This window comes from Hyperolius riggenbachi, chromosome 12 (genome assembly GCF_040937935.1).
Source record: "Hyperolius riggenbachi isolate aHypRig1 chromosome 12, aHypRig1.pri, whole genome shotgun sequence".
Lineage (NCBI taxonomy): Eukaryota > Metazoa > Chordata > Amphibia > Anura > Hyperoliidae > Hyperolius > Hyperolius riggenbachi.
The window spans coordinates 35,983,972-36,272,329 of NC_090657.1; the positions used below are offsets into that span (position 1 = coordinate 35,983,972).

The following is a 288,358-nucleotide window of genomic DNA, read 5'->3' on the forward strand; positions in this document are numbered from 1 at the left end:
TATAATGACTCAGCTATAATGATTCCTGAGCAAAGCCAGCAGGGGGCAGGCTTGGACTTGAAGACAGCAAAGAACACAGTCTCAGCTATAATTATTCTGTAGCAAAGCCAGACCGACTGCTTAGTCGGGATTCTTATCTTAGACTTTACTGTCATGTTCCCACTGATTTATAAGGTAAAATACATGAGGTTGCTTCATCTCTGGTTCTCTTTAAATGAACTTAAAAAAACAACTGGTTAAACAGAGGAGGCAGCGGTGGTCTTACCCCTTCCAAACAGACACAGGCAAGGACTGCGATTCAGACAGTCAACAATTTATTCGGAACTCCAAAAAACAATGCAACGCGTTTCACGGGCCATACATCCCGCTTCCTCAGGCAAAATACAGTAGGAGTCACAGCATCTGTATTATATCAGCGAGCTCGGCGCCTCTGTATCTTGTACACTACATTGAGTCCACCCTGGGTGGAGGGTTGTTACCCTATTTTCCTGTCTACAGAGAGCGACTTTTTATTCCTGAGTGGGGTCAGGATTGTTCTCCCCACCTGCCTATACAGTGGTTGCCTATTGGTAACCCTGGTTTGTAAGTATAATTTTAACTTCTCATTTATTTTGTTGTCCCCAAGACGAATTACACTATTGGGGCTCTTGGTGTCCCTCTGCTTTATGTACTGGTGCTGTATGTGGTACCCAGTATATAGCAGTATACAATGGTTTGGTTGGATTGGTCAACTCTTCCTAATTGGATTGGTCAGCTCTCCCTGTCTCCCTGTTTATCAGAGCGGTATGGAAGAATAGATGGCGCTGTGCCCATAAAACACGCCTCTTTCACCCTTCTGGCCCACCTTTATATCCTATTTACCTCCTCTGCCTCTCAGATCTCACACATGTGCGCCTGTGCCGCTTCACTACAGTCCTCAGCAGCGAGATCTGAGAGGCAGTAACAGGATCGGGCGTATCACCCGACATCAATGACACCCGGCGTATAAGACGACCCCTGACCTTTCAGATGATTTTCAAGAGTTAAGAAGTAGTCTTATACTCCAGAATATACAGTATAAAAATGCATGGAAAACGCATTCCACAAACAAACCACAACACATTAAAATGCGTGCAAAACGCTTGAAAAACGTAACGCACACGCACCAAAAATGCAGTAAAAACCTACACAACATTAACCCCCCTGGCGGTATGAAAAATTCCGCCAGGGGGCAGCGCAGCAGTTTATTTTATTTATTTATTTTTTAAAATCATGTAGCGAGCCCAGGGCTTGCTTGCTACATGATAGCCGCTGCTCAGCGGCATCCCCCCGCCCGCTTCGATCGCCTTCGGCGATCTCCGATCAGGAAATCTTGTTCAAAGAACGGGATTTCCTGGAGGGCTTCACCTGTCGCCATGGCGACGGGGCGGGATGACGTCACCGACGTCAGCGACGTCGGGACGTCATTGGGAGTCCCGAACCACCCCTCGGTGCTGCCTGGCACTGATTGGCCAGGCAGCGCACGGGGTCTGGGGGGGGGGCTGCGCGCCGCAACAGATAGCGGCGATCGGGCGGGGGGCGGCGGCGATCAGAGTGCTGGCGCAGCATCCAGCAAAAAAAAAATTATGAAAATCGGCCCAGCAGGGCCTGAGCGGCACCCTCCGGCGGCTTACCCCATGTCCAGCACGGGGTTACCGCTAAGGAGGTTAATATAAAACATGACCTAAAATGCAGCCTTTCACGTTATGTTATGTGTGCATCCAGCCTCAAACAAAATAAATATGGCAGCCTCCATATACGTCTTGCTTCGGGTTCCTTTTTAAAATACAGCTGAAGTGAAAGGGATATGGAGGCTTGTATTACTTAAAGAGAACCTGAACTGAAAATAAAAAGTCAAAATAACCATACACAGGTCATACTTGCCTCCTGTGTAGTCTACTCCTCAATCTCTTCCTCCTCTCCTGCGTCCCATTTGTCCACTGTGATCAATGGAATTCTCTGTCCTCCATTTTAAAAATGGCCATTACCCCACAACAGCTTTCTGGTCAGCACACTGTTAAACTGTAATATCACCCCCTTCAGCCATAGGGAAACATGGACATAACCTTGCACATTCAGTTGTAACTGACAGCAGCTGATATATAACTGACAGCAACTGGTATATTTCAGTTATGACAAAATATTGTCAGAACTGGAAGGGATCACTGTAGGCCCGGTCGTACGGATCCGGCCATCAGGATCAGGAAAAACTGTCAGTTTTCTATTTGTTACTATGTAGCTGCTAAACCTTCCGTTCCGTTCCGCTGGGCACAACGGTTAAATAGGGCCTGCAGCATTTTTTTGTCCTTTCAGAGGAACGGACCACGGAACCGTACAGCAGGTTCCGTTGGCAAATGCAGATGTAAACCGGGCCTTAGAAGAAAATGTTGAGCTTCTGAGAGGAACTGACGGTGAGGTTAGTATGTAATATCCATTTGCAGCTGAGTCATGTGTTTATTTTAAATAATTTTACTCACTTCAGGCTCCCTTTAAAAGTAAATAAATATGGCAGTTACCTGGCTATGCTGCTGATCCTCTGCCTCTAATACTTTTAGCCATAGTCCATGAACAAGCATGCAGCAGATCAGGTGTTTCCAACATTATTGTCAGATCTGACAAGATCAACTGAATACTTGTTTCTGTTGTTATTCAGACACTTCTGCAGCCAAATAGATCAGCAGGACAGCCAGGCAACTGGTATTTTTTAAGGCTAGGTTCACAGTGGGACATTGCGGAGCTGCATTATAACATTTTATAACGCAGCTTGCGGTGTTCACAGTGCGCTGTTAGTATTGCATGGTACGTGTAGTGTTATGGTAATGCACTGCTGCAGTGCATTACTGCTGAACGCACACGTTACCAGGTACAGGAAAACCTACTTTTCATTGACTGTATGCTTTACTGTATCTACTGTATGCGACAGTAACTCAGCGTTAATCTGTGTTACCACTTTTTTGTTGCATTGTAATGTTGCTTTGCAACTTTACATCGCAATGTCCTACTGTGAACCTAGCCTTAAAGGCAATACATATGGCAGCCTCCCTATGTCTCTTTTTACAGTTGTTGTTTAAAGTGGACCTGAACTCTTACACAGGACAGAAGGAAAACTGAGAGAAATGCACCCTGTATATATTTAGAGAGTTTAGCCTGTCTAGTTACCCCTCATTTGTGTCTAATCACAAGTTGTAATTTTATCTCTCCCCTGTGTCACCTGATTGCCATGACAGAGATGGCAGATAAGCTCATTTGAAAGCACAGGATGTTAAAGAGAAACCATAACCAAGAATGGCAGGCGTGTGTGTGTGCGCGCGGAGGGCGTGTGCACGCATGGCTGTAATGCTGCAGCGGCGGCAGTGACAGGCCTAGAGCCTGTTTTTAAACGGGCTCAGGTCGCCTAGTTTATACATAATTATTGTAAAAATGAAGCACTTTTATTTAATTACATTATTTTCACTGGAGTTCCTCTTTAAAGTCGCGTTGTAAATGTTGCATTAGGGTAACACACTGCTGCAGTGCGTTACCTCTAAACACAGTTGTTAACAGATACAGGGAAGCGTCAAATCATAACCCAACATACCACTGAGAACCTAGCCTAATTAAAGGGGAACTGAAGAGAGAGGTATATGGAGGCTGCCATGTTTATTTCCTTTTAAGCAATACCAGTTGCCTGGCAGCCCTGCTGATCCATTGCCTCTAAAACTATTAGCCATAGCCCCTGAACAAGCATGCAGCAGATCAGGTGTTTTAGACTTTAAAGTCAGAGCTGACAAGACTAACTGCATGCTTGTTTCTGCTGTTATTCAGATACTACTGCAGAGAAATAGACCAGCAGGGCTGCCAGGCAACTGGCATTGATTAAAAGGAAATAAATATGGCAGCCTCCGTATACCTCTTACTTCAGTTCCCCTTTAAGGTTATTTTGCTGTTTATCTTTTTTGAGCAGAAAGGAAGTTCTGAGTTCCGGTCCTCTTTAAGTCTAGGTTCACATTAGAAAAATGGAGCATTTTGCGGAGCAGAGACAGGTGGATAAATGGTCATGTCAATGGATTCTGTTCTCTATAGCAGTGGTGCCCAACCTTCTTTTTTTTTTTTTTTTTGTCCAAGGGCCAAAATCTTCATATCAAGATAAATTTCACGAGCCGAGACACACTCTAGCAAAATGTTAAAGATTTGTATTTAAATTTAGTATGTAACAGTTAATATGGTGTTGGAAAAGGAAAGAACACCGCAAACCAAGAATTGTTCTACTCACAATTGGATGCCCATTTTCTTAATGCGAAGTTTGCAGCTGTCTTTCAATTTCTGAATATTTGGCTCCAAATTTTACTTGGGTGTATGTGCAGAGGCACCGATTCTTGCAGCAATGGCAATAGAGTCCAACAGGGTTATGTTGTATGTGCAAAGGCTTTTTGGGTCTCTGTGACAGACAGAGGCGCTTGGCTACGCTATAGACCCAGCATTGTGTACTCCAAACCTATTGCCTGATGAAGCGGGATAGTGACCCGTGAAACGCGTGGCAAACTTGGAGCTTCCTAATAAATGTTACTGTAATTTATAGTAACGTCTCATTGTCCGGTTCTTGTTCATTCGAGGGAGGTTAGGCCACCTACTTCCCCCTTTTAAACATTTTATCCTTGTTCTGCGCCTCTGTTATACCTGTTTTGCTATTGATCTGATCCACCCTGGGTGGAGGGGTGTTTCCCCATCTTCTTCCTGTCTACAGAGAGCGACTTTTATCACCTGAGTGGGATCAGGTTCTAATTCTCCCCACCTGCCTTTCCAGTGGTTGCCTTTGAGGCGACCCGTGTTTGTGAGTATAATACTGTACTCTCTGCATTATATCTACCACTGTTTTAAATACTACACTATATTGGGCTCTCTGTTTCATTTTTGTCTTTTTCAAGCCTACTATTCAGCAGAAGCCGGGGTCTCCATTAGTTGCCGTGGCCTGGCCGTGGGTGAAGGTCAGCGTGGAGCGTTTTTTTGTTTTGTTTTAGTTTTTTTTTTTTTTTTTACAGCTTGACCAGCTGGTAGGGTGTGATGTCACACTGTCCCCTGAGATGAGGCCGGAGCAGCGGCAAAGCATCTGGGACAGGAGAGTCGGAGCATGTGAGGAGAGCCAAAGCAAGAATCCGTGCTGAGGAGGATCGGGGATTACGTCATAGGTTTACACAGCGTACTCGGGTTCTCCGCCTTGGGTTCTCCGCAGCAGCACTGTGATAGAGACACTCGCCCATTGGTTGCTGCAGGAACCTCCCTCCAATAGGAATATAGCTGATTCCTGCAGCAACCAATGGACGAGTGCCTCTATCACAGCGCTACTGTGGAGAATGCGGGCGAGTACACTCAGTGGCGGCTTCAGGATTTTTTTGTGGGGGTGCTATGCAGATGCTGGACCAATTTCCGGGGTAGATGATGACCTGCGGCGCGGCAAAAAATGGGTGTGGTCATAACCTGTGGCGTGCGAGGCGCGCCGTGGCAAAAATGGGCGTGGCCATGACCGGATGAGGGCAGAGCTAACTGTAATTTAAAGTGAACCCAGGGTGAGAGTGATATGAAGGCTGCCATATTTATTTCCTTTTAAACAATACTAGTTGCCTGGCAGCCTATTTGGCTGCAGTAGTAAACTGAATTACACCAGAAACAAGCATGCAGCTAATCTTGTCAGTTCTGACAATATTGTCAGAAACCCCTGACCTGCTGCATGCTTGTTCAGGGTCTATGGCTGAAAGAATTAGAGGCAGAGGGCCAGCACGGCAGGCAGGCAACTGGTATTGCTTAAAAGGAGATAAATATGGCAGCCTCAATATTATTCTCACCTCGGGTTCCCTTTAAAAGTGGGCCCAAGTTTTGGTGACCCTTTCCTCAGAAAATTCACATAATTGTGCAGGTTTTCTCAAGAAAATACACGTAATGTAAGCAGATTTGCCCAGAAAATACGTTCAATCATGTCAGCAAATTTGACCAGAAAACATGTTCAATCATGTCGGCAGATTTGCCCAGAAAATACGTGGAATCATGTGGCAGATTTGACCAGAAAATACATGCAATCATGTCGGCAGTTTTGCCCAGAGAATACATGCAATCATGTTGGCAGATTTGACCTGAAAATACATGCAATCATGTTGGCAGATTTGACCAGAAAATACATGCAATCATGTCGGCAGATTTGCCCAGAAAATGCATGCAATGATGTCGGCAGATTTGCCCAGAAAATACGTGGAATCATGTGGCAGATTTGCCCAGATAATACATGCAATGATGTCGGCAGATTTGCCCAGAAAATACGTGGAATCATGTGGCAGATTTGACCAGAAAATACGTGCAATCATGTGAAAGATTTGACCAGAAAATACGTGCAATCATGTGGAATATTTGCCCAGAAAATACGTTCAATCATGTGGCAGATTTGACCATAAAATAGCTCAATCATGTCAGCAGATTTTACCAGAAAATACGTGCAATCATGTCGGCAGATTTGCCCAGAAAATACATGCAATCACGTAGCAGATTTGAACAGAAAATACCTGCTATCATGTCGGCAGATTTGACCTGAAAATACATGCAATCATGTTGGCAGATTTTCCCAGAAAATGCGTGCAATCACGTAGCAGATTTGACCAGAAAATACATGCAATCATGTAGCAGATTTGACCAGAAAATACGTGCAATCATGTCGGCAGATTTGCCCAGAAAATACACGCAATCATGTGGCAAATTTGATCAGAAAATACCTGCTATCATGTCGGCAGATTTGACCTGAAAATACATGCAATCATGTTGGCAGATTTTCCCAGAAAATGCGTGCAATCACGTAGCAGATTTGACCAGAAAATACATGCAATCATGTAGCAGATTTGACCAGAAAATACCTGCAATCATGTCGGCAGATTTGACCAGAAAATACCTGCAATCATGTCGGCAGATTTGACCAGAACATACCTGCAATCATGTCGGCAGATTTGACCAGAAAATACATGCTATCATGTCGGCAGATTTGACCAGAAAATACATGCAATCATGTGGCAGATTTGACCAGAAAATACATGCAATCATGTCGGCAGATTTGACCAGAAAATACATGCAATCATGTCGGCAGATTTGACCAGAAAATACATGCAATTAGAGATGAGCGTAATGACCTAATTACGATTTCGCAAAATTTCGCGTAATTAGTGTAATTACGATTATGGCCGTAAGTACATAATCGTAATGAAGAAGAATTTCGCAAAATTTCGCGTAAGCGGAATTTTCGCATTACAGTCGTATCATGCCGTAATTTCGCATTAAACGCTACCGTAATTTCGCGTTAAACCGTAACGCTCCGTATGATATAAAAAAGCCGCCGACTTTAAGGGTTAATAGCAAAGCCCCCTTAAATGCTAAGAGCCTCAAATTTGGAGAATATATTAAGGAGATTAGGAGGAATAAGAGGAAAAAAATTTTTTCAAAAAGACCTTATAGTTTTTGAGAAAATCGATGTTAAAGTTTCAAAGGAAAAATGTAAACATTTAAAAACCCGCCGACTTTAACGGTTAATAGCAAAGCCTGCTTAAAGTTTAGGAACACCAAATTCCCAGGGTATATTAAGGGGATCAGTGGGAATAAGAGGAAAAAAATTTTTTTCAAAAAGACCTTATAGTTTTTGCGAAAATCGATTTTTAAGTTTCAAGGGCGAAAATGTCTTTTAAATGCGGAAAATGTCAGGTTTTTTTTGCACAGGTAACAATAGTGTATTATTTTCATAGATTCCCCCAAGTGGGAAGAGTTTTACTTACTTCGTTCTGAGTGTGGGAAATATAAAAAAAAAACGACCTCTTTAACCCCTTGTCACCCATGCAGGCTGGGATAGCCAGAATGCGGAGCACCGGCCGCGTGGGGCTCCGCACCCTGACTATACCAGCCCGCATGGTCCATGGATTGGGGGGTCTCGGAAGGGGAGGGGCAGCCAAGCTTTCCCCTCCCCCTCAGAGCCCTTGTCCAATCCAAGGACAAGGGGCTCTTCTCCACCTCCGATGGGCGGTGGAGGTGGAGGCCGCGATTTCCTGGAGGGGAGGTTCATGGTGGAATCTGGGAGTCCCCTTTAAAAAGGGGTCCCCCAGATGCCCACCCCCCCTCCCAGGAGAAATGAGTATAGAGGTACTTGTACCCCTTACCCATTTCCTTTAAGAGTTAAAGTAAATAAACACACAGACACTTAGAAAAAGTATTTTAATTGAACAAAAAACATAACCACGAAAAAAGTCCTTTAATATTCTTAATTAACCATTAATACTTACCTGTCCCTTTAAATAAATGATCCCTCGCAATATCCTCGGAAATGTTCTATCAGTTACAATGTAACAAAGTTATTACAATGTAACAACTTTGTTACATTGTAACTACGCCGCACCCGACGTCACTCACCGCCGCCGCCGCGTCTGTGCTGCAGGACCCGACAGAGCTCTGAGCTATATAGCTCAGAGCTCTCTAAGCATCTTTGTATTTGGGCTCCAAGGAGCCCCATTGGTCCTTAGCAGACCAATGGGGTTCCTTCTGATTTAAAGGAACCCCATTGGTCTGCTAAGGACCAATGGGGCTCCTTGGAGCCCAAATACAAAGATGCTTAGGAGCTCTGAGCTATAGCTCAGAGCTCTGTCGGGTCCTGCAGCACAGACGCGGCGGCGGCGGCGGCGGCGGTGAGTGACGTCGGGTGCGGCGTAGTTACAATGTAACAAAGTTGTTACATTGTAATAACTTTGTTACATTGTAACTGATAGAACATTTCCGAGGATATTGCGAGGGATCATTTATTTAAAGGGACAGGTAAGTATTAATGGTTAATTAAGAATATTAAAGGACTTTTTTCGTGGTTATGTTTTTTGTTCAATTGAAATACTTTTTCTAAGTGTTTGTGTGTTTATTTACTTTTAACTCTTAAAGGAAATGGGTAAGGGGTACAAGTACCTCTATACTCATTTCTCCTGGGAGGGGGGGTGGGCATCTGGGGGGACCCCTTTTTAAAGGGGACTCCCAGATTCCACCATGAACCTCCACCCCAGGAAATCGCGGCCTCCACCTCCACCGCCCATCGGAGGTGGAGAAGAGCCCCATGTCCTTGGATTGGACAAGGGCTCGGAGGGGGAGGGGAAAGCTTGGCTGCCCCTCCCCTTCCGAGACCCCCCCAATCCATGGACCATGCGGGCTGGTATAGTCAGGGTGCGGAGCCCCACGCGGCCGGTGCTCCGCATTCTGGCTATACCAGCCTGCATGGGGGACAAGGGGTTAAAGAGGTCTGGGAGGGGGGACCCCACGTCGTTTTTTTTTTTATATTTCCCACACTCAGAACGAAGTAAGTAAAACTCTTCCCACTTGGGGGAATCTATGAAAATAATACACTATTGTTACCTGTGCAAAAAAAACTGACATTTTATGCATTTAAAAGACATTTTCGCCCTTGAAACTTAAAAATCGATTTTCTCAAAAACTATAAGGTCTTTTTGAAGAAAAAAAAATTTTCCCTCTTATTCCCACTGATCCCCTTAATATACCCTGGGAATTTGGTGTTCCTAAACTTTAAGCAGGCTTTGCTATTAACCGTTAAAGTCGGCGGGTTTTTAAATGTTTACATTTTTCCTTTGAAACTTTAACATCGATTTTCTCAAAAACTATAAGGTCTTTTTGAAAAAAAAATTTTCCTCTTATTCCTCCTGATCTCCTTAATATATTCTCCAAATTTGAGGCTCTTAGCATTTAAGGGGGCTTTGCTATTAACCCTTAAAGTCGGCGGCTTTTTTATATTATACGGAGCGTTACGGTTTAACGCGAAATTACGGTAGCGTTTAATGCGAAATTACGGCATGAACGAAACGCGAAATTACGCGTTGAAAATTACGCTTACGGTATTTTCAATTACGATTTTAATGGCAATTACGCTACCGTAATTTCGCATCGTAATCGCAAATTTCGCATGCGTAATTTTAGTAATGCGAAATTACGAAAATTTCGGCTCAACTCTACATGCAATCATGTCGGCAGATTTGACCAGAACATACATGCAATCATGTGGAAGATTTGACCAGAAAATACATGCAATTATGTCGGCAGATTTGACCAGAAAATACATGCAATTATGTCGGCAGATTTGACCAGAAAATACATGCAATCATGTGGAAGATTTGACCAGAAAATACATGCAATCATGTGGAAGATTTGACCAGAAAATACGTGCAATCATGTGGCAGACCTGGCCAGAACAAACGCATGCTAATATAAATTAAAAATAAAAATAATTTACTCATCTACAGCACAGAACCTCCTGTCCCGGCCTCCATCCGGCGCGCAGCTCCCACGATCCTCTGCAGCCAGCAACTGAAACTCCCGCGCTGAGAGCAGGGCTATGGGAAAATGGCGCCCGAAGCTCTGCAGTGTAGACTTCAGATGCTATTTTACCGTAGCCCTGCTCTGCCGCTGCTGGCTGCTGCTGCGGTAAACGGTCACGGTGTCTATTAGATGCCGAAAGTCAGTTCACGCTGGGGGGTGCTTGGAGAATTTTAGGGGGTGCTTCAGCACCCAAAGCACCGCCCTGGCACCGCCACTGAGTACACTGTACACAATCTCCGATCCTTCTCCTCAGGACACTTCCATGGGCCACAAAAGCCGGCTCCACGGACGACAATTGGCCTGCGGGCCGTAGGTTAGGCACAGCTGATCTATAGGATCGGTTCAAACATATCAATTAGCAATATATCCGTAATCTCCATTGTAGTAGCAAAATGTAAAGCCCTGTATTGTATGATTCCTCCGAACCGTACATAAGATACATGCTTATGGACACAATGCAAGCCTATAGAGAGGGAATACATCCATTCTCACTAGTGCTTTCAGTGGAATTTAGACACGAGTTTCCTGTCTCCGCTTTGCTCAATTCAATTTACTATACCTAGTGGTAGAGATATCAACTGTATCCAGTAATTAAAGGGGCACTATGGCGAAAATTTTTTAAAATGTAAAATATTTGCAAACATAGACAAATAAGAAGTACATTTTTTTTTCCCTGAGTAAAATGAGCCATAAATTACTTTTCTGCTACGTTGCTGAGCCTGTCACTTACAGTAGGTAGTAGAAATCTGACAGAAGCGACAGGTTTTGTACTACTCCATCTCCTCATGGGGGATTCACAGGGATTTATTTATTTTCAAAAGCACTCAGTGAATGGCAGTTGCTCTGTCCAACTGCCAAAAACTGTGGCGAGCAGGGAAGCTGCCCAGCATCATTGTTTTATTCTTTATAAAGATATTCCCTAAAAAGGATTTAAAGCCTTGCTGAGAATCCCCTATAAATAGATGGACTAGTCCATAACCTGTCACTTCTGTCAGATTTCTACTACCTACTGTAAGTGACAGCAACATAGGAGAAAAGTAATTTATGGCTCATTTTACTCTGGTAAAAACATACTACTTATTTGTCTATGTTTGGACATATTTTAAATTTTATTTTTCGCCATAATGCCCCTTTAAAAAGGATTGATGTCCATGGTAGGTAGACCCAGGTCCAGATTTCTGGAAAGGCCATAAAGGCCCAGGCCTTAGGTGGCTGCAGCCCATGGGGGCACCTACTCCATTCCTCCCAACTTTTTGAGATGAGAAAGCCACGCCTCTGCCACACCCCTGATCACGCCCCGTCACACCCCTAGTCATGAATACCATAAAGATTTCATAAGAAAAAATTGTTGTTTTATAACTCAAACCACACTGGTCCTTTCTATTCTGGTTCATTTTTCTTTATATTAACATTTGAAAATTAGAAATATATCAATTTAAAAGACGGGAATAAAGTTTAGAGTCAATCAAACACATTTTTTTCAGTATAGAAATACAAATATTTACATAGAAAGAGGGACAAAGTCTTGAAAGAGGGACAAATGAGGAGGAAAGAGGGACAGGGCTACCAAAGAGGGACTGTCCCTCCAAAAAAAGGGACTGTTGGGAGCTATGCTGGTCATGAAATACGGGTTGCTACATATGATAGGAAAGGCTGCAAATTGTGAGCAACACATCAAAAAGGAAGCTGATGTCCAAGAAAGCTGTGCATAAAATAGATGGGCTGCTTGTATATGGATGTTACACATGGAAGAGGGGGCTGCACATGGAATGGGAGGGGCTGCTGTACATGGATGATCCACATGGAAGAGGGGGCTGCACATGGAATTGGAGGGGCTGCTTGTATATGGATGTTACACATGGAAGAGGGGGCTGCACATGGAATGGGAGGGGCTGCTGTATATGGATGATACACATGGGCGAGGGTACTGCACATGGAGTGGGAGGGGCTGCTGTACATGGATGATACACATGGAAGAGGGGGCTGTACATGGAATGGGAGGGGCTGCAGTACATGGATGTTACACATGGAAGAGGGGGCTGTACATGGAGTGGGAGGGGCTGCTGTACATGGATGATACACATGGAAGAGGGGGCTGCACATGGAATGGGAGGGGCTGTAGTACATGGATGATACACATGGAAGAGGGGGCTGCACATGGAATGGGAGGGGCACTGCTGCGCAAGAAAGGGGATCCCCCAATATTCTTGGCCTAGGGGCACAAAAAGTATAAATCCGGCCTTGGGTAGACCTAAAATCAGGTCTCTTTGTTGTTAAGGGAAAATGCAGAATGCATGCTACAAAATACAGTACATCAGCAGATACAAAAAACCTAAATTAACTGACACAGCGGATCCTGACGGACACTTTTAGGCATAGGTAGTACAGGCCCTTGCCTGGAGTGCCATCAGTCCTGGGTGCGCCATGTTGCGGGATTAAGCCCTGCCTCCGGAATGAAGCCCTGCTCCCTAACTAAGCCACTCCCCTCCCCCCCGTTGGTGTTCTATTACTTTCTTCTGCTGCATCTGCTTACCGTAAGTTGCAGGGAGCTGCCACTGTGTCCCTCTGTACCTCGTGCATACTTTGTCCCCCCCCCCACACACACACACACACACTTGTGCCTCCTCCTGTCCCTTTTGTGCCTACTTCTGTCTCATTGTATCTCCATTAGTCCCTTGTGCCATGTCTGACCCCCTGTCTGTCCTTCTGTCTCCCTTTGTGTCTCCTTTTGTCTTCATGTGCCTCCTTCAGTCCCAGTGTGCCACCTCTGCCTCCTTCTGTCCTCTCTGTGGCTCCTTCTGTCCTTTCTGTGCCTCCTTCTGTCCTTTCTGTGCCTCCTTCTGTCCTTTCTGTGCCTCCTTCTGTCCTCTCTGTGCCTCCTTCTGTCCTCTGTGCCTCCTTCTGTCCTCTGTGCCTCCTTCTGTCCTCCTGTGCCTCTTTCTGTCCTCCTGTGCCACCTTCTGTCCTCTCTGTCCCGCCTTCTGTCTCCCTTTGTGCCTCATTCTGTCTCCATGTGACTCTTCAGTCCCCATGTGCCACCTATGTTCCCTGCGCCGTCCTCTGTCCCCCTGTACCTCCTTCTGTGCCCCTTTGTGCCTCCTTACATCCCCCTCTGCCTTCTTCTGTCCCTCCTTCTGTTCCCCTTTGTCCCTCCTTCTGTTCCCTTCTGTCCCTCCTTCTGTCCCCCTGTGTGCCTCCTTCTGCCCCACTTTGTGCCTTCTTCTGTCCACCTTTGTGCCTCCTCTCTACTGTGTGCCTCCTTCAGTCCCCCTGTGCCTCCTTTTGTCCCCCCTTTGTGGCTCAATCGGTCCCCCAGAGGTGAGGCTAGAGGCACCCCTGGATCCTGAAACCATACAATGGGCCCGCTGTGACTGTACATTGCCAGTGCAGCATAGTGTGGGCCTAGCCTAAAGAATACTGTCATTAGTAATGTGTAACAGATTGCCCTCTGTCTACGCGCCCTTTACAGCAATGTGAGTTGGAAGTTGGAATCTACCTTAAATTCTTACTACATATTTTGTTTACTTTAGGTAGGGTTGTGATAATATGGTAAACCCAAACAATTTCCAGGAAATTAGTTACGGTTTATACATTTTTATTGCATACTGTAAAGCAAAGCATAAAATGTGACTGATCTGGTTTGACATTTACAGAAAGACTGAGTTTAGTTAGTATGACAAGTCTGCCCCCTGGTGGAGCATGGCAGAAAATCTTCCTCATTAGGGAACTGATTAGTAAAATATTTGCCAATTTCCTTAAAACACAGTAAAACCTAATTTGGCAATAAAAGAGACTTCAATAGCGGGGGTCTTAACGCACCCCTTGGGAGCCATTACTTTGTTTAAAAAAAAAATCCATAACTATCTCAAATGTCTGACAAATTATGAAATGCCTACTGACGTTTAGACACTGCCAGTGGAGTTGCTAAGGAGCTTTGGGCCCCAGCGCAGTTTTATATTTTATTTTATATTGAAATATTTACAAAGTAGATTGAATGTTTTATTGCCTCTGTTTTCTGAGTCTATTAAGTGTCCCAGGGTTAAAGGACAACTGTAGTGAAAGGTATATGAAGGCTGCCATATTTACTTCTTTATAAAGAGACTCTGGAGCAAATAAAATTTGCTATTTTTACCTTGTATTTCGCTTCAGAAGTCTCAGCATAGGTAAACCGCTGCATCCCCGCTGCAAAATGAGGGCTTTAGGCCCCCCAAATCCCCGGGGGGCAATCTGGCCAGCGCTTCCTGTAAGAGGCAGAGCTTTCTGTGGTAGCTCTGCCTCTACTGATGTCAATCGCCGCGGTTTGCAGCCTCTCCCTGCCCCTCTCAGTCTTCCTTCACAGAGAGGGGCGGGGAGAGGCGGAGATCCGTGCTGTGATTGACGTCAGGAGAAGCAGAGCTACAGCTCAAAGCTCTGCCTCTCAGGGCAGCACAATCCATGACCAAGATATTCGTGGATGTTTGCCCAGGGATTTGGGGGGTCTAAAGCCCTCGTTTTGCGGCGGTTCACCTCTGCTGAGACTTCTAAAGTGAAGTACAAGGTAAAAATGCCAAATTTTATTCGCTTCAGAGTCTCTTTAAGAAATATCAGTTGTCTGCTGATCCTCTGCATCTAATACTTTTAGCCCTCAACCCTGGACAAGCATGCAGCAGATCAGGTGTTTCTGACATTGTCAGATCTGACAAGGTTAGCCGCATGCTTGTTTCTGTTCTAAGTCAGACATGACTTCAGCCAAATAGAGCAGCAGAGCTGCCAGGCAACTGGTATTATTTAATATTTCTTTGAGCAGTAACTAAAATAAAAATTTGAACTTACCTGGGGCTTTCTCCAGCCCACCGTAGGTCGGGAGGTCCCTCGGCGTCCATCTGGCTCTTCTCCCAGGCCCTGGTCAGAAATGGCTCCTCGTCCTCGGCGGCTCCCGGCAACATCGGGCCCAAGTGTTTGGCTTCTTCTTCCTGAAAGGCGAAGTCAGTCATCATCACGGCGGCCGCATGCACAGTACTGTCACACCGGCCGGCGTGATGACGCGAGGCGGCCGGCGTGGTGACTACTGACTTCACCTTTCAGAAAGAGGGAGCCCGACACTTGGGCCTGGTGTCGCTGGGACCCGCCGGGGAGCCATTTCTGACCAGGGCCTGGGAGAAGAGCCAGAAGGACGCCGAGGGACCTCCCGAGCTACGGTGGGCTGGAGAAACCCCAAGGTAAGTTCAGATTTTTATTTTAGTTACTGCTCGGAGTCCCTTTAAAAGGAAATAAATATGGCAGCCTCCATATACCTCTCACTACAGTTGTCCTTTAAGATATATGAACTATTGACCTTTTTCTATCTCTCCCCGCCCTCAGAAGTTGTATTCTGCCAGGGAAACTTTTAGGTCTGTAATTTGCTGATCAGTGATGTTTACTGTATTCCCAACAAGATACTGACCGGACAGAAGCTGTCACTTGCACGTCTGAAAATTAACCCTTTCAGTATGTATTTTATCTGTCACATGTCTCCTAGCCTTGGGCACGCCAGGGGTCTAGAGTGTTAGAACTGTGGGTGGGCCTTAACCTCCCTGGTGGTCTGATTCTAGAGCCTAAAAGCAGTCCAATTTTTTTTTTCATGTGCTTTTAGACCCTAAAAGCAGGAAAAAGACATACTGCAGAGATATCTGCAGCAGCCCTGCACAGACTCTCCTCCCCGGGATTACCGCTACAACTTTTTTCTTTTACTCCAAACCTGACTTGGGATTTCTGCTAAGGAGGTTAAGGGTTTAAGGTTGGGCACAAGGGTGAGGTTAAGGTTATGCACCACCGGGGGAGGAGGGTTGGGAAGGTTAGGCAATGCCAAAGGGGGTGTTGGGGTTAGGTATTGGTAGAGGGAGGGTTCTGTGTGAAAGCATGGCCAGATTCCAGGCAAGGCCACAAAAGCCATGGCCTAGGCTGCCGCATTATGATTATTTCCTGGTGAGACGCTGCCGCATTACGATTATTTGCATGGAAGGGCACCATGGGGGGGTTGGGGGGGGGGGGGCGCCGCAGAGTTTCTCGTCTGGAGTGACAAAATGGCTAGAGGCGCTCCTGCTCCGCCGTGTGTATGCGGAGGGACCTGGCGACGAGCTGTCGCTGGCATGTCGCGCACACGCTCCCGTGTGCTAGCGACATGCCAAACCGTTGCCCGTGAGTATGGGCCATTACACACAGGCATTGGGCACAGTGCAAATTGACAGATTTTCAAACAGTGTAACGTACTGTCATTGTGCAAAAAGATACATAAAACACAGAATAAAGATAAACATGCAGATATAGGGACCTATGAAGCAGTCCTGCAGGGTGGCCGGGGGCCCTGCTGGGAGGATAAACTGCGTAAGGGGCACTAGTTTAGAAGGAGCACCAGGGGAAGAAAAGAGTTCCTGTGCCTGGAGGTTTTGGTGGGAATTGCTCTGTAACGGCGGCCTGAGCGCATGTGGATGAAGAAGCGACTATTGGGGTGGAGGGGGTCTTGCACAATCCTGTTTGCCCTGGTTCTTAGCCTGGACGCGTGGAGGAGGTCCAGGGGTGGCAGGGGTGTCCCAATGATTCTTTCTGCAGCATTGATCATTCTTTGTAGTTTGTACTTGACGCTTGCGGTAGCACCTGCAAACCATACGATGATGGAGGAGCAGAGGATAGACTCGATTGTAGCCGTGTACAGGGCCGGTTTAAGCAACAATGGGGCCCCAGGGCAGAATAAACCTGGAGGCCCCCCAACAGATACCCCGAAACAAAAATCGGCATTAGGGGACCTTTTTTGCAGCTGGTATAGTCAGGGTGTGAAGCCCCAATCGGTCGGAGCTCCACATTCTGGCTACCCCAGCCTGCATGGGGGACAAGGGGTTAAAAAGTTTCAGAAAAGGGGACCTGACGTAATTAAAAAAAAAAAATTCCCACATTTTAAACATAAAAAAAATTGGGAAAATAGGAAAAAATGCCAGGGATCTTCATACAGCCATATTGCGGCTGTATAGCGATCCCTGGCCAAAGCGCTGCGGCTACGTATTGATCCCCTGGAAACCCCGTCAGGAAATTTATTGCCCTTTCTTTTGATGCATGTAAAATTACACTACCATTAGGTTTGCTACTAAAAGTGACATTTACCGCATTTAAAATCGATTTTCTCAAAAACTATAAGGTCTTTTTGAAAAATTGTTTTTTCCTCTTATTCCCAATGATCACCTTAACATATCCTGCAAATTTAGGGTTTCTAAGGTAGATTTGCTATAAACCGTTAAAGTCGGCGGGTTTTTAAATGTGTATTTTTTTTCCTTTGAAACTTTAAAATCGATTTTCTCAAAAACTATAAGGTCGATTTGAAAAATGTTTTTTCCTCTTGTAGCCACTGGGGGCCCCTACAAGCTCTGGGGCCCTGGGGCAATTGCCCCCTTTGCCTCTATGGTAGCGCCGGCCCTGGCCGTGTAGAAACGTATCAGCTCCTGGGGCATACCGAACTTCTTCAGTTGTCTCAGGAAGAACAACCTTTCTTTTGGCATATAGTGGTGTTTACTCCCCATCTCAAGTCGTTGGTGATAGTTGTGTCCAAGAACCGAACGCTAGATACTCTGGCAACTTCAGTGCCTTCGATGCGGGCTGGATTGAGAGGGGGAGGGCGCTTCCTGAAGTTCACAATCATCTCAACCGTCTTTGCGGCATTTAGGACAAGCTTGTTGCTCTTTCACCAGTTGCAGATTCGCTCAATCTTGCTCCAGTAGGCGTGTTCATCAAGGTAATGTCTGTTTCCCCATGGCTCACATGGGCAATATTACGGTTTAACAGTGTGATGACCCGGAAACTGTTAAAGGGTCATTGCTAGGCTTGCTCTCCAGGACTCCTGAATGCAAATTTACCAGAATTTACCCGAATTAATCGGGTAAATTTCAGCGTTCGAAGCCGAATGCGCCGAAGCCGACCAAATGTACGCATTTGAATTCGGCCGGATGACGCGTTGGGTTCGGCTTCGGGATTCGGGAGTGATGCGGGCCAATCAGGATTCCTCCAGCCGAGTCCCTGGCAACGTTAGCAACCAATCAGAGGAGGGGAGCCTGGCCCTCCCCTCCTCTATATAAGGCGGCGGCCATTTTGCGGAGCTACGCACTTGTGTGACTGAGCTGGTACTGAGAGCATCTCCAGTGCTGTGCTGCGTGTCTGTCGTTCATTCTAACAGGCTGATCGCCCGGCGGATCGCTCAAAATCTCTTATCACCCGAAAAAGTCTTATCACCCGAACGACAGTCTGTACACACGCCCGATTTAGCGTGCGGACGACTGAACGACGGGACGTTCAAACGACCCGTCCACAAAAGTCCGACGTGTGTATGGGCCTTAAGGGAGATGGCCCTACCAGTGGCTTACAATCTAAATGGTGGGGGTGGAGACAATAGGTGCATCTGTTGAGAGGGTGTCTAACAGAACATATTATGGTGCTGGAGTAGGGGGGTATGCGAGCATGAAAGGGTGAGTCTTGAGAGCTTGTGTGAAGGTATTAAAGGTGGGGGCGAGTCTGGTGGCTGGAGGGAGCTAGTTCCAGAGAGCAGCTTATTGCGGGTGGACCTGGCATTCTAGAGGCCACAGGAAGCACGGAGTGAATGCCTAGGGGTAGGATGGATAGGAATAAGGTTATGCCGAGGGGGTGTGTGGGTAGAGTGTGGGGGGGGGGAGGGAAGGGAGGTGCATGGGGGTTGAGGGCCAAAAGGGAGTCTAAGGACAGAAGGGGGAGAGGGTGCGGGGAAACAGAAGGGGGACAAGGTGTAGAAGGAAGTGGAGGTAGAGCATGTGGTGATGGGGGAGAGCGAGATGGGGAGGGAGATAGCTTGGAAATGGTGGAGGGGTCAGGGAGTAAATAGGAGGGAAAATTTTGTACTGATGGGATAAGGTAGAAAGGGGTGTGGAGAGTGGAAGCATAGACAGGGGGACAGCAGTTAGACCAAGATGAAATAAATGTCACCAATGATGTGGCTGAAGGGGTTCAGCAAAGTTGCATCAATAATCAATCTGGTAAGGAGCAGTCCACAGGAGATCAGCAGTGAAGTTGGCAGAACATCAATGATGGCAAAAAAAAAATCCAGCTGTGTGTGATTGGTAGATGGGGTGTCTGGTTGGTAATGACGTAACTTGTCTGGAGGTCGGCGATGGATCAGTTGGTGGGGAGGTCTCAGGTCAGCAGTGGAGCAGCCAGCGAAGATCAGCAGTGGTGTGGTTGGTGAGGCACGGTGAAACCATCAGTAGTTTGGTAAGCGGGTGTGCAGTGCTTAAATTTAGCTGGCTGTATGTTTAGCTGGTGTATGTTCAATATGGTATTGAAGGTACTTCTATGCAGGGTGTAGAAAATCAACAGCCCAGAGTTTTGTGCTAGTTCACTTCTGTTCCCTAGTTCTGGCTCAATTCTGGTATAATTCTGTTTGTCTAAAGTACCCTTAAAATAAATACCCTTTAAATTTATACTAACATTTTCAGGTCTGTCTCGATTTACCAAGCAGTCTGATACCAAACATTAGGGGTGGGACCCCTGTGGTATCATCAGGGCACTTTCGAACTGCCTAACTGGCAGCCCTTTCCTCAGAATGTTCTGAAACGTTCTCAGAACCAGCGCCAGACAGGGCCCATCATGCTCTGTTAGTTTGGAGGGTCTGCCAGCCTGGCAATACAGAAAATATGACACACATAGCAGTTTATGGAATATGAGATATACATCTGGGATTTACAGCAGGTCATTCCTAAGTGAAGGCACTTTTGAAGCCCGGGGCAGCAAGCTACGTGTCAGCTCCCCTGCTGGGATTGTAGCTAGAGTGTCTGACTTTTCCCAACTAAATTGGATCTGTCATGCTGCTTATCAGCTCCATCTGATGGATGGGCCATCAGCACAGCTTGATGTCGGGGACAGCTGCAGCAGACTCCTGCCTTTTGGGGGGGAAGGAGGGAAAGAACTGTCTTTATTAAAAAAGAAAAACCAGGAATGTCGGTTCATGATTACTGCAATGGCTGCACAAATTTAGCCAGAGAGCGATCAGAAATTGGACTACGCAGACCCTTCCAATTCGCCCGCGTTTCTCAAGGCTGTTCCGTGACACCCGCCCCCTCCTGGGTAGAGCCCCATTTCCCTCTAAAAACAGCATCCTTTTCCGCGTACTTGTGTTATGATTGCCTGTGTTTTTTGGCTCGGGATATTGCTGAAGTTACTTTTCTGGAACTTTCTCTTCTTATACCCTCTCTGTCTTCTCCTCTAACACTAAGCTAAGTGCACCCTACGTACATAAATTAAGTAGCCATGTTCCCCAGATAACAGAATTAATCTGATCTGAGGTCTGAGTGATGGAGAAGCACAGGGGCAGGCATGGCGCCCATGGCACGAGCCGTGCCTGTACCTCTCTAGATACGCCTCTGCAAACAATGGCTTCGATTCATCATAGTCTTTGCGATAGCTTTTTCCAGTTTGTTAAATTACCAAATTCGAAGTTTATCCATTTCTAGTTGTATTCATCAAAGTTTTTCCGCATTCGGTGTAAATTCGATAAAATATGGATAACAATGCGGTAACCATTCGGTAACGTGTCAATATTTCCATTTTACAGCGGTAATTTAACACAAGTCCATAAGATTCCCTTGGAATTGTGGGTAAAAAGGCAGTCCTTTGAACACCACATAGCAACATTCTGAATAGGGCTTAACACCTGGACCAGGACTCTGGAAGTGGCTTGGGACAATCCCACAATTTCACCAGCTGCGGCTTGATAGGAGCCTTTTCTGAAAAAATATAGTGCAGCTAGCAAATTAGTTAACCCTGGCACTGCCTGTGCTCTCTTAGAAGGTGATATAAGAGAAATGCAGATGCCCTGGTATAGCAAATAAATCCATTCTCTTGCAAATTGATATGGTTCTAGACCTTATTCTTGCCCTTCTGCGCCTTTGAATCACTCTCAGCTGATACAGAACCACTTCAAATGGCTCCATCTTCTCTGTCAGCAATGATCTGACAGGAATAACGACAGAGCAGTGAAGGAGATAACTAATCCTAAATGTAACGCTAAACCACGCCCACTTTCATGTTCATGAATTGCACTTTCTTCCGTTTTTATCGCATCATTACCAAATGATTACCGAATGCTCGCTAACAGCTGTAGATAACTTTGATGAATCCTAAAATCAACTTAGCGAGTTCGGTATTTTACCGAGCTGTCGGTAATTGATTCGATAAGTCTTGATGAATCGAGGCCAATATGTTCTTATCATTTACACTTGCTACATAACTATAACTGACCACTGGGTGGCAATAGTGTCAAAAGTCCTGCTGTGGAGTAACAGCAATATGTGGGATTTCCTATGGAGGGCTGCAGATTACAGGGAACATGAACCACAGCTCCCAGCTCTTTTGGAGGGGCAAGTCCCTCTCTCTTCATTTGTCCCTCTCTCAGGACTGATGTACATATCTATGTCAATATATGACATCATCCTGATTCAACACTTCTTGTAAAAAAAAAATATATATATATATATATATATATATATATATATATATATATATATATATATATATATATATATATATATATATAATCATCCACTGAAAAATGTGTTTAACTCTAAACTTTATTTCCATCCTCTAACCACTTCACCACTGAGGGGTTTTACCTCTTGAACACCAGAGCAATTTCCACCTTTCAGTGCTCCTTCCATTTATTCGTCTATAACTTTATTATTACTTATCGCAATGAAATGAACTATATCTTATTTTTTTCGCCACCAATTAGGCTTGAATACACTTTACTTTAGATTGAATTAGTGATTTAGACACTACTGCAGCCAAATAGACCAGCAGGGCTGCCAGGCAACGTGTATTGTTTAAAAGCAAATAAATATGGCAGCTTCCCTATCGCTCTCACTTCGGTTGTCCTTTAACCACTTGAGGACCCACCCTTTACCCCCCCTTAAGGACCAGCGCTGGTTTGATTGATCTGTGCTGGGTGGGCTCTGCAGCCCCCAGCACAGATCAGGGTGCAGGCAGGGAGATCAGATTGCCCCCCTTTTTTCCCCTCTATGGGGATGATGTGCTGGGGGGGTCTGATCTCTGCTGCCTGCGAGTGGCTGGCGGGGGGGGCACCTCAAAGCCCCCCTCCGCGGCGAAATGCTCCCCCTCCCTCTCCTACCTGGCCCCCTTTGGTAAGCCGGGCTGCACAGGACGCTATCCGTCCTGTGCAGCCAGTGACAGGCTGTCTCCTGTCACATGGCGGCGATCCCCGGCCGCTGATTGGCCGGGGATCGCCGATCTGCCTTACGGCGCTGCTGTAAAAATGGGAGGAAGCGGAAAAAGTCTGGCACTATAGTTTAATAACTGAGAATAGAGCAGTGCAAAAACATGTCCATCAAAGCATAACAACACATTGCTGATAGCTGACAAATGGTGAAACAAGGGCAAAGTTGCATTGCTTGTGCTCAAAAACTGTACCTGGATGGTGGGGGGTAGCAGGTGTGGGCGCCAAAAGGGTGCACGGCCTTACGACCGTTTCGCAGGGCAAAAACGCCTGGCTTCTTCTGAGGTAAGTGCACAAATGACTGGAACAGGAGCGGCGTTAAATGCGCTTCATGCGCGCACTTCCGTTCCGCTGTAAGTATCCACCCACTTCACTATGATAGGTCTGGGCAAGCACTGCATAGGGAAGACCGGAGGTGGGCGTGGTAGACCACAAAGGCAGCAGGCGCGCGTCACTCATGACGCGCAGCTCAGCCGTCTAGGGCTACGCCTCTCCTCTCCGTGCAGCTAAAAGTTAAATGCTGTATAAACGAAAACGTCATGTTGCCATGGCGAGCGGGACTCCCCCCCGAGACCCATTGTGAACAAGAGGAGAAGGGAGGGGAGTAGCGCTAATCGCAGAACAGCAGCCCAATGAATCGGGCTAGTAACTCAGACGGCTGAAAGCCGCGATGTAACAGCCTGAAAGACATGGAGGAACCCTCTCATGTCAGGGCTATATTAGTCCGTAGGCTAGGGGCTGTACTAGCAGGCAGCTCAGGATCAAAGGTGAACTAGGGTGGAAAGTATGAAGTGTATCAAGACGCGTGAAAGAAAAGGAAAAGTGTGAAAGTGAAGGAGAGAATGAGTGAAAAAGTGAGGAAGCGGAAAAGAAGAAGGAGTGACAAGATACACTTATGGAAAGAGAGTGTGCCAAGAAAATAGTAGAGGGCTCCCAGAGGTCACCTAAGGGAGAGATAAAAGGCAGTTCATCAATTGGCAAACATGCCTCATGGCAAACAAAAAGGCAACTAGTAATGAGTTTAATCATACATTATCAAAGTCAATTTAAAATTGTGGGATATTGGGATTAGTTAGGATATTAAAAAAGGGGCTATCGAACAAGAGGGGAGGACTAAATCCTCACTCTTAGAGGGGCCCAAAAATGACATAATAATGAAAAACATAGAACTAGTGAAAACTTACTTTGCCAAGATGAAACTTATGGGGCAACAAAGAGTAGCAAGAGTAGGAGTAGTGAGTTCAAGGTTCGAGGAAACAAGCAAGGTCTATGTAGTCATTAAGGCCTAGAGCGCCCATCGCATTGGTGCGCAGAATCCAAAACGATTCTTGTCTGAGCAGGAGTTTCTTCCTGTCACCACCTCTGCGAGGGGTGGTACAGGTATCAATAATTGCAAAGGAGAGCAAATCGGGGTTACTCTGATGTGCAGTTGCCATATGGTCCACTATCCTTGGGCACCCTTTGCCTTTGGGCAACAGGCGTGCATGCTCTAAAATGCGTTCCTTGGCCATTCTTGTGGTTTTGCCAATGTAGAAACGTTGGCAGGGGCACCAAAGGGCATAAACTACAAAACTTGTTCTGCAGGTAGCAAAAAAAGAAATGTTATGTAAAATTGGGCCTAATTGGAAAGATCTGCCGGTTTTCATAAGGTGGCAGGCTTTACAAAAGCCGCATCGATAATTGCCTGTAGAAGAGAACCCGCTCAGCCAAGTACGCTGTGAATTTGTCCGAAAATCGCTGTGCACCAAGGCGTCACCTATAGTGGGTGCCCTTTTGAAAGCCACTAGAGGTTTGGGTGGCAAGTTCTCCTTTAATACTGGGTCCTCAAGCAAGAGTGACCAATTTTTGCTAAAGGCCCATTTGATTTGTTTGGCCATGGGGGAATAGTCAAAGGAGAAAACTCCTGATGCATTAGTAGATTTCAGGGATGTTTTTCTTTTTCTTTTTACCAAATCAGACCTCTCCCTCATGGTGGCTTTGCTAATGGCAAGATCTAGGTTTTTCTCCTTGTACCCTCGAGCCAAAAGCCGCTGTTTAAGTTCTCCTGCCTGTTCCACAAAGTCTTGTAGCTCTGTGTTATTTCTGCGCAATCGCAGAAATTGACCATAGGGGAGGGACTCGGTGACATGTTTGGGATGATAGCTGCTTGAGTGCAAGATAGTGTTAGAGGCTGTGGGCTTGCGGTAGCCTTTAGTTAGGACTCCCTCATGTGTGATGGTCAGCTCAAGGTCAAGAAAGTGAATACTTTCACTTGACCATTCCATGGTGAACTGCATGTTCACGTCATTATGGTTGAGGTACTCCAAAAAAGACTTCAGGAGTAAAACGTCTCCCGACCAGAAAGCCAAGACGTCGTCCACATATCTGGACCACACTCTCAGGCCCGATCGAAAGGGGTTGTTGGCAGAATGGACGTAGACTTCCTCCCATGCACCCAAAAAGAGGTTGGCGTAAGTACAACCTAACTAATCCCAATATCCCACAATTTTAAATTGACTTTGATAATGTATGATTAAACTCATTACTAGTTGCCTTTTTGTTTGCCATGAGGCATGTTTGCCAATTGATGAACTGCCTTTTATCTCTCCCTTAGGTGACCTCTGGGAGCCCTCTACTATTTTCTTGGCACACTCTCTTTCCATAAGTGTATCTTGTCACTCCTTCTTCTTTTCCGCTTCCTCACTTTTTCACTCATTCTCTCCTTCACTTTCACACTTTTCCTTTTCTTTCACGCGTCTTGATACACTTCATACTTTCCACCCTAGTTCACCTTTGATCCTGAGCTGCCTGCTAGTACAGCCCCTAGCCTACGGACTAATATAGCCCTGACATGAGAGGGTTCCTCCATGTCTTTCAGGCTGTTACATCGCGGCTTTCAGCCGTCTGAGTTACTAGCCCGATTCATTGGGCTGCTGTTCTGCGATTAGCGCTACTCCCCTCCCTTCTCCTCTTGTTCACAATGGGTCTCGGGGGGGAGTCCCGCTCGCCATGGCAACATGACGTTTTCGTTTATACAGCATTTAACTTTTAGCTGCACGGAGAGGAGAGGCGTAGCCCTAGACGGCTGAGCTGCGCGTCATGAGTGACGCGCGCCTGCTGCCTTTGTGGTCTACCACGCCCACCTCCGGTCTTCCCTATGCAGTGCTTGCCCAGACCTATCATAGTGAAGTGGGTGGATACTTACAGCGGAACGGAAGTGCGCGCATGAAGCGCATTTAACGCCGCTCCTGTTCCAGTCATTTGTGCACTTACCTCAGAAGAAGCCAGGCGTTTTTGCCCTGCGAAACGGTCGTAAGGCCGTGCACCCTTTTGGCGCCCACACCTGCTACCCCCCACCATCCAGGTACAGTTTTTGAGCACAAGCAATGCAACTTTGCCCTTGTTTCACCATTTGTCAGCTATCAGCAATGTGTTGTTATGCTTTGATGGACATGTTTTTGCACTGCTCTATTCTCAGTTATTAAACTATAGTGCCAGACTTTTTCCGCTTCCTCCCATTTTTACTCCATAGACTTTGTCTTTTGAGTCTTGAGCACATAGTTTCTTGGATGCTTGTTCACCTGACTGTCATATACAGCATCTACCGAGTGCCTGCCAGCTTCTTCATCCATTTCTCAACCAGCTTTATGCACTTTTGGTATTGAGCACCGGATATGTCTCTTTCTGGAGAGGATAGTCCTCACGAAGATATTGACATTGCTGATCAGTCAACCAATGTACACGGTGACCACGTCACCGCGGGGAGGTCAGATCTAACCAGTTTTTTTTCCAGTACTGGTGGATCCAGCAGTTCGAATTGTATTGTGGGCGCCAAGGTGCTGGAACTTAACCTGGGGAGATTGTGCGAAAGAGAAGTGGGCGTCTTCTGGACGGTCACCACCTTGGAGAGGTATAGGGGAGAGCAACTAGTGGCTAGAGGATTCAGGAGATACCAGGAGCCATCTGAATATAAGCAAGATCCTGAATTTCTAGAGACCTGGAAACAGGAGTTTTTGGCACATTCAGCTCGCCTACAAGACATAGTTCTGAACAGGAGCAAAATCGAATTGGATTTGTTGACAACTGCCATAGCCGAGAATAAAGCAGAATATCGAAAGCTCGTCACAGAAGAACACTTTAAGAAGGCCATTGACAAAATCGATAAAAAATTGGCAACAGTGCAGGATAATATTAAGGCCCGAAAATTACATAAATTCCTCCGTGACAGGGAGGATTACAAGTTTGGACGTATTTTTTCATGGACTCAAGTGCCAGGCTCACAGCCCAAAGGAAAACCTAATATTCCAAGGAAACCTAGAGGTTACTGGACTACAGACTCTGAGTCAAGTGGGGAGGACACTCCCAAGACACATCCCAAACGACGCCCTAAAAAACATCCCCCAAACCCCACAGACGCCCCTTTAGGCGGCGCATCAGGCGGGGGAGAGGAAGAAGCAAAAGACAACAAAAAAGTCACTTGGGAGGACAAGCCGAGAGGAAAGGGAAAGAAAAGGAAGGCGACATACTAGCCGAAATGCCTTCCAACACAAAAACCAACTTGGTGAATTTAACCACAGTGGAATTACCGATAGGGGTAGAGGGACTTTTGAACAAGGGTCTGAACTTTTCTTTGACTCAACAGTTTGATTATGCTCGATTCAAAGTGGATCTTTACAAAGGGGTCAGAAAGCTGAATATCCAGCACCATTTTGGACATATGAGGAATGAAGAAACTCTTTCCCTGAGAAATCTCCAGCCAATGGAAAAATCTATCGTAGGCCCGCTGGGCTTCAGCCCAATGGGATTCCTGAACGACAAAGAACTTGGAGAGATCTCTGCCCTTAACGAACTCCTGGCAGATTCAGCTTTGGTTGAAGTACCATCGCATGACATCAGGAAGTTCAAGCCATGTAGATCTACTACACCTTTTCCAACAACAGCAGGCTCGTGTATTGACCTTTTCGAGAAACAAATCGACAATGAGATCAAAGCCCTTGTCTACCCCACAGAACCACCTAACCTAACTTCCACTGAGAGCAAGGCCCTCCATTGGCTTAAAAATCGCCCTGACCTCACAATTCGTAAGGCAGATAAAGGAGGGTCTGTTGTGGTACTTTCCACAGAAAGCTATAAAGCAGAAGCTTTACGACAGTTATCCGATACAACTACATACAGACCCCTAAGAGGAGACCCCACTGTGAGCTATCAAACTGCTTTGAGGTCGCTCCTTCGCAGGGGGGTAGATAATGGATGTCTTACTCCTGCTTTGGCTACTAACCTGTTACCTTCTTTTCCAGTGAAACCAGTGTGGTATTGTTTGCCCAAGATCCACAAGTCCGTGACCGATCCCCCGGGCCGACCCATTGTGTCGGGCATGGGATCGGTCACGGAGAGACTGTCCAGGTTTCTGGACCACACTCTCCGGCCACTCCTCACACACGTACCGTCACATCTCAGTGACACCATTGACGTTTTGGAGGGCCTTGGGTCCTCATCGTGGTGCCCAGGAGATCTGTTGGTGACCATAGATGTCACCAGTCTCTACAGTAGAATTCCACACCCTGACGGCCTAAGTGCCGTCAGGATGTATCTCGATAGAGAGAAAAAAGACAGCACCTTCAATGATTTTGTGTGTGAGTGCCTCGAGTTTGTCCTTACACACAATGCCTTCCTGTTTGGTGACGTTTGGTACCAGCAGATCTCGGGCACCGCAATGGGGACCCCAGTAGCTTGTACTTACGCCAACCTCTTTTTGGGTGCATGGGAGGAAGTCTACGTCCATTCTGCCAACAACCCCTTTCGATCGGGCCTGAGAGTGTGGTCCAGATATGTGGACGACGTCTTGGCTTTCTGGTCGGGAGACGTTTTACTCCTGAAGTCTTTTTTGGAGTACCTCAACCATAATGACGTGAACATGCAGTTCACCATGGAATGGTCAAGTGAAAGTATTCACTTTCTTGACCTTGAGCTGACCATCACACATGAGGGAGTCCTAACTAAAGGCTACCGCAAGCCCACAGCCTCTAACACTATCTTGCACTCAAGCAGCTATCATCCCAAACATGTCACCGAGTCCCTCCCCTATGGTCAATTTCTGCGATTGCGCAGAAATAACACAGAGCTACAAGACTTTGTGGAACAGGCAGGAGAACTTAAACAGCGGCTTTTGGCTCGAGGGTACAAGGAGAAAAACCTAGATCTTGCCATTAGCAAAGCCACCATGAGGGAGAGGTCTGATTTGGTAAAAAGAAAAAGAAAAACATCCCTGAAATCTACTAATGCATCAGGAGTTTTCTCCTTTGACTATTCCCCCATGGCCAAACAAATCAAATGGGCCTTTAGCAAAAATTGGTCACTCTTGCTTGAGGACCCAGTATTAAAGGAGAACTTGCCACCCAAACCTCTAGTGGCTTTCAAAAGGGCACCCACTATAGGTGACGCCTTGGTGCACAGCGATTTTCGGACAAATTCACAGCGTACTTGGCTGAGCGGGTTCTCTTCTACAGGCAATTATCGATGCGGCTTTTGTAAAGCCTGCCACCTTATGAAAACCGGCAGATCTTTCCAATTAGGCCCAATTTTACATAACATTTCTTTTTTTGCTACCTGCAGAACAAGTTTTGTAGTTTATGCCCTTTGGTGCCCCTGCCAACGTTTCTACATTGGCAAAACCACAAGAATGGCCAAGGAACGCATTTTAGAGCATGCACGCCTGTTGCCCAAAGGCAAAGGGTGCCCAAGGATAGTGGACCATATGGCAACTGCACATCAGAGTAACCCCGATTTGCTCTCCTTTGCAATTATTGATACCTGTACCACCCCTCGCAGAGGTGGTGACAGGAAGAAACTCCTGCTCAGACAAGAATCGTTTTGGATTCTGCGCACCAATGCGATGGGCGCTCTAGGCCTTAATGACTACATAGACCTTGCTTGTTTCCTCGAACCTTGAACTCACTACTCCTACTCTTGCTACTCTTTGTTGCCCCATAAGTTTCATCTTGGCAAAGTAAGTTTTCACTAGTTCTATGTTTTTCATTATTATGTCATTTTTGGGCCCCTCTAAGAGTGAGGATTTAGTCCTCCCCTCTTGTTCGATAGCCCCTTTTTTAATATCCTAACTAATCCCAATATCCCACAATTTTAAATTGACTTTGATAATGTATGATTAAACTCATTACTAGTTGCCTTTTTGTTTGCCATGAGGCATGTTTGCCAATTGATGAACTGCCTTTTATCTCTCCCTTAGGTGACCTCTGGGAGCCCTCTACTATTTTCTTGGCACACTCTCTTTCCATAAGTGTATCTTGTCACTCCTTCTTCTTTTCCGCTTCCTCACTTTTTCACTCATTCTCTCCTTCACTTTCACACTTTTCCTTTTCTTTCACGCGTCTTGATACACTTCATACTTTCCACCCTAGTTCACCTTTGATCCTGAGCTGCCTGCTAGTACAGCCCCTAGCCTACGGACTAATATAGCCCTGACATGAGAGGGTTCCTCCATGTCTTTCAGGCTGTTACATCGCAGCTTTCAGCCGTCTGAGTTACTAGCCCGATTCATTGGGCTGCTGTTCTGCGATTAGCGCTACTCCCCTCCCTTCTCCTCTTGTTCACAATGGGTCTCGGGGGGGAGTCCCGCTCGCCATGGCAACATGACGTTTTCGTTTATACAGCATTTAACTTTTAGCTGCACGGAGAGGAGAGGCGTAGCCCTAGACGGCTGAGCTGCGCGTCATGAGTGACGCGCGCCTGCTGCCTTTGTGGTCTACCACGCCCACCTCCGGTCTTCCCTATGCAGTGCTTGCCCAGACCTATCATAGTGAAGTGGGTGGATACTTACAGCGGAACGGAAGTGCGCGCATGAAGCGCATTTAACGCCGCTCCTGTTCCAGTCATTTGTGCACTTACCTCAGAAGAAGCCAGGCGTTTTTGCCCTGCGAAACGGTCGTAAGGCCGTGCACCCTTTTGGCGCCTACACCTGCTACCCCCCACCATCCAGGTACAGTTTTTGAGCACAAGCAATGCAACTTTGCCCTTGTTTCACCATTTGTCAGCTATCAGCAATGTGTTGTTATGCTTTGATGGACATGTTTTTGCACTGCTCTATTCTCAGTTATTAAACTATAGTGCCAGACTTTTTCCGCTTCCTCCCATTTTTACTCCATAGACTTTGTCTTTTGAGTCTTGAGCACATAGTTTCTTGGATGCTTGTTCACCTGACTGTCATATACAGCATCTACCGAGTGCCTGCCAGCTTCTTCATCCATTACGGCGCTGCTGCGCAGCAGCGCCGTACAAATGTAAACAAAGCGGATTATTTCCGCTTGTGTTTACATCTAGCCTGCGAGCCGCCATCGGCGGCCCGCAGGCTATTCACGGAGCCCCCCGCCGTGATTTGACAGGAAGCAGCCGCTCGTACGAGCGGCTGCTTCCTGATTAATTAGGCTGCAGCTGGCGACGCAGTACTGCGTCGCTGGTCCTGCAGCTGCCACTTTGCCGACGCACGTTATGAGTGTGCGGTCGGCAAGTGGTTAACCACTTAAGTCTATCTGGACAGATGCATCCATCCAGATAGTCTGTGCTGCTGCAGCAGCGACGGGTGCGCACTCCTGCCGCCTTCAGTTAGCCCCGAGATCAGTGAATGGAAACATTGTTCCCATTCATCGATCTTAGTCCCCGGCAGAAAAACAGACGGCCTTTTATCAGAGGCCGCGGTCTTTCTGCGGAAAAAGTTTCCCGTGCTCAATATTTTATTTGGAAATAAAGGTGCATTGTTTCCGTTTTGCGTCCATCACTATTTACAAGCTTATAAATTGTAGTATACCCCCTTCAAATGCATATTTAAAAAGTTCAGACCCTTCGGTAACTATTTGTCTTATGGGGCCAGCATAATTTTTTCTATTTTTCAAAGTTCGCCTCTCCGTTGAAGTCTATTGCGGTTCGCGAACTTTTCCGCGAACCGAACCTTCCACGGAAGTTCGCGAACCTAAAATCGGAGGTTCGGCCCATCACTAGTGCTCATAGGTTTGAAGGAGTGTTTATTTATATTTGTATGTGTCAGTGGTGCAACTAAATATTTTGAATTAAAAAAATGTTTGGTTTGGGTCCGCTTTAACCCGAAGGGAGATCCGCTAGTACGCCTGCGCTGGATCCCGGGAGGTAAATATTTACATCGCCGCACTTCGGGGGGCTGCAACTGGACAACGGAAGGACAGAGAACGGGGGGAAGCCTCGTTAGGATCCAGAGGCTTCCCACTCATGAGGTAAGTATCCCCCAGGGGACTTTTTCTTCATTACAGGTTTTCTTTAATGGGTTCACCTTGGATTTTCTTTAACTCCTGGCCTCCTCACCCTTGTTGTGGCTATTGGTCCTGAAGAAGCCTGCAGATCACATGCTTTCACTCTTGCCTGACTCCACTGGCTACATGCTTGGCGCAGGTCGCAATCTATTTATTGGGGTGCCCCGCTGTCTCCCCGCTGGCCGCCGCTGCCAGCATCAGACCTCGATCAGCCGGTGACCACTGTGCAGGCGCTAGGACCTAGCACACCGCACTGATATGCAGAAGTGACATCACTTCCGCATATAGAGCGTGGTGCGTCTGCTCTTACTGGTCGGGTTGCTGGCTGATCGAGGTCTGAAGCTGCTGCTGGGAGGTGAGTGAGGGGTCCCTGTCACTCACTACCTACCCTGGGGGTCCCTGTCACTCAATACCTACCCTGGGGGTCCCTGTCTCTCGCTGCCTATCCTGAGGGCACCCGTCACTCACTACCTCACCTGGGGGTCCCTGTCACTCCCTACCTAACCTGGGGGGGCGCCTGTCACTCAATACCTCACCTGGGGGTCCCTGTCACTATCTACTCTTGGGGTCCCTGTCACTCACTACCTCACCTGGGGGTTCCTGTCACTCACTACCTCACCTGGGGGTCCCTGTCACTCCCTACCTAACCTGGGGAGCGCCTGTCACTCAATACCTCACCTGGGGGTCCCTGTCACTCACTACCTAACCTGGGGGTCCCTGTCACTCTCACTACCTAACCTGGGGGTCCCTGCCACTCACTACCTAACCTGGGGGTCCCTGTCACTTACTATCTAATCTGGTGAGCGCCTGTCACTACCTAAACTATCCAGGCCAGCCAGCCCAGCATCACCACCAGCCAACCAGCCCAGAATCACTGTCAAAAAGGCCACAGCATCACCACCAGTCAGGCCAGCATTTACTTCAACATCCCAGCATTACCGCCAGCCAACCCAGCCACAGCATTACCGCCAGCCAGGCCACAGCATCACTGCCAGGACTTTCAGCCCACACATCATCCCCCCCCAATCCAGCCAAAAACAGTATTGCCAGGCACAGCAGCCAGTAGAGGAGAATTCAGACGACAGGTGAGAGGTGTCTACCATATTAAGGGGGCATTCTGCCTATTTATGTGAAATGCTATCTATTTATGTGCCTCATGACTGCTGAATTTGTCTTGTTGGGGGCTGTAACATCTGTAGGATTGGCAGCTGGGGACACGCAGGATGTACCCGCAGCCGCCTTTGCTTTCTCGTCTCAGATCTCATCCGTTCCGTCGGCGTCTAGCACGCCGGGACCGGTATTGTCATCTGCTCATAGGGTCGCTGTCTCGCGAGCGGCGCACGCGGAGACAGGACCTTTATGCTGGGAGAAGGCGCGTCAGCTGACGTCAGAGGTGACTCTTGCCGCTCGGATTGGCTGTTCCGAGATGGGCGCGGCTGAGAGTCTTCCTCTGCTTCATAAAGCCTTTGTTCACCATTCGCAAACTGTCTGCTGTCGTGAATACTTTGTGTTAGCGCTCAGACCTTAGACTAGTTCCCAGGTGTTAAAACCAAGGACTTCACACCAGACTAGGAATTGTGATATTGTTATTGATTACTTGTGTATGATTCTGGCTATACTCTGACCTCGCATTTGCTTACTGATTCTGTACTTCCGCCTATCTGATCCTTGTTGCTGAACTTCTGCCTTATTACCCACTATTCTCTTATCGCTCTGTACTGATATTACCTCTCTGTTGCCGACCCTTGCCTGTCTTACCACTCCTCTCACCAGTGGGCCCTTGCCACTGGTGAGGTATATTTATATGCCCACCAGCTCCTCTGGTGAGGTGACACTTGTTTCTGATAGTCCCTTGCCAGCTCCTCTGGTATGGTTTTGTTAAACTATACAGTTACCGTGTCTGATAGTACTTTACCAGCTCCTCTGGTAAAGTCGTGTTAATTAATACTGTCTTATCACTGATCGTACCTTGCCAGCTCCATTGGTAAGGTGTTGCCAAACTATCTCGTTCTGTTGTAGCTAGGACCCACCAGATCCTCTGGTGAGGGCTAGCGTTGATTCCAGTTATTACCCACCAGTTACTCTGGTGAGGTTCAGAGTTAGTATATAGCTCCAGTGACTGATAGTACCTTGCCAGCTCCTCTGGCAAGGGCTAGCTAAACTACTCAGTCACTTGTGCTGTTAGTACCTTACCAGCTCCTCTGGTAAGGTTTAGCCAAACTGCTTTACTCTCTCTTTTGCGTATACTTTACCATCTCCTCTGGTAAAGATCTATTGTTTATATTTCTGTTGTTGGACTCTCCAGCTCCACTGGAGAAGTCTATACTGTTGCACCAAACACCACACCTTACACTCTGCTAGCTATACTTGTATTATTGGTGATACTGCAGATCACCACATAATCAGGTATAGCATCTGTATTGTTTGTGGTTCTGCAGAGCACAAATAATCAGACGTCTGAGTTGCAGCACCCAATCGTTACAGGGGCCTCATGATTTGTTGGGGGCCTCACGATTGCTGAATTTGTCTTGTTGGGGGCCTCATGATTGCTGAATTTGTCTTGTTGGGGGCCTCATGATTGCTGAATTTGTCTTGTTGGGGGTCACATGATTGCTAAATGCGAGACTATGGGAAAAGCTGAATCTTCATCATATGAGACAAGAGCATTAAACCTACTTTTATTTAGCTTTTTAAAACGGAAAATAAAACTGGGAGGTTCTAAAAAAAGATTACATTTTTCAGGCGTAGGATGGATGAAATTGTTTACCTTCACAGTTTATTTTCAACTTGGATTTTCCATAATGTTCATGTATGATTTAAAACGTTTGTACAGTATTTAGTTTAAATTGCTGTTGCCACTTTGCGATAGATAAGTGACTTTTGGGTTGAAGTTTGGGCATTCAGCCTCCAAAAGGTTTGCCAACACTGTCCTAATCTAATGTCCCACAATTGCTAAGTTCATGTAAAATTTGTCTCCATCCGTTACCACACCCACATTCTGATCCATGGCCCACCCATTTTTTGGCATGGCCATGCCCATTTTTTGCTGCGCGCCGCATATAGTCGCCACCTAGTGCCCGTGATCTCCAAGGACCCTAGGACCGCCCCTGGTCTTGACCACTTCCCTCAACCGCAATATTAGCTCTTTATTGGTCCTATGCTGGTAATAATCACTTCTATAGATACTTTCAATGGTATTCATCATTAACAAGCTGTCCCCCATTCCCTTCTTGCACCTCTGACACTGTAGCTGCCATTGGCAGGTTTTGGTGCGCTGTATGAATTGTTCTGTATGGAGTGCTTGGGGGGCGCAATGTAAAACTTGCACTGGGATCCATAGCTCTTTACACCACTGCAGGTTTGCAAGTGATCAAATTAGTTAGCCCTCCTTACTTTAGATTGAGCAGTAGGAGAACAGAGGCGCCAGCAGGATAAAAGCGGATAAAAACTTTAAAATTTGCTGGGAGGAAGCGGTGGACTAACCTCCATAAAGCAGACACGAAAGACTGTCTGAATAGTAGCAATCACATTTATTAACTAGTACCCCAAAACAGTGCAACGCGTTTCGCAGGCCCAGCCCGCTTCATCAGGCAATAAACATGGGGACAAGACAGAATTTCAGCAATAGCAGGTGTAGCGCCTCAGCTTCCTCCCAGCAAATTTTAAAGTTTTTATCCGCTTTTATCCTGCTGGCGCCTCTGTTCTCCTACTGCTATACCGTGTCCACCCCTGGTGGAGGGGTGATCTACCCCCTTTCGCATCTACAGAGAGCGACTTCTTATCCCTGAGTGAGGACAGGTCTAATCTCCTCACCTGCCTATACAGTGGTTGCCTTTGTGGTAACCCACGTTTGTGAGTATAATTTTCTCACGATAACCTTTACTTCATTTATGCTTAACATACTACACTATATTGGGCTCTCGGTTTCTCTACACTTTACTTTAGATTGAATTAGTGATTCAGACACTACTGCAGCCAAATAGACCAGCAGGGCTGCCAGGCAACGTGTATTGTTTAAAAGCAAATAAATATGGCAGCTTCCCTATCGCTCTCACTTCGGTTGTCCTTTAACCACTTAAGTCTATCTGGACAGATGCATCCATCCAGATAGTCTGTGCTGCTGCAGCAGCGACGGGTGCGCACTCCTGCCGCCTTCAGTTAGCCCCGAGATCAGTGAATGGAAACATTGTTCCCATTCATCGATCTTAGTCCCCGGCAGAAAAACAGACGGCCTTTTATCAGAGGCCGCGGTCTTTCTGCGGAAAAAGTTTCCCGTGCGCAATATTTTATTTGGAAATAAAGGTGCATTGTTTCCGTTTTGCGTCCATCACTATTTACAAGCTTATAAATTGTAGTATACCCCCTTCAAATGCATATTTAAAAAGTTCAGACCCTTCGGTAACTATTTGTCTTTTTTTTTTTTTATTTAATTGTAATTTTCTTTTTTTACTATTAAACATTTTTTGGGGTAATATTTTGGTGTGGGACATTACACATTTTACAACATTAAAAATTAACTGTAATGTAAAAAATATGTAGATGTAGTTTTACTATTTGGCCACAAGATGGCCACCTTCGTTTTTGTTTTCCCTCCTTGTATTTCTCGCTAAGCGGAAGTACAAGGGGGATGTGGAAATTTTTCCGGGCAGAAGAACTGAAGCCTCAGGCCTGAGCGCTTCGGCTTTTCTGCGGGGGACAGGGAACGGTGATCGGGAACCATGTTCCCTTTCACTGATCCCAGGGCTAGTGACGGACACCATGGGGACGCGCCCGCACGTGCAGGTGAGCAGCCGCCCGGACGTGAGCTTCACGTCTGGGCGGCTGAAATGGTTAATCTTCCCGTTAAACTGCATTTAGAATAAAATAATTCTTAGCAAAATGTACCACCCAAAGAAAGCCTAAATGGTGGCGGAAAAAAACAAGATATAGATCATTTCAGTGTGATAAATAGTGATAAAGTTATAGGCGAATGAATGGGAGGTGAAAGTTGCTCGGAGGCATAAGGTGAACAACACTGTAGGCTGATGTGGTTAAAATATTTCCCAAAAGCAACCGCATTCACTTACGCCCCTTTCACACTTCATGCATTGCGCTGCAGCGAGATTGTTGTATCACACCACAAAAGTCACACTGCGCGTTACCACTGAAGTGCAATCGAACAGTGAGGCATACATTCCAATGTAAGTATGCCTTACTTCCAGTGAGTGCGCACAAATATTCTTGCATTGTCCCATTGGGCAATGCTAAATGTGAAAGCCCCATAGGACTATCACTAATTATGCTGTGTTTTACTGATACATGACACACCACGGTAATTGTGAAAGGGCCTTAAGTAAGCTGCGGCTGTGCACTGGCAAGGCATGTATCATGGATTCACATCAGGGCCCTGCTACAGTGACACTCAGATGTGTCATGTGGCTCTTTGCTGCTCAGTAGATGATCCACGTGTCTAGCAAACTGTAAGCTTAACCACTTCAGCCTACAGTGTTGTTTCCCTAACCCTAACTGTTTATAACCCTAACCTTATGCATCCGAGCAACTTTCACCTCCCATTCATTCACCAATAACTTTATCACTACTTATCACACTGAAATGATCTATATCTTGTGATTTCCACCACCATAGAGGGCCCTTTTTCACTAGAGCGATTGTGATTGCTGAATCGCAAAATCGCAAATCGCTAGTGATTTTTAAATCGCTAGAGTTGTTACTTTATCATATAAATCACGAGAAGTATTTTCCACTACAGTGATTCGATTTGGAAATCGCTAATCGCAAATCGCAATCGCTTGCTGGAGCGATTTTTACAATGATAATGCAATGCAAATGAAAATCACAAATCGCAATCGCATAACAGAATTAATGAAAAATCGCAATCGCTGGCGTTTGTGATTTGTGATTGCGATTGCTAGTGGAAAAGGGCCCTTAGGCTTTCTTTAGGTGATACATTTTGCTAAGAATTATTTTATCCTAATTCCATTTTAACAGGAAGATTAAGGAAGAAATGGAAAAAAATGAATTTCTCAGTTTTTGGCCATTATAGTTTGAAATTAACACATGCTACCGTAATAAAAACCTATGTATTTTATTTGCCCATTTGTCCCGGTTATTACACACTTTAAATGATGTCCCTATCACAATTTATGGGGCCGATTATTTTATTTGGAAATAAAGGTGCATTTTTTTTTAATTTTCATCCATCACTATTTACAACCCCATAATTTAAAAAATTATAGTAATTTACGCTCAACATGCATATTTAAAAAAAAAAACAGTTACGTAAGGGTCTGAACTTTTTGATTGTAATTTTTTTTTATTAATTTTTTTATCTGGGTAATTTTTGGTGTAGGAGGTAAACTGTTAATTTTAATTGTAATATTTTAAATGTAATATTGTGTTTATTGAATAAAAAAAAGTATGTGGACTTATCCCAGAGATCAATGAATGGTAACATAGTTCCCATTCATCGATCAAGTCCCCGGTAGAAAAACAGACGGCCTCTGATCAGAGGATACGAAAAAAAAAGTTTCCCGTCCTCCTCATGCTTCCTGGAAGCAAGAGCGTTTGCTTCCAGGACTTTTTGACTGTGGCCATCTTGTGGCCAAATAGTAAAACTACTACATCCACATACATTTTTTTTAATTCGATAAACAAATAATATTACATTTAAAATTAACTATTTACCTCCTACACCAAAGATTACCCAAATAAAATTAATTCAAATTTAAAAAATTACAATAAAAAAAACTACAACAAATGGTCTGAACTGTTTCAATATGCATGTGTAACATCTGTAAACTTGGCGGCTGCGGATACGCATGTTATACCTGCAGCCGCCTTTGTTCCCTGTTCACAGGCCTTGTCCGTCCTGGTGGCGTCCAGCACGCCGGGAATGGCATTGGCTCTTGCTCATAGGGTCTCTGTATCGCACGCGCGGAGACAGGACTTTTATGCTGGAAGAAGGCGCGTCGGCTGACCTGCCGGTCGGCTGACGTCAGGAGTGACTCGTGCTGCTCGGATTGGCTGATTGTTAGGGGGCGTGGCGCTGGGCTCTCCTCGGCTTCTTAAGCCTTCACTAATCATTGGCAACTCGTCTGCTGTTGCGAATACACTCGTGTTAGCGCTCAGACCTAGTGAGGTTCCAGTTGATGATAGATGTATAAGCGGTGTTTGCAATATACATCTATCTATAGTTAGTTATTATTACATTGTATTTCTGATAACCTGTGTATGATTCTGGCTACTCTCTGACCTTGCTATTGCTAAACAATTCTGTACCTCTGCCTTTAGTTGCTGAACCTCTGCTTGATATTAACTACTCTCTTGCCTGCCGTTTTGGTACTGTCTCTGCTACTCTACTCACCAGTGGGCCCTTGCCACTGGTGAGGTGCTCTGGCTATTAGAACCCACCAGCTCCTCTGGTGAGGTTCAGACTCGCTAGTATAAGCTCCAGTGACTGTTAGTACCTTGCCAGCTCCTCTGGAAAGGTCTTGCTAAACTATTCAGTCACTTGTGCGGTTATTACCTTCCCAGCTCGTCTGGAAAGGTCTAGTTTAACTATTCAGTCATTTGTACTGTCAGTACCTTACCAGCCCCTCTGGTAAGGTTTAGACAAATTTCTTTAGTTCTCTCATTATTAGTACTTTGCCAGTTCCTCTGGTAAAGGTATTGTTATTTGTGTTGGTAGACCCTCCAGCTCCTCTGGAGTAGTCTATACTGTTGCACTAAACACCACACCTTACTCTCAGCTAGCTATACTTGCATTATTGGTGATACTGCATATCACCACATAATCAGGTATAGCGTTTGATTATTTGTGATCTGCAGAATCACCAATAATACAGATGTCTGAGTTGCAGCACCCAATCGTTACAGCATGTAAAGAGAGTATATTACTATATTTTTTTTTAAATTATAAGCTTGTAAATAGTGATGGATGCAAATGCACCTTTATTTCCAAATAAAATATCGGCGCCATAAATTGTGATAGGGACATGATTTAAATGTTGCAATAACCGGGACAAATGGGCAAATAAAATGCATAGGTTTTAATTATGGTAGCATGTATTATTTTAAAGCTATAATGGCTGAAAACTGAGACTTTTTTTTTTTTAATTTTTTTTTGCTTAACCACTTAAGTTTATCTGGACCGATATATCCATCCAGATAGACTGCCCTGCCCCGGGCGCGCAATCTCCCACCGCCTTCCTTTAGCCCCGAGATCAATGAATGGGAATGTGGTTCCCATTCATTGATCCAATGGAAGGCGGTGGGAGATTGCGTGCCCGGCGCCAGAGCCGGGACAAGGTCCTCCAGCACCCAAGGCTGAGACATCAAAATGCGCCCCTCCATCCCTGCCACCCCAGCTGTCACACACTGATTGCTATTAGACTAAGAGGCGCCACAGGGCCCACAACCTCCCCAACACCTTAATATCTAGTTATCTGGCTTGCAGTCACTGCCATGTATCCCCTTTTCTTATTTCTTTCTGCTTCAAACACAATTAGGAATGACAGCTGAATGAATTCTGCGCCCCCTCCTACACTGCGCCCTGAGGCTGGAGCCTCTCCAGCCTATGCCTCGGCCCGGCCCTGCCCGGCGCAGTGGGGCAGTCTATCTGGACAGATATACCCCCAGAAAAGCAGAATAAAACCCAGCATTTCTTCTTTGCTCTAACAGATGATTTACAGCATATTATATACAACCAGCATTTTTTTTTTTTACTAGAACAGCATTCAAAGGGTTAAACACAAGCCTTAGAAGCTCCCCTGCAGGGAAAGCTGGACCAATCAGAACTAAAGATAATGTTATCTTGTGGTTAATTGTAACAAGTGAGAAATGTAAACAAACCTTTCTCTGACACTGCGACAATCAGAAAGCATTTCTGCTCACGTTAGAAGATGAATAAAGCAGTTATGAATAAAATGCAAAGTCAGCTTCCAGAGCAAAAAGTGTACTTTGGGAACGTATAATTTCTATATGAATAATAATACTTCTGCACAAATGCAAATATGATAACTGTATGGCATATAAAAAGTAGGAAAACATGTTTTTATTGAATATTATGTCAGGGTTTTATACCGCTTTAAGTGGTTTAGAAATAAAATGGAAAAAAAAAATTCTCAGTTTTCAGCCATTATAGCTTTAAAATAATACATGCTACCATATTTAAAACCCACGTATTTTATTTGTTCCGGTTATTACACCATTTAAATTATGTCCCTATAACAATGTATGACGTTAATATTTTATTTGGAAATAAAAGTGCATTTTCAATTTGTGTCCATCACTATTTACAAGCTTCTAATTCAAACAATTAAAGTAATATACTCTCTTGACATATTAAAGTTCAGACCCTTATGCTGGGAATACACCACACAATTTTCTGTTAGATTCTTCTGTTAGAATGCATAATTAGATTATTTTCTGTAAGGTTCGTACACACGCTCCATTTGCAGGAACGACGGGTCTGTCAGTAGAGCGTGTACAGTCTGTCGGCAGACTGATAAGGCTGTTTCTGAACGATCCGCTCAGCGGATCATTCAGAAACAGCCTTATCAGTCCGCCAACAGTGCAGACACACATGCTACTGTCGGCTGAACATCCGTCCCGGGAGGGTCTGACGGACCTGTCGTTCCTGCAAATAGAGCGTCTACAAACCTTTAAGCTGCGTACACACGCCATACCAGCTGCAACGACGGGTCCGATGGACCCTCCCACTGGGCGGTCTTTTAGATAACAGTAGCGCGTGTGTACGTGCTGTCGGCGGACTGATGAGGCTGTTTCTGAACGATCCACTCAAGGACGTTTCTGAATGATCCGCTGAGTGGATCGTTCAGAAACAGCCTCATCAGTCCGCCGACAGCGTGTAAACACGCGCATACTGTTGGCTAAAGACCGCGCAGTGGGAGGGTCTGGCGGACCCGTCGTTGCATCTGGTATGGCGTGTGTACGAGGCTATAGAGATTGGTCATTATCTCTGGTGCATTGTCTTCTGGTTATCTCCTGCTGAGTAGAACAATGCTTAATTGCTAGGCAAGAAGTTTTAAATCAGGATGATACCATTTATTGGCTAACTAAAAAAGAATAAGAATAAGCAAGCTTTCGGCTTTGCAGCCTTCGTCGGGCTTACATCCTGTTAGTTTGCAGGCTGGTGGTACAGACAGCTATATAAATGCAACATCAAAAGGGAAAACAGATTTTTTTTCAAGCATAAATACATGTCATTAAGATGCCAGAACATTTAAATGGGGTGAGAGGTTGTTAGCTGAGATAAGGATCCTTGTTTACTCCATGCTCACAGACCTGGAGTTGGACTGACACAGAGGTATCGTAAATTCTGAGTTAACAAGTTTGGCTATATAGGCTGAGAAAGAGTTCAAATATCATCAGCCTCATACCAATATAAAAAGTTTTTGTCCTTATTCAAGCCCTTGTCCACAGCTTTGAACCAATTTATAAATTTTGTTTCCGCTATTAATCGATCATTTGACATTTTGAAGCCACCCTTCAGGGCAGTGACACGAAGATCATACATGCTGTGTCCATTGGAACGAAAGTGTATAGCAACTGGGAGTTCAGATTTGGTACACTATTGGCACACTATTAACGATACCAAATCTGAACTCCCAGTTGCTATTTTTATATTGGTTTTTTATATTGCCTTTTTATATTGGTATGAGGCTGATGATATTTGAACTCTCTCAGCCTATATAGCGGAGCTTGTGAGCTCAGAATTTACGATACCTCTGTGTCAGTCCAACTCCCAGGTCTGTGAGCATGGAGTAAACAAGGATCCTTATCTCAGCTAACAACCTCTTACCCCATTAAGATGTTCTGTTTCAATTAAGGCATCTTAATGACATGTATTTATGCTTAAAAAATAATAATTCTGTTTTCTCTTTAGATGTTGCATGTATATAGCTGTCTGTACCACCAGCCTGCAAACTAACAGGATGTAAGCCCGACGAAGGCTGCAAGGCCGAAAGCTTGCTTATTCTTATTCAGTTAGCCAATAAATGGTATCATCCTGATTTAAAACTTCTTGCTTTACTGATGGGTAACAAGGTACAATACCCTACTGCTACTAATTGCTAGACAGATAGATGGTTAGATAGATAATTTCCAACATGTTGGAATTTATCTATCCGGCAGGTAAATTTAGCTTAAAATCTAAAGGGGCCCATACACCTAACGATTTTCCCGCCGATATACAGCAGATTTGATCACTGTGATCAAATCTGCTGTGAAATCGTTGCGCAAACGATTGATTTCCGAAATCGATAGTTCCCATCGATTCCTGTCAAGCCATCCGTGCGGAAGATTTTTTTTCTCGATCGCCGGTGGGTCGGGAGTGCGTCGATAGCGGCGTTCGAATGCCCGACGCAATACATTACCTGCTCCAGTCGACACCAGTCCCCTCTTCTTCTCCGCTGGGTTCCGCGTTCCAGTCCGGCTGGCTTCACTTCCTGTCCTGGCAGGAAGTTTAAACAGTAGAGCGCCCTCTACTGTTTAAACTTCCCCTGACAGAAAGAAGTGAAGCCAGCCGGACCTGAACGCGGAACCCAGCGGAGAAAAAGACATCTGTGACAGTGGGGGCTCGCGCCAGCCGGATTTCAGCATGAAGCCGATCACAATCTTTTTGCAGTAAAGGCAACTATACTATCCCTCTGATCAGATTCGATCAGAGAGGGATTTATCTGTTGGTCGAATCTGATGGCAAATCGACCAGTGTATGGCCAGCTAAACAGAAAATTGTAGGGTGTTTTCCCAGCATTAGGTAACTATTTGTTTTGGGGTTTTTTTAATTGTAATTTTTTTTTAATGAAAAATTTTATTTGGGGTTTTTTTGGAGTGGGGAGGTAAACAAAAAAGTATATATCTATATACACAATCAATTACATTTAAAATTATCTAAGTATGTAGATGTAGTTTTACTATTTGGCCACCGCTTACAGGAACTGAAGGGATGACGTGAAACTTGGCTTTTCAGTGAAGCCGTCGGTTTTTCATATGAAGACATACAGTAGATCAATGAATGGGAACTGTGCTCCCATTCATTGATCTCCGGGCTAAAGGAAGGCGGCGGGAGCACGCACCACGCTGAGCTGCAGCAGGGCAGGCTAACTGGATGGATATATCCGTCCAGATAGACCTAGGTGGTTAAAGGACAACTGTTTGACAAGTTTGCAGCTCTGCCTCCTGGGTGAAAGAGGCATGACAGGTGATTGAGTAGAGTCACTAATGGCCACCAGGGAAACAGAAAAGTTTGGCACCTGTGGCAAATTGACTGTTTGGGCACCCCATAAGTGCTAATGCAAAATAGATAGGCTACTGGGAGCCAAAAAGTAGAAATTTTGGCATCCGATCAGTAGCAGGCCCACCCAACCAAAAGGTTTCATTTTGAAATTTATTGGTTTGAAAATGATTTTTGAAATTTTGTTTTAGAAATGTATTTTTTTTTTTGAATTTACGTTAATTGTGGCAGAGGAAGGGGGTTTTCGGGATAGGCATTGGAGGTTACTGTGAGAGAGCAGGGTTAGGTTTAGCAGTAGTATATCATTAGTAATATTTTATTTTCATTATCACTGTAAATATTTGTATGGTTATTTTGTGCACAATATACAGAAGTATTTATTGTTTACACTTATTCCAGCTTCACTCCATGCACTTTTAGGCCTTGTTCACGTTGTGTTCCGTTCGCGTGGCAGTTAGCATTGCGTGGTTTTTGAAACATTTTTTCGATTCCCCACGCTTAGGTGGGCGATTTTCTTTTTGTGCTAAGCAGCTTTCTAAGCATTTTCCAGAGCGTTTTTTTTATGCACTCCCTGACGCAAGTCAGGAAGTGAACTCTTTGACCCGGAAAAGAATACAATGTATTTATTCTTAACTATTTGACATTCCTGGACGTGAAACTCACGTCCAGGAAGCCATGTGCGCTCCTGCGCGTCCACGCGGCCGATCACGCGCGTGCACGCGCGCTCCCGGCCGGCGGTTTGTTAGCCAGTGAATCAGTGAATCAGTGAATCGGGCAACGGTGCCAGATCACTGATTCCTCTCCCCCGCAGAAAAAGCGACAGCTTCTCTCGGAAGCTACGCTTTTTCTGCTTCCTATGTCGCTCTAAGTGTACGTGGTACGCTTAGAGTGATGTCACTGTAAACAACTCATGGCTGCCATCTTGTGGCCAAAAAGTAAACTACATCTAAATGTTAAATAAAAATAAAAATACACATATTTACAAAAAAAAAATACAATTTCAATCCCACCCTCCCAAAAATACCCACATAAAATGTTTAATTAAAAAAAACAAAAAAACATTACAATAAAAAAAAAAAAAACCACAAATATTTACCTAAGGGTCTAAACTTTTTAAATATCTATGTAAAGATGAAATATTTCTTTTTTTTATTATTATAAGCTTGTAAATAGTGATGAATGCAAAACGGAAAAAATGCACTTTTATTTCCAAATAAAATATTGTCGCCATACATTGTGATAGGGACATAATTTAAATGGTGTAATAACCGGGACAAATGGGCATATACAATACGTGGATTTTAATTATGGAGGCATGTATTATTTTAAAACTATAATTGCCGAAAAGTGAGAAATAATGATTTGTTTCCGTTTTTTTCTTATTCTTCCTTTTAAAATGCATTTACAGTAAAGTGGCTCTTAGTAAAATGTACCCCCCAAAGAAAGCCTAATTGGTGGTGGAAAAAACAAGATATAGATCAGTTCATTGTGATAAGTAGTAATAAAGTTATAGGCTAATGAATGGGAGGTGAACATTGTTCGGATGCATGAAGCGAAAAACGACTGAATGCGAACTGGTTAAAATGTGAATGCATACGCTGCACAAACGATTTTTTGTGAGCTTTTTGCATTTTTCCTATACCTTTCATTGAGACGGAAACGCTCCGAGAATGGTCCAGGCAGCGCTTTGCTAGCCGCACACCACGGCGATATGGACCTTGTCATACACATTCATTGTCCACACAGTCAGGGGCAGTTTTTAAAAAGCACACAGGAGAAAAAAAGACAAATGCCTGCAGTGTGGACGAGCCCTTCAAGTGTAGCAGAGCTGACCTAAACAGAAGATTTGATACTCACCCGCGGCTTCCTCCAGCAGCATAAACCTGCTTGAGTCCCACGCCGTCCTCCTTGCGGTCTGCCATTCAGCCCCGGTAATGGGCTCAGTCGCATCGGTCTGGGTACACTTTGCATGCGCAGTGGTCCCAGACTGACGAGACTGAGCCCATTACCAGGGCTGAACGCAGACTGCGGGAGGATGGAGTGGGACTCAAACAGGTATATGCTGCTGGAGGAAGCGGGCGAGTATCAAAGATTTCTTTTAAAGGGGCACTACAGCGAAAAACTGTAAAATTTAAAAATGTACAAACATATACAAATAAGTACATTTTTTCCAGAGTAAAATGAGCCATAAATTACTTTTCTCCTATGTTGCTGTCACTTACAGTAGGTAGTAGAAACCTGACAGAAGTGACAGGTTTTGGACTAGTCCATCTCTTCATAGGGGATTCTCAGGGATATATTTATTTTCAAAAGCACTTAGTGAATGGCAGTTGCTCTGTCCAACTGCCAAAAACTTCGTAGCAAGCAGAGAAGCTGGCCAGCATCATTGTTTAAATCCTTTTTAGGCAATATCTTTATAGAGAATAAAAGCCTTGCTAGGCTATATCTTTATAAGGGCCCTTTCACACCAGAGGGCTTTTTCGGCGTTTTAACGCCACGGCCGAAGTTGGCGGTTTCCTAGGTAAAAGAAAGTCCATAGACTTTCATTTTACCATTCACACTAAACGCCGCGTTTTGGAGCGTTGCTTTTCAACGCTCCCAGGCGCTTTTTCTGGGCCTACCGCGGAGTTTCTCATTACAATTGATTGTAATGTATAGGCGTTAAAACGCCTTGAAAACGCCTTGAAAACGCCTGCAGCCAAAACGCAGCGTTTTAGCCTTTCACCGCTGCCTGTAGTGTGAAAGAGCCCTAAAGAATAAAAGCCTTGCTGAGTCCCCTATGAAGAGATTATTATTATTTAGTATTTATATAGCGCCGACATATTACGCAGCGCTGTACAGTATATATATATATATATATATATATATATATATATATATATATATATATATATATATATTTTATATATATATATTTTATATATATTTTATATATATATATATATATATATATATATATATATATATATATATATATATATTTGATATATATATATATATATATATATATATATATATATTTGATATATATTTGATATATATATATATGATATATATTTGATATATATATTTGATATATATTTGATATATATATATATGATATATATTTGATATATATGTTACGGCCAGAACCCGAAGTGTGGCCACTTCTAGTTCTGGCCGGCCACTTCGGGTTCTGGCCGGCCAATGTGCGAAGTGGCCGCAGCGCAGCGGCCAATGTTAGAAATGGAAAGTTTACATTTATTTTACAGCCGTCTCGCTGCGGCCAAATTGTATTAAAAGTTGTTTAATTTAATTAAATATAGCCGGCGGCAATGTGATAGATGAAGCCGCCGGCTTTTGCACTGCCTCCTCCTCCTCTCCTCCTCCCCCCGCCTCTCTCCTCTCCCTGCCTCCTATACGACATACGGAGCAGCCGGGCGGGGACACGCGTGTCCCCGAGAGTAGTTCGTCGCGGCAGGGGAATCCTGCCGTTCCTGCAGAGCGGGTGCTGGCAGAAACAATGTCTGCAGCCTCCCCGCTCTGCTTCCCCTGCCACAACGAACGACTCTCCCGGCGGCTCCGTATTGTATGGAAGGCGGGGACAAGGAGAGAGGCGGGGGGGGGGGGAGAGAGAATCGGGGGAGGCAGTGCGAAAGCCGGCGGCTTCATCTATCACATCGCCGCCGGCTATATTTCATTAAATTTAAGCAACTTTTAATACATTTGGCGGCCGTAAAATAAGTGTAGCTTTGCATTTCTAACATTGGCCGCTGCGCTGCGGCCACTTCGCAAATTGGCCGGCCAGAACCCGAAGTGGCTGGCCAGAACGCGAAGTGGCCACACTTCGGGTTCTGGCCGTAACATATATATATATATATATATATATATATATATATATATATATATTTGATATATATTTGATATATATTTGATATATATATATATGATATATATTTGATATATATATATATATATATATATATATATATATATATATATATATATATTTGATATATATATATATATATATATATTTGATATATATATATATATATATATATTTGATATATATATATATATATATATATATATATATATTTGATATATATATATATATATATATATATATATATATATTTGATATATATATATATATATATATATATATTTGATATATATATATATATATATATATATATATATTTGATATATATATATATATATATATATATATATATATATTTGATATATATATATATATATATATATATATATATTTGATATATATATATATATATATATATTTGATATATATATATATATATATATATTTGATATATATATATATATATATATATATATATATATATTTGATATATATATATATTTGATATATATATATATATATATTTGATATATATATATATATATATTTATATATATATATATATATAATTGTTAGAGGGTTCAAAAACTTATTTCACTCAATGAAATGCAAATCAGTTGCTATCTTTTATTTAAGGTTATTTTTTCGATTTTCCTTTTGATGTGCTATCTGCCACTGTTAAAATAAACCTACCATTAAAATTATACTGTTCTGAGACTTTTCATTTCTTTGTCATTGGACAAACTTACAAAATCAGTGAGGGGTCAAATAATTATTTCCTCCACTGTATATCTATCTATCTTGTCACTAACTGTCCCTCAAAGGAGCTCACAATCTAATCCCTACCATTGCCATATGTCTATATTATGTAGTGTAAGTAGTACTATAGTCTAGGGCCAATTTTTTAGGTGGAGCCAATTAACTTATCCGTATGTTTTTGGAATGTGGGAGGAAACCGGAGTGCCCGGAGGAAACCCACGCAGACACGGAGAGAACATACAAACTCTTTGCAGATAGTGCCCTGGCTGGGATTCGAACCAGGGACCCAGCGCTGCAAGGCGAGAGAGCTAACCACTACGCCACCATGCTGCCCACAGATGGACTAGTCCAAAACCTGTCGATTCTGTCAGATTTCTGGTGCCCACTGTATGTGACAGCAACATAGGAGAAAATTTATGGCTCATTTTACTCTGGAAAAAAATTCTTATAGAAGATATTTTTAAGTTTCAGCTTCATCCCACATGGTTACTACGACTAGAAGCTTTTGTGCAACAATCTGTAGCTCAGAGGGAACTTTAAAGCGAATCCAAGATGAAAAACTAACTAGAACAAGTAACTTGTCTATATATCTTATCTAAAAGTTTAGATAGTTTACACAGCAAATCTAGCTGCAAACAGCTTCAAAAGTTTATTATTTCTTCCTGTGATACAATGACAGCAACCATGTTGTTTGTAAACATTACACAGAGGCAGGCTTATCTGCATCTTCAGCACTCAGCCTAATCCCCCCTCCATCTGCCTCTGAAATCTGACTAGTAATACCTCCCCCTCCTGCACAGACTGAGCTCCCATGAGCCCTTTCTACTGCCAAGGCTCTCTGAAAAGCTGTGGGCGAGGCTCATTTAGTTCATAGGGAATTAGAGTATTAAAACAAAAAAGTATTTGGCTTGAGGAATGCCCTATAAACTATATGAAAGGAACACAATTATGTAATGAGTAAAAGTTCATATCAGATCCACTTTAAGTGAGAGGAATATTGAGGCTGCCATCTTCATTCTGAAACAATGACAGTTGCCCAACTTTGAAGCTGTTGATCTGCCTCTAGCTAATTCTGTCACTGGCCCAGAATGAGCATGCAGATCAGTTGTTGTCGAGTCACATCTGCAACAAGCATAGTCTAAACAACTAAACTGAAAAGCTCACCAAGACAATTGGCATCAACAAGATGGCAGCCTCCATATTCCTCTCATTTTAGGTTCCCTTTACTAACAGCTACCAGGTAGTGATAGTCATGTCTAGGAGAACTATTTCATCAGCTTGGTCAGGTGATAGATATGCAAGTCTCCGCTTTGGTATTCATGATCATGTGCTGAATCAGGATGTTATCACAGCAAATCAGAGCTTTGCGAATCTATCAGCTGATCACATTCTTCACCAAGTGTTCTCCTAGACCAGGGGTCGGCAACCCGCGGCTCCGGAGTCGCATGCGGCTCTTTTTCACCTTCGCCGCGGCTCCTGTGTCGTGTGACGTGACGTGTGCTGTCGCTGGCCGGCAGCCTATCAGAGAGGCCGCCGGACCAGTGCAGTGCAGTGCAGTGCAGTGCATCGGGCGGCCATTTTCCCGTAGCCCTGCAGTGTAATGCAGGCAGGACGCGACGTAGGAAGAGGATCGTGGGAGTTGCGCACCACAAGGTCGGGACCGGAGGTCGAGACAGGAGGAGATCGTGACAGGAGGTCTTCTGACTAGGTGAGTAAATGGGTTTTTCTTTTCAGATCTGCTAAAGAATTGTGCATATTGGGGTCATATCTGCTGAAGGATTGTGCATATGGGGGTCATATTTGCTGAAGGATTTGTGCATACGGGGGTCATATCTGCGAAGGATTTGTGCATATGGGGGTCATATCTGCTAACGATTTGTGCATATGGGGGTCATATCTGCTAACGATTTGTGCATATGGGGGTCATATCTGCTGAAGGATTTGTGCATATGGGGGTCATATCTGCTGAAGGATTTGTGCATATGGAGGTCATATCTGCTGAAGGATTTGTGCATATGGGGGTCATATCTGCTGAAGGATTTGTGCATATGGGGGTCATATCTGCTGAAGGATTTGTGCATATGGGGGTCATATCTGCTGAAGGATTTGTGCATATGGGGGTCATATCTGCTGAAGGATTTGTGCATATGGGGGTCATATCTGCTGAAGGATTTGTGCATATGGGGGTCATATCTGCTGAAGGATTTGTGCATACGGGGGTCATATCTGCTAACGATTTGTGCATAAGGGGGTCATATCTGCTAACGAGTTGTGCATACGGGGGTCATATTTGCTAACGAGTTGTGCATATGGGGGTCATATCTGCTGAAGGATCTGTGCATAGGGGGGGTCATATCTGCTGAAGGATTTGTGCATATGGGGGTCATATCTGCTGAAGGATTTGTGCATATGGGGGTCATATCTGCTGAAGGATTTGTGCATATGGGGGTCATATCTGCTGAAGGATTTGTGCATATGGGGGTCATATCTGCTGAAGGATTTGTGCATATGGGGGTCATATCTGCTGAAAGATTTGTGCATATGGGGGTCATATCTGCTAACGATTTGTGCAAATGGGGGTCATATCTGCTAGCAGATATGACCCCCGTATGCACAAATCGTTAGCAGATATGACCCCCGTATGCACAAATCGTTAGCAGATATGACCCCCCTATGCACAATGCGTTAGCAGATATGACCCCCATTTGCACAAATCGTTAGCAGATATGACCCCCATATGCACAAATCGTTAGCAGATATGACCCCCATATGCACAAATCGTTAGCAGATATGACCCCCATATGCACAAATCGTTAGCAGATATGACCCCCTTATGCACAAATCATTCGCAGATATGACCCCCATATGCACAAATCCTTCAGCAGATATGACCCCCATATGCACAAATCGTTAGCAGATATGACCCCCGTATGCACAACTCGTTAGCAGATATGACCCCCCCTATGCACAAATCGTTAACGAGTTGTGCATACGGGGGTCATATCTGCTAACGATTTGTGCATACGGGGGTCATATCTGCTAACGAGTTGTGCATACGGGGGTCATATCTGCTAACGAGTTGTGCATACGGGGGTCATATCTGCTAACGATTTGTGCATAGGGGGGGGTCATATCTGCTAACGATTTGTGCATATGGGGGTCATATCTGCTAACGAGTTGTGCATACGGGGGTCATATCTGCTAACGAGTTGTGCATACGGGGGTCATATCTGCTAACGAGTTGTGCATACGGGGGTCATATCTGCTAACGATTTGTGCATAGGGGGGGGTCATATCTGCTAACGATTTGTGCATATGGGGGTCATATCTAACGAGTTGTGCATACGGGGGTCATATCTGCTAACGAGTTGTGCATACGGGGGTCATATATGCGAACGATTTGTGCATATGGGGGTCATATCTGCTGAAGGATTTGTGCATATGGGGGTCATATCTGCTGAAGGATTTGTGCATACGGGGGGTCATATCTGCTAACGATTTGTGCATACGGGGGGTCATATCTGCTAACGATTTGTGCATACGGGGGGTCATATCTGCTAACGAGTTGTGCATATGGGGGTCATATCTGCTGAAGGATTTGTGCATATGGGGGTCATATCTGCTAACGATTTGTGGATAGGGGGGTCATATCTGCTAACGATTTGTGCATATGGGGGTCATATCTGCTGAAGGATTTGTGCATATGGGGGTCATATCTGCTAACGATTTGTGCATACGGGGGTCATATCTGCTAACGATTTGTGCATAGGGGGGGTCATATCTGCTAACGATTTGTGCATAGGGGGGGGGGTCATATCTGCTAACGATTTGTGGATAGGGGGGTCATATCTGCTAACGAGTTGTGCATACGAGGGTCATATCTGCTAACGAGTTGTGCATACGGGGGTCATATCTGCTGAAGGATTTGTGCATATGGGGGTCATATCTGCTGAAGGATTTGTGCATACCGGGGGTCATATCTGCTAACGATTTGTGCATACGGGGGTCATATCTGCTAACGATTTGTGCATAGGGGGGGTCATATCTGCTAACGATTTGTGCATAGGGGGGGGGGGGGTCATATCTGCTAACGATTTGTGGATAGGGGGGTCATATCTGCTAACGAGTTGTGCATACGGGGGTCATATCTGCTAACGAGTTGTGCATACGGGGGTCATATCTGCTGAAGGATTTGTGCATATGGGGGTCATATCTGCTGAAGGATTTGTGCATACGGGGGGTCATATCTGCTAACGATTTGTGCATACGGGGGTCATATCTGCTAACGATTTGTGCATACGGGGGTCATATCTGCTAACGATTTGTGCATAGGGGGGGGGTCATATCTGCTAACGATTTGTGCATAGGGGGGGGGGGGTGTCATATCTGCTAACGAGTTGTGCATACGGGGGTCATATCTGCTAACGAGTTGTGCATACGGGGGTCATATCTGCTAACGATTTGTGCATACGGGGGGTCATGTCTGCTAACGAGTTGTGCATATGGGGGTCATATCTGCTGAAGGATTTGTGCATATGGGGGTCATATCTGCTAACGATTTGTGGATAGGGGGGTCATATCTGCTAACGATTTGTGCATATGGGGGTCATATCTGCTGAAGGATTTGTGCATATGGGGGTCATATCTGCTAACGATTTGTGCATACGGGGGTCATATCTGCTAACGAGTTGTGCATATGGGGGTCATATCTGCTAACGAGTTGTGCATACGGGGGTCATATCTGCTAACGAGTTGTGCATACGGGGGTCATATATGCGAACGATTTGTGCATATGGGGGTCATATCTGCTGAAGGATTTGTGCATATGGGGGTCATATCTGCTGAAGGATTTGTGCATACGGGGGGTCATATCTGCTAACTATTTGTGCATACGGGGGGTCATATCTGCTAACGATTTGTGCATACGGGGGGTCATATCTGCTAACGATTTGTGCATACGGGGGGTCATATCTGCTAACGAGTTGTGCATATGGGGGTCATATCTGCTGAAGGATTTGTGCATATGGGGGTCATGTCTGCTAACGATTTGTGGATAGGGGGGGGTCATATCTGCTAACGAGTTGTGCATACGGGGGTCATATCTGCTAACGAGTTGTGCATACGGGGGTCATATCTGCTAACGATTTGTGCATACGGGGGGTCATGTCTGCTAACGAGTTGTGCATATGGGGGTCATATCTGCTGAAGGATTTGTGCATATGGGGGTCATATCTGCTAACGATTTGTGGATAGGGGGGGTCATATCTGCTAACGATTTGTGCATATGGGGGTCATATCTGCTGAAGGATTTGTGCATATGGGGGTCATATCTGCTAACGATTTGTGCATACGGGGGTCATATCTGCTAACGAGTTGTGCATATGGGGGTCATATCTGCTAACGATTTGTGCATGGGGGGGGTCATATCTGCTAACGATTTGTGTATAGGGGGGTCATATCTGCTAATGAGTTGTGCATATGGGGGGTCATATCTGCTGAAGGATTTGTGCATACTGGGGTTATATCTGCTAACGATTTGTGCTTATGGGGGTCATATCTGCTGAAGGATTTGTGCATATGGGGGTTATATCTGCTAACGATTTGTGCATATGGGGGTCATATCTGCTAACGAGTTGTGCATACGGGGGTCATATCTGCTAACGAGTTGTGCATATGGGGGTCATATCTGCTGAAGGATTTGTGCATTTGGGGGTCATATCTGCTAACGATTTGTGCATACGGGGGTCATATCTGCTAACGAGTTGTGCATATGGGGGTCATATCTGCTAACGAGTTGTGCATATGGGGGTCATATCTGCTGAAGGATTTGTGCATATGGGGGTTATATCTGCTAACGATTTGTGCATATGGGGGTCATATCTGCTAACGAGTTGTGCATACGGGGGTCATATCTGCTAACGAGTTGTGCATATGGGGGTCATATCTGCTGAAGGATTTGTGCATTTGGGGGTCATATCTGCTAACGATTTGTGCATACGGGGGTCATATCTGCTAACGAGTTGTGCATATGGGGGTCATATCTGCTAACGAGTTGTGCATATGGGGGTCATATCTGCTGAAGGATTTGTGCATATGGGGGTCATATCTGCTGAAGGATTTGTGCATACGGGGGTCATATCTGCTAACGAGTTGTGCATATGGGGGTCATATCTGCTAACGATTTGTGCATAGGGGGGGTCATATCTGCTAACGATTTGTGTATAGGGGGGTCATATCTGCTAACGAGTTGTGCATATGGGGGGTCATATCTGCTGAAGGATTTGTGCATACTGGGGTTATATCTGCTAACGATTTGTGCATGGGGGGGTCATATCTGCTAATGAGTTGTGCATATGGGGGTCATATCTGCTAACGAGTTGTGCATACGGGGGTCATATCTGCTAACGAGTTGTGCATACGGGGGTCATATCTGCTAACGAGTTGTGCATACGGGGGTCATATCTGCTGAAGGAGTTGTGCATACGGGGGTCATATCTGCTAACGATTTGTGCATACGGGGGTCATATCTGCTAACGATTTGTGCATAGGGGGGGGGTCATATCTGCTAACGATTTGTGCATAGGGGGGGGGGGGTCATATCTGCTAACGATTTGTGGATAGGGGGGTCATATCTGCTAACGAGTTGTGCATACGGGGGTCATATCTGCTAACGATTTGTGCATATGGGGGTCATATCTGCTGAAGGATTTGTGCATATTGGGGTCATATCTGCTGAAGGATTTGTGCATACGGGGGGTCATATCTGCTAACGATTTGTGCATACGGGGGGTCATATCTGCTAACGAGTTGTGCATATGGGGGTCATATCTGCTGAAGGATTTGTGCATATGGGGGTCATATCTGCTAACGATTTGTGGATAGGGGGGTCATATCTGCTAACGATTTGTGCATATGGGGGTCATATCTGCTGAAGGATTTGTGCATATGGGGGGTCATATCTGCTAACGATTTGTGGATAGGGGGGTCATATCTGCTAACGAGTTGTGCATATGGGGGTCATATCTGCTAACGATTTGTGCATAGGGGGGGTCATATCTGCTAACGATTTGTGTATAGGGGGGTCATATCTGCTAACGAGTTGTGCATATGGGGGGGTCATATCTGCTGAAGGATTTGTGCATATGGGGGTTATATCTGCTAACGATTTGTGCATGGGGGGGTCATATCTGCTAATGAGTTGTGCATATGGGGGTCATATCTGCTAACGAGTTGTGCATACGGGGGTCATATCTGCTAACGAGTTGTGCATACGGGGGTCATATCTGCTAACGAGTTGTGCATACGGGGGTCATATCTGCTGAAGGAGTTGTGCATATGGGGGTCATATCTGCTAACGATTTGTGCATACGGGGGTCATATCTGCTAACGAGTTGTGCATATGGGGGTCATATCTGCTGAAGGATTTGTGCATATGGGGGTCATATCTGCTGAAGGATTTGTGCATACGGGGGTCATATCTGCTAACGATTTGTGCATACGGGGGTCATATCTGCTAACGAGTTGTGCATATGGGGGTCATATCTGCTAACGATTTGTGCATACGGGGGTAATATCTGCTAACGAGTTGTGCATATGGGGGTCATATCTGCTGAAGGATTTGTGCATACGGGGGTCATATCTGCTAACGATTTGTGCATACGGGGGTCATATCTGCTGAAGGATTTGTGCATATGGGGGTCATATCTGCTAACGATTTGTGCATACGGGGGTCATATCTGCTAACGATTTGTGCATACGGGGGGTCATATCTGCTAACGATTTGTGCATATGGGGGTCATATCTGCTGAAGGATTTGTGCATATGGGGGTCATATCAGCAGATATGACCCCCGTATGCACAAATCGTTAGCAGATATGACCCCCGTATGCACAAATCGTTAGCAGATATGACCCCTATATGCACAAATCCTTCAGCAGATATGCACAACTCGTTAGCAGATATGACCCCCGTATGCACAAATCGTTAGCAAACGAGTTGTGCATATCTGCTGAAGGATTTGTGCATATGGGGGTCATATCTGCTAACGAGTTGTGCATATCTGCTGAAGGATTTGTGCATATGGGGGTCATATCTGCTAACGAATTTGTGCATATGGGGGTCATATCTGCTGAAGGATTTGTGCATATGGGGGTCATATCAGCAGATATGACCCCCGTATGCACAAATCGTTAGCAGATATGACCCCCATATGCACAAATCGTTAGCAGATATGACCCCCTATCCACAAATCGTTAGCAGATATGACCCCCATATGCACAAATCGTTTGCAGATATGACCCCCCCTATCCACAACTCGTTAGCAGATATGACCCCCATATGCACAAATCCTTCAGCAGATATGCACAACTCGTTAGCAGATATGACCCCCGTATGCACAAATCGTTAGCAAACGAGTTGTGCATATCTGCTGAAGGATTTGTGCATATGGGGGTCATATCTGCTAACGAGTTGTGCATATCTGCTGAAGGATTTGTGCATATGGGGGTCATATCTGCTAACGAGTTGTGGATAGGGGGGGTCATATCTGCTAACGATTTGTGCATATGGGGGTCATATCTGCTAACGATTTGTGCATATGGGGGTCATATCTGCTAACGATTTGTGCATACGGGGGTCATATCTGCCAACGATTTGTGCATACGGGGGTCATATCTGCTGATTTAGAGTATTAAAACAAAAAAGTATTTGGCTTGAGGAATGCCCTATAAACTATATGAAAGGAACACAATTATGTAATGAGTAAAAGTTCATATCAGATCCACTTTAAGTGAGAGGAATATTGAGGCTGCCATCTTCATTCTGAAACAATGACAGTTGCCCAACTTTGAAGCTGTTGATCTGCCTCTAGCTAATTCTGTCACTGGCCCAGAATGAGCATGCAGATCAGTTGTTGTCGAGTCACATCTGCAACAAGCATAGTCTAAACAACTAAACTGAAAAGCTCACCAAGACAATTGGCATCAACAAGATGGCAGCCTCCATATTCCTCTCATTTTAGGTTCCCTTTACTAACAGCTACCAGGTAGTGATAGTCATGTCTAGGAGAACTATTTCATCAGCTTGGTCAGGTGATAGATATGCAAGTCTCCGCTTTGGTATTCATGATCATGTGCTGAATCAGGATGTTATCACAGCAAATCAGAGCTTTGCGAATCTATCAGCTGATCACATTCTTCACCAAGTGTTCTCCTAGACCAGGGGTCGGCAACCCGCGGCTCCGGAGTCGCATGCGGCTCTTTTTCACCTTCGCCGCGGCTCCTGTGTCGTGTGACGTGACGTGTGCTGTCGCTGGCCGGCAGCCTATCAGAGAGGCCGCCGGACCAGTGCAGTGCAGTGCAGTGCATCGGGCGGCCATTTTCCCGTAGCCCTGCAGTGTAATGCAGGCAGGACGCGACGTAGGAAGAGGATCGTGGGAGTTGCGCACCACAAGGTCGGGACCGGAGGTCGAGACAGGAGGAGATCGTGACAGGAGGTCTTCTGACTAGGTGAGTAAATGGGTTTTTCTTTTCAGATCTGCTAAAGAATTGTGCATATTGGGGTCATATCTGCTGAAGGATTGTGCATATGGGGGTCATATTTGCTGAAGGATTTGTGCATACGGGGGTCATATCTGCGAAGGATTTGTGCATATGGGGGTCATATCTGCTAACGATTTGTGCATATGGGGGTCATATCTGCTAACGATTTGTGCATATGGGGGTCATATCTGCTGAAGGATTTGTGCATATGGGGGTCATATCTGCTGAAGGATTTGTGCATATGGAGGTCATATCTGCTGAAGGATTTGTGCATATGGGGGTCATATCTGCTGAAGGATTTGTGCATATGGGGGTCATATCTGCTGAAGGATTTGTGCATATGGGGGTCATATCTGCTGAAGGATTTGTGCATATGGGGGTCATATCTGCTGAAGGATTTGTGCATATGGGGGTCATATCTGCTGAAGGATTTGTGCATATGGGGGTCATATCTGCTGAAGGATTTGTGCATACGGGGGTCATATCTGCTAACGATTTGTGCATAAGGGGGTCATATCTGCTAACGAGTTGTGCATACGGGGGTCATATCTGCTAACGAGTTGTGCATATGGGGGTCATATCTGCTGAAGGATCTGTGCATAGGGGGGGTCATATCTGCTGAAGGATTTGTGCATATGGGGGTCATATCTGCTGAAGGATTTGTGCATATGGGGGTCATATCTGCTGAAGGATTTGTGCATATGGGGGTCATATCTGCTGAAGGATTTGTGCATATGGGGGTCATATCTGCTGAAGGATTTGTGCATATGGGGGTCATATCTGCTGAAAGATTTGTGCATATGGGGGTCATATCTGCTAACGATTTGTGCAAATGGGGGTCATATCTGCTAGCAGATATGACCCCCGTATGCACAAATCGTTAGCAGATATGACCCCCGTATGCACAAATCGTTAGCAGATATGACCCCCCTATGCACAATGCGTTAGCAGATATGACCCCCATTTGCACAAATCGTTAGCAGATATGACCCCCATATGCACAAATCGTTAGCAGATATGACCCCCATATGCACAAATCGTTAGCAGATATGACCCCCATATGCACAAATCGTTAGCAGATATGACCCCCTTATGCACAAATCATTCGCAGATATGACCCCCATATGCACAAATCCTTCAGCAGATATGACCCCCATATGCACAAATCGTTAGCAGATATGACCCCCGTATGCACAACTCGTTAGCAGATATGACCCCCCCTATGCACAAATCGTTAACGAGTTGTGCATACGGGGGTCATATCTGCTAACGATTTGTGCATACGGGGGTCATATCTGCTAACGAGTTGTGCATACGGGGGTCATATCTGCTAACGAGTTGTGCATACGGGGGTCATATCTGCTAACGATTTGTGCATAGGGGGGGGTCATATCTGCTAACGATTTGTGCATATGGGGGTCATATCTGCTAACGAGTTGTGCATACGGGGGTCATATCTGCTAACGAGTTGTGCATACGGGGGTCATATATGCGAACGATTTGTGCATATGGGGGTCATATCTGCTGAAGGATTTGTGCATATGGGGGTCATATCTGCTGAAGGATTTGTGCATACGGGGGGTCATATCTGCTAACGATTTGTGCATACGGGGGGTCATATCTGCTAACGATTTGTGCATACGGGGGGTCATATCTGCTAACGAGTTGTGCATATGGGGGTCATATCTGCTGAAGGATTTGTGCATATGGGGGTCATATCTGCTAACGATTTGTGGATAGGGGGGTCATATCTGCTAACGATTTGTGCATATGGGGGTCATATCTGCTGAAGGATTTGTGCATATGGGGGTCATATCTGCTAACGATTTGTGCATACGGGGGTCATATCTGCTAACGATTTGTGCATAGGGGGGGTCATATCTGCTAACGATTTGTGCATAGGGGGGGGGGTCATATCTGCTAACGATTTGTGGATAGGGGGGTCATATCTGCTAACGAGTTGTGCATACGGGGGTCATATCTGCTAACGAGTTGTGCATACGGGGGTCATATCTGCTGAAGGATTTGTGCATATGGGGGTCATATCTGCTGAAGGATTTGTGCATACGGGGGGTCATATCTGCTAACGATTTGTGCATACGGGGGTCATATCTGCTAACGATTTGTGCATAGGGGGGGTCATATCTGCTAACGATTTGTGCATAGGGGGGGGGGGGGGTCATATCTGCTAACGATTTGTGGATAGGGGGGTCATATCTGCTAACGAGTTGTGCATACGGGGGTCATATCTGCTAACGAGTTGTGCATACGGGGGTCATATCTGCTGAAGGATTTGTGCATATGGGGGTCATATCTGCTGAAGGATTTGTGCATACGGGGGGTCATATCTGCTAACGATTTGTGCATACGGGGGTCATATCTGCTAACGATTTGTGCATACGGGGGTCATATCTGCTAACGATTTGTGCATAGGGGGGGGGTCATATCTGCTAACGATTTGTGCATAGGGGGGGGGGGGGGTGTCATATCTGCTAACGAGTTGTGCATACGGGGGTCATATCTGCTAACGAGTTGTGCATACGGGGGTCATATCTGCTAACGATTTGTGCATACGGGGGGTCATGTCTGCTAACGAGTTGTGCATATGGGGGTCATATCTGCTGAAGGATTTGTGCATATGGGGGTCATATCTGCTAACGATTTGTGGATAGGGGGGTCATATCTGCTAACGATTTGTGCATATGGGGGTCATATCTGCTGAAGGATTTGTGCATATGGGGGTCATATCTGCTAACGATTTGTGCATACGGGGGTCATATCTGCTAACGAGTTGTGCATATGGGGGTCATATCTGCTAACGAGTTGTGCATACGGGGGTCATATCTGCTAACGAGTTGTGCATACGGGGGTCATATATGCGAACGATTTGTGCATATGGGGGTCATATCTGCTGAAGGATTTGTGCATATGGGGGTCATATCTGCTGAAGGATTTGTGCATATGGGGGTCATATCTGCTAACTATTTGTGCATACGGGGGGTCATATCTGCTAACGATTTGTGCATACGGGGGGTCATATCTGCTAACGATTTGTGCATACGGGGGGTCATATCTGCTAACGAGTTGTGCATATGGGGGTCATATCTGCTGAAGGATTTGTGCATATGGGGGTCATGTCTGCTAACGATTTGTGGATAGGGGGGGGTCATATCTGCTAACGAGTTGTGCATACGGGGGTCATATCTGCTAACGAGTTGTGCATACGGGGGTCATATCTGCTAACGATTTGTGCATACGGGGGGTCATGTCTGCTAACGAGTTGTGCATATGGGGGTCATATCTGCTGAAGGATTTGTGCATATGGGGGTCATATCTGCTAACGATTTGTGGATAGGGGGGGGTCATATCTGCTAACGATTTGTGCATATGGGGGTCATATCTGCTGAAGGATTTGTGCATATGGGGGTCATATCTGCTAACGATTTGTGCATACGGGGGTCATATCTGCTAACGAGTTGTGCATATGGGGGTCATATCTGCTAACGATTTGTGCATGGGGGGGGTCATATCTGCTAACGATTTGTGTATAGGGGGGTCATATCTGCTAATGAGTTGTGCATATGGGGGGTCATATCTGCTGAAGGATTTGTGCATACTGGGGTTATATCTGCTAACGATTTGTGCTTATGGGGGTCATATCTGCTGAAGGATTTGTGCATATGGGGGTTATATCTGCTAACGATTTGTGCATATGGGGGTCATATCTGCTAACGAGTTGTGCATACGGGGGTCATATCTGCTAACGAGTTGTGCATATGGGGGTCATATCTGCTGAAGGATTTGTGCATTTGGGGGTCATATCTGCTAACGATTTGTGCATACGGGGGTCATATCTGCTAACGAGTTGTGCATATGGGGGTCATATCTGCTAACGAGTTGTGCATATGGGGGTCATATCTGCTGAAGGATTTGTGCATATGGGGGTTATATCTGCTAACGATTTGTGCATATGGGGGTCATATCTGCTAACGAGTTGTGCATACGGGGGTCATATCTGCTAACGAGTTGTGCATATGGGGGTCATATCTGCTGAAGGATTTGTGCATTTGGGGGTCATATCTGCTAACGATTTGTGCATACGGGGGTCATATCTGCTAACGAGTTGTGCATATGGGGGTCATATCTGCTAACGAGTTGTGCATATGGGGGTCATATCTGCTGAAGGATCTGTGCATATTGGGGTCATATCTGCTGAAGGATTTGTGCATACGGGGGTCATATCTGCTAACGAGTTGTGCATATGGGGGTCATATCTGCTAACGATTTGTGCATAGGGGGGGGGGGGTCATATCTGCTAACGATTTGTGGATAGGGGGGTCATATCTGCTAACGAGTTGTGCATACGGGGGTCATATCTGCTAACGATTTGTGCATATGGGGGTCATATCTGCTGAAGGATTTGTGCATATTGGGGTCATATCTGCTGAAGGATTTGTGCATACGGGGGTCATATCTGCTAACGAGTTGTGCATATGGGGGTCATATCTGCTAACGATTTGTGCATAGGGGGGGTCATATCTGCTAACGATTTGTGTATAGGGGGGTCATATCTGCTAACGAGTTGTGCATATGGGGGGTCATATCTGCTGAAGGATTTGTGCATACTGGGGTTATATCTGCTAACGATTTGTGCATGGGGGGGTCATATCTGCTAATGAGTTGTGCATATGGGGGTCATATCTGCTAACGAGTTGTGCATACGGGGGTCATATCTGCTAACGAGTTGTGCATACGGGGGTCATATCTGCTAACGAGTTGTGCATACGGGGGTCATATCTGCTGAAGGAGTTGTGCATACGGGGGTCATATCTGCTAACGATTTGTGCATACGGGGGTCATATCTGCTAACGATTTGTGCATAGGGGGGGGGTCATATCTGCTAACGATTTGTGCATAGGGGGGGGGGGGGGTCATATCTGCTAACGATTTGTGGATAGGGGGGTCATATCTGCTAACGAGTTGTGCATACGGGGGTCATATCTGCTAACGATTTGTGCATATGGGGGTCATATCTGCTGAAGGATTTGTGCATATTGGGGTCATATCTGCTGAAGGATTTGTGCATACGGGGGGTCATATCTGCTAACGATTTGTGCATACGGGGGGTCATATCTGCTAACGAGTTGTGCATATGGGGGTCATATCTGCTGAAGGATTTGTGCATATGGGGGTCATATCTGCTAACGATTTGTGGATAGGGGGGTCATATCTGCTAACGATTTGTGCATATGGGGGTCATATCTGCTGAAGGATTTGTGCATATGGGGGGTCATATCTGCTAACGATTTGTGGATAGGGGGGTCATATCTGCTAACGAGTTGTGCATATGGGGGTCATATCTGCTAACGATTTGTGCATAGGGGGGGTCATATCTGCTAACGATTTGTGTATAGGGGGGTCATATCTGCTAACGAGTTGTGCATATGGGGGGGTCATATCTGCTGAAGGATTTGTGCATATGGGGGTTATATCTGCTAACGATTTGTGCATGGGGGGGTCATATCTGCTAATGAGTTGTGCATATGGGGGTCATATCTGCTAACGAGTTGTGCATACGGGGGTCATATCTGCTAACGAGTTGTGCATACGGGGGTCATATCTGCTAACGAGTTGTGCATACGGGGGTCATATCTGCTGAAGGAGTTGTGCATATGGGGGTCATATCTGCTAACGATTTGTGCATACGGGGGTCATATCTGCTAACGAGTTGTGCATATGGGGGTCATATCTGCTGAAGGATTTGTGCATATGGGGGTCATATCTGCTGAAGGATTTGTGCATACGGGGGTCATATCTGCTAACGATTTGTGCATACGGGGGTCATATCTGCTAACGAGTTGTGCATATGGGGGTCATATCTGCTAACGATTTGTGCATACGGGGGTAATATCTGCTAACGAGTTGTGCATATGGGGGTCATATCTGCTGAAGGATTTGTGCATACGGGGGTCATATCTGCTAACGATTTGTGCATACGGGGGTCATATCTGCTGAAGGATTTGTGCATATGGGGGTCATATCTGCTAACGATTTGTGCATACGGGGGTCATATCTGCTAACGATTTGTGCATACGGGGGGTCATACCTGCTAACGATTTGTGCATATGGGGGTCATATCTGCTGAAGGATTTGTGCATATGGGGGTCATATCAGCAGATATGACCCCCGTATGCACAAATCGTTAGCAGATATGACCCCCGTATGCACAAATCGTTAGCAGATATGACCCCTATATGCACAAATCCTTCAGCAGATATGCACAACTCGTTAGCAGATATGACCCCCGTATGCACAAATCGTTAGCAAACGAGTTGTGCATATCTGCTGAAGGATTTGTGCATATGGGGGTCATATCTGCTAACGAGTTGTGCATATCTGCTGAAGGATTTGTGCATATGGGGGTCATATCTGCTAACGAATTTGTGCATATGGGGGTCATATCTGCTGAAGGATTTGTGCATATGGGGGTCATATCAGCAGATATGACCCCCGTATGCACAAATCGTTAGCAGATATGACCCCCATATGCACAAATCGTTAGCAGATATGACCCCCCCTATCCACAACTCGTTAGCAGATATGACCCCCATATGCACAAATCCTTCAGCAGATATGCACAACTCGTTAGCAGATATGACCCCCGTATGCACAAATCGTTAGCAAACGAGTTGTGCATATCTGCTGAAGGATTTGTGCATATGGGGGTCATATCTGCTAACGAGTTGTGCATATCTGCTGAAGGATTTGTGCATATGGGGGTCATATCTGCTAACGAGTTGTGCATATGGGGGTCATATCTGCTAACGATTTGTGCATATGGGGGTCATATCTGCTAACGATTTGTGCATACGGGGGTCATATCTGCCAACGATTTGTGCATACGGGGGTCATATCTGCTGAAGGATTTGTGCATGTGGGGGTCATCTCAGCAGATATGACCCCCATATGCACAAATCCTTCAGCAGATATGACCCCCATATGCACAAATCGTTAGCAGATATGACCCCCTATCCACAAATCGTTAGCAGATATGACCCCCCCTATCCACAAATCGTTAGCAGATATGACCCCCATATGCACAAATCCTACAGCAAACGATTTGTGGACAGGGGGGGTCATATCTGCTAACGATTTGTGCATACGGGGGTCATATCTGCTAACGATTTGTGCATATGGGGGTCATATCTGCTAACGATTTGTGCATACGGGGGTCATATCTGCTGATATGACCCCCATATGCACAAATCCTTCAGCAGATATGACCCCCATATGCACAAATCGTTAGCAGATATGACCACCTATCCACAAATCGTTAGCAGATATGACCCCCGTATGCACAAATCGTTAGCAGATATGACCCCCTATCCACAAATCGTTAGCAGATATGACCCCCCCTATGCACAAATCGTTAGCAGATATGACCCCCCCTATGCACAAATCGTTAGCAGATATGACCCCCATATGCACAAATCGTTAGCAGATATGACCCCCCCTATCCACAAATCGTTAGCAGATATGACCCCCATATGCACAAATCCTTCAGCAGATATGCACAACTCGTTTGCTAACGATTTGTGCATACGGGGGTCATATCTGCTAACGATTTGTGGATAGGGGGGTCATATCTGCTAACGATTTGTGCATAGGGGGGGTCATATCTGCTAACGATTTGTGCATACGGGGGGTCATATCTGCTAACGATTTGTGCATACGGGGGGTCATATCTGCTAACGAGTTGTGCATATGGGGGTCATATCTGCTGAAGGATTTGTGCATACGGGGGTCATATCTGCTGAAGGATTTGTGCATACGGGGGTCATATCTGCTAACGATTTGTGCATACGGGGGTCATATCTGCTAACGATTTGTGCATACGGGGGTCATATCTGCCAACGATTTGTGCATATGGGGGTCATATCTGCTGAAGGATTTGTGCATATGGGGGTCATCTCAGCAGATATGACCCCCGTATGCACAAATCGTTAGCAGATATGACCCCCATATGCACAAATCCTTCAGCAGATATGACCCCCATATGCACAAATCGTTAGCAGATATGACCCCCATATGCACAAATCGTTAGCAGATATGACCCCCCCTATCCACAAATCGTTAGCAGATATGACTCCCATATGCACAAATCCTTCAGCAGATATGCACAACTCGTTTGCTAACGATATCTGCTGAAGGATTTGTGCGTAGGGGGGTCATATCTGCTAACGATTTGTGCATATGGGGGTCATATCTGCTAACGATTTGTGCATATGGGGGTCATATCTGCTGAAGGATTTGTGCATATGGGGGTTATATCTGCTAACGATTTGTGCATGGGGGGTCATATCTGCTAACGAGTTGTGCATATGGGGGTCATGTCTGCTGAAGGATTTGTGCATATGGGGGTTATATCTGCTAACGATTTGTGGATAGGGGGGTCATATCTGCTAACGATTTGTGCATAGGGGGGTCATATCTGCTAACGATTTGTGCAAATGGGGGTCATATGTGCTGAAGGATTTGTGCATATGGGGGTCATATGTGCTGAAGGATTTGTGCATATGGGGGTCATATGTGCTGAAGGATTTGTGCATATGGGGGTCATATGTGCTGAAGGATTTGTGCATATGGGGGTCATATCTGCTAACGAGTTGTGCATACGGGGGTCATATCTGCTAACGAGTTGTGCATACGGGGGTCATATCTGCTAACGAGTTGTGCATACGGGGGTCATATTTGCGAAGGATTTGTGCATATGGGGGCAGTGGCGTAGCTAAGGAGTTGTGGGCCCCCCAAGCACTCTATACATAACAATTGGTACGGCGCACCAAAACCTGCCAATGGCAGTTACAGCGTCAGAGGTACAAGAAGGGGATGGGGAAAAGCTTGTTAATGATTACCACTATTCAAAGTATCTATAGAAGTGATTATTGTTAACACAGGACCAATAGAGAGCCAATACTGTAGTTGAGGGAGGGCCCTTCGGGGCTCCTCTGTCCCAAGGGCCCCGATGCGGTCGCTACCTCTGCACCCCCTATTGCTTCGCCCCTGTGTGGGGGTCATATCTGCTGAAGGATTTGTGCATAGGGGGGGTCATATCTGCTGAAGGATTTGTGCATAGGGGGGGTCATATCTGCTGAAGGATTTGTGCATAGGGGGGGTCATATCTGCTAACGATTTGTGCAGAGGGGGGGTCATATCTGCAAACCCCCTCTGCACAAATTGTTTGCAGATATGACCCCCCCCTCTGCACAAATCGTTTGCAGATATAACCCCCCCCCCCCATGCACAAATCGTTAGCAGATAACGATTTGTGCATAGGGGGGGGTCATATCTGGTAACGATTTGTGCATAGGGGGGGTCATATCTGCTAACGAGTTGTGCATATGGGGGTCATATCTGCTGAAGGATTTGTGCATACTGGGGTCATATCTGCTAACGAGTTGTGCATACGGGGGTCATATCTGCTAACGATTTGTGCATAGGGGGGTCATATTTGCTAACGAGTTGTGCATACGGGGGTCATATCTGCTAACGAGTTGTGCATACGGGTGTCATATCTGCTAACGAGTTGTGCATACGGGGGTCATATCTGCTAACGAGTTGTGCATACGGGGGTCATATCTGCTAACGAGTTGTGCATACGGGGGTCATATCTGCGAAGGATTTGTGCATATGGGGGCAGTGGCGTAGCTAAGGAGTTGTGGGCCCCCCAAGCACTCTATACATAACAATTGATACGGCGCACCAAAACCTACCAATGGCAACTACAGTGTCAGAGGTGCAAGAAGGGGGTGGGGAAAAGCTTGTTAATGATTACCACTATTCAAAGTATCTATAGAAGTGATTATTGTTAACACAGGACCAATAGAGAGCTAATACTGTAGTTGAGGGAGGGCCCTTCGGGGCTCCTCTGTCCCAAGGGTCCCGATGCGGTCGCTACCTCTGCACCCCCTATTGCTACGCCCCTGTATGGGGGTCATATCTGCTGAAGGATTTGTGCATAGGGGGGGTCATATCTGCAAACCCCCCTCTGCACAAATTGTTTGCAGATATAACCCCCCCCCCTATGCACAAATCGTTATCTGCTAACGATTTGTGCATATGGGGGTCATATCTGATTGAGAAAAATACAACTCTTCCACCTTTCGATAAAAATTTGATATGTTGGAAATATTTGGATGATAGTTTGTATAAGAAAATACTATTAAACCATAATCAGAAAATACTGATAAACCAACTTTTTCTTAATCCGATCATTTATTTTTTTGGAAAAAGTAAATGTTATGGTACCAAAAAAAATAAATTATAAAATCTATTCGACTCAATGGAATAATCGACTAAAATTTTAACTGGAAAAAAAAAATGTATTGTGTATGGGCACTATTTTGATGTGTAAGCTCTTCTGACACAGTAAGGGCTCGTTCCCACTGTTGCGACGCGATTTCGGCCGCATTTCGACGCTTGTAAAAACGCATGCGGATGAGTTTCCGCATGCGGTTTTACCCGCGATTTCGCATGCGATTTCGCATGGCAGGGTGCCATGCGAAATTAACCATGACACTGCCAGGGCTAAATAAAATTGAAAAAGGTGCGAAATTGCACGCGAAATCGCGGGTAAAAACGCATGTAACAAACGCATGCGTTTTTACTATTAAATACATTAGCGGCGATTCGCACGGATTCCCGACGCAGGCGAAATCGTTGGCTCTTTTGTGCGTTTTTTTCACGCTGAAAAAAACGCACCTCAACAACGCTACAGTGGAAACAGGCCCATCCACTTTCATTACATGTGCGGATCTGCATGCGTTGGACGCATGCAGATTCGCGATAGTGGGAACGAGCCCTAAAGGGTCCTGAATGTGTCGAGCTACAGCAGCATGTGAAAGTCAACTGGGACTAGTTGGGAGTGGACTGTGCATGCACTGGGCTTTATGGGCTCAACTCACAAAAGCGTGCTAAGTGTTTGCACATTCTGAGAGGTTTTTCTCTGGTGTGCTAACTGCCGCTGCACGTGCTATTGCGTGTGTTAAAGTTTGCACGCAGCGCGTCGTGTGCAAAATCAGCCGCTTCACGTGCCAAGTAGTGCGAGATGCATACTTTGCACGTGAAGTGGTGCGTGAAAAACTTTACACGCGCTAAAATAGCACTTTGCCATGAAAACTACTTAACACCCTAGTTTACACGTGCAAAGCTTTAAAGGAGTTGTCAGTCAAAAAGATAACATAAGCGCTACTTACCGGGGGCTTACTCCAGCACGTCCCTCCCCGCAGCCGTTCGCCGGAGCTCCGACTTAGTCCCCGGCAATGACATTAGAGCGACCTGGAGGGTTGCTCTGTACTGCGCCATCGGCGCTGTCAATCACCGCCACGTGGGCTGGAGCGGATTGTGCAGGCGAAGAACTACTGCGGCGTCCACTTCGGCCCATGTGGCAGTGATTGACAGCACCGATCGTGCAGTACAGAGCAACCTCCAGGTAATCGCCGGGGTCTGGGTCGGTGCTCCGGCGAACAGCTGTGGGGAGAGCTGCGGCGAGGGACATGCTGGGAGCTTGGGGCTGGAGGAAGCGGTAAGTAGCGCTTGTTTTCTAACTTTTTGCCACAACTCCTTTAAGGCATACTAGCTTAGGCCATGCATCCACTAAATAACCTAATTACGCACTGCCTGTACATATACTGTATACTTCCCCACCTCTCGTTTCCACCCCATTCCTTTAGATTGTAAGCTCGCAAGGGCAGGGCTCTCACCTTTTGTGTCATGCAATGTTATTTATTTAGTTGCTTGCACACTGTTATACATTTTAGTCATCATGTTAAATCAAGTTGTAATCAGAAGTGCTGTATCTTGTATCAGTGTTCATATTTGATGTATATCATTGTCTGTATCCTTTGTTTGTTTTCTTACATTGTACAGCGCCACAGAATATGTTGGCGCTTTATAAATAAATTCTAATACTAACTTTGTTAACACGCTTTAGTAAATCATGCCTTATTTACAGTTTTGTTCAAAATTATTCAATTAAGTGTTTTGGCCAGTTTGATTTAATTGTAAACAAGATGACTGACATTGATTTTGATTATTTCAAAGGGGCACTTGTAAGTCAGACAAATATAACATAACATTTATAATGAAATAACCACAAATATCTTTTTTGTACTCACATCGTTATCAGTTTTATTGAACCCTGAAGGGACATTCATTCTTAGTACAACAGCCTTTTCCAGTTAAAACAGCTTTTACACGTGAAGCATAGCTTGACACAAGTGTCTTGCAGCGATCTACAGGTATCTTAACCCATTCTTCATGGGCAAAAGCTTCCAGTTCAGTCACATTCCTATGCTTGTGTGTTGCAACTGCTTTCTGTAAGTCCCACCAGAGGTTCTCAATCGGATTTAAGTCTGGTGACTGCGATGGCCACTCAAATGTTCCAGCCTTTAATCTGCAACCATGCTCTAGTGGACTTACAGGTATGCTTGGGATCATTGTCCTGTTGAAAGGTCCAACATCTTCCAAGCCTCAGGTTTGTGACTGACTGCATCACATTTTCATCAAATATCTCCTGGTACTGAAGAGAATTCATGGTATCTTGCACACGCTGAAGCTTCCCTGTACCTGCAGAAGCAAAACCGCCCCAAAGCATGATTGACCCCGCCATGCTTCACAGTAGGCAAGGTGTTATTTTCCTCATAGGCCTTGTTCTTCCTCCAAACATAGCGTTGATCCATGGGCCCAAACAGTTCAAACAGTTCTAATTTTGTTTCAACGCTATGTTTGAACTGTTTGGGCCCATGGATCAACGCTATGTTTGGAGGAAGAACAAGGCCTATGAGGAAAATAACACCTTGCCTACTGTGAAGCATGGCGGGGTCAATCATGCTTTGGGGCGGTTTTGCTTCTGCAGGTACAGGGAAGCTTCAGCGTGTGCAAGGTACCATGAATTCTCTTCAGTACCAGGAGATATTTGATGAAAATGATGCAGTCAGTCATAAACTTGAGGCTTGGGAGACGTTGAACCTTTTAACAGGACAATGATCCCAAGCGTACCTCCAAGTCCACTACACCATGGTTGCAGATTAAAGGCTAGAACATTTTGAGTGGCAATCGCAGTCACCAGACTTTATGTCCCACCAGAGTTTCTCAATCGGATTTAAGAAACCAGCTGCAGCACGCAAGCCTAAGAATGTGACTGAACTGGAGGCTTTTGCCCATGAAGAATGGGCTAAGATACTCGTAGATCGCTGCAAGACACATGTGTCAAGCTATGCTTCACGATTAAAAACTGTTAGTACATCCTTTTCAAGTTTTAAGTACTAAGAATGAATGTCACTTAAGTGTTGAATAAAACGGATAATGATGTGAGCACAGAAAAGACATTTGTGGTTATTTCATTATAAATGTTATGTTATATTTGTCTGACTTGTAAGTGTCTCTGACATTGATTTTAATAATTTCAGTTATTTTGTTTACAATTAAATCAAACTGACCAAAATTATTTAACCCCCACTGAAATTGAGTGTTTTGAACACAACTGTATCTCACTTCTGCACTACTGTACACAGCCGCCGTGGCAGAGAGCATCCTGGGCATGTGCAGTTAAAGAGAAAACCTATTAGAACTGCACAAGCCCAGGATGCTTCTGGCCATAGCAACTACACACAGCCATGCGGGAAAGTGTACAGAGGGCGGGTGTGTGGACAGAGCATACACCCTGGACATCTCAAATGGAGACTACAGGGCAATACACAGTAATGAGCCTTCAGAGGTCAGGGCCTATAAATTATTAAGATAAGCATGTCACAAGGTAGGGCTTTTCGATGAATGCCGTGTAGCGCTCGAGTTTGGCATGGCTATAGCAGCAATGCTATAGTCTACAACCTGTGCACAGCTAATTCGGCTACTGCCAGACCCCAAATTACTTCTCACTCAGTTTCTACGACTCAGAGGGAATAGTAATGACCGCAGTCTGGAATTTCAGCTGCAGCAGGGTAAGCTGTTATTCACCCTGCCGTAAAGTAACCGGGCAGTAAAACCAAATGTACGCTATATGTTAAAGAGACACTGAAGCGAGAATAAATCTCGCTTCAGTGCAGGGGCACGTGTGCCCCTGCTAAACCGCCGCTATCCCGCGGCTGAATGTCCCTTCACCCCCAAACCCCCCCTGCAAAATCAACGACCAACTTGGTCGTAGATTTTGCTGCTCTTCAGGCAGGGCTAACGGCTGCAGCCCTGCCTGTCAGCGCCGTCAATCAGCGGCGCATCGCCACCTCTCCCCCGCCCCTCTCAGCGAAGGAAGACAGAGGGGCGGGGGAGAGGCGGAGATACGCGCTGACAGACGCGCGTGAGGCAGGGCTGCGGCCATTAGCCCTGCCTGAATGCAGAAGCGCTGCCCGCACAGCACGAGGGGGATTGTGGAGGTAAGGGACCCCCGATTAGCCGCGGGATAGCGACGTTTTAGCAGGGGCACACGTGCCCCTGCTGAATAAGCACTGATGCGAGATTTATTCTCGCTTCAGTGTCTCTTTAAACAATTTTTCGCCATAAGTTTACATTTATTTTTTTCCCCACTTAAGAGATGTAAATTAGAATAGCTTACCAAATTTAACCATTAAGAGTTGGAAGCAGAACTTTTGAACAGAGGTGCCAAAGTAGAGTAAAAGAATCTAAAAATTGTTCAAAAAGGGGGAAGTTAGTGGACTTGCCTCTCAAGGGAAAAACAGAATTTGTTATTTTTATTACAAAAACATTTAGATCTCCAATATGCAACGCGTTTAACGGGCAAGATCCCGCTTCATCAAGCAATCCAAGGAGTACTACTATCAATTGTCTGCTGCAGCTGAGAAGCGCTCGGCTGCAGCACAGACAATTAATAGTAGTTCTCTTTGGATTGCTTAATGAAGCGGGGTCTTGTCCGTGTTATTTTTTGTAATAAACAAATCCTCAGTTTTTCCCGAGGGCGGTAATTCCATTAACTTCCCCCTATTTAACTCATGCGTTACGCCGCTCAGGAGGTTTTGCACTATTAGTCCCCCCGTGCTAATTTATTAGTTTAATTGTAACGATGAGACAATACTAGGTAGCCCAGTGCTACCTGCTGGATCCCGCGATAGGTGCAGCCTTCCCACTCAGCTCCAGTCTTCACTATAGAGAGAATTGTACATGACATGAGCAGTCCCGATCCTTCCCATAGTGAGGACCGGAGCTGAAGGCTGCTCGATCGCTGGATCCCGGCGTGGAAATTTATCCAGCGAGCGATCGGGGGTATTGCGGGCACAGTGTCGGGCATACCGCTAAGAAGGTTAAACAGTTTTTAGATGCATTTAGGGCCCTTTTCCACTACACAGCTGAATCACAAAATCACAAATTCCTAGTGATTTTTAAATCACTAGGGTTGCTACTTTATCATAGAAATCATGAGAAGTATTTTCCACTACAGTGATTCGATTTGTAAATCGCAAATGCTTTTTCTTTGCTTTTTTTTTCAGAGGGATAATGCAATGAAAAATCGCATAACAAAATTAATGAAAAATCGCAATCGCTGGCGTTTGATTTCTAGTGGAAAAGGGCCCACTCTACTTTTGGCGCCTCTTTTCAAAAGTTCTGCTCCCAGTCTAGTCCACCCTTGGTGGAGGGGTGTTAGCCCCAATTTTCCTATCTACAAAGAGCGACTTCTTATACCTGAGTAGGGTCAGGTAATAATTCTTCCCACCTGCTGTTAAAGTGGTTTCCTGTTTGGTAACCCATGTTTGTGAGTATATACATTTTTACCTTCATTTCTCATTTTGGAACTTTGAGTTACTACACTATATTGGGCTCTCCCAACTCTTCTTAGTAAAAACAAAAAAGAAGATTAAGTCTGTATACAGAAATGTTGAGTGGAGGTGATCTGCAGGAAAACATGGAATACTAGATACTAAGTAGATCCTGTTGGGGAAGGGGCATATTTTTCAGCTTCTGTAATGGAAGCTAGGAAACGAAAAAGTATAGTTCTAACTTAAGTAAATAGAAATGACATAAGACACAGAAGTGGATTAATTTGATTTATTGCCAAAAAAACATCAGTATCAAACAGGAAGGGTGTATATACATTGTTCAAAGACCAAGACAAGGAATCAGTGAGTAAGGTTACTCCTAGAGTGTACATTTAACAGCAACGCGTCTTATCAAACCCCAGCAGGAATAATTCCAAATAACATTGGTAAAGTCTTAAGAATAAGCACATAAAAAAAAAAACCGCAAGATGTACAGTTGGCTTTAATGGCAATAGCCTGATGTTACTCAAAGCAGAGCTTCAGCATCACAGGAAGTTATAATGACTGCAGAATCCCAGCAATCTCATCCCTGCACTCCTGATGCTAGTTTTGACATAAGATCACTGGGGCTTACCTAGAATTCAGACCATCAGTGAGAAGCTGAGGGGAGGAGATACTGGGGGGGTAAGGGTGTTAAGATTGCTGGCTCTTCCTAGTGAATCTTTAGTAGGTCAGTAAAAGTTAAAATGTGGTGCCAGTCTTATCACCATCTACTCAAAACTTATTAGGTTTTGGTAGAGTTCAAGTGAAGCTGAACAGAGAAAATAAATGGAATTTGTACTTACCTGGGGCTTCCTCCAGCGCAGACATCTACAAAGGTCCTGCTGGCTCCATTAACCCGGCAACTTCGGCTGAAGTTGCGCATAAACAGCCTGGTCTGCACACCCGTCATTGTAAGCGTCCTACGTGGTTCAGTCTAAGAACTGCGCATGACGTAATTGGCGCAGTGACGGGCCACGCATGTGCGACTTCAACTGAAGTCACCCAGTTTACAGAGCAGCCAGTGGGACCACGGGGAGGATGCAGAGGAACCTCACCCGCTACAGGGGGCTGGAGGAAGCCTCAGGTAAGTCCAGATTACACTTATTCTCTCTGTTCAGGATCCCTTTAAAGAAACTGGTCAGTGAGTATTTAAAGTGCAGAAGCCCTATATGCAAAAACAACTATTTCAAAACAAGCTGACGGAAGAGGAAGTAGCCAGGAATGAAGGAAACTGGCCTGTTAGCCGCCACTGTGCTACATGATGCTCTCCATCTTCCCTACACTTCTGACTTCATAGGCGGAAGGTGGGAGGATGGAGAGCAATGTGCAGCACAGTGGCGATAATGGCCTGCAACTGAGATGGTCTACCGGCCTTCAGTTTTTCTCATTAAGAGCCCATTTCCACCGAATCTGCAGAATTTCCCCACAGGCAAATCGTGCGGGAAACCGCTGCCATAGGGATGAATAGCGTTGCCGATAGGCTGATGGGATTCGTCTGCATGCCCGCAGATCCTGAAGTGCCACTGCGCATCTTGCTGACGCGTGCGGCACAAGTGGAAACTAGTGTTGATCGAACACCCAGTTATTCGGGCTCGGGTCGGCTCAGCCGGACATGGTCCAGATGTGCGGGATATTGGGCCGAACACCAAGCCTAATTGAAGTCAATGGGGACCCGAGTATGCCTGCACATCTGGACCATGTCTGGCCGAGCTGACCCGAATAAATGGGTGTTTGATCAACAATAGTGGAAACGAGCCCTAAAACCAAGGGGAATCACAATTAGTCACTAACCTGGAACAAGTAAACCATTGGTAAAATACTGTGACTAGAAATAGTCAATGATGAGCGACAAATTTTAAGAGGATGCACATTGGTCTAGTTCGAAGCTGAAGAACACATTTAAATTTAGCAGCTAAAGATTGAGTGGTCAAACTCCAAGCTAGAAAAATTTCAAAACAATCAAAAATCTTTAACATCTCATTGACCATCTAGTTGACACCTAACTAGCATGCATTTACTGGTTCAGATAAAAATAATGGAGGGCAATAATGCCACAGAAAATGCACCTTAAAAGTGACATTCTACTCCACATGGAACTCACATTCTAAAATGGCTGACCAGCCCTGAGAGCAAGTAAGGTCATTTTTCCTCTTGGCAGCAGTCTGCGATACCCACCTGCCCAAAGCTTAGGACCTGTTTTGCCCACAAACATGGCAGAGTAGGTCATTACATGATTCCCTGTGGCTAAATCTATACCTGTAGCCATAGTCACTGGTGTATAGATATAAATCTAGGCACCATGGCATGAAGACATTAGGCCAACAGTACAGAGTATTGTTTGTTGGGACAAACCTAGGCGAGTAGAGGGCAACTGAAGATTTTAAAAAAAAAAAAAAGTGGTTATTTGGCAACAAATTGTGAGTTCCAATTGGAGTGGAATATAACTTAAAATTGTAAAATGCCTAAACAATTCAGATTTGGGGCTTCCACAATACCGCGAATTAGAAATCTTGCTTCCACTGAAGATCCAGGCCCAATTCTGAGTGTCTCCACAACATGGTTTGGTTTAAAGTAATGATCATTCATCCCTTAATTTTTTCTTGGGGGGTGTATCAAAGTAACTATGGCTTCTCTGTCCTGAGCACTATTTACTACTTTGCAAACGGAGCTCAGAACAGTTGTAAAATCAGATTGTCAAGCCAGTAGACTTCTCTAAAATGAAACCCAAAGTCAAGTTGACCTAAGGCTGATATGTGTTCACTGATCTCAGTACAAATCCATTATGAACACAGTGAAGAAGCAGCACTCCATCACCAGAACCTCAGGCATTTTGTCGTTTGCGTCTAGTTCTATCAGATCTTTCAAGATTTCAATAAAAACACACGGAGCTTTTAAATTCCATACACAACCATTTTATATTTTAATACAAAATAAAGTAAGTCATAAGAAAGGGAAAATATATATTCAGAATTTGGGGTTACTTAACCCTCTACATCAAGATATATGGATCTAAGCAGTAGCACTTGCACAAAAATAAATTTTTATTTAGTGGTAACCATTTTATACTCAGAGAAAGACAGCAGTTGTATCGTTGCCATGTGCAATTACATCTTATGCGGATTATGGGAAAAACTGAGGCATGTCTTAAAGGGGATCCGAGATAAACTTCTACTCATTGCATAACTGTGTTCCTTACATATAGTTTATAGGGCATTCCTCAAGCCAAATACTTTTTTGTTTTAATACTCTAATTCCCTATAAACTAAACAAGCCTCGCCCACAGCTTTTCAGAGTGCCTTGGCATTTTCTGACAGTAGCAAGGGTTTATGGGAGCGCAGTCTGGAGGGAAGGAGTTACTAGCCAGGGATTTCAGAGACGGTGGAGGGGGAATTAAGTTTTCACAGGCTGAGTGCTGGAGATGCAGATCAGCTTGCCTGTGTGTAATGTTTACAAACATCATGGCTGCAGTCATTGTATCACAGGAAGAAATATTTACACAGCAGCTAGATTTGCTGCGTAAACTAAACTTTAGATAAGATAGATTGACAAGTTACTTGTTATAGTTAGTTTTTCATCTCGGATCCGCTTTAAGATAATTAATCAGATTCCTAATTTCACCAAAACACGACCGGTTTCGACAACCTCTATTTTGCCTTTCAGCAATTTCTACAATCAGAAGCCATTTAGCAGCTAAAGACTGAATTATTTTGTTAATCACTAATTATTAATATTTCTTTGGCATGCATGGAATTTGAGCAACTTTATTGGAATATCAGGTAAAAGTGATGTTAAATTTAGAAGATGTTACTGCACATGAAGGACAAACTATATAACACAAACAAAAACAGCTCAAATTTTAAACACACTCTTCCACCAAGTGTAATTAACTCTCTAAAAACAAAAAATATAAGAAAGGTGCTAACAAAATCTAGTTAAAAGACCAACAATGCTTTTTTTTAAATGTGGTGTAATAACTAAAGTAAAAAAACTAAACAAATTTCAGGGGCCGAATGCTATTAAGGAAAGAAGTTATCACCGTGCCCATTCTCACTTCAGATAACTACATTTGTGAATTTTTTTTTATATATTTTGTGATTAAAATTCTCTTGAATATGACGAAGTATCTGAAATGAAAACGCAAAGTGAAAAGGTCTTTTTTAATAACATCAGTGCCTGTGCAAGATATTTAGACAAAAAGCCACAAATGATCATAAAACAGAGAATGCAGTTTATTTTTTTCTATTTGTTCTCAAAAATGATTACCACTGAACATTTCACCATAGCAACAGGACTGTTAAAAAAAAGTAGAAAGTCATAAACCAAAAAGGCGCTAATGACTCCCCAATATACTGAATCTTTGAAAATGGAGAGCTCAGAGTACTTCAGAAGTTAATTACCAAACATATTAAACTTTCTAAATACAGTATAGGTCTTAAAAGAAAAAAAAACAAAAACTTTGTAAAAATAGAGGTCAAGGGTCAGACTTGTATATTAAAAAAAAAAAAATTATATATATTTATAAATCTATGGAAAAAAAAAATCTTAAAGCCAATGCAAAAACAAAAAAATGCATGGAGAAAAAAAACCATGATTATTAATCTCAAGGCTGGAGAGATGGAGATTAATATACAGCATTCTATAAGCAGAATCCCAGATGCTGAAGAGAGGTTATGGAAAAACACATGACCTCATGCAAAAGTCTATCAAATCAAAAAAAAACTTTTTAAAAAGGGAGGTCTCAGGGGAAGGAGGTGCAGAAACAAGGTCTTTGTAGGCACTTCTGTCTTGGTGAATAGCGCTTCCACAGAAAAGGTCTGGGGAGAAAGAAAAAATAATTATTACGGGGAAGGCTTTTTACTACAAAAAAAAAAAAAAAAATCAATGGGAAAATATTTTTATGCATAAAATGATACCTGAAGTGGCATGAGATAAACGTGTATGTACAGTGCCTAGTGATCAAATAACTATATTGTGTTCTTTTTTCTTTCTCTGCCTGAAAGAGTTAAATATCAGGTATGTAAGTGGCTGACTCAGTCCCGACTCAGACAGGAAGTGACTACAGTGTGACCCTTACTGATAAGAAATTCCCTTTTTTACTTCTTTCTTGATTCCGCAATTCCGCAACTGGTTAATTGCAGTTGCACTTAAAACCAAAATATTTGCACATTAAGTCTGGGGCTGGTTGTTTGACCACATGTTGTACTGTTGATTTGTTGAAACCAACATTCTTGTATATTAACCTGTAATGTACCATGTATCTTGGTTTGCCTGTACTTGCCTTGTTTGAACAACAAACATATCTTTTGTTTAATACAATCACTAGACTTTTTTTTCCTTTTAAAGAAAACTGAAGCGACAGTGATAAGGAGGCTGCCATATTTATTTAATTTTAAACACCAGCTGCCTGGCAGCCCTGCTGATCTTCTGCCTCTAATACTTTTAGCCATAGACGCTGAACAAATCAGGTGATAGTCAGATCTGACAAGATTAGCTGCATGCTTGTTTCTGGTGTGATTCAGACACTACTGCAGCCAAATAGATCAGCAGGGCTGCCAGGCAACTGGTATGGTTTAAAGGAAATAAATATGGCAACCTCCATCTCCCTTTCACTTCACACTTGTCCTTAAAGGACCACGGTCGCAAAATCTCTTAAAAATAAAAACGAAAGATTTATTCTGGAAAGAATGCTAGTAGAAGGGATAGTGAAGGGTTAAGAATTAGTTAATGTTTAAACAGCAGGGTGATTTAATGTTTAACAGCAGGGTGAATGTGTGAATGAGCTCTTCCTATGGAGGACAGCTCCCATCTGCCTGGCTAAGATGATTGGACTGTACTGTGGGCAACTAATGGCTTTTCAACAGTGAGGCCTTCTACACATTGGCCTCAATTCACTAAGCTTTATCAAACGTTTGATAATTTACCTCATGAGTAAAATCTAATTTTGAATTCACTAAGGTGTTCTAGATTTATCAAATGTTTTATCGATAAAATGTTCAATAAATCTATGACCTAGGTTCTCAACCTGTGGTACGCGTACCCCAGGGGGTACTTCTGATGGTTCTAGGGGGTACTTGGGCTTGATCTACTTAACCAAGAATAACAAATTTAGAGTTTTAGAAAATGATAAATTTCTTAAATAACACCAAATTAGTGTTTTAGCTAATTCAAAGCAATTGTAAATGTTTGGAAATTGTGTAGAACCAATTATAATGTACTACGATTAGATATACATTTATGAAGGGGTACTTGTGATAATGCTTACTATACTAGGGGGTACTTGGTGAGTACAGGGATTTAAAAGGGGCACATACCAATAAAATGTTGAGAAACACTGATCTATGACACCTTGGTGAATTCAAAATTAGATTTTACTCAAAGTAAAGTATCAAACGTTCGATAAAGTGTTTGATAAAGCTTAGTGAATTGAGGCCATTGTAGATGTTTTTGTAACATTTTAAGCGCAGACCTGAAAGAGCTTGTGCAACGATTCTCTATGAGAGAGTTCATATCAGAGCGGTTCATTTGCAATCCTTTGAAAAGAAGTGCTTAGCCCATTTTTGAGGCATTTTTCCTGAATGGAAGGTATAGGAAAAACACAACTCACAAAATCGCTTTGGCAAGCAATTACGTGAGAGTTTTTTTTTTAAAATAGTGTATTTTTTTTCCAGCTCAAAAGACTGGAGCGCTCTGCAAAACCGCTTACAAAAACGGTCCCAAAAAAGAGCGAACGTGCACAAAATCTGAAAAAATGCGGAAAAAAAAGCCCACTGCGGACAAGGCCTAAAACCTAGTGTAAAAAAATAAATAAATAAATAAAGTCTCCTCTCCTGTGAATTTAGCCAGGCAGATAGGAGTGGTCCCAGTCACACTGCCGTGAATGTGTGAAAAGCAGGGAGATTTTTTTTTTTTTTTTAACTAATTCTTAACCCTTCCCTATCCCTTCTAGCATTCTTTCCAGAATAAATTTTTTTAGTTTTATTTTTTTCAGAAGTTCCGTGATAATGGTACTTTAACCACTTGATGACCCACCCTTTACCCCCCCCCCTTAAGAACCAGCGCTGTTTTTACTGATCTGTGCTGGGTGGGCTCTGCAGCCCCCAGCACAGATCAGGTAGCAGGCAGAGAGATCAGATTGCCCCCCTTTTTTCCCCCCCTATGGGGATGATGTGCTGGGGGGGGTCTGATCTCTTCTGCCTGCTGGGTGTTGCGGGGGGGGGGGGGCACCTCAAAGCCCCCCTCCGCGTTGAAATTCCCCCCTCCCTCTCCTACCTGCTGCCCCCCCCCCCGGCGATCGAGGCTGCACAGGACGCTATCCGTCCTGTGCAGCCAGTGACAGGACGTCCCCTGTCACATGGAGGCGATCCCCGGCCGCTGATTGGCCGGGGATCGCCGATCTGCCTTACGGCGCTGCTGCGCAGCAGCGCCGTACAAATGTAAACAAAGCGGATTATTTCCGCTTGTGTTTACATTTAGCCTGCGAGCCGCCATCGCACAGTATAAGCGTGCGGTCGGCAAGTGGTTAAGGCTGGATTCACAGCCCGCGAGGTCCCCCAGCATCCTCTTGGTCTCTTCCATGGTAATCCGACACCTTCGGCTAAAGTCACTTATGCGCGCACCTAGCGTGTTATCACGCCGGTTGCCGTGTCCTGCGCGGTTCTGTTAAGACTGAACTGTGCATGTACGGTGACCGGTGTGATGAAGTGCTGGGTGTGAGCAAATGTGACTTCAGCTAAAGGCACCGGAGTACTGGAGACGCAAGTGCAACCATACCGGGGAGCTCGTGGGCTACAAGGGGCTGAAGGAAGCTTTAGACACGTCCAAATTTCATTTTTTGGCGCGGCTCAGGTTCCCTTTAAAGGAAATATAAACTGAGAAGGATATGGATTTTTCCTTTTAACTACTTAATGACCGCCTAACGCCAATAGGCGGCGGCTGGTCGTAAGTGGATTTACATGGAAATGTTCCATGTCAGTTCATGGAGGGTCGCAAGCTAAATGTAAACACGTGGGGAAGAAATCCCCAGTGTTTACAGCGTACGACGCTGCTGTCGCAGCAGCGCTATAAAGAAGATCGGCGATCCCCAGCCTCTGATTGGCCGGGGATCGCCGGCATCTGATAGGCTGAAGCTTATCAGAGGCGGTACAAGACAGATTGCCGTCCTGTACAGCGCATGGGAAGAAGGGAGGGAAGGCAGAATAGCGCTGTGGAGGGGGGCTTTGAGGAGCCCCCCCCCTGCAAGGCACAAGGCATCGGCGGCGGCAATCAGACCCCCCCCCCCCCCAGCAGGACATCCCCCTAGTGGGGAAAAAAAGGGGGGGAGGAGTCTGATCGCCCTGCCTATTACACGATCTGTGCTGTGGGCTGATTTGACAAATGTCAGCCAGTCCTCAAGTGGTTAAAATAATTCCAGTTGCCCGACTCTCCTGCTGATCCTGTGTCTAATACTTTCAGCCACAGCCCCTGAACAAGCATGCAGGGCAGGTGCTCTGACTGAAGTCAGATTGAATTAGCTGCATGCTTGTTTCAAGTCTGATTCAGGCAAAGATCAGCAGGGCTGCCAGGCAACTGGTATTGTTTGAAAGGAAACACCCATATCCCTCTCCGTTAAGGTTCCCTTTAATTACCTGGGGCTTCTTTCAGCCCCCCATAGAGGTTGTCCTGCGTCCCCCTCATTCTCCTGCTGGCGGCTCTAAGATTTGGGAACTGTAGGAGAGTCGCACTAACTACCCGCTCATGGCCCTCTCCGGGCTCCCATTGCCGGGAGTATCCTGCCTATGCGTGGTTGTCGAAAGAATGAACTGCTAATATGCAGAATGCTCCCGACGATAGGAGCGCAATAGAAATGCGCAGTCAGCTCCTCTGGGTCCCACATCTTACAGATCCACCAGCCGGAGAATGGAGGGAATTCAGAGAATGCCAAGGGACTTCATGGACTAAGGGGGGCTGGAAGAAGCCACAGGTAAAAGCGCACCTTAAGGGCTCAACCACACTAGGTGCTTTTCTGAGCGCTTTTTTACAAATTATTCCCATTCACTTTCATTAAAATCAAGTACTTTACGAAAGTGAATGGGAGCGACTTTTTAAAAGGCGCTCAAAGCGCTAATGAATTGCAACCGCTCAGAAAAGCGCTTATAGTTTGGCTGAGCATTAACTATACCTAATCCTGTAGCCTTTAAGTAGGAAACTGAAGTGACAGTGGCTGAGTCAGATTGGAACGCTCATTACATTTTCTGCTAAACAATTTACAAGAGGATAGGTGAACCTTCCCAAAAGCCAGCCTTCTCTTGGAAAATATCCGGTTCAGCCGCCTTAAACAGAACCACAGTTGAAGAAAAGATTTTATGCATACCTGGAGCTTCCTCCAGCCCCATACGCACAGATCGCTCCCACGCCGCCGCCATCTGCAGCTACCGGAAACAGCTCCCCGCTCTTCCGTCAGTCGAAGCCAATCTAGCATAGCAAAAGTGCACTCTGTGTTTTTCTGCAGCAGCCGCTTGAGAGATACGTAAAGGTTGCACTTCTCCTGCGTAGCTGGATTAGATGAAGTTAGTGACAGGACCCAGTTCCCGAAGCTGCGGGCAGCGGAGGACGGCGGCGTGGGAGCGATCGGAGCGTATGGGGCTGGAGGAAGCCCCAGGTATGTATAAAATATTTTCTTTATTTCAACTCTAGGTTCCCTTTAAAGGACCACTTGTGTGAACCATTTTAAAATGTAAAATGCATGTACACAGAGTACATTTCTTCCAGAGTAAAATGAGCCATAAATTACTTTTCTTCCTATGTTGCTGTCACAGTATAAATCTGGCAGAACCAACAGGTTTTGAACAATTCAATCTCTTCATGGCTTTTTATATTCTTTATAAAGACATTCCATGAAAATTATTTTTACAATGATGCCTTGAGAATCCCCCATGAGGAGATGGGCTAGTGCAAAACCTGTCACTTCTGTCAGATTTCTACTACCTACTGTTAGTGACAGCAACATAGGAGGAAAGCAATTTATGGTTTGTTTTTCTCTGGAAAAAATGTACTTATTTGTAGGTGTCTAAATGTATTTTAACCACTTCGTTACCAGCAGCCTCTGGCCCCTTAAAGGAGTTATCAGGCCAAATTGAAAAAAATAAACGCTACTTACCGGGGACTTCCTCCAGCCCCAAGCTTCCAGGACCTCCCTCGCCGAAGCTCTGCACGCAGCCGTTTGCCGGAGCTCCGCCCCGGTCCCCGGTGATGACGTTAGAGCGACCTGGAGGTCGCTCTGTACTGCGCCTGTGCAAGCGGCGCTGTCAATCACCACCACATGGGCCGGGGCGGACTGCGCAGGCGCAGAACTACTACCACCTGCGCAGTCTGCTCCGGCCCATGTGGCGGTGATTGACAGCGCCGATCGCGCGGACGCAGTACAGCGCGACCTCCAGGTCGCTCTGACGTCATCGCCAGGGACCGGGTCAGAGCTCCGGCAAACTGCTGCGGGCAGAGCTGCGGCGAGGGAGGTCCTGGGAGCTTGGGGCTGGAGGAAGCCCCCGGTAAGTAGCGTTTATTTTATTCAATTTGGCTTGACAACTCCTTTAAGGACCAGAGCTTGCTGGTACAGTGAAATGCTGCATCCCAATGAGTCGCTGCAAAAATCCGCCACTCCCGCCATTCTGTTTCAGCCACAGCTCCTCTCTCTGCCATCTCTATGACAGCAGTGCGCCGGTCAGGAGCCGCTTTCATTGGATTACATTGATTGACAGGGCCAGGAGCCAATGAAAACTGCTCCTGAGCTGCTCATAGAGCTCTGCCGTCAGAGACAGCAGGGTGAGCAAATTGCGACGGGGACAGAACAGCAAGATCGGCGGTAACACGCGGGCAATGCGACAGAGTCTATGTCCAGTCAGGGCCACAACACCACCTGCTGGACGTAGATTCGTACTGCGCCGGTCCAGGAAAGGTAAAATTTTACGTTTTCTGCGATAGTGGTAACTCTCCTACCACAATATCCCTTGCTAGAGCAAGCACAATAGGCAGGCACTCAGCCAGACTGGACAATACTCAATGTTTTTTAGTGATTCTTTCAGCTGTGTTTTTTGAAAAATAGAGCTTTAACGTGACCATTCTAGCTGGAGTGTGGTGGTACCTTGTGCGTGTGGAATTAAGCCATCATGTTATCGCGGTATAACGGTCCCCCGCGGTCACTGTAGTTCTCCATTCCATACTCTGGCTCCAGGTCAATGTGGTCCATAGCCATGTCCTCTGGGTATTGGGGATGGTAGGTCTCCATCTCTGCGGAACAAGTATTGCACACTGATTAGCATAATAAACTCAGCAGCCATGTGGAAAGCATGCCAAACATGAGTACAGGAAGTAAAGTAACACAAAACAACTCAATGTATTTAATTCTTAAAGAAACAAAAATGTTCATCCTTAGTTTTTCTATCCTACAAGTTCCTATACCTGTTCTAATGTACTGCAGCCTTATCTAGTTGCCCTGTCTCTGTAATATATCTAATAGTCTCTGTCAAGCCAGGGAGGAATGTGCTGCCTCTGCTGTGGTAGGGAGAAGTTATGCACACCCCCTGCAGGCTCTCCTGTGTGTGTGAGTCACAGGCAAGGTCTCTGCTCACAGCCAGCCAGTCAGTCAGTGACCTTGTGAACAGCTGTAAGTGCAGAGGATCAGTGCAGAGCCCAGACAAGCAGCTAAGGCAACAAGTGGGAGAAACATTCCAGCAGTCAAGTCAGGCTTGAGAGGAGCCACTGCAAACAGGCACCTGCTCTGATGATGTATTTTCTGTTTGGCAGCCATCTTCATGGTTTACAAAAACAATGAATAAAACAGTGATTTTATCACCAGGAAAGCAGCGGGAAGCCGTGAAAATGTCAGAGCGGGCTAGGACAAGACTTATTTATGTAAGATTTTCACAGTACAGATTCTCTTTAAGCAATGACAATTGTTTTGTTTTTTTACTCTGAGAAAAAAAGTCAGACTTTATTAGTCAGATCTCCACAAGATTCACTGAAAAGGATGAGTGGGCAAAAGCGAAAATCAGAAAAGTGTTGGTGAACTGTGGCAGTGGGAACTAGCTCACCTTCGACGCTTCATTTTTACAATAATTATGTATAAAATGATTTAGTCAGTGTTTGCCCATTGTAAAATATTTTAAATCCCTGATTTATATTCTGACATTATCACATGGTGACATTTTTACTGCTGGCAGGTGATGTAGCTGCTGCTTGCTGTTTTGGCAGTTGGAAACAGCTGTAAACAGCCATTTCCCACAATGCAACAGTGTTCACAGACAGGAAACTGCCAAGAGTACGTACTCTTTGTGGGAGGGGTTTCACCACAATATCAGCTATACATCACCCCCTGATGGTCTGTTTGTGAAAAGGAATAGATTTCTCATGTAAAGGGGGGGGGGGTATCAGCTACTGATTGGGATGAAGTTCAATTCTTGGTCGGAGTTTCTCTTTAAGATCCTCCTGCATAGCTGGAAGGAGGAAGTATGGGAAGATATGACTACTGCAGCCATCAATGTTTCACTTGCTCATCCTTACTGACAGGCATGAATATGCCCATTTGGTTGTTGCTGGGTCTGACAATGAGCTCCACGGAGGGGAGGGATACATATACTTGGGGCATCATGGAGCTCTTCCAACTGAAGACAACTAAAAAAAGCGGGATATGGAGGCTGCCATATTTATTTCCTTTTAAGCAAACCAGTTCCCTGGCTGCCCTGCTGATCCTCTGCCTCTATGGGTGCTTTGGTAGCGTTTTCCTAATCGCCAGAGATCAGCAAAAAGCTGTTTTTTCACTGTACAGGAAAGCGATTTAGGAGTGATTGCGTTTTCTATAAAAATGCTGCATGCACCAGCCAATCGCTAATCACTGGCAATCAGTGTGAACACTACCATTGACTTGCATTAGCAGCAGCATTTCACTGAACGCCAATGATCAGCAAATCGCTGGAAAATTGCCTAGTGTGAACTAGCCCTGATACTTTTAGCCATAGACCCCTGAAAAAGCATGTGGCAGTTCAGGCATGTCCGACATGATTGTCAGATATGACAAGATTAGCTACATGCTTGTTTCTGGTGTGATTTAGACACTACTGCAGCCAAATAGACCAGCAAGGCTGCCGGGCAACTGTTATTGTTTAAAAAGAAATAAATATGGCAGCCTCTGTATTCTTACTTCAGCTGTTCTTAAAATGACATGACTAATTATTAAAATGTTTTGCAAGCGTCCAGGAGCTCCAAACAATGCTCAAAAGTAAGCGGTTGGTGTGCCAAGGTCCTCACCCCGGTACCTGGGGGTCACAGCAATGAATATTCCACGAAGGACCGGCACCACACAAAGTAAGTATAGCTCTTTAAGGCTTTATTGATGCAGGCATGACGACAACAACAAACAGTTGTTTCGGCCTCCTCAGGCCTTTCTCAAGTTGTAAAATGGTCATATGACCATTTTACAACTTGAGAAAGGCCTGAGGAGGCCGAAACAACTGTTTGTTGTTGTCGTCATGCCTGCATCAATAAAGCCTTAAAGAGCTATACTTTGTGTGGTGCCGGTCCTTCGTGGAATATTAATTATTAAAATGTAAAATGCAAAATTATGCCTTTGCATTCTTGAAGCAAAGAAGTGCTGCTGCGCCATTTATATATCTGACGGAACATTGCTGACGATTTATAGGATCGTACTGTTGAACAGCACCAACCGTGGCGATGGCTATTTCAAGTCAAAGCCACACACGTTTATCTTGGCTGCTTAAAGGGGCAGGCTTCTCCCTCATTCGTTAGCAGGGCCTTGATGTTAACCATCATGTGACCCCCAAACCAGCTAATCAGGGGCCGGTAGAAAGATCCCTGTACATACCAGCAGTGTTCTTCACAAGCAAAAGTTGACAGTTTATAAAGGAGTTGGATTTGCATAAGGGTTGGGTGTCCCCACTTTGTTTTGAAAAAGAAAAATGCCACTTGTCTAGCGTCACAGAAAGCACCACAGCCAGTCTGCAGCGTAGGTGTCCTGACATCATTCGCTGCATGCTTTCTGCATTTATGAACGGAGCACTAATGAAGCCAGATACCAGTAGGACTACCAGACAACTGCAACTGGCATTTTTAAACTGAACAAAGACAGCAGCTCCCATTAGTCAGTCATGAGATCTAGGGTTGGTCAATGCGATGCAGATAACTCAGAGTTCATGCAAGATTATGCAAATATACTGTATGCAGCTTGGAGGACCAATCCAATTCCATCTAGGCAGGATTTAATTGGTTCGTTTAAGATTTGTAAATTTGCATAAACCTGTATGAGCTCAGAATAATTTGCATCTCATGGACCATCCCTGATGAGGACTATAATGAGCATATAAAGAAAACCAGACTCATAAGGCCCGATCCAAATTCACCTTTTTTCCTACAAGATCATTTTTTATCTTGCTTAACCTTTTCGGGACCGCCCATAGTAGATCCTACGCCGCACTTGTGGCTGTTCTAACCTGATGCGGCGTAGGATCTACGCGGCCCGCCGTTTCCGCGCGCACCGGAGAGGGGAGATTAAGCTGTCATATAACAGCTGACATCTCCCCTTAGTGATTAGAAGCTATTGCGTATGGCTTCTGATCACTACGATCGCCGGCGGATCGTATTGACCACTGCAAGAGCTGGGGGGAGCGAACGATGATCCACTCGCCTTCCTTCAATGCCCCTGACAATCGTCAGCCCCCCTCCCTGCTCTGGCCGGTATCTCCGTTCGCTCTGACTCCAGTACGAATGGGGATGCCGGCGAGAGCAGAGGGGACCGCTGCGACTCATTGCTGGAGCCTGGAAGGTGAGTAAAGGCTTCTTGTGAAAGGGGAGACATCTGGCTCAGCACGCCACACTGGGGATCCAGCTGCCTGACTTCACCCAAACGCGACCCCCCCGTGACACACACACACACACACACACACACACACACGGCAGCCAGCCCCAATAAGTTAAAATATTTTCTTCCTTGCTGGTGGTCTAAAGGGCATTTTTTTGGTTAAGTGTGAAAATATCACTTAGGAGTAAAAGAAAAAGTGAATTGGATCGGGCCCATATAGAATATGCTCCATTGTAGAGCACCGGCTGTCTGACACCTGGCTACCTCTATCCTTCAGGGAGTCAGACCGGTAACACTTTACCCATAACTGAAACAGGTTAGAGTTAAAGATCCTGCAAATTATAGACTAAAGAAATATGCAAATTCTCTTAAAACTTCTACCTTTATACAAATGCACAGGAAACTAATCTCATAAAAAAATAATTCTGTGTAAAAATAAGTGGATTCACTCACCATCTAGGTAAGGTTCGCCAATAGGAATCATACTCTGAGCCTGGAAAAGAAAAAATGATTAAAATTGGGAAAATTAGATACCTGCCTAAAGTGGTAAAGCAGAGACAGTAATGCTTGAGGAGCATGAAAGACAATCAGTCACTTACTGCTTCCCAGGCTGCAGGGTCCTGGCGGAAGATGGCGTTTGTCAGCTCTACAGATACTCTTTTCCTGTAGTCTGGGTTCTTGTCCTCGGAGATACGGAATAGAACAGCAGCTGCATAAGTAGCTGAAATAGAGAAAGATTGTCAATAGGCAGGCTTGTGGAGATTCACTTATGGAGAGGGTAAGCTATGGATCCTAAAGATCATTCCCAGTCCTCCCTCCATGCCCTTGTTCCACCGCTGCCCCGCATTCAAATTATTCAACCTGCAGGTCGAAGAAATCTTCCTTCAGAAGTGCTTGTGACTGAGTACTTCAGAAGACTAGCGTATCTACCGTACATGGGCACGAGCACAGTAGAGATCCGCTAGTCTTTAGCAGTACAGACGTGCCAGTCTTTGGAACCACTCAGATGCTGATGCTTCCAAAGGCCTGAAATTTTAACGGGAGACAGTAGTGGACCGAAGGGACATGGAGAGGACTCGGAAGGCTCTAAAGCAGGGCTTTTCAACCTTGTCCTCAAGTACCACCAACATTGCATGTTTTGCTGAAAACCATAAACAGTCACAGGTGAGGTAATTAGTGTCTTAGCAGAGCCAATTAACTGCCTCTGTGGGTTTCCACAAAACATGCAATGTTGGTGGTACTTGAGGACAGGGTTGAAAAGCCCTGCTCTAAAGGATCCAGAGCAGGGGTCAGGAACCTTTTAGGCTGAGAGCCATAAACGCCACATATTTTAAAATGCAATTCCGTGAGAGCCATACAATATGTTTCAAACTGGGACAGTAGGGCTCACGTCCCTGTTGCCATGGTGATGTGTATAAAGTTGATCCAGCAGGCTGCGGAAGTGTCAGAAACATCTTCAGCTTCTCTTGGGTTTCTGTAATTTTCCCAAGAGCCAGACAGGAGAAATACCGACTAACAGCTTGTACAATTTGCTAGCTGACTTAGGTATTGATTAACTGTGTAGGTCGAAATCCCCACGCTTTGGCCCAATGACAGGCAGCCTAATGGGCCAATCAAAGCACAGAAATCTCATCCTACAAAGTCACTGGACCTGACAGGGTCCAGGGTGAGACAATTGGAGCCTCCGTTCATTTTTTGGGGGTGGGGGGGGGGGGGGGGGAGCGTGAGTAATTTAGTAGTGCATGCTACAGCAGTAGCGTACCTACTTTGAAAATTTTACTTGCGCTGCTTGAGCAGTGTAACTTAGTGAATCAACCCTTACTTGTCTGTGAGCCAGATATACCCATCAGAAGAGCCACATCTGGCTCCCGAGCCATAGGTTCTCTACCCCTGATCCAGAGCCTTCCCTCTCAATAGGTGACTAATGCTGGGCATACACAGTGCGTTTTTTTTTTTTTTAAATCAAATCGAGCCGCTGATGGCTCGATTGCTAATTTCCGACGTGTCCGATACCCCGCCGGATCGATTCCACGCTCGATACCGGCGGGCAGGACAATAGAAGAAACTAGCGGAAGATAAGAAGCCGCCTGCGGGTACGGTCGGGAATCGATCCGGCCGTGAGCGGGGACGCGCCGCAATCTATCGTGCGGCTCGATACACGGTACAAAACATACAGTGTATCCCCAGCATAACTTTAACAGATATGATCCCACATAGAGCATGATAAAAACATAAGAACATTTAAAAGCCCCAGCTGTGAAAGTACGTCAGTAAATCATTTTGAAAATGTTTGAAAATGTATATAATACAATCCTTAGGCTGGAATTGCAGCCTTTAATAAAATATGCCGTTAAGTAAAGCTAGATCTGTAGAACTGTGAGACGCTGGGTAGGAAGATCTTGCATTGCAAGCCTCTGAATAAAGTACATACCAAGATATGGGGGAGGGGGCTGCACCCAACAATTGTATAATTTTTTTTCATATTCAGCCCCAGCTTACCTGTGCCCTCATTATGGTTATGCAGAAGTTCCATCAGTGGAGCAGAAGCACCTTCTGCATCAATGGTATCAGCTGCCTCTTTGTCCTGAGCGAGCTCACAGAGCACTCCAGCTGCCACTCGCTGAATGTTCTCCACAGGGGAATACAGGAGCTGTCCAGAGAGAGCACAATACAGGTTACAGCGGTCAGCACCATCAAGACCACTCATATACTTCAGTGTAAGATCCATCATGGATTCAGCGAAACCCCTACAGCACCTCCAACAATGACACTGCTAGGTACATTATGAGCCAGGGATGTACAACACCAGTCCTCAAGGGCCCAAGGTCCTCACACTTGAATCAGGGAAGGTGTGGTTCATAAAGTAGAACATTTCTCAAGGTCTCTGTCCATCCTGAGCACTGGCTTGGATATGGCCCTCGAGGACTTGAGTTGGACATCTCCGTTATAAGCCTTCATGCTTCATTGTGGTCATGGAGGATTTTGGGGACTAGAGGTCACAAAATTGATGAGCATTCAAGTCACAAATGTCCTGAGCAAGGGCTGCCTGAACATGGATGAACATTTCTTTTAAACCAGACTAATTTGTAGCACTTTGGAAGATCTGTTTTGGTCAGCTAATCCTTAATCTCTGCCACCATTGAGCATCTGAGCAAGTGGACCCTTTGCATGTACTGCGGTGGAATCTAAAAAGGAAAGCCGACGGTCAACAAATCTGCATATGGACCAAAGGAGAGGGAAATGTCTGTCTGGTTCAGTCGGGGTTTGCTCTCTAGGCAATTTTACTGTCACCCAGGCCGATATGAAAATTTGACAAGTCTTCATTTGGACTAAGGGGGAGTAGGCCAGAGGGGGTATCCAGCCTCGTAATAAAGTTCTCACTTGTGATTCCTACAGCCGGCCAGGCAGCACGATATACATGCAGCTAGCAGCATCGTTTCCCAACATTAATCTCCCTACCCGTCGCTGAGGAATCTTCTGCTGCAGCAGAGCAGCCTGTCCATCACTGTGCCGGAAATATGGATCAAGTTAATGGAGCAATTAGCTGCACTAATTACTAATTAATGAGGCTGTATTTCTCCAGCTCAGAACTTCCATACCAATCAATGACTGTGCATGCAGCATCCAGCTCTGGAATGTCCGGGGATTGCTGCTAGAAAGTGCTCTCTCTGCAGCAGGGCTGTGAGATCTGTCAGCGTTTATTACTAACTGAGTGGCCAGTGGTGAAGCCTTGCGGACGGTTTAATACCCCAAGGTCACTGAAAGGTCATAGATTACTATGGTCAGCAACGATTTGGAGTTGCGCGAGTGGCAAGGGGTTTGTAAAGTGCAGGGATAATTACTGCTGTAAAATAAAAAAACAGTCAATTGTGAAATCCTAATGCTTTAAACTGACACAGATTTGTGGATAGTGTTGAGATAAATAAAGCCAGATCTTTCACAAGGCAACTTAGGCAGGTGCTTAGGGCCTGGAGAGGAGGCCCAGTTTATACCAGCTGCCAACAAATCTTAGCCAGATGGCCAAGGGTGGGCTTAAAGTTGTTGTTGCCTAGGGCCCCGTTTTACCGTAATCAGTCTACTGATAAGCCATTATTTTTTAAGGTTAGTAAATAAAGTGATGCATTGTGGGAGACATCTCGGAGCTCACTCCAACCTGAATTATAGCAAATGGTTTCTGTTTCAAGAAAGCAACCTTTTGTTTTAAATAAAGTTTCAAATAAGTTTTCTCTATGGATTGGATAGTTAATTCTATAATTGCATTAAAAATTTGTGCAAAAAATGAATGCAGTCTTCTCACAAAGATAAAAAAAACTCTAAAGAAAACTAAGTTGACGGGGAGGTGTGGCTTGACTCATAACTTCTTGACCATGTGACCACAGACAACACGTCAGGCTGACTGTGAACAAGCGGGTAGCTGTATGTTGCGGATTGATAAACTGGCGCAACAGCAATTTTACTACATTTTCCAAAATTACAAATGATTGATTTTTATAAAACTTATTTATGGTATTTGGTTAAATACATATAAAAAGGCATTTTGGTGACCGATCTGGGGTTTAAACACCTGCCTTTGCAGCAAGGAGAATTTTCTGCTCATCCCTCTCAGATGTACAGCAAACATCCACTGACGAAGGAAGGGAAAGCAGGGATAACAAATGAAAGCCGCTAGCTAGCGATCAATTAGCTGATGGCAGGTAAATTAGTACAGCTTCAGGCTAAGTACACTTTAAAGGATAATGTGACAGGTGGATTGTAGACAGCACATTTGTTTACACCAGCATTTTAATGAAAGGGTTGCCTTAGTTATACCAAAGCCTGGTTAAACCAGAGCCCTGGTCAATGTAATCTACTTGCTTTGACTATAGTCCCATTTGAGATACTGTTGTATTACTCTAGTATGTACAGCAAGAGGCGATATTCTGTGTCCACAACAACATCAAATCAAAGTTTTCCTCTCCCTCCCCCACCTATACAGCCCACCTCATGCTTCCTGTACAGATAGTTATCAGCACAACAAAACACACTGAAGGTTGCAAGCTTGCTACCTCCTCATGGTGGGACCTAGGCGACGTCAAGTAAGGGATCGCCTGTTGGGGTGAAGTATGGTAGGGACTTTGTAGGTCCCGTGCTGCTACAGTAGCTTAAAGCTGGATGGTCGCCATAAAAATCTAATTTCAACAGCAACTGGTCTGAGTGTATTACCGTATTTTCCGTACCATAAGACGCACTTTTTCTCCCCCCAAAATGGGGGGGAAAAGTCAGTGCGTCTTATGGTCCAAATGCTAAAATTTGGGCAAGCTCTAGATGTCCCCCCTGCTAATGATGCCTGATGAGCCCTTCTGCAACAGGTGCCCAATAGTCTCGGAGGCGGGACCACAGTTCCCTCACTGAGCCAATCACTGCACTTGCTGAGTGTCAGTGACCTATCAGAAGTGAGTAGGAGCCGTTCCTTTGCTTGTTAAGGAACTACTCCCACTGACTTCTGATAGGTCACTGACACTCAGCAAGTGCAGTGACTGGCTTCAATGAGGGAGCTGTGGTCCCGCCTCCAAGACCATCGGGGTCTGAGCAGTGGCTGGGCAGCCTCGTGTGTGTGTGTGTGCAGTTCACCCGGAGAGCTGTGAGTCTTTATGAGCTGCTGTCATTTCTCACTTCAGATCGGAGAGCTGTGAGTTTTTATGAGCCGCTGTTATTTCTCCCTTCAGATCCAGGCAGATCAGCGCGGTGTGAATAACCTGATCCTGGCTCACAGCTGGAAGTCTTCTCTTTGATCTGTGTTTAGAAGCCCTGCGATCCTGCTCTGTATCGTCTCTCAGCCCAGTCTTCCTACATGTCGGGTGAGCTCACGTGACATGCAGGAAGAGGGGGCTGTAATGGCCCGTACTCACGGGCTGCAAATGTTGCCTGTCGCCAGCACACGTGAGCGTGTGGGCGACAGGCCAGCGACAGCTCCTCGCCAGGTCCCTCCGCGTACACACGCGGAAGAGGGACCAGCGGCGAGACGGAAGCTGTCGCCGACGTTCCTCCTCCCTCCGCCGGAAGCTCCATATACTTTAATGGAGGTTGCTGTCGCTAGTCCGCGTACTCACGCGGACTAGCGACAGTTGCGGCGGGGGTGTGGCGGCGACTGTCGCCATGCGATTGAAACTTTCAAACGCATGGCGACATGAGCGACGGGCGACAGTTCGGGGTGCGCGCGCGTGCAACGGCCCATACTCACGGGCGACCTGTCGCCGCAACACGCGTGCGCCGCGTGTTGAGGCGACAAAAGTCCCTCGTGAGTATGGGCCATAAGACGACACACTGCAGGATCACAGGGCTTCTAAACACAGATCAGAGACAAGAGACTTCCAGCTGTGAGCCAGGATCAGGTTACTCGCACACACTACAACGCTGATCTGCCAGTGTCTAGTAGTGAGGAATAACAGCAGCTCATAAAGACGGACTCTTTTCTCCTGCTTGTGAATCGTTTAAGTGGCTTATGTGCCTGATAAAAGGTGAAAAGGTTAATGAACCAGGAGGAACTTTGCCTGCAGCCCTACTCCTGTGATGAAATGCAAATAATCCCTACAAGCTACAGAGTGTAAAGGGAATCAGAGACACATATTTTGATGTCCCTATGGCACTCAGTTAAATGATTAATTATCATTTTGGATGACAGAACACACTGCTGCAGCCAAGCATTCTGCTCTGTGGAGAGGGGAGGGGGACGGTCATGAGGTAACAGTGCTAACTTGTCATTTCACAATCTGTCCTAACAAATCAAAGAACTGCGTAGAAGACAGAAAGTGCTAATAGTAGACGTCTGATGAAAATCATGTGCATGGGGCTTTTTATTTATAACTTACAATTAGCTATGTAGAATGTGCATGTGGCTCAGAAATGGCTTTTGGCATTAACACTGCAGTGCACATGTCCCTAGATCTCAAAACTGGCGAAAAACCAATGATACAAGCACCGTTTGATTTTGAGCCCCAATTTTAGTTATTTTAACACAAGTTAGGTGATGGTACAACACTACATTAACATCGTGAAAGGAATGTGCAAGGAAAGGAGAAACACCAATACACTTGGCACTGCTGTAATGGAGTCTTCTTTATTGTTAAACCTCAAGTTGCCAGTAAATGAACATGAAGATATACCTATCCTATTTGGGCTCATGATTGCTATAACCACCACATATTGTCCAGGCACCACATACATGTTCAATCAGCCATTGCTGTAGCAGGGGAAGCTCCACAAGACACCCTGTACCATGGACACACCAAGTTTAGTATATATCTTTTTTTCCTTGTTTTTTGTCCACTAAACTTAGGTGCGTCTTATGGTCCGGAGCGTCTTATGGTCCGAAAAATACGGTAAGTGATAAAGATGCTAATCCTGCATTCAAAACTTTTTCTGCTGTTATGATTTGGAGTTATCACATACTTAAGGAGCACTGGCCTTTTAGTAGTCAGTGCCAAACAATTGCATGCTGGGGGTTCTTTTTATCTATAATATATTCCTCCTCTTCCATTTATTTCCCTGCCTAGCTGCTTATCTGAAACACGTTCCCCTGCTCACTTGTGTTTACAAGCAAGGCTGAGGTGACTCAGCGATTGGAGGAGAAAAGAAAAAAGTAAAGGGCAGAAATGACATCAGGATTTAGCCTAAACTGTGGACAAAAGAAATGGTTCCCACCAGGAACAGAATTCTCTTCATTTACTATATAACATTCACTGAAATCAAAACATGGACAGTACAATACATGTGTTATATAATTAGATCAAGTATTTATCTACTTCTATATGTGGGTTTTTTCCCTGGTATAGTATGGCTAATCCTACTGCTTTAAGGACTGACACCAAAACCAAACATGATGGCTAATGCAAAGCAAAGACTGTGTGGATCTGCTGGTCTCCCCTCAGAAGCCTCCTTGGATGGCGGAACAAGGAACGCTGACTAGATATAGTAAGTGCTGTATGAGAGGGTCAATCAAAGCCAGCACCGCTGCCTTGTGGTGGAGGTGAAATTCCAAAGGCCAAGGGAAGGAATCCCGTCAGAACATCAGTTCGCCTGGAAGTTTTAGGTGGCAGCCCCACCACCAGGATGAGATGCTAAATACTAATAATCTGCACACCTTATTACACCAACTTATTACTGAAACTAAAGTGAAACACTGATGCCCTATGCTTCACTGGGAGTTAAAGGAACAGAACACCACCACACTGACGTCAAAGCACGATTAGCCACGAGTCAGCCACAAATCAATTTTACCTTTGTTTTAAGAAACAAACATGTTGATAAAAACCTTCTTAAAAGGGACTCTGAGCTCCTCTCATGGGCATGTCTTTAAGCCAGACGACTTCCAACAAAGTCGTGCTATGACCCCTCTGGAGAAGCCTCTTGCAATGGCCATGCGTGTCACTTCCTCTTCCTGCTTCATTCAGTGATGCACTTCTCTAACAGAGAAGACAGGGGTGGCCTGGAAGTTATAACATCGCCAAGATGGCAGCCGCAATTTTTAAATTGAAGGAAAACTATTTGGTGTAGAATGGCGATTCAGGCATCAAATGAAAGAGGAGAGCACAAGCTACAGAAAGGTATGCATCTTTAAGTACTTTGCAGTACTGGTCGGAGTCTTAAAGGTATACCCATAAGAGGTGCTCGGAGTCCCTTTAAACAGAGCATTATAGTATAGTAATTTGCACTGTTTTGCATGCAGCGCTCAACTCACCTGTACAAACAAGGGAATGGTATTCAGCTTGTAGATCTCCATACGATTCATGGGATCTCTTGCCAGAATATGGAGAGCTCCAGTACAGCCTTCTACTATCTCCTCCATTCGGACACCATCCTAGAAAATTAAAAAGGGATCGTTTATATTGTACATGTCGAAACAAATCTAGTAGCTGCCACTGGGGACCAGCACTGACTGCTTGTATGTAGCTCTTGACACAGGTGTACAAAAAAAAAAATAAAAAAAAAAATAAATGTACTCCACTTCCCCATAAGACAAAACTCCTGCATGTTTTACTGTGGAAGCTGCCTTGCTTTTGGTCTCAGCTGTTAGCAAGCAGGGAGTGATTTCTGTGAACAACATTTACGCAGAGCCAGCATCTCTTAAAGTGGCCATACATCGATTTTCCCGTTCGACTCCCTGCAGGATTCGATCACAACTAATCGGATGGGAATCAATTACTTTGAGTGTTTGATTCGATTGATTTTGACCAGAAAGTATCAAATTGGACAAGATAGAAAATCTAGGTTGATTGTGGGCGGGGCAGGAGCTGCGGACGATTGATAGGCCAAAGCGTTGAATTGCGTCAAACAGTGCGACGCTGGAGAAATCCATTGACCAATCGATGCACCGTTTGTGGTAGGCATCAATTCCTTCTTAGCCGATTCCTTTCAGAAAGAAATCGATTGTTTTGGAACACTGGGTGGAAATTAGGATATGGCCAGCTCTAGGAAGTGTTGGCGTTCTCCTTGCTGCATTGTTTACATAGCTCAGTACAGCTCACATCAATCTGATAACAGCAACGTTATTAATTTATTTCTGAGTCAAGCAATAGTTTGGGTATTGACCCTTCCAGTAACTGGAAAACCTAAAACATAAGTTTCTTTGTTACAGCGGATACAAATCCTGCAATAAATCTGCAGTCTGTCTACTACCTATAGTCAACATCCTGTGTTTTACCAATTAGCTGTATGCCGTGGCAGAGGAGATTCCTAAGTTTACCTAGCTGAGGGATCAGATTACAGTGGTGATTAGTCACAGAGGAGGGGGGGATTAGACAGGCTAAACTCTCTAAATACATACAGGGTGCATTTCTCTAGGTCTTCCTTCTGTCATGTGCAAGAGTTCAGGTCCACTTCAATGGCCAACCTGATACCTGAGATTTGTGGTTAGAGATGGCTAGTAAATGTCAAATTAGTCAAGGAAATATCATTAGCATTCCCCATTTCTCCAAGTGTAAAAGCGACTGCTAATGTGTAATTAGCACTCTACATAAAGCTGGCACAGACATGGGCCTTTTGATGCACACAAGCTCCCTAGCCGGGTCCTGACTTCTCATTGGTGATGGGCCTGGCTCCCTCCGCACCTGCAATCCTCCAGCACAGCGCCTCTGACAAAAACCGCCAAATTGGACTTGGATTCAGTGACTAAAGGTGCGTACACACATGCGACTATAGTCGTTTGTAACGATCGTTCCCCGATCTTTACCAACGACGATCGTTACAAAAAACGAACCACCGACTATTAAGGCAAACGACGAACGAGCCAAATCGCTACAAAAGAAAGTTCTGTCTCGGCGGATTTTAACCAACGACGATCGTTTGCAAAAGTAGTACATCGTTGGAAACGATCGTTCGTACTAGGCTTGACATGCGCATTTCACTATTTCTCCATGGAACTTCTCATTTTTATGCGCAGGCGCAATAGTTGCTTTCTGTGATGTAACGTTCGTTCTAACGATCAGATCGTTACACACATTTTAAAACTACCTTTACTTAGGTCGTTCTTTCATCAATTAAAAGTTCGTTCGTCGTTCTTAACGAACGATCGTTGTCGCATGTGTGTACGTAGCATGAGTCCAATCCCAGGATGGGCTGCTGCCAGTTTACTAATCTGCAAGTCATTATCCTTCCAAGAGATCATTTAGAAGCAAGCAAGACAATTTCAGGTGTCCAGATGTCAGTTTACATGTCTGCAGACTGCATATTAAGGCTTCACAACAGTGGCAGCTTCTACTGGCGTACGAGAGAAATCACTGCCGGGAGACTTGGGCACAGGATACAGCCGCTATACGGCTTACCGTGCTCCTGCACAAGTCCCGGCGGCGGTCATTACTATTCCCCCTCCAGGTCCACTTGGATAGTGGGGGAATGATGTAATTCAGATTCCGGCTATTGCTGGCGGCCGAATTACAGCCGAAGTACAGGGTAAGTAACTATCTATAACAAGTAACTTGTCTATATATCCTATCTAAAGTTTACATAGTTTACACAGCAAATCTAGCTGCAAACAGGAAGAAATAATCCTATTCTATTGAAGCTGTGATACAATGAGAGCCGCCATGTTTGTAAACATTACACAGAAGCAGGCTTATCTGCATCTTGAGCAAAAAACCTAATCCCCCTCCTCCTCCCTCCCTCCCCTCTGCCTCTGAAATCTCTGGCTAGTAACACCTCCCCCTCCTGCCCAGACTGAGCTCCCATGAGCCCTTGCTACTGTCTGAAAGTGCCTTGGCTCTCTGAAAACCTGTGGGCGTGGCTTGTTTAGTTTATAGGGAATTAGAGTATTAAAACAAAAACAAGAAAGTATTTGGCTTATATAAACTATATACAAGGAACACAATTTTGCAATGAGTAAAAGTTCATCTCGGATCTACATTAATACGCTGCAGAAAAAGTAGTGGAAAGCAATTTGTTGGCTTTTGTAGCAGCTGGTTACAGATACAGAGGAGGAAATAATTATTTGACCCCCTCACTGATTTTGTAAGTTTGTCCAATGACAAAGAAATGAAAAGTCTCAGAACAGTATCATTTCAATGGTAGGTTTATTTTAACAGTGGCAGATAGCACATCAAAAGGAAAATCGAAAAAATAACCTTAAATAAAAGACAGCAACTGATTTGCATTTCATTGAGTGAAATAAGTTTTTGAACCCCTACCAACCATTAAGAGTTCTGGCTCCCACAGAGTGGTTAGACACTTCTACTCAATTAGTCACCCTCATTAAGGACACCTGTCTTAAAGGGAATGTCCAAGCAAAATAAAAAAATGAGTTTCACTTACCTGGGGCTTCTCCCAGCCCCATGCAGCCATCCTGTGCCCTCGTAGTCACTCACTGCTGCTCCAGTCCCCCGCTGGCAGCTTTCTGACCTCGGAGGACAGGGCCAAATTGCGTACATTTTTACGCATTCCTGCTAGTGCAGGAACATTACCGCATACATTTTTACGCGTTACTGGTTCAATGCGTAAATTTTTACGCATTGAACCAGTAATGCGTAAAAATGTATGCGTTAATGTTCCTGCACTATCGGGAATGCGTAAAAATGTACGCAATGCGTCCCGCCGACCTCCGAGGTCGGCATGCTGCCAGCGGGGAACTGGAGCAGCAGTGAGTGACTACGAGGGCACAGGATGGCTGCATGGGACTGGTAGAAGCCCCAGGTAAGTGAAACTCATTTTTTTATTTTGCTTGGACATTCCTTTTAACTAGTCACCTGTATAAAAGACACCTGTCCACAGAATCAATCAAGCAGACTCCAAACTCTCCAACATGGGAAAGACCAAAGAGCTGTCCAAGGATGTCAGAGACAAAATTGTAGACCTGCACAAGGCTGGAATGGGCTACAAAACCATTAGCAAGAAGCTGGGAGAGAAGGTAACAACTGTTGGTGCGATTGTTCAAAAATGGAAGGAGCACAAAATGACCATCAATCAACCTCGCTCTAGGGCTCCACGCAAGATCTCACCTCGTGGGGTGTCAATGGTTCTGAGAAAGGTGAAAAAGCATCCTAGAACTACACGGGAGGAGTTAGTGAATGACCTCAAATGAGCAGGGACCACAGTCACCAAGAAAACCATTGGAAACACATTACACCGCAATGGATTAAAATCCTGCAGGGCTCGCAAGGTCCCCCTGCTCAAGAAGGCACATGTGCAGGCCCGTCTGAAGTTTGCCAATGAACACCTGAATGATTCTGTGAGTGACTGGGAGAAGGTGCTGTGGTCTGATGAGACCAAAATAGAGCTCTTTGGCATTAACTCAACTCGCTGTGTTTGGAGGAAGAAAAATGCTGCCTATGACCCCCAAAACACCGTCCCCACCGTCAAGCATGGGGGTGGAAACATTTTGCTTTGGGGGTGTTTTTCTGCTAAGGGCACAGGACAACTTAATCGCATTAATGGGAAAATGGACGGAGCCATGTATCGTGAAATCCTGAACGACAACCTCCTTCCCTCTGCCAGGAAACTGAAAATGGGTCGTGGATGGGTGTTCCAGCACGACAATTACCCAAAACATACAGCAAAGGCAACAAAGGAGTGGCTCAAGAAGAAGCACATTAAGGTCATGGAGTGGCCTAGTCAGTCTCCGGACCTTAATCCAATAGAAAACCTATGGAGCTCAGAGTTGCAGAGACAGCCTCGAAAACTTAGGGATTTAGAGATGATCTGCAAAGAGGAGTGGACCAACATTCCTCCTAAAATGTGTGCAAACTTGGTCATCAATTACAAGAAAAGTTTGACCTCTGTGCTTGTAAACAAGGGTTTTTCCACTAAGTATTAAGTCTTTTGTTGTTAGAGGGTTCAAAAACTTATTTCACTCAATAAAATGCAAATCAGTTGCTATCTTTTATTTAAGGTTATTTTTTCGATTTTCCTTTTGATGTGCTATCTGCCACTGTTAAAATAAACCTACCATTGAAATGATACTGTTCTGAGACTTTTCATTTCTTTGTCATTGGACAAACTTACAAAATCAGTGAGGGGTCAAATAATTATTTCCTCCACTGTATGTCCGGCCTCTTGCACACTACACGCGATTCAGTTTTTTTTTTTGTTTTTTTTTTAATACGGTCAGATTCTTGATTTTGATGAACAACAAAAGTACTGCTGCATTTTTACATCAAAAATCGTATTATATTAAAATAAAAAAAAAAATAAAGTCAGAATCGCATGCAGCGTGGAAGAGGCCTCAGACTGACAACAGAGAATCTGAACAAGCGGCAGTGTCCTCTGCTGCTGCGCATGCTGCTCGCCACAATGTAAGTGGAGAACCCCATTTCACCATCTGTATCCGGCTGACCGTCACATTAGAAATACAGCGCTTGTAACTTTTAAAGGGGCACTATGGCTATAAGTTTTAAAATATGTGCAAACGGACAAATAAGAAGTACATTTTTTTTTCCAGAGTAAAATGAGCCATAAATTACTTTTCTCCTATGCTGCTGTCACTTACAGTAGGTAGCAGAAATCTGACAGAAGCAACAGGTTTTGGACTAGTCCATCTCTTCATGGGGGATTCTCATCATGGCTTTTATTCTGTAGAAAGCTATTCCCTAAAAAGGATATAAACAATGATGCTGGCCAGCTTCCCTGTTCGCTACACAGTTTGGCAGTTGGACAGAGCAACTGCCATTCACTAAGTACTTTTGAAAATAAATAAATCCCTGAGAATCCCCTAATGAAGAGATGGACTAGTCCAAAACCCGTCACTTCTGTCAGATTTATACTACCTACTGTAAGGCTGCATTTCCACTTGTGCGGTGGGAATCGTCGCAGGAAAAATTCGCATGGATGACAATGTATGCGAAGTTAACCATGGCAGTGCTGGTGTGATTTTCCATTGTTTCTATGCGAATTCGCATGCGAATTAGCATGAAAATTTGCATACCCAAACCGCATGCGAATTTCCTATTCAATACATTGTATGCGATTCGCATAGCGGTATGCGAATTCTGTTGGCTCTGCCATGCAAATTTTTTCTGCACAGAAAAAAAGCAAAGGAATCCTGACAAGTGGAAACAGTCCCATTCACTTGTATTGCTATGCGAATTCGCGATAGTGGAAATGGGCCCTAAGTGACAGCAACATAGGACAAAGTAATTTATGGCTCATTTTACTCTGAAAAAAAAAAACCTACTTATTTGTATATATTTGCATATATTTTAAATTTTAATATTTTAGCCATAGTGCCCCTTTAATAGCAAAGTGCTGTTAAAGGGACACTATACGCTCTAGGCAAACTGCTTCCTTCATATAGAAGTGATCATTTAGGCCATAGGCCAGTTTTACAATTCCAGTGATCTAAAAAGTGTTGTTAGGCCTGGTGCACACTGAGCGGTTTTTGTAGAGTTTTCCAAACCACTTCCGCCTGTGAAAATGCTTGGCTAATGTATTCCAATGGGATGGTGAACACCAGCGGTTTTTAGCAAACGGCAAACGTGGCTCCTGCTGCACTTTTGCGGTTTGCAGAAGCGTTTCTGCCTCAATCTAAAGCAGGGGTCTCAAACTCAATTTACCCGGGGGCCGCAGGAGGCAAAGTCAGGATGAGGCTGGGCCGCATAAGGGAGTTCACATGTCCCCGCCGCAAAACGAGGGCTGCAGAGCCCCCAAATCGCCCCGGGGGGCAATCCGCCGGCATTTCCTGGAAGGGGCAGAGCTTTCAGCTTCAGCTCTGCCCCTCCTGAAGTCAATCGCGGCGGATCGCCGCCTCTGCCCGCCCACTCTAAACATAAAAAAAAAAATTGGGAAAATAGGAAAAAATGCCAGGAATCTTCATACAGCCATATTACGGCTGTATAGCGATCCCTGGCCAAAGCGCTGCGGCTGCGTATGGACCCCCTGGAAACCCCGTCAGGAAATGTATTGCTCTTTCTTTTGATACATGTAAAATTACACTACCGTTAGGCTTGCTACTAAAAGTGACATTTACCGCATTTAAAAGTATACTATTTTCCTTTGAAACTTTAAAATCGATTTTCTCAAAAACTATAAGGTCTTTTTGAAAAATTGTTTTTTCCTCTTATTCCTAATGATCTCCTTAACATATCCTGCAAATTTAGGGTTTCTAGCATTTAAGGTGGATTTGCTATTAACCATTAAAGTCGGCGGGTTTTTAAATGTGTATTTTTTTCCTTTGCAACTTTAAAATCTATTTTCTCAAAAACTATAAGGCCGATTTGAAAAAAATTTTTTTCCTCTTGTAGCCACTGGGGGCCCCTACAAGCTCTGGGGCCCTGGGGCCACAAAATATTGTATCGCGGGCCGCAAATGGCCCGCGGGCCGCGAGTTTGAGACCCCTGATCTAAAGTATAGCAAACTGCTCTGAAAAACGCTAGATCAGAGCAGTTTTCCAGGCGTTTGTTACAGTAGCTGTTCAGTCACAGCTTTTACTGTAACAATATATGAAATCTGCTGCTCAAAAATGCTCCAAAAAATTGCTAAGCATGTTTAGAAACCATCTCTATACATGCCTAGAATCACTCTGAAATCTGCTCCAAAAACCTCTAGCGTTTTGCCGATCTGCTAGAGGTTTTGGTGTGCACTGGGCCTACCTTGGTTTCTGGTGCTCCGGCACCCTTATAAATAGGTTACACTGTATTCTGCATAGGTACCCTTGGGGTGCCACATTTGGAGATGCTTGGGTCTATTGTGACTTTACACTGTGAATACTGCGTGCGCACATCCTTACCGTGTACGGTTGCTGCGTTCCGGAGGCCGCGTGTCGCTGAGCATCTTGGTGAGCCTTAACCAGCAGCTGGACCAGACGTGGGATGACACCGGCATCATGGAGAGGAGCGTGGTTGGCAGGGCACAGGGCCAGGTTCCTGATCAATCCAATGGTTGCCTGTTAAAACCAAAAGACATACTGCAGGGCTAAATAAGAGATGTTGAAATTAAAACCAAATAAGATCAATGCCAGAAATCCTTCTAGTTTCTCAGCAGTACAAAGTCTGAAGCTCATCCCAGTGAGGCTAGGCTCCAAGTTTTCGTGCTGCTTGTTCTTACATTTGTCAACACAGGAAAACAAAGACCATGACCAGAAGAACCAAGTACAAAAGCCTTCCACTGGCCATCAATGGTTTTTCTTCTACATCATTTCTCCTGTGGGAGATACAGAGAAGCATGTGACGGATTTCATCACATGATAAGTCTGCAAGTCTCAGATTGGCATCAGGGCTGGATCTAAAACAAAACAAGTCAATTTTAATTGGATGCTTTAGTTTTGTATTTTAGGAGGAATTCCACCTCCAGTACAAGTGGCCTCCTCTGTTCCTGTGAATGTGCAGAACTTTTAAAAATTGTATGGGCAGTAAAGTCACAGCTTCCAGAAATGACCCAAATGTAGAATTGGACCAATATGCTAATGAGCTCCACCCAGATGGCAGCAGTGACTTGATATAGCCTCAATTCCTGCCTCCCAGGTGACATTACATTAAACTTAAAGGATACCCGAAGTAACATGATGAGATAGACATGTGTATGTACAGTGCCTAGCACACAAATAACTATGCGGTGTTCCTTTTTTTCTTTCTCTGCCTGAAAGAGTTAAATATCAGGTATGTAAGTGGCTGACTCAGACAGGAAGTGACTACAGTGTAACCCTCACTGATAAGAAATTCCCCTTTATCTCTTTCTTGCTCTCAGAAGCAAAGAAGATTTTCTGCTAGGAAAGTGTTTTTGGAATCTCTTATCAGTGAGGGCGACACTTAAGCCTGTGGAAAACAAATGTTTTACTCACCTGGGGCTTCCAGCAGCCCCCTGCAGCTGTATCGTGCCCACACAGACTCCATCAGATGCCCCTGGCCCCGCCGGCAGCCACTTCCGGTTTCGGTGACAGGAGCAGACAGTCAGGGAACGCGAGTGCCGTGCCCTCTATGCTGCTATAGCAGAGAGTATATATCATATAGCAGCATAGAGGGCGCTATTGTTGCTGGGAACACAAATTATCACTCGCGTTCCCTGCCTGCCTGCTCCTGTCACCGAAACCGGAAGTGGCTGCGGGCGGGGCCAGGAGCATCTGATGGAGTCTGCGTGGGCACAATACAGCTGTGGGGAGCTGCTGGAAACCCCGGGTGAGTAAAACTCATTTTTTCCATAGACTTAAGTGTCCCTTTAACTCTTTCAGGCAGAGAAAGAAAAGGAACACAGCCTAGTTATTTGTGTGCTAGGCACTGCACATACACATGTCTATCTTATGTCACTTTGAGTATCTTTTAAAGGATTTGATTTTTAAATTAACCTCTCCATAAGGGTGGATCATAATGGAGTGCGTCATGGGGGGGGGGGGGGGTTAGGTGAACCTCAGTACTTTCCCAAGGAGTTCTGCTGCCCCGGCCCCCAGTCCATGTGGGAAACTAAATCTGCTGCTGCCTATTTACCTTCGCAGCCAGGTGATGCACGTGCAATGCATGCGGCAGGCATGAGACTTCGCCAAGATGTAGTCTTTGGATGTGAGAATCTCTCCCATCCCCAACTACATCTTCCGGCATGCATTGCGGTGTGCGCCCCTTAGCTGGGAAGTTGGGAAATGCGGCATGGAGAAGATGGTGGATCCCACATGGACCGGGGCCAGAGGAGGAGCAGCACCTCAAAGGCAAGTAGTCACACTCACTCCAACCTCTACTCCCCAATGGCACACTCTTTCCTGTCTTTGTTCTTTAGGATTGAGAATCTCCAGTTGTGTGCCTAAAGGAGGAGTTCCTACCTTGACCAGTGGCCACTGGTACGGTGGGTTGACCAGTTTGACAATGGCAGGGATTCCGTAGTGAAGTCGCACAGAGTTCTGAGCCACCTCAGCATCTGGGTGGCGGCTGGTGAGATGACGCAAGGCGCAGACAGCTGGCTCTGCTATGTCGTCCTTGTCGCTCGCTCGCAGGATGGTGTGGATCAATGACTCCACGCCGTTGCTTTGGGTCACCAGGGTTTTGTTGCGGCTGTTGTTGCAGGTCAGGTTGGAGAGGGTGCCGGTGGCACAAGTGAGAACGTTCACGTCATCAGAGCTCAGCTGGTTCACTAGAATCTTCAGCACATTGTCTAGGCCCTCCTAAAAGACAGAAAATATGCTCTTAGCACTGGGAAAAGAGGATACAGAGATTTATCATCAATTTACACAGGCTAATCATGCATTGCAAACATCTGGAACATTGTGCACCTACAGTTCATTATTCCGTGAAATACTGTATACATAAGAGAAAAAAAAGTGCAGAAAATACATAAGAAAAAAAAAAAAGTACATTTTCTGCTGCGGGACAGATTATTCTTACATATTTATACAGTGCTGGTTTTACATAGCACTAGTCTAGTTGAGGAGACCCAGCAGGAAACCTCATAGGGAAATTCTGCTAACATAGGGTGGGCGGCACCCTCTCAAATGGCTAGATTTCAGACAGGTTTCAGTAAATACGCCCACACTATTCGGCCAATCGCAATGCTTGGACTGTAGAGGGTGCTGTGATAGGAGAACTGTTCCTTATGAGGTTTACCGCTGGATCCCTTAAAAAGGAACTCCAGTGAACATTTTACTGTTGGCAGGTGATGTAGCTGCTGCATGGTTTTTGGCAGTTGGAAACAGCTGTAAACAGCCATTTCCCACAAAAGTTTTAACTTTTGTGGGAGGAGTTACTTGTGGGAGGAGTTTCACCATAATATCAGTCATACAGCGCCGCCTGATGGTCTGTTTGTGAAAAGGAATAGTTTTCTCACGTAAAAGGGGGTATCAGCTACTGATTGGGATAAAGTTCAATTTTTGGTCGGAGTTTCTCTTTAAACTAGACAAGGGTCCTTTAGAGCAGCGTTTTTCAACCGCTGTTCCGCGGCACACTACTGTGCCGCGGGATGTTGCCTGGTGTGCCCTACAGGTCTGGCCTCTCGCTCCTCCCCGCGGCTGCCGCTCCTGTCACCTTATGAGCGGGCGGCCGCTTGTCCAATTAGATTCCCCCGTAGTAGCCGCTCTCCTCTGTGGTCTCTCCTATTACAGCAGCGCGCTCGATGGCTGCTGTGATGACCAGGAAGCGGTACAGCGGTTCCCATGGTAACGGCGATGCATATCGCCGCTACAGGAAGCCGCTGGTCATTTGGTCAGAAAGTGTTCCCCGGGCCGGAAAAGGTTGGGAACCACTGCTTTAGAGAGTACATCAAAATACAGTGCAGAGATCAGCATTAGTCCACCATAATTACTGTAATTGTTGCAGGACAGAGCTTAGTCCTCCTGCCGGTGGTCCCCCCACTTATCACACATTGACCTCGATTCACAAAGCCATAATAAAATGCCATCACGGCCGTGATATGTTTAGCACGCGGGTAAGCCCGCGTACAGGTTTGCGCGCATAATAGTAAAGGTTTTGTGCACATTAACTTCCCCGCTCACATGCTAAAATATTGGTTAGCGCATGAAGGGGGAAAGTTAATGCACGCAAACCTTTACCTCTATACGCCCAAACACGTAAGCGCGCTAACCCGCGTGCTAAGCAGATCACGGCTGTGATGGCATTTATCACAGCTCTGTGAATCGAGCCCAATGGCTTTGCACATTTAAACAACGATTAATGGGGCTTTGATTTTTGGTCAGGGTTTTGTTAGATTTTTTTGTTTTTATTGAATTGAATCCATTTATTGGAATTTACGGTAAACTAAAAAACGTAGTGTCCCGATGGTATCAGCAGGTGTTGTCAAAGTTGTGTGTCAGAGAGAATTCACACGACCATGACCAATGAAAAGTAGGGTAGGGAGACACAGAGCCCGATATGGTGCAGTATGTACTGGAAAGTTGGGGTGAAATTGTGACCTGTAAGAATAATATTCACAAGTCAGGGTTACCTTCCAGGTAACCACTATATGGGCAGGTGGGGAGATTAGACCTGCCCCCAGTCAGGATTAAGAAGTCGCTCTCTGTAGATAGGAAAAATAGGGGGCCAAGGCCTCGATTCATCATTGTCTTTGAGATAACTTTTTCCAGTTTGTTAAATTACCGAATTCGAAGTGTATCGATTTCTAGTTGTATTCATCAAGGTTTTTCCACGTTCGGTGTGAATTCGATAAAATATCGATAACAATTCGGTAACCATTCGGTAATGTGTCGATATTTCCATTTTACAGCGGTAGTTTAACACAAGGCCATAAGATTCCCATGGAATTGTGGGTAAAAGGCAGTCCTTTGAACACTACGTAGCAACATTTTGAATAGGGCTTAACACCTGGACCAGGAGTCTGGTAGTGGTTTGGGACAATCCCACAATTTCGCCAGCTGCGGCTTGATAGGAGCCTTTTCTGAAAAAATATAGTGCAGCTAGCAATTTAGTTAACCCTGGCACTGCCTGTGTTCTCTTACAAGATGATTCAAGAGAAATGCAGATGTCCTGTTATAGCAAATAAATCTATTCTCTTGCAAATTGATATGGTTCTAGACCTTATTCTTGCTCTTCTGCGCCTTTGAATCACTCTAAGGCTGATACATGACCACTTCAAATGGAGCAGTGAAGGAGAGAACTACCGGTAATCCTAAATGTAACGCTAAACCACACCCACTTTTTTTCATGAATTGCACCTTTCTTCCGTTTTTACGCATCTAACGAATGATTACCGGATTATTACCGAATGCTCGCTAACAGCTGTAGATAAATTTGATGAATCCTGAAATCAACTTAACGAATTCGGTATTTTACCGAACTGTCGGTAACCAATTCGATAAGTCTTGATGAATCGAGGCCCAAATCCCCTCCACCAGGGGTGGACACAGCTTGTAAACAAGGTTACAGAGGCGCCAGTAGTGTTAAATTAGATACAATTCTTAATAGGAAGGCCGTTGGTGGACTTACCTCCCCAATATACTGTAGACATAAGACTATGTTGAATTTTCAACACAAAAATTTACATACTTCAACGCTATAGACAGGAGTATAAACTCTTGTTGTCAGGATCAGTCAGCTTAGCCCCTCTGTAAAATCCTGACAACAAGTGTTTATACTCCTGTCTATAGCCTGATGAAGTGGGTTGAGCCCACAAAACACGTTGCAATTAAATTGGAGTATGTAAATAAACTATTTTTGTGTTGAAAATTCGACATTTTATGTCTATATTGGGGAGGAAAGTCCACCAGCGGCCTCCCTATTGAGAATTGTATCTAATTTTACACTACTGGCGCCTCTGTAACCTTGTTTACAATATGACCAATGAAAAAAAAAAAAATCACAACAGACAAGATCTACCACGCTAATAAAATTTGGCAGACCTAGATTCAGAATACCACCTTGTTGGATGTCAGATACACTTTGGCGCAATTTTTTCCAAAGATATACGAAGGTTATTGGAAATGAGGGAATATTTTTCTCCCACATTTTTCGTTCCCACTTGTTCTACCCTAAACATTGATAATCTGATGATACTGTAAATCGTATCCTTGCTTACAGCTGCTATTTGTTCCTAACTGCCTGTTGAATGCAGGGCCATTTCTGGTCATTTAGGTGCCCAAGACAAGGCAGCTGTTGCCTGCCCCCCACCCCTAAACTTATGAAAAGGACGTTTGTAGCCTACATTCATTGGCTTTGCAGACAGCAATGACAAATGGATAGGTTAGATACAAAAATGACTGCTAGTCTCTTCCATAGGTTCCCTTTAATACAAGCAGTTGTCTCAGACTCCCACCCAGTCTGGAGCAAGAGAATATAAAGGAAGGAACACAAAATAGGGTGACACACTCAGGCCTAATGCTGGAAACTCTCTCTATATAAATACAGTTTAAGTGTACACAGGTATGCGTTTCTATCTGAATTTTTTCTTGTTTCAGGTACTGTCTGTGAGGATGCTACCTGGACATCAGCCAATCGAAGATGGACTGAGGGCAGAGAGTGGCAATTGACTCAGGACTATTGGTTGGGTCCACAGGTGACCCAATGGGTGATCAGATAAGGGACAGTATACAAGCTGAGGTAACCTGGAGCTCTTGGGTCAGCTGGCAAGGATCAGGCAAGCTTCTCCCACCCATCCAACTTCTTCAAATAGTCTTGTTTGGTTGTGTTAACTGAAGTTTTAATAAAGTTTTTAAAACTGGTTAAAACCTCCCATAATGTAAAGGTGCATACGCCAAGCGGATCATTCAAATCCAGTCTTATCAGGTGAACAACCGACCGTACACGCCCGATTTGACGACCAAACGGCCGGTCGTTTGCAAAAATCCGACGTGTGTATGCACCTTTAGTGCCACGGCCTTTAAAGGGGGAACGTCAGCTTAAACAAACATACTGTCATTAAGTTACATTAGTTATGTTAATTAAAATAGACAGGTAATATAATCTTACCCATCTTGTTTTAAAAAAAACAGGCAAATGTTTGTGATTTCATGGGGGCAGCCATCTTTTTGGTTGCAAGGGGGTGACAGGGAGCATGACAGTTCCAACTGTCCTGTGTCCTGATCACCCCTCCCAGCTGCGTGCGCTAGGCTTCAAGTCAAAAAAAAAAAAAAAAAAAAAAAAAAAAAAAAAAAAGAATCTGCACCAAAGAAAGCAGAATGAGAATAATATCAGAAATCCCATCATGCTTTGCACAGCATCAGGGGAAAAATGCCCAGGCAGTTTTCTTCTGTGCAGCTAAAAATGAGGCTTGGGTAAAAAAAACAAAGTTCTGATGCTGTGAAACTGTTAAAGAAACACCAGGCCTTTTCAGTGCTGCTGAGTAGATTTTTAGTCTGGAGGTTCACTTTAATTGAGTCTTTGTTTCTGGTCTCTATTTTAATGTACAAAGCATAAGTGATTTAACAGGAGGCCTCCATTTATTTGCCATGCCAGATCCAGGCACTAATATACCACCACAAGGTCTTGAGGCCTGCACAGATGCTCATCTACTGTTGCATATAGAAGATTTCCTACAGCCCAGAGAGCTTTGAGGGAAAATGCTGTAGGCGTGACAGGTAAATTCTCTCACAGCAGGCAACAAGCCTATAACAGCTCTAAGCAGACAGGTTACACTGCAGCGTCAGACAGTGAAACTCGTCCTAGAAACATCCACTCCCAGCCTGCAGCAGTGCACAGCTCTTCTCTTATACAGGTATGATCTCAGCCCTGCATCATATCTCTTCCGGATGATGCTGGGAGTGAGCAGAGGCGTAATGGGGATAAATGGGACAAGCCGAGGTGTGGCTCCCTCATAAACCTCTGCAGGCAGAGCACACATTACGTGCAAGGTGTGTGCGCTCTCACAAGGCGACACACCCATGTTTGGCTTAATCACTGCCAGTAACAAAGTTATTCAGTGTCAGGAGTGGATCTGGGTGGAGCAGGGACTCATCACGGCTATCTGTTACCAAACGACTGCAGGGGATTCTGGGATGATCCCATGCATTCTTATACCATGTCATTTTCACATGCAGTCCCCACATACCAAAACCATGGCTCTGGGTGGGGCCGCCTCAGAGAGTGACACAACGGATGGGAATACACAGGAAAGCACCGCTATTGTGAGCCAATAGAAGTGTTGTGTCTGGTGCCTCTCACACTATAGGACCTACAGCACCCACTATGGGAACGCGCTGCTATGCGGTGCATTACTGGATCCATTCAATAGGTTGAGTGCGGCGAGTCACTCGTTGCTTCACTTTTGTTCCCATTTTCTTTGCAACGGTTCCCCAGTGTCAAGCAAGGCAAGAATAAATATGAGAAAATTGTTGGATAGGGAAAATGGACGATAAACAAGTACGGTAGAAAGCTTCTAAAGTAGACTTATGACCAAAATGGCAAAAATGAGATACTTACCTCAGTAGATGAAAACCTCCTACATGATTAATAGGCTTCTCCGGTTCACCTGCAAGCCACTGATTTTCACCGGGACCTTTTTCTTCATGGCCACACCACCACCCATTTACGTGTACGGCCACATTGTGCATGTGCTGTAGCACGGAGCTGCTCGTGTAGAGGAAAAAGCCAAGGAACCAAGATCAGCTGCACCACTCTTGAAGAAATAGCTCTTTATTCAGACACAATTAAAATCAAATGCCCCAAAAAATGGGCTTAGATGCAGCTACAGCCCGCTGTTTTGAATGCTTCTTTGTCAAGCTGTAAGCTTTAACCACCCTGGCGTTCTATTAAGATCGCCAGGGCGGCTGCAGGAGGGTTTTTTTTTTAAATAAAAAAAAAAAAACTATTTCATGCAGCCAACTGAAAGTTGGCTGCATGAAAGCCCACTAGAGGGCGCTCCGGAGGCGTTCTGATCGCCTCCGGCGGCCAAAAGTAACACGGAAGGCCGCAATGAGCGGCCTTCCGTGTTTTGCTTACTTCGTCGCCATGGCGACGAGCGGAGTGACGTCATGGACGTCAGCCGCCTCCAATCCAGCCCTTAGCGCTGGCCGGAACTATTTGTTCCGGCTGCGCAGGGCTCAGGCGGCTGGGGGGACCCTCTTTCGCCGCTGCTCGCGGCGGATCGCCGCAGAGCAGCGGCGATCAGGCAGCACACGCGGCTGGCAAAGTGCCGGCTGCGTGTGCTGCTCTTTATTTCATCAAAATCGGCCCAGCAGGGCCTGAGCGGCACCCTCTGGCGGTAATGGACGAGCTGAGCTCGTCCATACCGCTAAGGTGGTTAATTACATGTCTGAATAAAGAGCTATTTCTTCAAGAGCGGTGCGGTTGATCTTAGTTTCTTGAATCGACGACCCTTGCGCATCAGGGTCATATCAGCTTTAGCACACTCCTATCTCCATTGGAGTGCTTGGTCTAACACTGTGTGAATCAGAGGAAAAAGCCATGCACAAAAGTGGATCCATGCTACTGGGCAGGAGGTCACTGTGCGCCTGCACGGTGCTCAGACATTGACAGGAGCGTGGCCACATCAACATATTCGACAAGCCCTTGTCTAATAGGGTTCCATTGTCGGATCAACGGAGGTGAGGAAGTACCCTCTACTGTTTTTCTTTCCACTTACAGGTACACCTTAAGTCCTCTATTGTCCAAGTAGTTCCTTGTGAGCAGAAGATCGTGGTCTTAAGCCACTTACGCACTGCTAGATGGATCAGTGAATGCTGAGTAACACAGCCTGACGAACAAACGTTCTCCAACCCATCTTACTACCCAAGGGAACACACGATGACACGACAGGTGTGAATGATTGCGGCACTTTGGGCGCGAGTCGTCGGGAATTGTACACATTAGATCTGCTGTGACAGTCATCGCCGCGTGTCGCAAAGTGCTGTTCGCCTAATCGTGCATAAGTAGGCACACCGTGAGATTGCAGAAACGATCGCTTGTTGCTCACGGTCGGGAGAAATATAGTTTGGAAAATCGTGACGTGAATACATAGCTTCACAACACAACGGCTCAACAACTAATTCCAGAACTTGTATTGCCCGGAGTAACGGACATGAGTCCCTGCACATCTCACACATACATGTCAAGAATGAGGATAGGAGGTAAACTGTGAAACCAGGGCCGTTTCTTCGGAAGTGCGGACATGGCGCCCTGGGTCCAGACAGGCAAGTAGAAGAAGAGGGGCGCAGGGAGGAGGACATAACCACTAGAGAGCCGGTGACACATGGTGTAGCCAAATGGAAGAAGAATATTACCAGCTCGATTACCTTCCTTAACTCCTACTAGGCTGCCTGCGTCAGACTTCAAGTCATCATCACGTCACCACCGTGTGATGACACCCAATATCCTGTAGCGGTACTGCAGGCTGTCAGTGCGCGGTGCCCATGGAGGAGTCGGCTTTCCGGGCTCTCTCTGCCAGTGTGTTTTCTTCGTCACCGCTTCCTCGTGGATGAGCGGCTGGTCACAAGTAAGTAAGCCGATCTACTTGTGACCTGTGGCTGTGTGACTGTCACTAAAGAGTAAGGGTTCACGAGTCAACGGGGTGGGGGGAGGGGGGGTGAAGGGGGCACAATTTTTACACCCTCGCCCTGGGTGGAATTTAGCGTAGAAACTGCCCTGTGTGCAGCTCAGACAGGACTCTCAGCCACCTGCGGCAGTAATTACACGCTCACCCTTTTCCAAACCTCCACCTGCAGCTCTACCATCTGTATGAGCTCCCGGACTTGTATTCTGGGACAGCAGAATTACTGAGAGCCACACATGCAGGCGCTACACATCTCACCAGCAAGATACGGTACGTAATCAGTAAAGCACATAATCAGAGGTTTCCTTCAGAGAAAGCTACATGATTAAATCATTTCATATTCCACAGCTACACCAAGGAGAAGCACTAATGTTGCTAAGAGCGTTGCTAAGGAGGATGTCCCCTACAGTGAGGAATACGTTTCTCCCCATTGCTCTCACCCTTTGATGTGATTAATGGCATCATTGACCATCAGGAAAGCTCAGCTCATGTTATTCTCAGTTTTTCATTAAATCAGGATGCAGTCTTCACTTCAGAGAACCATGTATGTAGCTTATTATACAATAAGTTCTATTTACAATACACTTGAAGGTAAACCTTTAACTGTTTAAACACGTTGAACTTGAAGGGAGCTTGTTAAAAGCTTTCCTAAATGGTCTTCATTGTATTGCCATAAGTCTTACCAAGAGCCCACAGTAAAGATGCCCCATCTGGGCAACTACCAGGTAACAAGTTAGCCCCAAACCCCATCCCTTCAATACAGAAATCGCTCCTCACCCACTTTTTTCAAGAGAGATGGGAAGGTAGGCAGGAAGCCACGTGGATGGGCACTGATGGGAGTAATGTTTAGCTGCCAAGGTAAAGGCAGGCTTTCTGATCAGTGGTCCAGTCGGATGGAGATTTTGGGGCCCTGAACTGTGGCCCAAAGTATCATGAGAAATCTATTGAATGCACGGATCTTAAAGGAGAACTATCCCGATAAACTACCATTTAAAATACATACCGTATAGCCGTGAATACAAGTCGACCTCGTGTATAGGTTGACTACAATATTTGACCTTCTTAAGCTGGAATTCTTGACTCAAGTATAAGTCTACCCAGCAAAGTTAATGGCTGCACTTGGGGGCCTGGAAGAATTAATGGTTGCACTTGAGGACCAGGAGGGGTTAATGACAGCACGGCATACAGTATTGCAGCCAATAACTCCTCTCCCTTATGTGCAGCCAGTAACTTCCTCAGTCCCTCGAGTGCAGCATTTACTGTCCTTCCTGCAGCTTTGTTTCGCTCCTCCCACCCCAATTGTTGTGGCCAGGACTTTCAGACCTGTGTTTTCTTGGCATACCCTTTTTCAAGAAAGAGTCACTTTCTTGAAAAAAATCCCAGACTGAGCATTCAGTCTGGCTTTGCTCAGGAATCATAGCAGAGTGTCTTCTCTGAAGTAAGTCTTTTCAAGCCCAAGCCTGCCCCCTTCTGGCTCTGCTATGATGACTCCGCTATAATGACTCCTGAGCAAAAGCCAGAGGATTTTATCAGGGCTGGTAACAAGCAGGCTGAGCAGTGAAGAATGAAACAGAAAGCAGGGTAGGTGGTTTCTCTAATGTTCCCACTGATGTATATGGTAAAATACATGAGGGTGCTTCGTCTCTGGTTCACTTTAAATATGTGTTTTTCCCCCTGGCATAGTATGGCTAATAGTTGCACTTTAAGTGGATCTGTATTCCATCCAGTCAACTAGCGTTTGTCCGGAGGTCAAGAATGTAGTATTCGAAGCTCTTTAATGTCAGGTGTACTAATTAGCCGCCCTGATGTTCTCTCTGCATCATACTGAAAGCCTTAACAGGCTATAATTATAGAGCTTCTTCGCTCTGCCATTACACAAAGCATTTTCTACCATTTCTGCTTTTAGCAAAACTATTCCTGTGGTCCATTTGTGTAAAATTATTAGAATAACTTCCTATCACGAGGATGCAGAAATGAATACTCCTTCTTGGTAAACACTGGAAGCCCCAAGAGTCAAGTCACTTTCACCCCCCCCCCCCCCCCCTTATTGCTTCAGTCCTAAACACAAACGTATTTTGCAGAACATTTATGGTTTTTTCAAGAAATAATAAAAGGAGAACTCAAAACATACTTCAGTTAGGAACTAATCAGATTTCACCTTCAAATGACCCTGAAAATCTAAGCAACATGAAAGAGGCACAAGATAAAGTATAGTATTGCAGGTTACTTGAATTAAATGAGAAAACATTTATTACTGCCAGGAGCAAGTCCCACAGTGGCCAGGCCAGAAGGAAGTCCCACAGTGGCCAGGAGGATGTCCCACAGTGGCCAGGCCAGAAGGACGTCCCACAGTGGCCAGGCCAGAAGGAAGTCCCACAGTGGCCAGGAGGATGTCCCACAGTGGCCAGGCCAGAAGGACGTCCCACAGTGGCCAGGAGGATGTCCCACAGTGGCCAGGCCAGGAGGATGTCCCACAGTGGCCAGAAACTGCTCCCTTTGGGCCTTTCAGGCCTCTCTAATTACAGATGGTTTTACTGGCCAAAAGCAAAGAGCAGGAGCTAAGCTCACCTTCCCCACAGTTCCACTTACACCTTCTCCAGTCCATGGAACTGCCAAGAATTTAGACATGTAGCAATCACTGTACATAGCCTCTAATGTAGTTTATCATCTTAAGCCTGCTTTATTTTCATTAAAATGTATTTTAGGAGCACCTAGAGGTTCAACTCTAGGCCAAAAGAAAATCTATTCAAATTCTTTAACGTTTGGGGAGGGAGAGGGTGGGTTTCTAGTTCAGGCAACTACCGAATCTTCTTATGGCAACATTTTAGCAGTTTATGAAGTCCTCCCTTTAAGTAGGTTCAGTAAAGGGCGGCCAATGATTACCCAGCATCCTTCTGTCATTACCCATTTATAATAGGCCGGTCAATTCCCAGCCTGCCATTGGCCGCAAAAATGTATACAAATCGGTGGACATCAGTAACGTCGTTATTTTGGATACATTATAGCAATGATCAAGCTAAGGGGCCTATTGTACGATTTAACCTTGATTTTTCTTCCCCCTCACAACATGGGCTTTAGACAAAGGTGCTGAAAAGAATATTCTAGCCTAAGTAAAGAGGGTTGTGAGTAGTAGATGCAAATAGTTGATGCAGGAATATGCAACCAAGGTAGAATTTGATTGGTCCATTTTCAAGGTGCCTTCATTTGCAGAATATTGCATTAACGCTGAATTATTTGCATCTCATTGACCATCTCTAGCTCTGAATGGTTCCAGGATTCTTTCTTCACTATAAATATATAGGATCAAACATATCTCATAAGATCTGCCTGATCTACTACCGGTAATTGAACAGCTATTTCTCAGTGCCAGTTTAGAAGACCAGGCAAAGACCATGTATATCGTGCTTTTCTCCTGGTGGACTCAATGCGCCAGAGCTGCAGCTACTAGGGCGTGCTGCTGGGCCTTACAGTACACTACCCAGCCCCTGCTGGGTCTTCCACTGCTGTTTACATTTACCTCATTGGTCACATGTGGAAACCTCATTGGGCAAATGTGAGAGTTATGCATGCTCCACCTCTAAATTGCTCCTAGCATCAGATTCAAGATACTGAGCCTGACTTACAAATCTGTCCACAAAACCTGTCTAACCTACATTTCCGATCTCACTCAGAGGTTCACTCCACGCCTCCAATGAACTTCGCCTGATCTCCCCCCACATCACCCAGTTCCATGCACGCCTCCAGGACTTCTCAAGAGCTGCACTAACGCTATGGAACTTCCTACCTCCACCCATTAGGGCAGCTACCTCCAACATCTTCAAGAAGGCCCTCAAAGCTAACCTTTTTTACTCTGGCCTACCACCCCTCACAAGTGCTCTAAACCTGCAGCTGAACTCTGGTCCCCTACCTTTCCCTCTAGATTGTAAGCCTTCAGGCAGGGTTCTCCTCGTTATGTCTCCTACCTGATCACGCACCTCCATTACTGTGAACCCATGCTATGCATTTGAGTGAACCTAACTTTCCTAATCTCCATGCTCCATCCAGTGACTGACTAAGCATTACCTTGTACTCATACTGTGCTGCGTGATCTGGTCTTTCTTGTATTCCTGTATTGTCATATTGCTGTATGTCACCTCTAAATATTGTCTAACCTAAACTAATGTCCAGCGCTGCGTAATATGTTGGCGCTTTATAAATACAAATAAATAGCATAAGGCTGTAGAAAAGCATCATGTACACTGATACAACATTAACATGAGATGTTCCTCTGTGCACTGATGTGCAGACACGAGGCAGACGTTCTCCAGGCTCCTCTCACCTGTTTGGTGGCCACATCAGACAGGTTCCTCAGAGTCCACAAGCAGTTCTGTACAAGCCTGGGGCTGGAGCTAGTCAGATGCTTCCCAAGAGCCTGCATTCCCCCTGGAAGACAAGACCATGAAGACAATTAAAGACGGCTGTGCAGAACTCAGCTGTGAGGCAGAGCGAGAGGATGAAAGCTGCCACTCTGGCAGACAGAAGCAGACATGAAAGGGAGGGTGACATGGCTTCAGGCAGCCATAGCGTACATGTGGCAACACGACATGTGTGAGAATTGTGAGATCAAGTATTTATCAATGGATGTAAATAGCTCTAACCTCTGACTTCATACAGGCTCCCCCCTGGGGACGCAGAGAAATAAGCTGCCGCTGCTGCCATCATCCCGAAGCAATGATTTTCACTTTCATCTCTGACAATGTGGAGCCAGAGAAGAAACCTCTACCCAGAATCCCCTAGGGGAATGTTGCCGATACTTTAATCATTAGCAAAGATTCTTGCAGTGCGAGTTCTGTGCATGTCTCTGCCTATTCTGTGTATAAGGCACATTAATCCTCCTTCCAGCACTAAAGACCCTCATTTGCTTTTGTGGGAGTTTAGCTCAGGCACACTGTAGAAACTGCAGTTTCTAAGTCTGCTGTAGCCCTTTGTAAATATTATGGAGAAAAAAAACAAAAAAAAAACTGCATGACTCTTTAGAAGAAAAGAAGGTAAGTTTACAATGTATTACTGGAATGACTGAAGAAAACCATGCAACTTCCAGGCTATTCAAGGGAACCAGAGATGACCGGTCTTTAAAAAAATGAAAAAAAGAGGTTATACACACCTGGGGCCTCCTCCAGCCCCATAAGCTTGGATCGCTCCCACGCCGCCGTCCTCCGCTGCCTCTTTCCAGCGGTACCAGGTCCGTCAATTCCGGCGGACGCATGCGCAGTACGGAGGGAGCACACCGCGCTTGCGTCAACTGGCTGAAATGACGGGACCCGTTACCGGCGGATAGAGGCAGCAGAGGACGGCGGCGTGGGAGCGATCCAGGCTTATGGGGCTGGAGGAAGCCCCAGGTATGTATAACATCTTTTTTATGTCGTCTCTGGTTCTCTTTAACCATTTCATAATACTCTAACCTACAAAGCTCACCGCAATCTCTCTCCCCTGTACATCTCACTAGTTTCCAAATACCAACCCAATCGCAATCTCAGATCTGCACATGACCTTTTGTCCTCTAGAATCACCTCCTCGCATTCACATATACAAGATTTCTCACGCGCTTCACCCCTCCTTTGTAATGCACTTCCAAAACTTATCACTCTCCAACCTTTGATATCGTCGAACCAACCCCAAAAAAACTCACTTTTGTCTGCCAAGCATACACTCTACCTTAGGCCAGTTCCCAGTTAACCGAAGGCTAAGCTGCACCCCAACTAGATATCCTAAAAACACACTGCCTCTATGTTTAGTGTATACTACCCCAAAGTCTTGTTTCCCTCCTAATCCTTTAGATTGTAAGCTCACAAGGGCAGGGCTCGCTCACTCTTGTGTGTCTTGGAATTGGTTATACATTTAATTTTATTCATCATGTTACTTTTGTCACTAATTACCGATTCTGTATTGTGTATACTGGTGTACACCAGTCTGTATTATGTACCAGGTTACTTTCTCCAGCACCACGGAATATGCGGACACTTTATAAAATCAATAATGAGAATAAGTATGTTCAATATCTCCTCCTCATCAGCAAAGCAGTTAGATTGCATTATGCCCATTTCTTCTAAAGCTGGATGCTATTGTGCACCTCCCATTACTTGCATGTGACGGACCCATTTCTGTACACCAACACACCAAATCAAGCTGGTCATTGATCAACTATCGAAAAATAAACAGCAAGCTTACCAATTGGCTATACTAAGGGGCAAAAGATCACTAGTAGATCGACTTCCTTTATCAGGCATTGATTTGCCTCACAGCTCGCTAGAAACAGTCTGCCATCCCCACACCACTGTTATACCTTCTAGAGAAAGGATGGCAAACCGGTCCTTCGAAAGCCGAGGTCCTCACACATTTTTGATACAGCTCAAATAAATTGATGGGTCTGAATCAGGAAAGGTGTGGTCCATCAGGTAGAACACATTCCTCTCTTTCTCAGTCCATCCTAAACACTGAAATTGATCTGGCCCTCCAGGCCTGGAGTTCCACACCTGTGTTCTAGAGCCAAGACCTAAGTTTAGGAGCCTGGAGAAAGATTTAAAGGAGACTCCGTAACAAAAATTGCATCCTGTTTTTTTTATCATCCTACAAGTTCAAAAAGCTATTCTAATGTGTTCTGGCTTACTGCAGCACTTTATACTATCACTGTCTCTGTAATAAATCAATGTATCTTTCCCCTGTCACTTGTCAGCCTGTGTCTGGAAGGCTGCCAAGTTCTTCAGTGTTGTGGTTCTGCTATGAACTCCCCCTTCCAGGCCCCTCTATGCACACTGCCTGTGTGTTTAGGATTAGAGCAGCTTCTCTCTTATCTTTTACAAGCTGGATAAATCGTCCTCTGAGCTGGCTGGGCTTTCACATCCTGAAGAATTACAGACAAGGGCAAAGCTGTTTGTAGAAAGAAACAAGCAGCCTGAAACTTCAGTGCATGAGAACAGGGGGAAAGAAACACACAAATGATCTCTTGAGATTCAAATGCAAGGCTGTATACAGCCTGCTTGGGTATGGATGTATTTTCTATGTGTGGACATACTGTACATCAACCTACTTCCTGTTTTGGTGGCCATTTTGTTTGTTTATAAACAAACTTTTTAAAAATGTTTTTAACCACTTTTAATGCGGCGAGGAGCGGCGAAATTGTGTCAGAGGGTAATAGGAGATGTCCCCTAACGCACTGGTAGGTTTACTTTTGTGTGATTTTAACAATACAGATTCTCTTTAAGCCTAGTAAACACCTTCAATTTGGATTTTGAATTTTACCACCTCCATGTAGAATGAGGGTAAACTGCTATGGAATACTATGAGCAGATTGTGTAAGTAAACCCTTATACTACATGGAGATGGTAAAATTGGTGAGCAATTAGCCCATCATAATTTAAAGTGTGTACCAGGCTTAAGAGCGGTATGTCCTGCTGTACTAGGAGAGCAGTGAGAAAATCGATGCCATATTAGGGCTGGTGCACACCAGAGCAGTTCTAAAAATGCTTAAGCGCTCGCAGGGGGAAAACCGCTTGGCTAATGAAAGTGAATGGGATGGTGCACACCAGAGCGGTTCGTTTTTTCCAGAAACGCAAACTCGGGGGCTGCAGCATTTTTTCGAATTCTGAGGCGTTTCTGCCTCAAAGTATAGGAAAGTGGAAAAAAGCTCTGAAAAACGCTAGATCAGAGCGGTTTTCCAGGCGTTTTTGTTACAGAAGCTGTTCAGTAACAGCTTTACTGTAACAATATATGTAATCTGCTGCACAAAAACGCTAGGCCGGTTTAGAAAATCTCTCCAAACATGCCTAGAATCGCTCTGAAATCTGCTTCAAAAACCGCTAGCGTATTGTGGATCTGCTAGAGGTTTTTGGTGTGCACTGGGCCTTACTCAGCTTCCTTGCTCACTGCCTTGATCCACTTCACTCCTGCTATAAATTTTAAATAGCTTTATGATATACTCTGTAGTTAGCACTTCACCTGCCCTTCCCATACTGGAAATCAGCCCTTCTATAGCTGCCCTGCTGCACTTACAGAAAATCCCCCCAAATTGCCTAAGGCTAGGTCCACACTGGTCCGTTTACAGACCGGATCAGTTTGAAACAGATCCGTTTTTTTTCCCCCCTCAGTTTTTAACTTTAATATGTTTGCAGCATGTGTTTCCAGTCCGTTGAAACATATTCCGGGAAGAAGCCAGGACCGGGGTGACAGTGGACAGCGGCGGGGGGGGGGGGGGGTTATTGCACTAAAGTTGTTACAATGTAATGTCAGCAGTGAGCGGGGATGCTTACCTTCTCTCTTTATGTTCCACCGCTCGCTGCTTGACTTCTTGCAATGCTGCCCTCTATACTACGGAGGACGGCATTGCAGGAAGTGATGCGGCGAGCAGAGGGAGTACAGAAGGTAAGCTCCTCGCTGCTGACATTACATTTAACATCTTTTTCACAAATAGCTGGAGGGGGAGCGGGGACGGAGGACCCAGGTGAGGGAGGGGGGCACGAATCCGCCCCGCCAACCGCTGCCCCTCTCTAGCCTATATCTGGGGACACCACCTATGCTGAGGGGAGCAGGCAGTAGCCAATCTGGATCTCCCTCCGTGTCTGTGTAGAGTCCGTTTTTGCATTGCCTTCCACTACCCCTCCGTGTATCCGGATCCATGTGCGGTGTGATGTCCCGACAAGTCCGGACCCTGCGTTCAGTTTTGTCAAAACAGATCCCCCGGAACGCAAACTCCGTCTCAAAACGGATCCGTGAAGACTGCTGCTATTTTTTTAACATTTGTATCCGTGGCTCAGTTTTTGATCCGGGCCACAAAACAGAACCACGGATACGTTTTTAAAATAAGTGTGAACCTACTCTAACTACCTGAAAGACCAGACATCCATCTGCTCAGTGATCCCCCAAGTAAGGCCTCAAACTTCCACAGCCACTTAAAGGAGACTATCACACAGGAGGCTGAACTGCACACAGCGCACAGTTCACCACCTTATGGTTGCAAATTCATGTAGTGGCCACTGTCTACCGCATAGCGACGGACAAATCAGGCAAATTTGGTTGCCGCCATAGGCCATAATGTGAATTACAGCTGTAGCAATACTCAGGCATTAATTGGGGAGCTGTAAAAAGATGGAGCCCAAATGACGATAAAAACTGTGCAATTTGGCTGCTAGCAATAGCTGACAGCCCAAATGACGTCTTACCCCTGAGTTCTTGGCTGTCGGGGGGTGGGGGAATGGTAATTAACACCCTAGCGCAGCCTTTCTCAACCTTTCTACCCTGGAGAAACCCTGCAAATAACTTTTGGATCTCAAGGAACCCCTGCAATCATTTTTTTTATCTCTTGGGACCCCTGCGTTTATTTTGCAGCTGATATGGTCTTTGAAAGTAGGTGTGGCGGTTTATTTCACTACCCCTATTACACTGTCACTCATTCTATTGTCTCCTGAGCTCCCAATTTAGTGCTTCTTGTTACAGTACCACCTATTATAGTGTGCTCTATACTTCCCCCACGATAGGGGAAAATGCCAAGGAACCCCTGCAGAGTACTCAAGGAACCCTGGGGTTCCAGGGAACCCTGGTTGAGAAAGCCTGCCCTAGCGACTATTGCAGGAGCAGGATGACCCATCTTTCGGGTTCACCTTCCGCCCCAAATTTCCCGGTCTTCATTAAATGAACGCAGCAGAGGGAGGAGGTGGGTGTAGTTGCTCTTACAGTAATATGGACATCCCAAAACAGTATTTTTTTGGACCAAAAGAAGTGTGTGTGTGTGTGTGTGTGGGGGGGGGGGGGGGGGGGGGGGAGGGGGAGTCGCGTCTTAAATACAGGTAGTCCCTGACTTACAGACGCCCCGCCAATACGAACAGCATGATTCTGCGTTTCCATGGGAACAAGTAAAAAAAGAGAAATTCCAATTGGACTTGTAGTTTTTGAGAAAATAGATTTAAAAAAAAAGTCAAAGAAAAAATGGCTTTTAAACTTGTATAAACAGGTACAGAGGGCAGATGTGACACGGGGAGGCGGGGGGGGGCAGGGCACTGGAGGTACAGGGGACAGATGGCACAATGTTCTGACTTAAGAACAGGTTAAGAACGTACCTACAGTCCCTTTCTCGTTCGTTAATTGGGGACTACCTGTAGTCCAAATGCAAGGAGTTCCTGGCTTGTTAACACCTGCCTGCCGAACCTTTAACCCGCTGCATGGGGACTCCCTGTACCCATGCAAAGGAGGACACAGGGGAACAAACTGTGGAAAGGAGGACAGAGGCAGACACAGGAGGACACAGGATGACACAAGAGGTACAAAGAGGACATAATCCACAAGATGCAGCTTCACCAGGCTTAGTATACATTTTTTCCCCTTGTCTTTTAAACCTAAGTGCATCTTATGGTCAGGAGAGTCTTATAGGCTGAAAAATATGGCACATGGGTAATGGCATAGTCCCTTCCTCATCTTTACGAACTACGAAATAATCTGGGAGGAGGGACCAGGGCTTTAAAGGGAACCTTAACAAAAAAAAAACCTTATGAGTTTCACTTACCTGGGGCATCTACCAGCCCCCTGCAGCCATCCTGTGCCCTCGCAGTCACTCATTGCTCCTCTGGCCCCCGCTGCCAGCTAGTTTTGTTTTTCCCGACTGGGAGTCAGCCGACCGCCATGCGTACCTTTTTACGCATTCCCACTGGTACAGAAAGCTATAGCGAACATTGACAAGTACGTTTTTATGTGTTACGGGTGCAATGTGTAAAAATGTATGGTGGCCGGCCGACTCCCAGTCAGCAAAAACGAAACTAGCTGGCAGCGGGGGACCGGAAGAGCCGTGAGTGACTGCGAGGCCACAGGATGGCTGCAGGGGGCTGGTCGATGCCCCAGGTAAGTGAAACTCATGGGTTTTCTTGAGTTTAGGTTCCCTTTAAACAAATCTTCCTCTCCCCCTCCCAGCTGCTCACACATTCTTCCATGCTCTCTGAACAGCTGCAGAGATGTATAATAAATGTAAATAATCACAAAATGTGTTGAGAAATGGATTTTTCTCTGTAACAATAGAGGAAGAGGACAGGGAAGAAAAAAAAAAAAAAATGTATCACAACCATATGACCACTAAAGTCAATGTGCAGATAGCAATATAACAGGCTAGTGAAACAAACAAGGCAATGTACATAAAAGGAAGTGAGAGCCAGGCAATGTGATTGTGTCATTTACATTCCCCCCATGCGAGTCACAAGAATACTGAAGTGTAATAGTACTGAAAACTCCCTATTAAAGTGGATCGGAGAAACTTTTACTCATTGCATAATTGTGTTCCTTTCCTATAGTTTATAGGGCATTCCTCAAGCCAAATAATTGTTTTGTTTTAATACTCTAATTCCCTATAAACTAAACAAGCCTCGCCCACAGCTCCTTTTGTGCCTTGGCACTGTAGCAAGGGCTTATGGGAGCTCGGTCTGGGCAGTAGGAAGGAGGAGGAGGTTACTAGCCAGAGATTTCAGAGGCAGAGGGGAGGAGGGAGGTGATGAGGCTGAGGGCTGATGTGTTATCAGCTTGTCTGTGTGTAATGTGAGAAACAGAACATAGCTGCCCTCGTATCACAGGGATCAAACTGTTGAAGCTGTTTGCAGCTAAATTTGCTGTGTAAACTATAAAACTTTAGATAAAAAAAAAAAAAAAAAAATAGACAAGTTACTTGTTATAGTTAGTTTTTCACCTCGGATCTGCTTTAAATTCAGCTAGATGAACCTATAAGCTATGGTAAGATGTGAACAGACAACATTTGGTCTCAGTGATAAGAGCGTGACGCTGTGATAATCCTAAATAAAGCAGGCACCTCTGTGACGTGGATCTGTGCAGCCTGCGTGAAAAGGAGCATTACTTCCACCCGGCTAGTCTGCTCCATGGGGTCCGGAGAGATGGAATTAGTACAAGGCGCAGGGTCCCTGGTGAGCCAGCACTGCACGCAGACATATGCAGCAGGTAATGGAACAGCTTTCCTCTGCGCGCTGCCTCCGAGCCTTGCCAGAAAGCGGCACAAAGGGCTGTCTGTTGGCACACAAGCCGGCCTGCAGCTGGCTCACCGAATGAAAGCCAGCCAAATTACAGGCGGAGGGAGATTAGGGAGCGAGTTAATAAGATGACACAATTGTGATTAGGAGGAAACTCATCTCCTCCTCTGCTGGAACTCCGTAACTTCACACGATTAGAGGCTAAAGCTTCATCTGCCCTCAGCACTAAATCCTAACGCTGTCACTGGGTTTAAAAGTTAAAAAGGACTAGCTTAAAACTAGGCCCCCACCACCCTAGACTCACAGGTCCCTTGGTTTCCTCCAGACCCCAAAATTGTTGCCAATGAGCTCCTCCTGGGCATGTGTGGCCCCTTTTGATGTACTTTCTCGAATTGAGCTCTCTTGGCTAGGAGTTGTTCTGTGCAGGCGCAGTCTATGTCTAAGAACAGCACATGTGCATAATGATGTTGCAGCTGCAATTTCCATGGCTATGGTGGAGTCATGTGACATGCTGGTACGCACCGACGACCACATGACACTAATGTTGCCATGGAGATTGCTGCTGGAATGACCGATTAGGCGATGCCTATAATTGTTGTGTGTTGCACACAATTTTGAAAAGGACAGCAGGAGAGGACAGGAATCAGACACCTCCATTAGCAGACCAGATTTGGCCGTAGTTTGCCAAACCTTGCTTTAAAGGGAGCCTAAAATAAGAGGGAAATAGAGGCAGACACATTTATTCCCATTTAAATAATGCACATTGCCTTGCTAATCTGCCTCTAATGCTTTTAGCCATAGACCCTGAACAAGCATGCAGATCACGTGCTGCGACTGAAGTCTGGATAAGCTGCATGCTTGTATCAGGTGTGTGACTCCAATACTACTGCAGCCAAAGCAGGGCTGCCAGGCAACTGGTATTGTCACAAATAAAAATATGGCAGCCTCCGTATTCCTCTCACCATGGATTCCATTTTAAAAACTCTGCAAATGTTTGGATTAAGTTCATAAAGCTTTTATTCCTAATCAGGTCAATGAAAGAAGCTGACAGGAAAAGCCAACAGGTGCACACAAAGCATCCTGGGATAGCAGATGAGCCATTCCTCATCACAACTGCCTGAAAACCACCGAGGAGGACAGCCTCTACAGCCACTCACTCATTTGGGCTTTGACATTCTAATAACTCCTGATGAAAGCCCAAACACTAATGGAAAATCATTGCCACAAACAGCCATGAGAGCCAGCTGATGGGAGCCATCACAGGCCGAGAATGTTCTTACCAGCTTCCACAATGGCGGGCTTGTTGCTGGGGCACACCGACAGCACCTTCAGCACTCTACTTGTGGTCCACAGGAGCTTCTCGTAGTTATAGGTCCTCATGATCTGCACAAGACCTTGTGGCCCTCCATTGGCCAGAATAATGAGCTGTGGAGATGGAGAAGCAGAACTTTATTTCTATCTTAGAGACCCAGTCATTTTTATTGAACTTATTGCATGTAATCACACACTATTAACCTCCCTGGCGTTATGATTATTTCCAGATTTAAAGGATACCCGAAGTGACATGTGACATGATGAGATAGACATGTGTATGTACAGTGCCCAGCACACAAATAACTATGCTGTGTTTCTTGTTTGCCTTCTCTGCCTGAAAGAGCTAAAATATCAGGTATGTAAGTGGCTGACTCAGTCCTGAGTCAGACAGGAAGTGACTACAGTGTGACCCTCACTGATCAGAAATTCCCCTTTTTATCTCGTTCCTGCTCTCAGAAGACATTTTCTGCTAGGAAAGTGTTTTATAGTTGGAATTTTTTATCAGTGTCACATGTCACTTCAGGTATCCTTTAAGATCTAAAGCCCATACAATTTGTTCACAAGCTTTTAGACCCTAAAAACAAGAAGAAAAATATACCTCAGAGGTCTGCAGCAGCACCTGCATGAAACTCAGTCGCACAGGGTTACTACTTTGTTCTGCATCTTTCCATCCCGAGCCTGACTCGGGATTACCGCTAAGGAGGTTAAGAATCAAAGGTAGAGCGGAACTGAACTCTTGCACAGGAGAGGAGAACACAGAGAAATCCACCCGGTGTGTGTTTATAGAAAACAGCCTGTCTAAATTCTCCCTTATCAGCAAGTAATGAGCTAGTGTAATTTGAGCTCCCAGCAGTCTGATAGTTGAGAGCCAACATGTAAGCATATGAGTTTAACCCTTTCTGCACTCCCACCAAACCAAACGTTACCTGAAATACATAAACTAATAGTTGTCACCTGATAGCGATAGGTAGGTAGGTGGGTGTGCAGCCAACTTGAGGGGCGAGAGAATATTTAAAGGAAGCCTAAAGTGAGAGGGCTATGGAGGCTGCCATTTTATTTCTATTTAAACAATACACATTGCCTGGCTATCATGCTGATCCTCTGCCTCTTATCGTTTTATCCACAGACCCTGAACAAGACTGCAGATCAGATGTTTCCGACATGGATTAGCTGCATGCTTTCTTCACTTGTGGGATTCAGACACTATGGACCACAATGATCTCAGCAGGGCTGCCAGGCAACTGGTATTGTTTAAAAGGAAATATATGGCTGCCTCCATAGGTCTCTCACTCCAGTTGTCCTTTAAAAGAATATTTATTATTGCACATCACATTTGACATACAGAATCGCTTGTAATTTCATTTAAAGAGATCATGCAACATATAATAAAAACTCTACAAAGGCCTAAATGACAGTCACATTCTTAAAGTACATATTAATGGCACAAATGTTCTGTTCCAATGGACTTCCCCATCTAATAGAAATCCCTGATCATGGCCATAAAGGGGAGGAACATGTATAATCCTACAATTTCAGATTTACCACTGGCAAGAAAACCGATCGATAATATGATCGTTTGCAGTCAATCAGCAACACTCTAATTCAAACCAATCCAATCACTATTATAGAACGGGAAAGTCAACTGTAAGACAATTGTACCGTTAAAGCGGAATGAAAGCCAGCAATTCCTTTCTCTAAAACATTTACAGCATATTATATACTACCAGCATTTTATTTTTTACTAGAACAGCATTCAAAGGGTTAAATACAGAACAGAAAAGCTCAATGCAGGGAAAGCTGAACACATGGGAACTGGAGATAATGTTATCTTGTGTTTAATTGTATCAAGTGAGTAATGCAAAAAAAAACCCTTCTCTGACACTGCAGAGACTCCTGAACAAAGACAGTCAGTCAAAGTATTTCTGCTTATATTTCAACATGAAAAAGAAAAAAAAAAAAAAAAAAGTTATGAACAAAATGCAAAGTCAGCTCTCAAAGCAAAAAAGTGTACTTTGGAAACTTAAAATTTCTAAATGAATAATACTTCTGCACAAAAGCAAATATGCTAACCATATGGCATATAAAAAGTAGGAAAACATGTTTTTATTGATTATGTCAGGGTTTTATACTGCTTTAATGGGCAGTTTAGACATTTGGGACAGTCAGTGAGATGCGGAGAATATAGAAAAAAAAATGTATGAAGCTTAGAAACAGACCAATCGTATGCAGTTTTTGCTGCATCGGATTGGTCCAATGCCAAGGCGCCTAAATTTGCAAACAATCTGTATGCGTTTAGAAAGATTAGCATCCCATTGAACATCCCTATCAGGCATGTGATGTGATGTTAGGAAATCCATTCTATTCACACTGTGTCCGAAGCACGGGACGGCCATCCACCTATGAGGCGGCTCTAGCTGCATATAGTGTTAATGTCAGACACGGCTATTACAACCGACAATAATTCATGTAATTACATAGATTACTGTGTCCCAGCGCAGCTAGGAAGACATTATGCAGGCAGTAATGGCTTTAAATTGGAGTCTAATGGCACATTATACATAAAATACAGGCTCTATATACAGGTGTGAGACCTCGACATGCACAAAGCTTTACTAAGCCTCTTTCAACATCACATGTCTGTGCTGTCCTTCTGTCCTGGGCAGGAGTTTATGTGCAGAGAAAGGCACCCTGTATGTATTTAGAATGATTAGTCACAGATGAAAGGGAATTAGATCAGCTAATCACAACTGTAATTTGATCTCAGCTGTGTCAGCTCAGGGATCTCCTCTGCCAGGGCAGAGCAGCTAATTTGTAAACACAGGATGGTAACAATATGTCTGCTTCAATAAAAGCAGGAAGTAGACACTGCAGATGTATAACAGGAGTTGTTAGCTGTAACAAAGCTGTTAAGAAGCTAAAGGATTCAGATGCGTGCTCACATCACTACTAGCCATGCATGTGTCCTGCAAGATGCACCATGGCTTCATGGCTTACTGGGAACAATACAGTACCTTATGGAAGTACATCAGGCAGCCTCATCACCTGAGCTGGACTGGTTACGGCCACAGACACAGCTTTGCTGAACCCTGGCAAGTACCCTAAAGGCTCATACACACATCAGACTATAGTCTTTGGAAAATGAAAGATCACAGACCAATTTTACCCCCTTCCATGTAGTATGAGAGCCATACTCTACACAGTCTATTCTATGGAGCTGAACTCCCCATCAGACAAATATTTGCAAGATGCTGCAGACAAAGATGCTGTAGACATTCAAAAGATCTGATCCTGCAAAAGATCTGTTCCTGCAAAATGCATTCATAGTCTATGATATCTGCAGATCATCATACACACCTTGTTTAACAGACATTCATCTGCAGATCAGATCCACCAGGATGGGTTTTCAGATCTGCAGATGATTGTCTGATCTGCAGATGAATGTTTGTTAAACAAGGTGTGTATGATGATCTGCAGATCTCACCGACTATGAATGCAATTGGCAGGAACGGATCTCTGGCAGGAACGAATCTTTTGCAGATACTGATCTTTTGTGTCTGTACAGCATCTGTATTTGCAGCATCTTGCAAAGATTTTATCTGATGGGGAGTTCAGCTCCATAGAAAAGACTGTGTAGGTATGTCTCTCATACTACATGAAGGGTGGTAAGATTGGTCTGTGATCTTTCATTTTCCAAAGACTATAGTCTGATGTGTGTATGTGGCCTTAGTCAGATCAGACTACAGACTCCACTAACTGGCATCTCTCTCCCTCCGCTTGACAGCTGTCTGGCTGCAATACTGGTGCAGAGGGCCATATGCAATTCACCTTATTCACCTTTTCATCTGATATTTCTCCTAGGAAATACATTTCATTTTGGATTTAAAATAACTTTTCAGCAATTTAACTAAAAAAAAAAAGTACCAAAAAGTAGCTGAAAAAGTACCATCAAAATTATTTTGAGTATTTCTTGCTTTCTGGTGGCTTAAAAAGCATTTTATTGTCAAGTTCAAAATCACCTAGGAGAAAACTCAGGTGAAAAAGTGAATAGCATATGGACCCCAGTAGGGAAACGAAGCAGAGGCTAGTATAGTGAATGGCTGGTATAGGAGGAGCTTGGCTTGGGCAAGAGTGGGCGGGATAGAGTTTAGACCCAGGAAGTTTCGCCAGTTACCTCGACTCACCATAGCGCATTAGTCTTAGGCCTGGTTTCCACTCGGGCGTTTTGTGTCAGAATTTTCTCTCAGAAAACTTGCATTGATTTTGCAACTAATGGTAGTGAATGGGGCTGTTTCCATTCAAAGCGAATTTCCGTTTGCGTGAAAAAAATCTGGGGTCCTGTATCTTTTTTGGACATCGCGAACGATTCGCGTACAATGCTTTGTATAGGCAATGCGAATTTTCACGTTATTTGCCAAAAAATTTGCATTGGATCCATGGTTACAGAAAGTTGACAGCAGTCATGACTAACCTGTTACTAGGCAGATTATGTTATATTTAACGAATGCGAATTTTCGCATACGAAAATTTGCATAAGCCACGTAAAAATTTACATGTGAATTTTCACCAATCAGAAAAATCTTATACGATTTTTTGCAGGCGAAAATGTCACGCTACTGTGGAAACTTAGCCTTATTCGCAGCAGGCTGCTCTATGGAGGTGGTGAAGTTGCACAGTATGCAGCCTTGGCAGCACTGAACACCTGAAGTGTGAGCGATATGGAAGCTACCATAGTTATTTCCCTTTACACCATGCAGATTGCCTGGCACTCCTGCTGATCCTCTGCCTCTTATACTTTTAGCCACAGACGCCGAAACAAGCATGAGGATCAGAAGTTTTCTGACAGGGATTGCTGTATGCTTGTTTCAGGTGTCTGCAGGATGCCAGGCTGACCTACTCCTGTCAGTAGGTCACATGATGTGTCCGCTGCAACGCAAACTATCTGAACCAGAGCGGCAACAGCAGCTGGACGGGTGACATTGATGCACATTGCAGACGTGTAAAAGTGGATCTGATCTCTACCACAGGACAGAAGGAAAATTAGAGAGAAATGCACACTGTATGTATATAGAGAGTCAGTATCACCAATGGATCTGCTGCAGAGTGACAAGTGTGACAAGTAAAATAGGAGCCATTCACTGTCAGTTTTACAATGAGTGGAGAACAGACCAAAAAAAAAGAAAAAGGCTGTTCTTAGCTCAAGTGTGAGCACAGCCTTAAAAGGGCTGTTTGTAAACACACAGGGTGAATTTCTCTGCGTTTTCCTTGTCTGCTGTGCAACAGCTTAGGTCTGCTTAAATAGTGACTGGCTATCCGACCCTGTACCACTGCTGCTATCAGAGCGGACGTTCTACTGCACAAGTGTTCCCTCCTATAGACCCAACTCCCATAGAGGGCAACAGGAGCCAGTTCTGCTACGAGTGTGCACAGCAAGGCATCTGACCATATCGTTTACATAATGCCATTGAAGTCAGGAGTCTAAAGCCCCACACACACACACGAAAGAATCTAGCTTGTGCACAGCTGCCCCTGACCATTCTTTGCTGCTCAGCCAGTGCTCCCCTCCCCCTCCCACTTATATAGGTATTATAGTTCCCGATTAACGAACAAGATAGGGACTGCAGGTTCATTCTTAACCTGAATCTGTTCTTAAGTCGGAATACTGTGCCATTTCTGTTTCCTGTACCTCCTCTGTGTCCCCCTCTGTGTCACCTCTGCACCTGCTTATACAAGTTTAAAAGCCATTTATTTGAATTTTAAAAAACTGATTTTCTCCAATTTAACATTTTTTTTTTACTTGTTCCCATGGAAACAGAATCCGACTAATTCATATTGGCGGGTCGTTGGTAAGTCGGGGACTACCTGTAGTTACAAAACACATAGTTAGCCTTCAAGCTAAGGATACGTCAGTCAGCCTTGGCCCAGCCATGTCACCCAAGGAATAGAGTACTAATTTTTGATGGGCGACGCCTCCTATGTGTGTATGAGGCTTTTAGCTACATGTGTAATACTGAATGATCAGCGCCTCCTAAGAAGGTTATACCAGCTGCTGATGAGAACTCACAGGGGACACCAAAATTTTTACCCATGTATTTAAATTCTATGCCAGCCAGATCAGATGCACAGAGAAACCAGCAGCTGTGGTGACAGTTCTGCTCCTCCCATCATTGCCAACAAGAATGTCTCTTCTGCTGCCCCCCCAGCAGCCAAGTCTTGGTAAAGCTTCCCAGAACACTGCAGTAAGCGCTGAAAGAGAAGGCAAATGTCCTATATAGACAGAAAAAGCTGAGACACTGACTTCTCATTACTGCAGCGTCAGGACCTGCTATCTCTGCTATCCCAGAATCTGCTGACTTCTAGCTGCGCTGTACGTGCTAAACAGCCTTCTCACCTGAAACCACAATCCCCAGCAAGCCCTAGCAGTACTCTAGAGCCTAGGCTCTCAACGTGTGGTACGTGTACCCCAGGGGGTACTTCTGGTGGTTCCAGGGGGTATCCAGGCTTGGTATACTTAACCAAGAATAAGACAAATTATAAAACTTATTTAAAAAGTGTAACTGTCTGGCATAAAATCAATTCTTTATTTTTATCTGGTAAACCAGTAATAAGGATGCTACCCAGGCAATCCAAAAGTTAAAATCACTATTACTCTTCTTGTTGATAAATTATCATTCCCCAGTTTACCCGACTCTTATTTGGTACACAAAAAGTCTGAGGGGAAATAAAGGGGGAAAAAAACAAAACACAACCCAGCATGCCCTGCAACTTCCTTTGTGCGGCAACGTACCAAATAAGAGTCAGGTAAACTGGGGATGATCATTTATAAACTAGAAAAGTAATAGAGATTTTAACTTTTCCAGTGCCTGGTTAGCATCCTTATTACTTGTTTACCAGATAAAAATAAAGAATTTATTTTTGATTTTATGCCCAACAGTTACACTTTAAAGAGAACCGGAACTGAAAATAGAAAGTCAGAATAACCATACACAGGTCATACTTACCTCCTGTGTAGTCTACTCAATCTCTTTCTCCTCTCCTGCGTCCCATTTGTCCACTGTGATCAATGGAATTCGCCATCTTCCATTTTAAAAATTGGCCATTACAGCTTCCTGGTCAGCACACTGTTAAGCTGTAATATCACCCACTTGAGCCATAGGGAAACATGGACATTACCTTGCACAGTCAATTGTAACTGACAACTGATGATATATAACTGACAGCAACTGGTATTTTTCAGTTCTGACAAAATATTGTCAGAACTGGAAGGGATCAATGTAAGAAGAAAATGGTGAGCTTCTGAGAGGAACTGACAATTAGGTTAGTATGTAATATCGATTTGCAAGTACGTCATGTGTTTATTTTAAATCTTACTCGCTTCAGGTTCCCTTAAACACCAAATTAGTATTTTACAAAACTAAAAGCAATAGTAAAATGGTTGGAAATGGTTTAGAAGCAATTATGTACTACGATTAAAAACATTTGTCAAGGGGTACGTGTGATAATGTTTACGACACTGGGGGGTACTTGGTTGAGTACAGGGTTTTAAAAGGGGTAATACCAATAAAATGTTGAGAAACACTGCTCTAGAGAACCAGTGTAGAGCCAGGGCAAAACTCCAACTGGTCATAACTTTTACACACTGAATTGTGACCTATATTCATTGATACAGGACTATGCAAATTTTGTATGCAAATGCAGCTTGAAAATGGACCAATCACATTTTACCTCAGCAGGATTTGATGGTTTCATTTTCAAGCTGCATACATTTGCATACAAAATATGCATACTGCTGCATCAAATCAAAATTATTTGCATCTCACTGAGCATCCCTAGGGCCCACACTTAGCCATGCGAATTCTGCAGGCGTTATTCCGACCGTCCCATTTTGCGTCTTTTTGCCCCGGGATTGTTATTCCTCTGCATTAAAAAAAAAAAAAAAACACGCACAACATGGAATAGCATTCCCCCCCCCCCCCCCCTGCATATCAATGGAGTTAATTTACATGAGGATGTGTCCCAACTTCAAAATTAGCCTGTTAACCCTTTGTCTGCGTCCATGATAGGAAGAAGTAGACAATGCAGATTTATTGCAGGAGTTCTGAAAGCTAACAAAGAAATGTTTTTTTTTTTCTTTAAAAAGGTTATTATAAGTTAAAGAGACATTGAAGCAAAAAAAAAAAAATTACGATATTATGATTTGTATGTGTAGTACAGCTAAGAAATAAAACATTAAGATCACATACATCAGTCTGTTTCCAGTCCAGGAAGAGTTAAGAAACTCCAGCTGTTATCTCTATACAAAAAAGCTGTGGAGAGGGCTGTCTTCTGACTTTTATTATCTCAACTGTAAGTGAACAGTTTTCTTTTTATCTGCCAGAGGAGAGGTCATTAGTTCACAGACTGCTCTGAAAGAATCATTTTGAATGCTGAGTGTTGTGTAATCTGCACATATTATAGAATGATGCAATGTTAGAAAAAAACACTATATACCTGAAAATAAAAATATGAGAATATTTTCTTTGCTGCTAATCTTCTAGTAATTATTCATAGTACACATCCAATACATCATTTTTTTTCGCTTCAGTGTCTTTGTCCTGCTTTAAATTGCATTAAATGTGAATTGCACATGAGGGGGAAAAAAAAAAAAAAAAAAAAACATCCCTGCCGCAGGATTGAATAAATAAAAAAAAAAATTAAAAAAAAAATGACAAATGTTGTTCAAACAAAGTATTTCAATGGCATGACGAACGTGAAATGGCAATGCTGTACACAGCATGTAAAAGGTGTGAGCTGGCACTAGAAGTCAGACATGCAGTAGAGGCAGACCGATCTCTGACTACATTACAGTGATAATAATGTGGCGTAAGGCCTGTGCTACTTTTTCCCCCTAGCTCAGCATTGCGATCTGATTCTGGCAGCACTAAGTAATCTGACTGGTTGGACACATTTCTGCAGTTACCAGCACTACTCATGCTTATAAGGACTCATTAGCAATAAGGGTGTTAACCTCTGTGTTGCCACTGGTACAAGTGGTGCAAGCGTAGGCTGCATGGGGGCCCTAAATGGAGTCAAAAATCCTCAGAGCTAATATTCCGTGGAGAGCCCTTCCACATTGTGCATGTTGCCATACCTTGACAATGGTGCCCAGAATTAGACATGTGCTACCATACAGAATCATCAAAGTATGCTTCACTGCTGCCACACACCCTTTGTGAAAATACTACATAAATTATGTATGGCTTTGTGGTGCAATAATCTGTGAGGAAAACTAAACAGATTCAATGGCCTAGTTCCCACTACAGAAGGCAATCACTAAACGCTTAGGATTGCAAATTTGCAAAGCAATTTTCAAAGGAATGTGCGTTTTTGCCTCCGTATATCCCTTACTACCTGGGATATGTTCTTAGGGGGAGGGGGGGGTGGGGCAGTCTCATCACAAATACACGGCTGCCATTCTCACAGTAATAAAGCCAGAGTCCCCAAACTTGGCACAGTTGCTCACTTGGTAACGGAGGTTAAAAATTCAGGTAAAGTGAGTGGAGTGTAGAAACAGCCAGTCAAATCTCAGCCATTCATTTTCAAAGGGAAAGGGTTAACTGCAGCCATTTTAACAGTTTATGGCAGGTTCCTAAAACTGGGCACAGGGTGACTGCTTAATAATCAGGAAATGGGTGGAGCTTACAAACAGCCAATCAAAATTCAGCTATTGATTTTCAAGGGGAATATTTAAATTGCTGCCATTGTTACACTGACTGTAGCAGGTTTGAGGCCTTTGCCACTAACGGTAATTGGGGGATTGGGGTTTAAATTCAGAAAAGGGGGCCAAGCCACAAACAGCCAATCAGATTTCTTTGATTGATAACCTGCTCCCATTCTCACATTGATGCCAAGGACCCAAAGCTCACAAAGTTGGTTATTGACAGACTGTGTCCAGGTTAGAATATGTGGTTGGACCCAACAACCACCAAATACATACCTAAGCAACGCAGAGTCTTTAGTCAGTATGCAATAAAAACAAACCATTTAGCGGCAAGCCTCTTACCTTGCTTTCCTGATTTCCATATGCCAGCAGCTGCAGGCAGTCTGTGGTGATGGCCAGAAACTTGGGGTTATTCTTGTTCAGCAGTGGAACCATCTTCTGCAGGCCATCAGCCAAGCGCACAGCCATTTTGGCACCTTCCTGGTAGAGCAGCAGATTGTGCAGAGTGGTTATAGCATAGAAGAGCACCGATTCCACTGGGGAACTAAGAAGAGGACAGAAAAACTCATTAACATTCAAGTGCATTTCTAAAAAAAAACAAAAAACAAAAAAAAAAACACTATACCCATATAGGACACGGTTACTATAAATTGCAGTGGTAAGTCTATAAAGAACATGACTGGAAAGCCCGCAGCGAGCAGCGGTCATGTTTCCACTAAAGGTCAGCTGCTGAGGTCCATGTGTATGTAGTATGTACAGTGCCTAGCACACAACTATACGGTGTTCTTTTTCTTTCTCCGTCTGAAAGAGTTAAATATCAGGTATGTAAGTTGCTGACTCAGTCCTGACTCAGAGAGGAAGTGACTACAGTGTGACTCACTGATAAGAAATTCCAATTATAAAACACTTTCCTAGCAGAAAATGGCTTCTGAGAGCAAGAAAGGGATAAAAAGGGGAATTTCTTATCAGTGAGGGTCACACTGTAGTCACTTCCTGTCTGAGTCAGGACTGAGTCAGCCACTTACATACCTGATATTTAACTCTTTCAGACAGAGAAAGAAAAAAAGGAACAGTGTAGTTATTTGTGTGCTTGGTACTGTACATACACGTCTATCTCATGTCACGTTGGGTATCCTTAACCGAACAGAGTTAAAGCCGCGCCTGATCGAGTCCTTGCTGCAGAGTTTCTAGCACACCGGATCGATCATGGCGACCGATTTGGCTGGAAATGTATGTAAACGTTCAATTACGTGCCCATGTTGCATCGTTATCTGCTGGATTTGATCATTATAATAAAGTCAGACGCAGATCAATGCCTACAATCGAGTAATGTATGGACACCCGTACAATTCAACTAGTTTTAAATCCATCACTTCCTTTATCTACTGGTGGGAACATTTGAGAAACCATATAACAAAATAAACTGCTGATCCCACCCATGCCACACGTGAATAGAGCTTGTGTAGGTGAAAACTTGGCACTACTTTTTGACAACATGTCAATTTTACAGAACATTTGGATTAATATTTAGTCCCAGACATCTTTAAAAACCACACAAGCATAACACTAACAGTATCCCCTTCTCCTTAACACAATATCTTTACCACCTCTCCTCTAACACAATCCATGAACCTTGTCCTTATGCCAAACCTTCACTCTTTCCCAAAGAAGCTCTAGCACTACACTCACATATCGTAATAGGCCTACATGAACCATAAGCAGACCCTAAAGGTGTCCAAACATCAGAAGATGTATGGACATGTCGCATTGGGACAACAGGGGTTCCATGTCTGACCGATACCTGCAGGGGTTCCAGGTCTGATCGATACATGCAACCAATTTCAGCCCGCAATTGCACGCAATGTCGAATGGGCATGCTCTTGGATGCACCGATTTTCATTTGATTTGATAATTGTCAAATGAGGTTGATTGCCTGCCAAGTCGCCTGATCCACGGCCATTTTACACTAAGTGAGAAGTTATTTAATTTCCCCGTGTTGCGTGACAGTGACCAGTTACTACAGCAAACTATTCTGAGCTAGTGCATACCAGCCTTTTAGATTGGAACTCCAGGTGATTATGTGTAGAGCAGGTAAGGATTATACCTTCAGTTTTCATGTTCAGAATAGAGTAGAAACCTCAGCAACAGTTGGGGAAAATCCTATCGTGACACCAGTTATGGGAATATGTGCTTAGAGTGGATACTAGAACAGTAGTTGTAAACAAATTTCACAATCTAAGATTTTAGATTTCACTTCACTTTTCTATCTAGGCATCTAGCGACAATAGGAAAGGAGAAATCTCTCAGTGTCCTCTGTTTTCCTAAGAGCTACAATAGATTTTGCAATGGAGTTTGTTTTAAGTACAGTCAGTTGTATACTCGTTAGCATGTTAGAAATCTTCCACAAGGATAAACTTGACACGATTTGGCACAAAGTGGAGAACTCCTTCGAGAACTTAGTGATGAGTCATGCAATGAACACTACACTGAAGATAAACAGAACAGAGGAGAGTACCTAAGCATGCGAACCAGCGCAGGAATGCCTCCAGACTTGAAGATGGACAACAGACCCTCTCGGTGGTGGGAAAGGTTGTGCAGGATGCTGGTGGTACAGCGGGCAGTTTCCATGTCACTTGTGTTCTGCATGGTGCGCACGACAGCTGCCACGATCTGTGGGGACTGCATCAGTGCCCGACGAGAAGCCTCCTTTTTGGATAGCTGATTAACGATCATGGAGGCCTTGTTCACCACCACCTGAAATGGAACAATAAGTTGAGGTGGTTAATCATCACTGTTGCTGTGCAATGTTGCGCATCAACCAAACCCCTCATTACAACAGTCCACCTATACTGTACTCTACTTTGATATTCAGATCACCACAAGCTAAAGCAGTAACTATACAAGCCACCCTAACCCCCTCTTTGCCGAATAATTAATTTTTACAAGCAATGTAAGAGTGGGAGCCATTGGAAGAGGACAAGACACAAAAATAAGAGCACTGGAAAGGCAGGACACATCAATATTTGCAGAATTCCAGAAGTATGGCACACTTAAAGGAATACTGTGGGGGGGGGGGGGGGGGGGGGGAGGAAAAGGAGTTGAACCACTATGCCTGCGTTGCAATGTCCTCGATCCCGCTGATGTCACCAGGAGTGTACTGCGCAGACCCAGTATGGTCTGTACCTGCGTAGTACGCTCCTGGTCACATCAGCAAAGGAAAAGGAGTTGAACCACTATGCCTGCGTTGCAATGTCCTCGATCCCGCTGATGTCACCAGGAGTGTACTGCGCAGACCCAGTATGGTCTGTACCTGCGTAGTACGCTCCTGGTCACATCAGCGGGAGCGAGGACACAGCAACGCAGGCGCAGTGGTTTTCAGACTTTAAAGGCTGAAATTCCAGAAGTGAACCGGAGGCGGGGCCGGAGCATCGGTGAGCGGCAGCGTGGGCACAGGATGTCTGCGGGGGACCATTAGAAGCCCTGGGGAAGTTCAACTCATTTTCCCCGACCCCCCCCCTACAATATTCCTTTAAGTGCTACAACAATACTGGAGGGGGTATGAAACTATGCTACACTACATATGTCCTGTGTGGTCTTTCCACCATTTCCCTACCAGTTACTGCTTCATTCTACCCTACTGAACATTTTTGAGGAACACACAGCATTACTAAACCCAACCCATCTGTCCACCCACAGCCAAAAATATCAGGTTTGGATGACCTTTTAATGAACTGAGCTTCTATGAGAGTCAGACAGGCAGAGCCAGGACCAGGCAGAAGCAGGAAACAAGACTGTCTTACCGGATCCTCATCGTTCAGGAGTTTGGTCAGCTCTGGGATTGCCCGGGTGGCCAGTTCAGCATCATCCTGATAGTTGATGAGATGGACAATGGCAGATTTCAGCATCTGTGAGGGCTCGGCCAGTTTCTGCACATTGGTCTGTTGTCCTTCAATCTGTGTGGCTAGTAAGTAGGCGGAGTGGTCTTCCACTGTCTCTGGATACATGGCGGCCCGCACACGCTGGGCACGCGTCATGGTCATCTGGGACTCCATCTCCGCTAAGTAAAGAATAAAAAAAAATAGAGGATAACACCCTGTAACCTGTTGGGCCAATTCTTTAACACTATATAGACATGTCAAAGCCTACATTTCAAAAAATTGTAGCTAGCTGCAGCTCTGGACAGGATGATACTGGAAATACCTGTAGAAAGTGCTCCTCAACAATTATCCAACGCTATGACAAAAGCCAGCTCGGATATTGTATGAAGATCTATCAAACCTATATGAGAACTAAAATTACATAGACGTGCTGCGACTTTGGTATTTGCTCAATTGGCTTATGTGTTCAATGCCATTTCTGTCGCGTACTTGTTACCTTAAAGACAGGGATAGCAACTGGGATTCCCATCAGGTGCACAGATTTTCAAAAGGCTTCATTCTGAAATTGATCTGTGTGTTGTGTGTGGAGAGACTCTAGCAGATAGATCTCTCTCCGATCATCATCTCAGAGACAGACCTATCTATTGGCCATAAACGGGAGTATGGCCATCTTTAGTATGTGCTAAAGAGAATCTGTACTCTAAAATTCTTGCAATAAAAAGCATACCATTCTATTCATTATGTTCTCCTGGGCCCCTCTGTGCTGTTTATGCCACTCTCTGCTGCAACCCTGGCTTGTAATTGCCAGTTTTAGGCAGTGTTCACAAACAAAAAGACACGGCTGCTAACCAGCATGTGATAGGCTGAGAGGAGCTCAGTCTGACTCACACGGAGCCTGCAGGGGGCGTGGAGAGGGTGTGTATAACTTATATCCTATCAAGCAGAGCAGCACATTCCTGCCTGAGCCCGACAAAGCTGACAAAGTAAAGGAAAGAAGATTAGATTATAGAACAGAGATAATACAGCCACTGTGCAACTAGGAAAGGCTGCAGTAAGACAGACCACATTAGAACAGGTATATGAACTTATAGGATAGAAGAAATGAGGCTGAAAATTTTGTTAGAGTCTCTTTAAGTTAAAGTGTGCACTCCCAGAATCCTCTTCCAGGCGGCATCTGCTCCTCTGCACGAAGCTGTGTATTTATCAGAGGCCTGATTGGGAGGGATGCTGGAATACACAACTGATTGACAGAGGAAATGGAGGACGCAGTGGCACTAGCTAAAGACTGAGCAGCTAAAACATTGAGGGAGAAGAGGCATACAGAAGCTTCTAAAAACAGTTTACAAAGATTTCGTTATTGAGGTAAGACCTCGTTCTCCTTTTCGTTTTTAAATTACAAAAGATTTTTATTTAGCACAGGCAACGCGTTTCGCAATTCTGACCCCGCTTCCTCAGGCTAATAACCGTGCCAAATGAAAATAATTCTTTTACTCATTGCATAATTGTGTTCCTTTCATATAGTTTATAGGGCATTCCTCAAGCCAAATACTTGTTTAGTATATGGGGAATTTGGAGTATTAAAACAAGCCTCGCCCACAGCTCTTCACAGTGGCACTGTAGCAAAGGCTTATGGGAGCTCAGTCTGGACAGGAGGAGGAGGTAACTAGCCAAAGATATCAGAGGCAGAGCGGAGGAGGGAGGAGAGGGGACTGAATTTACACACAGGCAATCTGATAGCATCTCCAGCCCTCAGCCTGTGACAAACAAAACATGGCTGCTGTCATTGTATCACAGGAATAAATCAAACTATTGAAGCTGTTTGCGGCCAGATTTGCTGTATAAACTATGTAAACTTTAGATAAGATAGACAAGTTACTTGTTATAGTTAGTTTTTCATCTCGGAGCCGCTTTAAACGGTTATTATGCTTATCTTTAAGAGCAGAGAGGAAGTTCTGAATTCAGGTCTGCTTTAAATTTACCCCCTCCCCCACCTTCCTCTCTTTCCAGTCATTCCTAGCAGAATCCCAGCAGTCTATTTACATGGTAGAGCTGGCTAACTTTCCCGAACTGATACATCCAGGAGAAGCAGGGAGTTCATTAAACACGGACAACAAAGAGAATGGCTAACAAGACACACTTGGCAAATCCACAGCCCATTTACTGAATCCAGTCCATTAACATTCTCCCCGCAGTGCTGCAGCTGCTGAGTGCAAACCCTATGGGGTGCTTAATTACTCTGCTAGTGTATCTGGCCAGGTTCATTTATCTCATCTGTGTTATTCACCGCATGTCACGAGGTACGAAGGCGCAACTGCTCCAGTTTCCCAACAGCCAGGCCTGGTAAATGATCCTTACACTAAATCAAACAAAAAAAACTAATCACATCATAAAAAGTTACCATCAGTGAAGGCTGCATGTCATAAATTAACTGCAGAGATTTAGTTCACTAAAGCCACTTAAAGGGACCTTGAGCGGTAACCCCCCCCCCCCCCCCAGCATTTGGACTTACCTGTGGCTCCCCCCCCCCATAGCTTGCGAGGTCCCCCAGCATTCATAGAACGGGGGGGGGGGATGTAGAGGAAGCCCCAGGTAAGTCCAAATTTAGGGGAGGGGTAGTTGGGGGTTACCACTAAGGGTCAATCTAAATTTTCACTTTTCCTTAACAGCTCCACCCCTTTTACCTCTTAAAGGATTATTGTAGTGAACAGTAGTAAATACATGTAAAAACATACAAAGTATGTTTCTTCCAGAGTAAAATGAGCCATTACTTGTCTCCTAGGTTGCTGTCACAGTAGGTTGCGGGGGACACGGACATTTAACATTAGGGTGGACAGCGTCGGGTCAACAAGGGGGTCAGATGCGACATCACAAGGCTGATTCCTGATCAATCGGGAATTGCCCTGCGGTGTATGGGTAGCCGACAGATCTCTAGCTAATCACATTCCATTAGAGAGACATTTTCTGTCAATTCTGTCCATCATTGCTAGATGTATGGCTACCTTTACAACTGCTTGCGGCCGCCTGGCAACTGTTCACTGAGCGCACAGTTCAGCCGCCTATGGAAAAGGGCCCTTTTGATAGGCTGAGGAGGATAAGCAGGGGAATTTCAGTCGCCCGGCCCATTTCCAGGTATCCCAATCAACTTTTTCACACTGGATGTAAGCCTAGCCTTCCATGGCATCCAGTTTCCAGAAAACACCCAGAGCAGGACATAAAAGATCAACTGACATTAGGGTCTTTTAAAGCAGGAGGATTAGCCATACTACGCCAGGGAAAAAACAAACCAAACACATATATAAGATAAATACTTGATCTACTTACATAACACATGTATTGTACTGTCCATGTTTTGATTTCAGTGAATGTTATATAGTAAATGAAGAGAATTCGGTTCCTGGTGGGAACCAGGTCTTTTGCCCACAGTTTGAGGCAAAATACTGATGTCATTTCTTCCCTTAGGCCTCTTTCACATCAGGACGTTGCGTTTTAGGGGATGTGAAGGTCTGGTGGTGATGCCTGGTGGTGATAGAGGACTGTCAGAATGAGCCGCGTTATGCAGCTCAAAAGACTTCAGAGACCACGTGATCGGAACACTCCGCATCACGTGGTCCCGCCAGCCAATCAGCGCACAAAGCGGCTGCTCCAGGAAGAAATCCATTATGTCAGCAGTGCAGTGAATATTAGCCATGTGGCTAATCACTGAGCATGTGCACACAGTCTAACGTGGCTAAAACTGTACAACACATAGCACGCTGCACTTTCATAGAACATGCATCGTTTTGCTGTAACGCAACGTGGGCACTGTGAACAGCCCATTGATGTTTCATTGCTGTGAGTTGGGCTGCGTTACAGGCTGCTCTAACATGCGCCTGTAACGTCCCACTGTGAAAGCAGCCTTAACTTTTTTTTTTCTTCTTTTTTCCTCCTATCGCTGAGTCACCTCAGTCTTGCTTGTAAACACAAGTGAGCAGGGGATCGTGTTTCAGATAAGCAGCTAGGCAGGGAAATAAAGGGAAGAGGAGGAATATATTACAGATAAAACTCAAAACACTCAGACCAGTTGCTTTTGAAATTAGATTTTTATGGTGACAATCCCGCTTTAAAGCCCACTTTCCAGTTATAAGTTGTTTTGGTAACCCGGCCAGCCCCCTACAATAGTCAATGTCTTTCATCTCATTAAAGGTGGCCATACACTGGTCGATTTGCCATCAGATTCGACCAACAGATAGATCCCTCTCTGATCGAATCTGATCAGAGAGGGATCGTATGGCCACCTTTACTGCAAACAGATTGTGAATCGATTTCAGCCTGCAACCGATCACAATCTGTGGAGCTGCCGCTGCGCCCGCCGCCCCATCCCCCCCCCCACGCATGCATTACCTGTTCTGGCCGGAGCAAGTCCCCGCTGTCACTTCTCCGCTCCAGACCGTTCCTGCAGCTACTGAACTTCCTGTCCAGGGGAAGTTTAAACAGTAGAGGGCGCTCTACTCTACTGTTTAAACTTCCTGCTGGGACAGGGAGTCCTGTGTAGCTGCAGGAACAGTCTGGAGCCCGAAGCGGAGAAGAAGACAGCAGAGACCAGGGGACTCGTGCCGGCCGGAGCAGGTAATGTATACCGGCTGTATTGCGTCGGGCATTCAAATGCCGCACTCCCGGCCCGCCGGCGACCGAGAAAAATCTTCCGCACGGATGGGTCGACGGGAACGATCGATTTCGGACGCTCTGTCAGCTGTGTGCGCTGTCTTGTAAGGCTTGTACACATGTGCAACTTTTCCACATGACCAATCCATCAACTTGAGCGACCGCACAATCAAGTAATAGCACAAAAATTGTACACGCACCCAACTCCACGAAATCAGCCCATCAGTCAGCCATGTGAGTCAATCTGCCTGTTGGATTGTTGGAAAGAAAAAAGAAAAAAAAAAAAAAGCTAGCAAGAAAGAAAGCTAGAAAGAGACAGATATAGAAGGAAAGCCTGTTTATGAGTCTCTTATCACAAGTCCCCACAGACCAAGTCTGGTTTATATTTTTACGGAAAAGTTGCAATTGTACGAGCCTTTAGAGATCTTCGTTTTAGGCTACATTTAAAAAAAAAAAAAAATTAAATGAGTAGATTTATGGTTTTGTCTCAGCTCAATGACACAGTCTGTCTCCTGTCTCAGGCTGCTAAAATATGAACTTTGACTTTTTTTTTAATCTATCCACTTACTCTCAGAAGCCTAGTTTACAGTTTTATGGCTGTAATTCCTTATCACAGAGAGAGACTATAATCCGACTGGGTCCAGACTGGACAAAAACTGTCAGTTTCTCTGCCTGATAATATTCAGCTGTGCAAGAGGAAAAGCAACAGCATATTTATGTGCTAGGCACTGAACATACACCTCTATCTCATTATGTCACTTGAGGTTCCTTTTACATGTGCTGAAAATCTTAAACTGGGGACTATCAATGCAATATACGTGTGCCTGTATCTTATGGCCTTTGTCATGCAGGAGGCTGCACTGCTTGCAGTTCAGTGTCCCGGCCAGAAGCACCTTTAGGGTGAAATAAAAACGTAGTCCAATAGCAGCCCCTGTAACCCCATGCTCGTCATCGTGTTACACACGGAGTTACCCCACCTGTGCAGGTTTGTGGTTTTCTGCATGTACTGTTGGTGAACGCTGAGAATAGGGTTGGGGAACTGGGAAATAGAATCATTGTAACCATACTTGTCTAACACTTTAAAGCGGTTCTCTGAACTACACATGATCCAGTTTGAAGCTTACACACTTCACATGATACAATTTATGACTATGACCTCACAGCAGCTAAGCTCAGTCCAATGTTTACATTCTTTCTGCATGTGAGCTGGCGGGCAGCCCATGCTACAGCACTAAGTACCTCACTAATCGCCAGGTTTCATCTCAGCCAAAAGTCATTTATCAGTTAAGACTTCTTCAGTACGCTACTTGCTGTAGGAGGAGTCCAACAAATGGATGGAGTGAGCAATATCAATAGAATAAAATGCAAGCTTGTGTGTATAAAGATGCCTCATCTCTATACAACCCCATTCATTTACGGTGTCGCAGGGCAGCTTTTGTATGGTTTGATTTTGGGCAGCACGGTGGCGTGAGTGGTTAGCGCTATTGCCTTGCAGTGCTGGGTCCTCGGTTCAAATCCCTACCAGGGCACTATCTGCATGAAATTAGTATGTTCTCCCTGTGTAGGTTTCCTCTGGGAACTCTGGTTTCCTCCCACATCCCAAAAACATACAGCAAAGTTATTTGGCTATCCCCTAAAATTGGCCCCAGACAGCGATACATGCACTACACGATATAGACATAGGACTATGGTAGGGATTAGATTGTGAGCCCCTCTTTGCACAGCGCTGCGGAAGAGGTCAGTGCTATGCCATACAGTTACAATATTATGATTCTTTAGTATTTATAGATATGCAGTAATGCAGCTAAGGACATAAGTTTTACATTGGTCCAAGCTGCACCCCTTCCTTCCATTTTAAATGACTAGTTGCTCCCAGGTTAAGGGCTGGTTCAGACGGACGGTCAGAGGCGTTGCGTTCGTTGGCGTCGCGGTGGTGATGCGTTCGAGCTTTCAGCAGCGTTCGCGTTGCGTTCGGATGCGGTCGCGTTTTTTCTTCCCCTAGGGGGACATTACCCATCGCGGTTAACCGCCCCTGGAAGCTACATGTAGCTTCCAGAGGCTCCTTGAACGCCAGGGAAAATCGGGACCCGAACGCCGCGTTCAAACGCTCCCATTCACTTGAATGGGAGCGTTTAACGCCAAGCCCTGAACACTGGCGGTAAACGCTGCACAAGCGTCCGTCTGAACCAGCCCTAACACTCATGTTTGCATGTCATTTTTCGTGTGGCTGGAAAGTGTAGTGGTTAAGGGCTCTGCATCTGACATGGGAGACCAGGGTTCGAATCTCGGCTCTGCCTGTTCAGTAAGCCAGCACCTATTCAGTAGGAGACCTTAGGCAAGTCTCCTTAATACTGCTACTGCCTATAGAGCGTGTCCTAGTGGCTGCAGCTCTGGCACTTTGAGTCCGCAAGGAGAAAAGCGCGATATAGATGTTCTGTGTTTGTGTTTGTCATTTGACATAGTGACGCCTTCCAAGAGGATAACCTTATTGTGGTGGAAGGACTAGTATGAAATCCTATGCATGCAAATTTTGGAAGCGAACATCCTCCATTAGGATAGGTGTGCAGCATCCGGCTGTAGTGAGTGCAGTTTGGCGTTTTAGAGGCCCTGCAGCTCTATGCAGCTAGTGTCAGTCAGGTGCAGCTTGGTTTAGATGCACTGACATTCCTCTCTACCAAGTTTTACATGAGGCCCCCCCAAGCATTCTATACATAATTAATCTGGCACAACAAAACCTGCCAAGGACATCCGCAGTATGAGAGGTGTAAGCAGATGAGGAGAACCCTTAATGGATTATCACTATTCAAGGCATATGTAGAAGTAATCATTACCAGCATAGCACCATTGAAAAGCTAATAGTGTGGTTGAGGGAGGGCCCCACTGGTCCAAGGGCCCTGGTGCAGTCGCAGCCTATGCATAACCTATTGCTATGCCACTATAGGCAAAACGACGAGACATGCATATTAATAGTTGACATGATCAAACACTTTCCACTACCTTGAGCTTTGTGTTGCTTGATACAGAACACAACTATGGAAACCTTGTGTATTCCAGACACTGACCACATATCAATCCACGCCATGCACCAATGAGGACTAAAAAGTCTGAAACAGGCAGTATGCATGTTGGATTGGTGTCAATAAAATGTATTAGTTACAGGCTCACTATACGCCAGTGGTTCCGGATGTGCAGCTTTTCTTTCAAAGGAAAACCAAGGTGAGAGGGCTAAGGAGGCCGACATGCTTATTTCCTTTTAGATAATGCACATTGCATGGCTGTCCTGCTGATCCTCTGCTTCTAATACTTTAAAACCATAGACTCTGAACAAGCATGCAGATCAGCAGTCCATTGCAGATCTGACAAGATTAGCTGCATGATTGTTTCAGGTGTGCGATTTAGACCCTGCTGACCAGAAAGATCAGCAGGACTGCCAGGCAACAGGTATTGTTTAAAGAGACAATGAAGTTACATAGTTAGTTATTTTGGTTAAAAAAAGACATACGTCCATAGAGTTCAACCAGAGAACAAAATACAACTCCAGCCTGCTCCCTCACATATCCCTGTTGATCCAGAGGAAGGCGTATAAAAACCCTTACAAGGCATGGTCCAATTAGCCCCAAAAGGGAAAAAAATTCCTTCCCGACTCCAGATGGCAATCAGATAAAATCCCTGGATCAACATCATTAGGCATTACCTAGTAATTGTAGCCATGAGGCTTTCAACGCTAGAAAAGCATCTAAGCCCCCTTTAAATGCAGGTATAGAGTTTGCCATAACGACTTCCTGTGGCAATGCATTCCACATCTTAATCACTTACTGTAAAGAACCCCTTCCTAAATAAATGGCTAAAACGGTTTTCCTCCATGCGCAGATCATGTCCTCTAGTCCTTTGAGAAGGCCTAGGGACAAAAAGCTCATCCGCCAAGCTATTATATTGCCCTCTGATGTATTTATACATGTTAATTAGATCCCCTCTAAGGCGTCTTTTCTCTAGACTAAATAAACCCAGTTTATCTAACCTTTCTTGGTAAGTGAGACCTTCCATCCCACTCATCAATTTTGTTGCTCGTCTCTGCACCTGCTCTAAAACTGCAATATCTTTTTTTGTAATGTGGTGCCTAGAACTGAATTCCATATTCCAGATGTGGCCTTACTAGAGAGTTAAACAGGGGCAATATTATTCGAGTTTTTATTTCCCTTTTAATGCATCCCAAAATTGTTAGCTTTAGCTGCAGCGGCTTGGCATTGAGTACGATTATTTAACTTGTTGTCGATGAGTACTCCCCAAGTCCTTCTCCAAGTTTGATGTCCCCAACTGTATCCCATTTATTTTGTATGGTGCTAGACCATTGGTACGACCAAAATGCATGACTTTACATTTTTCAACATTGTAAACATTGTGTCTTTTTTTTCACCTTAGTTTTGTACCCAGCCGTCTTCAGCATTAAATTCCAAGCTGATTTGCCGCATTCCCGCGGCAGAACGAGTGATTTATGCCCCAGAAATAGCCCAGGAAAGTTCCACACTTTCCAGGATTTTGCTTCCTGGTAGAGGCAGAGCTGTGCGCAGTAGCTCTGCCTCTGATCCAGTCAATCTCCGGATCTCCCTTTTCCGGCCCTCTGTCTTCTTTCACTGAGAGGCGCAGACTGACTGGTTAAGAGGCAGAGCTACTGCACACAGCTCTGCCTCTACCAGGAAGCAAAATCCTGGAAAGTGTGGAACTTTCCTAGGCTATTTCTGGGGCATAAATCACTCGTTCTGCCACGGGAATGCGGCAAATCAGCTTGGAATTTAATGCTGAAGACAGCTGGCTAATAAACTAAGGTAACAAAACAACAACAACAAAAAAAGTAACTTCAATGTCTCTGTAAAAGGAAATATAGCAGCTTCTGTAGGTCTCACACCTCTGGTTCCTTTTAAGAGCAGAGAGGATTTGCATATACAGGAGTGATGCATCATGGTAAACCACAGTTGCTCACTTGCAGCTGAATTATCGCAAATACCTTCTATTTTAAGAAGGCAAGATTACATCTGGCAAGTAAAAGCAGTAAGTAAAGTGCCAAGACTGGTATTTAACATATCCTGAACCCTCAGCTTCTTAATTCATATCTCCACTCTTTAGATTTTCCTGAACGTGGTTCACCCTCGACAGTCATGGCCAACATCATGGGAACTTGCCACAAAGTTTGCAGCAGCTTCAAAAAGAGCTTCGCTTCAATATGCTTCAGACAAGTGCAGAGCAACAATGAGGTCTTTCTTCCTCTGCCCAAGGACAGAAATGCTGCCACGCTAAGCGGCTGATGCCAGCTGCAGTAAAAGGAAATGTTACAGTTCCCCCTGGAAATTCACACGGATTACAGCACGCTGTGTGTACAATGGGAAAACCAATTGCCTTGTAGGGTATGTGCCAGCCATCTGTCCCTCCTCCATACAACAGAGAGACTAGATGTGTGTAGAGGGCACAGGATGGCACACGATGGGCATAGGCTGCCGAAACAGGCACTTACCCAAAAATCCCACAAGCGTTTGCACTACTTGTGCAGGTTTATTTATTATTATTACTGGTCTGCTCCACTCTTATGAACATAGGTAGTTTCCATGCACATCTTCACTGCTCCCACATGCAGTAAATCACATAGTAACCCCTCCCAGAAGGGAGCTTAGGTAAGGCTGTATACACTCACAAAGGTGGGTTGCAAATCCTTGCAACAGTGTCAGAGCAGGCAGGAAATTAACTGTCCTCGCTCGGTTTTCCAGGTCTAACAGGAACTAGTCGGTCACAGTCTGGATGTTCTTTAGGACCAGGGATGCTCTTAACTTCGAATTCAGATGAAATTAGGATAGGATTATTCGAACGTCATCCTCCTAATTACAGCAGCTGTGCGGGTGGCCGAGGGAGGGGGTTAATCTTACCCATCAGGCGTCTTCCTCGCTCGTCCCTCGGCTCCTCCCACGCTGCGTTCCAATCTGGCACCACGTGACTGTACACTTCCTCCTTCAACCCGGAAGGAGGAAGTGTATGTAATTATGTGACCGCCGGTTTGGAACGCAGCGTGGGAGGCGCCGAGGGACAAGCTAGGAAGACGCCTGATGGGTAAGATTAACCCCCCGTCGGCCACCCGCACAGCTGCTGTAATTGAATTGAAATTCGAATAATCCTATTTGAATTTCATCCGAATTCGAAGTTAAGAGCATCCCTGTTTAGGACAAACTAAAAACCTATCGCCTCTAAAGAGGTATGAAAAGACTCAAGTGCCTTAACTGCTATGCCTGTGTAGAAAGCATGAGCGTCTTTATCAGAGGAGGTACTCATGCTTGCAACACCACCATAACAGCTAAGGCAGGGATGTCAAACCGGTCCTTCGAGGGCTGAGATCCTCATACATTGACACAGCTCAAATTAATTGATGGGTCTGAACCGGGAAAGGTGTGGTCCCATCAGGTAGACCACATTCCTCATTCTCAGTCCATCCTAAACACTGGCACGGATCCGGCTCTCCAGGCCTGGAGTTCCACACCTGTGAGCGAAGGCATCAGGTTTTTCAAGGACCTAAGAAAGTGTGCAAGCACCAGTGAAACGTGTTGAAGATTTTATGTGCTAAAACAAAAACAAAAAAAAAAAAAAAACAAAAAAAAAAAACAGAAAACGCTTTTGCAATAGACTGGTCCAAATTCTTCAAGAGGTAAGATTACCTCTCGGATTATAAGAGCAACATCTTTATTAGCCTATCTTTTAGGCATTGGGTGCCTCTACCCGTTTTAGTTCCTCCCAGAAGGGGGAAATTTGGGCACTCGCCACAAGTTTGGCCATCGCCAAAGCTTGCAATGTTAAATTGTGGCTATAGCTGTTGTGGCTATATTGGGTGCCACTGACCTTCGGGTGTTGCAGAAGCGGTGCAAAACCTGCGCAAATAGTGGTAGAGTGGCGGCGATTGGGCACATGGGGTTTGGATATTATGTAGCTGATCCCCACATAGCCACTAATAGATTTAGCCGTAGGTTGGTGTGGCAGGGGAGGAGGTTAGTGTTAGGCATACACATAGGGGAAGGTTAGTGCAAGAATTAGGGTTAAAGTGAACATCCGGACTAAAAATCGACTCAGCAGCACTGAAAAGGCCTGGTGTTTCTTGAACAGTATCACAGCATCAGAACTTTGTTTCTCTTATCCAAGCCTCATTTTTAGCTGCACAGAAGAAAACTGCCCGGGCTTTTTTCCCCTGATGCTGTGCAAAGCATGATGGGATTTCTGAAGTTGTTGCTCTCGTTCTGCTGTTTTGGTGCAAATTTTTTTTTTTTTTTTTACATTTTGAATTTGACATTTGAAGCCTAGCGTGTGCAGCTCAGAGTCATCAGGACACAGGACAGTTGGCACTGTGTCTCCTGCTCCTTGTCACCTCTTTTCAACCAACAAGATGGCTGCCCCATGACAAAGATGGCAGCCCCCATGAATCACAAACATTTGCCTGTTCTTTTAAAACAGGGTGGGTAAAAAATTATATTACCTATCTATTCTAAATAACATAACTAATGTAACGTAATGACAGTATGTTTGTTTAGGCTGAAGTTCCCCTTTAAGTGGGGAATACTAGAATCTATAATTACCAAGCCGTCGCATGCATGCGTGCCTCTCCTCCCCAGACACACCCCCTTTGCCCCACCCCAACCCCACTGATTGGTTGTGGCGCTGATTTAATTGAGCGTGTGGCGCATGCAATGTCTAGCGAGCTGGTGCGCACACTCCTGCCCCGTGCAGTGTAGCGCATACCACCAGCTAGTATCAGTATAAATTACCAATATTCCACCATCAAGGATTGGGGATTGCAGATTGTTGATATAATTACTGACAATCTACCATGAGGAATCAGGGATGGGGTGACAGGCATTACTTACCTACGCTCCCCTAGACTCTCCCCCCCCCCTCCCCCTATGGGATTTGCCATCTTCCCCAGAGGGTGACCATAGTTGAAGCGCTGGCGATAGGGTCACATGCCTCCAACCGCCACAATGCATGCCAAGAAAGGAAGTCAGTCAATGTGAGTTCATCTCCCGGCCGGGGGAAGATATATTCATATCGACAGACTACTACATCTCCCAGCATGCATTGCAGCTGCCAGCTACATGCAACATCACTGCGAGAGCTTCAAACTAGAAGAGCAGCCCCCCCATAAGTAATGCCTGTCACCCCAACTGCCCTCCCCATAGATTAGTAATGCCCGTCCCCCCAACTGCCCCCCCATAAATTAGTAATGCCCGTCACCCCAACTGCCCTCCCCATAGATTAGTAATGCCCGTCCCCCCAACTGCCCCCCCATAAATTAGTAATGCCCGTCCCCCCAACTGCCCCCCCATAAATTAGTAATGCCCGTCACCATGGCCGGATTTCAGGCAAGGCCACATAGGCCATGGCCTAGGGCACCAGGAAGCAAGGGGCGGGTTGCAGGCTGGCACACTCATGCAGTCAACCTGCCAACATGTGAACCACAGTAATTGGGTAAGTGTCTGGAACTCAGGGAGTGAAGGGGCATCATACATGGGCAGCTTATTGTCTGTGACCTGAGCTGTCACTCATCGCTTTTCGAGTCCAACTCCACCCTCCACCAGCTCCAACCTATCAGAGTGGAAATTATCAATTTGGTCCATAAGTGGAATAAAAATTATTAACCATTCCGATCATTTCAGATATAATGGATCCACAAAACAGACCGATAAAACAATTGACAGTTGGTCGTTTGTAGTAAAATTGCATCGTTAATAAGCATCTTTAAATACATTGATTACTGGGATCAATAAAAGTGTGTGTGGTGTGTGTGTGTGTGTGTGTGTGTGTGTGTGTGTGTGTGTGTGTGTGTGTGTGTGTGTGTGTGTGTGTGTGTGTGTGTGGTGTGTGGTGTGTGTGGGTGTGTGTGTGTGTTAGGGCGTTAGTTGTTTGTCAGGGGGCAGCTGGCGATAGTGGCCTTGGGTGGTAAAAAGTACAAATCCGGCCCTGCCCGTCACCCCAACTGCCCCCCATAGATTAGTAATGCCCGTCACCCCAACAGTCCCCGCCGCCCCGGTAGGTTTATAGCAGAGGTGCCCACACATTTTCAGCTTGTGAGTTACTTTAAAAAATTAGCAAGCCAAAATGATCTACCTATGTACAATTTTAGGAGCCCCTTTGTATATAGAGAATGGAAACTGTAGTGGGGTCGGGATCTACCATAAGTCCTTGCTTCATTTGCCAGGGCTTCATTTTCAGCCATTCTAACCACACTATAAAGCAGTAGAGCCATGAGATCATGCCTTCCCCCCGCAATGTACCTGGCGCTGGCTGCTGTGAGTAGGTGGTGGTCTTCACTGTTGTGTACTTTGAGTAATTCCCCAGATCATCGTCCTCTATCAGCACGTTCTTCCCGTTCAGAGAGGGTGCGGAGGTGTTCATGCCAGAGTTGATGCCCGAGTCGTAGGTATAGGTCTTCTGCCATTCTGTGACCTTTACAGGCCGCTCCATTGCTTCCATCATCTCCATGCTGCTTCTATGTGGAAACAAGAGAAAGGATCAGATGAGCTCTGCTATTACTAATCCACCCACAGCACACATTACAGTCAGTCCACAGAATGAAAACCCATCAGCATCTGTTGAATTAACTGGCCTTTCATGGAGAGCCGGCTGTAACAGCTGCGGCAGGCCAGCCCGGAGACCAAAGGTGCCTGCAAATGGCTATACAGTGGACACACAGCAACAGTTCAACCACACAGGAATGAATGGCAGAGGCAGCATGCAGCCAGGCTTCCTAGCGGTGTCAGGCATTGACAATACATTTTTTTATATTTCATTTCGCACTTCTGAAATCCAAACACTGAGTGATCATTTGACAAGCTCAAATTTGGTTAGTGCAATGACTTGAATTCATCTCACTCATATTTGCATTCATTTTCGCCTAGCACAGCCTGTTCTAGTCTTCTTTTGAAGTCTTTTATACAATAAAAGTGAACGTGGGGCAGCAGCAGTAACCCTGTGTAGAATTAGAGGTTGGAACAGCCGCCATATTTGTTCAGGCATGACAGATGGAAAGCGACAAGACACAGAACATTTATATGGCCCTTTTCTCCTGGCAAACTCAAAGCACGAGAGCTGCAACCACTAGGGTGCGCTCTACAGGCAGTAGCAGCGTTAGGGAGTCTTGCCCAAGGTCTCTTCCCTGAATAGGTGCTGGCCAAGGCCCAGTTCCCATCGGAACCGGCCGTACGGTTCCACTGAACGGACAAATGTGCAGCAGGACCCAATTTTCCGGACCAATTCTCTCAGCGGAACGGAAACGGAAGGTTTTGCAGCTAAATAGGAACAAATAGAAAACTGACAGTTTACAACACATTGGCTGTAATGCTGGGAATACACGGGTTGATCCGGCGGCCGATTAGCTGCCGGGTCGACCCCGTCCGCGCGGATCGATTGCAGCTCGTCCCCGCCGGCGCTTCCTTAGCGCTCGATTCCCTGCCATTGTCCGCCGGGGGATCGAGTAGGCGGGGTTCGAGCAGCGTGATCTGATTATTATCAGCTGGCCGGATCAGCTGGTCGATACACGGTACAGAAATGTACCGTGTATCCCCAGCATAAAAACATGACAGTTTTTACCTAATCCTGATGGCTGTATCTGCAAAAAACGCAGATGTGAACCGGGCCTTACTGAAAAGGAAGAGCAGAGATTCGAACCCAGTTGGCCTGTGTCAGAGGCAGAGCTCTTAACCATTACATTCTATAGGAAGGCAAACCCGAAATATTTCTATTTTTTTTTCACACTATAAGACGCTTATTTACAAAGCCACTTGCTATATATTGTAAGACCCCTTACAGTTTAGATAGTTACATGGTTATTTGGGTTGGGGGGGGGGGAAATGGACATAAGTCCATTGAGTTCAACCAAAGTTTACCAAGCTCATAAACCGTATGCATTTGTGAGCACACCTTAAGGTGCGTACACACATGCGACTATAGTCGTTTGAAAGGATCGGGGAACGATCGTTTCAAACAACGATCATTTAAAAAAAAAAGCAGCCAACGACCATTAAGTCTAACAACGAACGATCTAGCTTGGCGGATTTTTCCCAACGACGATCGTTTGCAAAAGTAGTACATCGTTGGAAACGGTCGTTCGTACTAGGCTTGGCATGCGCATTTCACCATTTCTCCATGGAACTTTTCATTTTTATGCGCAGGCGCAATAGTTGCTTTTAAGTGATGTAACGTTCGTTCTAACGATGTGATCGTTACACACCTTTTAAAACTAACTTTACTTAGGTCGTTCGTTGTCAACGATGAACGAACTTTTAATTGACGAAAGAACGATCGTTGTCGCATGTGTGTACGGAGCTTTAGGCTGGACACCCACTGGGAACAGTGCTTTCCCTTTAGACACCGGTTCTGACAGTGATTTGTGGGCGTTCGCAAGGGCTGTGTAGAGCGCTTGTGATTTGTATTTTAAACTAAGTTTTTACCCAAATGCCTGATCGGCGGGCCGGCTTCCGGAGCAATGCACGTAATATTGCTTCTATGCAAGGTGGTGGGGCTATGTGCTGGAAAGCACAGCACAGACTCAGCATGTAGGGAAAGAACGTTATTTGAACTGTAAGAAAAAAACCGAGAACCCAATATAGTTTAGTAAGTATTGGAACAGGGAGGAATAAATGACTCGTAAGTATTATAACCAGGGTTACCCCTAAGGCAACCACTGTAAAGGCAGGTGGGGCGATTAGGCCGGTCCCCACTCAGGACTAAGAGGTCTCTCTGTGGATAGAAGAAAAGGAGGGAGTACCACCCCTTCCACCAAGGGTGGATATCTTGATTTGTTGAGGTGTAGAGGAGCCAAAAGAGTAAAATATGCTAAAATCGTTTAAAACATTCAGGAGGCGGTGGTGGACCAGCCACTCCACAAAACAGCCACGATGCGGTCGATTGAGGTAGTAACAATTTATCCACATACTCCTAGAAACATCTGGCAACGCGTTTCACGGGCACAGTCCCGCTTCATCAGGCAATAAACAGGAGTAACACAGCGATGGGTTCAAAATCAGCTCGGCACCTGTGTATTTAAACTGATTTGCGGTGCACAAAATCGCTTTTAAACAGCGATTCAAAAGTAATTTTGCAGTGGGCCTATACTTTGTATTGGTGCGCAATCACTCTCAAAGGCTGCAGGACTCACAATGCGATTTCACTGATCACTCGCTCCTGTGGGATTGCAGCCACTTTCATTAGTCTAGCACTCTAGGAACCGCCGGCTAAATGGACTATATTAAGCCACAGTCCTTAGGTAGTTTTGTCTCAGGACAGGTATATTTAGGTCTATAATGCACTTCAAGGATAGGTTTACCTCTTTATATAATAAAAAAAAAAAAAAAAAAAAAACACGTTTTAAAAGAAAAGCGTATTTAAAAAAATAAAATAAGCATTTAAGCAGACCTGAACTCAGATTTCCTCTCTGCTCTAAAAGATATGGATCACCACAATAACCTTTAGAGAAAAACATTTCTTTGTTACAGCTGATACAAATCCTGAGAGAATTGGTCCGACAATAAATCTGCAGTGCCTACTTCCTGCTTTCATGGAAGCGGACATAGGGTTAACATCCTTTGTTTACAAATTAGCTGCTCTGCCATGGCAGATGAGATTCCTGAGCTGACAGCTGAAATGATCAAATTACAGTGGTGATTAGTCACAGATGAGGGGGAAATAGACAGGGCTAATCTCTCCAAGTACATGCATGGTGCATCTCTCTGTTTCCATCTGTCCTGTTCAAGAGTTCAGTTCCACTTTAAAGGGAGACGACTTTCCATTAGGTAAACAGACAGCAATAAACCTTTTAAAGTGGTCCCAAATTAAAAATACAAGATATCAGAAATAAAATCTATTTTCTAAATTATAATAAATAGCAGCCTTTTTTCACAGCTGCATGACGACAAATATAAAATATTTTACATTTATTGGAAGAACCCCTTTCATATTGCCGAGACAGAATCCGGCAGACTGGTGGAGGAGATGAAACACAAACACGGGCTGCTACTGATGTCACAGGGGAGGTGATCTCAGCTTGTGTGAGATTTCACATAGACGCCGCCTTAGGAGAGGGAGGGTAGCTGATGACAAACACCTATGATCTAAAACCTCCCACTAAGCTCAGAAGTAATGGCTGCCAGCTGTGTATCCCTAGTTATGAAAAGAGAAGGGTGTAAAGCATGCACTGAAATGCTCATAGGCTTGAAGGAGTGTTTATCTTTGTGTCAACTAAGTGCAACTAAGTATTTTGAATTAAAAAAAATAAAAAATAAAAAAAGGTTTGGTTTGGGTCCGCTTTAAGGCTTTCATTGTTCAAATCTATTGCTTTGACGGGAGTTTCACTTTGAATTTCTAAGAAAAACAAAAACCGCATTGGAAGATAGCTTTGGGCTGAGACCACCGCTTCCTCCAGCAGTGAGAATGATGTGCAGTGAAGAGAGATGGGGAATTCAGGAGACATTTAGCGGTTTCCAGAGTGGAGGGTGAGGCAGCCACAAGACCCGTACAGCTGCCACACTGGGGTAAGCGGTGGCTGCAGGAGACGTCTGCTATCAGACGATTAAACAGGAAACAAGTAACTGAGGTTGGCTTTGGCAGGTACACGGCTGCCGCTACGCTCTTGATGTGAACTCCTGATGCACGCTAAGCTTCTCCGCCAAGTCAAGCGCACGCAGTCACGGCTGCTAGAGACACGGGCGGCTGGCTATCGATCTGCGCAGATGTGTCGTGCACAGCCATTGATGCTGGAGACTAGGATTAATCTGCGCTATTAGTGGCGAGGAAAGATTGGATTAGAAGATCCGAAAATGACAAAGTAATCAGGTTAACCGCAGACGACAAATTTACACTGATGGAGCGGGTTATTAAATTCATTCTTCAGCTACAGATTTCCCTAGCAAAAATGCTGCGTTACAAATCTGACCATGCTGACCTGAAATTGCAAAACTGAAGGCGTTAACAGCAGGCACTGCACACAGGACTCGTGCAGTTTGTTGCTCAGGATAATCATGCTCTCCAAATGAGGCACAACATTTAACATGGATATCCAGTCTAGAGCATATTAAACAGATCCCTCATGTAAACTTACCTAAAATGACCTGCCAGGTAGTCTTGTAAATCAGTCCAAGAGCTCCATGTGGGCCGACTTCTGGCGCATAGCCCCACCCCTGCTTAAAACACCAGGGGGGGGGGGGGGTCAGGGCTACAGGTTTAGAACAAAAGCCCAGGGACTGATTCCCAACAAGAAGACCCGGCAGAGGATCTGTTCAATATGTGTTAGAATAGGCTGTATTGTGTATTAGAGCTCGCCTAATATGCAAATTCCACCTCACATGGAAGAGGAAGCCGAGGTGGGCAAAATAGACACTGGAATTCCATTGGAGTGGCTGGATAGTGTAATGGTTAAAGGCTCTGCCTCTGACACAGGCAACCTGGGTTCGAATCTCGGCTCTGGCTGTTCAGTAAGCCAGCACCTATTCAGTAAGGAGACCTTAGGCAAGACTCCCTAACACTGCTACTGTCTATAGATGCGAGGCGTGGTACATGCCGCTGGAAGAGAGCGTGTGACGCTATGTACCCCTCCACCAGCACAGATTTAGCAAGTCTGGCCGGTCAGAGAAGACTACCCCTCAACTCGTGGAGTATCATTCAGTGATGGCAGAGGAAGCCGCGGGACGCCGCGGACACAAGTCTACAAGCGCTGAGATGATCTTATAAGAGACGAGACGTGACATGAGGTGGTGAGTGCTGCTGAGCAGCATTGGAATAAGCATCATATAAGGACTAGGCATGATTAAGAAAGCTCAAGGGAGCCCTAACCATGCTGTGAGAGTGCAGCCCATTGTAGAGGAAGGTGTAGTCCATGGACACTAGTATTTCCTTGGAAGATTGAAGCATTATATGGAACTGTGATGCGGAAATTAAACTGCCTAGATCTCAAACAGAATTCCATTGATAAATGATGTTGCAAAGAAAACTAGATAGATCTTGAACTGCTATTCAAACTGAGCATTGTTTGTGCTGACCAGGCCTTAATTTGCATGTGCATGTGTTGGTGTGAATGGGGAGCGCTCCAATCCAATATAGGCATTGTTTTTAGGGGGGTAGGGGTTGTTTATTGCGGGGTTTGTATACTGAATCAATGAATTATGAAGCATTGTGAGAAATTGGTTCCCTTGTTTGGTTGTCTATAGAGCGCCCCCTACTGGCTGCAGCTTTGGCGCTTTGAGTCCGCCAGGAGAAAAGCACGATATAAACGTTGCCTTGTCATCTGCCAAATAAGGATTAAAAACAGCTGCCCCTTAATTGATCAGTACCACTCAGCTTTGATTTCCCCACCTCAGTTTCCTCTTACATGTGAAGGTTATTAGCGGAGGCTAGGTTCCCACTTAGGGCTCTTTTCCACTAGGAAATCCAATTGCGATTATGATTGCGTTTCAATTTCCACCATGCGATTGAGCTACTATACTCAGTATAGTAAAGCTCAATCGCATCCAAAACGCAGCAGGACGACGATCGCGTTTTGACTAAAATCGCATCGCAATCGGATTGCACTAATGGAAATTGCTGCTGCAGTTTCCATTCGTTTAATGTACCTTGCGATTTGCGATCAGAATCAAATCACAAATTGCAGGGTATTGGAAAATGGCCCTTAATCCGGATTCTGCAACAGCTAATGGGAGTGGTCAGTGTTATGTCTGCTCCAATCAGGGCTGTGGAGTTGGACTACAGGCAATTTTTGGGTTCCCTGAGTCTGAGTTGGGAAAAAAGTATCGGAGAACGAAAAAAAATGTGTTATTTGCAATGCTGAAATAAAGCAACCGCTGCATTTTTATAATCAGGCAGGCGACCCCCGAAAGTCCACTTGTCGCTGTTGCGTTAGTAGCAGCTTTCTGCTCAGGCTCCGGTGGAAATGGCTGAGCCCAATTGGGTCACTCTGCTGTGCAGCCACGAGCAGTCTGTGCTTGTGCAGTAGGGCGGACCCAATCAGGCTCAGCTATTTCCACTGGAGCCGGAGCGGAAAGCTGTCACTGCACCTGCGCAGGAAGGCCACTGTTATTGGGGTCTCAGCAGAGCAGGATTATCCACCAGGCAACCTAGGCAGGTGCCTGGGGCCTAGTAGGGACCACCTGCTATCTTTGACAACTCTCCACTTCAGCTAAACAGAAGGACCACAAGTGGGGGCCCAAATCACTACCTTGCCTAGGACTCCATTACACCTTATTCCATCTCTGGGTCCCAGCACTGGATCAGGCTAGCTGAGGACAGGGGAAGCCTCATTGGGAACCAGAGGGTTCACCCTCCTGAGGTATCTTTATGAAAAATGCATGGGTTTTTAACCTGTAACATTAAATAAACTATGCATGTCAGTTTGTATTTATTTGCACACATTCTTTCTGAGTAGCTAATGAAAGTCAGTAAGAATTTGCATGCAAGTTTATGCAGCATACAAGTGAGAAAATTCCCATCAACCTTCATCGCATGTGAGGCGCTCACATTTTTTTGCAACTGGAAAGGGCCGGATCACTGACAAACTCACCTTTTCTCCTCCAATTGTCTACAAGGAGAAAGTTTTTTGTTTTTTTTAAAGAAAAAGCCAGAGGGTGTCACTCGAGACAGAACTCAAATAAATTTTTGGACCAAACTAACAAGTTATTAGTGGATCGGAGATAAACTTTTACTCATTGCATAATTGTGTTCCTTTCATATACTTTATAGGGCATTCCTCCAGCCACATTCTTTGTTTTGTTTTAATTATTATTATTTAGTATTTATATAGCGCCGACATATTACGCAGCGCTGTACAGTGTAATATATATCTTGTCACTAACTGTCCCTCAAAGGAGCTCACAATCTAATCCCTACCATTGCCATATGTCTATATTATGTAGTGTAAGTACTATAGTCTAGGGCCAATTTTTAGGGGGAGCCAATTAACTTATCTGTATGTTTTGGGAATGTGGGAGGAAACTGGAGTGCCCAGAGGAAACCCACGCAGACACGGAGAGAACATACAAACTCTTTGCAGATAGTGCCCTGGCTGGGATTCGAACCAGGGACTCAGCGCTGCAAGGCGAGAGCTAACCACTACGCCACCGTGCTGCCCTATAAACTAAAACAGGCCTCGCCCACAGCTGCCTGAGAGTGCCTTGGCACTGTAGCAAGGGCTTATGGGAGCTCAGTCTGGGCAGGAGGAGTAGATTACTAGCCAGAGATTTCAGAGTCAGAGGGGAGGAGGGAGGACTGAATATGTCACATTACACAGACAAGATGATAGCATCTCCAGCCCTCAGCCTGTGACAATCAGAACATGGCTGCCCTCGTATCACAGGAATAATTAATAATAAACCTTTGAAGCTGTTTGCAGCTAGATATGCTGTGTAATCTAAACTTTAGATAAGCTATATAGACAAGTTACTTATTAGTTTTTCATCTCGGATCCGCTTTCAGCTTGGCCATTTGGAAAGAATGTTGCCCTATTGCAGCAACCAGAGGGGTATTTTGGCGCTTTGAGTCCGCAAGGAGAAAAGCGCAATATAAATGTTGTTATTTGCCTTATCTTGTATTTTAACAGTAAGGAAGAAAAAAACCAACACAAAACAGCAGAAGAGATGCATTCAAATTATTCCAGCCCCTCGCGTTTACAACGAAAGCAAAAGAAGTGGGGAAAAAAACCACCCTCTTGGCTGAATTTTCACTTTAAAAGGGTGACAATTATGTCCTACATCATCATGTGTGTCTGCTACAGTGTACAAACAAAACAATCCAGCCCCCAGCCAGCCAATCACAGGCAGCCCAAGGAGGAAGCGGTTGGGTGGAGGGACAGTGTTTGGTAACACATTGCCAGGAGGGAGGAGGGGGAATAGCAGAGACAATAAACAAGCAGAGACAAAGCCAGCTGCCTGTCAGAGGCCAGACACACCCTGATTAGGAATGTCACACAGTCACTCTCATAGTTTCCTCTGGAGTTCCTGGGTGGGGAGAAGCTACAGAGCTGGTTCACCTAGAAAATGAGAGACAGAGTACATGGATACCTCCTGATGTACAAGCCCTACACCTCATCCCCTTCTCCAGGCTGGACCCCCTCATGGGACGAGGCTGATTGAGATGGAGCACTCTATTGAGCTCCTCTCACAATGAGACGTGTGGGCCAACTCACAGAGCCGCCACACGGGTTTGTCCTACAGGGACGAGATAACATTACCGGGGAACGAGAGAAGGCAGGCTGAGGGCCAGAGTGCGAGGGGTCGCTTTATCTGCTTCTCCACAATCATGGCAGCACGCTGGGGACGATACTGACAGAAAGGGACCCTGTCCAATACAGTGTAGTCTGACTACTGTTCTACATAAAGACAAGCAGATCCTCAGTGATAGCGCATGTTATACAAGGTCTCTGCAGAGCTTCCAGCTGAGGCAATTTATCTCCACACAAAGCCCAGGACTCCCATTCATTTTCCAAACACTATCCTGACAATTCACACCTGCTGCAACTGTCTTGTAAATTATCTCCACCCCCTGCTATATTAGCGTAGGAGAGGATTTGGCACTGGGAGACTTGGGCGCAGGATACAGCTAATATATGGCTTATCCTGCTGCTGCACAAGTCCCGGCGGCGTTAATTACTATTCCCCCTCCAGGTCCACGTGGATGGTGGGGAATGATGTAATTTGGCTTACAGCTCTTGCTGGCGGCCGAATTACAGGGTTTTAAAAAGTAACTTCAGCTCCGTCTTCTGAAGGCGCCAAAGTTACTCCCTGTTCCTGCTATAGCCGTAATTCCTATTACAGTCTATGGTGACGCCGGCTGCTCCCAAATCTCCTGCGCTGGATTGCCAGAGTTCGCCTATATTATACAGCGCTGCACAATATGTTGGCACTTTAAAGGAAACCGAGGTGAGTGGGATATGGAGGCTGACATTTTTATTTCCTTTAAAACAATGGTCATGGCCTCGCTGTCCTGCAGATCCTCTGCCTCTAATACTTTTATAGTCATAGACCAGGCATGGGCAAACTTGGTCCTCCAGCTGTTAAGAAACTACAAGTCCCACAATGCATTGCAGGATTCTTACAGCCACAGTCATGATCATAAAGGCTAATGCGTTGTGGGACTTGCAGTTCCTGAACAGCTGGAGGGCCAAGTTTGCCCATGCCTGTCATAGACCCTGAACATACATGCTGATCAGGTGCATGGTGGTGCAGCGGTTAGCACTCTCGCCTTGTAGAGCTGAGTCCCCAGGCAACTGGTATTGTTTAAAAGGAGATACATATGTAAGCCTCCAGGGGGAGTTGGGGGCACTTAAGGGACTCATGGGCATGCTTTTAAGACTCCGACCAGTACTGCAAAGTACTTAAAAATGCATACCTTTCTGTAGCTTGTGCGCTCTTTCATTTGTTGCCTGAACCGCCATTCTACACCAAATAGTTTTTATTTGATTTCAATTTAAAATCGCGGCTGCCATCTTGGCGATGTTATAACTTCCGGGTCACCCCTGTCTTCTCTGTTAGAGAAGTGCATCACTTAATGAAGCAGGAAGAGGAAGTGACACGCATGGCCATTGCAAGAGGCTCCTCCAGAGGGGTCATAGCACGACTTTGTTGGAAGTCGTCTGGCTTAAAGGCATGCCCATGAGAGGTGCTCGGAGTCCCTTTAAAAATGGTGGGTCATTCTGGCTGCCACACTTTGCTGTGGGTGGGAGGGAGGTGCTTCTCTGCACTCTCTCCAGCAACCAGCAAAAGAACTTATCCGGCATCAGGCTATCCCCACCCAATAAGTGGGAATCTACTATAGATAGAATGGACAAGACAAACGAGCTGAACCCCATCAATGGGCCATAGCGCTGCACTACATAGGATAGATTTTCAATAGATTCCCTGCTTAAATCTATTAAATATCGATGTGCTGTGTGTGGAAGGAATTGATCACCTCTAGATCAGAGGAGAAGCGTGAATGAAGCAATGCAGTAAATGGCGATCGGGCGCAGTTTTCCAGAGTGTCATATCGCCAACAAGCTATCAGCAGGCATTGGGGACACAAGTACGCATTTAAAGAGGGACTGTCGCAAAAATCATAAAATTTAAAACACATACAAATAAGAAGTACATTTCTCCCAGAGTAAAATGAGCCATAAATTACTTTTCTCTTAGGTTGTCACTTACAGTAAGTAGTAATCTGACATTACCGACAGGTTTTGGGCTAGTCCATCTCTTCATGGGGGATTCTCAGCATGGCCTTTATGCTTTGTATTAATCCTTTTCAGGGATTGTTTATAAAGATGCTGTCCAGCCTCCCTGCTCACTATTTTGGCAGTTGGATGGAGCAACTGCCATTCACTAAGGCCTTGTTCACATTGCGTTCGTGTAGCGTGTCCGTCCGCGGTGGGGTTTTTTCAAGGCATTTTTTTTCTTTCTGATTCCCGGCACTTGGGTGGGCCATTCTTTTTTGTGGTTAGCGGTTATGCAAAGAGTAATTCACTCCCTGACGCAAGTCAGGAAGTGAACTCTGATCCGGAAAATAACTAATTTATTCTTAAAAATTTGAGCATAATCGCTCCACAAGGCGGTTTTGTGAGCATTTTGCGCTTTTCCTACACCTCCCATTATAGCAAAAACGCCCCAAAAATGGCTCATGCACCGCTTTTAAAACCTGACAGCGCATGGAACGCTGTAGTCTGAACTACACCAAAGCACAACATGGTGTAACCACTTTGTGCATTTTAGAAAAACGCCCGCGCTTACATTTTTCTAAAAACACCTCTAATGTGAACAAAGCTTAAGTGTTTTTAAAAATAAAGAAAACCCTGAGAACCCCCATGAGAAGATGGGCTAGTCCAAAATCTGTCGGTAATGTCAGATTTCTACTACCTACCGTGAGTGACAGCAACATAGGAGAAAAGTAATTTATGGCTCATTTTACTCTGGGAGAAACCTACTTCTTATTTTTATGTGTTTTACATTAAAGAGAACCCGAGGTGGGTTTGAATAATATTATCTGCATACAGAGGCTGGATCTGCCTATACAGCCCAGCCTCTGTTGCTATCCCAAACCCCCCTAAGGTCCCCCTGCACTCTGCAATCCCTCATAAATCACAGCCACGCTGCTGACAAAAAGCTTGTCAGAGCTGGCTGTGTTTATCTCTATAGTGTCAGTCTGCTGCTCTCCCCGCCTCCTGCAGAACTCCAGTCCCCGCCTGCATCCCTTCCCTCCCTGCTGATTGGAGGGAAGGGACCGGGACAGGGACCAGAGCTATGCAGGAGGCGGGGGAGCAGCTGAGACTGACACTACAGATGTAAACACAGCCTCACAGCATGGCTGTGATTTATGAGGGATTGCAGAGTGCAGGGGGACCTTAGTGGGGTTTGGGATAGCAACATAGGCTGGGCTGTATAGGCAGATCCAGCCTCTGTATGCAGATAACATTCTTTAAACACACCTCGGGTTCTCTAAGATTTTTGCGACAGTTCCTCTTTGAAGAAGCCCAAGGTCACACTTATAATCGCATGAGGTCGCCACTATGTTCTATGGGGAAAACTAATGCGTTTCTGCCAAGTGTGACCCCTGCCTAACATGTTCTGTGACAATCCTTTTGAGGGACCCCAAATGTGTATGATGAAGGGAGCAGGTGTTGGCACCTTCGCAACAGCCACCACCACAGACAAGCGCGTGCGCACAAACAGAAATTTCATTTAGAAAAAAAAAAATTAAGAAAAAATAGTATGTTCCACAACAGGTTGTACAAAATATCTGCTTCTCCAGTACACACATCCTCAGGAAACACCAGCTGCCTGGCCCCCCCCCCCCCCCCCTCCCACCAGTCAGAGCGATCTTCCAGGTGAAGCCGCGCCTCCCCAACTCAATCTCCCTTCACGCCCATATAACTAAAAGGCAGACATTTTTAGGCTTTTGTGTGGGAGCAGGCAGCTGTAGGATGTGCGATGTTGCGGAGGATGTGCGATTTGGCGCAGCATCCATTTTTCTTTTTAGAAACTACAAAGATTTTCACAGAACTTTATGCATAATTTAAAATTATCTACTACAGGCACCTTTGAAAAATCTGACTGAACTGGGGCTTTAAACCGAATCCTGTCAGAACAAGTCTATTGCATTGGAAACACTCCACCAATGCTAGAAGCCGGCAGACTCCTAGCTTCATAGCAATGCAATAAGCCTTGCAAGGACTTGCCTGCCCTGCTGCTACGGCCGCTTCAGGGAGTGACGGAATGACTAACTCCTATCTGCGTTCCTATTGGGCCACATGGGTCTCCAGAGTGTGCCCAGAGCAGACTGCCATATCACTAACGTGATTAGCCCCCTAAAATTAGGAGCGCAGCACCTGACCTGCCCACAGTCCTTCACCAAACAAGACTCCTTGTACTGTTCTGAACAAGGGAGCTGACAGGTTATTAACTACATAAAGAACTTTCTAAAGGGGAACTGTAGTGAAAATAATCGAATGGATAAAATTGCTTGTTCATAATATTAATTTAAAGATTTAGTGTTTGCCCATTGTAAAATCTTTCTGCTCCCTGATTTACATCCTGAAATGCATCACTGGTGGTGACATCTTTACTTCTGCCAGGTGATCTGTACGGAATGTTCATTACTGAGACTATGCACAGAGGGAGATAACGGCAATTAGCAAACGCTTGATAATTTACCTCATGGGTAAAATCTAATTTTGAATTCACTAAAGTGTTATAGATTTATTGAATGTTTTATTGATAAAACATTTGATACATAAATAACTTAGTGAATTCAAAATTAGATTTTACCCATGAGGTAAGTTAAACGTTTGATAAAGCTTAGTGAATAGAGGCCTAAATTTGCTTTACTGTTGGAAAAAAGTCATCATTTCCCTCAATGCAACGAGATTCAAAGAGAGGAAACAGACAGGACCTTGGTCATGACACCACACTATGGGAGGGGTTTCACCACAATATCAGTCACCCAGACGTCCCTGATCTATTCGAGAAAAGGAATAGTTTTCTCATGTGAAAGGTGGTATCAGCTACTGATTGGGATGATGTTCTATCCTTGGTTAAGGTTCCTCTTTAAAAAGAACCTGAACTGAAAATAAAATATAAAAAAAAAAAAAAAAAAAAAAAAAAAAAGTCAAAAATAACCACACAGGTCATACTTACCTCCTGTGTAGTCTACTCGATCTCTTTCTACTCCTGCGTCCTGTTTGTCCACTGGGATCAATGGAATTCTCCGTCCTCCATAATGAAAATGGCCATTACCAAATAACAGCTTCCTGGTCAGCACACTGTTATACTGTAATATCACCCACTTGAGTCATAGGAAAACATGGACATTACCTTGCACATTCAGTTGTAACTGACAGCAGCTGATATATAACTGACAGCAACTGGTATATTTCAGTTCTGAAAAAATATTGTCAGAACTGGAAGGGATCATTGTAAGAAGAAACCGGTGAGCTTCTGAGAGGAACTGGCGGTGAGGTTAGTATGTACTATTAATTTGCAGCTGCGTCATGTGTATTTTAAGTAATTTTACTTGCTTCAGGTTCCCTTTAATATATTTCTTTATTGCAGAGGCATCCAGAGTCTAAGGCTGGTTTCACAGTGGGACGTTACAGGCGCACGTTAGAGCAGCCTGTAACGCAGCCCACCGCACTGTAATGAAAAATCAATGGGGCTGTTCACAGTGCGGACGTTGCGTTACATTGTAACGCTGCGTCACAAGACAACGTACTGCATGCAGTACTTTGGACTGCTTGCACATGCTCAGTAATGTGGGGGAGGAGCGGAGAGCGGCCAGGCACATGGCTAATTATTATGCACTGCACGTTATGACGTGCAGTGTTTACTTCCTTGAGCAGCCGCTCTGTGCGGCGATTGGCCGGCGGGACCACGTGATGCCGCATGCGCACAAGAGTGCGCATCACGGCATCACTGACGCCAGAGTGAGCTGCACAACGCGGCTCACTCTGACGTCCAGATTCAGCACCACCAGGCGTTCCGTTAGGGGGACGTTATGCGACCTTAACGCCCTATCTAACGCAACATCCTGGTGTGAAATTAGCCTTAAGGTGGGTACACACATCAGATAAAAAAAAAGTCTTTGGAAAAATGAAAGATCACAGACCAATGTTACCCCCTTCCATGTAGTATGAGAGCCATACCTACACAGTCTATTCTATGGAGCTGAACAATCAGATAAAAATCTTTGCAAGATGCTGCACACATGCAACAGATTAGTGTCTGCAAAAGATCCGTTCCTGCAAAAGGCATTCATAGTCTATGATATCTGCAGATCTCATACACACCTTGTTTGACATTCATCTGCAGATCAGAACCACCAGGATGGATCTTCAGATCTGCAGATAATTGTCAGATCTGCAGATGGTTGTCTTATGCTGGATACACACGGTGCGTTTCCGCACTCGATGCGCCCGTCGATTAGCGCCGACTCGATTTCCGACATGTCCGATTCGCGTTTCGATGGATCGTTAGGTCGATTTGGCATACTTTACATGCAAATCAACCTAACGATCCATCGAAATGCAAATGGGACATGTTGGAAATAAACGAATCGACGGGAATCGAGAGTGCGGGAACGCAACGTGTGTAGCCAGCAGATATAGACTATGAAAGCATTTTGCAGGAACAGATCTTTTGCAGGAACTGATCTGTTGCATGTGTAGAGCATCTTTGTGTGCAGCATCTTGCAAAGATTTGTCTGATGGAGAGTTCAGCTCCATAGAATAGACTGTAGGTATAATAATAATCCGAACATTTTTATAGCGCTTTTCTCCTGTTGGGCTCAAGAGCTGCAGCCACTGGGACGCGCTCAAGAGGCCACCCTGCAGTGTTAGGGAGTCTTGCCTTGAACGCCTTACTGAATAGGTACTTGACCTAGCCAGGATTCGAACCCTGGTCTCCCATGTCAAAGGCAGAGCACACTATCCAGCCAGGTATGGCTCTCATACTACATGGAAGGTGGTAAAATTGGTCTGTGATCTTTCATTTCCCAAAGACTTTTATATTATGTGTGTACACACCTTAAAACCACTGCAGACTTTCAGTACAGATGTAATTCAATATCCCATTACAAATGACTGAATAAAGTTTACTTTAACAGCATGAGGTAGTGTGTAACCGTTATTTCATTTTAAATTCTGTATTGGCAAAGGGAGGGCTGGGAGCTGATATTTGCACCAGGTTTTCCTCACTTAAAAACGCCAGAGACCCAACATTCCAAAGCAGAAGACATTAATCTGGAGTCCTGGCGGGGGCAGCATCCCATTCAGTGCAACCACCCTCCTCTTCCTTCCTGCCATTACACAGAAAGCAGGAATGCTGTTTATCAGTGTGGAAGGGGGGCGGAGGATCAATAACAGGTTCATACACATCTCATATTAATCATGCATTCCTTTGTAGATAACGCTGAGAAAGAATGACCACAAGCTATAAAACTCACAAGGAACTCAGTTTACCAACATAAACATTAGGACTTGCTGATGGGGCCGAACTCTGCGGAGGAGTACTTAGAACATGAGAGGCTGACAAGAACAAAGACGTAACTTGCAGTTCTAACTTCTACAGTAGCTCACCAAACCTGCTCACAACAAAATACTACAAACTGGGGAAAAAGGGGCAACAACCCTGTGTGATCCTGAATGATGGGACAACCCCCAGAGATAGCGGCCCTCTCTGATACACTACTTGAACAATTAAATATTTATACAGAACCGATATCTTCCGCCACACTTTACAGAGTATATATAGTCACATCACTACAATGTGTTAAAGGAAAAGGATCTTGGTACTAGCAGGGAACTTTAACCAAGAATTAAACTGCATCCCAATCAGTAGTTGATACCCCCTTTCCCATGTGAAGTCTTTACCTTTCTCTCAAATAGTTCATCAGGGGGGGGGGGTTTGTATGGCTGATATTGTGGTGAAACCCCTCCCACAGTGTGATGTCATGACCATGGTCCTGGCAGTTTGCAGTCTGTGAACCTCGTATTGTGGGGAATAAAACAGCTTTTTAAAACCGCCACGCAAGCAATATCTACCTCTGTGCATAGAAAGGGCAGTAATGAACAATCCTTACAGATCACCTGGCAGAACAAAAGATGTTGCCACTTGAGATAAATGTCAGAATGTAAATCAGGGAGAGGAAATATTTTACTATGGGCAAACACTGACTAAGGAATATTGTAAACCATAAGCAATTTTATTAATTCGGTTATTTTCACGACAGTTCCTCTTTAAATACAACAGGCAGTTCTACCAGATTTCCTATGCAACCAAATATGTCCATTGCTTACACCTGCTTTAAAGTGTACAGGTAGTCCCCAGTTACCGATCGAGATAGTGACTGTAGGTTTGTTCTTAACCTGAACCTATTAAGTCGGAACACTGTGCCATCTCTGTCCCCTGTACCTCCTCTGTGCCTCCAGTGTCCCCCTCTGCCCTTTGTACCTGTTTATACAAGTTTAAACGCCATTTTTTCTTCAATTTTTTTTAAAATCTATTTTCTTAAAAACTACAAGTCCAATTTGATTTTTTTTTGACTCGTTCCCATGGAAACACAGAATCCATGCGGTTTGTATTGGCAGGTCGTTCGTAATTCGGGGAATACCTGTACTAAAGGCATTTAAAAAAAAAAAAAAAAAAAAAAAAAGGGATGCTTACCAAAGTATACAAAAGCTTCTGGATCCAGAAGCTTCCTATCTCCTCCTGTCCCCCACCATTACCACATGCAGACCCCAGGGACAAGAGCGTGTCAGTTATGTAGCCTCGCTCCTTGTCATGCCCTTGCGCAGCCATACTGCATCTGTGCGAGTAAAGTCACGCCCGCACATAAAGCCAGAGCCATATTTTAGGTAGCAAATCGCCTAGAGTTCTCTTTAAACACATACCTTTCAAGTGATAGCATCCTTCTCACAGCCAGAAGCTTTGTCCACACTCTGGAGTAAACTCAGCTGAGGCACAACTGAAAGAGCGCTGCTCACTTTCTGGACATACTACATGCCTCGGGTTTCACTTGGGTATGGAGATGGGCCTTAACTATGGACTCTGAAAAAGCATGCAGATCAGGTGCTCTGACTGGCTTTTGATTGGTCCAGTTCCAAGCAGTATACAATTGTCATGCAAGCTGGAATCATTAGCATCTCACTGAATGACACCACACCCATCCATCTCCCTCAAAGGCAGCATCTACAGACATGATAATTAAGTGGCTATACTGGCCTACCTTCTGCAGACTAGCCAGGAACAGCACAAAGTCTGCCAAGATGTCCAAGTGGCCCAGTTTCAGGTAAGAATCTTTATGCTGAAGGTGTTTTTAGAATCCAGGGGGCAACATCGCCACAGATACAGCTGAGCTTCAGGTTCCTTTCTTGTAAGAAAGTCTGGGAAATGTTTCACTCACACAAGATCTTTCTCACAGCAGGTGGTCAGGCCAAAAAGCCAAAGCCACCTGTTTCAGCTGACCAAACAAGTCTATGCATAGTAAGGAAGAAACCGGTGGCATGCAGAGACCAGAGAGGACACTCAACCTGAAAGTCAACATTTCACGACGAGGATGTGGACCAGAACAAGAATCCAAGTGCTATTTTGAAGTCAATGTTAGAACTGAATACCAAAAGTACTGATCTTTTGCTTGTGACGCAGAAGGGCCCAGTGCTTTTTAATCACTCAATATATGCTTAGGCTGTCACCACAGAAGAGCACAGTGGCTTCTGAGGTCTCTCCTATACATCACGAGTGGAGCTGCCTGTCAGGCCCATTATCCTGTACGGCTAGAATCGCTCTTCCACTGTACTAAATAATGCACAAAGTGACACATTTGCTTTGCGTCGGAGGACTCTGCAGACCGAGCAGAGAAAAGACAGAGGGGGGTCAGAGGAGAGACCTCATTTTGCTTCTTCTCTCCCGTCGTGGGGAATGTGTCACCGCTGGATGACTCATTACTCCTCTCTAAACCACAACTATATTAACGGAAAATAGATGTGGCTTTATTTCTGCCTGAAGTTAGATTCTGAAGTGTAACTAAAGTCAGACAAATGGATATAGAAAGAAAAAATACAATTAAATACTGTTTATAGCAGCATGGACATCCATACCATCACAAGGGGAAAAAAAACAAAACATAAGAAAATACTAGTTCTACTTACATAACATGTATTGTACCGTCCACGTTTTCATTCCAGTGAACTTTATATAGTTAATATAGAGAACCCTGTTCCAGGCATTCTTTATCTTTACTGCTGACTGAAGCCAATCTGGATGTCATTTCCTCCTCTACTCTTTCCTCCCCTCTCTGCCCCCCCCCCCCTTTCAAAGCTTGCTTTGTAGACATGTGAAAACTGCATAGATCATATTTCAGCAGCTCACTAAACTGCCCTCAGCCAATCAGTAGCAGGAATCCTGATTAGCAATGTAGTAAATAGAGCTGGGCTGACAGATAAGATTACAGATTACAGCAGAAACCTTTCAGATTAGAGTGCTTGCAATGCAGGGTAAAGCTGCGTACACACACCATACCAGATGCAACAACGGGTCAGCCGGATCCTCCCAGGTCTTTTAGACAGTAGCGAGTGTGTACTTGCTGTCGGCAGACTGGTAAGGCTGGACGGTGTAATGGTTAAGGGCTCTGCCTCTGACACAGGAGACCTGGGTTCGAATCTCGGCTCTGCCTGTTCAGTAAGCCAGCACCTATTCAGTAGGAGACCTTGGGCAAGTCTCCCTAACACTGCTACTGCCCATAGAGCACCCCCTGCTGGCTGCAGCTCTGGCGCTTTGAGTACGCCAGGAGAAAAGCACGATATAAATGTTCTGTGTTTGATAAGGCTGTTTCTGCTCAGGGGACCGTTCAGAAACAGCCTTATCAGTCCGCCGACAGCGCGTACACACGCGAATACTGTCGGCTAAAGACCGCGCAGCGGGAGGGTCCGGCGGACCAGTTGTTGCATCTGGTACGTTTGTACAAGGCTTTTGGTTACATAATAGCCGGTTCCCACAGATGCTTGGCGGCAATTACCGCTAAGCGCCGGGGCTCGTCGGCTAAACGTTCCCATTTAAGTTAATAGGAGCATTGAGCATCTCGCAGCTACCGTCGATTACACAATAGCGGAGTTCCGATCCCGATTTACCATGTCGTAGTCGACCCTAGAAGCAGAATGTGGCATCTAGGGTTGATCCAGTGCCGCGTCTAAAAGCGGCGATCGCGGCGGGGCGCCAACAATTGCCGCAGGAAGCCCAGCACCGCTCCCGAACGTGACGACGCAGAATGGAAGTCCGGAGGACACCTTAGACAACGCAATCCTATTTTCTGGTGGTCTACTGCAGCAATTATCTTACATTCCCTACCTGTGGCTACATAAACACAGGTGTATATTGTTTCAGCCAACTACAGTCAGAACTGGCCAGCAATAATAATTCAATGACCACTCCAGCACTTTTCCATGTTGTGCCCATCTAGCAGGCTAGGCTTTATCATTTGCAGCTACAGCGGGCAAAGCTCCAGTCACCTCCCCCTGCAGGAGTTAGTGGGATGCAGAAGCACTATAAACCACTCCCCAAACAGAGGTCGGGTGGTCATGTGACTGGATCCTTAGGTTTAGCCACTAAAAATGTCAGCAGGGGAGTACACATTTTTTGTAATGAATTCCTCCACATCTTTAATTTGTACCCAGAATCCAAATTGTATTGGCTTTACAGCATGCGGTGGGGGATATTGGAGCATAAGCTCCCATGGGAGCAGGGAGTGAAGCCAATGGTTGCATGTACTCTGTACAGTGCTGATACACAATGACAGGAAAGTAAAGAGAACCAGCCTTCTAGGAGGGCACACATCCACCTGATGCAGCAGTGAAACAGTCCTGGGCTAGAAGTTACACAGCCCCAGAAGTGAAATGGTGTGGGAAGACACTGTTCAGATATTAAGTCATTAAATCAAAACATCCATTACCAGGCAGGAAAGCCATGCGTTCATCCATTACAGCTGGCGAATGCATCTCTAGCTATTGATCCATGGGCAGGACACACACAGGCAAATATGCTGCTCATTATACAAGTACAAAAAAAAAAAGAACGCACATAATGGATCTGCTGTAACATCATGCAGTACAGAGCTGGCCAGTAATGATTTGCTATTGAGGACAGAAGAACGAACAGTCACAATTAGAGTAACACTGTATACAAGTAGAGTACACATGTATAACATTGTATACATCTCTGTGCCGGCTATTCACTTACATAAGCATTACAATTAGCCCATGTATACCCATTTCTAATTTTTGTTTCATTATGTTTAGCAATTTCTCTCTAACTTAACCACTTCCGGACCTTGGTCACTGAAATCTACAATGGCCTCAATTCACTAAGCAGTTTAGACTAGTCTACAGATGGTTTTTGCTTAAAAGAACAAAGAGAAATCGAGAGCCCAATATGGTGTAGTATTGTTGAGTTGGTTGTGGTTTAAAGCAAAATATTTAGATATACTCACAAACATGGGTTACCCATACGCAACCACTTCAAGTGCAGGTGGGGAGTATCAGAACCTGACCCCACTCAGGTTTTTAAGATGTCGCTCTCTGTAGATAGCAAACGGGGTAGCACCCCTCCACGGAGGGTGGAATCAACACAGAGGTGCTCACTTCTGCATCTAGACCCATTGAGTTATACTCCTGTTTGCCTGATGAAGCGGGACCACACCTGCAAAACGCGCTGCACTAAGTGGATTTGAATAAAATATTTGTATGGATATATTGTGACTATGGGCTGGTGCACACCAAAACCCGCTAGCAGATCCGCAAAATGCTAGCAGATTTTTAAACGCTTTTTTTTATTTTTATGAGGCGTTTTGCTAGCGTTTTGCGGATTGCTGCTGCGGTTTTCAGTATAGTAGATTTCATATATTGTTACAGTAAAGCTGTTACTGAACAGCTTCTGTAACAAAAACGCCTGCAAAACCGCTCTGAAGTGCCGTTTTTCAGAGCGGTTTGCGTTTTTCCTATACTTAACATTGAGGCAGAAACGCATCCGAAATCCAAAAAATGCCTCACCCAGGCATTTTTCGTTTCTGCAAAACGCCTGCCGCTCTGGTGTGCACCACCCCATTGAGATACATTGACCAAGCAGATCCGCAGCCGCAAGCGGATCTGAAAACGCCCAAAAAGCCGCTCGGTGTGCACCAGCCCTCAATTGAGTTTTACATTTTCGAGGGAGGTAAGTCCACCTGAACATCCCACTCTTTTAGATGGTTTTTCACACAATTCCTGTAGCCATGCAGCAATAAAATAATTTTACAACTAAAATCACTGAAGGGGAGGACACCATCATATTGTTCCTAATGTCAGACAGTAAACAGAGCCCCAAAATGATTATGACCACTTCAGGCTTGTGTAGGGCCACAGTCAACACAGTGCATTTAATTGTTTAATTCCCGACTGCATACAATTTGCATGCAAGCCAGAATTATAAATTATTCAAATGGCCATTTGTACTAAATATGCCCCTTGCACCACCAACCACTATTGCCAATAGCCACTTTCGTACCAAACATCTGAAAGGTCCTTGTGAACACTAAAGATCTCACGTAATGGGAACACTGGCTAGGGCAAGTCTATAATGTCATCAGCTATCTGATGGGGCCCTACAAAGTACTCCTTGCTTGATACAAAATGGCCGCCACAGTAAGTATACGTCAGATATGTAGGCTGAGTAGTTGTGTGCAGGTGGTGCCCACTGCGGAGGAATGCTTGCACATAAAAAATAAATAAATTGCAGAATTTCCCAGGTCAGACTAGGAGGGAATGCATGTACCTCCTTGTATGGTCACGTCTGCTTCTCTTTAGATTTTGGCTTTGCGAGAAGTTTTTGTTATTTATTTTTCCCCACACAGCCTCATATTTGGAAACATTTGTTCAGCTGTTGTAAAGCAAAACAATTGGGGGAGGGGGGACATATGTAAAACTCTGGTTAAAGAAGCACTCCAGATGAGAAAATATACATCTGAAGTTATTGAGTACTTTTTTCCCCTTGCTCATAATTATTTCACAAACATTTTTACACCCACTGATGGGTTGATTATAAACCACTTTTCCCACGCAGTGTGTTGTGTGTCCTTGGAAGTGTACTGTAATCTGTTTCCCGCCTTATTTCCTGGCTCAAATGAGTCTGCCAGCTTGCTAGAAAGAGTTTGGAACTTGCACATTTCATCCCTTCTGAAGGACAAATTAAGACAAATTGCAAATTACCGGTAGATATTTCTACTGAAAGTTCAACTTAAAGTGAACCTAAAACGAACAAAGGAAAAAGTTTTACTAACCTGGGGCTTCGACCAGCCCCCCCACAGCCATCCTGTGCCTGAGCCGGTCCTCAGTTCTCCTGCCGTGGCTTAGTTTAGTTTTTCACAGACTGGGAGTCTGTGGGCCACTGCGCAGCCCTCGCCATGCGTAGCTTTGCTCGCATTCCTGTCCATAATAGCGTCCTGCGCATGCACAATTGTGAACGGGAATGCAAGCGAAGCTACGCATAGGAGAATGGAGGATGGTTGAGGACCGGCTCAGGCACAGGACGGCTGCAGGAAGAGGGGGGGGGGATGGTTGGAGCCCCAAGTGAAACTTCTTCCTTTGTTCGGTTTAGGTTCACTTTAAGGTGACTATACATCAGGTGATTTGGCAGCCGAATGACCGCCCGATTCAATCATTATAAACAAATGAAAATCTGTGCCACCAATCAGCGACGCAACCAAATTCTGTCTAAAATTGGGTCGCATGTATCGATCAGACATGCTGCAAGATGTCGGGCCAATATGCCCTACCTAGTCCTAGTGTGTGACGATACTGGCGTGATATCGGGATGAGCTGCAAAGCCCCACCCTGGTGACTGTGCATTGTAAAGCTCACCTGTCCAACTACGGCAACATCTAGTCTCCTTCTCTGTCTCCCCGGAGCATCGCCGGCACACAGTGCTATGTGCGTGACATCACAATCACGAGCCCGTGTCACATGGGGTAGACAGCAGAGGAGACCAGGAGTTGGAGCAGCTGAAAAGGAAAGTTTTTGCACAGCAAGGCGCTTGGTGTCCAGACAGACAACGGTCACGTTCGGACGCTGCAATAATAGGCATCGTTACCACCACATCAGACGGACATCATTCCAGCAGGGCTGTGGCGTTGGAGTCGAGGAGTCTGAGCAATTTTGGGTACCTGAAGTCGGAGTCAGATTTCCTAACCTGAGGAGTCGGATGATTTTGTATAAAATCCACAGCCCTGGTAAGTATTAGACTAAGTAGTCGGAGTCGAGGTGTTGGAGCCATTTTGGGTTTCCGGAGTCGGAATTGGAGTTGTCGGTGGTTTCATAAACTAAGGAGGAGTCTTAAGATTTTGGTACTGACCTCACAGCCCTGCATTCCAGCATGTCTAATCGGCACATTTCACCAATTCCAGGCTGAAATCAATTTAATAATCGATGGAGCATGCTACTTGAGGCACAGATTTTTATCCAATTCAGTAAAATTATCGAATCACGTTGGTCGATTGGGCTGCAAAAATTGGTAAAGTGGCCACGTTTTAACCAAAGTTCTCCAAATCCAGACTGGAAATAGAGTTAAGAATGACATTAATGACAAGTCAGGTACTATGAAATGCCAAGCAGAATTTACAGCTGTGTTGAGATACAATCATCATCCTCCCTTCAGGACAGACTTTTCAGCAGCGGATGGGTTACAGGCCCAGAAACCCTCAGCTCTCCTGACAGCTCCAGTAACTGCGGCAGTCTGACAGCAGCTCGCTACAGTTCCGCAAGCCCCAGAGATGTCAGCCTAATTCTGATTAACACATCCTGACTGCCTCTACTCATTGCGGATTGTTACAATTATCTCCTTAACGGGGACAAAATGACTGCGGAGAATGGCGGCCGGGCATGTACAATACAAGGCTGATAATTGCATCTACATCGTGGTGTGAATAATGAGGGGCACATTATAAAAACTACAAGAGATATATGTTTCAAAATGGTTTATAAAAAAACTACTTTTATTCATGCAAAAGTGCTAAAACTATTTCTATGCTATATAAATGAGTTAACGTCCAGCTTCAGTACAAAGCTAAAGCTGAACTGTCCGGTCATTTAATAGGTAAAGTGCCCAAATGTTGCCTCCTAATACAGTTTTGTAATATTTCAGATTTTCACATCCCCCTTTCTAAAACGTTCATTGAAATCTCCCTAAAAACAATTCAGAAGTTGTTTTACAACCTCTATAAAACTAAGACAAGAAAGTTTCATTCAGGTCAAGCACAGTGATTGAAGAGACAGTACAGTTCTTAAAGAGAACCTGAACTTAAAATAAAAATTAAAAAAAATAACCACACACAGGTCATACGTACCTCCTGTGAGGTCTACTCAATCTTTTTCTCCTGTCCTGCGTCCCATTTGTACACTGGGATCAATGGAATTCTCCATCCTCAGTTGTAAAAATGGCCATGACGCCATAACAGCTTCCTGGTCAGTACACTTGTGCCATAGGGAAACATGGACATTACCTTGCACATTCAGTTGTAACTGACAGCTGGTGACATAACTGACAGCAACTGGCATATTTCAGTTCTGACAAAATATTGTCCGAAATGGAAAGGAATCAATGCGAGAAGAAAATGGTGAGCTTCTGAGAGGAACTGATGCTGAGGTTAGTATGTAATATTCATTTGCAGCTACGTCAGGTTTTTATTTTAATTTTACTCGCTTCAGGTTCCCTTTAAAGAAAATCTAATGAAAAATACTCCCCGTGGGGCGGGGGGGGGGGGGGGGAAGCCTCCGCATCCTATTCAGGCTTCCCCCGTCCTCATCAGTCCCATGGCGGCGGCGATGTAAATATTTACCTTTTGGCTCCAGTGCAGGCGCAGTATCCACTCTTCCCACGGAGATAGGCGAAAATAGCCGATCTCTCTACTGCGCAGACGCAAGTCTCCTGTGCCTGCGCCGTAGAGCGAACCCAGCGGAGATCTGCTATTTTCGCCTATCTCCGTCAGAAGAGCCGCAACAGCGCCCCCGCTGGAGCCCGAAAAGGTAGATATTGCACAGGCTGTTGGATTTGTCGTCTGTGCGTTCCGGGGGCTGCAGCAAGACCGCCGTGGGACACAGGAGGATGGGGGAAGCTTCGATAGGATCTGGAGGCTTCCCCCTACTTAGGTGAGTACCGCCAAGGGGAGGTTTTTTTCGTTACAGGATTTTCTTTAAGTAGTAAAAATTTACAATGTTATTCCTTTTCAATGGTCAGTCCAAGGAAAGTCATGGAATTCTCTGTGGACAGGGCTCTGGCTTGGCACAGTGCTCACACCGCAAGATGGAAGAATAATTTATAAAAGCTCTGAGAAAATTTGCAGCCTTCAGGTTCTGGTGTCAAGAAGTCAGGAAAGTATGCAGTCATGTGACTGCCTATGGCATCTAGCAGAGGAATGGAAATCAAGATAGGAATAGCCTGACAAAAAGGCCCGTACACATGCTCAACCAAACCGATTGGATGTCCTTATTTTGGTCTGTAGAAGGCAATCAGGCGTGTGTATGCGTGGCAAACAATTAGATAAAGGACTGATAACAGGCAGTTTGCCCGATCCAATCAGTGGATAAACTCAACTGTTGGGCTGATATCATGCAGTTGGCCAAATGTGTAAGTCGTCATTTGAGCGACATGCACTGGTTTTGAATGCAGCCATGTTGTGCAGTCCGTGGTTTCACACGCAGTATGTAAACGAGTTGGTAGTCCAGTTAATTGCTAAGCATAAAATACAAGTTGTGTAAAGGGTTGTCGGTCATGTTATGGTGTTGGTTGTGCACTTTGCTGGACATGTATTGTACATATCTAAAAGAGACCTCCACTAGAATTCTCTTTTGTCTGACCAACCAACACAGCTTCAGATAACCCATCTGATAATTAGAAGCAATAGTTTCTGACTTGGGGCTGGTGCACACCGGAGCGTTTTTTTATAACGCTTGCTGGGGGAAAACCGCTTGGCTAATGAAAGAATGGGATGGTGCACACCAGAGCGGTTTGTTTTTCCCCCAAACGCAAACTCGGGGGCTGCAGCATTTTTTAGATTTCTGAGGCGTTTCTGCCTCAATGTAAAGTATAGGAAAGTGGAAAACCGCTCTGAAAAATGCTAGATCACAGCGGTTTTCCAGAAGCTGTTCAGTAACAGCTTTCCTGTAACAATATATGAAATCTGCTACACAAAAACGCTCCAGAAAATGCTAGGCAGGCCTAGAAAATCTCTAAACATGCCTAGAATCGCTCGGAAATCTGCTTCAAAAACCTCTAGCGTTTTGCGGATCTGCTATAGGCTTTTGGTGTGCACTGGGCCTTGCACAGTTTCGTCACAAGCAGCAAGTTCTCACCTGGGCTGAGCTACAAATTCATACGTGTTAATGAGATTCAGAAGGTACCTGACAGCTGATGCATTAACTGTCAGGTATCATCCAACCACCGCCTTACTCTGACCAGCCTGCAAAGTTCCGGAACAGCTCAGGGGAGTTAACACTTTGCACAGCAAGAGACACTGCCAAGTTGATATTACAACAGCATCTCTACCTGTGAAGGTTGCCATAAGGATTTGTGACTGCCATAATATGGCGTGGTTATGATAGTTATACTTTATAATTATTGTTTGTCTAGCAATCGCGTTAAAACCGGTTCTTCTGCAAAGGCATACAATCCTGCAGCTCTTCCATTTTAGGGCATACTGTCCATCCCTCTAGTTCCTCAAACCTATCGGTCTCTGGAGATTGTTGGTTGACCGTCTTTGAGCTTCTAGAACGTACAACCAGTCTGACTAGGAATGATCATTGAGATGTTACAAATTCTGGTATTTACCCAAATTATGGCAAAGAGCATGGAGCATGAAACTGAGCCAATCAAATGCACCCTTACCGGCCTCATCTTTAAAGCAGACAAGAAGTGTGAGCCCAAATAATGGCTGCAGAACAAAGGGGTAAAGAGGCCCCTACATGTAGATAAAACTAGGTTAAAAAAACTAAAAAATGTAAAGGATCAGGTGGTTTACCTCAATCTTGTGAGAAAGTATTTAGGACAGGCTATGTGCTTTGTGGGTCCAAGCCCACTTCCTCAGGCCAATAACAGTGCCAACAGAGAAGATCACCAGCAGCATAGAGTGCCCTCTTTTTCCCCTCAGAGTGCACCCGTATCGAGTCCAGGCTACACACCCTGAATGAGGTCGGGTTAATAGTCTCCACCTGCTTCTAGTGGTTAGTTGCCCCTGTTGCATCCTACCTTTTTCGCCACCCCAGTACAACATACTTCTGTTGTCTCTGTCTTTCTCCCTAGGGTGTCCAGGCACCCAATTTTCCCTCAATGGATGTAGAAGACCAGGAAGTCATCACTGACTCCTCTTCAGCAAGTTTCATACCCATACTCTCCTCCACACCCACACCATGCACAAAGAGGAGTTCTTTAGCATGGTGAACCCCAAAACAAGAAAAACAAGAAAAAACCCACAAAAAAAACTTTAAAATCTTGGAGATTAAGAGTAATTACTGTAGCAAAATACAGTACACAAGGTCCAGCCACTGATTTAGCCCACCACCATTCAAAAATGAAGATCTTGGTGGCGTTGCCAAGGTGTGTCTCCATAAAAATAACCCATCAACTTCCTCATGTTTGTCCTGTAGAGCAGGGATTTCAGTTTACATTGTGTGCGTAGGTGTTGCAACAGTAACAAAGTTTCCTGTTTGATAAACAGCTGTGATAACTTCAACCAAGAGTTCAAAGATCAGAGTTCCTCAACACAACGCCTGAATACAGAGATTAATCTAAGCGTTTCATGAAGCTTATTATTCAAAGGACTGATCAAAACATCAAGACGGAGAGGTGTGGAACTTTGTTGGGCAGAGAGCCTGGAGATGGAGGCTTGGGGTCAGTCCACGAAGGAATGGCTAGAGTTAACTACAGAAAAGGGACAGAGTTCCTGTGGAGACACAGCTGGAAATGAGGGCAATCCTTCCTGATGAGGAAAGGAAGTGACATTGTTCTGTAGCTTAGTCTAAGAATGAAAAAAACTGTACAGCGACTAACTTCACGGGGCTTCACATCCTGGGCTTTTACTTCCCAAGAACCCCGGATCCTCTTTCCAGCTACCTAGCTTTCTTATTTATGTGAGGGTGTATGAGCATCTAATTCAACCCTGTTTTCAAAAGTGCTTTAAAGCAGCCATACTATGCCAGGGGGGGAAAAAAAAACACATATATAAGTGAATACTTGATCTACTTACATAACACATGTATTGTACTGTCCACGTTTTGATTTCAGTGAATGTTATATATAGGAAATGAAGAGATTTCTGTTCCTGGTGGGAACCATGTCTTTTGCCCACAGTTTTAAGCCAAATCCTGATGTCATTTCTGCCCTTTACTTTTTTTTTTTTATTTCTTTTCTCCTCCAATCGCTGAGTCACCTTAGCCTTGCTTGTAAACAAGTGAGAAAGGGATTGTGTTTCAGATAAGCAGCTAGGCAGGGAAATAAAGAGGATTATAGATAAAAAAAAACTCCCAGCATGCAACTGTTTAGCACTGACTACTAAAGGGCCAGTGCGCTAAAGGTATGTGATAACTCCAAATCATAAAAGCAGAAAAAGGTTTTTTTGAATGCAGGATTAGCATCTATCACTAAATACACTCAGACCAGTCGCTGTTGAAATTTGATTTTTATGGTGACAATCCCGCTTTAAGAAATCAGCTCTTTGCTGCCTTGCCAATGGCAGATAGTAAGGCAGCTGTCCACTCGCAGAATAAGTCTCATCTGAGGTTTCTCTAGCGCGCATTTGAGGCTTTACGGAATTAATATAGGTCAGTCTGTGCTAGCCTCAGTATAAAAGCATTCCCAAGAATACTGGTTCAGGGTACAGAACGGCCGCTAACACAGCCCTTTAGGCTGCTTTCACAGTGGGACGTTACAGGCGCACGTTAGAGCAGCCTGTAACGCTGTCCAACTCACAGTAATGAAAAATCAATGTGCTGTTCACAAGAGCCCACGTTGCGTTACATTGTAACGCTACACGTTGAATGAAAGTGCAGCATGCTGTGCGTTATACTGGGCTTTAGCTGCGTTAGACTGCTTGCACATGCTCAGTGACTAGCCACATGGCTAATATTCACTGCACTGTGGTGACCTAACCTGGACTCCTAGTGTTGTCTGGCTCATGAAGGAATCGTTCATTTGATCCGGATCTTTGAGAGTCGAATCATCCGGATCACCACAATGAACGATTCGGTTCACAGTGGATGTCTGTCTGGAAGAAACAGGAACATACAGAATGTACAGTGCAGGGAAAGTCGTGCCCTGCTAGTCATTTCACCCAGTCTGCTTCCCTAGTAAAATGATTCGGTTCAAAGATCCAGATCTTTTCAATGATCTGATTCAAATCATCCGAATCCTTGAAAAGATCCAGACTTCCCATCACTACCCTGGAGCAGCTGTTCCATCAGTATAGATAGAAGGAAAACAGTGCACCAAGAGCTGCATAACGCGGCTCAATCTGACGTCCAACTTTAACACCACCATGCGTTGCGTTAGGGGCACGTTATACGACCTGAACGTCTCCTAAAAACGCAACGTCTTGGTGTGAAAGAGGCCTTGAGGAATACTGCCCAGTCCCAGGTTGAGCACATACAACGCACAAAAGACGTGGTTCGGCCCTTCAGAACCTCGCCCACAAGAATGCCTCGTGTATAAAGTCAACAATGGCTTAGGCACAAGAAAACAGGCTCAGAGGCTGCTCAGGCATTCTATTGGTACACAAAGCATGAACTATGCAAGCAGGAATCTCAGCAATCTACCCTGCTGTGTCTTCACAACAGATTACTGCACCGTGGTGGCCAGCTCACTCCCATCGTCATGGAATGCTAGCACCACCTCTAATGCCTGCTACACACCATGCAATTTTCTGGCAGATTTCTCGTCGAATCGATAATGTCAGGTGCAATCTGACTCCATACAAAAGTGCTAAACACAAATAACCGTGTTAAGGAGGATCAATATCAAAACAATGTTTAGGATAAACAAAAGTGATTTGCTGTAATATTTTCGTTAAAATTTACCTACAAGGGACAGGATAAGGTAAGTATTCTAGATCCACAACACTAAAACCTTAATTTTATGTGATGGGACCAAGATGCCTCAAAAAAACAAAAAAAGCGCTTAAACATAAAGACCCCCTCCCCCACCAACTCAACATGTTTCACCCCCTCAAAATGGGGGGGGCTTTGTCAGGGGAAAAACACTCAGTGTTAGGGGTGCAATGTACAAATATAGCATTAATTTTAATATTAATCCTCCTTAACATTGTAACATAATTGGGTTTAGTAATTGAATCAGATTTTGTGCCGTTTATTCCATACAGAAGTGATCAGAAAAAAACGATTGGAAGTCAGACTGGACCTGCTGGAAATCGATTAAGCCCGAAATCTGACAGGAAATTGCATGGTGTGCACTAGGCATTATGCTGGGAATACACAATGAGATTTTTAAGCAGATTTACTGTCTGATCGATTTCCATTCACTTCTATGAAAAATCGATTAGAAAAAACTATTGAAAATAAGATCGGACCTGCTGGAAATTATCAATCTGCTAAAAAAATCTCATATTGATTCCCAGCATTAGAGCTCATTAGAACAGTAGAAAACACACACTATCTGCACTTTACAATTCCATGCATTAAGAAAGAGTACTCCATATTACTATGCTTTTTGTGGGTCTGCATTCTATGGTCCCTTCAAAGGGCGACTGACCTTTCTGCAAAACGTGCATATGTTACAAGTGTTACAATCATTTGCAGTTCTTTTGCTGCTAAGGTATTTGAACTCACTTATCAAAAAGTTCCCATCAAGCAAGTCAAGCCTAAACGAAATCTACAATATACTCAAATACAAGTTGTTATTTAGTATTTATCAAGCACCAACCTTTTCTAGAGTATAGGTTTAGTCTGCTCACTAAAGGCCCATACACACAGCAGATGAAACTTGGCCAATAACGACCACCTTTACAGAGAATCCAGCCTGTGTGTCCCTTAAAGCAGACCCAAACCAAACTTTTATTTAAAAATATTTAGATGCACTACTGTGACACATACAAAGATAAATAAACACTCCTTAAAACCTATGATCATTTCAGTGCATGCTTTTCACCCTTCTCTTTTCATAACTAGGGTTATAAAAGGTGGCAGCCATTAGCAATTCCTCCTTTGCCAGACACCATCTACTATACCAGTTTGCCGGATTTTGTCCTGGCAATATGAAAGGAAGGGAGGGGTTCCTCCAATAAATGAAAAATATTTTATATTTGTCATCATGCAGCTGAAAAAGGCTGCTATTTATTATAATTTAGAAAAAATAGATTTCTGAAATCGTGTATTTTTAATTTGGGTCCACTTTAAAATGGATCCGAGATAAAAAAACAAACACATTAACTCATTGCATAATTGTGTTCCTTTCCTATAGGTTATAGGGCATTCCTCAAGCCAAATACTGTTTTGTTTTAATACTCTAATCTCCTATAAAACTAAACAAGCCTCGCCCACAGCTTTTTAGAGTGCCTTGGCACTGTAGCAAGGGCTTATGGGAGCTCAGTCTAGGGAGGAGGAGGTTACTAGCCAGAGATTTCCAAGGCAGAGGGGAGGAGGAGTGAATTTACACACAGGCAAGCTGATAGCATCTCCAGCCCTCAGCCTGTGACAATGTGACAAACAGAACATGGCTGCCCTCATTGTATCACAGGAATAAATTAAACTTTTGAAGCTGTTTGCAGCTAGATAAGCTGTGTAAACTATCAAAACTTTAGATAAGATATATAGACAAGTTACTTGTTATGTTTTTCATCTCAGATCCGCTTTAACAGTACCCATACACTAGTAGATTCTTTAAACATTACATTTTACAATCCTCTATTGTCATCAATATGACAATCTAATTCACATGGCATTTCCAATGTATATTTCGATTGTCACAATGTGTCAATATAGATTAAACCTGGCCATTCTTCTGTGCGACTAATCCGGCAATCCTGGTGGCTGGTGAAAGGGCAGAAATATACAGAATCAAATGTTTCCCATAGCTTTGTGCTGCATCAATCAGTAGAAAGCCAGTGGCGGCAAGGATCTACTTTAATCTTGCCTCATATCCAAGGGGATGCAAACTTGAAGCACAGGTAATTATGCAAACAGGCATAACAGTTCTTCTGAAAAAACCTTAGCGGTGGAAAGATATGCTAAGCCAGTGCTATGCAACTCTAATCTTCGAGGGCTGAGGTCTTCACACATTTTTGACACAGCCAGGGCTGTGGAGTTGGAGTCGAAGCAATTTTGGGTACCCAGAGTCAGAGTTGGTTATTTCATAAACTGAGGCGTCGGGATTCCAAGTCGGATGATTTTGTATAAAATCCACAGCCCTGGTAAGTATTAGACTAAGGAGTCGGAAGGTCTGAGCCATTTTTTGGGTACTTGAAGCTGGAGGTTTGATAAACTGAGGAGTCGGAAGATCTTTGTACCGACTCCACAGCCCTGGGAACAGCTCAAATAATTTCAGGTGGCTGAATCAGAAGACAAGATGCAGAATATTTAAAATTGTGATTTTCTCCTGACGGACTCAAAGTGCTAGAGCTGCAGCCACTAGTGTGCGCTGAGTAGGCAGTTGCAGCATTAGCAGGGCTGTGGAGTTGGAGTCGAAGCAATTTGGGGTACCTGAAGTCAGATGTTTCATAAACTGAGGAGTCAGATTTGTGTTCCACCTCCACAGCCCTGAGCATTAGGTAGTCTTGCGCTGAATAAGTGCTGCCTTACTGAACAGGAAGAGTCGAGATTCAAACTCTGGTCTCCTGTGTCAGATGCAGAGGCCTTAACCACTATCCAGCCACTGGTAAAAACATTCCAAACACTAGTGTGCCTATGTCAAGGACTGGGGTTGAACAGCCCTCTGCTACACTAGGACACCCCTGCCTCTTGTGTTACAAGACTTCTGTGGTCTGCAGCGAGTCAGACACCATTGTAAATCTAACCTTCCAAACAAGAACAGTGTGCTGACAAAGCACACCCCTCCTTCCTCCCTCACTGTTCCAGGAAGGAAGAGAAGTCACCTCTCCGTGACCTGGACAATTATAGTGTTGGTGGCCATTCAATGACTCTTGCTTGAAGGAGGATGTGGAATGGTTCGGAGGATTATCTAATAATGCAGCACAAAGAATGTTAAGAAGGTATACATCCATAAAAACTACATATAAAAGGTGAAGCGAGCAGAGGGATGTAAAGTTCAGTAATTGTTATGGTCTTCTAGATATCTCATTCTCCATGCAGGTTGGACAAGACACATGCTTCAGGTGTCTATATGTGGCCTACTAATAGGCAAGACTCAGACAAATCATGGATAGAGAGTTAAAGAGAACCCGAGGTGTGTTTAAATAATGTTATCTGCATACAGAGGCTGGATCTGCCTATACAGCCCAGCCTCTGTTGCTATCCCAAACCCCACTAAGGTCCCCCTGCACTCTGCAATCCCTCATAAATCCCAGCCGTGCTGTGAGGCTGTGTTTACATCTGTAGTGTCAGTCTCAGCTGCTCCCCTGCCTCCTGCATAGCTCCGGTCCCTGCCCCCGTCCCTTCCCTCCAATCAGCAGGGAGGGAAGGGATGCAGGCGGGGACTGGAGTTCTGCAGGAGGCGGGGAGAGCAGCAGACTGACACTATAGAGATAAACACAGCCAGCTCTGACAAGCTGTTTGTCAGCAGCGTGGCCGTGATTTATGAGGGATTGCAGAGTGCAGGGGGACCTTAGGGGGGTTTGGGATAGCAACAGAGGCTGGGCTGTATAGGCAGATCCAGCCTCTGTATGCAGTTAATATTCTTCAAACCCACCTCGGGTTCTCTTTAATGTAGGAAGACAAAAAGGCAAAGAAAGAGCCAAATAACTGAAAAATATTCATTTTAATAGGAAGGACACAAGCCACAACCAGGTCGTTAGGGTGACAAATCACAGGATTTTTATTGGCAAAGGCAGCAAAAATGTACAAAAATACATGGAAATGAATTTAAAGGGAACTTTAACTGTGGGCCCCAAAAAAAAAATTCACTTACCTGGGGCTTTCCCAAGCCTCCTGCAGCCATCCTGTGCCCGCGCTGGTCCTTCGGTGCTCTCCGGTCCCCCTCCGCGGCCAAGTTTCGTTTTCGGCCGACTGCCAGTCATCCTCCGGCAAAGCGTCCTCTTCTTCCGCATTCCCCATCGTAAAGAGCCGTAAAGCGCGTCCGCAAGCTTTACGGCTCTTTACGACGGGGAATGTGGAAGAAGAGGACGCTTTGCCGGAGGACGACTGGCAGTCGGCAGAAAACGAAACTTAGCCACAGAGCGAGACCGGAGGGCACCGAAGGACCGGCGCGGGCACAGGACGGCTGCAGGAGGCTTGGGAAAGCCCCAAGTGAATTTTTTTTCGGGGCCCACAGTTAAGGTTCCCTTTAACAAGGCTGCAAAGTTTCAATGTTTCGAGTCAACCAAGGTCTTTAAGGGTGGCCATACATGGTACAATTTTTCATTTTTTCACAATTAGATAACTTAGTTTGATTATTCCTTTAGATCGAATAAAGATTTTCCAGCATGTCCAATCTGATTTTTCTCGAAAAAACCCGATAATCGTACGAATTTCTTGATCGGAAAAAAAATATTTTCAACTTTTTCGATTCGATCATGTAGATCGAATAAACGGGATAATCGAACATTTTTACTGTACCATGCATGGCCACCATAAGTAGTGACCATACATCAGGTGACTTGGCAGCCGATCAACCATTTGATTCGATAAATTATTGAATCAGACATGGACAGGTAAAGTATACATTGGGGGGACAGCAAGACAGCTTCTTGCCGCTTGCCATGAGGTTTCATGCTGAAATCGATCGGGAATCATCCTGCAGTGTATGGGAAGGCAACGGATCTCTCTCTAATCAGATTTGATCAAAGAGATCTGTCTCAGTCAATCTGCCCATACATCTTCTGGTGTATGGGCATCTTCAGGGACGGATCAAGACCAAGTTGTGCCTGGGGCAAGGTCAGGTTTTGGCGCCTAAACTGCCATTCATTTTGCCGCCTTTTTAAGAAATCAACAAACTGCACCTGGGGTAAGATACCCGCTTGCCCCCCCCCACTACATCCGTCCCTGGGCATCTTTAGTCAAAACATGGCTGTCCAAATAGCATCCCGCATCCAGCCCTCGAGAGTTCTTGCTACGGCCAATCGGTTTGCTGTTCTAATCCACTTCTCACTACTTCACCGCCCTCCACCCTCTCATGAGCAAGACTCCCAGGAGCCAGTCTACTACGTTGGAAAGCAGGGTCAAGAAATTCAAAGTCTGTCAAGGAATTTGGTTGGTTGCCACAGATGCCACATTCATTTCCACACATTCTCTGAATATTATAACAGACCTTGACATCTCAGCTTTTGCTACACTGAAATGTGCATTGCTAGAGTCTCTCTCATGCTTGTCCCTTTCTTTGCTCAAGATAAAAAAAACATTTCACAAGTCAAATCTGGAATCCACAGTGATTGTAAAAGGTGAGTAGTGCCCCACTGGCTGATGTTTCCTCAGAAGTCACTTTGAGCTAATTGACCAGCAACCCCTTCAGCTCTCATAACCAAGTGATAAATGTGCCATCAATGGTAATGGTCAGGTCTAGGAGAACTCCTGGAGAAGCATGTGATTTGTTTGATCAGCTGATAGATTTGCAAAGCTCTGATTTGCTGTGATCACATCCTGCTTTTCATACCCACCTACCAACAGGTTCATACACACCTACCAACTATCTGTCCAACTATCTACCAAACTTGTCTGTTCAGCCCATACAACTTTTGTTGTGAAACAAGTTTAAATTAAAAAAAAAAACAAGTCTTGCTATTGCTCAAACAACTAATAAGACTTAAGTCAATCCAACTGTTGGATTATCAGTCTCATCAGCTTTTTGAACAATCGCAAAATACTTTTTTTAGTGGTTTCAACTTGTTTCACAAAAGCGGTTTGACAATTGTGCTGCATAAAAGACCGTTGAGCGTGTGTATGGGGCTTAACTTACCGTATATACTCGCATATAAGCCGGCCCGCGTATAAGCCAAGGTACCCATTTTTCCCTCAGAAACCAGGAAACCGTGATCGACTCGTGTATAAGCCCCCTCCACAGTAGCCAGATGTTCCCCCAGTACAAGTCAGCCCCCCTCACCATAGCCAGATGTGTCCATGGATCATACAGCTGTGTCTCAAGGTCCCATTAAATGGCATCATAGATATGAGACACAGATTGCCACACAGGAAGAATCCTGATCATGGCACCGCTGACACATTTCTTGCACGCTCCACTCCACAAGTCAGGAGACACAGGTAGTCTTGAGCAGAGCACTTTGCACATCATGTTGCAGGGGGTGGGGGGCACAGACAGCAGGGAGCCAGTAACAAAACCTGCTCCACCATCTGTTCTGCTCCACTGACTCGCATATAAGCAGAGGGGGTCACTTTTCAGCATTTTTTTTGTGCTGAAAAATTAGGCTTATATGTGAGTATATACAGCAACTTCAAACTTAACAGACAAGCCTGGTAGATTGTTGGTATGCATGAACCTTTAGCATATCATGATAAGCAAATCAGAGACATCTATATCTATCACCTGATCAAACTGATCACATACTTTGTGAGTTCTCCTGGGCAGGACCATCACAACCTATCAATTAGAGAAAGCTTAACAAAAATGTGATTAGGCACACTGGTAAGTTTATGTCGAGTGGGCACCTGCATTGCATGGCACTGGGCCGAATAAAGCTGGCAAGATGAAAAAAGGGACCCTAGGTGACAGCAACACACAAGCAATGGTCTAACAGCATTCTGCATTGGGTGGGACACATTTTTGCAAGATTTCGGCTGAAATGTCATCTAATATCTATTGGTGCACTATATAATGACAGATCAGGTGAAAATCAGCGCTACGGACAGATTCAAGTTAAAGTGTAACTGTCGGGCATAAAATAAAAAATAAATTCTTTATTTTTATCTGGTAAACAATACGGATGCTAACCAGGCAATCCAAAAGTTAAAAATCTATTACTTTTCTTGTTTATAAATGATCATTCCCTAGTCTACCTGACTCTTATTTGGTACGTTGCCGCACAAAAGGAAGTTGCAGGGCATGCTGGGTTGTCTATTGCTTCTTTATTTCCCCTTAGACTTCACTAATGTACAGAAGCAAAAAATGACAACTCAGCATGTCCTGCAACTTTTCTTTTCGTGTACCAAATAAGAGTCAGGTAAACTGGGGATTTATAAACAAGAAAAGTAATAGCGATTTGAACTTCTGGATTGTCTGGTTAGCATACCTATTACTTGTTTACCAGATAAAAATAAAGAATTGATTTTTGATTTTATGGCCGACACTTACACTTTAAGAACACACTTCTAGTCCAAATTTAAACACTATGCCATCTCTGTCCCCTCTACCTCCTCTATGCCCCTATGCACCTCCTGTGCCCCCCCCCCCCCCCATCCAACCCACTGTCACCTCTCCACCCATGTGTCCTTAGGCCTCTTTCACAGTGGGACGTTAAAGTCGCACGTTATAAAATTTTATAACGCAGACTAACGCACAGCAATACTAAGTCTGTGCGACATTCACAGTGCACACGTTGCGTTGTGTGTAACGTGTACCAATATTTAGAAAGTGCTGCATGCTGTGCGTTTACCAATAAATTTGCTACGTATGTGCGTTGCACATGCTCAGTAAGGTTTTTTTTTTTTAACTAACGCATTGGCCGTTTTCGTTCCATCAGTATGCAACGAAAACGGCGCACCAAGAGACAACGCAGTGTAAAACATCCAATTTCATAACCGACATGCGCTGCTTTAGGGACACGTTGTGCGACTTTACCGTCGCATCAAATGCAACGTCCCGCTGTGAAAGAGGCCTTAGTGTACCATTGCAAAATGTTATTTTACCAGTTCTCAAAAACAAGTTTTTTGGGGGGAATAAAATGTAAAATTCACATGTTGGGCATTTTGTATTGGCGGCTTGTTTGTAAGTCAGGAACTACCTATGGGAACCCTGATTGCCTCCTGCTGCCCCCACATCCATTCCTTCCTTGCGTACGCTACAATATGATTAAAGCATCCTCAGCTTTGATAGAGCCATAGAATTGTTGGTGTTGGCTTTATATGGAAAAAAAAACAAACATACATCACAATGCATGATCTTCTGAAGTTACTGCTGAACTCCGGCCTCTTGGTGGAATCAGAGGCTTTGGAGCAATTAGCTGTCCAAACAAGCCGGTAGGGAAGGCACGGATCATTGTGCAGACAGGCTTTTGTAGTAGAATTAGGCATGCCTAGAACAGGAGTGAGCTTGAGGGAACTTCTTGTCCCAAAACAATGAGCAAGTCTGAGTTATAACAGGATGACTCAGAGGCAGGCCAGAAATTCCCTGTATCCTTTAGATAAGGCGGCGTGAAGCCTAGAACAGACTTCACAAATGCATTGTAATGCTTGGCTTCGGTGCACTGGATGCGGGGCAGCTTTCCCCCAAAGACATTTTAGTCATCTACTTATTCAGTTTGATAGGCACTTTTTCAAGCAGAGGCAGCGGTGGATGAAATGCAGATGGCCCGTCATGACAATGCGTATTCTCGTTCTGTAGAGCCACAGGAAAGACAGTTTGTCCCCCACGTCGTTTTCAATCAGTTTATGGAAAACACCATAGCTGCAGATGGGCCACAGGGTGTGATGCCAAGTCCAGGAAGGATCTGAGAGGCACACATTTGATTTTAGGAGATGTTTGCACAACACGATTTGTGGGCAACCTTCTAGGCAACTGATCAATGGGATTGATCTCCCAATCTGTCAGAGACGGCTAAACTATGTACACACCTATATGATGCCTCTTCCAGCCATACTTCTACATGGTGCACCATTACTTCCTGTAAATGCCCCTCCTACTTCCTGTGCACAGATGAGAGCTCAGTACAGAATAGATCCAGGTTACAAGTACAGAATTCACACAAGGATGGACAATAGTGTGGGATTTTGCAGTGAAGAGGGAGAAGCATATGGAATCTGGCAGTGTGCATAAAATAAAAAAAAATAAAAAAAATATATATTAGAGCTGGTATACAACATATACCATAAGTTGCAGTGGAGTAAGCATCAGGCAGAGAAGGGGCATCCTATATCTTAATGGAAGTAATGCATTAAACCTGCATCAGGCCAAGTTCACACTACAGCCTAAAACTATCCAATAATGACTAGGAGAACTCATGGAGAGGCATGTAAGGAGTTTGGCCAGGTGAAAGATATGCAAGACTGATTTGCTAGACATGATCATGCGCTAAAGGTGGCCATACACAGATTTGCAGCAGATTCGACCATCAGATCGATTTCTGTCAGATGCCCGTCAAGTGGAATCTGAAAGGAATCTGATGTGTGCCACACTAGGAACAGATTTCCAATAGATTTCAGATTTAAATCTATTGGGAAAAATCGATCTAAATGCATTTTTGCACAATTAGATTCAATGCAACTTTACGGGCCATTTTCCATCCTGCCAGATCTAATCGATCGAAATCGTCTGCAAATCGTTCAATTAGCTGATTTGAAAGAGTCAACTTCCGATTGGTTGATTTCAGTGATCTATTCTATAGAATCAGTGTTTGGGCCTCTTTAAGCAGGATGTGATCACAGCAAATCAGAGCTTGTCAAATATAGGGCTGTGGAGTCTGAGCCATTTTGGGTACCCGGAGTTGGAGTCTGATTTAATAAACTGAGGAGTTGGATGATTTTTGTACATACTCTACAGCCCTGGTAAGTATTCGCCTAAGGAGTCGGAGTCGAGATGTTGGAGGCAGAGCCATTTTGGGTACCCAGAGTCGGAGATTTCATAAACTGAGGAGTCGGAGTCAGAGTCGGAGTCAGAAGATTTTTGTACCGACTCCACAGGCCTGGGCAAATCTATCAGCTTATCAACCAAATCACACTCTCCATGAGTTCTCCTTGACAGGTCCATCACTACTGTCACAACTCATGGAAAGGACCACAATGGATGAAGGGACAAGTCAAGGGATAAGGTGTTAAGCATCTGTTCTATCGCTGCAATGGACACAATGCAGAAAAACTCCGACCTGCATGATTTATTTTTATGGACACCAGATGGAAGTCGGACATGTTGCAAGGACACATCTGAACAAGGGGCTCATCCTGTGGATGGTGACAGCGTATGTGTGATGGGTAATTTGGAACTGATTGAGCTTATACAGTAAGTACATGTATCGCCTAAAGTTGGCCAACCTGCACTTTTTACCTTCACGTGGGATACATTGTGGAGTCTGAATACACACTTCAAACGAAACTAAATTTTGGAGTCTTTACAACACTCCTTACAAACCTGGCACGTGGGTGGTGAATGTGTGGCCTGACCCAAAGCACTTCCTCCACAGCTAGTCAGGTGTAGCTTGTTGTAATTTAACAAAACCCTACACATAAATGTTGTTCTCAGCAAGGTCACAGAAGCCATTCTTCCACCCCAACAATCTGCAATCAGGATACAATCACCCCTCTCTCAGCTGGAAGAGATTAAGGCAGCCAAGTGAGCCTGAAACAGCTGCTGCACTACAGATGTTTCCTTATGGAGCCAGGCAAATTCTAAATGGTGCTTTTGCTGTTTCAAGACATTTTAATCAGAGTGATGGCTTCAACCTGTTAAAGGCAAGCACGTGGGTGCAGATAGGTTAGTGAATTGTGGCAAGGCCTTTCATGTAGGAAAATAACATGAGAAAGGGCTTCGGTTTATTGGTTGGGCTAAGCTAATACAGCAGCACAACAGTAATTAAGTCGGGTTTACTTAACCTCTAATGACCATATGGGGCACTAGACGCAACAGTCCCAAAGCAAATCGTTACACGGGAAATTGGAACATTTCGTTTTATGATGCAGCCAATTACAGGACAGCATGGCGAACATGAACAGCATTCAGTATCAATGAGCCATAGCATCAACATCCCTCTCTGGTACAAGGGGGTCTTCCCTCCATTTCACATTGTTTGAAACTAAGGAGGAGGATCATATTTGATGGGGTCTGTTATTTAAAGGACCACTGTCGTGAAAATAGATAACATTTAAAATGCATGTGTATGCATATGGGTATAATGAAGAATTGTCCGAGTAAAAAGCAATATAGTAGGAAAAAAATAAAGTGCAGTCACTTACAGATAGTTGTTAAAAAAAATACGACAGATCTGAAAGGTTTTGGACTGGTACATCCCCTCAAGTAAAAAAAAAAAAAATTTTGGTACTTCTATAGCACTAGCATCTTCCACTGCACAGAGTATATTGTCATGTCCCTTAACTGTCCATCAGAGGGGCTCACAATCTAGTCCCTACCAAAGTCATGGTAGTCTAGGGCCAATTTGGGGTGACGCCAATTAACTTATCTGCATGTTTTTAGGGTTTTGAGAAGAAACTGGGGTGCCCGGAGGAAACCCACGCAGACATGGGGAGAATATACAAACTCTGTGCAGATAGTGCACTGGCTGGGATACAAACCAGGGACCCAGCACTGCAAGGTGAGAGCTAACCACTATGCTGCCCAAGGGTATAGAGCAGGCATGGGCAAACTCAGCCCTCCAGCTGTTATGGAACTACAAATCCCACAATGCATTTGCCTTTATGAGTCATGACTGCCAGACTCCTGCAATGCATTGTGGGCCTTGTTCCTTAACAGCTGGAGGACCAAGTTTGCCCATGCCTGGTATAGAAACTTGTTCCCTAAGCAAGGACAGGTCCACTTTGTTGTGTTTTATTGAGATTTCCAGTTTAAAAGAAATACATTTTATACTAAATTGAGGGGGAAAAAAAAGTGAGAAAATTGCACTTGATGTGTGCAAAAATAAATATACAGTAAATGAAATGCCAGCCTAACAAGGTGCCATTAGGAAAGTCCGAGCCAGAAAACGAGCTCTAACCCATGCGCTGAACCCAACACTCGCATTGTACCCCTCCCCCCAGCACAGCACATAAGTCCCGATAATGGCTCCTCAAATCTGTGAATTACACACTTCACAATGGTAAGATTATTTAATTGGATGCCAGTGTTTTGCTTTTTGATGTTGCCGGCTTTGAGCCCTGCTGGACCTCTGGGCTATTCAGAATCCATTAGTACACAACAATCTGACATCGGCTGCTTATGTAGGAAAAGCAATGCGTTATGCAATGTAACGTTAAAGCCTTGTAGCTCTTCACAAAACAACATCAGGAAGGCAGAAGCCATCATGCGCAGGGGACAGCAACAATGACAGCCTTTCACTGTCACGCAAAAGAGCTGCTCTGTAAACAAGCTGATGGTAACCTCTGACATATTTCACACCGTTTCCAAAGCCCCCTTTCTCTTGCCTTATTAACCCACTTTGAAACACTTACATTTGCTTACTGTCCACCTGAAGAGATGGGACTCTTATATACTGTTAGGGGCCGCACACATCACTCGATGTTGCGGCTGAAATCAGTCGAATGGATCAATAGGGAATGGCAGAAAGAAAAATTTCAGTTGCAAGTGCTTGATCGGGTATGCGGTAGTAAAATCGTTCAATATCGCATCAACCGACCCCGGCTGATACCACCCTCCTCTCGAGTGTATAGTATTCACCTAGTGCCCGTGCCCAGGGTTTTAAAGGACATCCTAGGCGAAAATAAACGGATGAGAAAACAATTGTATCGATCCTCCACCTAAAAAGGACTTTTTTTTTTAAACTATCCCAAAGTTTAAGTTTTTACTGCTTAAAGTGAACCTCCGGACTAAAAATCTACTCAGCAGAACTGAAAAGGCTTGGTGTTTCTTTAACAGTTTCACAGCATCAGAACTTTGTTTTTCTTACCAAAGCATCATTTTTAGCTGCATTTTTAGCTAAGCTCCACCGATCAAAGAAAAAAAGCCCGGGCTTTTTTCCCCTGATGCTGTGCAGAGCATGATGGATTTCCTATGTTATTCACATTGCCTAGCAACTAGGAGAGGTGCTCAGGACAGGACAGTTGGAACTGTGTCTCATGCTCCCTGTCACCTCCTTTCAACCAAAAAGATGGCTGCCATCATGAAATCACAAACATTTGCCTGTTCTTTTAAAAAACAGGGTGGGTAAGAGATTATATTACCTATCTATTTTAATTAACATAACTAATGTAACTCAATGACAGTATGTTTGTTTAGGCTGAAGTTCCTCTTTAAATACATGTTACATTTGATTAAAGGTAATGAAAATCTAAACCTGGGCACTAGAAATAGTAGTCCTGCCTCCACAGCCAGGGGCATTACTAGAAATCATGGGGCCCTATAGCACCCCGCTAAAAAATGATCATGCTCCTTTGAGCCCCCTCTCACACACATCAGTTTCAAACATTTGCCTGTTCTTTTAAACCAGTGTGGGTAAGGGCTGGTTCAGACGGACGCTGTCGGAGCGTTTACCGCAAGCGTTCGGAACGTCGCGGTAAACGCTCCCGTTCAAGTGAATGGGAGCATTTACACCAAGCTTTTGCACGCTTTTACCCGAACGCGGCGTTCGAGTCCCGATTTTCGCGAGTGTTCGGGCTGCCCCTGAAAGCACCATGTAGCTTCCAGGGAGCGGCCAACCACGACGGCTAATGTTCCCCTAGGGGAAGAAAAAAAACGCGACCGCATCACAACGCGACCGAAGGCTACTGAAAGCCTGACCGCTGCGCCGCGACGCCACGCCGACGTCCGTCTGAACCAGCCCTAAGAGATTATATTACCTATCTATTTTAATTAACATAACTAATGTAACTTAATGACAGTATGTTTGTTTAGGCTGGAGTTCCTCTTTAATGGTCTCTGCTCAATGACACCTTCATTAAAGTATGCCAGAGCTCAAATCTATGAATTATTGACCCTTTTTATCTCTTTTCTGCTCTCAGAAGCCATTTACTGACAGGAAAGTATTTTATGGCTGTAATTACTTATCAGTGAGGGTTATACTATCAGTAACATCTGACCCAGACAAAAACTGTCACATACCTGATATTTATGATATTTAACTTTCAGGCAGAAAAAAAAAAAAAAAAAAAAAAGGGAGCACATCCTAGTTGTGTGTGCTAGGCAGTGTACATACGCATGTCTATCTCATGTCACCTCGGTTTTTAAAGTCTTACCTCTGTGCGGTGTGACTCCTCCGGTGTCCCCCGTCACCAGGAGCACCTGTACCGCATACTAGGTCGGGTGCGAGTGGATTGAGATGCATAGAAGCTGACCGACTTCTGGTTAAGTAACTCCCTGTTTCCCATGCTCACAATTGCGTTAAGCGGCAAGCCCCATTTTAATTACGAATTTGAATGGCTTTCTACTCGGAACCCCATCCCTTGTATCAGTAGGGGTTGATTTACTAAACTACACTGCTCAAGCAGCACAGCTTAGTGTGGCAGCGCAAGTAACATTTTCAAAGTAATGCACTGCTGCTGTAGCATGCACTACTAACTTACTCGCGCTCCCCCAAAATGAGCAGCTGCTCCAATTGTCCCACTCAGGACCCCGTCAAGTCCAGTGACTTTGTAGAACGAGATCCCCGCAATTTTCATTGGCCCAATAGGCTGCCTGTCACTTGACAGGCAGCCTTGTGGGCCAAACAGCGGGGATCTTGTCCTACAAAGTGAATCGATCCCTACGCCAGCTGGCTAATTGTACAAACTGTTAGTCGGTATTTCTCCTGTCTGGCTCTCAGGGAAATTGCTGATGTTGCTGAAACCCAAGAGAAGCTGAAGACGTGTCTGACACATCGCTGCCTGGCGGCTCAACTGCAAACACATCACCATGGCAACAGGGACGTGAGCCCTACTGTCCCAGTGTGAAACATATAGTATGGATCTCATGGAATTACATTGTATAATATGTGGCGTTTATGGCTCTCAGCCAAAAAGGTTCCTGAACCCTGCCCTAATCCATCTTTCCGTGGTCCACTAGCTTTACCGACTCAAGACTAAGCTATCGGGGTAAGATATTTGAATTTTGCCGCCTCTGCCTTGGTTTTTGTTGGGTGAAGCTCACACAAAGCATTTGGGTGGTGGCCGGTCTGGTGTTAATGCATGGGAAAGTGCGCATTCATCAAACTCGTTGGCTTCAGAACATGTCTAACCAGAGAGATCACATTTTCAGACTTGTCATATCAAGTGTGATCCTCAGCCGGGCTGCAAGCAGGGAAAGAAATGAGCCGCAGCCATTTGTGCTGAACAGCCACTTTATACGCAGCCCACAAGGCATTCCGTCAGTATAGGACAAATCTACCACAGCTATTCTAATAGCACTAGGGGTATACGACAGTCTATCCTCTAAATGGCTTTTTACCTTGCAAATTTCGACAGGTAAACTAATGTTTGATTTCATAAGGTGAAGCCATGTCACTCAGTCTGCAAAGCGAATGAGTTTTCTAAATAAATGTTAAAGAGGAGCTGTCAGCCATACTAGCTCAGGGAAAAAAAAAAAAAAAAAAAAAACACAACTATGCAGTACTTGATGTATGCTGATGTATTTACCGGTATACACATTTAAAAATGCAATTTAATAGACTGCCATTTTTCTCCAAGGAAGTGCACAATATCAGTGTATACGGTGTGCAGCCAGCAAACCTGACTACACCTCAGAACAGTCCAGAGAGGGGAGGTGTGAACAGGGCTGTGCTGACCTGCTTGTTGACACTCAGGGGTAGAGGAAGGTCTGGCCTCAGCTTTGAGAATTCCAGGAATGTGAAGAGAATCAGAAAACAGGTTTACTGTGGTGGTGGGGGGGGGGGGGGGGGGCTTTCTGCCTCTCCTCCAGCAGATTACTAGAAGCCTGAACAATTTGAAGAGGGATGGGTGCAGCCTATTCCGCCTCAGGGGACGGCAGTACTTTACTAGTGGCGAAGAATCTTAACTGCACCATTACAGTTCTTTGGACGGCAGACTTAGCCTAATCGGCACTTTACATGTGACAATCAAAACACCAAACCTAGATATTTTTGTCTGCAAGCATAAAAGTTCAAATACTGCTTAGAGAAAAGTAATTTAATGATTTTCAGAAGTGGGTCGCCGATGTCCTGCAAACAGGAAGCCCCAAAACTTGTCACGAGTTGAAAGGATGACTGCACTTCTATAAAAACAACCTTAAGTCTAGTCCCCCCCATCTAGCAGAAAATATATCGCACGACAGTCCTCGCAGATTCAAATCGGCTTCATAGGAGGTGTCCGTGTCAATGAAACGCCACAGTTTGTCGATATTCTAAGCCTCCATGGGGGGGGGGCGCAACATTTGAACTGAAAGGTCAATTCCGTCCTTTGATATTGGTTAGGGGTAATTGGGGTCTGTCTAAGGCCCGGTTCACATTAGCGTATTTTGCGGAACGTAACCAGAACGTATACTGTCCAAACGGAACGGATGTGAAAGGATCCAATGTTAACCTATGGATCCATTCACATGAGTCAGTTGGTACGGATACGCTCAGTATCTAAAAATTGCTGCAGGCCCTAATTTTTGGATCGTTCTGCCCAGCGAAACGGATCCTGACAAAAAATGCTGCAGCATTGGGGCAATGGAATACGGAACGTTTCTTCACACTGGTGAAGAAAGAGACCGTTCCACGGGGGGAGGGGGGCATGTGCTGACGGGAGAGTGAGGGGAGGGTGCACCAGCCAGGTAGGTGGGTGAGGGAGGGTCTATACATAATCTTCAGTAGCAGCCGGCGGTAGAGGCTTCCGTGTCATGTGACTACTTGACGCGGCAGACGAAGGCCTCCATCGCCAGCTGCTACAGAAGATTAGGTATGTATTTGCTGGCGAAATTGAGTGAAAACTGATCCGATCAATGATTGATCAGATCAGTTTTCACTTTCCATTTTTAATGTGAATCGGGCCACGGACAGAGTATTTCGGATCCTTTTGGCTCGAAATGCTAATGTGAACCGGCCTAATCCTGTATTCTGGTCACCAGGTTAAAGAAGCCTGCACACAAGTGCTCCAAGTCACCCTACACATTAACAATAAAAAAGGATTCTCCTTCAAATCAGGAGCCAATGAAGCATGGAGGGGAATGGGATAAAAGCCTTTAAGTCAGATTCACACATGCAGGGCAATTGTGTGTCCTTCACGTGACCTTTCCAAGACACTTTCCAATAAGCCTGATGTAAAGAGGTGAACAGAAGAGAGCTAGTAAAATCTACACAGGAAGTTACAAATCGCCCAGCAAGCTCATGGAGAACCACAATTCACTGGAGTGCGTCAGGGGCTGAAAGACCAAAAAGCCTCCTTAATAAAAAACACTTCGCAAAGCAGAAGTTTGCTTTCTTAAAACAGAAGGTATTTGTGACTGAGGATGGAGAGAGCTCTGAGGTGTCCCACAATGCATCACTGTGACAGGAAGGTATCTGTCAAACAAAAAGTTGCAACCCCTGATTTGGTCAAACAAAAACATACAAAAGGTTTAGAAAATGGCAATATATAGATTTATTTTTTGTAAAAACACGAGAGAATTTGTCAGCACAACAGTAATACATAATCACATACCGGAGTGCCACAATCCACATTGAATGGACTGGGAAAGTGAAAGATTACAAATGCCTACAGAAAAAAAAAAAACGTACCAGTTTGTTTAAAGCAGAAACAAAGAAAAAAAAAAAAAAAAAAACTGAGGGTACTCCACTTTAGAAAGGAACTTTGTGTTGTATACCTCAAAGATATACAGTACATCAAGATACATTAAAAAACCTGCAATGCAAGCCAACAATTTAAAAAAAAAAAAAAAAAAAGTGTCTTGGTCACATGACCCTCCTGTTTTGACAGGGGACCATGCGACTCCAGTGTCCAAACCTTCTGCTCAAATACTTGAGTAAAACCTGCACACGAATGAGCAGGGGTGCGTGGCTGCCATTCCAGTGTAAACACATCAGAAGGACATAAATTTGTTTACTTCCTGACATTATTTACAAAGCAAACACGACCATTAAACTGACAAGGCAAAAAGGATTTCCAGAATTACCGCATAGCGATTTCTTACACAAACTCCACTTCTAAGCTGAGATATAGCTCTTAAAAGCAAATTTCGTGTACAGATCTACAAAAGCACCTACAATCCTGATCAGAGACCCCCTAGGATCAAAGCTGCAGGAATAAATAGCACTCTGATTTCTTAGCAATCATGCTGTTCAGAATGTATGACAGCAGGGAACAAAAGGGGCAAGTCCACAAGAAATGACCCAGAGTGCACCTTGGGAGGTCAGGGTTTCTCCTGGTGCCATACAAGTGCTGGGCTATTCTCAAAGGACTGCTATCTGATGCTTCGGTGAAAGCGGATCAGAGATGAAAAACGAAAGGGGCCCATACACTGGTCAATTTCAGCCATTGATCTATAGAATCACTCAAACGATCAGAAATCAATTCTTTGAAATCCGCAAAAATCGATAGATTCCGATCTGACAGGATGGAAAACCTAGGTCGATTTGCTGCTCGCAGCAGATCAATGGCCCATAGAGTTTCATTGAATCGAATGGTGCAATAATGCATTGAAGGTGGCCATACACTCGTTAGATTTCTGATCTGATGCGTTTAGGAACATTTTTTACTAGGAACAGATTTCCAATAGATTGCAGTATGAAATCTATTGAAAAATCGATCCGATGGCATTTTTTTGCCATCAGATTTCCATTAGGGCCAATGCAAAATGATAAGCAATCTCAACAGATCGACCTAGATTTTCCAGCAGGTCAGATCAATTGAAATTGACCGAAATCGGCCACAAACCGATCGATTAGCGATAGATCGCAAATCAGTTCAGTGTATGGGACCCTTTAGATTGATTTTCAATAGATTTCATTCGGAAATCTGTTCCTAGTGTGTGGCACACAGATTCTTGTCAGATTCTACTTGACAGGCATCCCGAACTGTTGCCCGAGGGATCAATTCCTAAAGCCTTCCAGCAACAAGCACTGCATGTGTACGCACCATAAAGGCCCCTTTTATCTATAGTGTGGTTTGATTTGCGCACAGTATATAATCACAGCACATTGCACCATTGCCAACATTATTGCTCCCTGTGGAAGACCGTTGCCAACAGGGAAATCAGTGACCCCGCAACCCACTCAGTGACATGCTGACGGATAGAAAGGAAGTCAAAGTTGAAGAGAAATCGAGAGCCCAATATGGTGTAGTATGTCAAAACTGGTTGAACAAATGAAACAGTGAGATAGTAATACTCACAAACATGGGTAACCACTCAATAGGCAGGTGAGGAAATTAGACCTGTCCTCACTCAGGATTAAGAAGTCACTCTAGATGAGAGAGGGGGTAGGTCACCCCTCCACCTTGGGTGGATTTGAATATACTGGTAGGTTAACAGAGGCGCCAAAAGGATAAAAGTACATACAATTTTTTAAAAATTGCTGGGAGGAAGTGGTGGACTTGCCTCCGGTAAAGCAGACACAATGGACTGCAATTAAATAAACACATTTATTGAAAATACCCCAAGGATGCAACGCGTTTCGTGGGCACAGCCCACATCTACAGGCAATAAGCAGGAGATGAACTGTAAACAAAAAACAGAGGCATAGCTATAAAAGTTGCCCTAAACAAATGCAAACGTATCCTTATTACACTAACTGATAATACGTTTGCATTTGTTTAGGGCAACTTTTATAGCTATGCCTCTGTTTTTTGTTTACAGTCCATCTCCTGCTTATTGCCTGAAGTGGGATGTGTCCGCGAAACGCGTTGCATCCTTTGGGTATTTTCAATAAATGTGTTTATTAATATAATTACAGTCCATTGTGTCTGCTTTACCGGAGGCAAGTCCACCACTTCCTCCTAGCAATTTTTTAAAAATTTTATGTACCTTTATCCTTTTGGTGCCTCTGTTCACCTACCAGAAAGTAAGTCATGTCAATTCGCCCAATCCGCGCTGCAGCTTCCGCATCGGCCGGAAACCTCCGTCGTGCTGCAACAACTAAAATGAAAAATATTCCATTGAGTTTGATAGCCCCTGCGAAGAGCTATGGCGGGAAAGTGTACCGTGACAGGAAGCAGTAAGTACGAAAGGGCCCTTAGAGGGATGGTAATGTTTCTGTAAGCATACTAAAGAAAAAAAAAAAAATTGCATCAGGGTAGACATTGGTGTGTAGTTCCCAGATTGGCTCTTGTAGATATGTCACTTCCTGGGGGTGGGTATATAATACCTGTTTAAGATGTGGGTGGTACACCTGAGGAAGGGCTCCACCCAAAACATGTAGTGTGTGCCCACTAAGCTATCCAGCTTGTTGCTGCATACAGCCTTCTGAGTACTTTTTCTTGGTTGTTGGTGTTACAGCCATCTGAGTGTCATGTCCTTTTTCACTATTGTATCACAATAAGCCATTTCTATTCGGTGCCCAAGTGCAGCTGAACCTACAGTGAAACTTTAGCACAACTGCCAGATTTCCTTGCTGCTCAGAGTTGTTCTGTAAAGTACTGTGTGAAATCCAAAGCAGTAAAAAATTTTCCTGTTCCTTTTATGCGAACAATACAGCCGTACAGCAGGCTTGGCTAGATGTGACCCAGAGGCTACACATTAAACAATTCAGAGCGGTACACTGGCTGACTGCAGCATTGTTATTACAGCATACCAAGGTCAGCTGGATAGGACGCGGCCCGCGCCTAGTGCTGTCATTATGATACGGCCACAATACTTTCATTCCTCTTATCAATTGTATCTGAGCAATTATCAGACTCCCTCTGCGACCTGCATAGCTGAACGGCGGCATACATTAACATCCAACGCGGTGTCGCTGACAATGGCCGGCGCACAAAGGAAAACTCTCCCAAACGCTAATATAATTGAAATATCCACCGCTGTCTTGTTGTGGGTATTGTGTTACTTGGCTGAATGCAGCTTAGCACAGCTATGCCGGCCTTTTCACCCCGCCGCTATAAATCGCTCAGGAACAGAGAAAGCGCCTTCATGAAACAGCTAGGGCTAGGAATTTGCAAGCCATCATACCAGAATTGCCTGTCAGGCTAAGAAGAAAAAAAAAAAGAACACCCATACTATAGGGTGTCTGAAAGGCGGGTAAAATGTACGTATCAGGAATGTGTATGCCCATCCAAAAGATTTAGTATTGAACTTGACATTTTTAATTTAAAGGCGAAATGACGAAAAGTTGTAAAATTTAACATATGTGCAAACATATACAAATACAAATAAGAAGTACCAAAAAGAACATATACAAATAAGTAGGTTTTTTCCAGAGTGAAATGAGCCATAAATTACTTCTCTCCTATGTGGCTGTCACAGTAGGTAGTAGAAATCTGACAGAAGTGACAGGTTTTGACTAGTCCATCTCTTCATAGAGATTCTCAGGGTTTTATTTTCAAAAGCACTTTGATTGGCAGTTGCTCTGTCCAAATGGTATAATAACTGAGACAAACGGGCAAATAAAATACATCGGTTTTAATTATGGCAGCGTGGATTTTAAAGCTCTAATGGCCAAAAACTGAGAAATAATGATTTTTTCCATTTTTTTCTTAATACTGTTAAAATGCATTTGTAAAAAAAAAAAATTATTAGCAAAATGTACCACCCAAAGAAAGCCTAATTAGTTGCGGAAAAAACAAGATATAGATCAATAAATTGTGATAAGTAGTGATAAAGTTATTAGCGAATAAATGGGAGGTGAAAATTGCTCGGATGCATAAGGTGAAAAATGCCCACGGGCTGAAATGGTTAAAGGACACCTGATGTGAGTGATATGGAGGCTGCCATACTAATACCCTTTAAAATCAATACTAGTTCCCTGGCATCCTTCTGATCTTTCAATGCATTAGTGTCCGTCACACACCTGAAACAAGCATACAGTAAATCCAATCAAACTTCAGCCAAACATCTGATCTGCATGCTTGTTCAGGGTCTATGGCTTAAAGTATTAGAGGCAGAGGATCAGTAGGGTGGCCAGGCAATGTGTTTTGCTTAAAAGGAAAGAAACATGCCTCTCATCTCAGGTTCCCTTTAATTGTGAACCCCAAAGGACTAACTATAACCATCATAGCTTCATATCACAATGCAGCAGCTGAAGGACGTCAGGTAAGCCGCGTCTGGCAAGGGCACGGCTATAACTGGGTTAACATAGGAAGTCCATCGCAACACACAATGAAATCACATTTCAGATGGAGCTGAAGCTGCCAGGAAAAGAATTTCCATTTGTTTGAAAAGCAAAACAAAAAGATTCCAACTGGCAGGATGGCGGTGCCAAAAATAGCCAGCGCGGCTGTACGGCTGCTGCCTCGGGACGCAGCATCTGCCAAAAGCACTGCTTGTGCGTACAAAGAGGCAGTGTCAATAACAGCAAGACAATAAGCCGGCAATATGGCCTGCCATCATCTTCACTGCAAATATTGCTTCTCCCTCCTCACACAACATATGGGATCGCACACTGGCAGAGACCAGCAGACTGGAGAACATGGAAATTCGTCTATAGCAAATTCTTGCTTCGAGCAGTCTAATGGCAGTGACTGGATAGTGTGATAGCTCTACCTCTGACACAGGAGACCAGCGTTCAAATCTCAGCTCTTCCTGTTCAGTAAGCCAGTACCTCCTTAGTGGCTGTAGCGTTCAAATCTCATATCTTCCTGTTCAGTAAGCCAGCACCTCCCTAACATGGCTACTGCCTACTGAGCGCGCCTTAGTGGCTTGTAGCTCTAGTGCTTTGAAAAGCGCGATATTAATGCCTTGTCTAATGTGGCTGTCCTACAAAGAAAAAAAATTAAAAAATTGGAGAGCCTCAGAGGGCTGGTTCACACGCACGCTTTTGCAGCATTTCAGACGCGACTTTTTGGGGAAATACCGCCGTCCCATTCAAGTGAATGGGAGCATTTTGGGCTGGCTTTCATGAAAGCCTGGCCGTTGATCCCGGTGTCGCATCTCCAAAAGCAAGCAGGTTTCAGAGGCGGTAAATGCCAGAAAATCAGTGTAGGGACCCAAACCGCTAGCCTTGACATCTGTGGGAACCAGGCCTCAGAACGGTACAGAATGGAACCTCTAGTTTTCTGTTTTATCTAGCGCTTTGTCTGTAGATCCCCTCACATGTACACAGCCCATCTTTTAGATGATTCGTCGCTCTCCAATTTCCAAAGTAGCGACTGATCAGGCAGGAATGCCAACCCAACATACACAAATTTGGTGGTTCGACTGTCCAAGCTTGAGGTGACGGGACAGGGCAGAAGCAGAGAAACTAGACTCGTCAGCACTATGTAGCAGCTCTCCGTAAGCACCATATTGCTTAGTCCTGCAACCCCCCCGCCTCCCATGAAGACTTCTAATTGCCATTACTTTTCTACATATTACTATTACTGCAGTGAAGTAATGGCTTTTAGTACGCAAGAATCCAAGTGCAGAAGGCAATACCTGTAGCATTTTATTGGCACCAAGTATAGTAAATATTTTTATGTCTCCTGTTATTTGAACAGGAGGAATATTGGTAGTGTAAGGGCTCGTTCCCACTATCGCGAATCCGCATGCGTCCAATGCATGCGGATTCGCACATGTAATGCAAGTGGATGGGCCTGTTTCCACTGTAGCGTTGTTGAGGTGCGTTTTTTTCAGCGGTAAAAAAACGCACAAAAGAGCCAACGAATTCGCCTGCGAGTGGAATGCATGCGAATCGCCGCTAATGTATTTAATAGTAAAAACGCATGCGTTTGTTACATGCGTTTTTACCCGCGATTTCGCACCTTTTTCAATTTTATTTTGCCCTGGCAGTGTCATGGTTAATTTCGCATGGCACCTTGCCATGCGAAATGGCACGCGAAATCGCGGGTAAAAACGCATGTGGAAACGCATCCGCTTTTACAAGCGTCGGAATGCCGGCGAAATCGCGTCGCAACAGTGGAAACAAGCCCTAAATGTAATTTTTGCCGAAATGGTTCTTATACAATAACTTGGTGATTTGGGGGGATAAGGGTGCATGCACAGGCAATGGAGGAGGGCCAGCAGATTTTGAATTCTATGAACAGTGCGCGCAGGTTAACACTCACACCACATGGAAGTGGTAAGACTGACCAATAGTTTGTCAAAACTGGATGTGAGCACCAGATAATCTGGCATGTGTACTGCAGCCCCCTAACTGCCGCCAGGAGGATCAATTTGGCCAAACGAGGGGCGATAGTTTTGTCTCCCTGTGACATCTCATCTGTGCCACTCCATCTAGTATGCGTATGGGCCTTTAATCCTCTAACACAGGGGTCAGGAATCTTTTTGGCTGAGAGAGCCATAAACGCCACATATTTTAAATGTATTCCGTGAGAGCCATACAATATATTTCAAACTGGGACAGCGCGCATGCGCATCAGAGGGCTCACGTCCCTGTTGCTATGGTGATGTATATATACAGTTGATTCTCCGGGCAGTGGAAGTGTCAAACATGTCTTCAGCTTCTCTTGGGTTTCAGCAACATCCGCAATTTCCCTGAGAGCCAGACAGGAGAAATACTGACAAACAGCTTGTACAATTAGCTAGTTGACTTGGGGGTTGATTCACTTTGTAGGACGAGATCCCCACTCCTACTTTAGTCAAATAGGCTGCCTGTTAAGTGACATGCAGCTTATTGGGCCAATTAAAGGGGGGGGGGGGGATCTCATCCTACAAAGTCACTGGACCTGACAGGGTTCAGGGTGGGACAATTGGAGCAGCCATGAGGGGGGGGGGGGGGTGGAGGGAGCGTGAGTAAATGAGTAGTGCATGCCTACTTTGAAAATGCCACTCTAAGCTGCGCTGCTTGAGCAGTGTAGCTTAGTGAATGACCCCCTAACTGTGAGCCAGTTGTAGCCATCCAAAGAGCCATATCTGGCTCCCGGAGCCATAGGTTTCCTACCCCTGCTCTAACACAGCATTTTGATTGGACAATTTTGACACTTTCATGATTTCTGAGAGAGTTTACCTACACAACCTGTTGAACATTTTTTTAAAATCTATTGGCCCTCATACTAGATGGGAGTGGTAAAACTGCCGGCGATTGTCCAATCAAGATTGGATGCGTGTACATTCCTAATTTCTTTCATGTATTTTGTTGAAATTTGAAAATATCTGCTATTAGCAATATTATTTCCATCGAGAGAAAGTCAGAATAGTAGCTTCCATCTGAGGCGGCTCGCACAGGCGTTTTGTTTCACAACAGATACCGAGCTAACAAAGCTTGCCAAATAAACTGGGATGGGAGGGAGCAGAAGAACGATCCTGTCTGGCAGCTGGCGGGTATCCAGGGAAGACAGGCCGCCTCTGTCAGGTAAGAGTCGTGCGTCATACTGCTGTTTGCTCAGTCTGCACCTTCCAGGTAAAAACATTCAGGGAGATTACAGGCTACTTATCCAGCGGGACAAGCCTACCTCAAAGCCAGCAACGCCCAAAGTCCCTTCAGCTTCCTACGGTTCTGCTATAACCTGGTGGCGTCTGGGCCTCGCCCCAGGCCCTGCCCTTGCCCCATCACTCTATGGAGTCACAGACCTTCCCATGACTAAACTAGGGAGTACACAAGACATTTCTCACATGGATGAGATATGGGAAGCCTGTGTGCTTAACTCTTGTGCTGCCGGCACTCTGCAAGCAGAAGTGCAATTCCAATAATTCCAGTGTCTTGTACAGCGCTTTTCTCCTGACGGACTCAAACCACTAGAGCACACTCAGTAGCAATGTTAAGAAGTCTTGCCCAAGAACTCCTTACTGACTAGGTGCTGGCTTACTGAATAGGAAGAGGAGATTTGGAGGCAGAGCCCTTAAAGAGAACCTGTAACAAAAAAAAATAAAAATTCCCCTAGGGAGTACTCACCTCGGGAGGGGGAAGCCTAATGAGGCTTCCCCCTCCCCTGTAGCTGCAGGCAGTCCAGCGCTGCCCCCCCCCCCCCCCCCCCCCGGACCCCCACACACACACACCCTTTTTGTGCATCATTAAAACAATTTTTACCCATATGGTTTGTCCCTTTATGAAGTCAAGACCCAGTTACTCCTATACTTTATAAATTTAAAATTAATTATATTCTGGGCACTTCCAAAAAGTTCTGTTGTAGTCCAACCCTTCAGTGTAGTAGATAGTACACCATGTATCCAAATACCTAAGAAGAGCAACCGACCAGCACCTGCCAAGCGGATCTGGGATACCGAATGGAAGCGGTCAATTTCCGTAAGCTTTGCCGATGGTTGCAGGAGTGCAACCCACCCTTGTAAGTATATCTTACTCATGCCAATTTTTCCTAACTATAATGCACCATCGGGCTCCTGGTCTCATTACAGAACTTTGGCGGTTGGAATCTCAACCACCAGGAACCATCCCATTTTCAACGCAAATAAGAATTCAAGAATTGAATCTTGATGGGGCTGGACCGGTGCACTGTACAATGGGTTAATCAGACCTGGGAACTGCAAAAGAACAAACATGCAGCTCCCAAATTTCATTAGCTTGCTGCAAAGTTCCAGTATATCCAAAGCAAATTCCACCCCCTGTTGATGCTGAATTGGCATAGCTGAGGACAGAGACCTCATCAAACTTCTGATCCAGCATGGGAAACACAACAGCAGGTTCTAACCTGGAAAGGAGAGTGCTGTTGGGTAGGTTAAAGCGGACCCAAACCAAACTTTAATTCAAAATATTTAGTTGCACCACTCTGACACATACAAAGATAAATAAACACTCCAAGCCTATGAGCATTTCAGTGCATGCTTTTCACCCTTCTCTTTTCATAACTAGGGTTATACAGGTGGCAGCCATTACTTCTGAGCTTAGTAGGAGGTTTTAGATCATGGGTGTGTTTGTCATCAGCTACCCTCCCTCACAGGGGCGTCGTCTATGTGAAATCTCACACAAGCTGATATCACCTCCCCTGTGACATCATCAGTAGCAGCCTGTGTTTTGTTTTTTTATCTCCTCCACCGGTCTGCCGGATTCTGTCCCGGCAATAAGGAAGGGAGGGGTTCCTCCAATAAATGCAAAATTTTATATTTGTTATCAACCAGCTGAAAAAAAGGCTGCTATTTTCATATTGTAATTTAGAAAATAGATTTCTGAAATCTTGTATTTTTAATTTGGGTCCATTTTATGGAGTGGCCATCTTTTATACCCAATAAATTGCCATGCATGCACCAGTAGCAGCTTGATCGATTCTTCACCAGACATAGTGAAGGCAAGATGGAGAATGAATCTATCACTACTATTGAATTCACTTCTAAGTCTGGGCATTATTGACACAAGTATGGCTAAAATTCTCAGTATTTAATTGACTACAGAGAGAGGAGGAAGCAGCCCAGAGATATTCGGGATTTACCAAAAGTCAAATGACCCATGGGAAGGAATGCTAGTAAATGATGTCACTAGCTACCAGCTGATCACCAAGTCATCTGCTTTCACTTCCTAGCAGGTCATCCACTTGCTGAATCAGAGATTACACACTAGTATAGTTGCTGGATAAGCAGAACATAACTATGCCAAGTATCCATACAGTAAAATACCCAGTAACAGCCATAAGGGGGAAACAGAATGGTTGGAAACTCTGGCCCACTCCGATAATCCAATTATACATGGCTACACCATCCTCCCCTCTTAGGTGACTAAAAAGCTCTTGGATGTAAGTCAGTAAGCAGATGGCCGGTCTTCCGTCACAAGTCCGTGGGCAGCCAGTGCTGTTCAGTGTGCGAGGAGGAGAAGTACATGGTGCCACCTCGATATCGGATCAGAAGGAACCTAGCACGTGTACAAGTGTTCCCAGGCGCTGGATCGGTGAATGGACAGCGACCATCGGCGGCATCGTTCGCCTCATTACACATTATGCAATTTTAGGACTAATGAACACATCAGAAAAAGCCGATTCATACCGGAAGCAAATGTGTTGCGCTTGCCGACAGGTAAAGCACTAGTGCAGCGTCATCCTATCGGGGTTTTCCCCACAGCCCCGCTGCAATTTTGTTAAAAATCGCAAACGTGCTGCACGTATAATTTTTTGTAGCGATTAAAGTGCAAAAAAATGCTGATGTGTTGCAGAACCAAGTGGCTGTGCGGTATACTAAAACGCATAGCACCTGCGTTGCGCTGTGATGCAGCATAGTCCCTAGCAACTAGTTAATGGGACAGCTCTGAGTTAAAATATGTGCAACAGTACATAGTGTCAACGCGCTGATGCGCAGCGCATTAGTGTGCCCATGTCCCTAAGCCTTAAAGTGAACCGAGCACCATTTTTAGCACACAAAGCATGTCAATAGTACATTAAACATGCATGCCAACAATGTGGTCTATTACAAAAAGAAAAATCCTAACTTTTTTTACATTTAAAAGTTTAGCAGAGTGTTTTATTACCCTACTTCCAAGGCTGCAGAAATTTCAGGAAGATGAGGACTGCTGTAATTTTATTGCACACATTAGCAGAGAGCATACAAAAGCTTTCATCAGTGGGGGGGGGGGGAGAAATCGGACACTATGCTTCAAAGAGTTTAGTGAAGTCACAGCTGCTTTCTTCACACCTTTCCCTGGATAAATAATGGCCAGCTAGAAGGAGGCGGGAAAATGGCTGCTCATATAGCCATTAGAAATCAGGAAAAAAGTGGTGCTTGGCTCCCGGCAAGCAAATGGATACTACATAATATGTTGGCACTCTATAAATACAATAAAATAAATAACTCGAGAGGATGAAGCCTCTGGATCCTGGAAAGGCTTACCCTGCCCTCCACTGGCTCGTTCCAGCATTGGGACCCCTAGTAGGCAAATCTCGATCGGGTTTGTACTAGAGCAGTGTTTCTCAACATTTTATTAGTATGTACCCCTTTTAAAACCCTGTACTCACCAAGTACCCCCTAGTATAGTAAACATTACCACAAGTACCCCTAGACAAATTTATATTTATTTGTAGCACATGATAATTGGTTCTAAACAATATAAAAGCATTAACTATTGCTTTTAATTAGCTAAAATACTAACTTGGTGTTTAAATAAGATTTATAATTTTCTAAAAATCTAAATTTGTTCTTAATTAAGTATATCAAACCTGAGTACCCCCTGGAACCATCTGAAGTACCCCCTGGGGTACGCGTACCACATGTTGAGAACCTAGGTACTAGAGCACATGCATTAGCTGTTGACAAGCAATTTTTCGGGGTCCCAGTGCTAAAGCGAGCCAGTGGAGGACAGGTGTGCCATGATCAGGGCTGAGGAGTCTGTACAAAAATCTTCCGACTCCTCAGTTTATGAAATCTCCGGCTCCAACTCAGACTCCGGGTACCCAAAACTGCTCCGACTCCACAGCCCTGGCTATGATAATGTTTCTAGTGGTGGAACGCAACAGATTCAGTGTGTGTGGACCATTACAGATCAACATCTCTCATTCTGATTAGCCTTGACCAGAGCCTAAGCTGCCCTGATGCCTCTCCTGCAGCCATGTGCATACAAACACATACTCTTCACAGGGAAACAAAAACACTGCCCAGAGCCATGTGGCAACCTCAGTCATGTGCTTACTGATGACAAAGACAGACCTTCACCCACACAAGCTGCCATTGTCCTGCACCATCAGCAAATAAAAGCCGGTTACTTTAGAGAATATTCCCAGCGGCTGGGGAGTGGGCGGAGGCCCTATCAGAACACTGCAGACAAAGTTCACCGAGGCGCAGTACAAAGGCAGATGCACTAGTCATGCCAGGAACAGCACCAATGCCGGGACACACAAGCCTGACCGCCGGCAACCCACAGCTCATTTCAAAGTAGTACAGGTACAGCTAATAAACGTGTGTGTGTGTGTGTGTGTGTGTGTGTGTGTGTGTGTGTGTGTGTGTGTGTGTGTGTGTGTGTGTGTGTGTGTGTGTGTGTGTGTGTGTGTGTGTGTGTGTGTGTGTGTGTGTGTGTGTGTGTGTGTGTGTGTGTGTGTGTGTGTGTGTGTGTGTGTGTGTGTGTGTGTGTGTGTGTGTGTGTGTGTGTGTGTGTGTGTGTGTGTGTGTGTGTGTGTGTAAGAGAAAAGGAGCTGGAGAGCAAAGTACACTGGCTCACACTGAAACAGCACAGACATACTCCATGTGTATTGGCAAATGTGCGATTGCTGGCACAACACAAGTTTGATACCAAAAACACGCTGCTAAGGTAAAATCTCCATCCCAAAAACATTTACCTTAAAGCGGATCCGAGGTGAAAAACTAACTATAACAAGTAACTTGTCTATATATCTAAAGTTATGACAGCATATCTAGCAGCAAACAGCTTCAATAGTTTATGATTATTAATTCCGGTGATACAATGAGGGCAGCCATGTTCTGTTTGTCACATTGTCACAGGCTGAGGGCTGGAGATGCTATCAGCTTGCCTGTGTGTAAATTCAGTCCCCTCTCTTCCTCCCTCCTCCCCTCTGCCTCTGAAATCTCTGGTTAGTAACCTCCTCCTCCTGCCCAGACTGAGCTCCCATAAGCCCGCTACCTGGGACTGAGTGCCAAGGAGCTCTGAAAAAAAAAAAAGCTGTGGATGAGGCTTGTTTAGTTTATAGGGAATTAGAGTAATAAAAAAAGTATTTGGCTTGGGGATTGCCCTATAAACTATATGAAAGGAACACAATTATGCAATGAGAAAAAGTTTCTCGGATCCACTTTAAAGGATATCAGAGCCAAAAGGAATTGGAAAAAAAAAAAAAAAACGGGAGGATCTGGCATGTATGGGAAGCTGTCATGTCAACCACCCCCTCCTTTGTCACCTAAATGGAGTAGCGCAGCATTGTGCATGTCCTAGATCTTGCGGCCGGGAGTGCACTGCAGGTGAGGTCACATCTACATCATGCACATGCAAAAGTCTGGAAACCCGATGCATGCGGATTTCCAGCCGCTCGCACAACCAGCTGTCTAAACAAAGTCGTAAGCGCAAACTAAAGTGGACAGGTGGATCGCACTTTTAAGCAACTGTCTCACTTAGAGCCGGCCTGAACTCTTGCACAGGACTGAAAGGAAACAGCGAAACGCAGCCTGTCCACTCCGCCCCCTCATCTGTGACTAATCACAACTAATTTAGTCTCAGCTGTGTCAGCTGGCTGCCTCAGCAGAGCAGCTGCTTCCATGAAAGCAGTAAGTAGACCGTGCAGATTTATTGCATGATTTGGAAACAGCCGCAGCTTCCAGTTGCAGTAATGACCCTTTGAACTTTCCCGCAGTTGAACCTTATCTCAAGATGTCTTGCTGTGAACCCAATGTGAGTGATAGAGGCTGCCATATTCATTTCCTTTTAAACAATACCAGTTGCCTGGCAGTCCTCCCAATCTTCTGTGTCTAATACTTTTAGCCAGACCCTGAACAAGCATGCAGAAGATCAGGTACTCTAAGCTTTTACTGGATTAGCCATATGCTTGTTCCAGGGTTTTGACTTATGCCAGATCAGCAGGACAGCCAGGCAACTGGCATTGTTTAAGAGCAAATCACTATGGCAGCCTCCATATCCCTCTCACCTTCCCTTTAAGTTCTTCAGAAAACAAGTCACTAGCTCACAGAAGCTCTTCTGCATAGATAACTCCAAGGTTTTGTTTTTGTTTGTTTTTTTAACTCTTCCTATACTGGAAAACAAAGTGATTTTAAAGGGGCACTGTGGCGAAAAATTGTAAAATTTTAAAAATATGCAAACATATACAAATAAGAAGTTTGTTTTTTTTCCAGAGTAAAATGAGCCATACATTACTTTTCTCCTATGTTGCTGTCACTTACCGTAGGTAGCAGAAATCCTGATAGAAGTGACAGGTTTTGGATTAGTCCATCTCTTCATGGGGGGGATTTTCAGGGATATATTTATTTTCAAGAGCACTTAGTGAATGGCAGTTGCTCTGTCCAACTGCCAAAAAAAACTGTAGCGAGCAGGGAAGCTGGCCAGCATCATTGTTTAAATCCTTTTTAGGGAATATTTTTATAAAGAATAAAAGCCTTGCTGAGAATCCCCTATAAATAGATGGACTAGTCCAAAACCTGTCACTTCTGTCAGATTTCTACTACCTACTGTAAGTGACAGCAACATAGGAGATAAGTCATGTATGGATTATTTTACTCTGGAAAACATGTACTTATTTGTATCCGTTTGCACATATTTTACAATATTTCGCCATAGTGCCCCTTTAAGTAAATTCTTAGTAGGGCTAGTAACATGTGAATAGGTTCACAAAAAAAAAAAAACACACACAAGTTTCCTAAGGGTGGCCATACACTGCCAGATGCCCCTCGTCATCCGATGTAGTCCTAAAATCAACCGAAATTACAATCAGACGGCCACAGATCATAATGATAGATTCTGCTAGGGAAAAAAAAAAAAAAAAAAAAAAAAAATGAATCGAGCAAGTATCTGCACCTGAAGCAAGAGGGATAAGGAGGCTGCCATATTTCCTTTCAAGCAATACCAGTTGCCTGGCTGTCATGCTGATCCTCTGCCACTTATACTTTTAATTCATAGCCCCTGAACAAGCATGCAGCAAATCCGATGTCTGACATTGTCACATCTGACAAGACTAGCTGCATGCTTGTTTCTGGTGTTATTCAGACACTACTGCAGACAAATAGATCAGTAGGGCTGCCAGGCAACTGGTATTGTTTAACAGGAAATAAATACGGCAGCCTCCGTATACTGGTCGCTTCAGTTGTCCTTTAAGAACAACATCGGACTACACCTTCCAGCATGCACTGCAGCGGGTGCACGCACCTACCGAAGCCGGAATGTGTGGAGGAGATAGAGACCACCTTACAGATGAGAAGCCACAGGACCAGCTTCTGTAGCTAAGTCATTTCTCTCACCCCAACCCCTCAAATCGCATACTAAGAAGAAGCTCTCTTATGGGTCACCACTGATGCATGACAGATTAGCAGGACTGCCAGGCAACTGGTATTTTTAAGGCCTCTTCCACAGTAGGACGTTGCGTTTCAGTGCGACGTTAAGGTGGCCCTAACGCAACGCATATAGACTAACTGACGTTATTGTGCGTTCTTTAACACTGCGTTAAGTTATCAACCAATCAATCGCAATTGCTTACACGTGGTGCGACCTTATTGGCGCTTTTTACATGTGACGTTAATGTTCCATATTAAAAACAAACAAAACAAAGAAATTAAGATTCACGTTGTAACAGTGATTACTTCGGATACTACAAAAAAAAAATATAAAAACAAAACTGGAGCATGTGCAACAACACAAAAATCTTGAATTTACGATGGAACGAAAACGCTACACACAAAACAACGTGTGCACTGTGAAAGTCGCAAAGACTTAATATTGCTGTGCGTCAGTCTGCGTAGAAACATTTTCTAACGTGCGACTTTAACGTCAAACTGTGAAAGAGGCCTAAAAGGAAAAAAATATGGAAGCCTCCATATCCCTCTCACTTCAGTTTTGCTTTTAAAGGGGAACTGAAGTAAGAGGTATATGGAGGCTGCCATGTTTATTTCCTTTTAAGCAATACGAGTTGCCTGGCAGCCCTGCTGATCCTCTACCTCTAATACTATTAGCCATAGCCCCTGAACAAGCATGCAGCAGATCAGGTGTGTCAGACTTTAAAGTCAGATCTGACAAGACTAGCTGCATGCTTGTTTCTGGTGTTATTCAGATACTACTGCAGAGAAATAGTAAAGCAGGGTTTCCAGGCAACTGGTATTGATTAAAAGTAAATAAATATGGCAGCCTCCGCATACCTCTTACTTCAGTTGCCCTTAAAGGACAACTGTAGCAAGAGGCCTATGGAGGCTGCCATATTTTTTTCCTTTTAAAGCGGACCTGAACTCAGAACATCCTCTATGCTCTAAAAAAAAGATAAGCAACAGCATAACAACCTTTAACCATGTGGGGACCGCGCATAGTAAATCCAACACCGCACTTGTGGCTGCCTAACTGACGCAGCGTATGATTTACGCCACCAGCCGTTTCCGCTCCTGGTGCAATCATGGGCACCCAAGAGGTGCCCCATCGTGATTAACTTCAGATCACATGATCACCGGCAGATTGTAGTGATCACTGTTGGCAGCGGCGGTCTGAGGGGGAAGAGGACAGGGATTCACCTTCCTGACGTTCCCCTGGCGATCGGCGCTCCCCTCCGCTCTGGCCGGTGTTGTGTCTGATTACGCTGCCTGAGGATTTGCGCTGCCCCGCATGCGCAGTAGGAGACTGTGCGGCCACATTTCCTATTGAATGATGCTGCTGGTGGTAAAATACTAAATATCTCCGGTCCCACACCTCTTACACTCCCCAAATTTTCAGGGTGGGGAGGGGACCCCCAGAACGACCTCTATGCCAAATTGCAGCCCCGAGATCCGCTGGTTCCCGAGATAGATTTCTCTAATCTATCTCCTGAACCAGCGGGGCTCGGGGGCTGCAATTTGGCATAAAGGTCGTTCGGGGGGTCCCCTCCCTACCCTGAAAATTGGGGGAGTGTAAGAGGTATGGGAGCGGAGATATTTAGTATTTTAGCTCCAGCAGCATCATTAACTTCACACTGAGCATGCGTGCTACTTAGTGTGGAAGGGAGCTTCCGGGCAGCACAATCAGACTTTACACCGGTCAGAGTGGAGGGGGCTGGAGCCTGGGAGGCGAGTAAAGGCTACTGGCAATACAGGGACACCTGGCTACACCATGCCCAGCTAGCTGTACTGGGGATCGGGATCCGGCTGCCTGACCCCCACCCCCCCCCCCCAACACACCCCTCCTCCCGCATGTAAAGTGGCCTGGTACTTAAAGGGGAACTGAAGTAAGGTATACGGAGGCTGCCATATTTATTTCCTTTTAAGCAATACCAGTTGCCTGGTAGCCCTGCTGATCCTCTGCCTCTAATACTATTAGCCATAGCCACTGAACAAGCATGCAGCAGATCAGGTGTTTCAGACTTTAAAGTCAGATCTGACAAGATTAGCTGCATGCTTGTTTCTGGTGTTATTCAGATACTACTGCAGAGAAATAGACCAGCAGGGCTGCCAGGCAACTGGTATTGATCAAATGAAATAAATATCGCAGCCTCCATATACCTCTTACTTCAGTTCCCTTTTAAGGGGGGGGGGGGGGGTTAGGCAGTCGGTCCACAGAGGGTTAAATAAAAAAAATAAAAAAAATCTTTGTTACACCTTATACAAATACTAAAGTAAATCTTCACTGTTTCTACTTCCTGATTCACAGAGGCAGACATATTGTTAACCTCCTGTGCTTTCAAATGTGCTTATCTGCCGTAGGTAGTCATGTGACACAGGGGAGAGATCAAGACCACAACTTGTGATTAGACACGGAGGAGGTAGAATTAAACAAGCAAAACTCTCTAAATACATACAGAGTGCATTTCTCTATGTATTTCTTCAGTCCTGTGCAAGAGTTCAGGTCCACTTTAAATATGTTGCCTGGCTGTCCTGCTGATCCTCTGCCTCTAATACTCTTATCCTCAGACCCTGAACAAGCATGCAGCAGATCTGATGTTTCTGATTTGACAACTGGTATTATTTAACAGGAAATAAATATGGCAGCCTCCACATATTTCTCACTTCAGTTGTCCTGTAACCTCTTGAGGACTGCAGGGCTAAACCCCCCTAGTGACAAGGCCATTTTTTTGCAAAATAGGCCACTGCAGCTTTAAGGCCAAGCTGCAGGGCCGCACAACACAGCACACAAGTGATCCCCCCCCCCCTTTTCTCCCCACCAAACAGAGCTCTCTGTTGGTGGGGTCTGATCGCTCCCCCCCCCATATTTTTTTTTTTTAAATAAATATTGTCTTTTTTTCAAACCCGTTTCTTTAAATACCCCCCCCCCCCACCCCAGCCAACCAGCCAGCCAGTCAATCATTGCGATCAGCTCTCATAGGCTTCACCCTATGAGAGCCGATCGCTCTCTTGTCCCCCAGGGGAACAGCCGTGGTACACGGCTGTCCCCAGTGCAGCGCTGCACCATGTAAATAGACGGCGATCACACCGTCTAACAGTCTCCCGAGCGGCAATAGCCGCTCGGAGACTGGGGGCGGGGCTCCGCTCCCCAAGCAGCAGATGCGCGCGCAGCCTGCGCACGATCTCCTGCAAAACAGAGCCCCAGGACTCCACACCAATTGGCGTTAGGCGGTCCTGGGGATGCCGCCGCCGCAGCCACGCCAATCGGCGTGACGCGGTCAGCAAGAGGTTAAACTTTTTTTGGGATCAATTCAAGTTTGCTTTTCATAACTGCTACACTGCTGTCTGTGGGAACTGGCCCTGGTACACACGATGCAATTTCGCGTCAGATTGACGGTTTAATCAACAATTTCCGACTGGTCCCATCTGATTGATTTTCCGACCAATTCTGTACAAAATTGATCAGAAATATGATCGGGAATCAGTTTGGACCGGTTAGAACATTTTGATTAGACCGGCATTCTGATTGGAAATTGAATAGTGTGTACCAGGCATAAAGCCACATATATACAGTACAAATTCGATTTTCACTGTGTGGGAACAATAAAGATATGATGGTCTCGGGTGACAATGTAGCACAGATAAATATGTCCCCTGAGATTGACTACTCCTTGTGAGTTGGCAGACAACTACATTATGCAAAGTTGCCACTATGAGCCTCATGCTAGCTACACACCATACAATTTTGTGCCAGCTAGATGGTTCGATAGATAATTTCTGACATGTCCGATCGTTTTTCTGATCGATTTCTCAGAAAGTGAAGAGGATCAAATCAGAAAACAACGGGGGGGAAAAAAAAAAAATAGGGCTGTGGAGTCGGACCAATTTTGGGTACCCGGAGTTGGAGATTTTAAAAAACTGGAGGAGTCGGAGTGATGGTTTTTGTACAAAATCCACAGGCCTGGTAAGTATTAGACTATGGAGTCGGAGGTTTCATAAACTGAGGAGCCGGAGTACCACAGCCCTGAAAAAAGCGCATTATGTGTACCTAGCATCAAAATGCCTCCATAGGACAGAGCCAGGCAGCGTTCCTGTAGGACAGGGGTCTCAAACTTGTGGCCCGCGGGCCATTTGCGGCCCTCGATACAATATTTTGTGGCCCTCGTCGGCAAAAGCTTCCTTATAGTTCGCTTCAGTGCTCCCAAGTAATCCACCGCATCCCCGCCGCTAAACGAGGGCTGCAGAGCCCCCAAATCACCCGGGGGGGGGGCAATCCGCCGGCATTTCCAGGAAGGGGCAGAGCTTTCAGCTTCAGCTCTGCTTCTCCTGACGTCTATAGCCGCACGGATCGCCGCCTCTCCCCGCCCCTCTCTGAAGGAAAAGTGAGAGGGGCGGGCAGAGGCGGCGATGTGCCGCGATTGTGAAATTCCTTATACGGCCCAGCCTCGTCCTGACTTTGCCTCCTGCGGCCCCCCAGGTAAATTGAGTTTGAGACCCCTGCAGTAGGATGATAGTTAGAAAAAGGTCGCACAAAATATTTCAGATAACAGGACTGCATTTTCATGAAGCATAAACGGTAGGCACTATTCTGCTGGGGAGATAAACGATGACAATGAGCAATGAGGTTATTCACAAGGCACAAAGTACAAAGATTAGACAAAAGGTACCGAGAGGACTGAGCGATACTAAACTATGATGGGATTGTGCTTCCAGTCACAGAACAAAGCATTGCGATAGCAGGTATGAGACTATGACAAAGGGAGCTGTGCCAGTCCACAATGAGGTCATACTAGGAGCAGAGACACCATGAAAAGAGCTCATGTTATACAGAACAGACAGGATCAAGTCATGTATGAAAGCAATACCAGTAGCAACAGCCAGTACTGTACAACAGGCACAGCCAGATGCTGATTGGTTACTAGGGATTATTGAACATGCCTGAAGTACAGAATACCAAAAAGCTGTGCATAACACGATCACATACAGATATTTAACCATAAAGCTGGGCACACATGGTACAATTTTCCGACAGATCTATTTGATCATTTCCGACCAGATTCCGATCGATTTTGGGTACTTAACACAACTATTTGGATGTCTACACACGATGCAATTTCTTATCAGATCACTTGGCGATCTGATGGAAAATTGTACTGTGTGTATGAGGCTTTAAGTACATAAAACTAAAAGTACCAATATTACTGTAATTTCCACACCTGCATAGATTGTAATACAACCTTCTAAATTATCGATTTATAAGCAATTGTTCAAAATGTTTTAAAAAGATCAAAATTGTAACCTAATTTTACTAAGCCCCCATTGAATAAAAAAATTGCAAATAAAATTGTCCGTTTATTTTTTTTAAACACTTAATTAGATCAAAATAAATAAATAAATAAATAAAATCAAACGATTGATTGTATTACATGGCCTAGGTAAGACAAGGGGGGGGGGGGCGACATTGCAGGAAGTATTAGAGGCAGAGGTTCAGCAGGATTGCCAGGCAACTATTGTTTAAAAAGGAAATAAATATGGCAGCCTCCATATCACTCTCACATCCTGTGTTTACAAGTTAGCTTCTCTACCAAGGTAGTAGAGATGCCCTAGCTGACACAGCTAAGAGATCAATTTACTTTCATGATTAGGCGCAGATGAGGGGGAATTTGACAGGCTGAACTCGCTAAATACATACAGGGTGCATTTCTCTAGGTTTCCCTTCTGTACTGTGCAAGAGTTCAGGTCCACTAAACAAAGGTGGCCTTTTTATAAACTGTCAGTGAAATGTGTTATGTGTAATGTAACAGCACAGCACTGACTGTACACAACCTAATGACCAGGCCATTCCTAGACTATCCTCTATCCATTAGGCAGATCTACAGAGTAAGCAGTAATGGGTGTGCTGGGGTTCAGCAGAGTCGCACAGTTGGATAGAAATTCCAGTCTATTAACAGCCGTATCAGCAGTTCCAGTACAATTACTTGCCTCCCACCAACGCAATGGTAATTTTACAAGTCTGTAATTTTACTGCAGATCGCATGCAGTTAGGCCAATCGAAAATCGTCAGCAGCGGCATTCGGTGGGCCTGGTGTCAAACTGCTTATAAATTTACAACAAAAACGTATGTCGACTTGGACAACGGTCATCTCACCGATCCCCTCCCTGCATCAGATAGGTCAGTATAGAGACATTTACAACAGAGCCATCTGATACATGAAGCAAACTCATCTATCAAACTAAGAACACATCAGATGCTGCTGCCATCCATCAACCTGAGAGCAAACCTCTGAGAATGAATGATGAAACAAAACAGTTGATATAAATGGCATACACAGAGCAACCATTAGTCTTGAGAGTCTAGCAGATCTCACCCTATATTGAAATCAAATCATATGAAATCTAAATATTCATCTTACCAAAGCATACAAGACAGACCTACCAGCACATCGTACTCCAGTATCCACTACTTTGTACATAGCCTATATCCTGTCCACATGTACGCTCTATGGGTATGCTTGCACTACTGCTGTTCATCATATACTTATGTGCCACCTTCATGTACAATCTACCTGATGTGCTGCTTAGCTGTCATTGTATGGAAAAATGTTACTGCAAAATGTACAGTGTCAAAGAAGAGGCTACCACTGTATAACAGCATCAAACTGCTACAAACTGAATGACCAGCAACAGTCCACTCTAACCAACAAAGCATATAAAGGCTGATAAACGTTTAATAAAACCATTTATAAACAAGCCTTAATAGATCTGTTAAGTGATTATTTAGAACAATCATTCCACATGCGACTGAAGCCTGGAACACACCATGCAATTTTTGACTTCAAATCCTATGTGAACGAGAGATCAGATCGATATACAGACCGGATATCAGATATAGAATGAACTTGGCATACACACATGCAATTTAGCCAAATTCTGACCAGATTTCGAATCCTTTTTCCGAATGGATACAAATCGAAAATGAACCGAAAGGGACATACACACGGAAGGATGGCCAGTATTTCGATGGATGCTTTCTAGCATATCCGATCTGCGCTTGATTGCAAAACATATCACGTTTGAGCTTGGGATCGTTCACTGGCTATAAGTAGGTTGTATTTGTTTCTGCCTGATCGCAACTGTTTCTCTAAGGAAAATTGCATGGCGTGTACCTAGCCATAAACATTTAAAAACAAATAAACATAACAGATCTGTTGAGAGATAGTTCAGAACAGTCATTCCACGTAGGACTACTATTGGCGTGTGTATACCTAAGGAATCGCCTCTTACTAAACGTTTTGATCATTTGATCAGATTGCAATATATTAGCAGCATTAGCGACCAGCAGGATCCTCTAGGAGGTTCTCGGAGAAGTTTGTTTCTGGACATTTTGGTGTCCCAGGCAAAGCACTGTTGGTCTCCCTACCAGATCATTACATAGTAATGTAATTTCTCAAAATAAGTTTGTAACATACATACAAGTCATTACTAGAACCATATACATCTCTCTGGCCCAAACTCACTGAACCCATAAAACACACCCTTCCCATAATGGTTTTTAAGGGTGTGTAGCCACTTTATTCACATCATACTGTCTACATACAGCCTTGGTCTTTACAGGTTACAATATTGTTCATGAAATCCAATCAGAGATGCATCGACACAGAGACCCATTTTTGGTGTTGAGCCCCACACCATGCAATTCCACACGCAATTGATTAAATTCAATTGGATCGATTAAATCCAACATGTCCAATGGGGATTCAATCAATAGTGTGATCGATTTTGCATTGAAAACAAATTAAAGTCGATCGAATGCTAATCAGACATGCCAAATTTTATCAATCCAATTCAATCGATTGCATGTGGAACTGCATGAGGGGCTTTAAGCCCCCTCTAAACCATACTATTTTTTGTCCTATTCGATTCATTGATTCAATACAATTCAACATGTCTGATCGGGAATCAATTTGCCATTGTTTTGTAATGGCAGATTTCGAAGCAAATCCCGATTGGACATGTTAGATTGAATAGAATCAGACAAAAAAAATTGCATGGTGTAGCTTTAGAATAACCATTCATTGCTTGCCTAATGAAACTAGCAATTGGCCAGTGTTCTCTCCAGATTTTTTTTCCAGCTGGGTGGCATGAAAAAGTAGCCGGGTGGGGGGGGAGATGAAAGAATGCAGGGCTGGTGCTTCTCTGCACAACTCTGCTTATAGCAGAGGAGGAGGTGAGCTGATGACAACCGGGTGCTCACTAAAACTTGCTGGGTGGCGCACCCAGCTAAAAGAGCCTGGGGAGAACGCTGGGCCATCAGAATTCAATGAAGCACTTAGTCCTAGCTGAGCAATGTGGTACCTCCACCTACAGTGGTCACCCCAGGCATTTGTCTAGTTTGCCTATACCTAAAAACAGCCCTGGGTCTTGATCAGGTCTACCAGTCCCCAGACATCAGGAGCAGCTACTGTGCAGAACAGCCACAGCCAGCCCAGTCAGAAAGCAGCTAGACAACAGGCAAAGCTCATTACATAAAAACTATGCTTGCCAACCTATATATGAACCCCAGCACTGTATGCCAAGAACATGCTCTATAACCGGCAATGAGTTGCCCTCTAACAATGCTGCAGCTGCCCCCTGCAAAGCGCAGCCCACAGCGAGCGGCCATCTCGCCCACCCCGCGCCCCCATAGAGGTGCCAGGCTTACCCCGCGCTGTCAGTCGCTGGAAGAGGCGCCCGTGTCCTGTGTACGCTCCGGACTCACCCACACAACTAGCGCTAACCTCCAGCCTGCTGACAGCGACACCCCCGCCCAGCCAATAGACGCCCGGCCCCGCCCACAGCCCGCTCTCCTCATTGGTCGCCGCACGAAGTTCGCTGGCGAGCCGGCTCCGCCCACTCTCCGCTCAGCTCGCCCTGATAGGTCCGCACAGACGCCGCTCAGTGCGCTCTGACGGTGGCTGGATGAGCATTGGGCACAAGTTCGCGAGCGGGAAGGTGATTGGGTGACGCCGGCGTCAGTCAGAGAGAACTCGGCCAATGAAATGCTCTCAGGGGCGGTTCCTGACCCCGCCTTTGAATGACGTTATTGTCTTCACCTGGCCAGGTGAGAGGGACAGAGGGGTGAGTCACCGCGTGCCGCGCCAGACACGTGACCCCGCAGTGTGCTGGCCCCGCCCCCTCCCTAGTATCGGTGCACTGTAGTGATGGGAAGTCCGACTCTTTTCAATGAATCGATTCATTCGATCCAATTCATTAAAAAGAATCGGATCATGAACCAAATCATTTGATTCATGTCACTGGGAAGGGTGTAGCTAGCAGTAACCGGTTGCTAGTCACTCCCCTCCCCTGCTAATTGGCCCCCCAGACATGTATTATTGCTCCTCCTGGCCCCTTCTCATTCAGATGTGTGTGTGTGGGCCTTTTACCACTAGCTGTGTTCTTGCTAAAACCGCAAAACGCGTGCATTTGCCGATTCTGCACTTTCGCATTAGTCAATGCGTGCAGGAGCCGTTCTCCTGCACGGTTGAATAACCTGCGGTCGTGTCGTCGGGAATCTGCGGTGCAACGCAATCAGCGGCGGTAGTAATTAATTAACCTGACGGGAAAACGCCGGCTCCCGACGATAAAAGGTTCCCGGGTGCGTCGTATCGAAATGCAGCGTTGGGTGTGAAAGGTAAAATGAATGTCTATGGACTTTCATTTTACCTTGACTAACGCAAAGTATCAACTTTGCGTTAAAACGCAGAAAAAGGGCTCTAGTTTGAAAGAGCCCTAAGTGCAGCCTGTTTAAAATAATAATCCTGGGTGGCCTTTTCCACTGCTGCGTTCCGATAAAAAAAAAAACGCATATCTGTGCGATTACGATGCATTTTGCGTTTTAATGTTAAGTATAGAAACGCATGAAAATGCTTTGCGTTTTGTATTGATTTCTTGATGATCTATTTTCAAAAATCAAGACAACACTTGCCAATCAGAAAAACGCAAACGCACCAAAAACGCACATCAAAACTGGTCAAAAGCGTTTTGCAGTGGAAAAGGACGCTGTGCAGGTGCAGTTCATGACTCATCCAATGAACTGATTCGGTTCAGTGTAATGAGTCAGATCATTCAACTCACAGAAAAGAATCGGTTCAAATGAACCAATCACTCATGAACCAGACATCACTAGTGCACTGTATGCAGACTTCTCTCTGGCAATACATGGGACTGCCTGATTGTACAATCTATTCAGTTGTATCGCCAGTCTCTGCAATAAGACGTTACCTTTGCTTTGGGTAATCTCGCAAAAGGTGGGCAAACATCAGTCGATTTTGCAGACGATCAACCATCTGATGCTATTATTATAGATAAATGCATAGAAATAATATGCAGATAGTACCAACATCATCCATCTCACCTTACTCACTTATGCCTAGTACACACCATACAATTTTCTGTAAAGGGGCCCATACACCTAACGATTTTACCGCTGATATACAGCAGATTGATCACTGATCGAATATGCTGTGAAATCGTTGCGCAAACGCTGACAGAACGATCGATTTCCATCAGAAATCAATCGTTCCCATCGATCCGTCCGTGCGGAAGATTTTGCTCGATCGCCGGCGGGTCGGGAGTGCGTCGGTAGCGTCGTTGGAATGCTCGATGACCGACGCAATACAGCGGCAATGCATTACCTGCTCCGCCGGCGTGAGTCCCCGCTCTCTCCGCTGTCCTCTTCTCCGCGCTAGGCTCCGAGTCCGGCAGGCTTCATTGAACTTCCTGTCCCGGCAGGAAGTTTAATCAGTAGAGCACCCTCTATTGTTTAAACTTCCCCGGCAGGAAGTTCAGTGGAGCTGGAGGAGCTGAGCACGGAGAAGTGACAGCGGAGACCAAGGGACATGCGACGGCCGGAGCAGGTAATGTATGCAGGGGGGGAGGGGACAGCGGCAGCACCACCACCACCACAGATTGTGAACGGTTTCATGCTGAAATCGATTCACAATCTGTTTGCAGTAAAGGCAGCCATACGATCCCTCTCTGATCAGATTCGATCAGAGAGGGATCTATCTGTAGTCGGATCTGATGGCAAATCGACCAGTGTATGGCTACCTTTAGATTTTCCTGTCAGATAGATAATTTCCAACATGTTGGAAATTATGTATCTAATGCTGGGCATACATGGTTCGTTTATGCGCCGATATCGAGCCAGCGTCACCGCTCGTCCGCGCGTGCGGATCGATTCCCGCTCGTCCCCGTGGGCGCTTCTTATCAGCGCTTCGGTTTTTTTCTATTGTCCACCCGCGGGGATCGAGCGCGGTATTGATCCGCCTCGGTGATCGGACAGGTTGGATCTTATCAATCGAGCCATCAGCGGCTCGATTGATAAGAACTATCTAACCATGTATGCCCAGCATAACCATCTATCTGCCGAGCAATTAGGCATTTTTCTACTCAGCAGGAGATAACCAGAAGACAATGCACCAGAGATAATGACCAGTCTACCAGTACTTTACAGAAAATAATCTAATTACAGAAAAATCTAACAGAAAATTGTATGGTGTGTACTAGGCATTATGCTGTGAATACACGATACGTTTTTTTATTATCAATCGAGCCGCTGATGGCTCGATTGATAATATCCGGCGTGTCCGATACCCCGCCGGATCGATTCCGCGCTCGATACCGGGGGGCAGGACAAAAGAATAAACAAAGCGGAAGATAAGGAAGCGCCCAGCGGCTCGATACACGGTACAGAAACGTACCGTGTATTCACAGCATTAGTAATGTCACTAAGGGCCCATTCACACCTGAGCGGGAATCGCACGATTCCCGCTCACGGCAAACCGCTAGCGGTTCTGCAAGAACCGCTACACAATGTAGCGAGTGGCAGTGTTCTCACTGCCGCGGTTGCGGTTAGCGATAACCGCAACCGCGCTGCATGCAGCGGTTTGCCGGCGACGAGCGCTCCGCGATTTGCGATTGTGATTAGCGTGCATAGCACGCTAATCGCGATCGCTCCAAACCCGCCGCAGTGTCCAGTGATTTTTCCGCGCTAATCGCGGGAAAATCACTCCCGCAGAACGCCGGCGGTAATCGCCGGCGTTCTGCGGTTTTAAGTGTGAACGGGCCCTAAAGTTGCCCATACACAAAGATTTTTCCCATTCCATTTCTGGCCAATTTGATCTAAATGTCTTAAGGTGGCCATATACCTGACGATTGGGCAGAATCAACAAAGAGACAAATTTATCTCTAATCGAATCTGATTAGAGATAAATTTGTCTCTTGTCGATTCTGCCCTTATACTACAGGCCGATTCCCGTCCGATTTCAGTATGAAATCCTCAGGGAATCGGCTGAGCCCGCTGCGTCCGCACTGCTGCTGCCCCCGAATGTATAAGTGTACCCCCCCGTGTGTGCATTTATACGTTACCTGTTCTGTTGCAGCCTCCGTGCTGCGTCCTGTAACCTCCGGGCGGCTATCCGTACACACTACTGGCGCCTAGTGTCTGACGTCGGTGCATAACGCCAGACATTAGGCGCCAGTAGCGTGTACGGATAGTTTCCCGGAGGTTACGGGACACCGCGCGGAGGCTGCAACAGGACAGGTAACGTATAAATGCACACACAGAGGGGGGCACATTTATACATTGCGGTGGGAGTTTAGTTGTCTCGTCGCTCATTACGGAAATCGCTGCTGTACCGCAGCGTACCTGACCAAGCAACTTCGGCCCAACATCTTGCAGCATGCGCAAAATTGGTCGCTTTGCCGGTCGGGGATGCACCACACTTAAAGGACTTACGAGGCCAAGTCCATGAAAAAAAATAAAAAAAAGTTAGCTACCTTGCTCAGCTTGTAAGGCACGGAGGACGCCGTCCGTGCCCTCCGTGCCGTTCCGCCTGGTCCCCGCCACTGCACAGCCCCCCGAACGGTTCCCGACCGCGCGGCCCGGGTCGGGCTCCCCAGCCTGTACCAAGATGGCCGGCGGAGCTGGCCGCGGCTGCGCAGTCCGCATAGCCGCGAGTGCGGCTGCGCAGCTCTAAGGCCAACCCCCCGATCCACGCAACAGTAGCCTTACAAGCTGAGCAAGGTAGCTAACTTTTTTTTATTTTTTTTCATGGACTTGGCCTCGTAAGTCCTTTAAGGACCGGGCTGTGTTTTAGAGATCTGTGCTGCGTGGGCTCTGCAGCCCGCAGCACAGATCGTGAATACAGCAGGGCAATCAGACTTCCCCCCTTTTTTCCCCACTAGGGGGATGACCTGCTGGGGGGGGTCTGATCGCCGCCGCTCTGTGTGGCCGAGCGGGGGGGGGGGGGGCTCCTCAAAGCCCCCCTCCGCAGCGTTTTCCGTCTCCCCTACCTCTTCCTGCCTCTCGCTATGGCTCTGATGTGCGCAGGACGGATAACCGTCCTGCGCATTGTAGAATAGGCTTCAGCCTATCAAATGACGGCAATCCCCGGCCAATCAGAGCCGGGGATCGCCGATCTGCCCTACGGCGCTGCTGCGCAGCAGCGCCGTATGATGTAAACAGCGGGGATTTCTTCCCCGCGTGTTTACATTTTGCCAGCGAGCCGCGATCGGCGGCTCTCCGGCTGTTCACGGAGACACCCTCCGTGAACTGACTTGGAAAGGCCGCTCGATGGTAACCCACTTAAGACCTGCTGACGCCTATGGGCGTTAGCTGGTCGTTAAGTGGTTAAGGTGCCCGTGCACCTATCAACTTGGCAGCTGGTTGACTATCCGATTCAATAATGATCAAACAGGATGAAAATCTCTGTCACCAAGTGCATGCCCAATCGACGATGCGACCAAGCATGTGGATGGGACATGCTGCAAGATGTCGCGGCCATCGTGGTCGATTGGGTGTGCGGTAATGGCGAGCGCTATGGGGACACGTGACGAAACCCCCAATGCTGTACCCCCTAATGTCCAGTGTACCTCCGGGCTCCGTCTTCCGTCCATACAAAGCCCCCTCATGGTAACCACAGGGTACGTGTATGGACAGAGCCAGCTGCGTACACGGGCAGATAATGTATAGTGCATTGGGCACTGGGGGGGGGGGGTGCATTGTGCACCGGGGGGGGGGGGGGGGGACATTGGACATTAAAGTGGATCAGAGATGAACTTTTTCTCATTGCATAATTGTGTTCCTTTCATATAGTTTATAGGGCATTCCTCAAGCCAAATACTTGTTTGTTTTTGTTTTAATGCTCTAATTCCCTATAAACTAAACAAGCCTCACCCACAGCTTTTCAGAGAGCCTTGGCATTTTCAGACAGTAGCAAGGGCTTATGGGAGCTCAGTCTGCGCAGGAGGAGGGGGAGGTATTACTAGCCAGAGATTTCAGAGGCAGATGGGAGGAGGAGGGGGGATTAGGAAGAAATAATCATATTCTATTGAAGCTGTTTGCAGCTAGATATGCTGTATAAACTATCTAAACTTTAGATAAGTTATTTGTTATAGTTAGTTTTTCATCTCGCATCCGCTGACAGCGGCAGATGCGGCGTCACGAGGCCGATTCCGGATCGATTGGTGTATGGGCAGCCAACAGATCTCTCTATGATCCATCTCCCTGCGGGCGGGTACACACGACATTAGGTCATAGCACACAACGGCCGCAAACTGGAAGTCAAGCGATCATGGTACATTACGTGGAGCAGTGAGGGATCCTAAAAATCCGCAGTGATGGTCGTTATTGCTGCGTGTCACCAAAAGTCGTTCGCATAATCGCACGTCTGTACCCACATTGTGAGATCACGGAAACGATCAGTCATTGCTCAAAAAAATCATGGGTCATCTGAAAAATCATTGGAAAAATCACGTAGTGAGTACAGGCCTTGTGAAGGATCGATCCTTTGGCCACATCTGATGCCTATCAGTGTTTAGGCACCAACCATCTTAGCGGTATGGACGAGCTCAGCTCGTCCATCACCGCCGATGGCTGCCGCTCAGGCCCTGCTGGGCCGATTTTAGTCAAATAAAGAGCAGCACACGCAGCCGGCACTTTGCCAGCCGCGTGTGCTGCCCGATCGCCGCCGCTCTGCGGCGATTCGCCGCGAGCAGCGGCGAAAGAGGGTCCCCCCAGCCGCCTGAGCCCAGCGTAGCCGGAACAAAAAGTTCCGGCCAGCGCTAAGGGCTGGATCGGAGGCGGCTGACGTCAGGACGTCGGCTGACGTCCATGACGTCACTCCGCTCGTCGCTATGGCGACGATCTAAACAAAACAAGGAAGGCCGCTCATTGCGGCCTTCCTTGTTTATTCTGGGCGCCGGAGGCGATCGGAAGAACGCCTCCGGAGCGCCCTCTAGTGGGCTTTCATGCAGCCAACTTTCAGTTGGCTGCATGAAATAGTTTTTTTTAAATTTAAAAAAAACCCTCCCGCAGCCGCCCTGGCGATCTTAATAGAACGCCAGGGTGGTTAAAGTACCCCAGTATCGGGGTAAAAAAACTGAATGATGGGATTACCTCCTCCGTAGACAACTTATGGTGTTCATTGTCTTTGGGGTCCCTCACATTCCATGACCTTGGTTCTCTATGTATTCAACTGGATCCCTTCATCAAATATCTTCCCGGAAGCTCCCCAATGCCTCATCAGTAACCGGTGAGTCAGAACTGCACATGTGCCGTTCAAAATCGGCACATTTGCAGTTCAGGAACCGATTGGTACCACTCGGGGGAAATTCTAATTGGCGGGGGAAGGGAGAGGACGGGGAAGAAGCAGCTTCAGGAGGCTCAGCCTGAGGGAATCTACAAGCTTCATTCATTATGTGACCTGCTGGCTACCTGGCAACCAAGTTGTCTGCCACACCCTAAGGGTGACAGCCCGTTCTACCTTGTGGATTTCTCTGGTGAAGTCACTAATGCTCCTCCCCGAGGCTGGTTATCAGCCAGGCAGATTGATTCGGCATATCGCGAAGAGCTTTCTTCTACCCACTCACCCCGCCTGCCATGTGACGTCACAACCGTGCCAATCAGTTGCCCCTCCGCCTTCCCCGCATAATAGCAGTCTCAGCACTGGGATCGGGTACTGATCCCCACCAGGCGACATTCATTGTACAGATTATTTTGAGAGCGCTACAAAATTTTTCTTCCAACCAGTAAAGACAAATCTAAAAATATACATACTGTATAATAGAGAAAAATGAGTCCAATATTATCACAAAAGTCTCTACACGTGTGCGCTCTATGACGGCTGCGGCAAGCCTTGCAGCTATTCTTGGTTTAGCGCTCAGCGTTGTTTTACAGTCCACCACCATGCACCCCGTGAGGGATTGAACTCACCCAGCCTGTGTGACCCCTGCTAGACGCCCCTGATGGGTCAGTGACGAAACGCGTAGGATGGAGCCTAAATGACGCTCAGGAAGTGATCGGCGTGGTGTAGGGGTCAAACCGAGAAGCCTACCCGGGTGGCAAAGGGGGAGAGCCCGTAATATTCTACGCCTTTGTACCTACTACCTACATGTGAGTGTATTTTAAAAAATAAACTAGCTTTTTATCCAAACGGAATTATGCTATGCGAGCTTTCTCTTTATGAGGTTTTTTTATTGATTGAAGATTCCGCCTAATACCTGCATGCCAGAGTGAAGGAAAGGTGACAACCTAAGGAGCATATTATGGGACATCCATAGAGTGATATTTGACCAATCTAGCAGTGGTCACACAGGCTGGGTGAGTTCAATTTCTTTACGGGGTTGATGGTGGTGGACTGTAAAACAATGGTGAGCGCTATCTATCAAAACAAGAAGGGCATTCATTGTACGTGTGTAAGAACCCTGAGTGCACGTTCACACTGGCCGTTGCATTGCATTCCTAATGACAGCACTGCCCAACGGATGGGGAAAGTGGCGACACACATTATGTTCGCATTGCGTTGGATGCAGCGCAGCATACAGTCAATGAAAAGTATGCTGCACTTTCACTGTTAACACGCTATACCGCAATACTCCCACCGCATTGTCAATGTCGCATGGGTGGTGCAGTGTGAGAAGCCGCGTTGCAAAGTGGCCATTACACTTACCGCTGTGAACGTGGCAGTAGATTCCACGTCTACCCAAGGGCGTAGCAATAGCCGTAGCAGCTGCTATGGGGCCCTGGAGTAGAGGGGGCCAACATGGTACTTGATGTATTCACCAGTAACTTTCCTGTGCTCCTCCACCCTATGATTTTGTCGAAGTACCCATGGACTATATGCAGTGTAGATCACATTAGAATGTTATTTGCCAAATTAACTCATATCCATAGGGTAGGGGAAGGTGGCATTGCTCAAGAATGCCCGCATCTGAGGGCCCCATAATAGTTTTGCTATGGGGGCCCCATAATCTCTGACTACGCCACTGCGTCTACCTCTGGTGCTGGTATCATCAAGGCCCTGACAGCTAGCCTCAGCTTCTGCCTCTTCGGTTATTTATTTTGTTAGCAGGGCCGGATCTGTACTCTTTTCCGCCCAAGGCCACTTTCACCAGCCGCCCCCTTCAGTATAGGTAGCGAGATGACCCCTTCCCTCCAGTATAGGTAGCCAGATGACCCCTCTCCCCTTTCCCTCCAGTATAGGTAGCCAGATGACCCCTCTCCCCTTTCCCTCCAGTATAGGTAGCCAGATGACGCCTCCCCCCTTTCCCTCCAGTATAGGTAGCCAGATGACCCCTCTCCCCTTTCCCTCCAGTATAGGTAGCCAGATGACTCCTCCCCCCTTTCCCTCCAGTATAGGTAGCCAGATGACCCCTCTCCCCTTTCCCTCCAGTATAGGTAGCCAGATGACTCCTCCCCCCTTTCCCTCCAGTATAGGTAGCCAGATGACCCCTTCCCTCCAGTATAGGTAGCCAGATGACCCCTCCCCCCTTCCCTCCAGTATAGGTAGCCAGATGACCCCTCTCCCCTTTCCCTCCAGTATAGGTAGCCAGATGATGCCTCCCTCCCCCCTTTCCCTCCAGTATAGGTAGCCAGATGACCCCTCTCCCCTTTCCCTCCAGTATAGGTAGCCAGATGACTCCTCCCCCCTTTCCCTCCAGTATAGGTAGCCAGATGACTCCTCCCCCCTTTCCCTCCAGTATAGGTCGCCAGATGACTCTTTTAATCCCTCCCTTTCCCACCCCCCACCTTTCAGTATAGGTAGCCAGCTCGCCTTCACACCGCAGCAGCCATCAGTGTCACTCATTTCTGCGCTCATCTCCAGTGCAGAAGCTTCCTCTTCCTTTTTCTCCAGTGCAGAAGCTTCCTCTTCCTTTTTCTCCAGTGCAGAAGCCAATGCTGCCCAAGTCCGTAGCCAGAGGCCACAATGCAAACATGCACAGAGAGCAACATGGCTGCTGCACAGGCAACTAGCAGCAGAGTATCGCGGCCAGGCGCTCGCCTGATCTCCCTTCATTGCACCATTTGCAAACTTGCAAATGCTGCACCAGTTTAACCTGCTGCTTTAGTGCCCTTGCTCCTGTGGTTCCCTAGGCCATGGCCTAGGTGGCCTTGCCTTAATCCGGCCCTGTTTGTTAGGATATGTTTTGCAGTCTGGTGGGCGTATAGAGAGCACAGTTGTTCAACAATGTTTATGCGGGATATAATAACACTTTATAATATGATGTGATTTCTATCTGGTCACACAGAAAGCAATGGCAAACAAGACAACTTTAATATTGCGCTTTACTCCTGGCAGACTCAAAGTGCTTAAGCTGCAGCCAGTAGGGCGTGCGGCGTAGGGGGTAACAGTGTTAGGGAGTCTAGTCCAAGGTCTCCTTACTAAGTAGGTGCTGGCTAACTGAACAGGAAAAGCCAAGATTCGAAGCCAGGACACCATCAATGGCAGAGCCCTTAACCATTACACTATCCGTGCTATCAAAATATTTTATAACAATTCACTCCATAGTTATACTGTATCTTTTTTCTGCAATGACCTAACCTATTTCCTTTGCTGTCTCACTTATATCTCCCCATCACATCCAGATGGGGGACTGTCCGATTAGAAAGAATACCGATCAACGTTGTTTGTTGATGTGAGGGTTGTGACCAATTGCTTTTTATAATTTATACTCTGCTCACAATAATATTGATTTTGTAATTCTGACTTGTGCCCTATTGATTCTTGTGAAGTGTGATTTTGACGAATAGGTTTACTTTAAACGGCTGTTGTTATTATTAGTGATATGTAAACATAGCATACACCTGTGGTTATTTTTTTCCTTTTCTAGCATAAATATTTGTCATTCTTTAGGACAATACATGTGATGCAGCTGTGATATGTGCTGCTGTATTTTATACACATTTCCTTGCCCCAGATGCTCTCAGTAATTCTTCTGATGCAGTGCTTAAAGAGGAACTCCAGAGAAGATAATGCAATAAAAAAAGTGCTTCATTTTTACAAGAATTATGTATAAATGATTTAGTCAGTGTTTGCTCACTGTAAATTCTTTCCTCTCCCTGATTTACATTCTAAAGGTGGACATGCACCATACAATTAAAAGATCCTTTTTTTTACCAATTCAATCATTTCTATCGGTTGTCCTGAAAAATCGAGAGCTTTTTTTTGTTTTCGATCAGAATAATTGGTCAGATTTTTATATTTGTTACAACCAGTATTCTTGAATTAAACAGATATTTAAAAAATTGTATGATGTGTGGCCACCTTAACATTTATCACATGGTTACATTTCTACTGCTGGCAGGTGATGTCAGTGGAAGGAGATGCTGCTTGCATTTTTGGCAGTGGGAAACAGCTGTTATTTCCCACAATGCAACAAGGCTCCCACAGTGTGATGTCAGCACCCTGCTGCTGCTGCTGCCCCCAGACGGATACACATCGCTGATAGCGAGTGTTTTAGAGGAGCCAGGCTCCCGAATTCCTATGTAGAATTTTTTGCAGCAACAAACAGATCTTTGCCTCAGAGCAAATATTGCCTTGACAAAGGGGCCCTACGCGGCTCCGAAACGTTGGCCATATTTTCACATGAAACTAATAAAGATTGATTTTGGATGTGCCAGCTTTCCTCCTTGTTTGGGAGTAGAGACTGGAACCCGCCTACTAATGACATTGTAAGTAACACCTGCCTATTGCAACTGTGGCAGAACTTAGGATGTACATGATGAGAAGGTCTACTCCTCTGTATCCCGTGTTACTTCTCTGTATGGAAGGTGAGCAGATTCTAAGGCACAGGTGGGGTTGGAGTACCTCAATCATCAATGCAGACTATGATTGAAGTACCCCCACCTATGCCTTCTCTGCCTGCAGCCCACCTTCACCTAACTGCAGAGTATTGCGAGCGGAAGGAAGCTACAGCGTGCCATTAACCTACTTGTTCCACCGCCGGAGTCCACCACGATGCGTCCTCCTGTCACTGTTCAGCTCACCCCCTAGCGCCCGGCGTGCATTCCTGCATCATGTGATTACACGCTAGCACTAGGCGGAGAGCTGAGCGCTGAGAGGAGGTCGGACATCGCTGGACTCCGGTGGTGTAGCAGGTGAGTTAATGGCATTCCGCCGCTTCCTTCCGCTCGTAAAACTCTGCATTCGGGTGGTTGCAGGTAGTCTTCACTGTCACCCCACCTGCCATGGTGACACCCAGAGCGGATCGCTCCTACTACCAGCCCGTTCATCCGCCACTGCTCCAGATCCTGCGCTTTTTACATCCTGCACCTCTCCAGATCCTGCACCTCTCCAGATCCTGCGCTTCTTACATCCTGCACCTCTCCAGATCCTGCTCTTCTTACATCCTGCACCTCTCCAGATCCTGTGCTTCTTACATCCTGCACCTCTCCAGACACTGTGCTTCTTACATCCTGCACCTCGCTAGATCCTGCGCTTCTTACATCCTGCACCTCTCCAGATCCTGTGCTTCTTACATCCTGCACCACTCCAGATCCTGCACCTCTCCAGATCCTGCGCTTCTTACATCCTGCACCTCTCCAGATCCTGCACCTCTCCAGATCCTGCGCTTCTTACATCCTGCACCTCTCCAGACACTGCGCTTCTTACATCCTGCACCTCTCCAGATCCTGCGCTTCTTACATCCTGCACCTCTCCAGACACTGCGCTTCTTACACCCTCCACCACTCCACATCCTGCGCTTCTTACATCCTGCACCTCTCCAGATCCTGCGCTTCTTACATCCTGCACCTCTCCAGACATGGCGCTTCTTACATCCTGCACCTCTCCACATCCTGCGCTTCTTACATCCTGCACCTCTCCAGATCCTGCGCTTCTTACACCCTCCACCACTCCACATCCTGCGCTTCTTACATCCTGCACCTCTCCAGATCCTGCGCTTCTTACATCCTGCACCTCTCCAGACACTGCGCTTCTTACATCCTGCACCTCTCCACATCCTGCGCTTCTTACATCCTGCAATTCTCCAGATCCTGCACTTCTTACACCCTCCACCACTCCAGATCCTGCGCTTCTTACATCCTGCACCTCTCCAGACACCGCGCTTCTTACATCCTGCACCTCTCCAGATCCTGCTCTTCTTACATCCTGCACCTCTCCAGACACTGCGCTTCTTACATCCAGCACCTCTCCAGATCCTGCGCTTCTTACATCCTGCACCTCTCCAGATCCTGTGCTTTTTACACCCTGCACCTCTCCAGATCCTGCGCTTCTTACACCCTGCACCTCTCCAGATCCTGCTCTTCTTACATCCTGCACCTCGCCAGATCCTGCACCTCTCCAGATCCTGCGCTTCTTACATCCTGCAGCTCTCCAGATCCTGCACCTCTCCAGATCCTGCTCTTCTTACATCCTGCACCTCTCCAGATCCTGTGCTTCTTACATCCTGCACCTCTCCAGACACTGTGCTTCTTACATCCTGCACCTCGCTAGATCCTGCGCTTCTTACATCCTGCACCTCTCCAGATCCTGTGCTTCTTACATCCTGCACCACTCCAGATCCTGCACCTCTCCAGATCCTGCGCTTCTTACATCCTGCACCTCTCCAGATCCTGCACCTCTCCAGATCCTGCGCTTCTTACATCCTGCACCTCTCCAGACACTGCGCTTCTTACATCCTGCACCTCTCCAGATCCTGCGCTTCTTACATCCTGCACCTCTCCAGACACTGCGCTTCTTACACCCTCCACTACTCCACATCCTGCGCTTCTTACATCCTGCACCTCTCCAGATCCTGCGCTTCTTACATCCTGCACCTCTCCAGACACTGCGCTTCTTAAATCCTGCACCTCTCCACATCCTGCGCTTCTTACATCCTGCACCTCTCCAGATCCTGCGCTTCTTACACCCTCCACCACTCCACATCCTGCGCTTCTTACATCCTGCAATTCTCCAGATCCTGCACTTCTTACACCCTCCACCACTCCAGATCCTGCGCTTCTTACATCCTGCACCTCTCCAGACACCGCGCTTCTTACATCCTGCACCTCTCCAGATCCTGCTCTTCTTACATCCTGCACCTCTCCAGACACTGCGCTTCTTACATCCAGCACCTCTCCAGATCCTGCGCTTCTTACATCCTGCACCTCTCCAGATCCTGCGCTTTTTACACCCTGCAGCTCTCCAGATCCTGCGCTTCTTACACCCTGCACCTCTCCAGATCCTGCTCTTCTTACATCCTGCACCTCGCCAGATCCTGCGCTTCTTACATCCTGCACCTCTCCAGATCCTGCGCTTCTTACATCCTGCACCTCTCCAGATCCTGCGCTTCTTACATCCTGCACCTCTCCAGATCCTGCGCTTCTTACATCCTGCACCTCTCCAGATCCTGCGCTTCTTACATCCTGCACCTCTCCAGATCCTGTGCTTCTTACATCCTGCACCTCTCCAGATCCTGCTCTTCTTACATCCTGCACCTCTCCAGACACTGCGCTTCTTACACCCTCCACCACTCCAGATTCTGAGCTTCTTACATCCTGCACCTCTCCAGTTCCTGCGCTTCTTACATCCAGCACCTCTCCAGATCCTGCGCTTCTTACATCCTGCACCTTTCCAGACACTGCTCTTCTTACATCCTGCACCTCTCCAGATCCTGCGCTTCTTACACCCTGCACCTCTCCAGATCCTGCGCTTCTTACATCCTGCACCTCTCCAGATCCTGCGCTTTTTACACCCTGCACCTCTCCAGATCCTGCGCTTCTTACACCCTGCACCTCTCCAGATCCTGCTCTTCTTACATCCTGCACCTCGCCAGATCCTGCGCTTCTTACATCCTGCACCTCTCCAGATCCTGTGCTTCTTACATCCTGCACCTCTCCAGATCCTGCGCTTCTTACATCCTGCACCTCTCCAGATCCTGCGCTTCTTACATCCTGCACCTCTCCAGATCCTGTGCTTCTTACATCCTGCACCTCTCCAGATCCTGCTCTTCTTACATCCTGCACCTCTCCAGACACTGCGCTTCTTACACCCTCCACCACTCCAGATTCTGAGCTTTTTACATCCTGCACCTCTCCAGTTCCTGCGCTTCTTACATCCAGCACCTCTCCAGATCCTGCGCTTCTTACATCCTGCACCTTTCCAGACACTGCTCTTCTTACATCCTGCACCTCTCCAGATCCTGCGCTTCTTACACCCTGCACCTCTCCAGATCCTGCGCTTCTTACACCCTCCACCACTCCAGTTCCTGCGCTTCTCACATCCTGCACCTCTCCAGACACTGCACTTCTTACATCCTGCACCTCTCCAGATCCTGCGCTTCTTATATCCTGCACCTCTCCAGATCCTGTGCTTCTTACATCCTGCACCTCTCCAGATCCTGCGCTTCTTATATCCTGCACCTCTCCAGATCCTGCGCTTCTTACATCCTGCACCTCTCCAGATCCTGCGCTTCTTACATCCTGCACTTCTCCAGATCCTGCGCTTCTTACATCCTGCACCTCTCCAGATCCTGCGCTTCTTGCATCCTGCACCTCTCCAGCTCCTGCGGTTCTTACATTCTGTACCTCTCCAGATCCTGCGCTTATTACATCTTGCACCTCTCCAGATCCTGAGCTTCCTACATCATGCACCTCTCCAGATCCTGCACCTCTCCAGATCCTGCACTTCTTACATCCTGCACCTCTCCAGATCCTGCACTTCTTACATCCTGCACCTCTCCAGACACTGCGCTTCTTACACCCTGCACCACTCCAGATCCTGCACCTCTCCAGATCCTGCACCTCTACAGACACTGCGCTTCTTACATCCTGCACCTCTCCAGATTCTGAGCTTCTTACATCCTGCACCTCTCCACAACCTGCGCTTCTTACATCCTGCACCTCTCCAGACCCTGCGCTTCTTGCATCCTGCACCTCTCCAGATCCTGCGGTTCTTACATTCTGTACCTCTCCAGATCCTGCGCTTATTACATCTTGCACCTCTCCAGATCCAGAGCTTCCTACATCCTGCACCTCTCCAGATCCTGCGCTTCTTACATCCTGCACTTCTCCACATCCTGCGCTTCTTACATCCTGCACCTCTCCAGACACTGCGCTTCTTACATCCTGCACCTCTCCAGATCCTGCTCTTCTTACATCCTGCACCTCTCCAGATCCTGCTCTTCTTACATCCTGCACCTCTCCACATCCTGCGCTTTTTACATCCTGCACCACACCAGATCCTGCGCTTCTCACACCCTGCGCTTCTCACACTCTGCACCTCTCCAGATCCTGCACTTTTTACATCCGGCACCTCTCCAGATCCTGCGCTTCTCACGCCCTGCGCTTCTCACACCCTGCACCTCTCCAGATCCTGCACTTTTTACATCCGGCACCTCTCCAGATCCTGCGCTTCTCACGCCCTGCGCTTCTCACACCCTGCACCTCTCCAGATCCTGCACTTTTTACATCCGGCACCTTTCCAGATCCCACACTTCTCACACCCTGCACCTCTCCAGATCCTGCACCTCTACAGATCTTGCACTTCTCACACCTGGGACCTCTCCAGATCCTGCAGTTGGGAAGGTCACATGACAGATCACCTCCTATGAGAAAGCTGCAGGCACAGCACCTCCGCAGACAGCATAGGGGGAATTTGCTGAGTTTTTCTTCACAATGGCTGTATTTGTGTAAATAATGATTACCCAGCACTCAAAAAACCTAAGTGAATTGAGGAGTGTTTTCTTTAAATTGTCCAACCAATCCTCGACACTACCCCTTACTTGCAGGAGAATAGTAACTACATACTAATACTATACTACTTCAGTCATGCACTTGCTTTTAGCCCAGGGAAATTTATACTTATATATGTTGTAGAGATCTGCCCTCTCTTCATACATCAGTGCTGCCAAGCTGCATTCCCTGCATATATGTCACTATGTAATCTCCTATAGGCTTTCCCTGCAGCAGGAAAAGTGAAATAAAGGCAATACCGATAGATACCTATTAAAAAGGTTTGGGGAGGCGCCCAGATTTTCTACTAATGGGTCTGAGTATAATTACTGTACGGTATTATAAAAAGAGGTGTCTTACCTCCAAAGAAGACTCACTAGAATATAACGTAAGGAGTCTTTATTATCAAGTGGCTTTTAGATCTAAAAGCCGCCCGTGCCCCACACGACTTCTATTTAACCACTTGCCGACCGCCTACTTCATATTGGCGGCGGCAAAGTGGCAGCCCCAGGACCACGTAACGCAGATTGGCGTCAGGTCCTGGGGCACTCTCTGGCCGGGGATCGCGCGCTGGGATGCGCGCGCATCCACCGGCAATAGGCTCCGCCCACCCGCGACGTCAACCCGCCGGCCAATCGGAAGCGCCGGCGGGTTGTTAACTCGACGATCCCCGGATAGGAAGCGTATAATACGCTTTGTAATGTTTACAAAGTGTATTATACAGGCTGCCTCCTGCCCTGGTGGTCCCAGTGTCCGAGGGACCACCAGGGCAGGCTGCAGCCACCCTAGTCTGCACCCAAACACACTGATCTGCCCCCCCCTGCCCCCTGATCGCCCACAGCACCCCTCAGACCCCCCCCTGCCCAGCTCCCAGACCACCATTTGCACACAATCACCCCCCTAATCACCCATCAATCACTCCCTGTCACTATCTGTCAACGCTATTTTTTTTTTTTAGTCCCTAAACTGCCCCCTGCTCCCTCCTGATCACCCCCCCACCCCTCAGATTCTCCCCAGACCCCCCCAGACCCCCCCCCCCCCCCCCTGTGTACTGTATGCATCTATCCCCCCTGATCACCTGTCAATCACCCGTCAATCACCCATCAATCACCCGTCAAACACCCCCTGTCACTGCCACTCATCAATCAGCCCCTAACCTGCCCCTTGCGGGCAATCTGATCACCCACCCACACCAATAGATCGCCCGCAGATCCGACATCAGATCACCTCCCAAATCCATCGTTTACATCTATTCTCTCCTCTAAACACCCACTAATTACCCATCAATCACCCATCAATCACCCCCTATCACCACCTGTCACTGTTACCCATCAGATTAGACCCTTGCAGGCACCCAATCGCCCGCCCACACGCTCAGATTGCCCTCAACCCCCCCCTTATCGATTCGCCAGTGCATTATTTACATCCGTTCTTCCCTGTAATAACCCACTGATCACCTGTCAATCACCCCCTGTCACTGCCACCCATCAATCACCCCCTGTCACTGCCACCCATCAATCAGCCCCTAACCTGCCCCTTGCGGGCAATCTGATCACCCACCCACACCAATAGATCGCCCGCAGATCCGACATCAGATCACCTCCCAAATCCATCGTTTACATCTATTCTCTCCTCTAAACACCCACTAATTACCCATCAATCACCCATCAATCACCCCCTATCACCACCTGTCACTGTTACCCATCAGATTAGACCCTTGCGGGCACCCAATCGCCCGCCCACACGCTCAGATTGCCCTCAAACCCCCCCTTATCGATTCGCCAGTGCATTATTTACATCTGTTCTTCCCTGTAATAACCCACTGATCACCTGTCAATCACCCCCTGTCACTGCCACCCATCAATCACCCCCTGTCACTGCCACCCATCAATCAGCCCCTAACCTGCCCCTTGCGGGCAATCTGATCACCTACCCACACCAATAGATCGCCCGCAGATCCGACATCAGATCACCTCCCAAGCGCAGTGTTTACATCTATTCTCTCCTCTAAACACCCACTAATTACCCATCAATCACCCCCTATCACCACCTGTCACTGTTACCCATCAGATTAGACCCTAATCTGCCCCTTGCGGGCACCCAATCACCCGCCCACACGCTCAGATTGCCCTCAGACCCCCCCCCCCTTATCAATTCGCCAGTGCAATATTTACATCTGTTATTCCCTGTAATAACCCACTGATCACCTGTCAATCACCCATCAATCACCCCCTGTCACTGCCACCCATCAATCACCCCCTGTCACTGCCACCCATCAATCAGCCCCTAACCTGCCCCTTGCGGGCAATCTGATCACCCACCCACACCAATAGATCGCCCGCAGATCCGACATCAGATCACCTCCCAAGTGCAGTGTTTACATCTCTTCTCTTCTCTAAACACCCACTAATTACCCATCAATCACCCCCTATCACCACCTGTCACTGTTACCCATCAGATTAGACCCTAATCTGCCCCTTGCGGGCACCCAATCACCCGCCCACACCTCAGAACGCCCTCAGACCCCAGCCCTGATCACCTCGCTAGTGCATTGCTTGCATCTATTTCCCCCCTCTAATCACACCTTGAGACACCCATAAATCACCTCCTGTCACCCCCTAGCACACCTACCCATCAGATCAGGCCCTAATTTGCCCCGTGTGGGCTCCTGATCACTCGGCCAAACCCTCAGATCCCCCTCAGACCCCCTTCCGATCACCTCCCCAGTGCATTGATTGCATCTATTTTCCCCTCTAACCGCCCCCTGAGACACCCATCAATCACCTCCTGTCACCCCCCTAGCACTCCTATCCATCAGATCAGGCCCAATTCATCCTGTCATCTAAGAGGCCACCCTGCTTATGACCGTTTCCACAAAATTTGCCCCCTCATAGACCACCTGTCATCAAAATTTTCAGATGCTTATACCCCTGAACAGTCATTTTGAGAAATTTGGTTTCCAGACTACTCACAGTTTTGGCCCCGTAAAATGCCAGGGCAGTATAGGAACCCCACAAGTGACCCCATTTTAGAAAGAAGACACCCCAAGGTATTCTGTTAGGTGTATGATGAGTTCATAGAAGATTTTATTTTTTGTCAAAAGTTAGCGGAAATTGGATTTTTATTGTTTTTTTCACAAAGTGTCATTTTTCACTAACTTGTGACAAAAAATAAAATCTTCTATGAACTCACCATACCCCTAACGGAATACCTTGGGGTGTCGTCTTTCTAAAATGGGGTCACTTGTGGGGTTCCTATACTGCCCTGGCATTTTAGGGGCCCTAAACCGTAGGGAGTAGTCTAGAAAACAAATGCCTCAAAATGACCTGTGAATAGGACGTTGGGCCCCTTAGCGCACCTAGGCTGCAAAAAAGTGTCACACATGTAGTATCGCCATACTCAGGAGAAGTAGTATAATGTGTTTTGTGGTGTATTTTTACACATACCCATGCTGGGTGGGAGAAATCTCTCTGTAAATGGACAATTGTGTGTAAAAAAAATCAAAAATGTGTCATTTACAGAGATATTTCTCCCACCCAGCATGGTTATATGTAAAAATACACCACAAAACACATTATACTACTTCTTCTGAGTACGGCGATACCACATGTGTGACACTTTTTTGCAGCCTAACTGTGCTAAGGGGCCCAAAGTCCAATGAGTACCTTTAGGATTTCACAGGTCATTTTGAGACATTTGGGTTCAAGACTACTCCTCACGGTTTAGGGCCCCTAAAATGCCAGGGCAGTATTGGAACCCCACAAATGACCCCATTCTAGAAAGAAGACACCCCAAGGTATTCCGTTAGGAGTATGGTGAGTTCATAGAAGATTTTATTTTTTGTCACAAGTTAGCGGAAATTGATATGTAGTGTTTTTTTTTTACAAAGTGTCATTTTCCGCTAACTTGTGACAAAAAAAAAATCTTCTATGAACTCACCATACCCCTAACGGAATACCTTGGGGTGTCTTCTTTCTAAAATGGGGTCACTTGTGGGGTTCCTATACTGCCCTGGCATTTTAGGGGCCCTAAACCTTGAGGAGTAGTCTAGAATCCAAATGCCTCAAAATGACCTGTGAATAGGACGTTAGGCCCCTTAGCGCACCTAGGTTGCAAAAAAGTGTCACACATGTGGTATCGCCGTACTCAGAAGAAGTAGTATAATGTGTTTTGAGGTGTATTTTTATACATACCCATGCTGGGTGGGAGAAATCTCTCTGTAAATAGACAATTGTGTGTAAAAAAAATCAAATAATTGTCATTTACAGAGATATTTCTCCCACCTAGCATCTGTATGTGTAAAAATACACCCCAAAACACATTATACTACTTCTCCTGAGTACGGCGGTACCACATGTGTGGCACTTTTTTGCACCCTAAGTGCGCTAAGGGGCCCAAAGTCCAATGAGTACCTTTAGGATTTCACAGGTCATTTTGCGACATTTGGTTTCAAGACTACTCCTCACGGTTTAGGGCCCCTAAAATGCCAGGGCAGTATAGGAACCCCACAAATGACCCCATTTTAGAAAGAAGACACCCCAAGGTATTCCGTTAGGAGTATGGTGAGTTCATAGAAGATTTTATTTTTGTCACAAGTTAGCAGAAAATGACACTTTGTGAAAAAAAACTATTCAAATCAATTTCCGCTAACTTGTGACAAAAAAAAAAAATCTTCTATGAACTCACCATCCTCCTAATGGAATACCTTGGGGTGTCTTCTTTCTAAAATGGGGTAATTTGTGGGATTCCTATACTGTCCTGGCATTTTAGGGGCCCTAAACCGTGAGGAGCAGTCTTGAAACGAAATTTCTCAAAATGACCTGTGAAATCCTAAAGGTACTCATTGGACTTTGGGCCCCTTAGTGCAGTTAGGGTGCAAAAAAGTGCCACACATGTGGTATCGCCGTACTCAGGAGAAGTAGTATAATGTGTTTTGGGGTGTATTTTTCCACATACCCATGCTGAGTGGGAGAAATATCTCTATAAATTGACAATTGTGTGTAAAAAAAATAAAACAATTGTCATTTACGGAGATATTTCTCCCACCCAGCATGGGTATGTGTAAAAATACACCCCAAAACACATTATACTACTTCTCCTGAGTACGGCAATACCACATGTGTGGCACTTTTTTGCAGCCTAACTGCGCTAAGGGGCCCAAAGTCCAATGAGCATCTTTAGGCTTTACAGGGGTGCTTACAATTAGGCACCCCCCAAAATGCCAGGACAGTGAACACACCCCACAAATGACCCCATTTTGGAAAGTAGACACTTCAAGGTATTCAGAGAGTAGCATAGTGAGTCCGTGGCAGATTTCATTTTTTTTTGTCGCAAGTTAGAAGAAATGGAAATTTTTTTTTTTTTTTTTTTTTGTTACAAAGTGTCATTTTCCGCTAACTTGTGACAAAAAATAAAATCTTCTATAAACTCACCATGCCTCTCACTGAATACTTTGGGATGTCTTCTTTCCAAAATGGGGTCATTTGGGGGGGATTTGTACTATCCTGGAATTTTAGCCCCTCATGAAACCTGACAGGTGCGCAGAAAAGTCAGAGATGCTTGAAAATGGGAAAATTCACTTTTGGCACCATAGTTTGTAAACGCTATAACTTTTACCCAATCCAATAAATATACACTGAATGGTTTTTTTTTTATCAAAGACATGTAGCAGAATAACTTTCGCGCTCAAATGTATAGGAAATTTTACTTTATTTGAAAAATGTCAGCACAGAAAGTTAAAAAAGTCATTTTTTTGACAAAATTCATGTCTTTTTTGATGAATATAATAAAAAGTAAAACTCGCAGCAGCAATCAAATAGCACCGAAAGAAAGCTGTATTAGTGACAAGAAAAGGAGGTAAAATTCATTTAGGTGGTAGGTTGTATGACTGAGCAATAAACCGTGAAAGCTGCAGTGGTCCGAATGGAAAAAAAGGCTCTGGTCCTTAAGGGGTTTTATGACTGCAGTCCTTAAGTGGTTAAGGTTACTTGTTTGTACTGACCTGAGGAAGCTGGCTGAGACACGCGAAACGCGTTCTCTACAATTAACCACTTGATAATAAAGACTCCTTACGTTATATTCGAGTGAGTCTTCTTTGGAGGTAAGACACCTCTCTTTAGAATACCATACAGTAATTATACTCAGACCCATTAGTAGAAAATCTGAGCCTCCCCAAACCTTTTTAACAGTTGTTAAACCCACACCCCCAAAAGCGGTACTAGCACTTCCCACTTGTATATCCGTCATACCAGTGGAAAAGCCAACAGGAGGAGAGCGACCACCCTGTTCCAGAAGGTTCCGGGATACCGAGTGGGAACATTTTTTCCCACATGCCTATATGGTGGTTGCAGGACTGCAACCCATATTTGTGAGTACAAATTACCTACAATCCCCCACCGTTTAAGACCAGACGTTACTGCACTATTGGGCTCCCGGTCGCTCCCCCTTTCTACAGGCCAAAGGATCTCCACTCCCATTGTGAAGGGACCTCCAGAGACCTGAACCAATCCAATAGATACCTGGCAGTCACTGTACATTGAGCAGCACAGTGGTGTAGTGGTTAGCACTCTCGCCTTGCAGCGTTGGATCCCTGGTTCAAATCCCAGCCAGGGCTGGAGTTTGCATTACCTCTCCTTTTCCTCCAGGCATCCCTAAGGCCTCCTTTCCAAGAACTGTTGAGCTGTGTGCTCAGCAAGCAGTTACCAGGCAGCAGTAAGCAGTTATCATGCAGGAACAAGCAGTTACCAGGCAGCAGTGAGAGTTTGAGAGGCATTTCGCTGCCTGTCAACAGTTCATGGAAAAGAGGCCTCAAACATATAGATAAGTTAACTGGCTTCCTTCTAAATTGGCCCTAGACTACAATGGACATATGATTATAGCAGGGATTCCATTGTGCGTAGGCATGGTCAGGTCAATGAGATGCAAGTTTATGTAGCTTGAACACGAAACAATCAAATTCTGCTGAGGTAAGTCGATTGGTCCATTCTCAAGCTGCATACATAATTTGCATAATCCTACATCAACTGAAAATGATTTGCATGATTGCATCTCGTTGACCAGGCCTAATTGTGAGCCCCTCTGATGGACAGTTAGGCCTCTTTTCCACGAACTGTTTATAGGTAGAGATGTAGCGAACAGTTTGCCGGCGAACGGTTCCAGGCAAACTTCGAGTGGTTCGCGTTCGCCAGCGAAGGCTAACTTTTGCGGAAGTTCGATTCGCCCCATAATGCACTATGAGGGTCAACTTTGACCCTCTGCATCACAGTCAGCAGGCACATTGTAGCCATTCAGGCTACACTAAGCCCTGGAGCCCTACCCATAGCCGGCCTTTGATATGAGCGACCGGAGCGGTCGCTCAGGGCGCCAGCTTCCAAGGGGGCGTCTATAGCTGGTTGCCTATACTGAGGGCACCAACACCTGGCTACCTATACTGGAGGTACCTACGCCTGGCTACCTATGGGGGGGAAGACCTTCAACTGACTTCCTATACTGGGGGCACCTATGCTTGGCAACCTATATTGAGGGCACCTACACATAAGATCCCAAACTGGGGGCACCTATACCTGGCTACCTACCTATACTGAGTCTGATGGCGTTTGGGGGGGGGGGGGGGGGGCGGCACGCACTGCGGCTATAACGCGTGGTGCAAATTGTCAGTGCTGTGCTATCATTCTAAATGGGGAGGAGGCGGTTAACTGTCCCACTGATTATTTTTATTTATATTCCTGAAAGGTTCTAGCCTTCATTTTTAAGTGTATTGAGGATAGTGCACTCTTTCCATCCATTCGTGGTTATTAATCATATTTTTTCTATTATACATACGTGATGTATCATGGAGATCTGAGCATTTGGCGTGATGTGTCACAATGTCAAAAAGGTTGGGAACCACTGTTCTAGGAGTTATCTCAGGAGAAAAGGGGAATTGCATATGGGCCTGCGTGTGTGTACATGTGTGTGTGTGTGTATATATGCACGTGGGAAGAGGATGAGGGGGGGCACAAAAATCAGGTTTGTTTAGGGCGCTGTGAAACCTAAGGCCGGCCCTGGTCCCACCCCCCCCCTTATATAAGGCAGGCTCGCCGGCCATTACAGTCACTTGTCTGCCTGCTATTAGACAGACTAGGGCGAGCTGCTGCAGATTGTTCTCCTAGGGAAAGATTAGTTAGGCTTTTGGCTTCTTAGCTTGCTCCTGGCTGATTATTATTGCTTTAATAGCACCCCTCAACAGCTCTTTTCAGAGCTTATCCTGTACTTTGTTTTTTTTCTTTGTGTCAAACTGACACTTTTGTTGCATGCACAGCCTTGCTAATTCATACTGTGTGTGCCACTGCCAGCAGCCCAGCCCATTCAGTGACTACCTGTGTGTGTGACAGGGAGCTGAACATTGTACTACCCAGTACTGCATATACCCAGTACCTGTTGTGTTTAGTTAACCCACCTCATCCCTGCATATACCTACCTTTTGTGTTCAGTGAACCCACCTTACTGCATCTAACTACCTTTTGTGTTGAGTGAACCCAGCTCACTGCATATAACTACCTTTACTGTTCAGTGAACCCACCTCACTGCATATAACTACCTTTACTGTTCAGTGAACCCACCTCACTGCATATAACTACCTTTTGTGTTGCGTGAACCCACCTCACTACATCTAACTACCTTTTGTCTTGAGTGAACCCACCTCACTGCATATACCTTTACTGTTCAGTGAACCCACCTCACTGCATATATATCTAGCATCCCCCCGAGATGGACAAAATGGACAAAGCAGGTAGAGAAAGAGGTAGAGGCAGACCCAGAGCAAGGCCACCTGGCAGGTCTGTGTGAGGTAGTGTAGATGTGATTTTGTGCGGCCCTGGCCCAAACTACAGTGCTCAGAAGAAGGCACGTGCCATCACTTCCCAAGATTGTCAGGACGTGCTTGACTATAACACAGAACACCTCATCTCCCGCAGCCCCCAGCGCTAGTACAAGCACCACATCCGCTGCATTTGACACTTCGCAGGAGCTATTTGGTGGTGAAATCACTGATTCACAGCCACTACTGCAACAACAAGATGAAGGCGCAGGTACACCACCTCATACGTCTGAGTTAGGTGGCGATAGTATGGACGTAACGTGTGAGGAGGGGGATGATTAACCACCTGATGTTGGTGCAGTTGTGGAGGTGTCTGAGGAAAGCGAAGCTGGGCAGGAGGATTATGATGACGATTATACGGATGCGACGTATGTTCCCAATAGAGGAGATGATCAGGAGGACAGTTCAGAGGGGGAGTCAGAGAGGAGTAGGAGGAGACGAGTCCATGAGAGAAGCAGAGGGAGCTCATCCTCATGTATCGCCAGCTATGGACAGCCAGCTAACATGCCCTTCAACGTCAGCTGCTGATGCCACCGTAGCGCCATCACCCCAGGGGGGCTCAGCGGTTTGGAAATTTTTTAACATGTGTGTCTCAGATCGGAGCAAAGTCATCTGTTGTCTCTGACAGCAAAAAATGAGCCGTGGAAAGGCCAACTCTCACGTAGGGACGTGCCTTACGAAGGCACCTGGAGAAAAGGCACAAACAGATATGGCAAGAACACCTGAGGAAAAGCAGCACCCAAAAGACAAGCCACCCTCCTTCTCCTCTTCCTCCTTCAGGTGCATCATCTTCTTCAGCCGCTTTCTCCCTTGCACCTTCACAGCCACCCTCCTCCACACCGACTCTGCCCTTGAGCGGTTTCTTCTCCTCTACCCACAGTAGTAGCCAGGTGTCCGTGAAGGAAGTATTTGAGCGTAAGAAGCACATTTCTTCCAGTCACCCTCTTGCCCGGCGTCTGACAGCTGGTGTGGCGGAACTATTAGCTCGCCAGCTATTACCATACAAGCTGGTGGAGTCAGAGGCTTTCCGTAAATTTCTGGCCATTAGGACACTGCAGTGGAAGATACCAGGCCGAAATTATTTTTCACAAAAGGCCATACCCAAACTGTACCGTGCAGTTGAGAGGCAAGTGGTGTCATCTATTGCAAAGAGCGTTGGGTCAAGGGTCCACCTGACCACAGATGCCTGGTCTGCCAAGCACGGGCAGGGCCGCTTCATTACGTACACAGCCCATTGGGTCAACCTGGTGACCGATGGCAGCAAGCAGGGAGTACGTGGCTGCGCAGCGGACCAACTTGTAACACCTCCACGGCTTGCAGGCAGGCCTCCTGCCACCTCCTCTCTGCCTGCTACATCCTCTTCGCTGTCGTCATCCTCCTCTTTGGCTGGTGTCGCGATCTCCTCTCCAGCTACACAGCCCCCGCACCCCAGGTACGACGGTGTCACGCCATCTTAGACATGTCTTGCCTCAAAGCGGAGAGTCACACTGGAGCAGCTCTCCTGCCTGCTCTTAACAAACAGATGGAGCTATGGCTGACCCCGCACCAGCTGGAGATCGGCAACGTGGTGTGTGACAACGGCAGCAATCTCATTTCCGCATTGAATTTGGGAAAGCTGACACATGTACCCTGCATGGCACATGTGCTCAATCTGGTCGTGCAATGATTTGTCTCAAAGTACCCAGGCTTAGAGGACGTCCTGAAGCAGGCCAGGAAGTTGTGTGGGCATTTCAGGCGCTCTTACACAGCCATGGCACGCTTTGCGGACATTAAGCGGAAAAACAACTTGCCGGTGAGACGCTTGATATGCGATAGCCCAACTCACTGGAATTCCACCCTGCTTATGTTCTCTCGCCTGCTAGACCAGGAGAAAGCCGTCACCCAGTACCTGTACAATTACAGTAGAAGGACACAATCTGGGAAGATGAGGATGTTGTGGCCCAACAACTGGACACTGATGCAAAATGCATGCAGGATCTTGCAGCCCTTTGAGGAGGTGACCAAACTGGTAAGTCGCGCTGAAGGCACCATCAGCGACTTGATCACCTACATCTACTTCCTGGAGCGTGCCATGCGTAGAGTGGTGAATAAAGCTGTGGAGGAGCGTGAACAAGAACAGTTACGGCAGAAGGAATCGTGGGAGCAATTTTCATCCGAACTAGATGTTTCCTCAACACCTGCGGCAGCACAGAGGGGGGAGGAGGAGGAAGAAGAGGCGTCGTGTGGGGAAGGAGAGGAGTCAGACTCGGATGATGATGATGAGGAAGGTGTTTCTGTGGAGGAGGAAGAGGCGACGGGAGAAGAACAACGGCAGCAGCCGTCACAGGGGGCTTCTGCTGCTCCACGTTCCCGTGGTATTGTTCGTGGCTGGGGGGAGGAAGAGGAGTTGCGTGCCGTCACTCAGGAAGAGCAAGAGGAGATGGAGAGTATGTCTGCATCCAGGTTTGTGCAGATGGCCTCTTTCATGTTGTCTAGCCTGTTCAGGGACCCCTGTATCAAAAAACTCAAGGGGAATGACCTGTACTGGTTGGCCACGCTACTAGACCCTCGGTACAGGCACAAAGTGGCGGACCTGTTACCAACTCAACAGAAGGCTGAAAGTATGTAGCACTTGCAGAACAAGCTGGCAATGATGCTTTACAATGCGTTTAAGGGTGATGTGACACCACAACGCAATTAAGGTACCACTGGCAGTAATCCTCCTCCTCCCAAGTCCACGCAGGCAAGGAAAGGACACTCCACTACTCCAGCGATCTCAGGGTGATGTCGGACATGCGGACATTCTTTAGTCCAACCAGTCATAGCCATAGCCCTTCCGGATCCACCCTCCACCAACGCCTGGACCAGCAGGTAGCCGACTAGCTGGCCTTGAGTGTGGATGTAGACACTGCGAGCAGCGACTATGAACCCTTGAACTACTGGTTGAGCAGGCTTGACCTGTGGCCAGAGCTGTCCAAATTTGCCATACAACTTCTCTCTTGCCCTGCCGCAAGCGTCCTGTCAGAAAGGACCTTCAGTGCAGCTGGAGGCATTGTCACTGAAAAGAGAAGTCGCCTAAGTCACGACAGTGTTCAGTACCTGACCTTTATAAAAATGAATGAGGCATGGATCCCGGAGGGCTACCGCACGACCGAAGACTAAGTCAGTCCCCACACACAGCATCTCTGCCTGCAGGCCGCTTGACTGCCTTCTCCGCCACCACCAACAGGGTCCAGGACTCTAGGCGGATTCCTGAATTTTTAAGGCCGCTGCTAGCAGCGGCCACTATACTAATTTCTCTGGTGCGTGTACATGCCTGCCTAATTTTTCTGGCTGCACTGCGGGCGGCTGCAACAAAAAAACAAAAGGCATGTACATGTGCCCATTCCCCTTCGTGATCATTACCTTGCCGCGGTGAAGGGGCTTGCGTATCACAATGAAGCAATGACCGCCCGCTATATGAGTGTCTCGGGTGGGGGTGGCACACCAAAGATAATAAGGTCGTTGCTTCATTGTGGTCAGACCAAATTTGATCAGCTGGACAGTCATTGTTGTTCTATCATTGAGCTACCACAGCCCGGCGACTATATGGCCTGGAAAACCGCCACGGCCTGCACTCTGGCCATGTTGCGCACCAGTCCAGCACGGCCGTCACTACGCTGCGTTACACAGTGAGTTTGGTGTGTCAGTGTGAAGCAGTACTCTAATTACACTACCTGATTGATGTATACACATGCAAGATGTTTTAAAGCACTTTAGGCCTGCAATTTAGCATTCAATGTGATTTCTGCCCTTAACCCGCTGCTTTGCGTGAAATCCAGATTTTTCCCCAGGACTTTTGGCGTGTATCCCACTCCGCCATGCCCCCCCCCCCTCCAGGTGTTAGACCCCTTTAAACATGTTTTCCATCACTTTTGTGGCCAGCATAATTTTTTCTATTTTTCATAGTTCGCCTCCCCATTGAAGTCTATTGCGGTTTGTGAACTTTTGCGCGAACCTAACCTTCCGCGGAAGTTCACGAACCGAAAATCAGAGGTTCGCGACATCACTATTTCTAGGCAGTGTAATGCCTCTCAAGGCCTCTTTTCCACAAACTGTTGAGCTGTGTGCTCAGCAAGCAGTTCCCAGGCAGCAGTGAGCAGTTACCAGGCAGCAGCAAGCAGTTACCAGGCAGCAGCAAGCAGTTACCAGGCAGCAGCAAGCAGTTGAGAGAGTTTGAGAGGCATTTCACTGCCTGTAAAGAGTTTGTGGAAAAGAGGCCTTAGTGAGAAGACTATAGACACTCTGTAAGGCGTTTCAGAAGATGTTGGCGTTATATAAATACTAAATATTAATACCAATCAGTCACAATAAAATGAACTATAAAACAATATAAACATGCTGTTTTTATTATTCCCTTATTTCTATAAATGTCCATGGATGCTTGAGCAGAAGGACGATGTGAATTCATTAACAACTAGTCTGAACAGGCATTGTAATTAGAGCCAATGTTTTTTTTTTACTATGTAAATTAAACCCTTATGTAATTATAACATCATCTGTTGAAAGTTAAACCAGCCAAAGTACAAAAATGCCCTGACCCCGCCTGTATTTCCACGAACTAAGCCTGAGATGACAAAAAGTATTTTTACCTTAAAGAGCTAGTCCACCCTCTCAGGTAAATAGGGGACAGCATGGGCAGCACCAGGGGGGTGCTAAAGCACCCCCTAAAATTCTCCAAGCACCCCTGAGCACCCCAGCCGTTCGCTGCCCCGCTGTATTGGTACAAGAAAATGGCCGACGATGTCCACAAATGCGGACATCGGCGGGCATTTTCTAGTAGCACTAGAGAGGGAGAGGAGGTGGGGAGACACCTGACATAGGAGAGGATGTGGCGGGCAGCAACAGGCACAGAGGTAGCAGCCGCCAGCTCACAAGGATGCACGAGCGGCAGGAGAGGGGAGGGGGAGCGGGCTGGGGCAGCTGTAGTACCTACGCTGGGGCAGCCATACTACCCACACACTGGGGCAGCTGTACTACCTACACACTGTGGCAGCTGTACTACCTACACACTGTGGCAGCTGTACTACCTACGCTGGGGCAGCTGTACTACCTACGCTGGGGCAGCTGTACTACCTACGCTGGGGCAGCTGTACTACCTACGCTGGGGCAGCTGTACTACCTACGCTGGGGAAGCTGTACTACCTACGCTGGGGAAGCTGTACTACCTACGCTGGGGCAGCTGTACTACCTACGCTGGGGCAGCTGTACTACCTACGCTGGGGCAGCTGTACTACCTACGCTGGGGCAGCTGTACTACCTACGCTGGGGAAGCTGTACTACCTACGCTGGGGAAGCTGTACTACCTACGCTGGGGAAGCTGTACTACCTACGCTGGGGCAGCTGTACTACCTACGCTGGGGCAGCTGTACTACCTACGCTGGGGCAGCTGTACTACCTACGCTGGGGAAGCTGTACTACCTACGCTGGGGAAGCTGTACTACCTACGCTGGGGCAGCTGTACTACCTACGCTGGGGAAGCTGTACTACCTACGCTGGGGCAGCTGTACTACCTACGCTGGGGCAGCTGTACTACCTACGCTGGGGCAGCTGTACTACCTACGCTGGGGCAGCCGTACTACCCACACACTGGGGCAGCTGTACTACCTACACACTGTGGCAGCTGTACTACCTACGCTGGGGCAGCTGTACTACCTACGCTGGGGCAGCTGTACTACCTACGCTGGGGCAGCTGTACTACCTACGCTGGGACAGCTGTACTACCTACGCTGGGGCAGCTGTACTACCTACGCTGGGGCAGCTGTACTACCTACGCTGGGGAAGCTGTACTACCTACGCTGGGGAAGCTGTACTACCTACGCTGGGGAAGCTGTACTACCTACGCTGGGGCAGCTGTACTACCTACGCTGGGGAAGCTGTACTACCTACGCTGGGGCAGCTGTACTACCTACGCTGGGGAAGCTATACTACCTACGCTGGGGAAGCTGTACTACCTACGCTGGGGCAGCTGTACTACCTACGCTGGGGAAGCTGTACTACCTACGCTGGGGCAGCTGTACTACCTACGCTGGGGCAGCTGTACTACCTACGCTGGGGCAGCTGTACTACCTACGCTGGGGCAGCTGTACTACCTACGCTGGGGCAGCCGTACTACCCACACACTGGGGCAGCTGTACTACCTACACACTGTGGCAGCTGTACTACCTACGCTGGGGCAGCTGTACTACCTACGCTGGGGCAGCTGTACTACCTACGCTGGGGCAGCTGTACTACCTACGCTGGGGCAGCTGTACTACCTACGCTGGGGCAGCTGCACTACCTACGCTGGGGCAGCTGCACTACCTATGCTGGGGAAGCTGCACTACTTACGCTGGGGAAGCTGTACTACCTACGCTGGGGCAGCTGTACTACCTACGCTGGGGCAGCTGTACTACCTACGCTGGGGAAGCTGCACTACCTACGCTGGGGCAGCTGTACTACCTACGCTGGGGAAGCTGTACTACCTACCCTGGGGCAGCTGTACTACCTATGCTGGGGCAGCTGTACTACCTATGCTGGGGCAGCTGTACTACCTACGCAGGGGAAGCTGTACTACCTACGCTGGGGAAGCGGTACTACCTACGCTGGGGCAGCTGTACTACCTACGCTGGGGCAGCTGTACTACCTACGCTGAAGCAGCTGTACTACCTACGCTGGGGCAGCTGTACTACCTACGCTGGGGCAGCTGTACTACCTACGCTGGGGCTGCTGTACTACCTACGCTGGGGCAGCTGTACTACCTACGCTGGGAAAGCTGTACTACCTACGCTGGGGAAGCTGTACTACCTACGCTGGGGCAGCTGTACTACCTACGCTGGGGAAGCTGTACTACCTACGCTGGGGCAGCTGTACTACCTACGCTGGGGCAGCTGTACTACCTACGCTGGGGCAGCTGTACTACCTACGCTGGGGCAGCTGTACTACCTACGCTGGGGCAGCTGTACTACCTACGCTGGGGAAGCTGTACTACCTACGCTGGGGAAGCTGTACTACCTACGCTGGGGCAGCTGTACTACCTACGCTGGGGCAGCTGTACTACTACCATAGGGCAGCTGTACTACCTACGCTAGGGCAGCTGTACTACCTACGCTGGGGCAGCTGTACTACCTATGCTGGGGCAGCATACTACCTACCCTGTGGCAGCCATACTACCCACACACGTGTCTGTTAAACAAGGTGTGTATGAGATCTGCAGATATCATAGACTATGAATGCATTTTGCAGGAACGGATCTTTTGCAGGAACAGATCTTTTGCAGATACTGATCTGTTGCATGTCTACAGCATCTTTGTGTGCAGCATCTTGCAAAGATTTCTGTCTGATGGGGAGTTCAGCTCCATAGAATAGACTGTGTAGGTATGGCTCTCATACTACATGGAAGGGGGTAAAATTGGTCTGTGATCTTTCATTTTCCGAAGACATCTGATGTGTGTATCCACCTTTAGTGTCAGAAACAAGGACAGAGGGATTAAGAAGAGATATTTCTCAAAAATGTACTTCAAAGTCCTGAGCCAAAAAACACAGGCAACCATGACACATGTACATGAGAGAGAAGGTTGTTTTTAGAGGGAAGCGGGGCCCAACTCACAGTAATAAAAAATCACAGTAATAAAAAATCAATGTGCTGTTCACAGTGCCCACGTTGCGTTACATTACTTTAGTAACACTACACGTTGAATGAAAGTGCAGCATGATCTGCGTTATACTGGGCTTTAGCTGCGTTTGACTGCTTGCACATGCTTAGTGACTAGCCACATGGCTAATTTATATTCACTGCACTGTGGTGACGTAACCTGGACTCATAGTGTTGTCCGGATCATGAATGAATCGTTCATTTGATCCAGATCTTTTTTGTGAGTCGAATCATCCGGCTCATCACAATGAAAGATTCGGTTCACAGTGGATGTCTGTCTGGAAGAGACAAGAACATACAGAATGTACAGTGCGGGAAAAGTCAAAACACGATCGCTAAAAAATCGCCAGGTGTGATTAGTGTTTTTTTTGCCGTTAATCGCCAAAAAACGCCAGAGCAAAACGCTAGCTAAATCGCTAGCGTTTTGCGATCAGCAAGTGTGAATGAGCCCTTTCACAGCCTAAGAACTTTGTTTTTCTTACCCATGCCTCATTTTTAGCTGCACAGAAGAAAACTGCCCGGGCATTTTTCCCCTGATGCTGTGCAAAGCATGATGGGATTTCTGATCTGATCCGTTCTGCTGTTTTGGTGCAAAAATGTTTAAATTTTGAAATTGAGATTTGAAGCCTAGCGCGCGCAGCTGGGAGGGGTGATCAGGACACAGGACAGTTGGAACTGTGTCTCATGCTCCCTGTCACCTCCTTTCAACCAAAAAGATGGCCGCCCCCATCAAATCACAAACATTTGCCTGTTCTTTTAAAACAGAATGGGTAAGAGATTATATTTCCTATCTATTTTAATTAACATAACTAATGTATCTTAATGACAGTATGTTTGTTTAGGCTGAAGTCCCCCTTTAAATACATGTTACATTTGATTAAAGGTAATGAAAATCTAAACCTGGGCAGTAGAAATAGTAGTCTTGTCTCTACAGCCAGGGGCAATGCTAGAAATCATGGGGCCCTATAGCACCCCGCTAAAAAATGATCAGGCTCCTATGTGCCCCCCCCCCCCCCCACACACACACACACATACACACACACATCAGTTTTAGGGAGTCAGAGGTGACCCCTCATGCCCCCCCCCCCCCCAACATTAGGTAGCCAAAGTTGCCCTCCAGTGTTAGGTAGCCCAGCGGTATAAGTAGCCAGAGCAGCCCCCAATATTAGGTAGCATCCCCTACTATAGGTAGCCAGAAGTGACTACCAAGTATAGGTAGCGGTAAGTAGCTCCTCCAGTATAAGGATAGCTCCTCCCAACTGTCCCTCTTCTGGAGCCCTGCCCCTCTGTCCCTCTTTCCTCCTCATCTGTCCCTCTTTCATATCTTTGTCCCTCTTTCTATGTAAATATATATATTTATATACTAAAAATGTGTTTGATTGTCTCTAAACTTTATTCCCATGCTTTGAATTGATATATTACTAATTGTAAAATGTTAATATAAAGGAAAATGAAGCAGGATAGGAAAGACCAGTGTGGTTTGAATTATAAAAAAAACATATTTTTCTTATGAAATCATTATGGTATGCGTGACTAGGGGTGTGACGAGGGCATGATCAGGGGTGTGGCAGGGGCGTGGCTTAAGTGTCCCTCTTTCTCATCTCAAAAAGTTGGAAGGTATGAGTATAGGCATCATCTCTCAGCATGGGTGTAGCAATCACCCCTGCCATCGCAGTTGACCCAGAGGCTCTGGGGCCCCTCCTGCTCCCTGTCCCCAACCGCAAGTGCAGGTAATTAGCAAAAAAATCCTCCGTTTGTTTACAAAAGCCATGTGCAGGAGCGTGTGTCATTTTTCCTACTTCCAGATGCTGCTTAAAAGCAGAACACTCTCTGCTGCCATTCACCGGCTCCCGATCACATGATCCGCATGGGGTTCGGGGACCATGGGGGCCCCATGCTACTATTTTTGCAGGCGGGGCCCTGCTAAGTCTAGTTGCACCCCTGAGTATAGGAAGCCTGAGGCCCACCGGGGACACCCTCATCACTGCTGGCCACTGACACCAGGTCCCCCCCTTGGCTGCAGGCCCGACAACAGCTGCTACAGTCACTATGGTGGTCCCCAGGGGCGTAGCAATAGGGGGGTGCAGAGGTTGCGACCGCATCTGGGCCCTCCCTCAACTACAGTATTAGCTCTCTATTGGTCCTGTGCTCATAATAATTACTTCTATAGATACTTTGAATAGTGGTAATCATTAATAAACTGCAGTGGCGGACAAAGCCAGCGATGGGCCCCTGTGCAGAATAAATGAAGCGGGCCCCGTGTGAGTGGGTGTGGTCATAACATGGTTGGATCCAAACAATGCCGCTAAGATAAGTACATGAACCCAGGTCACATTCTCTAGGCGCTGTATTCATGTAGCACTCCTTTTAAACTTACTGGGACACAACAAGTTATTATCACTGTTTGTATTGAGTTTCAGAGACAAATACATGGAGAAAAGCCTAGAGGATAATCAGGCCCTAACTGGTGCAATTGTATGGGCCCTATAGGACATGGGGCCCCTGTGGGCTGCACGGGCCTATGTCCGCCTCTGACAAACTGTTCCCCACCCCCTTCTTGCAGCTCTGACACTGTAGTTGCCATTGGCAGGTTTTGGTGCGCCGTATCAATTGTTACGTATAGAGTGCTTGGGGGGCCCCATTGTAAAACTTGCATCGGGGCCCACAGCTCCTTAGCTACGCCACTGGTGGTCCCTGTGCCACTGTCCACAGCATCAACGTGTAGCTTAGTGCCCCCATGTTACCCACTGTGGCTCTCAGCAGAGCTGCACCATAAAGGGTGTTTTCGGTGTTAAGTTGCAGCTAAATTCTGGTCTTTCTACATTTCTGTGTAGGTGATGCAGCACTTCTGGGAGAGGCCAGTGTAGCGTTGGCTTCTTGTGCGTCTCTCCTCTGCTGGAGGATTGGGGAGCCTTCAGGCAGTGGTTAGCTGTCCACAGAGAACAGTAAAAAGCTCCCATCAGGGGTTAGCCGCTAATTGATTTCATCTGATTAGCTCAGTGTTATCAGAGGAAAGGACCCCTCAAGGTCATTGTATCTCCAATGTTACTAACAGGAAGCCCAGGGGCAGCATTACTCAGTTTACAGCCCTTCTCCCCTCTCAGAGCCAAAGGGGAATTGACAGGGACTGATGGCACTGCAGAGATGAGTATCAGCATAACCCGAGATGCCTTAACCCTTTCATTCAATGCCTGGCTGATGTAAATGTATACTACTCATTTCTATAGTTCTAAGTACCTAAGCAGCTCGGGTTGACCCAAAACCACTAGGAAGATATAGGGGACTAAAAGAGGCCGAAAAGCCCTCCTACTAAAAAGCAATGCTTGGTGTGGTTGGGCTTCTTTAATCAGAAGGTATTTGCGATAATTCAGCTTTATGTGAGCATCTGTGGTTACCCACAATGCACCGCTACTGAATATGCAAATTATCTCTTTATGCCCCTGCAGCCAGGCTTGCATCCAGAACCGCTGGTGTATAGCAAGCCTAGCTTTATATTTTACAGAGCCACACCAACCCCACAAGTAGACAGCCCGTTTCGGACTTTTGGTCCTCCTCAGTACATGGCAGGGATTGATACGGTTGTATGAGACAGGGCTTGGACCAGTACAACAGTAACCAAGCAGCTCGGGGTGACCCAAAACCACTAGGAATGTATAGCGGACTATAGTTCCAAAGTACTCCTCAGTGCTGTACAGAGAACACTTAAAGAGACACTGAAGCGAAAAAAAATGATGATATTATGATTTGTATGTGTAGTACAGCTATGAAATAAAACATTAAGATCAGATATATCAGTCTAATTGTTTCCAGTACAGGAAGAGTTAAGAAACTCTAGTTGTTATCTCTATGCAAAAAAGCCATTAATCTCTACGACTTTCAAAGTGGTGGAGAGGGCTGTTATCTGACTTTTATTATCTCAACTGTAAGTGAACTAATTACTTTTTCTCTGCCAGAGGAGAGGTCATTAGTTCACAGACTGCTCTGAAAGAATCATTTTGAATGCTGAGTGTTGTGTAATCTGCACATATTAGAGAATGATGCAATGTTAGAAAAAAACACTGTATACCTGAAAATAAAAATATGAGGATATTTTCTTTGCTGCTAATCTTCTAGTAATTATTCATAGTACACAACCAATTCACTATATCATATATTTTTTTTCGCTTCAGTGTCTCTTTAAAGGGAACCTTAACTGAGAGGGATATGGATGTTTCCTTTTAACCCCCCTGGCGGTCAATTAAATTCGCCAGGGAGGCAGCGCAGCACTATTTAAATTTTTTGTATTTTTTTTTAAATCATGTAGCTAGCCTAGCGCTAGCTACATGATAGCCGCTGAGCAGCGGCATCCCCCCACCCACTCCGATCGCCTCCGGCGGCAAGGCCCACCAGGAAATCCCGTTCTGAACGGGATTTCCTTTAGGGCTTTCCCCGGGCACGATGACGTCACTGACGTAGAGGGAGTCCCGATCCACCCTTCAGCACTGCCTGGCACTGATTGGCAGCGCACGGGGTCTCGGGGGGGGGGGGGGGGGGGTGCACCCTCTAACCCGGCGGGCAGCGGCGAATCACAAAGTGCTAGCTGCGTGTATAAAAAAAATTATGCAAATAGGCCCAGCGGGAACTCAGCAATGCTCCGCAGCGGCTTACCCCGTGTCCAGCGCTCACCGAAGCTGTAGACCCCGCCTCTGGTTCACTTCTGGAATTTCCAACTTTATTATAATAATAATTGCAGTATTTGTATAGCACCTTTCTCCTGTTGGACTCAAAGCGCTTGCGAGGCAGCCACTAGAGCGCACTCAGTAGGCAGTAGCAGTGTTAAGGAGCCTTGCCCAAGGTCTCCTACTGAATAGCTGCTGGCTTACTGAACAGGCAGAGCCGAGATTTGAACCCAGGTCTCCTGTGTCAGAGGCAGAGCCCTTAACCATTACACTTTCCAGCCGGAAAACCACTGTGCCTGCGCAGCGGCGCCCTCCCTCCCGATGAGACGTCACCAGGTGTGTATTGCGCAGTCCCAGTATGGTTTGTAAATTGCGCAAAAGGTGGATCAGCGCAACACCAGGCCGCCTCCGAATGGCCTCCATCAGAGATGCGCTGAGCCCCCCCAGGAACTACAAAGGCACCTTGAACCCAAACAGAAGCTCTGCATATACACCAAAAGCATGGCTGTTAAGTGGGAGCAGCTGACCAAAAACAAATTACATTAGTACATAGCAAGGAAATGAGCAGCGCTACTTAAAAACAGACTAGTGCCTACCTGCAAAAGAGTGCAAGCCCCACTTGTGGGGTCGAATACACACCGAGCATACACATGACCTGTCTACCACTAGAGGAGGATGTTGGTTTCCATTAACAGCTTGCATGCAACCTATTAAGTACTCGTCCCTCCCACTGCGAAGAAGTCAATCCTCCATGGGAGGGGCCTAACACTAACTAAATCCTAACCTATGTATATGCATAGCCTGGGTGCGGCTAATCAAATAAAATTGAAAATTGCGCAAAAGGTGGATCAGCGCAACACCAGGCCGCCTCCGAATGGCCTCCATCAGAGATGCGCTGAGCCCCCCCAGGAACTACAAACGCACCTTGAACCCAAACAGAAGCTCTGCATATACACCAAAAGCATGGCTGTTAAGTGGGAGCAGCTGTATATGCAGAGCTTTTGTTTGGGTTCAAGGTGCGTTTGTAGTTCCTGGGGGGGCTCAGCGCATCTCTGATGGAGGCCATTCGGAGGCGGCCTGGTGTTGCGCTGATCCACCTTTTGCGCAATTTTCAATTTTATTTGATTAGCCGCACCCAGGCTATGCATATACATAGGTTAAGATTTAGTTAGTGTTAGGCCCCTCCCATGGAGGATTGACTTCTTCGCAGTGGGAGGGACGAGTACTTAATAGGTTGCATGCAAGCTGTTAATGGAAACCAACATCCTCCTCTAGTGGTAGACAGGTCATGTGTATGCTCGGTGTGTATTCGACCCCACAAGTGGGGCTTGCACTCTTTTGCAGGTAGGCACTAGTCTGTTTTTAAGTAGCGCTGCTCATTTCCCAGTATGGTTTGTGCCTGCGCAATACACTCTTGGTGACGTCAGCGGGAGCGAGGACACAGACGTGCAGGCGCAGTGGTTTTCTGACTTTAAAGTCGGAAATTCCACGCGTAAACTGGAGGCGCTTTATCCGCTTTACTGCACACTGGAGGCGGGGCCCAGAGCCCAGTGGCTGCACGGGCAAAGGATGTCTGCGGGGGACCATTAGAAGCCCCTGATAAGTTCAACTCATTTTCCACCAACCCCCCTACAGTAGTCCTTTAAGGCGGCTGATCGACCATCGGCTTTGATAATTATTATCGAATTGGGTGAAAATCGGACAATTTTGGCATGTATCGATCGGATATACTGCAAGATGTCAGGCTGTTGTGGTCGAGAGCAAAGGCGAGTGATATCCGCATGAGTGATAAACGCAGCAAAACCTCCGGCACTGTTCCCCCTAGTGTATAAATGTGCCCCCCATGTGTACATTTATACATTACCTCTCCTGTGTCGCCCATCTATCTTCAGAAACCCGCTCCTTGATTTACGCTATTCACGCCGTCAACGTATAGCACGTGGCTCATGTGTGACATCACAAACGTGCTATACGCCGGCGGCGTGTATAGGGCAAATGGAGGAGTGAGATTCAGAAGACGAATGGGCACTGCGGGCATGATGGGCGACACAGGACAGGTAATGTATAAATGTTGGGGTTTGATTGTTGTATTCACTCATGTTAATAAGCATCCTTGACACAATATAGATGGATATCATTTGATCGCATTGCACGTTTGCTCCTTTTTAGGCACATTACTTCACTTCTTTGGTTAGGTAATAGTTTTTCTATTAAAGAGAACCTGTACTAAAAAAAAAAGCCCTCTGGGGGATACTTACCTCGGGAGGGGGAAGCCTCAGGGTCCCAATGAGGCTTCAATTTCTAAAGATAAGCGCTACAGTAGGATAATAACAATCTATATAGAACAACAAGAGTAATGATAACATGAAATAAAATAAAGTCAAATGTCCCGCTTATGTTGCTCCTCCTATAAGCGAAACGGAATAAATATCACAGTCTCTGTTTGGAATATGATAAAATAATAATATAATATAAAATGTCTCTCAAGGCTGTGTGCGCTTCCAAAAGGTGTCAGCTCCACCTGATTCAAAAGTTCTGGTATGATGGGTAGCGCTCCGAACCACTACAGAGATTCAGCAGATGAAAATTTCAGCAGTACATTTCATATGGTATCAAACTCACCCAGGGGAGGACTGGCCAGGGGGGAAGGGAGGAGATTTCCCCCCAAGATACCTCTCATTTAATGATTTAGGGCTGGCCGATCCACCAATCTTTTCGATAATTATTATTGAATCAGAAGAAAACCTGTGCTGCCACAAGCATGCCCAATCAACAATTTGACTGATTTCGGGTGGAAATTAGTTGAATGTATTGATCTGAGATGCTGGGAAATCTCAGGTCAATGTGGTCGATCAAGTGCAGCAATCACGAACGATGAACGTGACGGAAACCAGGGCCATTGTCCCTCAAAATATATTATGTGCCCCCCGATGCCTGTGCATTTTACTTTACCTGTCACACTGTCCATCATATAGCATGTGGGGCGCATGTGTGACATCATTTGGGCTGGGGCTGCCGTGAAAACGGGCCTCTAGTTTTTGTTTTCCCTCCAGGCCAAAAGGCCTCAGTCCTCCACTGCGACTCACCCTGTCCGATTGACCACTGCTAGATTGGTCATAAATCGCTCGTGTGAATTCCTGCACCGCCTGTGCCCCAGTTGCTCGTCTTCTTCCTCCAATCAGATTCTCGCTGTCTTCCAGTGTAGTATATACCTCAATGACGAAAAATCTTTATGGTGCAAAAGATTTTATTAGAGATAGCACAGGCAACGCGTTTCGCGGGTCTCTCCCCGCTTCCTCAGGCCAATAACAGTGCCAAACTAAATTAAAAATCCAGCGTAGGGAGCCTCCCAATGAGGCTTCCCCCTCCCCTGTAGTTGCAGGGAATCCAGCACTGGCTCCCCCAAAACCTCCCCCGACAAGCTTGACAAGCAATGATATATTTACCTACCACGATCCTGCGCAGGCGCACTAGCGGCTCTCTGTTCGGGTTAAGGCAGAAATAGCCGAACCCGATCGTATTCGCTCTACTGCGCAGGTGCAAAGAACTCGTGCTTGCGACTCGTACCTGCACTGTAGAGCGGATCTGATTGGGTTCGGCTATTTCCGACTGAACCCGAACGGAGAGCCGCTAGTGCGTCTGCGCAGGATTGCAGTAGGTAAATATTTACCTCGCTGCGGTTGGGGAGGGGCTGCAGCGCTGGATTGCCGGGACACCAGAGGACGGGGGAAGCCTCATTAGAACCCAGAGGCTTCCTCCTCCAAAGGTAAGTACCTCATCCGATTTTTTTTACATTACAGATTTTCTTTGAAGTGTATCCGTCATAAACTGTTATGCATTGCATAATTGTGTTCCTTTTATATAGTTTATAGGGCATTCCTCAAGCCAAATACTTTTTTTGTTTTGTTTTACAACTCTAATTCCCTATAAACTAAACAAGCCACACCCACAGCTTTTTCAGAGAGCCTTGGCACTCAGTCTTATGTAGCAAGGGCTTATGGGAGCTCAGTCTGGGCAAGAGGAGGAGGGGGTTACTAGCCAGAGATTTCAGAAGCAGAGGGGAGGAGGAGAGGGGAGTAAATATGTCACAGGCAGAGAGCTGGAGATGCTATCAGTTTGACTGTGTGTAATGTCACAAACAGAACATGGCTGCCCCATTGTATCACAGGAATAAATAATCATAAACTGTTGAAGCTGTTTGCAGCTAGATATGCTGTGTAAATCTATACTTTAGATAAGATATATATAGACAAGTTACTTGTTATAGTTAGTTCTTCATCTCGGATCCGCTTTAAGGCAAACATGGGCCACCTTATTGTTGTTATTGTTATTCATTTGCAGTAGCCAGGATCCAGATCCCAGATTGCACAAAAGGGGAGGTCAGAAGGACTTATCTTTTTCCAGCAGGGAGATTGGCCTGATGATTTTATCCTCCACCTTCTGGTGTTGCAGGTTGCACTATATGTGTTCATGGATTTATTTGGTTTTACCCTTTCTTTTTTTTGTACCACTAATTGCTTAATAAAATTTGTATTGGATTATTCTAATTGCGGTGCAGCCGTTTCTTCAGGAATTTTTGTTCTTCTATTAACATCTCTGAGACAAAGGTAGGAACATCACTATGTATGCCGGCTTACAGGACCACTATCAGGAAAATCATAACATTTAAAAGATGTATTAAGCGCTGCCATTTTTTGAAATCGTCCTAAAAGTGCTTGTGTAATGATTTCCTATCAGAGTGTTCACACGAGCTCTTCGATTGCTTTCCAATTTCAAAAGCGCTGCCTGTACCATTTTCTGAGCGTTTTGGCTCAATGAAAGGAATAGGGAAATCGGAAATAGCGCTTGAAAAAGCGTTTTGTAGAATAAATACATTGGGCTCGATTCACAAAGCGGTGCTAACCCAGTTAGAGACGTTAGGCGTGATAACCATTGCACCACGCTGGTGAAAAGCCAGTTTAGGCGTGATAAGTTTAGGCATGACGTTGGGTAACTAAAGCTAACTCCAGATCAATGGATTTCCATTGGAAGGCTATTGACCATTGAGCAGCCAGTAACATATATCTGTATAACGGTCTGAAGTTACCAGGACCTTCATCATTACTCATGTATATGAGAGCCTGGGAGGCAGTCAAAGAGTTGCCAGGCAGCAAGCAGTTGCCAGGCAGCAGCAAGCAGTTGCCAGGCAGCAGCAAGCAGTTGCCAGGCAGCAGCAAGCAGCTGTGAGAGTTTGAGAGGCTTTTCCCTGCCTGTAAACAGTTCGTGGAAAAGAGGCCTAAATGTGTGAACCCAGCCTATGTCTTGGTATAATATTGGTAAATTGACTGATATTTTACTTGCGGTAAAAGTATATAGTAGAATATATGTAAATATACTGATCTCCTACTAATGGTAAGATTAGATTGTGCAATATTAAGGTGCGTACACACGCACTACGTCCGCCAATGACGGGTCCGTCAGACCCTCCCGCTGGGCGGACTTTCAGGCGTCAGTCAGTGGACTGATAAGGCTGGTAGATCCGCTGGGCGGATCGCTCAGAAACAGCCTTATCAGTCCGCCGACAGTGCGTACACAAGCGCTACTGTCGCCTGAAAGTCCGCCCAGCGTTAGGGTCTGACGGACCCGTCATTGGCGGACGTAGTGCGTGTGTACGCACCTTTAGTAAATTTACAGATATTTTACTAACCGGTAAATCCACACCCATTTTAACTTGCTGCATTTTTAAAGTGAACCGAGCATCATTTTTAACACCCAGGGCAGTTCTGTAGCAAATTAAAAATACATTCTAAAAACGTGGTTTATTATAAAAAAAAAAAAACAACTTTCATTTTCCCTCATCTTTTTACATTTAAGTGTAAAAATAGGCACCTCTTCCGTCCATAAAGGACCTGCGGACCCACAGCAACAGATGATGGAAGGCAGATAAGAAATCACCTCATTAGACTTAAAGTGAACCAGAGACGAAGCACCCTCATGTATTTTACCATATATATCAGTGGGAGCATTAGAGAAAACACCTACCTTGCTCTCTGTTTCACTCTTCACTGCTCAGTCTGCCTGTTATCAGCTCTGATAAAATCCCTGACTTAGCATTCAGTTTGGCTGTGCTCAGGAATCATTATAGCTGAGTCATTATAGCAGAGCCAGGAGGAGCGGGCTTGGGCTTGAAAAGACATCAGAGAAGACAGACTCCGCTATAATAATTCCTGAGCAAAGCCAGACTGAATGCACAGTAAAGGATTTTATCAGAGCTGAAACAAGCAGGCTGAGCAGTGAAGAATGAAACAGAGAGCAGGGTAGGTGTTTTCTCTAATGTTCCCACTGATATATATTGTAAAATATATGAGGGTGCTTCATCTCTGGTTCACTTTAATTGACCACAAACAAACTTCCATTGTACTTCAAACACAAAACATTAGTCACACTTGAAGAATTACACACCTAGCCTGGATGATGGCAGTGGAAAAGTAGCAGGGGGTTGAGCTTCTGAAACATGGCAGCCCTTTCAACTACTGTATTTGAAGCCAGGAGCTGCTTAGATCCCTTTAAAAGTATACTCCTCACCACATTCTCTGCATCAGTGCTAATTTGCATACAATTTGCATATCCATGGAGCTGCAACTTGCTTAGCTGTGCAGTTTTCACTCACAGTAATCTCAGTTTAGAATTACCAGGTCCTCTGCAGGGTCACTTTCTAATGCTGTCAGGCACAGAAATCGCCTGTATAGCATGGAATCTAACGCGCATTAAATATAGCTGTTATAAATTTGAACCTATTAACGTTATTGTTTGAAGGTTTGCAGATTGATTGGATGGAGATTCACTTATTGGCACAGCACTCAGGGCCAGCCCTAGACTTTTTGCCGCCTGAGGCAAATTTTTAAAAAAATTATTGCTGCTGCCGCCGCCCCCCCCCCCCTCCCCGTGAGGGCCGCCGCCGAGCTGGAGGGGTAGCGGGCAGGGCGGGGGTATTGGGCCTAGCGGCGGGGAGGGGGGTCGGACCCCCCCCTCCCTCGCCTGGGTCCCCGTCCTCCGCTCCCCTCCAGCCTTAAATACATCAGAACTAGCGCAACTCGTAAGAGGCAGTGGGTGGGGAAGACTCACCTCTTCCTCGCTCGATCCAGCGTGCGCTCCACTGACGTCCCTTCCTGCAGCGCCGTCCATTTACAATACAGTGGGCGGCGTGCAGGAAGGGACGTCAGTGGAGCGCACGCTGGATCGAGCGAGGAAGAGGTGAGTCCTCCCCGCCCACTGCCTCTTACGAGTTGCGCTAGTTCTGATGTATTTAAGGCTGGAGGGGAGCGGAGGACGGGGACCCAGGCGAGGGAGGGGGGGGTCCGACCCCCCTCCCCGCCGCTAGGCCCAATACCCCCGTCCTGCCCGCTACCCCTCCAGCTGGGCGGCCGGCTCCCCGCACCCTCTGACGGGCGGATGCCGCCCCTAGAAATGTGCCGCCTGAGGCAAAAGTTTCACCCCGCCTCATGAGCGGGCCGGCCCTGACAGCACTGCTTTGTAAATGGCCGTGCATGGCTTGTGGGTAAGTCACAGACTCAGAGGACGGCTGTGAGATGACATTCCCAGAAGTGATGATGCGCGCTTTGTATGTAGGGAATAGCTTATAAACCTCCCCAGCTCCCATCACAGCACCGAAGGAAGGCGTCTCAGCAGACCCCGACACAAAGAGCAGAAGTTTGTTGTCTCTCACTGAGGAGTTCTAACAGGATGAAAATGTGTGTCTAGGTAGACATTCCACATCCACTATTATTTAAAGAAAACCTGTAACGAGAAAAAGTTCCCCTGGGGGGTACTCATCTCGGGTGGGGGAAGCCTCCGGATCCTGTTGAGGCTTCCCCCATCCTCCTGTGCAGTGGTGCTCACCGCCAGGTCGTGATCACGCTTACGCGTGGATTCACAACCATTTTGACGCATTCCGCCTCGGACACGAAAATCCGTGAATAGATTTTCAACCACGAAAATCTACTTCGGCTTCGCGTGAATGCGGACAGAAATCCGCATTCACGCTCGTGAAACCCGGGGCTGAAGTCGTGGTTTGCGGAAATGCGTCAAACTATGCGGAAGTGACACATTGCAGGCCAATCAGAGTGCCCCAGCCAGGCCCTAGCAACCAATCACAGGAGGGGAGCTATGCCCTCCCCTCCTGAATATAAAGCGGCGGCCATGATGGAAAAGCTCTGTCCTTGCTACTAGACTGTGGTGCTGAGAGGATTATCTCCAGGCCATTGTTGTTTGAGCAAGTGCATTTATTGTGTTAAAAACAAAGCGTTTTTTTTGCTAACACTGCTCTTATACTGTACACAGTTAGCTAGTCAGTGAGTGATTGCTGTAGTTAGTTGTAGTCAGTGTAGTGTAGTGGGAGTGTGGGAGTCTAGTGATTATTTAACTGTGTGTAGTGCTGTGCAGGCAGGTTCAGTGCTGCAGTGTAGTGGGAGTGGGGATTATCTGTGTGTAGAGTGCAGGCAGGCAGGTTAGTGCAGCTGCAGTGTTCACTTGTATATTCCAGTGACAGTTATACACTTGTACTATTTGCAGGCAGCCAGTCACACCGCCGGCGCCGCCACTCTCTGCCAGCGCTGTTCATTCATTCTGTCAGTGACCTTGTGCCGTGCCCAGTGCCCACTGCTCGCTCGCTCGCTGGCATATGAGCATCTCATTACACAGTGTGACATCCTTGTGTGCCCACTGCATCCTTCAGTGACCTAGTTGTATATCCAGTGCCCACTGCTGTGCCCACTGCATCCTTCAGTGACCTTGTACTGTGGCCACTGCATCCTTCAGTGACCTAGTTGTATATCCAGTGCCCACTGCTGTGCCCACTGCATCCTTCAGTGACCTTGTACTGTGGCCACTGCATCCTTCAGTGACCTAGTTGTATATCCAGTGCCCACTGCTGTGCCCACTGCATCCTTCAGTGACCTTGTACTGTGGCCACTGCATCCTTCAGTGACCTTGTACTGTGCCCACTGCATCCTTCAGTGACCTTGTACTGTGGCCACTGCATCCTTCAGTGACCTAGTTGTATATCCAGTGCCCACTGCTGTGCCCACTGCATCCTTCAGTGACCTTGTACTGTGGCCACTGCATCCTTCAGTGACCTAGTTGTATATCCAGTGCCCACTGCTGTGCCCACTGCATCCTTCAGTGACCTTGTACTGTGCCCACTGCATCCTTCAGTGACCTTGTACTGTGCCCACTGCATCCTTCAGTGACCTAGTTGTATATCCAGTGCCCACTGCTGTGCCCACTGCATCCTTCAGTGACCTTGTACTGTGGCCACTGCATCCTTCAGTGACCTAGTTGTATATCCAGTGCCCACTGCTGTGCCCACTGCATCCTTCAGTGACCTTGTACTGTGGCCACGGCATCCTTCAGTGACCTTGTGCTGTGCCCACTGCATCCTTCAGTGACCTTGTACTGTGCCCACTGCATCCAGTGATTCATTACTAGCAACATGTCTGGCAGGGTTTCGCGGGGTGAGAGGAAAGGGAGTTCAATTGCCTCAGCCACTTCTGGGACTGCTCCACGTCCAGGGAGAGGACGCCCAGCTGTACGTAGTCGTGATGCAGCAGAAAAGGGGGCAGCAAAGCCTGGGCCGAGTCAGCGGACGCCATTGTCCAAATATTTTAAAGTTTCTGGTCCCCGTGTGGTGGTTGAGCAAATGGAACCTGACGTACTCATGGACATCATGACTTCCTCCCAGACCTCTACTGTGAGCACCACTCCAAGCAGTAGCAGCAGCAGCCAACATCCCATGCTTGTTGTGACATCCACCCCAGCACCCACTGGTCAGCAGCCCTCCCAGGATGACAGCGTTCTGTCCCTCAGTCCGGCATCTGGGAACCTGCTGATGCAAGAAGCACAGGACTTACTGGGGACTGATGTGGCAGAGATTGAGATCGGGCCACAATCACAAGCGTTGTTGAGTTCTGGTGATGAAGAAGAGGGGTCTGTGTCTGGGGATGTAGGGACAGAAGAGGAGGCGGGGGAGTCAGAGGAAGAGCTGGATTATGATGATGCTGCTGATGATGACGTTGTGGACCCTAACTATGTGCAGCCTGCTGAGTCCGTGGAAGAATGGTCAGAGCAGGATGACGAGTCACCTCGGCCTAGGCAAGGATATCGCCATATGTCAGGCAGGGGCAGGGGCATCGGCAGCAGTGGGCGTGGAGGAAGTAGACAGGACAATGCTTCAGCTGGCACCACCACCATGCAACCCCCGGCAACTACTACCACACATTGCTCCGCTGCACCCTCTGCTAGTGGGGGCCGCAGTAAATTAAAGTCACCAGTGTGGGATTGCTTTGAGGAATGTACTGATGACAAAAGGTATGCGGTGTGCAGGTTATGCAGCAAAAGATTGAGCCGTGGGAAAAGTCTGAGCAAGATGGGTACCTCATCCCTCCAGGGCCACCTGAGAAGCCGCCACTGCCGCGAGTATGCGGACTTTAAGAGGAAGCAGGCACTGCTGGCAGGGGTTCCTGAGAGCAGAAGGCCCACCAGCGCAGCAGCATCCTCCCTCCCTCAGGGTCGTGAATCCCCCACAGCAGCAGCAGTAGTAGCACGCAAGCGCTCTTCCACCTCGGCTGCTCAGGACACAGACATTGAGGCTGGCAGCCAGTGTTCGTCTCTCTCCTCTGCCTCCCCTGCATCCCAGCGTCGTCAGACCCTGCTGAGCGACACCTTTCAGGGTCTGACCAAGCCTCTGCCTCCAAGCCACAGGCGGATCCGCAAACTAAATGGCTTGCTGGCCCGGGCCATGGCATCACAGCTGCTTCCCTACTCCCTGGTGCAGGAGGGGAGCGCCATGCGGACGCTGCTCCAATTTGGCATCCCCGAGTGGCAAGTCCCCAGTCGCCACTATTTCAGCAGGAGCGCGATCCCAGCACTCCACAAGTTTGCGGTGGAAAACGTGGCCCGTTCCCTGGACTACTCTGTGGGCAAGCGGGTCCACGTGACCATGGACTCGTGGAGTAGCAGATTTGGGACAGGTCGCTACCTGTCCTTTACGGCCCACTGGGTGACACTGATGGAAGGGAGGGAGGGCAAGAGCGCATCAGCCCAGCTAGTGGTGCCACCACGCGGGATCAGGGGGGATGCAGAAGGGTCCTGTCACGACACTCCCTCAGCAACCGGAAAGCAAGCCCGCCTCGGCAGCAGCAGCGCCTGACCCCCAGAGGCCTGGAAGTGGGGTATGTGGCAGCCGATAACGGGGCCAACCTGGTGGCAGCAGTGCAGCAGAGAAACCTCCAGCACATCCCCTGCTTGGCCCACGTGCTCAATCTTGTGGTGCAGCGCTTCTTGCGCACCTACCAGGGGATGAGCGAGCTGCTGCAGGATGCCCGGGCGGTGGTACGCTTTTTCCGCCTGTCAGCCACTGCCTCTGCACTCTTGTCCACCTTACAGCAGCAGTATGGAAGGCCACAACACCGGATGATCATCGACATGCCAGTTCGCTGGAATTCGACTCTGGCCATGTTGGAGCGGCTGTGTCAGCACAGGCTGGCTCTTAGGGCCTACATGCTAGACCCAAGTGTCCCCAGCAACCAGCAAGTCCCCATGATTACTGCCACTCAGTGGACACTGATGCAGCAACTATGCCTGGTGCTGAGTCCCTTCCTGGAGGCAACCAAGATGGTCAGTGAGGAGCGGGCCTCTGTGTGCCAGTGGGTGCCCTTGGTTTGTCTACTGGAGCAGGCAATGGACAATTTAATTGAGCGTGGGGATGAAGCCCTGAGGCAGTTGGAAGAACAGGAGCAGATGGCAGCACAGTCCAGCTCAGAGGAGGGCTCACAGCAGGTAGTGGAAGAGTTGGAGGTCCCTAACCTGAATGAGGAGGAGGAGGAGGAGCAGAGTGCAGCAGGCGTTGTACGTGGATGGCGGTTTGAGGAGGACAACGACATGGCACAGGAAGAGGACAGGCATGCGTTATGGGACAATGGCGAGGAGGAGGAAGATCTTGCTGGCAGGGCCCACTTGTTTCCCATGGCTGTGCACATGTTGCGCTGCCTTCGCAGGGACCCCCGGGTGATCCAGATGCGTTCAAGGGAGGACATCTGGATTACCTTGATGCTTGATCCCCGTCTGAAGGGGAAGCTGGGAGACTTAATGACGCCATCCACCACCGAGCAACGCACAAGGGAGTTGAAGGAGGCCCTTGTGCGCAGACTACTGGAAGCATTCCCCCATCATTCCACCCCCACTGTAACTGCTCTGCCAAGCCAGCAAGAGGTGCCTGCCATTGCCACTAGCAGCACAACAACAACCACCAGCAGCAGCAGCAGCAACTGGCGCCCCGGAGACCTGAAGAGCCTAAGCAAGAGCCTGTATGCAGTGCAGCAGCCCAGAACAGAGGTGCCCGCCACAGCATCCACCACCAACCAGCACAAGCAATGACTGACCACCATGGTGTCTGACTATATGGGGTCATCCAGCGGGCTCAATGACACCGACAGCCCCGTGGACCCCTTGGAGTACTGGGTCAAGAGACTGGACATCTGGAGCGAGCTTTCCCAGTACGCCCTGGAACTCCTATCCTCCCCTCCTTCCAGTGTCCTCTCAGAGAGATGCTTTAGTGCGGCCGGTGGCGTGGTCACAGAGAAGTGCTCTCGGCTCTCCCACGCCTCTGTGGACAAACTCACCTTCCTGAAAATCAACCAGGCTTGGGTGGAAGGTGAGTTCCTGGCCCCTATTGTCGGACACAGGGGGACATGAAGTGGCTGCTGCATGTGCTGTTGTTAACTATGCCTGCCTTTATAAAGACATTTACTACCTGCCTAGTGCCTACCTTGGTTAATTTTTTGGTGTTATGGTACTACTACCAGTAAGTTGCCATGGTCCTCCTTCTGAGCTGCTGAACTGACCGCCCGCTTTGTCCTCCTGACTCAGTCGCTACTACACTCTGCGTTCACACTGCCCGGGTCGCCGGGTGCATTTAATTTTTTGGCCAGCACTATGACGCTGTGCTACTTCTACTGTGCTGCTGCTGCTGAACTGACCGCCCGCTTTGTCCTCCTGACTCAGTCGCTACTACACTCTGCGTTCACACTGCCCGGGTCACCGGGTGCATTTAATTTTTTGGCCAGCACTATGACGCTGTGCTACTACTACTGTGCTGCTGCTGCTGAACTGACCGCCCGCTTTGTCCTCCTGACTCAGTCGCTACTACACTCTGCGTTCACACTGCCCGGGTCGCCGGGTGCATTTAATTTTTTGGCCAGCACTATGACGCTGTGCTACTACTACTGTGCTGCTGCTGCTGAACTGACCGCCCGCTTTGTCCTCCTGACTCAGTCGCTACTACACTCAGCGTTCACACTGCCCGGGTCGCCGGGTGCATTTAATTTTTTGGCCAGCACTATGACGCTGTGCTACTACTACTGTGCTGCTGCTGCTGAACTGACCGCCTGCTTTGTCCTCCTGACTCAGTCGCTACTACACTCTGCGTTCACACTGCCCGGGTCGCCGGGTGCATTTAATTTTTTGGCCAGCACTATGACGCTGTGCTACTTCTACTGTGCTGCTGCTGCTGAACTGACCGCCCGCTTTGTCCTCCTGACTCAGTCGCTACTACACTCTGCGTTCACACTGCCCGGGTCACCGGGTGCATTTAATTTTTTGGCCAGCACTATGACGCTGTGCTACTACTACTGTGCTGCTGCTGCTGAACTGACCGCCCGCTTTGTCCTCCTGACTCAGTCGCTACTACACTCTGCGTTCACACTGCCCGGGTCACCGGGTGCATTTAATTTTTTGGCCAGCACTATGACGCTGTGCTACTACTACTGTGCTGCTGCTGCTGAACTGACCGCCCGCTTTGTCCTCCTGACTCAGTCGCTACTACACTCAGCGTTCACACTGCCCGGGTCGCCGGGTGCATTTAATTTTTTGGCCAGCACTATGACGCTCTGCTACTACTACTCTGCTGCTGCTGCTGAACTGACCGCCTGCTTTGTCCTCCTGACTCAGTCGCTACTACACTCTGCGTTCACACTGCCCGGGTCGCCGGGTGCATTTAATTTTTTGGCCAGCACTATGACGCTGTGCTACTACTACTGTGCTGCTGCTGCTGAACTGACCGCCCGCTTTGTCCTCCTGACTCAGTCGCTACTACACTCTGCGTTCACACTGCCCGGGTCACCGGGTGCATTTAATTTTTTGGCCAGCACTATGACGCTGTGCTGCTACTACTACCACCAGTATGTTGCCGTGGTCCTTCTGTGCTGCTGAACTGACCGCCCGCATAGTCCTTCTCCTGACTCAGTCGCTACCACCACTGCACTCTGCGTTCACACTGCCCGTGTCCACTGACAACTCTGCTGCGATGTCATTGCTAATTGCTGCAAAAAAAAAAAAAAAAATTACAAAAACCTCTCTGGAGCCTTTTTGCCGTCAGCCACTCATCCTCCTCCAGCGGTACCTTCGCCGCCAAGTGCCATTGGAACTCGCCTTCACCTCTTTGACTGCTTAACGCGTATATCCCTTTTTAAAACCACTTATTACCAATTAATAGCCCCATTTAAAGTGTTGATTTCACTTTAAAATCCATTTTCTCTAGAAAAAAATTTTGGGGGGGAATTTTTTATGTTGAAGTTATGTTGCCCCTTATCACCTCGATAATCCATGCTATTTGGGGGACTGTAGCATGTATGGGGGCTTTGTTATTAACGTTAAAAGAAAATCCGCCTCCGGGCGTGAATCCGCGCGTGATTACGCCATTCACGGGATAAAATCCGCGTGGTTGCGTGGACGCGGACGAAAATCCGCATGCGGCGGGGCCGAATGCGGATTTTTTTTTGCAACCACGCGGATTTCCGAATTCGTGAATGAGGCACATCCGAGCATCCCTGCTCCTGTGTCCCACAGTGGCAGCCAAAAAGCTCCCTGAACAGCAGGGATGTAAATATTTACCTTCCTGGCTCCAGCGCAGGAGCAGTATCGGCTCTCCGCTCGGAGATGGGCGGAAATAGCCGATCGCTGTCGGTCCACTCTACTGCGCAGGCTCAAGTCTCCTGCGCATGTGTAGTAGAGCGGACCCGACAGAGATTGGATATTTCCAGCCTATCTCCGCGCTGAGAACCACAACAGCGCCCCCGCTGGAGCCAGGGGAGGTAAATATAGCAAGCCTTGTCAGTCTTGTCGAGCCAGGATTTCGGAACACTTCGGGGGAGCCAGCGTAGGACTGCCTGCAGCTACAGGGGAGGGGGAAGCCTCATTGGGACCTGGAGGCTTCCCCCTCCCGAGGTGAGTACCCCCCAGGGGAACTTTTTTTTGTTACAGAGTCTCTTTAAATAATGGTTTTATATTGTTTAAGGGTTGCTTTACTATGTCTTTGTTTTATATTAATATACAGTTCATATATATACTAGCTTTGAGAGATTTCTGAGAAGGACACAAAGGCCCCAGCATTGGGCGGCTGCAGCCTAGAGGGACCCCTGGACATTAAAGAGGAACTTAAAGTGAACCTGAGACGAAGGGGAAAAGTTTTATACGTACCACGAGCTTCCTCCAGCCCCCTCCGCGCAGATCGCTCCCTCGCTGCGATCTAAAGCCTCCAAGATCCCCCAGTAACAGCCCCATTCTCAGAAGAAGATCCAGAAATAATTGCTCTTCGCCACGTTATTTTATCATAATGTTTGATCCACAAAAAGACTGAGGGCCCGTTTCCACTATTGCGGTGCGGAAACGCCTGGATTCCACCGCTGACAAAATCGCATGCGGATGCGATTCCCCATGCGTTTTTTGCCGCGATTTTGCATACGATTTCGCATAGGTAAAGGTATATGTGAATTTAACCATGTCACTGCCTGTGTGGATTTATATTGGTACCTATGCAAATTCGCATGCAAATTCGCAGCAAAAAACGCATGGGGAAAACGCAAGCGATTTCCCTATTAAATACATTGCATGTGATTCGCCTGCATTCCACACGCAGGCAAATTCTGAGGGCTCTGCCGTGCAGAAAAATCCTGCACAGAAAAACGCAAATGAAAACTGACAGGTGGAAACAGTCCCATCCACTTGTATTGCCTATGCGAATCTTCATGCGTTGTCTGCTTGCGGATTCGCGCTAGTGGAAACGGGCCCTGACACGAAAAAAAAAAAAAAAACAGCACCAACTGCCATTATTTATAACCACACCCCCTAACAATGTGATAGGCTAAAAGTTTTTTTTTTTTTTATATATATAGATAAACATATGCACTGAGGGAGATACTGGTTGCTATGCAGTTGGAAACAGTCGTTATTTTCCACAATGCAACAAGGTTCCCACAGTGTGACGCCAGGACCTAGGCCTTGACATCACACTGTGGGAGGGGTTTCACCACAATATCAGTCCTACAGACCCCCCCTGATGATCTATTCTATACAAGGTAAAAATTTCCCATGGGAAAAGGGGTATCAGCTACAGATTGGGATGCAGTTCAGTTCTTGGTTACAGTTTATTCTTATTTAACAAATATGTTTAATATCTTAGCCCTAACTAAACCGCAGCATCCCCGCCGCTGTAATCTATCTAAATTCCCCCTAACTCGCCCTCCCTCTCCCCTGCAAAATCCACAACTTTCTTGGTCATGGATTTTGCTGCCCCTGTGCGCTTCCGTATGAGGCAGAGCTATGAGCCACAGGCCTGCCTCACATGCGCCTGTCAGCGGCGGATCTCCGCCTCTCCCCCGCCCCTCTCAGTGAAGGAAGACTGAGAGAGGCGGGGGAGAGGCGGTGATCCGGGCTGACAGACGCACTGAGAGGCTCTGCCTCTCACAGAAGCGCTGCCTGGATTGCCCCCTGGCGAGTTAGGGGGGATTTAGATAGTTTACAGTGGCGGGCATCACCGGCGTACCTACCGGGGATGCGACCCCCTCAGCCGCAGGGGGGCCCGGGGCTGCTCTGGGGCCCGCTCACTGTGCGCGGGGGGAGCGCTGCTCTGGACCCCCCAGCAAGGTGCTCAACTGGCCGCAGCGTCTGATAGACGCTGCGCCAGTTCATTCCCCGCAGCCCCGCTCCAGCAGCCTGCATAGTCTCCGGCAGGCAGAGCAGGGCTACGGCAAGATGGCCGCCGAAGCCCTGTACTGGAGACTATTTGTGTCTCCAGTACAGGGCTTCGGCAGCCATCTTGCCGTAGCCCTGCACAGTGCCTGTCAGCGCGGGAGATGTGCTGCAGTGCACAGGAGGATCGTCGGGGAGCTGAGAGGCCTGGAGAGACTCCTGACAGGTATGGAATGTTTTTTTACAGGGGCATTTTTTTTCTGGTGTCTGCTGCCCACATTACGATATTCTGGTGACTGACTGCTGCCCACATTAGGATTTTCTGGTGTCTGCTGCCCACATTAGGATTTTCTGGTGTCTGCTGCCCACATTACGATTTTCTGGTGAACTCTGCCCACATTACGATTTTCTGGCCCACATTACGATTTTCTGGTGAACACTGCCCACGTTACGATTGTCTGGTGAATGCTGTCCACGTTACGATTTTCTGGTGAACTCTGTCCACATTACGATTTTCTGGCCCACATTACGATATTCTGGTGAACGCAGTGCCCACATTACGATTGTCTGGTGAATGCTGTCCACGTTACAATTTTCTGGTGACTGGTGTCCACGTTACAATTTTCTGGTGACTGCTGCCCACGTTACAATTCTCTGGTGAACTCTGCCCACATTATGATTTTCTGGCCCACATTACGATTTTCTGGTGAACTCTGCCCACATTACGATTGTCTGGTAAATTGCTGCCCACTTTACAATTAATTTACAGTGAAACGCTGCCCCATTACGATTATTTGGCACCTATGGGGGGGGCCCCATCCAAATATTCGCAGGGGGGCCCAGTGATTTCTAGTTACGCCCCTGGCGGGCATGCGGCGGTTTAGTTAGGGCTAAGATATTAAACATATTTGTTAAATAAAAAGACATTTTTTAGGGACTTTAGAGTCTCTTTAAAGGAAACCTAAATTGAAAGAAGAAAAAAAAGTCACTTACTTACCGCACCATCACGTATTGAGTATCAAGTCCCCCACTGCCACTAAGTTTCAGTCTTCCCGACTCAGCCATGTGGATGGCCGATTGCACCGCGCGCATCCTTGATCATGCTCCAGCTGCCGAGAGCATCCTGCACATGCACAGAACGGAAAAAGTCTCGTTCTGTGCATGCACAGGGCGCTCCTGGCGGCAGGAGCATGTTTGAGGACACGTGTGGCCAGGGCAGGGCAGGCTCAGTGGCCATCGACTGGCCAGTCGGCAGGAACGAAACTAAGTGACAGCGGAGGACCGGAGACTCGATCTGTAACGGCGCGGGGCAGGATGGCTGCAGGGGGCTGGTAGAAGCTCCAGGTAAGTGACATTTTTTCTTCTTCTTTCGGTTTAGGTTCCCTTTAAATAGTGAATATGAAAGAGGAGTCTGCAAATGGGGAAAAATACATGGAAAAGGGAAGTAGATGCACAAGGGAGCTGTTCATGAAAGAGAGGCGCTGCACTTGGGAGAGGGGGCTACACATGAAACAAGAGGGGGCACTGCTGCACATGGGAGAGGGGCCTACACATGAAACGAGAGGGGGCACTGCTGCACATGGGAGAGGGGGCTACACATGAAACGAGAGGGCGCACTGCTGCACATGGGAGAGGGGGCACTGCTGCACATGGGAGAGGGGGCTACACATAAAACGAGAGGGGGCACTGCTGCACATGGGAGAGGGGGCTACACATGAAACAAGAGGGGGCACTGCTGCACATGGGGTAGCCACAATACACTTGGCCTAGGGGCGGAAAAAGTATAAATCTGGCCTTGTTTACTGGTATATTTGTCATATAGTTGCGGGGGGGAGGGGGGGCTGTATGTCACTAATGTGAAGTGTCATACAGTTCCTGATACCGGTGGCGATACAGGTCCTCTTCACTTCCTCTACAGCTTACAAGTATCGTGTCACATGACATGGGACTGAAGTCACGAGGTAATTGGCTGGTTTCACAACATTGGATCCCTGATGATGTTTCATGATGAGCTCAATCGATTCCATCCGAATATTAAATTTGAGATGGTCCATGATCGTGAGGAGATAAATTTCCTGGATACTACTATCAGGAAACAAGCTGATACCCTTGTGACGCCGGGCGACGCCCAGTCGTCCGAGGATTCGCGGCCGATTGTCCGATCGCAACCGTGATCGGAAAACTGACATTCTTTATTTTTAAATAGAAGTTTTTCCTTCCTGCCTTCCCCCCCTTTTGCCATGAGGGCTGAATGGGCCTGCGTTAGCATATTGCTAAAGCAACCTGGTTTAGCAAGAAATCCTTTTAAGGCTCCCGGAAAAGCTCTGGTGACACTAATGTGCTAATTGGGCAGAGCTGAAATACCAACAGAGTCTATTCAACAGGGGAAGCTAGCACAGCATGAGGTCTATTGACACCTACATTCCTCCCAGTCTTGACGGCACCGACTAGACTGAGTATGGAATGCATGGTGTTGATAACTTTGTCACATTTTGCAAATACCATCCATGGGAGGAATATGAAAATTACATAATTTTGTTTCCCTAATTCTGTAGAAGATGGTGATACTAGACATAGCCAGGTAACCCGAGCAGGGGCTGAGATATGAATAATGGGGTCCCCGTGCGCCCCAAATATTGCAAGTTTGATGTCCTATGAACGTGTATTTTCAGCCCAATCTGAATATGAAATCGGTTTGCATGTGCGACAAACCCCCGGCGGGATATGAAATTGGACATATTTTGTGGATGGTTGGAAGTTCCTCCCCAGAGAACTCACTGCCTGACACGCCCCTGGGCTGAGCTTGAGACTCCGCCCAGAAATGTCAGTGCTCAAAACTGATTGCATGAGGACTCCCAGGAATTTTCCCCCACTTTCCATCATACCGAAAAGACTGCCACTGCTTGGGGAAATAGCAGTGGCCATCTTGTAGGCGGAGCAACGGCCGTGTGGTTCGGCCATATTGCGAACGGACTGCAACAAAGGAACTTTGTCTTTTCCCGAACGGACTTTCCACAGAATCATAAGTATTCGTTCTTTTTATCCCTTTTTCTTTTATGTACTGTGTTATCACTGTCTCTCATCGTTTAATTGTTCACGATTGTCTGTATATATTAATTATTTATATTGTAACAAATAAAGGCTTCTTAAAAGGTCTTTACCTCTCAGTAAACCTGCTATTCAGTATACACAGACGAGACCTAAACTTCCGAAGGGACGCTACTGTTTTGATAGATAGATAGGAATTGCACAGTTTTAACCGTTTTTTTGGTTTCACAGGTCTATAGCCAGTTAGCAGTTTTCTCTGGGCTGATAGAAAACAGAGATGGTGGCAGATCTACCCCTGGGTTGGAGTAAAAGTGTATTTTCGTAACCTCACAGGCTCCCTACTGCGTCGTGACGCTCAAACTCCGCCAATTCTACGCAGATTGCGTCCATAGCTCTCAATCTGTGTGCTAGAATCGGATCGGAAGGTTTTGCGTGTTCACGGCCAGTGGGGCTCCTGTGACAGTGGTCGGCAGCGTTTGGGATCTGTGTGTGCTGATAGTATCTCAGGTAGGGCTATCGAATTAGCCCTATCGAGAGACGAACTAATTCGTTGGTAGTGACTGAGTGCAATATATTTTTCATATATACAGAGAGACTGTGTAACCAGTACCCCTCCCCTAAGTTTTCTTTTATTTGGCATGGAAATGTCCGGGAATTACAAGGTCATGGTCCTATCCGACCTGCAGAGTCTGTGCGAGGCGAGAGGCATGGACATCCGCGGCAAGAAACAGCAGGACCTGATAACGGACTTGTACCGATGGGATAGCCAGAATCTGCGGACGCTGGAGGTGTCCACTGTGGAGGACACCGGCTCATCTAACGCAAGTCGAGGGGAACCAGAGACTGAAGATCCTGTGCGTACCGAGGTTGAGCAACCCGCGGGCAATGCGGCAACAGATACGCAGGAGGCTGTCAGTGTGATCCCCGACCCCAGAACCCCTGAAAGTACTCGCCTGGAACCGGCCAGTACTGGACTGTCCAGTTATGTTGATCCAGTAATGCAGCAGGCATTGCAAAAGCTGATGGAAACTGATGTGGACAAGTACCTGCAGTACATGGCGGAGCAAAAGCGAGAGGAACGCCAATCTGCAGAGGCGCGGGAGAGACGACAGCATGAGCTGAACATGGCGAAAGTGCAGCAAGCCAGCCGGAGTTCAACGCCCAGCCTCCCTGCTGAAGGGACTGCCGCTCCAGTAAGTGCAAAATTTAAATTTGCTATTATCGAAAAAGACACTGACATTGACTTGTTTTTGAGGTCTTTTGAAAAGGCCTGCCGTCAGTATCGTCTGTCCCAAGACCAGTGGGCCAGACATCTGACACCCTTGCTGCGCTACAAAGCGCTTGATGCTTTCTCAGAGTTGCCTGTGGAAAAGGACAATGATTATACCGCTATAAAGGAGGCTATAATCACTAAGTACCAGCTGACGCCAGAAGCCTACCGGAAAAGGTTCAGGTCCTGGCAGAAAAAATCTACTGATTCTTATCAAGATGTGGTCAGCAGTCTGCTCACCACACTCCGCCAGTGGACGCTAGGCCTCACTAAAGGGTCTTACGGTGTCCTGGAGGACTTAATCGTCCTGGAGCAGTTTCTGAACATTTGCCCGGCTGACGTACGCCAGTTTGTGCTGGAGCGCCGACCGGCGTCAGCGACGGTCGCTGCAGACCTCGCTGAGACCTTTGCAACGACCAGGGTGCCGGAGACCCGCAGGACTGCCCCATCTAGCTGGAGAGGAGGTCAGTCCCACAATTTTGCAGACTCTCCTACCTCTGTGAGCCGTGCGCCCCAGAGGCCATCCAGCGCAGCTGCTGCGTCCAGGCCTGCAGTAACAGAGGGCATCACCTGTCACTTTTGCCGCAAGCCCGGACACATGAAGTTTAACTGCCCGGAGCGGAGGCAGACAGCGCCAGCTCCTGCACCACCTACACCTCGCCCACGGCAACTGCCGCCAGCCAGCGCACCCCAGCCGGGAGCACCCAACAACGTCATGTTCGCAGGTGGGAGAGGGATCCACTCCGCTACGAGCAACCACCAGCTGGTTACAGTGAACGACCAGCTTGTTACCGGTTTCCGCGACACTGGAGCGGATGTCACCCTGGTGCGTGCGCACCTGGTCCCGACGGAAAATATCCTCCCTGACAAATACCTTACCCTCACTGGAGTGGGGGGCACTCTTTCTCGCATTCCCCAGGCTCGGGTGTCCATCGATTGGGGGGTGGGGGTTCAAGAGAAGGTTGTTGGGGTCCTGGACCAACTGCCGGTCCCAGTTTTGTTGGGGACCGACCTGGGCAAGCTTGTGTCCTATTATGAACCTGCCCCAAGCCCCTCAGACTGCCAGGAGGGAGACGGACTCTCCGCCCACACTAAGGTACTTTGCACCAAGGGGCAAGAACAGGGGGGAGGTGGGTTGAATGTGCCCAGTCCAGGGGTACCGAGTCCAATAGTACCTGTGTCACAGGTAC

The 288,358-nt window shown here is 46.0% G+C and overlaps 1 protein-coding gene across 1 annotated transcript; it reads right to left on the reverse strand.

The window, feature by feature from the left end:
• Window positions 1–74,372: 74,372 nt before the first annotated feature.
• Window positions 74,373–228,480, reverse strand: JUP (junction plakoglobin). The gene is made up of 15 exons (XM_068263326.1): window positions 228,391–228,480; window positions 156,108–156,322; window positions 142,093–142,349; window positions 140,808–141,046; window positions 138,635–138,836; window positions 128,562–128,706; window positions 119,610–119,713; window positions 107,187–107,525; window positions 105,171–105,326; window positions 97,701–97,820; window positions 91,484–91,634; window positions 89,584–89,705; window positions 89,438–89,477; window positions 85,256–85,401; window positions 74,373–78,953 (listed from the first exon to the last, which is right to left on the reverse strand). Exons 2-14 carry the CDS (start codon window positions 156,313–156,315, stop codon window positions 85,271–85,273), a joined length of 2,214 nt encoding a protein of 737 aa, XP_068119427.1. The 5' UTR covers window positions 156,316–156,322; window positions 228,391–228,480; the 3' UTR covers window positions 74,373–78,953; window positions 85,256–85,270.
• Window positions 228,481–288,358: the final 59,878 nt, after the last annotated feature.

Excerpts from the sequence above, each read along its gene's own strand:
- JUP (XM_068263326.1), bottom strand. The coding sequence starts at position 156,315 with ATGGAGATGATGGAAGCAATGGAGCGGCCTGTAAAGGTCACAGAATGG. Across the intron at positions 138,837-140,807 it reads GCGCTGGTTCGCATGCTTAG|TTCCCCAGTGGAATCGGTGC; the intron begins GTACTCTCCTCT and ends TCCTCTTCTTAG. Across the intron at positions 107,526-119,609 it reads CTGATGTGGCCACCAAACAG|GAGGGCCTAGACAATGTGCT; the intron begins GTGAGAGGAGCC and ends TCTGTCTTTTAG.